This window comes from Ambystoma mexicanum, chromosome 2p, assembly GCF_040938575.1.
Source record: "Ambystoma mexicanum isolate Mex_15411 chromosome 2p, UKY_AmexF1_1, whole genome shotgun sequence".
Classification (NCBI taxonomy): domain Eukaryota; kingdom Metazoa; phylum Chordata; class Amphibia; order Caudata; family Ambystomatidae; genus Ambystoma; species Ambystoma mexicanum.
Genome location: NC_090923.1, coordinates 992,360,500 through 992,648,857, shown reverse-complemented (window position 1 = coordinate 992,648,857; position 288,358 = coordinate 992,360,500). Strand labels below are relative to the sequence as shown.

General features: G+C 47.0%; 3 protein-coding genes across 4 annotated transcripts; all 3 read left to right on the top strand.

The window, feature by feature from the left end:
• The first annotated feature begins 57,477 nt into the window (after positions 1 to 57,477).
• On the top strand, positions 57,478 to 242,744 carry LOC138567002 (N-acetyllactosaminide beta-1,3-N-acetylglucosaminyltransferase 2-like). Of its 2 annotated transcripts, XM_069644805.1 has the most exons (3): positions 57,478 to 57,766; positions 165,955 to 166,224; positions 240,147 to 242,744. In XM_069644805.1, exon 3 carries the CDS (start codon positions 240,156 to 240,158, stop codon positions 241,350 to 241,352), a length of 1,197 nt encoding a protein of 398 aa, XP_069500906.1. In that variant the 5' UTR covers positions 57,478 to 57,766; positions 165,955 to 166,224; positions 240,147 to 240,155; the 3' UTR covers positions 241,353 to 242,744. The 2 variants fall into 2 exon arrangements, with proteins under 2 accessions (XP_069500906.1, XP_069500907.1); XM_069644806.1 differs by lacking the exon at positions 165,955 to 166,224 and having other exon boundaries at positions 57,634 to 57,766.
• An 18,202-nt stretch (positions 242,745 to 260,946) lies between these two features.
• On the top strand, positions 260,947 to 263,247 carry LOC138567826 (N-acetyllactosaminide beta-1,3-N-acetylglucosaminyltransferase 2-like). Its single transcript, XM_069646323.1, has one exon. It carries the CDS (start codon positions 260,947 to 260,949, stop codon positions 261,568 to 261,570), a length of 624 nt encoding a protein of 207 aa, XP_069502424.1. The 3' UTR covers positions 261,571 to 263,247.
• LOC138567825 (N-acetyllactosaminide beta-1,3-N-acetylglucosaminyltransferase 2-like) lies at positions 261,679 to 283,582 on the top strand. The gene is made up of 2 exons (XM_069646322.1): positions 261,679 to 261,852; positions 281,158 to 283,582. Exons 1-2 carry the CDS (start codon positions 261,679 to 261,681, stop codon positions 282,361 to 282,363), a joined length of 1,380 nt encoding a protein of 459 aa, XP_069502423.1. The 3' UTR covers positions 282,364 to 283,582.
• The last annotated feature ends 4,776 nt before the right edge of the window (positions 283,583 to 288,358 follow it).

Below are 288,358 nucleotides of genomic sequence, written 5' to 3'. Positions count from 1 at the left end.
CCCATGTTTCATTTGTTGAGTTGCTGTTGGAGAGTCTCCGTGAAGAAGAGGGGATGTGTAGGGTTGGCTTCCTCGTGAGCTGATCCTGCAGTCTTGTGCAATCCCGCTCTTACAGGGCTCACAAGGCTGGAACGACCAGAGGCGACAGTTGAAGGGAGACAGCGTGGCTGGTGCTAGTGGAGCTCCTTTTAGAAATACATTAGACATATTTCATTTTTCATTGTGTATATATATATATATATATCAATTCTTACCCCTTGCCAGCAGTCATTACAATACATTACAGTGGCACAACAGACTAACAAAGGCTGAAGTGTATGTGTCAGAAAAAGTGGGCTGTTTGTTAGGATGGTACCAGCAAGCAGAGATGGATATAGTCATTGACCATAAGGTTCCAGGAATCACAGCAGCAATAGCAGGCAGAAGTAGTGACAGGCCTGAAGATAGATTTAGTGAAGTTTTCAGTAAATGTCTGGGCTGTCTGCGAGAATATGTTAAAAAATAGTATAGAAGAAGGGAATCACCTCAGTGATATGAAACCGCAGGTGTGTGCCAGGTGAAATTCAAATATTAATATCAGAGGAGATCCTTGAACCTGTGGTGGCCTCAGAATGGTGTTCTCCTGTAGTCGTGTTGAGGCAGGGTAGTGGAGCAGTTTGCTTATGTGTAGATCTTGGAGCTCTTAATAAATGTATAGTTGTGGATAGATTTCCACTACCTAACATTGGGGAATTGCTGACTATCATAGCGTGAGCCAGGGTGTTCAACACCCTTGATCTCGCCTCAGCATATCATCAGGTGCTTCTGCACCCGAAACCCAAGAGCTTACCACTTTCATCATACATGACGGAACTTTCAGGTTCAAGAGAATGTCTCTCGGTCTAGTTTCTGCTGCAGCCTTTTTTTCAGAAGGCCATGATTTCCATTTTATGAGAAAACAAAGGCTTCATTTTTGATCAGGATGACATTCTGGTCACAGGCATTGATAAGAAAGGATCCTGATATCAAACTGTGTATAGTATTGGAGACACTGGGAGAAGTGGGATTGACACTTCAAAAAGCAAAGTGTAAATTCAGAATGTTGCAAATCGACTATTTGGGACATGGGTTGACAGGTTAAGGCATAGGTCCAAAAGAGAGTTTGGTTAAAGCAATTAAAAAATTGGAAGCTCCTGGGGATAAGCAGGGAGTATGGTTATTTCTAGGGGTAGTAGAATACCCTGTGAAGTTTATAAGCAACGTCTCAGATTGGTGTGTCAACATTAGGGCATTGTGTAAACATGACGAGGGCTTTGATTGGACAGATGCTTACGAGGATGAGCTTAACTACATTAAGGAGGTGATTTGAAAGGCACCCATTCTAGCACGCTTTGACACTAGTAAGGAAGTATTTATCATTACAGATGCCAGCGACACATGGCTAAGTGCTGTATTATTGCAAAAGGATAAAGCTGCAGAACATATGATTGCTTTTCGGTCATAGGTGCTCGGAGCAGCAGAACCTTGCTACTCAGTTATTGAGAAAAAAGCGTTATGTGTTCTGTAGGCAATAAACAAGTGTAAAGCATTCAAATGGGGGAGGAAATGTGTGGTGTTGAGTGATTGCAAACCGGTAGTTCCTGTATTTATGTCTAAAGGTTTGGATGGCATTTCCAGAAAGGTTACAAAATGGGTTATCTCGGGGTCATGAATTCAATGTGTGTTATGTGCCAGGCAAGCAAGGAGATTATCATTGCGGATTACTTAGCCTGGAGCAATGCGGGCATCACCACTGTGCTGGAAACAGAAAAAGAAGTTGAGTCTTCTGAAGAAGTATTTGTAGTTTGTGATGGTGCAGTGTCCAAGGAGGAATGGGAAAAGGCAAGTAGGACTCGTGAAGAGTTGCATAGGGTGAGAAATGTTGTTGCGTCTAGCTGGAGTAGGTGGAATAGAGAGGCAGGTGTAGAGGTGTTTCAGAGGGTCAGAGATGACCTGATTGTAGAAAAGGGGTTGTTGCTACGTGCAGGATGCATTGTACCACCGGCAGGGGTGAGGAAAAGATTGTTAGAGAAGGCACATAGTGGACATTTGGGCATTGTGAAAACCGAGGGACAGCTCAGGTCAGACTATCGGTGGCCTAATTTAGAATGTAAAGTGAAAGAGCTGGTATAAAATTGCAGTGAGTGACTGGCGTCAGATAAAGCGCTCAGAATCCAAGTTCAGCCTTTTAAATCTTTGGCTTTTCCCACATTACCATGGGATTTTGTGACTTTGGCTATTTTGGGTCCAGTTTCAAGGAAGGGTGTGGAGAAATGTATCTTTGTGCTGGTAGATTTATATTCCAAATGGGCTCAAGTCAAAATGGTACAAATAGCAGATTCTAGAGAGGTAGTTGAGTTTTTGGATGAAGTATTTCAATGTGAAGGGTTTCCAAGCAAGATGTTGACAGGCTATGGAGTACAGTTCACATCAAGGATTGTGAAAGAATTCTTGAGGGATATGGGTGTGGAGCATCACAAGACATCTTTATTTCATCCCTGCACCAATGCGGTGGTGGAGGGATTTAACAGAACCCTGATGCAGAGCATCAGCATGGCTGTACAAGAGGGCAGGGATTGGGAGGAGTGCATAAGGAAGGTGGTGTATGCGTATGGGATGGCGCCACATGACACAACATGGTTAGTTCCCTTTGAGGTATAAGGAAGGAGTAAGGCAGTCACTTCCGTCTGTCCTCCTTGGCTTGGCAGGATGGCGTTTGAATCATGGGGTGAAGAGGCACTCAGGGAACGTGTGAGTGTCAGCAATGAGAACATGAAAGAGAGGCATGAAAGTGAGAAGAGTGCACGCCTTACCAGAGTGGGAGAAAGTGAAAGGGTGTGGGTTTGAAGGCGCGCAATGGTGTAGTAAACGGTGAAAGCAAGTTCGCAGGTCCTTTGAAAGTGAGGAGAGTGTTCAGGGATGCAGTTGGAGGAAGGTAGAGTGTGGAAGGAGAGCATGACAGCAAGAAGGCGAGAGTGTGATGTAGAGCATTAATGTGTTATAGGAAGGGAGGTGTGTTAAGTGTCTTTAAACATGTTAATAGTGACATTATAGAAGTGGGCATTATTGTACATAAACCTGTATATATTGGATTTAGCATTGATTGAAGTCTAAGCAGGCTCAACTCCAGCCCGGTCTTTATGCTGTTGCCAGGCAGCTCAGAAATGTTATGCTAGTTGCGTGGGGGTTGGTACCTGGTCTTAAGGTACCAACATGCAGTATAAAGCCTGGAGCTGGAGTCAGTGGCCTGGGTCACTTTGCAGGAGGGCCTCCTATGTCAGAGCATAATAAAGGCTTTTGTAACGACTTACCACGGTCGTCTTCCTTGGATCTTACAATACACCATTGCATTTTGTCATTGTAAGATAAAAAATGAATTTCCAACGCTGTCACAATGTAGGTCTCATCATGACATGATGGGTTATTTCTAACATGCTTAATACCCAGAGGTTTCTAAGCGCGGACCCGGGGATCGAATCCGTGTTGCCCTGCGTCGTCTTGCTTCCAAGGCGAGCACGTTGCCGCTGAGCTATCCTCCCGATTAGCAACACACATTAGCAATTGTAATGTCCTTGCATGTAAACAGTTGCATGCGGGGAAAATGTGAACTTTGTGCAGCAAATGGTTATGGTGAGGCTGAAATGTTTTCACCTTTGCAGAGTTGCATGTAGGTAGTGTGTGCTGCGTTTTTTTACAAAGCGATTGACAGTTTGTGTTCCTGAAAACAAATTAAATTAATTTTAATGACTTATTCATCATTAAGTTCACACACTTGTGATGGGGACAAGCATTCTGTTTAAACGCTTACGTCCAATTGCACGGAGTGCCGCATATGCTCTAATGAAACCGGTATTATGCCTCGCAGGTGAACACAGGAGGATGCAAATTAATATATTGTTACATAGAGCTAGATGCCAGTGTCAGACCCTTCAAAGTACTCCGTGCTACCAGATACGGCAACTGAAGGCTTGCATCACGCAATGCGGTGAAGCAGAGGCCCTGGGAATGGATCAGCTATCACCTGCTTCTAACGTAAGCACATTAAGCCACATATATTCCTGACTCAGCTGGTGATTTCACACACTGCTCCCAGGCATTGTAAAAAAGCTTTTCATTGAGGTAGGTGACAAGTTTAGTTTAGTTTAGTTTAGTTTAGTTTAGTTTGTTTATTTATAAAGCGCGTCCGAACCCTCAGGTAGCTGGGCGCATAATCATGTGCACAGCAGAGTTACATATCGTTACAAGAGCATTGTTGGTCTCTTGGGAGGAATCCAAATGTTCCCAATTGATCAAATTCTGAAGGATTGCAGGTACCAAATGCATTTTGTTTTAGATGTCTATTGCATCTTTATATATCAGCTAACACATTTTATATGGAGCTTAATATTGCTATTCACAGGAAACTGGAACATGTATCCATTAAGATATGCATTCAACAGCACTCATCCATTGATCCACCCAAAGTAACATCCATCGATCCAATTGCATCTGTAAATCTGGACTACTTCTGCCAACCACCGATCAACATAACGACATCCATACAGCTACACAACCCCCCACTGATCTATCCATCACACCAATAAGCCCATCCAACTAATCACAGACATGCATCTATCCAGCCAGAATCATCCATCCAAGCTCACTAACTTCAATATATCAAACCATGTTCATACATCCATCCAATCGCACCAAGAAAACACAATATCCTGCCATTTCACCCATTCATCAGTCCACACAGTCACACCAATCCCTGCAATAAAATGCATTCATTGTTCCACTCATCCCTAAAGTAACAGCCAGACATCCACTCAGTCACATCGGACCACACAATGCAATCCACCATCTATCCTTTCATACTTCTATCCATAAAGTAAACGTTTACCTATACCATAAGCCAGACCTATTGACTTTTCGAATGGTTGATAAATGCTCTCCCCTCTAAACTTGATAAGCCATGTAGCCACCTGGCTACCTTATTTTATCAACATAAATGCCACAAGGATTGGCCAAATAACCGCCCTTAAGTGCACTTCTACCTCTGGGTCTGGAGCGCTATATAAATAAATAAAACAAACAAACAAACAAACAAACAAACCATTTAAAAACTATTTTAAATGCCCATCCCTATTCTTGGTCAACAAACAGGAATATCCTTTGGGAATCTTCTTGTAGAAGTTACTCACAGTCTGGTTCATGCCTCTCTGCTTTTAAGTGCTTTTGCAAACATTCCCACCATGGTTTCAGTTTTCACAATTCTTTCTCTTGTCATGCTATACCACTATTCCTTCTGGGCTTCTTCCCCCGTTGGTGCTCTCAACAGCTTTCGCAGGATCTCCTTCTGAACTTGATCACTTCTGTACAGGATACCAGTCACTCCGAGTCCTCGTCCACATTCTCTCCAGGATTAAGACTAACAATGGGTATTTTTCCCTCATTAGGGTCCTTGTCAGGCAGCCACCAATATTGTTTCACCTTTCAGCCAGGGTTTCAGGTTCTCCTTTTTACTTAGGGTCACTGGGGGATGGCCTCTGGCTTTGGCCTCCCAATTCCCTTCAGGTTAGGGAGCAGCTGTGTACACTCTTGCTTGCCAAGCTTGCTCTTTCTTCAGCCTACATGCTTCGGATCTTCTCCGGATCACCCTTATTCTCCTCAAACAAGTAGCGGTTCTCTGGTTCCTCCTTTCAGAAATCATCCCTTATGTAAATGGAGCGCAGTTAGGCAGGTCTAGACGCTCCAGTGCTCGCTCTCCTCCTGAGTTTCCCTAATCTCCTATATACTCCTAGTTCTGTGGCTTGGTTTTCAATCTCTGATTAGTTATTTCTCACTGTAATTTGAATTTTTGGCACTGTTGAGTACAAAGCCGCCTTTAGTCACATAGCCAATAAGTACAGCTGAGACGTGATGGTTTTAACGATTACCACTGTTGAATGCATTAGTTCTTAAATGAAAAAAAAATTTGATGCTGCAGAAAGCAAGTTTTTAACTAATCCTATGCTACTGAATGCCAAGGATAAATCGACTGAAATCAATAAACAGATTGATTTTAGAGCCAATATAATCTCTAAGAAATCTAATAAACAAGCAAAGGGTAGTCCTGAATTTAAAGCAGAAATTATTTTTCTGTATTTAGCAGATTACTTTTCGTCAAAAATTCAGTTCGCTCAAAACAGTGAAATTATCCCAACAGGGCTGTTCATTCCATCACCATAATTCAGTAATATTAATTTGAAGTAATTCCTTACACGAAAGAAAACATCAGTGGGACAAGAGCACTATATGAAAAACAGACATGATATTTTTGATCCGTGAGATGGAAGAGGTCGCCAACTAGAGCCTTTTTACCAATGGTACTCGAATCAGGTGTCTCCAGGGATTTTTCAGACCAGGCGCTGAGTTTATCAGATATGAGCCCTAACAATTACCCCAATCTTTAACATAGACTATTGTCATCATCAACAAACAATGTGTTGAGACATTGTATGTTGTTTGTACCCACAAATATGGTTGATTAGTTCAAACTAGCGATCGATTGCCACCATTATCTTTCTTAAAGTCATGTTGAAAGTATTTGCAGGGATCAGGCAGAAAATGATGAAGATGACAATACAGGCCTTTGCCCAAAATCCAATTTTATTCCACAGGAAGATACTATACCAGCAGGAATCCTTGTGTTTGAGCAAAAAGTGATGTTAGAGGTATCAAAACTTAACAAACCTAAATGTATCCCTAAGAACTTGAGCATGGATGAGAAGTCCACTCTTATTAACCTTAGAGAGGACAAGAACTTGATCGTTAAACTGGCTGACGAGCTGGTGGCATAGAAATATGTGTAACAATGGTTCGGGAAAGTTTAAATGTACTGGGACACTATCAACATTTTGCATCTGATGCTATCAGTGGTATACAATCTTTGATTTGTTAAACAACTCTTCTGGCTTCAGAACATCAGATTTCCAAGCCTGAATTTTTATGCTTTGCCTAAAATCCACATAAATCTGGTGAACCTTATAGGCAGACCAATTGTATTGGGTTGTGGCACTATGTTAGAACCTTTGGGCAAATTCCTTCAACCGTTGAGTATGTCATCCTATTCTTTTCTGAACGATACGACATCTGTGATTAATCTTTTTTAAGGCCATCCTTTTGATATATCCAACAACTTATTGGTGTCCTTCGATATTAAGGCACTATATAGCAATATTCCTCAATCAGTAGCTAAAGAGTGTATTAATGATTTACTGATACAGACTGATCTTCCTTATGGTGCCCCAGCAGCATTTATTGTTGAATTAAAGACAAGAGTATTAGAGCAGAATAATTTGAATTCAACAAATGCTTCTACCAACAAACTATGGGCAATGCCATGAGGGCAGCATTTGCACCCAGCATGGACATATTATTTATGTTGGAATTTGAGGAGAAACACATCGTGGCCTCCACTAACATCTTTAGGGATTGCATCCTGGTATGGAAGCTGTACATAGGCAATCTGGAAGGGTGAGATGCATATCTTGAAACGGTGTTATGCCTGCTTAAATTTCATTAGTTCACACATACAGTTTACCATGGCGATGAATGTGGACAGTTTCACTTTCTTGGACATACGCATTAGACATCTAGAAGGAAAACTCCACTGTTTATTCTTCAGAAAATTCATCGACAGGAACACACTCTTACACTAAACAAGTTATCATCCAAGGTCACTCTAGACAATCTGCCATATGGCCAATATCTCCGGATCAGAAGTAATTGTGCATCTACTATTGACTATTTTATACATGCCGAGGATTGCCTGCTGGTTGTGAGGGGCTGCACGAAGAAGTAGATCAGAGCCTCTAATAAGCAAGCAAGGTTTTCTCACAGGGAAACATTGTTGACCCAAAAAGGCAAACAAGCTTCATCATCGAGAATGGTCAATGTTACTATGTTTAACTCTGCAACTCAGAATCCATTAAATTATTAAGAAACAACGGTCAATGTTTGGCCCATCATTCCCTGAGATATATCACTCTTCGCCTTCAAAAGGTCAAAGAATATCCATGATATGCTTGTGCATTCTAGTTACATAAGTATGCACACAACAGAGAGCCAGTAAGAAGTGTCTACCTTGGCACTGTGGAGGAAAGACTAAGTAACAAGGCATACTCATGTATGTACCCCCTGTCATAATTTCACTGTGTACCCTCAGATTCTGTTTGCCACGCTCCATGTTTAAACCACTGTCTGTAGATTGCATGAGGCAAGATAGTAGACTACACTGCGCATGTCATAGTATAGAAGTGCTCAACACATCTTGAAAGAATGCTCGCCTTCACTGTTCACAGTTCCGACGTATATCCCTTTTGACATAGCTAAGCGCGTTCTGTGCTCTGGTTTTCCTGCAGAAAGGCGGCTTTAGCTGGCAGAAATGATTATATTACAAGGACTCTCGCCTGCCTCGGGGTGGGTGCAAAACTTTAGGGAGTATATTGACCCTGCAGAAATGTATTATGCTATACTGTCTTCACTAAGAACACTAACGAGCATGGTAGAGTGCAACTGGCATTAAAGGAAGAATAATGAGAGTTTGTTCTCTGTCAGCAGTAATGTTGCAAGGTATGACATTGCCAGGTTGGGACCACCCCCCCCTGCCGCTGAAACGTACGTGTCCATGTGGAGATAAGAGACCAGGGCACAGTAGGGAGAGGGGTTCACTGGTGCCAATGTCTTGTGTTGTCCAAGGCTATGTGCCTGTTACTGCTTTACTAATAAATTGTTCATCAATGCACCGGAATCGTGAGTGGTCTATTTTTCCACCTTAGCACCAATCAAAGGTAATTTCACATGCAGCAGTTGTGCTATATGCCCATTATTCACACGCATCACGCACTGTAAGTATGTATCCGCAGACTGGAAACTCAGAAAAATGACCAATTGTAATGCAGTTTATTGCATTCATTGCCGATGTTTACTAAGATGTGGTGCAAACAATTTGGACAGTCAAAAATAATTTTGGAATTTAGGTCTAGGATCCGAGGCCACAATGAAAAATCGCCATTGGTATCGCATTTATTGGAATTAGCACATACAGAAGATGGCTTGAAATGGTGTATCGTTGAATCCATACCAATCAGGCAAAGTTCCTACTGTGCTAACACATGCATTGATGTACAGTGCACAGTTTTTAATTAATCAATTAGATACCCAAATTCACAGACTTAATGAGTTCATAAACTGGTCTGTGCTGACCATTTGGGATACCACCCTATTGGACCATCGGGCTCATTCCAAGCTTGAGTGCCCTACAGCCTCGTGCAGCCACTTTGTGTTTCACCATCCTAATATGGGGGACCACAATTGATAAGTGGTTTACCATATGCAAACTTTTGGAAGGCAATGATAGCTAAATGATTTGCAGCCATTTTTAAACATCATCCTCTGCAAGCTTTAAATCTATATCCCAACTCTATAAAGACTTTACAGTTTTTTAGGCGTTTAATGGTTCTGGTGTAAGTCCCACTTGTTATCATTAATGGGAGCCACCAGTGTGAGATTCGTTGCTGTGCAAACATCTTTGTGTTTGTTCTGCATGTGTGATCTCACTATTTCAATATGGGTAAAACTGTAAGAAGTTGATAAACAGAAATGACACCACACTCTTTAGTTAGCCTCTTAACTTACTTGTCTGTTCTCCACTTGTAAATGGTTATTAGTAGAGATTCGAAAAGTGTCAAAGATTTGTAGATTCTCATGCTACTGATCATATAGAATTAAGCAGCCAATCTGTATCTGGATTTATTGAGGCTGCAGGGTGCTTAATCCAGAAAATCTTACATAAGCAAATCAAAAGTTAACCGGGCAATCCTTTGACACTGGGCGGGTTGGTCTTGAGGAATATATGGTACAGAATCCATAGAGAAGACATACAGGTAAATAGACAGTGGCTCAAGGAAACATTATATAAAGGGCAGCATGTACAATGGGCTCAGGCATTTGACCAACACGCAAGTTACAGTTCAAGTGTACAGGGACGTGGTCGAACCAAGATGTAAGATAGACAGCACATGTGTAGTGCCTTGGGCAAACAAAATGCAAAGGTTTGAAGTATAAACCAAGTTCAAATGCACAGTTGTAATGATCAGGCTGGTAGCTACTGGCATATGGTTTCAGGCAAAGGCATGCAGTAGGCTAGTGCGTAAAACATGTAGGAATCAGGGGAATGGAGCCCATGGGAATGGCCCCAGGACCTACTAGGCCAGAGAAGGATCAAGCCGATGATTCTCTTCTCCTAGGTGCTTTTAGCAGGGAAGCCTAGGGAGGCTACCTCAAGGATCATGGGGGTGTGGGGTGAACTGCTTGATGAGGGCTTCCGGCCACGTGGTGTGACGGTACCCCACCTGCTTTCCCCCTTGATCTGCTGAGGAGGAGAGGGAGCCCATCACCTGAATGGTGGATGGAATGCTGGGAGAAGGGCCCCCACTGCATCCAAACAGAATGGAGGATGCAGGGCATGAATTGCTGGCATTTCAGGAGATCAGTGCAGCTTCTTGGGGTGCCCCACGCGATGCAGGCATCCAATTAAGTGGCTAGGCAGCTCGGCCGGCAGGTGTGAAGGCCTACGCCTGTTTTCCTGCTGGATATGCCAGAGGGGATGAGGCACACAGAAAGACCCCAACAACTGGATGGCATGATGAGACTAAGGGGCTCCACCTCACCAGTCGACAGTGCCTTGGTGGAATGGCGGCTGCAGGGTGTGGATTGTGGTGCTTCTGGGAGACTAGCACAGTTTCTGAGGGTAACCCACTTGGTGAGGGCATCCGATCAAGCCAACCGATCTGGCGGCACGGCGGCTGGTCTAAGATCGGCTGGTCTAAGATCTGCGGGGGTTTGAGGAGAGGAGCCCCAGCGTCTGGGTCGTGGATGGTGCAATGGGGATAAATACTGTGCCTCATCTGTGTAGTTGGCACTGCCTCGCTTTCAGTCACACTCTCTTCTCTCCTAAATTATGTCCAGAGTATCTGTTTTCGGACTAGAAGCCCTCCAGCTGCGCAAACAAATAAAATATCAAATAAAAAAGCAGAAAGCAGTTTTCCCCCATAGCCTGCTGAGTTACAATCAAGGCAACTTTTAAGGCTTGCATGCTGTGCCACCTAGATTTGTATTACCTGTTGTGGTATGATGGCTGAGGTAGGGGGCGCGGAGAGAGAGAGAGAGAGAGAGGAGGGAACCAGAGAGAGCGAAAGAGAGAGAGAGAGAGAGAGACACTGACTCCACATCCAGAAGATGTTTGTGCTATATTGTAGCATATTGTAAGATTAGGTTTGAACTTTCCCTAGTTAAAAAGCACTGTACAAGTCCTTGTCCCACGAGGGGCACCCTACTCTACAAAACAATGGCCAAAGATGTGGCCAACAGAAAGTTCCAAACCTACGCTTAACCAGTCCCTAGTCTAGTCTCGAGGCTAATGCCTGTGCTAAAACACAAATGTTGCAAGATTTGTCCAACAGCAGAAATCCCACAACCTACACTATAAATGCCCAGCCCTATTCTAGAACACAAAGGAACGCAATCTCTAATGCAAAGGCTTTTACAGGGTTTAGTCATAGTCTGGAGCCTCCTTTGGTGGTCCTGTTTTCAATCTCTCCTTCTAGAACTCTTCCAGGTCTCTCGTTTCTCACACTTTCTTCAGGCTTCGCCTCAGCCTCTTGAACTTCTGGCTTGCGTTGGTCTCTTCGTCAGTGCTCCTCAGTGTCTGGGTTTATTCCCAAGGTCCGCTAATACACTTTACAAGAAAGGTCTGTCCACAACCTGGGCTTCTCAGCATTTACTTGAGTACGTCCCTCCACAATTTAGTTCTCAGCATTCACTTGGTTAGGTGTCTTTACATCCTGGTTCTCGGCAATCATTTGGTTAGGTCTCTGAATGACCTGTTATCACAGCATTCCCTCTTCAGATCTTTCGTAGACCTTGGACAGGCTTCATACCCTTCTATCAGGGTCCGGGTAGTATTTCCTCCAGAACGTAGCCACCTTGTACTAAGTGGCAGTGCCCCTGCATAGGTGTGTTCCTGCCGTGCAAGAAACACGTCCTTCTGCTCCACACAGCCCTTTATACTGCCTAAGTGGTTTCATTAATTGTACCACAACCTTTGTGATTAGCAAGAGCTGCTAGGGTTTTGTCTTGCGGTTTTGATTTGGACTCTTCATCCAGTAAGAAGGTTCACAGCACTGCTTGATTAATGAATTTGTCTGACCTGTGCTTTCCATGGCATTCAAGGTGTTATGCGACATCAGCAGCATTTTGTATTCATCTTACACTGAGTTCTGTGTCCTTTAGAGACTGACACATGGTCTCTGGTGGCGTTTCTAACTGAAAGTGCAGCTCGTGCTTGCTTCTCGTTCTCGCTCTGCTGAACGGATACGTTTGGGGACTGTTACCTGGAGAAACCGCGAGCACAGAGTTTCTCCTGACATTTTTCAAGTTTCACATACGAAAGGTCTGAACAGAGTCAAAATGGTTCTTGGCATTTTACTCTGTAGGAGTTTTGGGTTCTAAACATCCTTGATGGTGGGGTTTTGGACAACCCAAATGGAATGATATCATACCTTAGTGGAGGTTGCGAGCCTGAGTCCTTCTACAAACTCTCGGATGCACATTGGGTAGTAGCCGAAAGAATCCAGTCCATTGCAGCTACCCGCCTCATCTATTAGAATGGGCAGTTATTTGAACTCACCGCACTGCATATCGTACATCTTTTAATTTTGAAAAAGTGAACATCTCAAGTTTGGTCGACCTGATTTCATAATTGTAGGCAGTGTACAGCAATTTCAGGTAAGGGCCCTGGTCCCTCATTTGTATTGTGTGTTGTGTTGAGTGCAGTGCATTTGTGAGTGGTGTGTGTTCAGTTTGAGGGAGTCCCTTTGTATCGTTTGGCAGTACTATATATTCCTAGTATGTATTTTGTTTTATTTTAGGTGATATGTTGGTGAGGAATGTGCATGTGCTTTCTGTTAGATTTCCATTGCCTTTTTGGAAGACCATATGCTTCCATTTATGTTTTGGATTGGTTATGCTAACAGCATGTACCTCGGAATGCAGAATAACAAAATTACTCACCATAGTGACCACCTTACTCCTAGTCCATAGTCCACTTTCCTCCATACTTGTTGGACATTCTGTCCTTCAGTACGGGACCAGAGCACTTTTGATAAAAAGCATCAAAATTGAAAAAAATTGTCCTTCTTCTCTTTTTATGCAGGGTACCGCAAGCGGCTGTAACCCCGCCCTCCTGAGCTCCACCCCGTGCATCGCTCTTCAGTCCTTTTCTATTGCGAGGTCTGTGACCATTTAAGCAATAATAGAGACTACTTATTAGAGGGGACGGCTATCAGGCGTATGGAGGAAAGGGGACTATGGACTAAGAGTAAGGTAGTCACTACGGTGAGTAACTTTGTTATACTCCTACGTCCCGTCCCCTTTCCTCCATACTTGTGGGAGATTCCAAAGCACTCCTCACAGGTAATACGGGTGGATGGAGACTCATTACTGAAAGAGGTTTTCAAGGACAGCCTGACCGAATTGAGCATCGGCCCTGGAGCTCAGGTCCAAGCAGTAATGCCTACAAAAAGCTGATGGGGAGGACCACGCAGCCACCTTGGCAATGGTCTCCCAGGGAACATATTTTTGGAAGGCAACAGCAGCCACTTTGCCACGTACAAGATGGGCATGAATGCCCTTCGGAGGTTGAAGGCCCTGAATGGTATAGGCCTCTTAGATACAGGAGGCAATCCATCGGGAGATAGTAGCTTTTGAAGCGGGTTTCCCTTTCGGGTCTCCGAACGTAACAAAGAGTTGGGAGGAGCCCCTGAGTTCAGTTGTTCTGTCCAGATAGAACTTCAGAGCTCATCTGACATCTAAATTGTGTAATACTCTCTCGACATCTGAGGCCGGCTTCGGAAAAAAGACAGGTAATGATATAGATTGATTCAAATGAAAATCTGTCACTACTTTAGGAAGGAAAGAAGGATGAGTACAGAGCACAACCTTATCCTTATGAAAGGTAAGGAATGGGTGTTGCACGGACAAAGCTTGAAGCTCACTTACACGCCTTGCCGAAGTCACTGCAATGAAAAGGCAACTGTGCACTGGGACCCCAGCCGGCCCATAGAACTGTGGGTGTCCCAACAGCACTTTAAGAAGAGCAGCAGCACTCGTGAGATGGATGGGGATGAAGATTAATACTCTAGCATCAAATCAATAATGACAACTCAATAGTTTTGTAAAGGGAGTCCGTTTAATGACAAGTACAAAAAACGTTCATGAATATCAGCAATCGCTCGATCTTCCTTCTCGCTTCAACTCCAATTAATTTCAGAAAAAACACATAATTTATACTAAAAACTCATCATCACAGATGGGTAACGCTTAAAATCTGGCATGCAATTCTATTGGTTCTAGGAAGGTAACTTTAATATAGGTGTTATATCTGTATAAGGTAATGGGGAATGGGGATTGGATAAACACTGTCAGGTGGGGCATCTAAGTACTTCCTTCGAAATGGCTACTGTAAACGTCACTAAAAGTATGACGTCTCATTGGTTCCACTAACTATAGGACCCTAGATTACTTGGTCCACTATGATTGGGTTGGCATCAACCCCACTCATACTTTTCCACTTGCCTAGCAGCGTGCCGAATAGCTGGCCAGGTGCAGGGAGTTTGTCTGCACCCACAGCTTCCCTCCAATTATTGCTACAATCAATCATCACCTCAGTGGTCATAAGTCAATTATTTCTTTGTGGTTGGCCTTGAGACTGCTTCTTGGTCTGGAAAAGTTAAGACATCTGTTCATGGCACAAGTCCATGCGTAGGTGTGACAGTTTCATCCCTTCTCGCTTGGCTGGTCACGTGACTCCGACATCGTGAAAATGTCTTATTCTTCATGCAATTTGAGTATTTGATTTAATTCTGCCAGCCATCTGCCTTCTGTGGCCTATCTTGACCTTTCTGAACAGGATACTCTGTTCTTCTTTTTCATAATTGTATCTACTGTTGGTCTATTTCAGCCGATACGACCTTGGCTTTTTGGCATGATTTGCCCTTGTCTGAGTTTCTCGCTGTCTTTAATTCTCAAGTTGTTCGCTGCAGAGCTCTCCTCTTGAGGCCTTTAGTAACATTTGATTGATTCTGCTCTTGTGCATAGTAGATGTATACTTATAAAGTGCTCCTTTTGAGGTAGATATGTGTAGGTGGTGCTTGCCGCAATCTATCTTACTACTAACCATAAGAAAGCCTCATGAATTCTTGCTTCTTGCGGTTCTTTGCATATGTACACGTTTAAACTAACTGAATATCTTCATCGTGCATGTGGCATAACTTCTGACGTCGATTATTTCATTTTAGGTTCAGGATGTCACTTGTCCATGGTGTTTCATCTCTTTTCATCATTCACAGGTCGTCATATCTTCTATATGTGAGTCAGTCCAGGTTCTTGTGACGTCACCATTCATCTTCCTTCAGTATCTTTTTAGCTTCTTCAGGGACTGCATTCTGACAATCTTCATTCTGTTTCATTTGTCAATATGGTTTTCTCAATGGGTACCTTACTATCCAGGTTTTCTTAGGAGTCGGTACTTCAACGGGTGCTGTTCTACTGGTACTGGACAGAGCCCAAGTGCATCTCTCTGCTGGTTTATTTGCTCATCATACGTCACATATTTCGGTGTGAACGTTCCTGGTCCTTCAAAATGGACAGTTGGAGTGCGAGTCGTGCTTGGGACCTCTTCTACACTCCCCCTCTGGGCGATTCATCGACCACTTTCACTTCTTCCTTGATATCCGCCTTTACTTCATCCTCTGGATCCACATATCGAGGTTTGAAGAAATGTATCTTTGGGGTCCATATCTTTATGACTCCCTTCAGGCTTCCTGCTGTTCTTATGTGCTCATGTTTGTTCCAAGTCATTAGTTGACATGTTTCCTTGGATATCAAAACTTTGTTCCTTCTGGTGCATAAATGCTGACTTTCACAAAGTCTCTTATTTCTTCATCAGTCAGGTCCTCAGGGTTCCATCCTGGTTTGACATCATTCATGATCTTCATCCCTATGGCCTTTTTTGCAGTTTTCTGGCACTGAGAAATTATTATCTTGATAACACAGAATCCTAGCAATATCATCACTAGCAGGGCTCCTAGGAATTTGAATGCATCTGCCATCCATTGTGGAACCCATGAGAATAGTGATCCAAACGAGCTGTTGTCATCCACTTCATCGGTTTCATCAATCATTTGATTCTATAGTTTCGTCAGCATACCTATGGCCTCTGTTAAGGTTCAATTTTTGTCATCATGAGCTGGTACAAATGTGCAACATGATTCTCCGGTTTTTGCACAAACACCTCCATCTATAATTGTGATAATTTCAATGACATATCTGTTCTGGATAGTCATTATACGAATTGCTCTTAACTCTTCCTGGATTGCATTGAATGCTTTTATGGTCGTGTTGATGGTCTGCAATAACTCCCATCTGGTTATCTGCAACCACTTAGTATTTGCTCCAACCTGTACTCTTGGCATCAAGATCAAGGTGAACACTGAAGAAGTCTGACTGAATAGTCCATGTACATATGGGATAGCATCGAAAGCTTCTATGGATTTTCAGAGAAATAATTTTCCCTCTTCGTTCTCTTCATAAGCTCCATAGACCTCTTCTTTCTTAGGTGAGCATCTGCTTTCGGGTAACTGTCGATATTCGTATCACTTTTTGGAATCACCGACTTTGACAGCCTGATATATAGTTTGGATCCAACATGCCCAATAATGATCCATGATCACTGCAGTAGCATGAACCATTCCTGGGGCGTCAAAAACTCGTCCACAGTTCTGATTCTCCCCCATCTTCTTTGTGCCATTATTCCTGAAGCAGAATATTGGGGTCTCCAATGGCACTATCTGCAAGGGTCCTCCTCTGTCCTCAACCCATGTCAATAGTTTAACAAGTTTTGTCCATAATGGCTTGCATCCAATTCATACTATGTCAATGGTGGACTCGTAATGACTGAAGACCATCCATGCTCTGCAGACCACTACTCCTTTCTCCCATCTGTCTGGTGAAAGCACTGTTTGCCAAATTTGCATTTGCCCTCTGTTCTTCCACCTCCGAGCTTCTTCTGGAGTTTTTCCTTGAATGTTCAGTTTTTGGTTTGCCTCTCTTCTGACCTCTGCTCCTTTAACTCCAGGCTTCTCATATCTGATCACAATGTGCTTTGTTTTTCCATTGTTTCTTGTCTTATGTCCTGGACATAATCGTCTTCATTTGGATCAGTTGCTTCAGTTTCCCATTTCAGTGAAGCATCACTTCGCATAAGCTGGCCTCTGGTCATGCACATTGCTACATGTGATGGACAGTGCGCTGTCTGCACATCTATTTAAACAGCTACAAAGATCTTTGATTTCACCATGCTGTAAGGTAGGAATGCACAAACAAAGCATTCCTCCTCGGAATTTCGTCTTCCAACTTCTTTCATTTGTTGGTACCAGTTGTTATTTCCCAGGTGTGCTGTGCTGTCCAGGTAGTTGTTTAGTTTGTTATTGTCTTCTAGTGTGTGTAACGCTCACCTTTTCTTTCCCAGAGGGGCGTCTCGAGACACACTCCTGAGGACTCTTCCGTATTCCTCTCTCGTCCAGAACCTCTGGATAAGCGGATTCAGCTCTTTTTGATATTAACGATGCACTCTCCATCCTGCCACTTGGGGCAGGGGTGCGTCAATTTGGGCCCGTACCGCCGAGTTACTTCACTGGCGAGGGCCGGAGTTCAGACTGGCTGCAACTCCTTCTCCAGGTAAGTCTTAATGTAAAGTCTTTATTGATGAGAATAAGTCTTTGGCATGAGTTAACTCTTGTCTTAGTCGCAGGTGGTGGAGGTCGTGAAGAAAGCTGAAGACTGTTCGAGCAGGTAAGCAGAGTCGCCTTGCGGCGCTGGAAGCATCCTAACAAATGACTAAACTGCCAACTTGTCTTGCAGACCTCGGCGTCTAGAGGTGATGGACTTGCCTTGGTTGCTCCGGGATCGGTGAATGCTGCAGAACTGGTGAGTATGGCGACGGACCTGCCTTGGCTGCTCCGAGGTCGGAGGATGCTGCAGAAATGGTGAGTATGGCGGTGGACTTGCCTTGGTGTTCCGAGGTCGGAGGATGCTGCAGAACTGGTGAGTATGGCGCCGGACTTGCCTTGGTGCTCCGAGTGCGGGGAATGCTGCAGAACTGGTGAGTATGGTGATGAACTTGCCTTGGTGCTCCAAGGTCGGAGGATGCTGCAGAACTGGTGAGTATGGCGATGAACTTGCCTTGGTGCTCCGAGGTCGGAGGATGCTGCAGAACTGGTGAGTATGGCGATGGCCAGTCCTGGATAGGCTCCGAAGACGATGGATAAACTGAGCAGGTAAGGATGCTGAGCAGGATGAGCGTCACGCTGCAAGGCAGAATAACGCGAAGCGCGTGCTCTTGATCGGGCGTGGTTTAAATAGCTAGTTAGTGTCCCAGGTGCCCTTGGGGCAGCCCCACCCTGAAAGCTAGACCGCAGCATACAGTTCTCTAGTATTCCACATGGGGGCGGCCATGCTTACCCATCGGCCATAGGAAGCCCGTCCCAGTGAGCGTCTCTTATGCCAGCAACGCCAAGATTGGCTCCAGGGCATCCGAGGAGGTCCCAATAGGGTTTGTCAGGGCATGTGCCCCTTTGAGGGGGACAAGGTCATGACAGTGTGCTTCTCTTGATCCTCAGGGTTTTCATGTAGTTTGCTATCATCACATCTTTAATAGTATCCATATAGCTTCTTCTTGCTGGAGGATTCTCAGGCACCTCCATCCATGGCTCAGGCATCTTCATTTGTACCATTCGGGTAGAAGAAAGTCCGGTAATTCGTTCCTTGTCCTCCTGTCTTTTCCTGGCTCTGGCTAGGAACGGCCATATTGGTTCTTCTATCATCTCTGCACGTGAGAGTTTTGCTGCGCTTGCACTTTCCCCTTTCAGTGGTGGATCAGGGGTGCTTATCAATGCTGTCTCTGTTGGTTTATTCTCCAACTCCTTTTAAGTCTCTTTAAAAGTTCAGCCTTTTCCATTTATCCTTTGACTTCACTTATAGTAGAATTTCTCATTGTTGGTTGTCCAACCTTCTCCCATTTTTTGGATTGTGGTTTTGCAGTTATTGACACTAGACCTTGTGTGTGTGCACTCATCGTTTGCCTGTGTGTGTCTTTCATTAACCTTTCCTAATTCATACTCTGCCAAACCTGTCTCCGGCTTTTCAATTTGCTTGTTACCAAATGTGTGTTTGTGTCATTGCTAATCACATCCATTTCAGGTTCACTCACTCCTTTGTCAGACCTTATAGGGACTGGAATGGCTATAAAGGGTCTGGGTGCCTTTGTGGGTGTCATGCATACATCGTTAGGTGGGTGCACTGGAATCGGGAACACTTTGTGCACCAATAAATAAGAAATGCAGTTTGAATCATCAGTGATAGTAAAACAATGATGAATACAATGCATAGGTACATGATTCGACTATACGTTAACCCGCAACACTTAGTTCCGGGACAATATGAGCGTCTCTCCTCCTGATGGATGACAACATTACTGCTTTGGTTGCCCATCTTGTTCATTTAAGGAAAGAAAACTAACTTTTAATACATTCTAGGCAATATTATCTGTGGATCCTGCTGTCTCTGTTCATCGGTTGCAGGTACTGGAATGATTGTCTCTTGTCTCGGGACACAGTTCTCTTTTCTGTATATGAAAATGTCAAATCAGGTAATGAGTTCAGCAAGTCTCTTAGTTCGCGTGATCAAAATAAACAGGCTCCCAGTCAATGCCTCTTATCTGTTTCACACCAGAAGACATGTTGTGTCTTTGTCAGCATAAACAAGAGTGAAGCTTTCCGGCAACAGTCTCTTTATCTGTCCCTCAGCAGAAAGTTTAAAATCTTCTCAGATAACTCTGCTGATGGTTAGAAAGTTCAACTTGCATCACAATACCATGAAGGAGCATGCTCATCTGTGTAGAGTTCGCTGAGTCTCTGATGAAAGTGAGGACATCAACACCAGCAGGCCTCCGCACAAGCTCTAGAAAGTCCTCAATCAGGCGAAAGAAGACCTTGCTTGCTAGTCTGCTATCTTCTGGTGACAGGGGACATTTGTCTTGTCCTTGTCGTTAAAGGAACTGCTCAGCAATTACAATGAGCAGCTTCTGTGATTTCGATGAGCGTGAAGAGCAGCTTGAATTATGATTCCATTCAGGATTATACTCAAACGTTCTGTATTTGCTGGATCTCGAAGAAATGTCAAGACGTCAGTGTGTCTTCCAACAAGATCTGGACAGTCTTCAATTAAGCGAAAGAATAGCACGCTGACAGACCTATTTGCTTCTTCTCCTTGGGACATTTATTTGTCTTCCCCGCTGTACTCCAGAAGCAAAATAAACTGCTCTGTAATCTCAATGAGCAGCCTCCTTATTGTCTCTTCATTTTCAGGGTTTTGAAGAAATTCAGTGATGTTAGTGAGCCTTCCCACTAACGACAGATACGATATCAATGCTAACTCGAAGTAAATGAGAATGTCTTTAGTGATGTCACTGCTGTGGGACACAATAAGTGAGTCCAAATAATGCTTCTGTTTAAAACGAGTCTGGATACTGTATTTTCTTCCAATTTGTGTGTCCTCGATCAAAATTTGGCACATCCTTTTCTTATCAAAGCTTCAGTGTGCCTCAGTCCAAAGTTCAAAAGTCAATAACCTATGTTGTGGCTTATGCATGCAATTTTCCTTATTCACCCTGCAACTAGGATGCATAGAGTGTCAGTTTCTTTGTCCTTATCCCATTCTTTATCCACACTGCAACTAGGATGCATAAAGTGTCCTTTTTTTGTCCTTATGCCATTTTTTACTCAGAGGAAATGTCCAAAATTAAGCCACAACTTTGCACAAAGGTTTTTTGCCTTTGCTTTGCTGGTCATGCGTCTTTCTTCCTCGTCATGGATCTCGCCTGCATGTGCTGTGGTGCTACCCCGTCGTCTGTAGTCTCTACATGTTGGGGTGTGGGCAGGGGGCCTTCTCCGTTGTATGGCTTGATGTCATTCAGGAATAGCCAAGCTCTTCTCCCTTGTAGCTTGACTGCAGAGGGAGTGATGTCTTCCACTCTAAATGGTCCATTGAACCATGGCTCATCCCACCTTTTTCTTGTGTGGTTTTTCACCAGGACCGTGTCCCCAGGGAAAACTGGTGGTAGACATAAACCTTGAATTGGGTCTGTTGTAGTATCTCCTTCTGTGTTCTGTGATGCCCTGCACCCTTTTCGTCATTGCTGCAGCTGTCCTGAAATTACAGTAAGACAAGATGTCATGTAATTCAAGTAATTTGGATTTCTGATCCTAAAACATCCCCTGTTGGCTGAGCATCACATCTAGCTCTATCTCGGGGTGTCAATGGTGTGTGCATCCTTCTGCCTGTCGCTACCTCATGTGGCGTAAGATGGTTGTCAGAACCAGGCTAGTTTCTGAGTGCATACAGTGCCAGTGGAAGGCAGTGCAGCCACCCCTTCTTTAGAGTAAGCTTCAACTTGGCTATTCTTTCCTTTAACAAGCCGCTGAGCTTCTCACAAAATCTGTTACCTTGAGGTTGATACACCAAAGAGAACTTGTGCTTTATAGCAAGCAGCAAGCTAATCTGTTTGAATACTGCATTAACAAAGTGAGGAGCATTATCTGAACTCATGACCTCACATACTCCCCACCTGGGAAATACCTCTCTCACCAAAACTTTTGCCGCACAGGTAGAGTCTGGGTGTGTACATGGACTTGCTTCTATCCATCTAGAGAATGGACACACCACAACAATTAGATACCTGTACCCATTGCATACTTGAATCATATCAACATAATTGACAAGCAAGTGCTGAAAAGGTCCATTGGGCCTTGGGATGACTCCTCTAATTACTCGTAGTGTATGCGCAGCTGTGAACTGTTGGCAGATTATACAGTTCACCATAAAAAATGCAACGTGCTCTGCTAAGTTCGGTATAAACCAGTCTTCAGCAATCGCTGCTGCTCGATTCTCTTTTGTCATGTGCACTGGAGAATGCAACTGTTGCAAAGCTATTTTCAATAGGGCTATAGGCATCACCAGTTTACCAGTGCTGTCTTGTCACCACAAGCTCTCGGAGAGGTTTAAAGAACACCTTCGCAGCTTCCACAGATTTTTCTCCTCCTTTGGTGCCTCCCCTTGGAGTTCCATTAACTGGGTTTGCCCCATGTTACTATAACCCTCAGGTTTGCTTTGTGCAACAATCATTCTCTCATTCACATTCATTATTATTTCATCCTTGGTCGCCACAGCTTGGCTTTCATGTATGCTGCTTGATTTCAACGTGAGATAAAATGTGTCGACTTCATGTGGGTGGCGCATTTCACGACCACTATGCCCACTGGGAGTTGTAGTGCCTTAATGAGCCTATCCAATAAGGCTGCATGCTGCACTGGCATGCCGTCCGCTCTGAGGTAGCCCCTCCTTTTCCAGCGCGCTAGGCCTGCGTACACTGTCGACATCACATAGGCGGAGTCACTGTACCCTGTCACTTCCTGGTCTGTGTGATTTTCGATTGCGAGTATCAACGCCAATAATTCTGCTGCTTGCGCTGAATATTGAGATGGTAATCGTGCACTAATGAGTACTCGAAATTCTCCATTTGCTGTGTGCTTCATCACAGCGGTGCCTGTATACCTTTGCCCGTCATTTTGATCGATTCTCGAAGAACCGTCAACAAAGACAATGGGCCTCATTACACGGAAGGCGGTGAGCCATGGCGCTATTAGCGCCATGGCTCATGCCAGTAAAATACCGGAACCGCCTTGGCGGAAAGGGGATTTACCGCCCCATTCCAAGGTTGGTGGGGCGGTAAATCCCCCTTCCGCCATTGCCCTTCCCCATTCCCATTTCTGCCTCATAGGTCTCTATGGGAATGGGGAAGGCGCTAATTACGGCACCGCAATTTTGCGGTGCCGTAATTAGCTCCGAGGTCCCTTAGCGGGTTGGTTTTTAACGCCTACAAAAAGCAGGCATTAAAGCACCAACCCGCTAAGGGACCTCATAGTAAGGCGGTAATGGTTAACGGTCACCGTTACCATTAACGGTGGCCGTTAACCATTACCGCCTTCCGTGTAATGAGGCCCAATTTCTCCTTCTGCCAATGCATTCTCTTTCACCTTGTGAATTTCATCATAAAATTCTTCATAGTTCACACATTCATGAATTGGCTCTCCGTCAGTGACTGGCTCTTCTATAAAAATAGTGGCGTTCACTATCTTACATTGAATTATTTAAATCGATGGATTTGATATGATTACTTCATAGGCAGAAGCTCTCTGCAATGTCAATGTGCCTTTCGGTTTCTCTAGCATGCCAAATAATGCGTGCTCCACGAACAACGGCATTAAGCATCCCATCACAATGGTTGTAGCCTTCTCTATGGCGAACGCTGCAGCAGCTAAATTTTGTTCACATGGGAAGAGACCCCTTATCACTGGGTCTAGATTTCCACTGTATTATGCCAGGGGCTTGTACCCCAACGCTGTTCTCTGTGTGAGCACTGCCATTATAACACTGACATTCGTGTGTGAAAACAGGTAGATTTTGTCTGCATAATTGGGAATCCCTAGAACTGGTGCCGTGCAAATGGCCTTTTTGAGTTCAGCAAACCCTTCTTCCATGGTTTCGTACAATGCAATTTTTTCTTTCGCCACCTGCGCTTTCCTTAGGGCTTGTAACAAGGGTTTGGTATAAGAGCTGCAGTCAAAGACCCATGCCCTGACATAATTACATAATCCTAGAAAACTCTGCATCTGTTTTATCGTGTGTGGCTTGGCTGTATTCAATACGGCCTCACCCCTTTCAGGGGTAAAACTTTTCCCCTCATGTGAGATCAGCTGGCCTATGTACAGCACTTCTTGCTGACAATATTGTAACTTCTCTTTGTCAACTTTATATCCTTTCTCTGCCAATATAGTCAATAGCTGAATAGAATCGTGTCTGCACGTTTCCTCTTTCATGCTTCAAATTAAGATGTTGTCTACATATTGCAAGACAACACTCTCTAATGCATTGCATTGCATAATAATATTGCATTGTGTAACCTACGCCTTTCTCCCTCTATTCAGGATTCTCAAATTTAGGTGTGTTTTTCTCCTGTTTGATTTGCACTGGCTAAGTATTTAATATTACATTGTGTAACCTAGGCCTTTCTCCCTCTATTCAGGATTCTCAAATGTAGGTGTGTTTTTCTCCTGTTTAATATGCACTGGCTAAGTATTTAATATTACATTGTGTAACCTAGGCCTTTCTCCCTCTATTCAGGATTCTCATATTTAGGTGTGTTTTTCTCCTGTTTAATATGCAGTGGCTAAGTATTTAAAATTGCACTGTGTAACCTAGGTCTTTCTCCCTCTATTCAGGATTCTCATTTTCCCTGTCTCGGCTCTCCTATCTTAACTGTGCAATATGTTAGCTCTGTAAGTCTGAGTGGCATCATCCTGTCCTATTGTGCAACTTGCCTGCCTCTCGCTCCTTGTCTGCCTACTCTAGTGCCCTCCTCCAGTACCTCCACCTCTTTCCCCTTCCACCTACTCTATGGTGCTCTCTCTCTCTCCTATCTTCGCGAACTGCTTTTCTATTGACTATCCTGCTCTCCTCACTAAATCAGGTAGGAAGAAGTTTAAAAAGGACATCCTGGTCTCCAACCCAGGGCTCCCTATAGCTGACACCTACACCAGTGCCTCCGCCAAGGAAACTCTCACCGACATCCTCTTTGTTGTGCCTTCTCCTGACATATGGACCCTTCATATGATCTCTGTGCTCTCTCCTTTCTCCTCTTCTCCCATTAATGGTGGCATCCGTTGGGACGCCCTCCTGGCCTCCTTCCTTTCCTCTAAGGTCATCATTAATGTTTACTCTAACAGGACCGTCTTGGTCCAAGGCCCTCAAGCCAACCTTCATCTCTTTGATAGATGCTTCCCGTGCCTCATCAATTTCCTTTCTTCTCCGGCTGTCGCCCCTCCCCTTTCCTTGGCTACCTTGCCTTCCCCCTCCCTCTCTGCCCCCTCTCAGGCTCCTTCTACACCTCTGCAGGGCATACCTCTGATCTATAACCCTCCCCGGAAGTCCTTCAAGGATGGAAACCTTCTCCACATTGCCACTCTTAACTCTCGCTCTACTGTCAAACATTCTTCTGATATCTGCCACCTCCTTGAAGATCTTGACCACGATATCCTTGGTCACACTGAGAGATGGTTCACGGCCTGCTCTGTCACTAGCTTTGACACACTCCTATCTGATGACTACAAGATCCTCTCCACTCCCAGGCCCATTCGCTCTGGTGGGGGTGTAGCCCTTATCTTCCCCAAGTGGATTTCTGCCTCTGCCATTCCTACGCAGTCCTACTCCTCTTTTGAATGCCTCGTCTGTAGGCTCTCTCTCTCCCCTTGCCATACCCTTACAGTGGCTACTATGTATTTGCCACCTGCTCAGATTTCTTCCTTCCTCTCTGAGTAGGCGGACCTCTCCTCCTCACTCCTGGCCTCAACCACTCAACTCCTCCTTCTTGGAGACTTCAACATCCACCTGGATGCCTCCTGTCCCTCCTCTGCACTCTTTTGCGACCTCTGCGACTCTCTCTCACTCACCATTCTCCCCTCAGGCCCGACTCATTCTGCAGGGCACACTCTCGATGTTCTGATCTCCTCAGACCCTCTCCTCTCTGTCCGTATCTCCACTCCTCTCTCCTGGAGTGATCACTTTCTCCTATCCTCCCACCTCATCCTCCCTACCCCTCAGGCCAAGCCACCTCCATCACTGCCACCCACCCTCTCAGTCATCTGTCCCATGAAGCGAGTGTCAGTTTAGGCTTTCGCTGCCAACCTCTCTCCCCCTCCTCCCCCTTTTGCTGACTCTCACCCTGACACAGCCCTCTCCACGCTCCACTCTTCTATATCTAATACTCTTGATATCCTTGCCCCTGTCATGAGAATCTGCCTGAAGCCCAAAGCCAACTGTAACTCCTGGTACGGCTCAGACCTCATCATCCTAAAACGCAAGTGCAGGGTGGCCAAGAGGAAATGGCGTGCTTCATGTTCATCCTCTGACAAACTGGCCTGCCGCCTGCTACAAAGGCAATACCGGCTATCTGTCCTCACCAAGAAGAGAGCTCTTATCCAAGCCTGCATCTCTGAGGCATCAAACAACTCGGCTGAACTCTTAAAAATCTGCAAGGAACTGGCCAATCCCGCCGCAGTCTTTACCTCTCCTGTCCCCTCCCAGGCCCTCTGCACAGCACTGGCTTCTCACTTAATTTCTAAAACTCAGGACATCCTGTCCTCTCTCTCCTCCTATTGCCCCCCTCTATTCCCTGCTCTTCCTATGGCCCTTCTGCAGCCACCCCCTTCCTCCTTCTCTGCCTTTCCCCTTTTCTCTGCAGACGAGGTTTCTACACAAGTCCGTTCTATGAAAGTCTCGTCGAAACAGGTTCAACCCTGTTCCTTCAAAACCATCAAGGACCACAAAGACCCCCTGGCTCCTGCCCTGGCTGATTTCTGCAATCACTCCTTCGCCACTGGAGTCTTCCCATCCCCCTTGAAGCATTCCCTTGTGCACCCTCCTGCCTGGCCAACTATCACCCAATCTCCATCACTCCCTTCCTGGGCAGGCTCCTGGAGAAACTGGCTATCTCCCAGCTTAATCTCCACACTGAATCTGTTGGTTGTCTCCATGACCATCAGTCTGGCTTCAGAGCCACCAGAAGCACGGAAACTGCTCTCCTGAACATCAGTGAAGACCTGCTCTCCAACCTCGACTCCAACACCCTGTGCGTCCTCATCTTGTTTCATCTCTCTTCTGCCTTTGACACTGTCAACCATGCCATCCTGCTCAACCGCCTCCGTGATAACCTGGGTATCACTGGCCAGGCTCTGGCGTGGCTGACTTCCTTCCTCTCTGACCGATCCTCCCAGGTACAACTTGGGTCCTTCCTCTCCAATATCTTTTTCTCTACCTGCGGTGTCTCCCAGGGATCTAACCTCTCTCCCTGGCTGTTCAACCAATACCTGGGTAAAATGATACCCAGCTCATTTTCAGGCTACCCTCGGCCTCCTCCTCTCCTTCCCTCATCTGCAACTATCTGTCTGCTATCCAGGAGTGGTGTGCTGCCAATGACCTCTGCCTTAATGCCAGCAAGACTGAGATTCTACTCATCGGCACACCCACTTGCTCCTTCCCTGCAGCTCCCTGGCCTGCCTCTCTTGGCCCTCTTCCTGCTCCCACCTGGAAGGCAAAAAACCTCTGGGTCATCTTCGACTCCACACTCTCTTTCTCTCCTCACATCTCTGACGTCTCTAAGAATCCTCACTACCATCTGCACCTCCTCAGAGGTATTCTTCCTTTCCTCTCCTTCCCCCAGAAGCTCACTGTCTCCAGAGCCTTGGTTCTCTCTAGGCTGGACTACTGTAACAGCCTCTATCTAAATCTGCCTGCCTCTACTCTCCGCCCTTGCAACTTATCCAGAACAGGACTGCAAGACTTGTCCTTGGCCTCAAGCCCAGGGATTGTATCTCTCCGGGACTGAAATCTCTGCACTGGCTCCCAGTGGCTGCGAGGATTAAGTTCAAACCCCTCTGCATTGTCCACAAGGCCTTCTGGGGGCTGGGGCTGCAATACCTTCAACTCTCACTTCCTAAATATCTTCCTTCCCGAGCTCTTGACTCATCCGCCTCCAACTCCCTCAGGGTCAGTCGCTTCTCCAAGCAACAAGTTGGTGGTAGATCTCTCTCTACGGCAGGGGCCTCCCTCTGGAACAGCCTTCCTGCCTCCCTGAAACTTGAGGAGAACCATCTATGGTTCCGGAAGCACCTCGAAACCTTCCTATTTGCTTCTGCTTTCTCTCCTCCTCTCCCCTGCTGATTTCCTGGCTGAAACTACACTTGTTACATTGCCACCCTTTCTGCTCTCGGGCCCAGGCCCCGCCAGTTGCTCACCTGCACTGCCTCCCTGGCAACCCTTGCACCTGGAGAGACTGTTTCTGTATCCCTACAGTCTCCTTACCTGCACTTATGTCTGCATTTACCTTGCACTTGCCACCAGCTCTGGCCATTTTATTTATTCTTTTATCCTACTATCCCATGTACTGCACTTTCCCCTCTCCCTTCGCCCTCGCACTTTTTCCCTTTCCCCTTCCTATGCACTTGCGCGATCTGAATTACACCTGGCCTAGTAGGATCGTTATCTGTCTTCCCCTGTTCCCCCTCCCTTGCCTCGTCGCGCCATGAAACAAATTTTGTATAAGCGCATTATAAATGTCATATCATTTCATATCATATCAATGCGATATTGCTTAAGTCCATCTGTAGGACTCTGTTGAAAATCAAAGGAGACTCAAAGTACCCCTGAGGTAACCTTGTGTTTTTCATATGCATCTGCCTGAATGTGAATGACGTCAAATCTTGTGAGTCTTTGTGCAGTAGGATTGAGAAAAGTGCATTTTTCAAGTCAATCACCGTGAAATATTTTTCCTTAACAGGTATATTGCATAGGAGTGTGGACTGCATAGGGACTTGTGGGAACTCAGCCTCTGCAATATCATTTATTGGCCTTAGGTCCTGGATTACATGCCAAGACCCTCCCTTTGATTTTTTAATAGGGTACACTGTGGTATCGCATGACTACTCTGACATCACCAAAATACCCTGCTCCATCATGGCAGAAATTGTCTTGAAAATCCCTTCATCTGCTTACATAGACATGGGATACTGTTGTGCTTTTGGTAGAACTGCTTCTGGTTTCAACTTAATCCTCACTTCTCTGACTCCTTTCAACAAGTCTACGTCATAAGGGCCTGTAGTCCACACTTAGACAGGCACCTTTGCCATTGTCACGTGCAGAAGGGATGTGACCTAGCAGTTTGGGCTGGACTACCCCTTTGGGGGTGGGACCAAGCCTGATTTGCATATGGTTTTTTCCCCTTTTGTAATGGCTTGGCAGGCGAAGAACGATGGTCTGGAGGGTTGCCCAGAGCAATGCCAGAGGTCAAGATTTATTCTAAACCTTCCAGTCATCAACTCTTTTGTTTTGCTATGCACATATACTGGAGAGCAGGCAGGGGCAAGATGGGCTAGAGCCTGGCAGACTAGACATGCCTTGCAGGCATCCATCACTCTTATTCCACTCTCTCACAATTAGGTACATATTACAATTGGCCCTGGCCCCCTTGGGGGAATCTGATTGGTTCAGCTACACTTCCTGTACACCCAAGATGGCCCCTGGCAGCCTTTCTGTAAATCTAGTAGCACGCTCTAGCCTCTGGGCGTGGTTCGCTATATAAGCCACGCCCAAAGGCAGACCCGTGCTTGGTGTTGCATCTGTAGCTTCAAGCAACATGCTCACAGCGATCCTCAAACTTCACCTACCTTGGCTTCCTCTCTGGAATCTCTGCACGCACGTTTCTGAACGCTGCACCTAAGCGAAAGGGAATACAAAAGACAATACCTGTAAGTGCTCGCGCTTTGACCCGACTTCTGGCTCGTTCTTGCTAAAGCGCCACGCAAGCTTCAGCACCACTTACCCGATCTTCTTGGGAACTCCGGAGCAGCATTCTGAGTTCTCGCAAACATCCTCTCTCAGCCAACTCCTCAGAAGAAACCTATGGAGAGTGAATAAGAATTAGATTGCATCTGCAACTTTCTTTCTCATGCGCAGAACTCGTCTTGACCTTAGAATATGCAGCAACCGCTCGGAGTAACCAGAAAACTTACCTTCAGATACTCACCCATTCATGAGCGGAGAAACAGCACCAAGTCCAGTGAAGCAGCTGGAAATCCGAACTTACCTGCAACAGCACCTGATCCAGTGAAGCAACTGGAAATCCGAACTTACCTGCAACAGCACTAGATCCAGTGATTCAACTGGAAATCCGAACTTACCTGCAACATCTCCGCTGGGTGAAGAAACACAGTGACTGGCAGAACAGAGACTTGCCAGACTAAGGGTCAAGTGGAGCAACTGATCTGTGAGTTCCAGAGACACAGAGCCCCTGGATGGAGAGTTTGCCTAATTAACCCCTAAGGTGAGCCAAACTCCTAACATTCCACCATCACAACACACTACAAAGGGAGGAAGAAAGAGGGCTCTGGGTCCAAATCCTGGTAGGCTAAGCATTTTACCTCTCTATTTGGCAGGTACCTGCAGTCCAATGCTACTAGTCCCGAGAACTTCATCGCTCCTGCAGAGACCCAGGTGAGTGTGACAGCCATGTCGTCATCAAAATATTCAGGACGGTTTTGTGCCAGCATCATTCTCTGGGGCACCTCTCTTTTGATCATTTTCACCCAACAAACGAGATCAATCTCAACTGTTGTTTCATCTATACCTGTTTGCTCTTCAACCAGATCGTCATCAGTGACGTCAGTCAATCGGTATCCTTCCTCAATGGCGATCACTGCGCACCATTGGCTGCCTTTGTCATCACAACCATCGATCGAAGCCACCTTTCCTTATACTATAGCTGTGTGTATTGCTAAGGGAAACACTCAACCCTTTTCCTCATGCATAGGTATTCTTGGCCTGAATAGAAACTCATCAGGGGTTCTCATGGTTTTGTCTGCAAGGCCTGGTAGCCCTGCCATTAGTATGCGTATTCCATACGCAAATATTTCTGGTTCCAGTGGAACAGCTCTCATAGCCGTTTGTCCTGCGTATGCTCTAATCATTTTGCATACGTTCAAATAATGCATTCCTGTAGTTGAACATGCTATGCCCTTCTCCATGAACGAGATTGTCATGTTTAACTTCTTCATTAGGTCTCGCCCTAATATATTTACTGGGGTCTGCCGTGAATACAATAATGGCACATTCATGTCACATTCTCCTATAGAAACTGGAAGTTTGTTTGTAAAAGGCACATGACTTGTTGCTCCTGTGAAGCCCTGAGTATTTTTGGCATGGCCGGTCAAGGAAAACTTGTCTTCACGTATACACGAGCGTGTTGCCCCCGTGTCAACTAAGAAGAAATATTCTTTATCCCCTATAACAACATTTACCCTTGGTTCCTCGTGAGGGTTTGGTGTTACTGATAGGTTAGAACACATCAGGTTTCCCAGTGAACTGTCCTAATCCATATATAACTTTGTCCCATGCTGAGTGAATGGATTTCCTTCATCACAAGTGTTAATTCTCATTCCAGAATTCAGTACCTGTCCTGTACTTGTTATCTGTGACAGATGCATCGGCGACTGTTGAGTCTGTCCTTGCAGAAAATTTGTCATATTCTGAGGTTGCAAGCTTTGCTGTGCTCCCGGCGCTTGCTGTTGCACCGTGTTATTCTGTGCAACTCCATTTCCCCCCTGTTGCAAGAATACAGTTGGATTTACCATTCCTACTCTTGTTCCTTGGTCGTTTTGCACAATGCCTTGGCTTCTTCATGTGCGTGCTAGATGCCCTGTCATCCTGAACGTCCAACATATTGGGAGAGGTCTGATTGTTTGCCCATTTGACATGTCCTGATTGCCGTTTTGCATGTTTTGAAAACCTCCCTGATTACTCTGGAAACCTCCCTCATTACTCTGCCATCCTCTTCCTCGAAAGCCTCTCCCCCTTGGGTAGAACCCGATATTGCCTTGATCATCTTGAGTGTTGGCCTGCTGCATGTTTGACCCTTCTGTGCTAGTTATCATTGCCCCTTCAATGGCATATGTTGAATAAAAATGTCAGCACTAACTTTGCCTCTTCAGCTTTTTGTACAGCCTCTTTTTGCAATGTTTCTCTTGCAGCAGTCTACAATAGTATGCTATGGTCAACTGTATTTCAGACCATGGCTTGGCCTCAATTCCCACCAATTTCTTGAGCTGCTTCTGCACCTGATCTGGCAGCCCTTGGCATAATATATGGTAAAACACAGGTATGGATTTCCCCCAAGATTTGCGAGTTTACAGCACCCATGCGTCTTGGAAATTCTGAATGTAAAGCAAAGGATCCTCTGACTCCTTCATTTTACGTGTCATTATAGCTCCCATGTCAGAAGTGTCCGGGTATAGTAATCGTAATGCTTTCGATACCGCGGCTACTGCAATTGTTAAATGGTGCTCCATCGTGCGCAGTATTAACTGTAGTCACACCGGGGTAACCTGCACATGTCTACACTTCGTCAGCTCGACCACCAAGTATGGCAATTAAGAGACCCTTAATATCCCCTATAGCTAACATGTTCCCTCCCGTCATTTTTTCCAACTCATGTATCCATTTTCTGGTTCCCGATGTTAACATTGGAAGCTTATTTTTTAGATTTTCTCAATCCATGTGTGGCGTGGTATATACTGTGGCCTCATTCCTCCTTTTTCGAGCAACAGAAATTGTACACATGGCACTCCTTTTCTTCTCTCATCATTTTCCTATCTACTGCAGGGCTAATATTCCTGCATCGCCGTCTACCTTGCAATGTCCTCAGTCTGCTCACATAGGGTGGTGGATACACCCCCCTCTGACCGTAAGACACTCCTTCGTGTCAATCTGATGGTGTGGCTGACTCTGATGCCTTAGGTGCAGATCCACTAGAATCTGACCATCTTATTCCTTTTCCTCCAGAGAAGCATTTTTCACGTCTTCTTTCATCTTCTTTTTCCTCATATTCCTCTCTTTCTGCATCTGCTATTGTCTGTGCCAAACTCGTGCAACTCCTCTCATCTTCCTCATTTCTATTTAGCGTCAACCTATCTAGGGACAGTTCTCTATTTCTGCTACTTTGGGAGGTGTCCTCAGTATCGTACAGCTGAGTGCTCTCCAGGCACTCGTCATCTCTTTACCCTTGGGTACCTGTTCTAGCCCCATTTCATCATATATTCTATCGATCGTCTCTCAGATGCTTCTGGTGTCGAAGTCATCTTCCATATGTGCCCTAGACATGCCTGGTACTGAATCATACTTAGGAAATAATTCTTCTATGTCTTCCCAGTCTTCCACTGGATAAAGTCTTTTAACCTCTCTCTCTCCAGATATTCAAGATCCTGTGCTCTCTGTCTTCGCTTACGTTCTATGTCATCATCAAACTCTCTGTGCTTCCTCGCTTCCTCTATGATCCTAGCTTCTTCCTGTTTCTTCGCATCTCTACGTTCATTTGCCCTTTGTATTTCCTCATCCCTTTGTCTCTTTATTCTCTTCTCCCGTACCTTTTGTTGTTCTTCTTCTATTCTCCTTTGTTCTTGCCTGTCCTGATCATTAGCTGTTCTCTGCATATGATCGCGTTTCCATTCTTGCTCTTTGTGATACAACTGTTCTCATCTCTGTCTAACTTATTTCCTGATTCTTTCATCTCTCAATCCTTTTTCCTTTTCCTTTTGAATCGTCTGGCTCTCCCTTTTGCCTCATGTCCTCAATGCCTTTACCATCGAGTATCAATAGAATCTGACCTTCCATCTATTCGCTCTGTGAAAATGCCATCTCATCAGTCCTATCCTCATTTCCTTTCCAACTTTTTATCTGTATCTAGAGATGTACTTGCTTGTGCCTGGTCTCCTTTTTCGATCTCGTGTCTCTCCTTGTTCCTTAGGACTTTGGAGGTGATATTTCTGTCTCTGTCCTTGTCTGGGTTTTCGTCACTACTTTGCGTAGGTGACTCATATGCCAGGTTGCTCTATCATGTGGCTGCTCCCTCAATGGTTATAATCCCTCGTCTTTAGTAGCTTCACTTTTAGTTTCAGACGGGGCGGGTGGCGCAGAAAGTGTTTCACCCACTCTGTGCTTATGTCAAGTATTCAATCTAACGGTGGCTCCTCCTCCTTCTCCTCTTGGTACATCTTCCAAAGTTCTAAACTAGCTATGCGTTTGTCTAACATTTTGCCAGTGTATGTGGCGTGCAAATATGTCGTCATGTGTTGCAGGATCGTTTTAGACAGCGATCCGCCCTGGAGCCATGGCATAAACATTTTGTGGGCAGTTCCTTTAACCCATTCTGCATTGTACTTTTTCAGCGTAGTACATGTTTTGGCAACTGTTTGCACAAGTGTACTAACAGTGTAACGTCTTCCATGCTTAAATCTGTTTACCTTCTCCTCATATAACACTTTGTTTTGTTTTACGTTTCTCAAATACAATCAACAATATGAGTGAGCACCAATCGTCGCAAGCTCCAATCCCGTCAATCCATATCATACAACATCCTGGCTGTACAATCGCACAATTTTCATGCTAATTCCCCCAAAAATGTTCTTTCCTCATGACTTCAGAAAAAAGAAAAACACAAGACAAACGTGACAGACTAGACAGACTCCGGCCGGCTACGTGAATCTCATGCCCCTATCATTATTCCGACATGGAATGTAAGCCCATCCCTTTCAAAATGTCTTTTTAATCGTTTTGTCTCCTATAGCGCCCTATCTTTTAAGGACTTTGAATGCAGGCTTCTTCTAGCGCTATATTAAAGCCTAGGTATCTGGGCGTATACTCTAACTCAGGTATCCTCCCGTATCCTCTCTAGCTCGGGTATCCTCTCTCTAGCGTGGGTATCCTTCCCAATATCCTCTCTCTAGCTGGAGTATTCTTCCCGGTATCCTCTTTCTACCTCGGATATCCTTCCCGGTATCCTCTATCTAGCTCCGCCTCCCTCGAGTCAATATTTCTTTCCATTATATTTATACATTATACTCTTACTCTGGCGTTATTTTTGTCCCACCTCCCTCCCTTACCTTCCCTTACTAGATCTAAGGCATGCAACTTTTTGCCAAAGTATTTAGTCTTTTTCACTCTCCGTTTGCATTTTCTTCCTCTCTGGATGCTGACGATCACCGCCTTAATTACCGCGCCTTTCTGTACGCAGGATTAGCTGCTGATAGAAGTGGGAAGGGGTTCGTGGGGGAAAGCACAGGTTCCTTCAGACCTCAAACTGCAGGTTTTATACTTTAGACTAGCCACTATCTACGGGGAGCGTCGCAGTCTATTTAGCCGGATGGCAAAGGACTTGCGATATTGCAGAGGACTCAGAGTTACTTATGTCGACGGCCAAAGGGTGTCTTAATTAATCGATAATCGATAAGCCATCCTACCTCTGCTACCAAGTGTGCACTCGGACCCCAGCCGGCCCATAGAACTGTGGGTGTCCCAACAGCACTTTAAGATGAGCAGCAGCACCGTCAGATGGATGGGGATGCAGATTAATACTCTAGCATCAAATCAATAATGACAACTCGATAGTTTGGCAAAGGGAGTCTGTTTAATGACAAGTACAAAAAATGGGGAGTTCATGAATATCAGCAATCGCTCGATGTACCTTCTCGCTTCAACTCCAATTAATTTCAGAAAAAACACATAATTTATGCTAAAAACTGTAAAGCTTAAAATCTGGCATGCAATTATATTAGTTCTAGGAAGATAACTTTAATATAGGTGCTATATCTGTATAATGTAACGGAGAGTGGGGATTGGATAAACACTGTGAGGTGGGGCATCTAAGCCCTTCCTTAAAATGGCTACTGTAAACGTCACTAAAAGTACAACGTCTCATTGTTCCCACTAACTATAGGACCCTAGATTACTTGGTCCACTATGATTGGGTCGGCATTAACCCCACTCATACTTTTCCACTTGCCTAGCAGCATGCAGAATAGCTGGTCAGGTGCAGGGAGTTTGTCTGCACCCCCAGCTTCCCTCCAATTATTGCTACAATCAATTGTCACCTCAGTGGTCATGTGTCAATTATTATTATTATTTTTTTTTTAAGTTTTTATTATTTTGAACACAAATAAACAATACAAACCAAACTTGCAGCATTATTTACAACAGACTCGTGAACATCAATTAATGCACATTACTGCTCCCCAAATCCCTCCCCCCTCAAGAGCTTGTTTGCGTTTCTCATTCTGTATCTGCTGCGTGTGGCCGGGTATCGCTTCCTTCAGAAGCTGCAGAATCCATTATTGTGCCAAACAGTCCTGTTATTAACACTCTCCATGCCATCAGGTTACCCACTTCTTCTTCCCCGCACTTGCTACATGCCTCCTGCCATACTACCGTTTCAGCCTCCGCCCATTTTTGCAAATCCCGCCACCATACCTCAACCCGTGGCTTGTGGCACTGCTTCCAGCCCATGGCAATCCTTCTTTTTGCAAGCACATATGCCAGGTCCCTCAGTTTCCCAGCATGTTTAGTATTCCGTGGTCTGGGAAAGCCTCCCAACAGGCAGGCCCAGGCCGAATAGCGTGACCGCTTTATCTGCTTGTTTTTGTGCCACCTCCCCCCAAAAACTTTCAATCACTGGGCAAGACCAGAACATGTGTGTCATGTCAGTGTCTTCTTCATCGCATTTTTGGCATGCTTGTCTTCCTGCGTTTACAAACTTAGATATTCTCTTCGGGGTCATATAGGCTCTATGCGTTATGTATAACTATCTGCTGCAAGCTGCCGTTTCTAGACACCTTCTTGTGGTATCCCATAGCATGCTCCCACATCCCATCGGTCATCTGTGCCCCCACCTCCGCTTCCCAGTCCAGCCTCAAATGAGTCAAATCCTTCCCCACCCGGGTCATCACCATCTCATACAATTTAGAGATCTCGTGCCCTCCTTCTGAGATGTCATATATTGTTCCCATTATGACGTCTGGCCAGGTTTTACGAACAATCTGCACTAGCCTAAGATACTTGACATATTGGCCTCTGTGCAAGCCTGCCTCTTCTCTCAGTCCTTCAAAATCCTTAATGATCCCCTCTTGCCATACATCTCCCAATGTGACCAGCCCGACCAATTGCCAATAGGTCCTGATTATCATTCTGAGTTGGTTGTCTCCCCCAGCCAAGGCGACTAGCGGTACCTGTGGGGAACACGGGTACGGGTTCTCCATCAGTCGGCATACTCTGCGCCACATCTTCCACCCAAGCAACATCATACCCGGGCGTTCTTTCATTTCAAGTCTAGGCACCCAGATAATCTCCTTTAGGTAAAACGGAGTGCAGTCCTGTCCAAACAGCCTAAATTCAGGAGTTATCTCATCAGAAAACCATTTGGTTACATATTGCAACTGACCAGCTACATAATAGGCCTCAAAATTTAGCAGCTTAATGCCCCCTCTATCATGGAAGTTCTGCAGCTTCCATAGCGCCACTCTATTGCGAGTGCCATGCCATAGGAAGTCTCTGCACATGCTATTCAGTTTGACAAAAAACTTTTTGGGTATCAAGTATGGTATATTACTGAAGAAATGTAACAGCCTGGGCAGGACCACCATTTTGAGCATCGCCCCCCCGTCCCATCATCCATCATCGCCAGCGGCAACTTCTCCCAAAACTTCATACTTGTTCGGATTTTTCCCACAGCCACCTCGGTATTATGCAAGTGTTCCTCCTCCACCGTATGGTACACATCTATTCCGAGGTAGCGGAAGGAATCAACCGTCCATGGTACGGACAACACTGGCAACCGCTCCAGAGGGGCTCCTCTGTAGCTCCCCAATGGGAACATGCTCGATATTTGGGGGTTCACCGCTATGCCGGACAGTTCTGCATACCTTTCCATAACCTCTAGGATATATTGAAGATTTTCCTCCGGATATTTCAAGTATAGTAGTAAATCGTCAGCATACAAGGATATTAGATGTTTCTCTCCCCTTACCTCAATACCAACCATGTCATATTGTTGTCTGAGGTACACTGCCAGGAGCTCCAGGGCTAGAATGTATAACATCGGGGACCAGGGGCACCCTTGTCTGGTGCCCCTACTGAGTTGCCATCTCTCAGATATCACCGATCCTGTGCGCCCCCTGGCCAGTGGTTCACTATAGTAATTTTGCCCACCTAACATAACCCGGCCCCATCCCGTATTCTTTCAGGGCCTCCAGCAGCCATGTCCACCTCACTGAGTCAAAAGCTTTTACTGCATCTAGGGACACCACCGACATTTCCCCCTCGCTCCTGTTTCCCTCTTCAATCACCCGGTGGAGTCGCCTATGGTTGTGGGTTATATTTCTGCTGGGAACATAACCTGTCTGGTCCGGGTGTAGCAGTTTGCTAATAACTCTACGCAGCCTATTGGCCAGGACCCCGTCAATATCTTGCTATCCTGGTTCAACATTGACAAAGGCCTATAGGAGCCGCAGCTATGCCCTGGCTTGTTGGGCTTAGGAAGCGGCACAATTAACGCTTCTCTAAGCGATTCCGGCAGCCGGCCCATCTCAAAAGACTCATTGAGCATCTCTAGCATAGGAAGGAGTACTTCCTCTCTATATGTTTTATAAAACTCGCCAGGGAATCCGTCCACGCCCGGGTCTTACAGGTGGGTAGCTGCTTCACCACCTCCTCCAATTCCTCTAAGGTAATCGGTGAGTCCAGCTCCTCCCTTTCTTCAGCACTAATCTTAGGTAATTCCATGTCTTTTAGAGTTTCTCTAATCTCCTCTCGATTGTCCCCTCTTCTCTCCTCATATATTGTCCAATAATAGTCTAAGAATGCCTCGTTGACTCCCTCTTGGGTGTCAACCACCTCCCCGTCTTCTCTAGTTATTGTCCTAATCGGGGGCCTGGGGGTTTCGCTCTTATATAACCACGCCAACAAGCGGCCAGTTTTATCCCCACCTGCATGTTGCCTCTCAACATACTTCTTATGGTTAAGGTTGCAGAGCCTTTCCCAAAGCTCTGCACACCTCTGCTGTAGTTCGAGCACAAATTCTGCATCCCCTCCCGCCCTGTTGCTTTCCCGTTCCAGTTTCTCTTCCGCTTCCTCTAGCTCCGTTAGGACCCCACCCTGTAGGCCTTTTGATTTAGCAATAGCAGCACCCCGCAATACCACCTTAAAGGCTCCCCAGAGCGTGCACGCTGAGTCCACACTGCCTGTGTTTACCTCAAAGTACTGTGTGATCGCATCCCTGATATCTTTCCCTGAAGACCGGGTCCCGGAGCGCCTCCGCCCGGAGGCGCCATGTCGGTATCCACGCCCTGGGGCAGCAGCACTGCCAACTCAGAACCAGAGGCGAGTGGTCCGACAGGACCCTCGCTCTATAGTCTATTTGGGTGGCCTCTATCACCACATCTGGCGTGGCAAAAAAGTAATCAAGTCTCGTATGCAGTTGCTGCAGAGCTGAGTAATGCAAGTACTGTGTTTCATTAGGGTGTTTCAGCCTCCAAACATCTGCCAACCCGAAGTCGTCTAGTAATGTCTGCAATACCCTGGCTGCTGGGGTGGGCCTATCAATCTTATCATCAGATCTATCTGCCTTTGGGTTGAGCACGCAGTTGAAATCCCCTCCCCAGATAACCGCTCCTCCCATACACGCACCCAGATGAGTACACAGGGTTCTAAAATATGCCGCAGTATTTTGGTTGGGGGCATACATATTTATAATGCACACCTCTCTATTCTCCACCAAGGCCTTTAATATGACCAACCTCCCCTCCGTGTCCACCACTTCTTGTGTAAATTGGAGCGGAACGTGCGGTGCCACCCAGACCAGCACTCCCCTTGTGTAGGCAGAATACAGAGAGCCTACTACAGTACCTCTCCACTTCTTCCCCACCAGTTCCAGTTTTTGCCGGGTCAAATGTGTTTCCTGCAATAACGCAATATCAATCTTCTGTCTTTTCAAGTACATAATGACTTTGTTTCTCTTTAAGTAACTGTTGAGTCCCCTGACATTCCATGTTACGACCTTAAGGTCCCCCATGGCTCATGAGTGTCTTCTTGCCTTCCGTGTAGTGAATCCCCCTTGCCCACACGATACAGATACAGCTCTCCATCTTTACTTGTAGCTTCTTGTACCAGCTCAAACTATCCATAACTATGTACACAACAAATTCCCAACTTCCCTCCCCTCCCTCCACCCGTCCCTTCCCCAACACCGCACACCCCAACTGCTGCCCAGCTCCGTTCTCAGAACTCAGCACCCCCACATCTAGCCCTGCAAGCACCAAACAATGCACAGAGCTCAGTAGGGTGAAGTCGCCCTAATGGCCACTTAACTAAGATTATTGTGGGGGTAAAGAGATCCGCTCTGTAAGGCTCCCATTACTTCAATAATAATTACAGTGCTCACCTTCCTCATGCATTACTTATCTCTTCCGTGCTCTCTCTCCGTCCGAACTTCTGACTCCTGGGGACGTCCCTGCGCATTGAGCCATCCCATGGCATCCTCCGGGGTCTCAAAAAACAAAGTTTTGTGTTTATGTATAACTTTCAATTTTGCCGCATACAATAACATGTATTTGTGGCCCGCCTCTCTCAGTCTCCGCTTTACCGTCCCAAAGTTCATGCGGCTACGCTGCACAGACAGGGTATAGTCCGGGTAGGCCGTGATGTTTGCCGCTCCACGTATAATCGTTCCTCCCTTGCGTTCCCCAGTGTTCCAATATCCTCTCCCGGTCCCGGTAATTGAGAATGTTGGCTATCACCGGCCTAGGCGGGGTTCCTAGCGGCGGCCTCCTTGTTAGAGCTCTATGTGCCCTTTCCACCGCAAATCCTTGAGATAGGGCTCCTCCGGGTATCTCTTGCAGTAGCATGGACTCAATAAACTCTGTGGGATCGTGGCCCTCCAATCCCTCCGGCAGGCCCAGGATGCGGATGTTGTTTTGTCGGGCGCGTCCTTCCGCCTCCTCCGCTCTGCTCTCCAGGTTGCCCACTCTTTGTATCAGGGCATGCAATTCGGCCTTATGGGAGGCACAATCCGCGGTATTCGGGCTAACTTCCTTCTCAAGGGACTCTGTGCGCTCCGCCAAGGCCCTGACGTCCTGTCGGAGTAGATTAACATCCTCCTGCACCTCTCCGACCTTAAGGTCCAGTGCCGTTTTCAGTTCAGTGACGGCTAATTCGAGTTTAGATTCCCAGGCCGCCTTTAGGTCTGCAATCACAGCTAGGACTTCTTGGTTAGCGCCCGTTATCGTCATGCTGCCTGCAGGCGGCTTATCCTTGCTCTTGGTATTGTCTTGACCAGGGGACGTCTTAGCGAAGTCGTCCAGGGTGGGCTGTTTCACCTTCGGCCTCACCGTTCTATTCGACATGACCCAGAGGACCTGTGTTCTGCACAAATGACAACTGCGCACCCAGTACGCCTCTTTCGCTCGATCACCGTGTGGCCGGCTCCTTCCTTTGTTCCGGACATTGGTCGGCCATTTTGTGTCGTCTTTTGTCTCCGGCGCTCCTTATCCTTTCCGCACAGATCTCTGCCGCCGTTCTTCCTACACCTTCCAAAAGTTCACCAAGCGTGGCCCAATCATTCCCACACCGACATGTGTATTTTCAGCAGTCGTCGGCCCATCGGTGCGCAATTTTACGCCCAGATAATTTCAGGATCTCGGGAGCTCCTCCAGATCACGTCCTCCTACATGGCCCTCGTAGCCACGCCCTCATGTGTCAATTATTTCTTTGTGGTTGGCCTCGAGACTGCTTCTTGGTCTGAAAAAGTTAAGACATCTGTTCATGGCACAAGTCCATGCGTAGGTTTGAAAGTTTCATCCCTTCTCGCTTGGCTGGCCACATGATTCCTACACGATGAAATTGTCTTATTCTTCATGCTTTTTGAGTATTTGATTTAATTCTGCCAGCCATATGCCTTCTGTGGCTTATCTTGACCTTTCTGAACAGGATACTCTGTTCTTCTTCACAATTGTATCCACTGTTGGTCTATTTCAGACGATACGACCTAGGCTTCTTGGCATGATTTGCTCTTGTCTGAGTTTCTCTCTGTCTTTAATTCTAGAGTTGTTCACTGCGGAGCACTTCTCTTGAAACCTTTAGTAACCTTTGGTTGATTCTTCTCTTGTGCATAGTGGAAGTATACTTATATAAAGTGCTCCTTTTGAGGTAGATATGTATAGGTGGCACTTGCCGCAATCTATCTTATTACTAAGCATAAGCAAGCCTCGCAAATTCTTGCTTCTTGCGGTTCCTTGCATATGTACACGTTTAAACTAACTGAATATCTTCATTGTGCATGTGGCATCATTTCTGACGTCGATTATTTCAGTTTAGATTCAGGATGTCACTTGTCCATGGTGTTTCATCTCTTTTCATCATTCACAGGTCATCATGTCTTCTATATGTGAGTCAGTCCAGGTTCTTGTGACGTCACCATTAATCTTCCTTCAGTATTTTCTTAGCTTCTTCAGGGACTGCATTCTGACATCTTCATTCTGTTTCATTTGTCGATATGGTTTTCGCAATGGGTACCTTACTGTCCAGGTTTTCTTAGGAGTCTGTACTTCAACAGGTGCTGTTCGTCAGATAGGTACTGGACAGAGCCCAACTGCGGCTCTCTGCTGGTTTATTTGCTCAGCATTTGTCACATATTTCATTGTGAACGTTCCTGGTACTTCAAGATGGATGGTTGGAGTGTGAGTCGTGCTTGGGACCTACTCTACACAACCTTCCAAGAAAGGTATTTTAGATCCGTCGTAGCCATAGGCTCAAATGGCTTATGGCATAAGGCAGTCAAAGCCACATTTAAATCCCATTTTGGGTGAGGATTGCGTACTGGTGGAAAAAGATCTAACAAACGAGCAAAATGCTTTTTAATGACTGGGTTTGTCAAAGAAAAGGAACAGTCCTCAGTAGACAGGTAGGCAGCAATAGCCGACAAGTAAGTCTTACAAGATAAGACATGAATGCCCGAAGCAGCCAGATGAGAAATTAACGAAAGGACAGTGTCAATCGTAGCATGTCTGGGGTCTAATTGCTTAGCTAAACACCAGTGATAAAACTGGAGCCACTTGCTCCTATACTAAAACCTCGTAGAGGGTTTCCTGGTCACTTGGATAAAGCACATATTGTCTTCAGACAGGTTAAACTGTGCTAGGGATTGAAATTCAGGCACCAGGCCGCCAAGCTGAATGATTGTGGGGAGGGGTGCCACATCTGCTGATCACACTAGTGAAGCAGGTTGGGAATACCTGAGCTTGCGGAGTGACCAATGAATCAGAGGAAGAGGCGGGAAGGCATATGCCTTCATGTCCTGCCACAGGATCTTAAGAACATCCCCTAGAGAAGAGGCCTCGAGACTGTTCCTGGATGCATAAAGAGAAAGTTTCCTGTTTGTGGCAGTCACAAAAAGGTCCACCTCTGGAGTGCCCCATTGGCAAAAGATGTTGGAGAGGACTTCCATGTTCAGTTCCCACTCGTAGCTGGCCGCTGTCTGCCGGCTGAGTGAGTCTGCAGTCATGTTGAGTTGCCCTAGAATGTGTACCGCCAGCAGCCAAATGCTGTGCTGGATGGCCCATTCCCAGATCTGAATGGCAAGGTCCACAAGAGGTGATGACTTAGTACCACCCTGCTTGTTGATGTAAAACATGGATACTGAGTTGTCCGTGTGGACGCGAACCACCCGGTTTGTGATGGATGGTTGGAATGATTTCAGCGCCAGAAAAACCGCCAGGAGCTCCAAATAATTTATATGAAACTGCCTATCCTGCGGTGTCCATAGATCGAAAATCTGGAGATGATCCGGAGTTGCTCCCCACCCTAGGAGGGAGGAGTCTGTGGTAATCGTCACTTGTGGGCAAGGCTCCTGAAAGGAGGCCCCCACCGTAGGATTGCTGGTCGAGGACCACCAAAGAAGGTCTGCCATCATGCAGGAGGGAACTGGAATCATCTTGGAATCCGATTCCAAAGCCTGACACCAAGAGCTCCGAAGAACTAGCTGCGTACGCCTCATTTTGAGGCGCGGAAGAGGAAGAGCAAGTACGCATGAGGCCATGAGGCAGAGAAGCCTCTGGAACCACTGAGCCGTCATGTGCTCTGACTGTATGAATAAATAACATGTGGCGAAAAGATCTGCAATCTTGTCTGCCGTCAAATACTGCCTGGAGTCGATTGTGTTCCAACGAAAACCCAGAAAGATCTGGTCTTGGGAGACCATCATGGAAGATTTCCGCCAGTTCACGGAAAGCCCAAGGTGGAACAGGAGCTGAAGGAGAGACTGGAGATTGCTCAATGCCGTCCGTGGACAAGGGCTGCGTAGGAGCCAATCGTCCAAATACAAATATACATGAACGCCCTGTAGCTGAACGAAAGCTGCGATGACCAACATCATCTTTGTAAAGACGCGCCGCGCCGAGCTGATACCAAGCAGGAGCGCATGGAACTGGAAATGCTCTCTTCCAAGGGAGAACTGCAGATACGTTCGATGTGGCCTCCATATCAGGATGTGCATATATGCATCCTGAAGGTCCACTACACTGAGCCAGTTGCTGTAACGCTCACCTGATTCCCGCAGAGGCGCCGGTCTTGACTGGGCGAATACCGTATCTTCAAAGGTGATGTGTAACACACGGTTGGCTCTTTGGGCTGGACCTCTGTGCACTGTATGTCTGACTTGAAGAGTAAGATGTCTGCAGATAGAAAATATGGGATCAATGAACAGGGGTTATTGGGTGTCTCTCTCTTCTTCCCCTTCTCTTCTCCTGTAGAACCCCAAAGGTTAATGCTCTCACCTTAGGTAAGTGAACGCCGAGCTCTCCATCTGCCTCGGGGCAGGGTGCCGTAACCAGTTTCTTCACTGGATAAGGGTGCAGGCCTCTTGACCTCAGAGGACTGCTGTCCGTCGTTTACTGCACGAACGGTAAGTTCCGAGTATTTCAAATGTCTTTAAAAGTCTTTTGTAATGATGTCTCTTGTTTTGCAGGGTTCCGGCGATGGCTGATGAAGGGCTGAAGTGAGTTAAGGATGGAACCCGTGTGAGAAATAGAAGCGCCTGGAAGCACGTAAGTAAGCGCTTGTTGCCTGCTTCACGATGCGCACTAACTGTCCTTTTATCTTGCAGGTACAAGTTCGGAGCTGCTGAAGGGTGCCAGAATACCCACTGGGTTCGACGTGGGAAGGAGTAATGGCACGTGAGTAATAAAGTTACCCAATGGGCCTCATTACGACCCAGGCGGTAAGTTACCGCCTGGGCCGTGACTTTACCACCATGGCGTAAACTACGTTTACGCCATGGTGGTTGGCGGACTTACCGCCCCATTCCGAGGTCGGCGGGGCGGTAAGTCCCCAATCCCCATTTACCCTTCCCCATTCCCATTTTTGCCCCATAGGGCATAATGGGAGTGGGGAAGGCGTTAATTACGCCACCGTAAATTACGGTGGCGTAATTAACTCCATGGTCCCTTAGCGCCATGGATTTTAACACCTGCTAAAAGCAGGTGTTAAAAGCGCCATGGCGCTAAGGGACCTCGTAATTGGCGGTAAGGGGTCAGCGCAGCTAACGCTGGCGCTAACCCCTTACCGCCAGGGTCGTAATGAGGCCCAATGTCTTTAAATGCACCTTCATTTGTCTTTCAGATGCGGGATGCAGCGCCGAAGGCCTCCGGAGCGTGCAAAGCGTTGGTAAGCTTTTGTCTTTCAGATGCCGGAATGCAATGCGAAGACCTCCGGAGCACGCGAAGAGTAGGTAAGCCTTTGTCTTTCAGATGCCGTAATGCAGCGCGAGGCGTTGGTGACAGCCGATGGACCAGGTAAGAGAAGCGCTGTCACTGAAGACCGTAATGCTAACCTGTTCTTTCTTGTCTTTATAGGTGTTGCTGAAGACTGGATTCAGGGTGGTAAGCCTTTTTCCCTTAGGCCCAGGATCAGATGCAGAAGACACGATGAGCGCTCTGCTGCAGAGGATGCAGAATAACGCAAAGCAATATTCATCCATCGGGTGTGGTTTTAATATGGCCTCCTGTAGTGCTTAGGTGTCTCCTTCCACAGCCTTGCCTAGGTAAGAAAAGAGTTCCTGCTTTCCAGAAGAGTTCCAGTGTTCTGAACCTAGGGAGTGGCTCCTGCCCCACCCAACAGGAAAAGTAGTCCCAAACAGAAGAGGATTAGAGGCTCAACTGGCAGGTAAGTAAGCAGCATGGTCTGCTGCAGGTAAGTGCACCCAAGCATTATGAGCCCGGCGCTTCCAGCGCTGGGACTGGGCATATTTATGAGCCTGGTGCCACTGGCGCCAGGACAGGGTCCAAAAGGTCCCAATTGGGACTGGTTGGCACTCAGAACCTGGGTTATGGGTCTGCTTCCAAGGGAGTTGGGTAAGTCCTGACCTTTTGGAAGCAGAGATCATGACAGCTGCCCTTCCGAAGAGAGGACTTTATTTGGCAGGGTGTGATCATCTTGAATTTATCTTGGGGAAGAGAATGGTTGAACTGGGAAAGGTCGAGGATGGTGCGCAGGCCAGACTGGTTGGGTTTGGGCACCATGAACAGTCGAGATTAGAAGCCCTCCCCTTCCTCCCCGAGGGGAACAGGTTACACCGCCCTGAGGTCTTGAAGTTTCTGAACCTCGGCTCTGAGGGAGGATGCCCCGGTCTGTTGGAAGGGAGGATTGAAGGGTGAGGTTGGGGGGAGGGGCAAGCGAAAGCCTGCCCAAGTGATGGACAAAACCCACTGGTCGTCGGTGATGGTCTGCCACGCCTACAGATGAGACGAGATTCGCCCTCCCACCGGAGTCTCGTGTGACTGACAAAAAATTTAATTTTGCAGATTTGTCAGCAGAGAGACTACCTACTCCTGGAGAGGAGGCTGAAGGCCGAGAGAAAAACCAACCACATTGTTGTTTTTGATGGGTACCACCAACTGGAGGGTCAGTTCTGCGTTCCCGGCGGTCCTGAAACCCTCTAAAGCAGGAGAAGGATCGCGACTGAGACCCTGACCTCTGAGTATAAGGGGCCTTACCTAGGATCTTTGCCAGGACCGACAAGGATTTGGCGGTTTGGTTACTTGTCTTGGTCTTTGTGAGTTCGTCATCCATAGAATAAAACAACTCCTTTCCTTCGAAGGGAAGGTCCAGAACTTTATCTTGCACCTCCTTCTAAAACTTTGTTGCATGGAGCCACGCCTGGCGGGAGGTGTCAATTCCCACCATCAGGCCTCAACCTGAAGTATTCACATGGTGTGCCGCAGCTTCCAGGATATCCTGTGCCAACACCCTTGCGTCCGACAAATCGGTCTTGAAGTTGTCTAGCCTATCCGTAGGAATTCACTCCTGAAAATCAGCCAACTCCTTCTACAGCTTCATAGTAGCTGCCGCCAGGATCAGTTTGGTATTTGCTTGCCAAAGTTTCAGTGCGGAGTTGGCAAATTCTTTTTTGCCCAAGGAGTCCAGAATGTTGTCTTCCTTGGAGAGAATTTGAGCCGCAGCTGTAGAGGATGCAGAGGCCGGCTTGGATTGAAGCGTGGCCGCAGCTACCACCGTCGAGGAAGGGAGCGGACAAGACGCCAAGGCTATCTGCTCGGAGGTGTGAAGCCTGTATCAGTGTCGATTCTTTTATTGATATGCAGCCCAGTGTGGGGTTTATCCTCAGCCAGAACGTCCTTCTGAGGGAACAGGCTGGTACGCGTTGTGGTGACAAGGTGAATGCTCCCGAAATTACCCTTCCTGCGGAACGGGGGCCTCAGGTACTGGAATCTCAAGGAGGGCCATTATATCCAGAACCCGGTCATGGAATGCTCTGACAGAGCGGGGCTGCTCATCGCTATCCTGATCTGCTTGAGGGTCATCCAGCGAATCGGGAACAGACGGCTGGGCCGCCACAAGTTTCAAAGTGCTATCCCTTTCTACCAGTGCCTTCTCTATGGGAGACAGTAGGGGTAGGGGAGGAAGCGCTGGAGGCGGACCGGTAGGAAGAGGTGGTACCGCCACAGGTGCCATTGGAGCCGCTGGGGTGAAAGGTGGAGCGGGAGGTCCAGGGTAGATTTCTTTGAAAAGACTCTTTCATAGGGTCGGTATGCATGCGCCTCTGAAATTTCCCGAACAAATACATCCTCTGATGAAGGTTTAGGTGCTGGGGTAGGCACAGGCCTCTCATATGGAGTATACCCCCACAAACACAATGAGGATGATTGCCAGGAACGCCCTCTACCAATCGGATCTGCATAGACCAGCGGAGCAGAAGTAGGAGAAAGCGAGACAGTATGTGGCAGCAGCATCCGAGCACGCCAGTCATAAGAAGGGCGGAACATATTTTTACATTCCACCTGAGGTGAAAAGGGCTGCTCAGCCCGAAAATTAAGATTCGCAGCACCCGCTGTCGAGAACTTGGGTGTAAGGGAAGAATCCAAAATGGCCGGCGTGGACCATGAGGGGTGGGCTGCCATTTTGCTGATGCCTGAAGAGAACTGCGTCGCATGTACAGGTAAGGCAATCAACTCCTCAGGCTGGTTAGGGGACTTATGTAACACTTCAGCGTTGACACAAGGATCCTCGGCCAAGCCGGTACTGGGGGGTCTTGGATGTTTGCTTGACATCTTGGAGGTGGCCCCAACATTAGCCTCCAAGGGAGGAATCTCGGCAGAGCTGGTAACAGAGGAGCTATGGTGCATGACCGCCCTCTTTGCCCTCTCAACAGAACGGGTATCACTGCGATGAGCACGTGAAAACTGAGGAATCACCCTAACAGACAAGACCTTAGGAACAGGTCTCTCGGTTTTGTCAGTACAGACCTTAGCCTCAAGAAGAAGAAACTCGGGTTTCGTCGCAGTATGTGTAGCTCCCTCGTGAGGGGCCTCAAGCCGTGGCTTGGTACAGAAATCTCGAGAAAAGGAGGCCTGAGGGCATATCCCCGGTATCCAAAGCCTCAGATGAACTGGGCCAACGTTTAGTACCCGACAGGTAAACCTCGGAACGTGTTCTCGTCTTGGCAGGTCTGTCATGGGAACCCTCGGAGAAAACTCTGGTACGCCTATTAGGCCTGTGACGCACCTCAGGAGAAATCCTGGTGGTAGAGCTGCTGGAGCCCCTCCCGGACCGAGAAGACCATGGAAAGGAGTCCCCCGGCCGGGGCGCCCTAGAAAGTAAGGTTACCGGACGTATTTTCTTTTCTTCAATGAAAAGCTGAAGATGAGGCAGAGGAACGCACTGACAAACGTCCTCCCACCGAAGAAGACTGCGCTGGAGTGCCCAGACGGAGAGCGAATTGCAGTAGAAACACGAATCCCAGCAGTGGTCCGGCCCGAGACACTCCAAGGAGAGAGAATGGGGATCCACCCTAGCGAAGCGACGTTCGCATGAAGAACAGGACACAAATCCCAGACGCTCCGGCCTAGATGGAGGAGTACGCGACAGCAGAACTCGGAGCAGGAGAGAAGGACAATAGGAACAAAAAACTCCCGAAGATGCATGTGCGTCCAGTCCCGACCTAGCGCCAAAAAGGACTGAAGGGCGATGCGCGGGGCACAGCTCAGGAGAACGGGGTTGCGGCAGCGTGCGGTACACCACATAAAAAGAGGAGAAGGACAAACATTTTTAAATTGTGATGATTTTTATCAAAAGTGCTCCAGTCCCATGAGTATGGAGGAAAGGGGATGGGACATAGGAGTATACTTAATGAGGAAACAACAATGAACACAAAACACGGCGGCCATACTCCACTTCAAACTCAGCAGAAGAGATCACATCACACCAGCACTCAGGATGCTACATTGGCTACCGGTCAAAAAGAGAATCTCCTTCAAAGCCTTGTGCATAACACACAGAGCAATACACCGCCAGGGAGCAGACTTTATCCAAAATAAATTCTCTATCTACAAACCAGCTGGAACCCTGACATCTTGCAACAACATCTGTCTTGAGTCCAAATGGTACCGGAAGAAAAAACTGGGTGGCTCAGCATTCTCCTGCTTAGCTGCAAATACTTGGAACTCCAAATCGAGGGAAATTCGAACCGTGGAAGACAATACACAATTCCTAAAACTGATGAAAATCTGGGTCTTCAACTCTGAACACAACGCACCCGCCTGAATGACGTCCGCACACCTCCTGCTCAACCAAGCACTGGAAAAAAAGAGAAGTAACCAGGAAAAACAAGATTGAGGGATAGGACCAGAAAGAGAAGCACCACAGCACCTGTTAGGAAAGATTTCCATTCATGGGTAATTTTTCCTACAGTTGTGAACCCCCAACTTTCTGCTGTTGTCTGACCATCCTAGCCTGACTTTTACCAGTGGAGCCCAGTCTTCAGCTGTACCGCACTGGGTTTTTGCTAATTTTGTTATGGGGAAACTGACATGCCCTTCAGACTGTCAGTATTGGGAGACTTTGTTTCCCGTAGTCTTTCACTCTGTTGCTATTTCTTAGTAACATTTTATCAGTGCATAATGTACCTTAGAGTACAGTGCGCTAGGGTCCCTTTTTCATTTTTAAGGCCCTAGACAACCTGGAATGATTTTTTGTGAATATACAAGTGTGCCCAGGACACATCTGGTGGCAGCAGTTACTTTTAAAGCATTATTGACTGTTTTCTATGGTCCAAACCGTGTTTACAGTGTTGGCCCAGGACAGTGGCCAGTGCCTAAAGTTGCCATGCCACGAGGTCCTTTGTTGTATCCTTTGGCCATCTTGTCCCTTTGACTGCCCCAGGTCAAGCCGACCTGTGAAAATCCTTATTTGGTCATGCAGACCCCCATGCAAACCGAAACTTTTTGTGAGCTTCTGCATGCCCTGTTGTGTGTGCGCCCCGGAAGTGGGCTGGAGCTGTCTAGTTCCAATACATATCCTGGGTGCCAGGATGTCTGGTGTGCTGGGATGACTGGCACAACCGTAGTCCGTGATTGGTCCACGTCTGGGATGGCTGAATGTGAGCATTTCTCTTATTGGTTTCTCTTCATTTTGGTGCCAAGGAGAGTTTGGATAAGAGAAGGCTCCTTACACCCATTCCAGGTCGATCTTCTGAGTTCACACCAAACTCAGTAAAGGAGCCAGGTATCCTGAACTGCTGAAGCATATCCGTGGAACCGCTGGTGATCCCCTGGAAGATATGGCACCCTGATACAGCTGTTGTCCCATCAGATCCCCTGTTTCATATCGATCATAGAAGGCCTGCAAGGGTGCTTCAACCCAGTGGAACTAACTATTCTCGGTCCCAAGTTTTATCTGTTGGCTCCGGTACTGAAGCCATGCTTGAATTCAAGAAGCAAGAACTGTTGTTTAAGCAGAAGGAGCTTGAGTTTAACATGGCATAGCTGAGAGTTGAGCAAGCAGAAAAACAGAAGGACAGGGATCACCCAAATTCAGGCTGCAACTGGCTCCTACAGGGGATCTGGACATGGGTATGTGTCTTCCTCTCGGCCATGGTTTCCTAAAGATCTGCTCAGTAGTTATGGCGAAAGGAATGACGTTATGGACTGGCTAACTGCACTTTAGTATGCATGTGAAGTACAAGAGGTTCTGGATGCTGACAAGATTGCGTGGCTGCTCAGTCGTCTACCCCATTCTGGTTGCAGTGCCATTATGGAAATGTCTAAGGGTGATAGAGTACACTTCGCAAAATTGAAGCAGGCTCTCATCTTAACGGTTGGGAAGACTCTTGATCCATACATAAAGAGATTTAGAGAGAACAAAAAGAAAGAAGGTAACACTTGGGTGTCCTATGTTACAGATTCCTTGAAAATCTTGACTGGTTGGGTTGAAGGCTATAAGGTCACCACCACCTTTGAGGGCATGATATGTTTAGTCATACTTGAACATATGTTTGCATCTTGTTTCCCTGAACTTAAGCAGCAGTTGGCTGATTCACAGGCGATAGATCCTAAGAAACTGGCTAGTTCAGCGGATGTGTGGGTGTTGCACAGAGTGTCCTATAAACACAAGACTACTCCTGGTAAGCAGGAGGAGGGGAAAAATAACAAAGATAAAGAAGGTGGGGGATCTGATAAAACTTCCTCCCAAAGAGTCACAAAAAGAAAAACAAGGATAAGTCCCAAGAGAATGTTCAGGGTATTTGAAGTTATACTCCAAGACAGAACTTGGGTTATAGTAAGCCTCCCGGTATCCCAAGACGCAGTGGATCTTTTGTGGCTTGTGGAGCAAATGACCATGTGACGGAGACCCCAGATGTAACGTCAAAACCTAAGGGGTCCATTCTGTGAGTCTGGCCTTCCCCTCCTATGAGGAGAAAGAGATCACAGGGACATCCTTCTCATCAGACTCCTTCCCCAGTGGGATAGAATCTGAGGTAATCCTAGTTTCCCAGACAATACCAAGCACTACTTTGGTAAACCTAGAGGAGCTTGCCAGACCTCCCCTGATGCCCACCAAGTTAGCTGATGGTCCCCCTTTCAAGTTCCCAGTAATGCCTGTCAATATTACTATCACTATCAATGATACAATGGTCAGGATTCTAGTGAGCAAACAGAGGCAAGTTCCAGGTAAGGTCCTGCTGGGGAATGATCTCAGAGACGTAGGTCTGTGGGTTACACGACAGAGAGACCATGCACAAGGTCACAAACAAGGGCTGCCTTAGCCAAGACCAAGGCAAAGCCTAAGCTAAAGGGGAAACCCAAGGCTAAAGGAGTCAAGAAAGACAAGAGTGGGAAATAAAACATCCCCCCTAACTCACCTACCACTGAGGTGGAGGTAGTTGGCCAAACACCTGAACCTGACGAGGAAGAGGTTTTGCCTGAAATTCTCAATCCACATGACCCTCCTTTACTCCAAAGTTTATTGGCTGAAGGAGGTCCTGATAGGGTTGAGTTTAGTAAGGGCCAATGTGAGTGCCTATCTTTGGAAGGCCTAAGGAGACAGCCCTGCTCCCAGCTTGTGGGTGAACCTCCAGGGAAGCATATGATCTATTGCGAAGATGGGCTACTGTACAGTGAGCCCACTGAGTCTACAGAAGGTGATCATAGGAGGTTGTTGGTTCCCCTTGATTTAAGACCCTTCCTCTTGGAGCTGGCACATGAAGTCCCCCTTGCTGGTCACATTGGCATCAAGAGAACCAAGGAAAGGTTAGCCATGCCCTTCTACTGGCCCAAGATGGGGGTTCAGGTAGAAAGTCACTGCAGGAGTTGAGCCACTTTCTGCAGGTGGCTCAACAATCCAGGCTCAATTTGTACCACTCCCAGTGGTGATAGTACCATTTGAATGGGTAGGGATTGACATTGTTGGTCCCCTTGACCCTCAGACATCCTTGGCCAATAGGTTTATCCTGGTGCTGGTCGACCATGCCACCAGGTATACTGAGGCCATTCCATTAAAAGCAGTAACTGCCAAGTCAGTTGCTAAAGCTTTGCTTGGCATATTCACTAGGGTTGGCTTCCCTAAAGAAGTTGTGTCTGATAGGGGCAGGAACTTTATGTCCAAGTACATGCAAGCCATGTGGAAGGAGTGTGGGGTTACTTATACGTTTTCCTCAGCATATCACTCCCAAAGCAATGGTTTTGTTGAGAGGTTCAAGAGAACCATCAAAAGCATGATTGGGGCTCTGGAAGAGGCCCAGAGGAGAAATGGGATCTCCTTCTTCCATGCTTATTGTTTGCCTACAGAGAGGTACCTCAAGAAAGGGTCGTTCAGCCCATGTGAGCTTCTTTTTGGTCACTCTCTTAGGGGGCCCTTGGCTATAGTCAAGGAGGGGTGGGGGATGCCTACTCCCCCTATCACTACCAATGTAGTGGACTATTTTTTTTTTTGGTTTTTATACAAACCTTTAAAAATAGGAGCAGCTTTACAAGACTTTCAAAAACAGCCCGCTTAATTTTTGCACTTTAGGTTTGGTATGTGTGACTACACCCCAAACTCATCAACCACCCCGTGGCTTAATCCTCATTTTTTGTGGCTATCATAGCCTTAAGGCGAGCTTTAGCTACCTGAAGAAAAGATACCAGAGCATACAAGACAGGTTTGTTAGAACCATCAAACAAGGCTTTCCACCAATCGTCACGAGTTAAGCATTTAAAGTTCTTTGTAATTGTACTAAAAATGCGATTTCTTTCTTGCTCAAGACCAGAGCATGACATCGTCAGGTGCTTCAGCGTTTCATTTGTGTTGTTACAAAGGCGACATCTAAGGTCTAAGTCAGGTCGTTGGGACCAATAACATATCCGTTCCTTCGTCGGCAGAGCGTTCAATCTGAAATGTAGGTATAGAGAACGCAACCACTGATCCGTGGACTATGTGCTAGGCCTAAGAAAGAGAATTGTCCTCCTGATGACTCAGGCCAGTGATAAGTTGAAGGCTGGGCAAGCTCTGGTGAAACACTGGTATGACCAGAAGGCTTCCCTCGTCAACTTTACACCAGGCCGGAAAGTCCTGATCATGAACCCTGTAAGGCCTAGAGCTTTACAGGATAAATGGTCAGGCCCTTACTCAATAGTGGGGCCACTGGGTGAGGTAAACTATTTAGTGGACCTTGGAAGGACAGGTCTGGACAGGCTCCAAAAGTGTTCCATGTGAATAGGCTGAAGGCTTTCATCCCTTGGGTTGAAATTGCTGCACTGCTCTTGGAATCAGATGTGGAGGAGTCAGAATCTCTTCCTGGCCTGTCCAAGGCAGTCCTTCAGACAGCTCCTTTTAGGGTGTCAAAGTGGCCCCTCACCTGACTTCTGGTCAGCAAGATGAAATGAGAAGTTTGCTCACGCAATTCCACCCCTTGTTTTCCCTAACTCCTGGTTTGACACCTTGGTTCAAACATGACATTGACACAGGAGATGGTATACCTACTAAAAGTAGGGGATATAGGATGTTAGATAAGGTGAGATCTTACATCAAGACAGAGATCAACAAGATGTTAGATCTTTGGGTGATTGAACCCTCCAGTAGTCCTTGGTCCAGTCCTGTGGTTCTGGTACCAAAGGCAGGATCCTCTGAGTTGAGGTTCTGTGTGGACTACAGGGCTCTGAATGCTGTCACCGAGACAGATGCATAACCCTTGCCTAGAACTGATGAGCTGGTGGATACCTTGGGCGCCTCCAAGTACCTCAGCACATTTGACCTCACTGCAGGGTATAGGCAAATAGCCCTAGCAGAGCATGCCAAGCGGAAGACAGCATTTTCAACTCCACAAGGTCTTTACCAGTTCTGGGTAATGTCATATGGATTAAATGATGCACGTGCCGCTTTTCAGAGGCTTGCGCAAACCATGCCCTTAATGGGTTGGATGAATTCTGCCTTGCATATCTGGATGATATAGCAGTTTTCAGTGCCACCTGGGTGGATCATGTGAAGCACCCCAGAATTGTGTTGCAGGCCCTTCTGAAGGCCCACTTGACTATAAAGGCCAGCAAGTGCCAGATTGGTCAAGGTTCAGTGGTCTACCTTGGGCATGAAGTAGGTGGAGGGAAGATTCCGCCTCTACCCAGTAAAGTACAATCAGTACAAGACTGGCCTACCCCCATTACTCAAACTCAGGTGAGAGCCTTTTTAGGTCTCACTGGGTATTACAGAAACTTCATTGCAGACTATGGCATCATAGCTCCCCCTCTGACTGCTCTCACAACTCCTAAGAACCCCAAGATGGTATCTTGGTCTGAGGAGTGTGGGGGGGGCTTCAATGGCTTAAAAGACTCCTTGTGCCAGGCACCTGTTCTCAGGGCCCCTGACTACAAAAGACCTTTTATTGTGCAGACAGATGCCTCCGACACTGGTATAGGTGCTGTACTGTCACAGTTAGATGAGAATGGCAAGGAACACCCGATTGGATTCATAAGTTGCCATCCTAAGGATGGAGATCTCAGGTGGTCCACAGTAGAGAAAGGATGTTTCTTTGTTGTGTGGGCCCTCAGGGACATGAGGCCCGCACGCCTATCGGACCCACTTCACTGTGCAAACTGACCATAAGTCCTTAACGTGGCTCATGAACATGAAGGGAGAGAATCCAAAGTTGCTTGCGTGGTCCATAAGCCTGCAAGGGTTTCACTTCACCATTGAGCATGGTATGGTATGGTATTGTTTATTTGTAAAGCGCCTATACACAAAGCAAGTGTTTCAAAGCGATCAAGGAGGGAGGGAACAAGGGGAAAAAACAACAGTCATTCAGAGCCCTTGAATTTCTGAACGATACAAGTCTGCACGGGCAGAGTGGGTGCATGGAACAAGTGCATATAATACAAGTAACTGTGTAGATAACAGCAAATAGGTCTGACGGCGATCCTACAGTTTTTCCAAGTGCATTGAGGCGCCACCATGCAAGGAGGGGAGACAAAAGAAAAACAGATAGATGATCTTGAAGGACTGGTGCATTCAGATCGTGCAAGTGCGCAAACAGGTGCAAGAGAGGGGGGACAAGTGCAGGGGGTTGGGGTGGTGGTGAGGATTAAGTGCGCCCAGTCTTAATAGACATATGCTATAAATAAATAAACCCGGCCCCTGTCCCACCCACACCACTGAGCCTATAACCGTAGCCGGCTCTATTGTTCAAGCAGTCTATGGAATGAAACGAAATAAATTGAGCATCTTTGAAATAGCACAGCGCAATGAGGCAGTGGCTTGTCACCGGCAGGGCTCGGTTCAAATTCCCAGCATGGGACAGTAAAAAAAAGCAACCCAACAGCAAAAAAAACGTGTTGTCTCAGGACACTTTAGGGGACGCCCATCATTTAGGCCATCCCCCCTCATTACAGCTGTCCCCTCCCCACACTCCTGTTGGTTACTCACTTCACTTAAAGCACTGGGCGGGGGGCATGGGGGTGAAGCAACATGAAGGATGAAGGAGAGTCCAACAGAACTGTGAGGCCGAGATGCAAACAAGAAATATGTTAAATGAAGCAAGGGGGTAGGGGATGTGGGGGGGCGGGGTGACGAGGAACGGTCATCGGGATTAGTCAGGGAGTTTTGCTCCCCAGAACGGAGTATTCATGAAGCCGACCCCTGGGCAGAATCCCAGGGGGCCTTGGCAGGAAAGATGGACTTGGTTCTGCCAGGACGCCAGTTCAGAGTAGAATCCTTTTACGGAGCACCTGCGTGTTAACTTATGCCTAGAAAAAGCAGACCACGTGTGGGTTTTTTCTTTTTTGTTGCTGCCGCAGACCACATTGTCCGTGTCCCTCATTTCTGGGCAAGCAAGGGGTGGAGGGCAGGGGGCGGCGTGTTGCCACGCATGCTGCTTGTGGGTGGGGGTGCTTCTTGTTCGGTAAAATGATTGGCTGCAGGCTGGGGTCGGTTGTCGCTGCTCTGCTACAATGACAAATAGTTGCTTAGTAAGTGGAAGGCCGTTGCCACCTCCCCCTATTTAGAATGGAGTCTCCCCATTTCTGTGGCCTCATAGGGTATGTTCCAACGTGTTCGACTGCCCCACCCTCCCGCTATCATATGCGTAATCCCATTGCAATCAAATCGGTAACTACACATCTATAAATCTCCCTCTTGCAACCCCCTCACCCCCAAATTAGTTTCAAAATATTGGTTCGTAATATGGCCCTGAAGTCTGCATAGAAAGGCGAAAGCCTTCTAAAAACAACGCTATTGCAGGGACACGTCACGAAAACAAGCGTCGCTGTGATCCAGGTACTAGGCAGGCCAATGTTCCCCTGCTGGAGCAAGATAAGCCGGTATTCGCGCCACCGCCTGACAACATTCCAGCTCCCACAGAAAATGCCTCGCCCGTGCTCGGAGTCTGACAAGTGGATGCCTCTCATTTGCGTCAGGGGGCAAGGAGGCGGTTGCAAAGGACCTCTGACGCGTCAGGACAGAGGCTTTTTTTCTCCGAGAGAGGGGGGTGGCGGGGGGGAGAGGTGTGTTGTCGCTTTAAATCTAAGGCCTTTCAGTCTCCTCCTACAGCCGTGCCCCCGCCTCTGGGGTTTCTCTCGCTCAGCACTGCGGCAGGCAGGTGTGCGATGTGAAACCTGAGCGCGCTGCCCAGTCGACCGGTGAGGCCACCAGAGGCTGCAAGGGGGTCGGGTGGACTGGCCGGCGCATCCGCCCACTCCACTCCCTCAGAAACACCCGGACTACTACCACCACCAGTATTCCCATCCTAGGAACTGGAAAGGGGGCGACTGGCGGGTGATGAACCCGAAAAGACCCAGCTGTGCGATTCCAGGTAAGGGCAAGCTTCATTTAAGCGGAGATTTGAGCGTGTCTAAGGTCGGGTGTGAGCCACTCGGCCAGCACCAATGTTCTGTCCTGCTATAATATACTCCTGTGTGTGCATTCTGTAATCCAGGAAAACTGCAAGTACCGAAATGTAATGGGGTAAATGAAAAGCCTGGCAGAACCACTCTCCGATGCCCAGGGTTTCACGATTTCGAGTTCTGGGGCAGTAAAGTGGTGTGGAAGGAAAGTAGCCCAGTGCCAGTGGCTGTTGTGTAAAAACACCACCTCGAGAGTAAACTGCGAGCGATTTGAAAAGCAGCAGGGTCCACCTATCCCGTTCCTGTGAGTAAAATGGGGGGAGGGGGGGTTGCTTGGTTTTTGGTTACAATCGGAACATTCTAGTCGGTCTCTAAATGGCAATACAGTTTTGTGGCGTTCGCCAAAATAAATCGTCGTCATGAGGGTCCGTGCGCAGATGCCTAATGAAAACGGACCTTGGAACACTTCCCTCGGGATCCCACAGGCGGACCAGGTACCCAGGGATTTTGGGGGTGTAATTTGGGGGCGTGGCTTGTGGGATGGGCGTGGCCTTAAAAACGTACACAAACCATAGTAAGGTACGCACATAAATATATAAATGCTATATTTGTTTGCGTGCCTTACTATGGTTTGTGTACTTCAAGGTGGCTTGAAAAGTACATAAACCATAGTAAGATACGCACACAAATATAAAGCATTTATATATTTGTGTATGTACCTTCTTTATTTATTTGCATTTTTAAAGTGCTCACACAGTCCAGGGGCATCGAGGCGCTGTTACAGGAATGTCTTGGTTGTGTATTTATAACGCGCACCTGTGTTGCTGCGTGTCATCTTGTTTCCAAGGCGTGTGCATTTCCGCTGAGCTATCCTCCCGTGTACTTTATGGTTTGTGTACTTTCCAAGCCAACTTTGTTAAACATTTCTATGTTTTATAAAAGAGCTTGAATTGTGCACTTTTGAAGCCATCTTTTATAAACCTCGAAATATGTCGAGGAGTTCCCAGGTTTGCTGAGGGTTAAAGACCACCTCGGCGACCTGGGGAAACAAAGTCATTGTAACTTCGCGAGAGGTCACCATAGGAAGTTACAGTGCCAGCCAACCAGAGCATCGCTGTGGCTGGCAATTCTGTCTGCTTGCCTGACCTAATGGCGGGCGCATCTCCTGTCGCAGCTGCAGCCTCGATGGGATAATGCATACCACCAATGTTGTGGTGGGACCGGGGCCCCCAGTAGGGCCCCGGCTCAACCCCACTTTTCAGAGACTTCCAGGACCTGGCCCCGGCAGACCCCGGTCCACTTAAAGCACTGTAGGTACCCTTCCCTCCCCTTCACAATTCCCACTGGTGGCTTTTGTAAATGGAGGGATGTAAATATTTTCATGATGCCTTTCACCACACTATATGGCAACATAAAGAAGCATTTTCGCACTGGCTGTGCCGCTGCATATCCATGCTGGTGGCACCTACATAGGCCAGTATTCCCATAGAAGAGCATATTCACGTTTGATTTGCGCATTAATGCCAGTAATGATAGCCACTTGCAGTGAGGCAGCTAGAGACCAGCCCTGTAGCCTGGCACTGCTGGGCCATAGAGTAAAATCACTAGCCAGACAGACAGCTTATATAGAGCGCATAACATCCACTAGTTCAAGGCGTTCACTGTTTCTTGGCAAGTTTACAGTGAACGCCTTTAATGGCTGGAATACGCCTCATTTAACATTTCTTTTCAAGCCCTCGCTCACTTAAAGACGCAGCTTACACAGGTTCGAGTGGGCGCCCCACTGAGGACACCTCCTTTTTCGGAACATAAAATAATTAGACAGTTAAACTTATGTGACCTTTTTTGCAGGAATGCTTGCTGGAGGTTGCACCGTGCAGAGGGTTCACATCGCTCAATCAGAGTCGCATAATTTTGAACTTTTTTGGGTCAGTCGATTTGACTCCCTAAAGTTTTCACTTATGTGGCTATGAATGAGGTGTAAATACATTGGACATTAAATATCCCGCAGTCACATAATTTGAACTTTTTAAAAACGGCGCCGCCGGTCCGCTTTTTGACCAGCAGCCCAGATTGACAGTCCGACTTTTAAAACGCAATATCCTATGACTGTCCCTGCAGATGTGATGGGCATTGCACATTGCATTTGCCTCTCACAAAGGCTGACTGACCCAAAATAATTCAAATTACGCGACTGCGAGTCTGCATGACGCAGTCACGTAATTTTAAACAATTTGAGCCAGTAGCCAACTTAAGTATCACGGACAGGTGATTGTGGTGTCACGTGTCCCGATATAGCAGGGTCACGTGACACTACAGGCGGATACGGAAATAAAGGCATCACCGGAACTGGCGTCGGAACGCCAGTCCGGGTTTAGGCATCGATACCAGTGGTCCGTGTAGTTATTGCTGCGCAGCTCCCGCGCCCCGCGACAGCATTGCGATCACGGAGCGAGAGCCCCGCTACGTGTCAGTTGTGCCCGCAGAGCCTGCAGGCTCATTATCACACTGGCGACGAGGCGGTGAGTGGGTTGCGAGCCCCGACAACAACGGAGGCCATCGCACCCACGGACCCGCGTTTGCACGATCGCGGAGCTGGCACAACAGCAACGCCGGCCCCGCCCACCATCACATCCAACTTCCTGTGGCAGCGGAGTGCAGGCCCAGTGCCCAGGGCCCCAACAAGAGAAAGTAAAGGCCCAGCGCCCAGGGCCCAGAAAAAAAAAAAATTTCAGCATCTTGGCAACACCCCTGGCAGCAGCCCCCAGCCCTGGCAGCTGCATCCAACAGAAACCACCACCCCATGACAAGAAAAGAAAAAGGCAATCAACGCAGGAAAAACCCACGGCCTACCCTGCCAGGACGCCGCACGTGGGACCACGCGCTGCACGCTCACCAGGCCAACTGCCAACACACGGTAAGCAGCAACACAGCGCCGTAACGCCGCACAACGCACCATGTCAGACCCGACGTCCAGCCCATCAGATACCAGCGCCAGGTCCACGTCAAGAAGGAGCCTCACCGAGGAACGCACTGACCCCTCACTAACCACGTTCATGCCGCTTTTCGACCCGTTTACCAATGGAGCAGCCATCAGATGGGAGATATGGTTACAACAGTTCGAGATGCACCTCGACGCGAGAGATATCACTACGCCCAAAAAGATGCGCACTTTTCTCCTCCTCAACATAGGATCTGCCGCCCTGCGCCTATTTAACGCCACACCAAACCGAGGTACGAATGCCAACTACCCTGCAGCCAAAGCTGCCCTCTCCAACATGTTCAAACCAGACCTCAACCCCGACTACAAGAGGTTTCACTTCTGCATGGCGAGGCAACGGGAAAAAGAGACAGTGGACAAGTTTCACGCTCGCCTTCGCGAAATGGCTGTAGGCTGCGAATTTCCAGACGAGGAATTCGCCATCCGCCTCCAGATCATCAACGGCATCTCGTCCGAGAAGTTGAGGAGGGCGATACTGTCAGAGAAGAATGTTAGGCTATCACGCATCCTCGAGATGGCAAGACTCCGCGAGCAAACAGAGGACCAAGTAGCAGTAATGGAAGCAGCCATTCAGAGGCTACCGCTTGACAACCCTGGACCAACAGAAGAGGTAGCGGCCATTTCCCGACACCAGGGCACCCGCCCGAAACAAAACACAAGAATACAACCACCGCAACGGCGCGACCAATCGTGCAAGTGTTGCGGAGGCCCATGGCATAAAGGGGATTCCTGCCCAGCGTGGGGGTCAACATGCAGAAAATGCAACCGCCTGAACCATTACGCCGCAGTCTGCCTAAATCCACCGAACAAGAACGACCGGGACGCAGACTCGCGGCCACCGCAAGAACCACGCAGGAGATTCGCACCCAAAGAACCCCGCCAACCAACGCGGAGAGGGAAAGCCACGGCAGTCGACGAATCACACAGATCACAAACCACAAGCGAAAGCGACGAAAGTAACAGCGACTCATCCCCCGAAAGGCAAGACAAAGAAAGGAGAAAGAAAGGGAAGAGGCGAACACACCGAGTGCACCTAATATCAGCAGTGGACCCACGAAAATCACGACAGAAGAGGAGACCAACATGCACCATCCTCTCCAACGGAGACCCACTGAAAGTTATCATCGACACCGGTGCCACAGTAAATGTCATGCCCGTGACCGCATTCAACAGTCTCAACCCCAGACCAGAACTCTTGAAGAGGAAAGTCAGGCTATACGCCTATGGAACAAAGAAACCCCTACCTGTGCGAGGATCATTCAAATCCAATTTCGCTCACAGTAATGCCAGCTGCCGGGCCCGAATCTACGTGGTGGACGCCGGGTGCGAAACCCTCCTAAGCTGTAAAACAGCCGAAAAGCTGGAGCTGATACACTTCGCCTTCAGTGCACAGCACGATGAACTACACGACCTCCTAGGGCGACATAAAAAGCTGTTCCAAGGCATCGGACGCCTAAAGGGGAGAACGGTCAAGCTGCATATAGATCCCACCATCGAACCCAAAGCGGTACGGCACAGGCGAATCCCATTCCACCTGAGAGAAGCCGTGGAAAAGGAACTACTCAAGCTCGAAAACGCAGGGATCATTGAGAAGACGTCTGGACCGACCCCGTGGGTTTCGCCGATGGTAGTAGCCCAGAAACCAAAACAACCAGGTGCAGTGAGGATTTGCATCGACATGCGGCTCCACAACATAGCCATCGGTCGTGAGCGCCATGTCACTCCCACCATCGACGAGCTCATTGTAGATCTCACGGGGGCGACAGTCTTCAGCAAGCTCGACCTCCGGTCCGGCTATCATCAGCTAAAACTATCAAGAGTCCAGATACATCACAACATTTTCGTCCCATCTTGGCCTGATGCGATACAAGAGACTCAATTTCGGGATATCTACGGCGGCGGAAGTATTCCAGCATGAGATCCGGAAAGTCATCACAGGCCTCGAAGGAGCAACTAACATCAGTGACGACATCCTCGTATATGCGTCAAACAAAAACGACCACCACCAACGCTTAGCAGCGGTCCTAAAGAGACTCGAAGAGGCCGGTCTGACCCTCAACGCAGACAAATGTGAATTCAACAAAAAGGAACTCTGTTTCTTCGGATACATCTTCAGTGCGGCAGGAGTGTCCCCAGACCCATCAAAGGTACAGGACATAAAAGAATTCGAACCACCACAATCAGCCTCAGAGGTGAGGAGCTTTATGGGAATGGCCACATACTGTGCCCGATTTATCCCTGATCTTGCAAGCATCGCCAGCCCACTCAGAGAGCTAACCAAGAAAGATCAAAAGTGGGAGTGGACGGAGGTTCACCAACAGGCTTTTCAACAAATAAAAGACTCCCTGTCCGCCTCCACCACCATGGCGTTTTTCAACGTAGACCGACCGACCGAACTTCTTGTTGACGCCAGCCCAGTTGGCCTAGGAGCCGTTCTGACCCAAACAGATAAAGATGGCACTATATTTCCAATCGCGTTTGCCAGCAGAGCCCTCACAAAACCTGAACTAAATTATGCCCACATTGAGAAGGAAGCCCTAGCCATTCTGTGGGGATGTTGCCACTTTAAGGTATACCTGTTAGGAAAACAGGCGAAAGTATTCACCGACCACAAACCCCTTGTCCCGATATTCCGAGGCTCCGCCCCGCATCCGCCCGCCCGCATTGAGAAGTGGATGTTGCAGCTTCAACCCTACAACATTGAAGTAGAATACCGCCCAGGTTCGGATAATCCGGCGGACTACCTGTCCCGCCACCCGCGGCCAGCCACCGACAAAGAACAGCGCCACGCAACAGAAACGGACGAACACGTCTGTCACGTGATAGCATGCGCCCGACCACGAGCTTTGACACTGCAAGAAGTGGTACAAGAAACAGCGGAGGACACCGTCTTAAAACATACGGCCGCAGCCATACAGTCAGGCAACTGGAAAACGTACCTCATGTCAATGTCTCACCGAACAAACACTGCCCAAGCCAAACTCAGAGCCCTGTTCGGCATCAGACATGAACTATCTGTGGCCCCTGAGGGAGTAATACTGAAAGGACACAGGATCATATTACCAGAATCCCTTGAGGACAGAGCGCTCAAGCTGGCCCACAGTGGACACCAAGGAATTTTCAAGTCGACTGCCTACCTAAAGTCCCGAATGTGGATGCCAAACATGCACAAGAGAATTACAGAACTCGTAGAATCCTGCACGGCATGCCAAGCCTCACGGAGACCAGCAAACCCATAACCACTCAGCTGCGCCCCCCGAAGCCGAAGACGATGGGAGGCCGTCAGCATGGACCACTGCACCATCGCTGGAGAAGGATACCTGCTAGTGGTGATAGATGAGTTTAGCAGATACCCGGAAGTAGAGCATGTCGCCTCAACGAACGCAGAAACCACCATCCTCACACTGGAGAAAATATTCGCCACTCATGGCATTCCCAAGAAAATGAAGAGTGACAATGGCCCATCGTTTGTCAGTCAAGAACTAAGGGAATTTTTCAAAGAGGTCAACGTCAAACATCAACGCATCACCCCAAGATGGCCTCAGGCAAACGGTGACGCAGAGCGTTTCATGGGATCCCTGAACAAGATCATCAGGATCGCAAAGGAACAAGGGCACCCCTGGTTGAAGGCTGTATATCGGTTTCTAAGGACACATCGACAAACCCCACACACAGCCACAGGAGTCAGCCCGGCGGCCCTCATGTTCGGAGTTCCCATCCAGGCAGAGTTACCGATACACCCAGACTGGACAGCGCCAGACCCAGACATCATCAGGATGGAAGAAAGACGGGAAAGACACAATGAGCGAGAAAGCCTTGCTCGACGAGCGCATCACAGAGACATAAACCCAGGGGACACAGTCCTCGTCAAGAACCGGGCACCACCGAAGAAAATGTCCCTCAACTTCGAAGCGCGCCCGTGGACCGTTGCGACCACTAACCACAGCATGATTACGGCAACCCGCGGAAAAGAGACAGTAACCAGGAACGTCTCCCATTTCAGGAAAGTGCCCCCAGAAATGTGGGAAGAACAACGGTCACCCCAGAGGGAGGAAGTAGTACACCCACCTCAAACACCCACACCACAGCAGACCCTCGACGTGCCGGAAGGAGGAAGTAGTGAAGTGGAGGCCGCCACGGAAAGCGCGCCGCGAGAGAGAGGCACCCGATACAGTCTGTGAGAAAGGCCCAAACCATCTTCCCGCCTTCAAGGATATGTAGTAGACGGAATATACCAAGGAAGACGACAGCCGAGGCAGAGACATTCACTCACCCAGAAGTAAGACTCTATGTAAAATGTTATGTTAACTCATGGGAGTCTCACCTCCAATTCTGGGAGGAATGTGGTGTCACGTGTCCCGATATAGCAGGGTCACGTGACACTACAGGCGGATACGGAAATAAAGGCATCACCGGAACTGGCGTCGGAACGCCAGTCCGGGTTTAGGCATCGATACCAGTGGTCCGTGTAGTTATTGCTGCGCAGCTCCCGCGCCCCGCGACAGCATTGCGATCACGGAGCGAGAGCCCCGCTATGTGTCAGTTGTGCCTGCAGAGCCTGCAGGCTCATTATCACAGTGATGTCTAACGCAGACTGCGCGGTTTAGTTCTCAGAAAAACGTGTGCACTTCTGCTGGAGGCCTGGCGCGTGAGATGGGAGGGGATATTTCCACCGCCAGCCTCTTGAAAACACAGCATGTCCGTCACGAGCGGAGGGAGGGCCTGGAGCATGTCCGTCACGAGCGGAGGGAGGGCCTGGTGCCTTCCGTAGCTTGTGACGGCATCACTTTCCTCCACCCTCTATCCTATCTCTAACATGGGCTGGGGAGGGGTTAGTGAACTGTAACCACGCCACAGCCTGCATAAGCGACAGGATAGAGGGCAGGCTGGAGTGTACAATCTATTTCTGAGTGGGGCATTAATTTATGCCCACAGGCCTCCATTTCAGCCTGGCTTGGATACTCTTTCATTTCCCCCGGGGCTGAAACTGCACTGAGTATGTCCAGTGGGGTTCGCTATTGAGAGCTCTCTCCCCCTGCACACAGGGGGAGAGAGCCCCCTGGTGAGGTTAGAAAGCACCCCGCCCAGCACTCTGGTGCAGGGCGGCCTTCTTGTAGCAGAGCAACCTTTTGTGGGCCTTTTTGGGTCCCGAAAAGTCTGCGACTACTTGGCTGCACGCCTTGGGAAGCATTAAAAGAGTCTGCAAAGGCTCGAATTTCTATTAGGGCTCCTCGTCTTACAAATAAAAAGTAACTGAAAGCCCTGTGAAGTACAATTCGTGTATAGGGTGGTTATAACTGTGGCATTGGTGTAGGAAAAACCAGCAGAAGGAACTGAGTCTCCAAACAGGGAAAACAGTGTAGAAGAAAGCCAGGTATGCAGGCTGAGCTGGAAGAAGCTGCTCCGACCCAATGTGCAGCAGCGGAACCGGTTTTAATAACCTCAGGCACTGAGCACGAGTTGGTTGCTTGCCTCCGATTACGTTTACTCTGCGTCTCCCCTGCCCCGCTGTTTGGAGTATGCTGTCACAGCTACCAACTAGACCTGAGCGGAGGGGGGGGGGGGTGACAACGACTACAAAGAAATATAGCCCCATGTACCTGTTATCATACTCTCCCAGAGTGCCCCCAATATTCCCCTGTCTGGAGGCTCAGTGACCGGATGTCCCCCCACTGTCCACTACTCTGGTGATATTTAAATCCATCAGTAGTTTGGATGAGAGCAACTCCTCAAATATAGTGGGAGACACAGTCCTGGAGTATGAGGCTCTCAATTCCCCATTTCCGAGTAGTAGAGGCAGCCAAAGCACCTTCTTTGGCAGCACCGCACTTCGTTTTAAACTCTCTGGTCAACGTTTTTGAACTCCTGAGAGAGGAAGTAAAAGATCCCAGCTTGCACTTCGAGGGAGTCCACCTAAAATTGGACGAGTGTGTTTTTCGAATACGTGATCTGGAATCTAGTGGAAGCTTCGACGGAGATGCAGATGACCAACCATGTACCTTTTGTCCGGATTTGCCACCCTCTGACTAATGATGGAAGCCGCCTGGCTCTGTAATATAAATGAGGAGCTCCAGAACTCCTCCATGCCTGGTACAAGCAAGGAGTCTATGCTGCTGGAAACGGCTGTCCCCTACCTTGATCGCATAATCCACGAGATGGAAGAGACGGCCGAGAGCAAGCCGGGGTCATGCAGAAGTTACATTGTGCCCCGCTGGGGCGGCAGAATAGTCCCTAAATCGGGAGGAAAAGTTAAGGAAATAGAAAAACTAGAAGAAGCACAGTGAAATAATTTGTGTAATGTGCAGGCGAGCCCCCAGAGCTCCATTATTTCTTTACAAGAACTAAGGCAGGGGAAAGAAAGGCACAAGAAAGGTAGAGCAATGAGTGGGGAGTCACAAGATGCGGTGGTGACAGTAATGGTCAATGAAAGGGAGCCCAACTGCGAGCCGGCTCTGAAGGGTAGTATGTCGCAAACAACCCCAGTTAAGGACTTTGGGTCCTCCGACAAGGAAGGCGGGCACAAGGGCTTTGTGAGCGAACTAATGTCGGGACGGGGGGGGGGGTCCAAGTTAATAAAACAGCCCTAAGCTACCTACCACTAGCAGGCCTCAGGGGTGAGCCCCAGGGGTTGTCAACTTATAGAACTAAAAATACTTCAGTATCGGTAGGCCGGCTTTCAGAAAGCATCAAGTCCATAAAGATTCTTTCATGGAACTCTTGCAGACACAAAAAGCTTTTGCAGAATAGGCAGCTAGCTGCTAAATGCCAAAAAGATGATCTCATGTGCCTGCAAGAAACTCTGGCAAATACACCGTTGGTGTTTGATGGATTTGTCTGTATTTGGCAGTGCTGTTAAATTATCTTGTGGGAAACTAACAGGAGGCCTATTAGAGTAAAAAACGAAATCACGGAAATATATGGAAACACTGGAAGGGATTTTGGCAGTAGATATTATTGGTGTAAAGGGAGGCAATGATGTCTTGATAGCACATGTATACCGGACCCATGTACAAATGCTGCTGGCTTCCTTTCTTGGTCAGCTTGAGCAGGTGTTGAAGAATTTGGTTCAGCCCATTTGTTAATTATGAGGGACCTAAGCTCTAATTGCTTTTGGGGAAAAGGAGGTGGAGAAGTATATGATCAAGCAGATCAGGAGAGGGGGAAAACGATGGGACAGGATCCTGGAGGACTATGGTAAGGTTGAATGGAAATGTGAAAGGAAGGAGCTTCGGGAAGGGACGTTACTTCAGGGCCTGGACTGCACCATTCTCGGATCGTCTTTATCTTTGCAGACGGAGTGCTGTTCCAACGCTGCATAGCATTTGACATTACTCCTACGGAGTTAAGTGATCATAGTATGCTTAGTGCAGTCTTCAGAACACTGGTTGGGAGAACTAATCCCCAGGCTAGAAGATGCATGCTAGGGGGTGATGTTAAGCAATAAAAAGAACCAAGTCAGCTGGCATCCCAAAGCCATAGCACGTTTTAATGACCAGGTCCTCTCCCAGTTAAATCCTCAAGAGCAGGTCTTAGTTGATGTTCCACTTTGTCCAGATCTCTTTCCATCCTTTATATGAAACTGTTCTACAGCGCGCAGTCGAAATGGAAGAATCGTGGACCCTTTCGAGCTGGTTTTGTGCAAGCCATCCAGCAACTCAAAAGGGAGAAAAGAGTGGCTATTGGGTGTATTAAAGGAGCTGAGTGGCCAGCAAGGAAGAAACGAGCCATAAGATGGCGTTGCCAACATTTAAGCACAGAGTGAAACAAGTGAACAAAGCCCAACATCCGCTTAATGGGGAAAGAATGCTAAAGAGCGTGACTAACCAGTAGGGGGTGAACTACTGGAAGTTGTTGAAAGATCGGGGAAACTTTCAAGTTGAGGTACAGCTGAACCCAATTCAGGGAGTAACCTGGGAGAATTCCTTCCAGACTTTGTATTCCGAGTGAGACCCAGATAGCTTGCCCCAGAGTTCACTGGTAGATTTGTTTTGACCAGGTTGATGTGTACCAGATCATCATGTAATGTGCACTAGAATTTTTAAAGCAGCCCCTGAAAAACGGGCCCATTTATTTTGTTCTACCTCTTTAAGAACATCCTAAGAGAGAAAAAGTTCCTATGTACACGGCATCAGGGGAATGTAGTTACCATCTTAAAGAAGGGGCATCATTTGGACCCCTGAATTATCGTGCTTTTAGATGTTGACCAAAAAATCTTTGCTGCACTGATATTAAGGGACTTAATACAGTGGGCTGAGAGCAATTCCATCCTGAAAGACTACCAGGTAGGTTTTATACGTAGTGTGGGAACAATCCTGCCTGGACTAAATATGGATATGCTCCAGCATGCAGAGGGTCGTGAGAGCGGGGTTGTGCTACATGTTGTCAGCATCAACCTGTCCCTCGCATTCGACACAATGAGTGGTGGCCGTCTATGCTGGAAACTTCAGCAGCTAGGAGTCCCGCCAGTTCTGCTAAGAATCCTGATTCGGCTTCACAAGGACTCTGTATCATGGTATGGCTTAATATGCAAGGATCTTACACATCCCATAAAAACAGGGGGCTTACGACAGGGGTGCATTTTGGTACCCCTTCTGTTGAACCTCTATATGGCTGATTTGGGAGATTTTCTGCAGAAGTCCTCACTGATTTCACCTGTGAGCTTTTGGACACTACATTGCCCTGATTCCTTACGCTGATGACACGGTTGTAAAGGACCACTCTAGAGTGGGTCTTCAGAGATTAATCAATGCTTTTGTAGATTATGCAGGACAGGAGCACCTAATTATTCTCCAAATCGCCAACTTTGGTGGATATGTTGAAGGCAAAGGCTAGAGCATTTGGCTTCCAGGTGAGGCACTTTCTGAGCAGGTTTGGGATATTTACGGCAATATTTGGCTAAGGTAGTGCCGCGCTCATCTATGGATTGGAAACGTATCGGTCCCTATTTGATTTCACAATTTTTGAAGGCCTGGTTTGGAAGATAGCTTTATCCCTCCTGGTGAGCACTGCGTTTTGATTTGGGCTTGGCTTTCTGGAAATGTTTACTGTTATGTGGGAAATGTGTTCATCCACCACCACAATCCTTGTCTGAGCTAATCGGGAACAGAGCAGGGGGAGAGGAGAATCCATTCGTCAAGGTCTGTGAAAGGGCATTATTGGCAAGGGGAATTGATTTTTCGGCAGGAATCTCCGACCTCCATGCACTGAAAAGAAGCTGATTGCAGAGGATTGGTGCGACATGATTAGTGCAATGACCGGCTATAAACGTTTGGAGAGTTTGGCAAGAATACATAAGACATGGGGAGCCCGCTCGATACTTGCAACGTTTTCCCTCCCCTACTGCACGAAAGACTTGTATGCGCTTCTGTTTGAATCTCTTGAGCACAAAGGACAACCTGTGGATCAGGAAAAAAGAACTGGATGCCCTTCTGTGCTGCAGGTTCTGCATGCAGGAACCCGAGACATTAAAACGTGATTATGGACTGGCGAAGGAGATGAGAAAAGAATTTAATATTTTGATTGCTTTGGTGGTACTATTAGTTTGGTTTTAAATGATGTACTGTGGTATTTTTTGATTATCGCACTGTATGAAAGATATCGGTATACTGGAGCAGATCTGAAAGGAACCATTGAATATGAATGGGATTGTTTCAGTGCTGTATCAGTAGCTCTGATTATTGTCCTTTATGGAAGCCATAAGGAGTAACTGAACAGACTGGAAAGGCACTCTTGAACATGAAAACGTTGTATTTTTTTACTGATATCTTTTAAAATAGGAAAATGTGAATTTTATTATCCTTAGGTTTGTTTAAAAACCAACTTGTTTTTTGGCCCTTACAATTTGCACAATAAAGTTTATTTAAAAAACAAAACTATAAAACGTATAAGCACGTTTATTTGGTGGGGCACGGAACACACCGCCCTAATGGGCCAGATGTCCCTGATTAATTACCAGATGACACAACCTACCTAATTCGACCCACGCCCCGTCACATGGTTTATTGTCAGTGTGATTGGGATGTTTTGTTGTCGGAATAAAAAACCTGTATGGGCAATGGTGCAGCGTTGGTGTCGTAGCCCACTGCTTGTCACGGAGAAGTGCGGGCTGCTGTCTATGATCTTAGTATTCAGAATAATGTATTGTAAGCAGTGGTGGAGGTGGAAAAAAGGAAATAGTGGTACTTTGGCTGCATCCAAAAAGGAGGGAGTGGGATGGCTGGACAGGTGGTGGTGGGGGGATTGCGGTGTGGGGCGGGCCAGTTAAATCCACTCTTCAAATTTGACCACATACCTTCTCCGCTTTAATCAGTACAAATAGATTGGATTTCAAGGCCTTGAGTAATAATGTCTTGTAGAGTTTACTTACAAAAAATACAAATTGCATTCTAAAGCCACATGACAACATTTTAAGCCAAAAGAATATCATGGTGGCTTTAATTTTCACATCCCGAATGGTAAATTAATAAAATGGGATGAAAATGGTGCACTTTAAAGAATATTTATTCAGTGACACTGTTCAAAATGACTAGCTGCTATTAAAATAACTTAACAAACTGGTCCACATGGGCCAAAAAGGTGGACTACTTGGACCAAAAAAAACTGCCGCACATTAGCGTATAGAATGTTTGGTTCGCGCATTGCCCTATTGGCCAGTCCTAAACTGTTTACAGCACCTTAACGACCTGAAGAGCCACAGAGTCTGTGTGTCTGTGTCAAAACGGGACTGGAGCAGCTAAATGGACTGGAGGTCAAAAATGGTAAGTGAAGGAGACCATGGACTAATTCACTGATCGATGAGACCCCCTTCATGTTAAATCATCAACCCATTTCTTCAATTCGTTTTTTGCTTTTTTTGTAAAAAATAAATTATTTAAACAAAAAAACACTTTAAGTAGATTTGATTCCATTTCACACCATGTTCATATGGCGACCTTATGTCTTGAGGTCACAACATGCACATGGTTCGATCAATCTTTGATCTTGGAGTTGAAAAGCCCAGCATGTTAACGTGTGTTCCAGCGTTTTCGCATGGTCAAAATTGGAAAAACGGGACTGAGGCAAAACTGTACTGGGACAGCTTGATGGGCAACAAAACAGGTTAAACAAGACTGGGCAACTGAGAGGGGTAGGAGCAACAAAATGGCCTAAAGGGCACTGAGTGGGGGAAAGAAAAGGAGGTAGTGGGACTAGCTTACATTTCGCTGCTGCTTTACAGCGCCACCAGGATTCTGGTCCTGTCGTAGTCATTCAATGAGTAGCTGAGGCAGGACAATATAAAAAAAACAAACGCGCTCCTTGTTCGCCGGCAACACTTACAGGAGTGAGCCTGCCTGACTTAGGGTCTCGGCCGCCTGACTTCCTGTCCTGCCCCAGCCAATCAATGAGTGGCTGGGGAGGAACAGGAAGTCGGGTGGCCACTACGGATAAGACAGGTAAACTTGCTCCTGTAAGTGCTGTTGGCACACCAGGAGTGCGTCTCTTAGATTGTTATTAATGGAGTGGCGGGCGGGCACCCGGTGGGGCTCGTGGCTAGACCCTGCTTTGGGCAGGGGCTTGGGTCTTGCCCGAGCACCACCAAAGCATGATGTATGTGTATATTCTAGTTCCAACCAGTGCATCATGGGACACAATGTGCCTACCTCTCTGTGCTGTCTGTGAAGTGGGCTGCCTCACGCTACACGCTCAGTCACTCATCATGCACACAATGAGAGACCGACGGAAGCTGGGGGGCAACACTTCTTCATTCTCTAATTAACTGCCAGAGACCGGCGCCTTTCCCATCCTCCTTGCTCCTCCCTTTCCCTCCTCCCCATGGTCCTTCCTGTAAGAGGATTCAATCCAGCACTACAGCTAAGTCAATGCCTAGTCTGGGATACTGAATGGAAACCCTTATTGATATATCTTTATGTCCAGTTCATGGGTTCTGGATGACTACCCCTATATAACACCCCTCTCTTGGAACCCACCTGACCCCACTGAGCCAAGAAGTAGTTCTGTTTTGCAAGTTTAAAAGGTTTATTTGAGAATGTAAACAAAATATATATATATCACACTTTATAATAAATTAAAAATTAATATCACACTTCAGAACATGAGCAGTTAACAACAATGGGTAATGTTCTACTAATAAACTGATTTGATTACCCCAGAACATCACACAAATTCCCAACGCGTCTTAAAACGTGCACCGAAAAAATCACAAGAATTATGGTATCATTTAAATTTTGACAAGTCCGCACTGTGAGTTATACATCTTTCTTAGAATCATATTCTGGCCAACAGGGGTGTGTCTTTTCAGGTCACATGGTATAGAAACCAGTTTATCCAGTTTCTGCCAAGCTCAGAGACCCTGCCCCTCCCAGCTTCTGCCAAGAGGAAGCTGTTTTACGGTCCCCCCAATAAACCATCTGCCTGAGTCAAGGCAGGGCTTTGTTCAAAAGGAAGCCATTTACGACCACCCTAATAAACCATCTGCCTGGGCCCTTTCTTTAGTTTCTTGCAATCCCGTGGTAATTCCATCAGAGAGTGTGTGACCTCCTTTTGGCAGGAGCAACAGAATGCAGCCAGGCCTGGGAATGCATTTGTTGAGCAAGCCCCCACTCCTGTCGGGGGTAGCTGTCTGGCAGAATTCCAGTTTCCTTAAGCCAGGTTTCAGGTAAAATGTCACTTTTTGTTCCCCAGTTTAAGTCGAGACAATTTTTACATATGCAGCTAGAATGCTGATTCTAAGTTCAAAACTATGACATTTTAACAGTTACAAACTATGTGACACTCAAAAGTAGGTCACTCAGTTAATTTAAACATTTTCGATTTTTGGTAGTTTTAAATCCAGTTTCAGTTAGGCTGCTGCAGAGCTCAGCCAGTCTTGTTATGAACATTGTTTTGGGGCTCTTCAACTTCCCAGATTTAGTATGCACACATACTTCATTCTGCCAGATGTCCGCTGGTGTTCAGTGAGATTTTTGGATGTGTTGCAATGTTTGAAAATGGGCATTTTGAGCTGGCATTCAGAGAAACCAAAGGTAATTTTAAAGTGCGGTTTTTCCTTTGGCACACATTTCACTCATGGCACCCCGGCCCATCCTGCTCGCACTGGTGGGTGGCAAGTTAGGCAACCATTTTAGTGTGCACAAACTGTGTGGTTCTCCTGGATTTTGGCGCACATGTGGGCTTTTTGGCCATCTTGGATTTTCTAAGCCCACAGCACCAAATGTTGCAGCATGATAGCTCAAACGTGGGTCAGGACACCCAACATTCCCACGTGACATGGGTGCAGTGACGACACCATACTCCCCCCCCCCCACCCCCCCATTACTAAACACAAAGTCCTGCCTTCAGCTCATTTCCTCAATGAGGCGGTGAGGCTTCTTTCGGGCTCTCTGGGGTCGGATGTCCATCTTTGTGGATTGGCTTGGGGCAACCTCTTGAGACATGTCATTTTCTCAGTCTTCTCTGTCCCCGTCGTATGGGGCGTCCCGGTAGTGTTGGGTATCAGTGAGACTCAGGTCAGCAGTGGGTGTGACTCCGGGCATCCGCCCGAAGTGAGAAGAGTTTCTCATTGTGGATCTTCGCTCTCCTTCTGCAGTGATGAGCGATCCTTTTGTGTTGATGATGTTGAGAGGTTCCTCATTGAATGGAGCCATGTTCTTGCAGTTTTGTGGTTGTCGGACTATCACGATGTACCCTGGTGACAGGTTATTTTCTTTGGCCCTTCGGGTGGTGTCGGCGGCCTTTTTCATGCCTTCTTTCATGAGGGTGTCTTTCCTTCTCATTTCAAAGTCGTTTTCATACTGGTCTTCATCAGCAGTAACGTGCGGCAACCGTGTCCTAATTGTTCATCCGAACATTACCTCTGAAGGTGTTTTTCCAGTGGTGCTATGTGGTGTGTTTCGGTAGTCTTGCATGAGCTGGCATAGGAGTTTCTCCACAGGCTCTCCTGTGAGTCGCGCAATCTTTGTTGTGCGCTTGACATTGCTCATAAATCTTTCTACTGTGCCATTTGCTTGCGGCCACAACAGTGTTATTTTTCTTTGGTGGAATCCCATATTGTTATTGTTATTTTGCATTTATATAGCGCCTTATATACCATTGGTATGGTCTGAAGGCGCTGGTAGGTTGAACGCCCTTGGGAACCGAAGTTCAGGTCAGTATAGAGAGTAGAGGGAGTCCAAAAGTGCGTGTGCGCACTAGGTATGTGTGCAGCTGGTGCGGAAATCGAGTGGTAGCTGCTTTTTAGTTGTACGTGTGGTGGTTGAGAGGTCAGGAGTATGTGTTTGCTCTGGTCGGTTTTACCCAGAACGAGTGTGGCTGCGTTAGGCCTGAGGAGAACGCCTGGCTGGGGGGTGTGAATCCAGCAATGATTACTTAGAGTGATGTGGAGTAAGAGGGAGATGTGGATATGAGAACAGTTATACCGAATGGTGTCATAGTATCTCTGTTCTAGATGAGTGGTGGTGTAAGAGGGAGAGTAAGCGTGGGGTGTGGTATGATGTATGTTTTCAAGTGTTTCCTTCATTCCAAAGCATATTAAGCATCGTCTGTTGTACAAATTCGTCCGTTCCTCATATTCGTCCGCTCCACACATTCGTTCAGTCATTATCATCGTCTAGTTCACACCCTCGTACACTTCTAAACGGTGCTGGGAACAGTTCTGAATTCAACTTTCACAGAGAGGCTATTGGGTGCAACTTTCAAGTGTAACTGGGTACACTTCTAAAATGCTATTGGGCACACTTCTAAATTAAGGTGGGAACCGTTTTACAATCAGCTATCAGATAGGCTATTGGGTGCAGCTTCTAAATGCAATTGGGTATATTTCTAAAATGCTGTTGGATACACTTCTAATTGCAAGGGGGTACAATTCTAATTCAACTTTCTCTGAGGAGGTGCGGGGTACAGTTCTAGTTGTGAGTGGGAACAGTTCTTTATTCAACTTTCACAGAGAGGCTATTGGGTGCAAACTTTCAGGTGCAACTGGGTACACTTCTAAATGCAAGTGGGAACAGTTCTAAATTTCAGCTTTCACAGAGAGGCTATTGGGTGCAGCTTCTGAATGCAATTGGGTACACTTCTAAATGCCGTTGGGTACATTTCTACATGTAAGAGAGAAAAGTTCTAAATCAACTTTCTCACAGAGGCTAACCGGCGCAACTTCCAACTCTAATTGGATACACTTCCAGGAGCAGGTGGGAGCAGTTCTAATGCGGGTGGTAACGGATTTAAATTCAACTTTCGCAGAAAGGCTATTGGGCGCAGCTTCTAAATGCAATTGGGTACAATTCTAATGCAGGTGAGGACAATTCTAAATTCGACTTTCTCAGAGAGGCTATTGGGTGCAGCTTCTAAATGCAATTGGGTACACTTCTAAATGCCGTTGGGTACACTTCTACATGCAAGAGGGAACAATTCTAATTCAACTTTCTCAGAGAGGCTATCCGGCGCAACTTCAACTGCAATTGGGTACACTTCTAGATGGAGGTGGGAGCAGTTCTAATGCGGGTGGTGACAGATCTAAATTCAACTTTCACAGAGAGGCTATCGGGCGCAGCTTCTGAATGCAACTGAGTACACTTCTAAATGCAGGTGGGAACAATTTTAAATTCAACTTTCACAGAGAGGCTAATTGGGGACAGCTTCTAAATGCAAATTCTAGTGTATCTTTCTCAAAGGGCTATCCGGCGTACTTCTAAATGCTAACATTCACAATTCCATCTAAGAGTGGACATGCTAACATTCACAATTCCATCTAAGAACATGCTAACATTCACAATTCCATCTAAGAGTGGACATGCTAACATTCACAATTCCATCTAAGAGTGGACATGCTAACATTCACAATTCCATCTAAGAACATGCTAACATTCACAATTCCATCTAAGAGTGGACATGCTAACATTCACAATTCCATCAAGGAGTGGACATGCTAACATTCACAATTCCATCAAGGAGTGGACATGCTAACATTCACAATTCCATCAAGGAGTGGACATGCTAACATTCACAATTCCATCTAAGAGTGGACATGCTAACATTCACAATTCCATCTAAGAACATGCTAACATTCACAATTCCATCTAAGAGTGGACATGCTAACATTCACAATTCCATCTAAGAGTGGACATGCTAACATTCACAATTCCATCTAAGAACATGCTAACATTCACAATTCCATCAAGGAGTGGACATGCTAACATTCACAATTCCATCTAAGAGTGGACATGCTAACATTCACAATTCCATCTAAGAGTGGACATGCTAACATTCACAATTCCATCTAAGAACATGCTAACATTCACAATTCCATCAAGGAGTGGACATGCTAACATTCACAATTCCATCTAAGAGTGGACATGCTAACATTCACAATTCCATCTAAGAACATGCTAACATTCACAATTCCATCAAGGAGTGGACATGCTAACATTCACAATTCCATCAAGGAGTGGACATGCTAACATTCACAATTCCATCAAGGAGTGGACATGCTAACATTCACAATTCCATCTAAGAGTGGACATGCTAACATTCACAATTCCATCTAAGAGTGGACATGCTAACATTCACAATTCCATCTAAGAGTGGACATGCTAACATTCACAATTCCATCTAAGAGTGGACATGCTAACATTCACAATTCCATCTAAGAGTGGACATGCTAACATTCACAATTCCATCTAAGAGTGGACATGCTAACATTCACAATTCCATCTAAGAGTGGACATGCTAACATTCACAATTCCATCAAGGAGTGGACATGCTAACATTCACAATTCCATCTAAGAGTGGACATGCTAACATTCACAATTCCATCTAAGAGTGGACATGCTAACATTCACAATTCCATCAAGGAGTGGACATGCTAACATTCACAATTCCATCTAAGAGTGGACATGCTAACATTCACAATTCCATCTAAGAGTGGACATGCTAACATTCACAATTCCATCTAAGAGTGGACATGCTAACATTCACAATTCCATCTAAGAGTGGACATGCTAACATTCACAATTCCATCAAGGAGTGGACATGCTAACATTCACAATTCCATCTAAGAGTGGACATGCTAACATTCACAATTCCATCAAGGAGTGGACATGCTAACATTCACAATTCCATCTAAGAGTGGACATGCTAACATTCACAATTCCATCTAAGAGTGGACATGCTAACATTCACAATTCCATCTAAGAGTGGACATGCTAGTATTATGGCACTCTATGTTATTGGTAGGTAAGATAGAGTGGCGGGGGTTTTCTGGAGTAGAGTGATTGCTCTACTCCCCACCCATGCCACACTCACGGTTTTTGTTGGTGTTTGTTGGCTTCCTTGGCGTCCCCTGCGGACACCTGCTGACACATCCTGGAGCCGCCTCTGTAGGAGCCGCCCTTTGCCTTGGGGCCCTTCGCCAGAGGGGCTGCCGGGCAGAGGGCTGCCCTGGGAAAGTCGGGGATAAAGGGGAGGTGGACGAATCGGGGCAAGGGGAGGCCAAAGGGGGCGGGACTGAGGGAGGAAAACTGCTGTGCAGAAGGGAGGCAGCAAGGGCCTCCTGGCCCCAAAATGGTGGCATGGGGGGCAGGGGCACAGAAATTCCTTTGTGGGGGGCATCTGGGGTCGGCTTGCCCTGCGCAGCACTCACCTGCTTCCCGATGGTAAAGGAAGCAGGGAGGCTGCCGCGGGTCGCTAGACCCGAGCCCACGGGCCCAGTTAGCCAATGGGGATGGGAGGCGGGAGCAGGGATCCAGGAAGGAGCGGGGAAGAATCCCATATACTCAGCAAAGGTTTTAAAGTCCTGCCCGGTGAAGGGTGGGAGGTGTATTAGGGGGGGGGGGCATTGTTGGATTTTACCACCTTGGGAACTCCGTATGTGGCGAACATCCTGTCCAGTGCTGGAATGGTATGATGCGCTGACATGGACGGTACTATTTGTAAGTCAGTGTATCTTGAGTACTCTTCCCCATTCCATGGGCCCAAAGTGGTCGACTGCTATTTCCTCCCATGTCCCTTCAGGCAGTGCTGTCATACACAGTGGCTCAGGTGTAGTGTGGGGTTTTATGACTGCACATGTGGGGCAGTTCTTGAGTAGTTCTTCCACTAGTGTGTCTAGCTGTGGGAACCACAGTTTTTGTCTTAACATTCTTTTGTGGACACTATGCCCCTGTGTCCTTCATGCGCTAGCTCCAGGACTTTCCGTCGGAGGTTGCATGGTATTACAAGTTTGGTGCCTTTTAGCAATAAACCCCCCTTCTGACTTTGCAAGTTCCTCTTTAAACACGTGATGTCTTGTCTCGTGTCTTCACTTATGGTCTCTTTGAGTTGCTTTGCTTGTTTTCATCGCCCCGTTTCCAGGCATCTCAGTATGAGTTGCACTCCTTGGTCGGCGTTAGATTCACAAATTATCTTATCCATGTCGAGACCCTGAGGCGTGCTGCTCTGGATGACGTATCTTATGTATTGGTCTGCTATGGACAGTTCTGGTTCGCATTTCTCTTGTGGATGGTGTGAGAGAAAATCGGCGGGGTTTTCTTCTTTCCCCGGCCTGTGTGTTATGGTGAACTGGTAGTCCTGGAGGTGAAGTGCCCACCTGGCTATTCTGGGGGGCAATTTGGCTTGTGGGATACCATATATGATGATCAATGCTTGGTGATCCGTCACTAAAACAAATGGTTTCCCATAGAGAAATAAGTGAAAGTGTTCGCAGGCCCAGACCACTGCTAATCCTTCTTTCTGGGCCTGAGAATATGCTTGTTCGGTCTTGGTGAGACTTCGGCTGGCATATGACACAATGTGTGTCATCCAGTTGCGTGAGAATGGCTCCAAGGCCATGGTTTTTCTTGGGTCAAAGTAAGCCATGGTCTTGGTATCCGAGATGCGGTCCTTTATGATCTGAAATGCTTCCTGACACTGAGGTGACCAGACAAATTCGGTGTTGAGTTTGGTGAGGGCCCTTAGGGGTTCACTGACAGATGCAAAGACTCTGATATACCTCGTGCAGTAGCTTGCAAGTCCTAGGCAGGATCTGAGGTATGAGGTGGTGGTGGTGGATGGTTCAGCTTCCCTGAGTGCGCTAACCTTCTCTGGGTCTGGTGTGATGCCCTTCTCCGAGAATATGGGCCTCATTACACGGAAGGCGGTGCACCATGGCACTATTAGCGCCGTGGTTCATGCCGGTAAAATACCGGCACCGCCTTAGTGGAAAGGGGAATTACCGCCCCATTCCAAAGTCGGCGGGGCGGTAATTCCCCCCTTCCACCATTGACCTTCCACATTTCCATTTTTGCCCCATAGGGCTCTATGGGAATGGGGAAGGCGCTAATTACGGTACCGCAAATTGCGGTACCGTAATTAGCTCCACTGGTCCCTTTGCGGGTTGGTTTTTAACACCTGCAAAAAGCAGGTGTTAAAATCCCCAACCCGCAAAGGGACCTCGTAGTAAGGCGGTAAGGATTTACTGGTACCGGTAAAGTACCGGTAAACCCCTACCTTGTAATGAGGCCCTATGTGTCCAAATAACCGAAGTGTTTCCTTCCGAAATTCACACTTCTCCTTGTTCAGGGTGAGTTGGGCCTCCTCCAAGGCCATGCATACTCTCATCAGTGTGTCGTCGTGTTGTTCTTGTGTTTGTCTGAAAACCAGGATGTTGTCGCTGTAGTTCAGGCAGTTGCGCATGTGTTTGATGATGTTATGGATTTCTGCCTGAAAGATTTCTGCCGCTTATGATACGCCAAAGCTTAATCGCTTGAATCAGAACAGCCCGAGGTGTGTGACGAAGGTTGTTATGTAGCAGGACCGCTTGCTGAGTTCTAGTTGGTGATTACCTTTGTTTAGATCCAGTTTGGAGAAGACTGTCGCTCCATTTAGGAGATGTACCATGTCGGTAATTCGGGGGGGCTTGATGGCGTTCCCTCAGGATGGCTTCATTGGGTCTTCTCATGTCCACACATATTCGGATATCGGGCGATTTTTGGGCACTGGTACTATGGGGGAGACCCATGGCATGGGTCCTTCGGCTGGCTTTATGATGTCTGCCTCCAGTAATTTGGTCAGCTCGTTTTCAACTTGTTTTTGAATGTTGATGGGGATTCCCCTATAGTTTTGAGCTATTGGTGCGACGTTGGTGTTGATGTGCAGCTCGATTTTTTTTTTTTTTTTTTTTTTTTTTTTTTTTTTTTTTTTTTTTTTTTTTTTTTTTTCCAGTTCTCCTAGGCCTTTGAACAGTGAGGGGAACAACCTGCTCGATGCTTGCAGCAGGGTCCAGATATGTATGTACCATGAGTCGATACAGTATGTGGATCAATCCCATTTCTATGGCTGCTTGATAGCTTACGATGCATTCACCGCCAGTGGCGGCTTCTAGAACATGCATGGGGATGGTTTTTTGCGTGTCTTTGTAGTGGCATGACACCATGAAGAATCTTTTGCAGGCCAGCGGTATCTTTGAGCCGTAGGGGAAGATGAGGGCTCTTGCTGGTTGTAGGCAAGGGGCGTTTGGTATTCATTTCTATACTTCTTTGCTGATCACATTCCCGATTGCCCCTGTGTCTATTAGAAATTCAGCGGCTGTTTGGTTGTATCATTAGTATGGGGCTGGGTTCTCTTGCTGTGTTTCCTAGTGCATACAGGTAACGCTTTTTCCTCGGTTCCTCTTGGTGTTTCTCATTTCTGGGGGCGTTTTCTTCTGAAGAAGCACTTGATGCACTGTCAGATGGCGATTGTTCTACGAGGCACCTGACGTGTCGCCTGGGTCTCCTTCTTGGCTTGGGTGGTGCGGTCTTGCTTTCTCTCCATTCTCTTCTGTCTTGTTTTATTCCGGATTGTTCGTCATAGTGTCTGTGGCAGGCCATGTCATGGGGTTGGTGTGTCGCTCGGTGTTGGGTCGACTGATTTTGCTCCTGTTCATGTGCAAACTTTCCGTTTCTCACCGCTCCCTTCATTTTGCTGCGAAAAATGACGTACGGCTTTGTAATGATTTTCTCCACAGCAGACAGAGCATGTTTGACCCATGGCAGGGCATAGCCCCTCATGTGGATATTCGTGCCCACACCTATAGCAAAAGGGGTCGCCGTTGTTTCTTGCTGCGCCTTCTAGCTTGTTAAGGTTTTCGTGCTTTCCATGTGTGATTTTTATGTCATCGAGGCCCTCCACTTGTGCTGCGAGTGCAGCGTCCGAGCGAGCCAGGCATAGTATTTCCTCCAAGTTGCGCGGTAGTTGCAGCAGCCGCTTTCGGAAGTCTGTGCTTTCGCACCCTATGATCTGTGATCTGAGGCTTCATCGTTCAAGTAGTTGTTAAAATCACAGTGTTTCATTCTCATCCTTAACCTCATTACAAACACATCCATGGTCTCACCTCTGCTTTGTTTAGTGGAGTGAAATATGTGTCTTTCATAGTCCACGTTTGTGTGGGGTGTGAAGTAGTCCGTGAGGGCTGTCTTCAGACTGACGTAGGTGTCTATGGTGTTTTCTGGTATCTCGTCTAGAATGTCCCGCACGTTTGATCCCACTGCGTGGTTTAGCAGGCTGTGTTTCTGTTCATCTTCTAATGGTCCAGCTGCTTTTAGGCACACATCAAAGTTCCTCAGCCACCTTTTGCATCGTGACCCAAGTGTGCTGGTGTCAGTGAGGTCGAAGTTGGATGGTAATTGGGATAGAAGGCTGTCCGTCATTCTTTTATATGATGGTCTGGCAGGGGTCACTGGAACTGTCAATGACTCCTCTTCTGAAATGCTCATGAGGTGTTAGCCTTTCCTTTCCCTTCAGCATTTGTTTTCTACTGAGGGTCCCTTGGTGGTCTGCTAGGTGGGGCTCTGTGTTGGGCTTTTCCCGCCTTTCTTTTGAGCCCTGTTGTTTGTGGTTGTATTATTGCAGGAGGGTTTCTCCCCTCTCCCGTGTGAGGTGGGGTCCAGGTGCCAGGTGGGGGCGCTGTGCTGTGTGTTGTGTGTTGGTGGGCCTGTGTGGCCATCGTGCTGCGGCTCTGCCTCTGAGCAGGCTGAATGTGAGCTCAATTGTGACTTGGTGGGGTGAGAGTGAGCACGTTGCTCTCTTACCCTGTTTTCCTTTATCAGCGTTGGAGCGGGAGGGCCACGCCTCCACCGGTCTTCGCGGTTTGATTTCTGCACTCGTTGCCGTTGGCAGGAGGCCTGGCTCCTCGACTGCCCAGATCAGCGTGGGCAGCAGGGCCATTTTTTTGCACTTTTGGGGCCCTGGGCACAGACTTCTTTGGGGCCCCCTTCCACCAAACCAAAGGAATTAAGTGATCAGGAATATCTGACCCGCCCCGCCACAATCACAACCCATAGGTTGATATGCTGCCTCACAGCATTAAAAATAAGGATGTGTACTCCCTTTACGTCCCCTTACCCTCTTCATTCTTGCTCTAATCAGACTAACAAGTAGCATTTGAAGGCCAATATTATCAAATCAGTCTACGAAGAGGTTCTGTTCTAGCCTAGATACAGGATACTTTATATCAACAGAATCCAGGAAGGCACGCAGCCTATAGTATTAATGCAGGACTGTTTGTAAAAGGTACATGTAACCCAGAATAGACGGAGATCTCACATTTGCTGCCTCACAGAATGCAAACATACTCCAGCATGGATAGAGCAGACCAATTGGTAGGAAGGAGAAAGCTACACATACCATAGCATGGATAGTGGATGCAGATTAGAAGCTACCAGGAAGGTGTCTGTATCCAGACAGACTGAGATTATAAATGGGACATAGTTTTCAAATAGTGTTGCCATTAGAGATCAAAGGAGCAAGTTCCTGTGGTGTGCAATATATCCCTGCTCACTGTTATAGTGGAAGCAACACTATAGCCAGTGAAACCACTAGTGAGGCTTTTGTGAAGATCATACCCTGAGAAGGAAATCACTCTGAATGAGTGACAATTTTTAAAGGTTTAGGGACTGGCAATTTCGAGAAGCTAGGGAATACAATATTACATTAGATGCCCAGCATTACACAAACTGGTTGAGGGGTGAATCTGGGATTCGTGCCAACTCTGCAATTTCTGTATTTGAACACTTTCGTGTCCAGTTCTTACTATGAACTAAAATAATCTAATTTTATAAAATACTTGGAAAGTACACACAGCACATTACCAAATATGAGCATTTTAAAAAACAAAATATTATAGAAGGGTGTAACACAGAATCATTCTAGCTTCATTCTCTCCATCATCAAGAGACCTATATAAGTACCAGCTTACCAAACAGTGTGATTTAACAGATTTAATCTGGGTTGGTCTTTTGTATTTTAAAGCTTTACATACTTCCAAAAGACTGGCTTGTCAAATTGTCATTTATAAACGTGCAGAAAAACCTTTTGGCTTCTACAAAAATGCAAAGCGTTTTGTGTCAAACGAGCCGACATTAAAATATGCTTGCCAGAGTCCTTAACCCTCCGGTCCGCTCCCTTCTGTCTACCACCCCTTCCACTCAAATGGCCTACATAAGAAGAAAGATTAAGTAATGGGCTAAACAATGCCACCAGCATGCGAGGAGGCAAACTTCACAGTACAGTAATGTACGAGATATAGGATGATTGACCAGGATCACTGTATTGTCTGCTGTGGCAAAGCCAGGATGCAAGCAGGAAAGCTTTGGTTCCAAATTCTGATACTTATTCATCTCTTGGACTAACAGTTTATGCTCATCGTTTGAGGCAATTGCCTAGGTTTTACAAGAACCCATCTGAGCACACCAATTTCTAGACCTTCACCATAAGGATGACCTGTTCGTTTTTATAGCAACACCTACCTGGTACAGGTGTATTGCTGATAATAGCACCTGTTGTGCTGCAAGACCAAGTACATATGCAGGCAGGTTTATAGACTTCAGACATAGGAAAGGTTCAGCCAGCCTTACAGGAATGTGCTATTCTAATCTTGCATAGGAACACATCACTGCAATGAGTGCTTAACACACTGAACCATTGTGGCACACAATTTACCAGTATGCATTTCAAATGTGGCTATTGCACATGATCAACATAATTCCCACAGGAAGGAAAGAATGCTACAAGAGTTGTGCCGCAAGGAGAACACAAACTATATATATCACAGTGAACACAGAAAGCAGTACATGATGAATTGATTGAGGTACAATGAACTTTCTAAAACAGACAGGCAATAGGTTTAGAGCCTCAGCACCATGCAATACAATATCCTTGTGTGTGCTATTTAAGTCTGATGAGCAAAGGAATCTTATTTCTTTAGATCAGACAGCCTTGTGGGGCCCCCTCCAAGGTGGGGCCCTGGGCAAGTGCCCCTTTTGCCCGCCCATAAAAACGTCCATGGTGAGCGGGGAGCTGCTGCTCTACCCGCGGTTTTGCCTGCACTCGTTCCATTGCCGTTGGCAGTAGATTTCTTTCCCTCGACCGCCCGGATTTCTCTACGTGGGGAGCTGCTGCTCCACCCGCGGATGGTTGTGCATGTGCAGTCCCGACTGGGCTCGTGCAGGGGGTGTCCAGCTGGTGTGGAGCCTTCGCGCTCTGACCCACCTCCTTCTGGGGCTTCTTGCAGGGCTGGCGGCTTGCGTCTCCAGTGGCGCCGGGTGGTGTGCCACGAGAGCAGAGCCTTTGAGGTGGCAGGCTTGGTGGGGTTTTCTGCTTCCTCGCCAATGTGCTGTCTGTGAAATGGACCACCTCGCGCTACGCGCTCAGTCACTCGTCATGCACACAATGAGAGACCGACGGGAGCTGGGTTGCAACACTTCTTTATTCTCTAAGTAACTGCCAGAGACCGGCGCCTTTGCCGTCCTCCTTGCTCCTTCCTTCCCCTCCTCCCCATGGTCCTTCCCACGTGACATGGGTGCAGTGACGACACCACGCTCTCTTCCTCCGCCCCTTCTTTTTTTAAATGTATTTATTTATTTTTATATATTTTTTTGGGCTTTCCAATTAAATTAACTGGGCATAACCAGCACAGGGTACTACTGTTCAGCTTTCGTTCTTTTGTTTCTTGTGGGTGCGTGCATGACATTTCTGATGGCATGTGTAGCATCATTAGCAGTGCTGTAGTAATGAGCAGTGACCACATTTTGGAACCGTAACTAGTGAATTTGAGGTTTTGTTTTGCACTGCAACCATAACGTTCCTTTTCATCAAACTAGTTTATTTTACAATTTCATGTAATGCAGTAAGATCAGCTCTGCACAGTGCTCCGATCAAAACCCATGTCCAATGGCTTCTTTGCACTAGGCACAGTCTGTGGCTATACCCAGCCAGATGCTATATGCCCAGGGTTTGGCATTGAGCGCTAGCCCAGGCTACTTACGGATCACCCCACCCCCAGTGTGGCCATGGTTATTGGCTTCGTCCCAGATCCCACAGTGGCCCCTAGTTTGCCCAATAGACGTGTCTGCTCTTGCCCTGGGCCCCCAAACCACTCTTAGTGGCCACGGTCCCTCCAGCATGGCATGTGGAGGGGGATGACTCAACAACCCTGCCATTTTTCATAGACTGCTCGTAAATGCATAGCGTTTCAATAATTATGGAGATCACACATGTAGAAAACAGAAGTTTGCTCTACTCCACAGCCTCTGTGCATGGTTCCTCTCTTTCTGTGGGTTATTGATGCATTCAATTGGCAATCTGATGATTAAGGTAGCTTTGGGGTATCATAACACACAGTGGCAACCCACAGAGCAGCCTGGGACGATCTTGCTCTCCACCTCCCAGGACCATTCCTAATATTCTTCTAGTCCCTGTCTTCCTCCATTCGCTGTAGCGGGTCAGCTTCTGAGATGTACGCAGCGGCTTTGTCTCCTTATGGAGGAGATGGGTCTGCACGAAGGGGTACCAGTGTTAACATATTGAGCTGTGTGGCAGTCAATCCATCACAGAAATGCATGGATGGCTGCAGTGGGACGAAGGATCTTCTTCTCAGCCTTCTCTCTTTCTGCATCCTCGTCTATTGAGGGGAAATCCCTGGCACTGGGTAGGCTGTACCTTCTCAACCCTCCTTTCTTTGCTCTTGTTGACCATCATTGGGTATATATGCTATGGGCTATATTACCCAGCCCTTGTCTCCCTTTCCAATCCTTGCCCTCGGCCATTGTCGTGGACTCATTTCCATCTACTATGCACCAAAGGGGCATGATCCTGCCAGGGGCCCAGTCGGTCTCCGTCCTGATCGCTGGTTGCCATCAGCTTGGGGAACCATACTCTGTGTCGTCATGGCATGTTCAGAGTCTTGTCTATTGGGAAGTGACCCTCGCAACTAAAAAGAGAACTCTTTGTTGGTGTGGCAGAGGTTGCCACTCTTTGACCGAGAAACTGCCTGCCTGAAGCACAAGCTCACTCTCGTCCCCTCCAATACTTCTAGTAGGGTACATAGAACGGCTAGGCAAACCTTCTGCTCGTTGTTTTGGGTCAGGTTGATGATTTGAGCTGGGACTCCAAACTTCATGACCCCATGCAACCAACGTCTATAGACTTTTTCACGGATGGCAGCTTGTTTTTGCTAGCTGTAGAAGATGATGCCCTTTTATCTGGGTCGTGCCGTACTAGTTGTCCGTATGAATTGGCCCCAATACACTAAGCATGATGTCATGACTAGTTAGCCGTTGTGACTTGCAATTATTGTAACAAAATAGTGAGGAATGCCTGTTTTTTTAATGTGTGTGTGTGTGTGTACATCTAATTTGTTTAAAAAATGTTTTTATAATTATGACCATTATCAGTTTCTTCGTCTCCTGTTTTTACTTTGTCATGTGAAATAATATAGACCGGTCTAGGGTGTGTTGTATTTTTTTATTTATTTATTACTTTTTTTTCCTCATCTTTCATTGGTATGAATCTTAGGTATTGTTGTTTCAGGTTTTTGTTAAAGCACACTCTGAAGGTTTATATATTTAGATTGAGTTCTGTATGATACAAATATTTGCTACACCATTGATGCCACGTGTCAAATTCTTTGATAAGAAGAGTCAAGGGAGGAACCTGTATTGGAGTGGCCCCTAGATCATTGATGTCCATATGGATTGAAGGCCACGTTGCTATGAATTAAGACTTGTAGCCCACAGTGGGGACTTTCATGTAGTCTGCACTTTAGGGAAAATGACCCTTTCTTAGGTAGCTGGTTCTTTTGGATCCACATGCATGTCATTTGCATAGAGGGAGCATGCCAGGCCATATCTAAATTGGGTATCTATGGGCTAGAGTTTCCATGAGATGGTGTAGGAATTAACACAGGAGGCAGTCTTGATGCTGAAATTATACTTTATTTCCTTAATGTTCAGAGACTCTTATTCACTATTGACTATTGTAAGCAGTTGCTTCACTGCTTTCAAAGTCTTGGGGTCGGGTTGCTCCTCCTGAGTTTCGTCCTACTCATTCGACTCCGGGTAGGCCCACCAGTCACTTCCTCTCTCCTCTTCAGGCCTCCGACAGTAACAACCAAAGGAGAGTCTGGGTTACTCCTTTTATACCATGTATTGGCCTTGGGCCCCCACCAATCGGAAACCACTCTGGCCTCCCCCCCCCCCTCCCAATAGGCTGCTCACTTTAGGACCCTATCCCTACAAGAGGAGCTGCCGTCTCTACCCCCTCCCCAGCTGCATCCGTTCTATGGCCATAATCTTCCCCCTCCCTCTAGTGGCCATTCGCACCATAACGCCCCTGCTGCACCTACGCCCGCCAGACTCCTGTTACAGAGCGCTGCAGGCCTCAGAGAGTCTCCCTCTCTCTCCACCAGAAGCGTCTCTGGTCACGCCCCCTGGGTGCACGTTGCTTTCATTGAGTTGCAGCGGACATGGAAGCCGTGCCTGTCTGCAGTATAGGCGAATGTCGGGGTGGTAAGGGTCCGGGTTTTACTGTGGCCTGAAGGAACGCCCTCCCCCTGATGACAGTCCTGCTGGCCGCGTAGGGGGACACTGACTTGTCCCGCAAGCTGCCGGGCTCCATCGGCTCGTGGGCGCAGCCCTTCCCCAGCTTTACGTGGCGGGTGCGGCGAGTCCGTATCCCGCCCCATCGTGGCTGAGCCTTGTGAAAAGGGTGTCAGGGTTACGCCTGTCGAACCCCGCTCCCAAGGTTCCGGGTCCTGCCCTTCTCCGGCCATTGCATCAGTGTCCCCACCAATCCCCCCCCCTTACAGATGGGTTTAAGTTTCTTACCTCCCTACCACTAGTCAATCGCCTAGCTTCTTTTCATCATAGAAAACCAGTTTTGCCTCCCTCAATTGGTCCAATCTTTGCAGAAATGTTTCTCTGCCTGGGTGGGGGAGGATCGGTCCTTGCTTGGACACAAAATGGACTACCAGGTAAGCGAGATCCCCAGAAGCCTGTTTAGTGGAAACGCAAATGTTACAAAGTGATGCAATAATAGCCAATGTGAGCGGGGCAGAAGGAGTCATCTGGACCATCAAAGTCTCCTGTGGAGACCCCCAGACCCAAATTCTCTAGCACTGTTCATCGATGCTTGAGAAACAGTGTGCTGGAGGACTGTCAGTTGGTAGAGAATTGTAAGGGGCGACCCTTGTGTGAGCTGATGTCAAGAGACCACAGGGGAATCCAGAAAGAGCCTAATCCCCCTGGCCTCTGCCTTTCCTGTGCCAGCTAACTGCTTGGGCACCTGGTCGCTACACCACAAAGGTTTGTGTGAAGGTGCCAGTGCTGCAAACTTCTGCTTGGTCATGACCGACTGGTGCGCAGCGTTGACATCTGCAAATCCATAGCACCACTCTGCCATTGGTGCAACCCAAAGCCTATGCACTCCACACCAAAATGCCCAATGTCCATGGGCTGCAGTGGGAAAATCCATATGTGTAAATCTGCACTCATTTTACCAGATCAGGAGAGGCACTTGGCGGATACTCGCTCAGTTTCAGGATTGTCCCACCCACCACAGAGCCTGTCCGCTTGGGGCTGTAGAGCCTGTCTCGGGCCTTGCCGAAGTTCTGCTGCCAGACAAACCAGGTGTGACTGCCTCCACCACGCACATTCTATCCCGCTGGGGCAGTCCCTGCTCCTACATGAAAGCATCTCCTCCTCGCAAATGGAGTTTACGTGGTCTTCTCTTGCGAAAATGAGACACATTTTATGGTATTTTGTCAGTTTCTTTTCTACCTTGCCCTCCAATCCTGAAAGACTTGTCATTGGTGCTATGTGTTTATTCTAATTTTCTCTCCCCTTTTACACGAATTGGACTTTGCATCTTCCCAGAACCTCTGGTGGTGTTAACCTTGAGTTCAGCTTGCAGTAAGTTAATTCAGGGAAGGTTTCAACTTGCCTCTGTAAAGAGGAACTAAGCTAAACAGAATGTATGTCTTGTTGACTTATACCGCACACCGCTACCACCGAGGGCAGTCTCCAGGTGGTCACGTGGCTCTGCAAGAAAGAGGAAAATGTTGGTTAGTGATGGTAGAGGGATAGGATGGGTCCAGAACCAGTAGAAACTGGTGTCTTTTGGGTTTGCAGATGGGTTATTTGCGTGCACTGACTTGTTGTATCCGTGAGGGTGAGACCCAATACATGGGTTGTTCTATGTGATTGTTATGTTGGGTGTTTGTGTGTATTGTGGTAGTGCATAATGGCTTGTTGTGTCCATAGGGGTGCTGTCCAGTGCCTGGGATGATTGTTGCATCCGAGTGTTAGTTATGTTGGGTGTGTTTGTGTGTAGTTTGGCAAGCCCATGGGCGTGTATAGTACAAGGGATAGGGGGAGGGGGTTGGTTGGGTACTCAAAACATTTTCTCAGTTGCTAATCTTCACGATCAAAGTGTGTCTCCTGGCTAATCTTTACAAATCTATCTGAATGTGACGCTATACTAAAGATCCTTTCTCACTCCTGTCCGTATGGACTTTGTGTGTGTATCTATGCATATTTAGCTATGAAAACTAGAAATCTTTGCATACACGCAGACTTCCACATCTTGGCTATTGCCCTTCTAGTCTTGTACTAGTGTGCTTCGGTTACCTGACCCGAAATCTTCTGGGGAATCCCCTACCTAGGCAGCTGGACTGATTCCTACATCTAACCCTTCTGTTATGGGTGTGCTGCATTTCTGCCATTGCTACTTGAGCAATGAGCATTAGTGATCTGGGATAAACGTTTTGCAGGGAAGCGTAAGAAAATGCAACCGATCAACATAAAGGATGGCAATTTTCAGCTAACGTGACCACATTGAAAATGTTGCTAAACCTGGTACAGGAGAAGACGAGGGGAGGGGTGTTGCTAGGTCTGGAAAAGATCCAGGGCTATGCCAATGTCGGGACTGTTGCAAATCTGGATTGGCCAGCCTTTTGGTTGTAGTCTGTGAGCTTCTATCCAGGGCTACAAGCAAAACTATAGCCCCTTCAGCCCTCGTCCATCCCCCTCCCACCACCCCCCAACCAGCAACGCCTCTGAGAGGGGGTGTGATGCAGTCTAGGAGAACAGATGCCCAGACAAAGGATCCACTCTTTTTCTTTTTTCTGCCATTGTCTGTTACCATCATCACAAGACATTACATCATGGTGTCCTCGGTCACTTGACAAAATCCTTGCGCCTAAAAGCTTGTGTATAGTGTAGAAATGTTCTGACCATAGCACATGAACTGGCCCTTGATTTCATTGTGCCACAATGAATGCTTTGTTGTAGTGTCTCTTTCCGATCTCCCTGGCATGCTGTTCAGGATGTTTGTTTGCATGTATGAGGTAATGAGTACCGAGTGTGCTGCTTTCCGTGCGCTACTTTAAATTCTTTAATACAGTTATGAACCCTCACAATGGTATGTATTTTGTCAACCTCCGAAGCCTGAAAGTAGATCCATGCAGTCTTAACACGTGGCCAACTTTGCACCAGACCTGCAGATGAACTGGCCTGCTGTTCTCTCAGTTACCAATTTAATGGTGTCCAATACAGAGTTCTGACTTTGAGAACATTCAGACATTTAATTGCTCATTTTACTATAGCCGTTAAGATGGCTACAGCCACTGAGATGGCTCTGTTGAGCGCTCCCTCTGTGATGTGAGTTTGGTCTGCAGGTTCGAATCCTGGCAAGGCCAACTCAGCCTTTCATCCTTCTGATGTCGATAAATGAGTTGGATTGTATTTGTTTGTTCTATATAAAGTGCTTCAGCGTAAGGGCCGCGGACAGTAATTTGGTAATATTGGCCTATAAATACTCTAATTAACATTAGATATGGTGATCGATTCTTGTATGAAATGTATATTGCATTACAGCGATATCGTAACCATATTTTAGTAGCATACATGGGAACAATGCTATATGATGCCACTTCCTATTTTATCAAGGGGTTAAGGGTCGTGTTCCACCGTGTCCTGTGATGTCACTTCGGTTGGGATCTCATCACTGCCTGTGATGTCATCAGAGGTCAAGGATCATGTTTTGTCACTTCTGCTAACCCAGGCATTTTGTTGAAATGACGTCCCTGATAGGAATGGTAAGTGAAGGGGACACAGTCTGTGGGTGTTTGATTTTTACCTGCCCTCTGACCACCCTTGGCCATGCTTCTCTGTCCTTTCCCACCTACTACTTGCCCCTCCACGCCCAAATCGCACACCCTGGATTAATTTCAGCTACATACTAGCTCCTTGTTTATGTCTTGATCAAGTGCGCCTTCAGCCACTTTTTTTTTATAAGCAATTTATGTTGGCGTTGCTGAATTACTGTTTGTAACAAGCATTGTCGGAGCCAACACGTTTGGTTCTAGAATAGGCATTTGATGTCATTTTCCAGGAGCTGCCATAATATGCCCAGGTATGAACACCATTTGGCAACTGTTGCCATTCTGTGCCCTGGCATTACAATAAAGTCGGTGTCTGGAACATGCCTATCCCGTGTCTACACAACTGCCCAAACTATTGCCTTTCCCAGTACTAGTCTCCCGACACTCTGCTGCATGCACCTCATTTCCATAGCCACATTCCCAATATTGACTCTGGGCTCACCCAGACTCTGTGTCCAGGTACATGAAACAAATCCAGAATTTAGGCCCTAGACTGGAGTGTCCTTGCCGCCTTAAGTTTCCCGACTGCTCATTTCTCGCTGCAAGCAATGGTGTACCGAGGGAGGCATGGGCAGGTTGCCCTCGGTGGCTCTTTTAGAGCATGACCGGGACATTTGGCAGGTGCTGACCGGGAAAGGTGTCCCGCTGGCAGGACAATGAGGGTCCCGTGCATGGAGTACCTGCTCAGCACCCTCCATGTCCTGGTACAGAGCATTACTATGGGAGCCACATGACACTGATGGGAGGAAGAGGGGACTATTAGCAGTGACGCTTGTCCCTTAAGAAATGTGTAAACCCTTTCAAACCTTCTTAAACCCACCATAACGTTCTTGGTGTTGTGAAAAGCTGGCAAAATGCTCCAACCGCAAGGCTGTTGGGCCTATACTGCACTGATGATCCCTTATAAGGGTGAAACCAATAAGGGTGAAACCAGGTATGTGCTTGTCCTGACAGCCTCACAAAATGTCTGTCTTGGGTTGATAAAGCGATGTATAAAATAGCACTGCCCTCATAGACAAAGACTATTTCCTGGAGGAAAAAGGCTTGTTTTTGAGTTAATTTGTATAGCCACAATGGCTTCCTGTTATGGCTCAGAACTGGAGGTGAACGTCCCGCGATGGCTACTGGGTGGCGTTATGGAATGTGTGACTTGGCTCAAATGAACTTTCCTACTATATATATTGTACACTAAACCTTGGAAGATGTGTTTAGTTGCTGAAATTGTCCACATCCAGGTTTTGCCATTTAACCAAAGTGTGTGATCCTGGGCAAATCACTTAATCGCACTCTGTCTTATCTGCAGCTCTGTAAGTGATCCACTTCATAGCTCATGTTAATATATCATGCTATTAAGAAAAGAAAAAGCCCGACTATACAGTTGCTTCATATATAATAATAATAGTGCAATTTGGGTATTTAGCACCACAAAGTTATTTGCCACTTGGCTTACTTATGACCACTTATTCTAAAGTCACTTTCATGGTGACTCCAAGTAGCAAAGACTGATTATTTCTTTCATTTGTTATCATCGCCCAGAGCCAGAGGTATCGAGACACTGGTACATGCTCCTTGCAATGTCCTTTTCTGTGAAGTTGCTTCTGTTGGTGCAATCCACATGCAGTTAGAGATTTGCATGTATGTTGCCCAACAGAGCCTGGACCGAGCTCTAAAAGATGGGATTCCTGCATCTGTATTGGTCCTGCAGTTTTATTTATTTACTTGTGTATTTTGTGTGAAAATGCAATTTGCCTCCAATGTTACCCAAAGGTTGATTGGGGGCGGGAGGGCGACGAATAACACCAAGGTAAATTGCATGCACTGCATTTGGGGGTAAAAGTTTTTTTTCCCGTCTGTAACTCCTGAAATGTTGGATCCTCCCCTGAATACAGGGGGATTCCATGGAGGCCCCCAGAGCACTACAAGCCACGCCACCTAGACCGGCTGACATCATCACCAGGTGACCAGGGATCTTGGTAGCTCTCCTGTTGCTCAACAGTAGTTGTTCACTTGATTTCTCTGCATCACTTGCTGTAGTTTCACTTTGTGGGTGGTTGAATCCTAACCTGTCCTCAATTTTGGGGTTCGTAGCAGCCTAGTGCTTTGTGATGTTGGTACTTTTCCTTTAGGAGCTATTGTTGGTGATTATGTAGGTTACATTTCTTGTTCGTCATGTTTGAGCAGTGAACCCCACCCTCGCTGCTGGTATTGTGGCGATATATCTTCCGCTTCAGGGGACACTACTGCCCTGGGGCAATTTATGTAACTTGGCAGCACCGTCTTTGAGTGACAGGCAGAGGCACACATGACTGGTGGTGTTGACCCATTTTGACAATTGTGACTGTCCTTGAGGGGACATTGTAATTGGAGCCATTGATTGGAGAGGGTAGCCCCCCAGCTGATGTAGATTCCTTCTATACTGTAATTGTATGGTTTTCTACTTGCAGGATACCCCATAAAGAAGAGAATACTCTAGGTGTAGCCCAGGTATTGCAAGATATCTCATCTGTTGGGAGAGAGTAGGGCTACAGACTGAACAGAGAGCCGACATACAGGGAGTAGTTGGTGGTTTGGATGGCCATCTCTTGGGATTGGGGATGGTTGGAGTATTACTCTCCATTGGTGTGGGTTTTCATAACCTTGCCCTCGTTCATACATTGTTTCTTTTAAAGTTGCGTTTTTTCAGCAGACCCACACAGCAATGCTTTGGTGGCTGTATTCGGGGTGTGAGTCTTGCTGTATTTTATTTTGCTGCCCCACAGGTGCATGAGGGAGTTTGGGACACCTGCTGTGCTAATGCTGACACCTTTTGTGCCTCATAGGTGATCCGCATGGCAGTGTGCGTTTTCTCCTACATGAGTGCTAGGTTTAAAAGTGATAGAGCTGCAGGTGCCCTGTAGGAGATGGTGTTCTCTTGTGAGAGGAAGTTAGTCAGGGGAGTGTTCTGTACCCGACGCGCTACTTGCAGAGCTATCCAGTTTCTCGTAACCATTTGTGAGGTGGCCAGCAGTTCTTGTTCTTGCTTTGAATTATGGGACTCTTAGTTTTTCTAAACTTCAAGTCCCAGAATCCAAAGTGAAGGGGAAAAAATGACTCTTATGAAAAAAAATTGACTGCATGCTTACGCATGGCTCCAGGAAACTCGTGAGCTCTGTGGAGGAGTAGAGGAATGGAACAGCCACCCAGAAAGGGGTGGGGGGTTTTTGGGCAACATACATAACGGCGCCAAGGCACCCACCCCCGTTGGATTGCGTCTTGACATGGTACAGCGATTGGCAGCTAGAATTCAACACCAGCAAGACAACTGTCACGTTCACCAGAAAGAAGTTCAAGGAGCACCAGCCTCAACGGGGAGACCATCAACTGGGAGGGCAGCAGCAGCTACCTCTGTGTGACCCTGGACATCAAACTCAACTGGGGATGCCATATCGAGCCTACTCGGCAGAAGGCTGCAGGAAAGGTGCTGTACCCACTCCTGAAGACCAATCCCATGCCCCTCCGGACAAAGATCAACGTCCACAAGGCGATCACCAGACCTACCCTGACATATGCCTCTCCAGCATGGATGACCTGCCATGAGTGACACAGGAAGAGTCTTCAGATAGATCCGAACAATCTGGAACTCCACTCTTCACAAGGATTGCTGACCTTCACAGAAAACTGGACATCGAGATGTTGGTCAAACATCTAGCGAAGCGGAGTAAGAACTTCTGCCAAGAACTGGATCATAACCCTCTGATCAGAAGACTCACTGCCACCACTGCAAACCCTTTCAACCGCTACTCATCACAGCAAAGACCCTGTGAAACCAGCCCTACTTTGACCAGTGCACACAAACCACAAAGAATCCTAACCCACGACTACATGCTCAACCCAAGAAGATGGGGTAATGAGGCTCAATTCTTGGTATCAAAATTCACCGTTGATGGATACAATCATTCAGCAAGAAGAGAGCCCCCAGCCCCTTCAAGAAGCAAAGAGCGCTTGGAAAAGGCCTCAAAGTGATCCCAAAGGAAATCTGGCCACGCGGGAAGGGGCGGGGGCAGCACGTAAAGGGGACCAGGGGGATTAGTAGGGGTGAGGGTTTTCCGCACCTTAAGGTCACCCGCGGAGGCAATTTTCTTGCAGGCAGCAACAACGCTTTTGCTGTATGGAAAATGTGAAAAAGCCGAGTGGGCTCATTAAGTGTGCCGGTGCACCAACAGTTGGGATGAATGTGAACTGAGCATTGTCGCTCTATAGGCATGACTGCAGTGAAGGGCCTGTGTTTGTGGACTGGCCAAACGTGTTCTGCAAATCTCAGCGTTTCGGTAGTGGACTGGGAGGGCACCGCATGAGGGCCCTATCTGAATGTTGAGCATTTGTGGGTTCAGCAAGTTTTGTATCCGGCAAATGCTCCTTAGTGTTCAGAAATGAGCAGCCCGCAAGAGAGACTGCGATTGTTTTAACAGGGATATAGAAGCCTCAAAGCGTCCATGAGATTCTGTAACGCTGCCTTCAAGCTATTTTAGGTGCGTTTCTCACAGGACGTAAGTGCCATACTTTATTGTAATGGGGGCATGTTGTCTGTGGATATGCATGCCATATATGGGTCAAGTTTCAGAGAACATTGGTAGGGCTGAGGCTCAAGCGCATATTATGGATCGTCTGTTTCATAGGGTTTATGCTCATGAACGCATAAGGATTACCACACAGCAAGTCGGTTATCCTGACCGGGGAAAGTGTATTTGTGGACCTGTTCATGGAGAAAGTTGATCACCGAGCCAATGGACAGGTTGTGCTCAGGTTGTGCTAAGCAGATTACCCAGCCAACGCAGGGGGTGCTAGAGGAGCACCTGACATAGCGGGCCAACCTTGTGGCCCCCCTGCGTCCAGCTCTCTGCCAGTCTCCCAGGGGAGATGTGGTGGAAGGGGTGTACCGCCCAGCGTCTGGCTGTAACCAGCTGGCCCTGGGAAGGCACATAAAATAGTACAGGCTGCAGGAGTTCATTCTCTTTGGAGCCTGGTACGCTGTGGTGCTGCCGTGAGCTATACCCCCCTGACTGCATGAGCCAGGATGGGTTGCGACAGGCACTGACACCATTACAGACAGTTGGAAGTCACCTGGGATTCACTCCATAGAAAGGTATGGGAGAGACCAGTCGAATACCAGAGGTGGGCCGTTCTACCCACCAGAAGTGAGGAGGGTTCACCGATTTGAATCCATAGCCCTGGGCCCTTTAAGACGAGTCAGCAATATTTAGAGATGGATGGAGATGCAGGAATTACTCTTACATCAATAATCAAACCCACTCATCAAATTGGCAAAACTCTGTTCTGTTTTATTTGAAATTACCTAAACAGGGAGATTACAACGGACATCGTCCGACGTTCGTTCGAGCTCTCAATACATTTCATGAAAAACCTTTTTATAGTCCATATTTGTCATCATTGACATCACACTACATGGCAAACTGCAAAAACCTACTTGGGAGCACGGGGGGGTATGTGATGGGCTTACAGGGAACATCTAAGTATACGTTTCATACTAACTGGGGTAGTGATTGGGTCTCTAACATCAGGTGGACAACTAAGCCCTCCCCTACTGTAAGTCCTCTTCATCGTCATACACGATAATTCATTGGTTAGACAAACTATAGGGCTCTCTGATATGTGTCCCTCTATAATTGGTTGGCACGCTTGTACCCTTCTGGAATATTCCACACACTAGCAGCACGCAGGCTACTACCTCAGGGGCTTAGAGGGTTGGACTGGTCATGCCTTCCCGCCCAATTAGCCCAACATCCATCATCACTCTTACAGTCTGCCATTCAATGAAGGCTTTGAACTCGGCCTTACAGAAGCTGTCTGTGCCTGAGAATAAAATAAAGTGGCATGTTCTTATCTTCTGGTTTCGGTGTAGCTCGACCCAAAGCTATTCTCGTCATACCATGTGACCATATTTTCGAGCTCTTAGCTGCATATAATACTATTAAATGATGAACTCTTGGCACCTTCAGTTTCTCAGTTTTTCTTTCTCAATTTCACCTCAAACAAGTTTTTCTTTCTCATGTTCATGTAACTACTTGATGGACAACCAGGCTCACACGGTGGCCTCGACTCTTGGTGCTGGGCCAGCGAAGCCTTTCTTGAATTTCTCCTTCGCCATTAGCTGTTTTCCAACTCCTCCACGCTACAAACCTTTCCATACACTGGGTTTCAAGCCTTGCTAAAGTGCATTGTGGAACATCCAGATTCTATACAGTCCTATGTATATTCATTGGTGCATCGCCACAATCTATCCACTACATAGCCAGCCTCCAGATCATTTGCGTTACTGCATCTCTACAAGTGTAAAATGACTTTGCATTTTCATCAGTGTTTCTTCGCATGATCATCTTCATTTCGATCCCAAAATGTTGCTTATCTTCAACACCTCCTTCAGATCTTATAGAATGTCCATGTTCTTTCGTCTTGTGTCTCTTTTCAGGGTGTCAGTTCTACTTCGCATGACGTCACCAGTCTTCTTTCTCATTCGTTTTCACACTTCTTGCGGGACTCCGTCCAGAAGAAAACTGCTTCCTTGTGAATGCATATAGGTTGTCTCAGTGGATACCTTGCAGTACAAGCATCCTCACTGGTACTGCACGTGTCGCAATTTCCGGTTCCCAACATCTAGGCAACATGGGGTCGGAGCTCTTCATGGGCGTATTTGGCTCCTCCTCTACAGATTTGTGAAGTAAAACTAAGTAACTGGAATGGCAAGGGCCACCCTGGGAAATTATTTGTAGGCCAGGCATACTTGTGGCCTGAGCAGGGCTAGGGACGCCCCGTGGAATGACTCCAATAAAATGATCATGTTTTTCCAATTAAAAAAATGGGCGTATGTTGAAGTTATTTGGGGGGAAGAAAATGTAATAAAATTTGTATTTCAATGTTTGGGGGCTTCAGTAGGATTCAGCTCTGTTATGTCTTGTAATGCTCATGAAAATGTGTGCCGATTATGAGCCTTGTGGGTGCAAAGGGTCACACGAGGGAGTAGTGGCCTTTTAGGTCAGTTTTGAGTGCCCGAACACAGTTTTTCATGAAAGTGTAGGATGATATGCAGTAATTTAACATGTTAGTTTACTTTAGTGCACGTATTGGGGCGTTCTTGCTCGTAAGAAACATGGGAAGGTGAGAGCAGTGGAAACGCTGCATACATAAAGTGTCAAGTTAACGGAGGGTGTATGTCGTATCTTGCTGCAGGATTTGTTTGCATTGTTTCAATGTTGCTTTGTGAGGTTTGACAAGCTACAAAATGCATCGGGTGATATCTCCTCAGAAAGCCACGTAACTACCCAGCCATTGACCCACTCTCGATCCCGCCCTCCCAACTAACTACTGCCCCAACACTACCATGCCTTACCTACTCAAAATCCTAGACCGCACCGCATACGTCAAACTCCAAGCCTACCTAGAATCCAACCACCTATTGGGCACCTGCAAATCTGGCTTCAGATACAGCACAGAGGCTGCCCTCCTCGACCTCAAACTCCACCTTGACAACAGCCAGCGAACCTCAAGAGTCTTCGCAGGCTCGGAAGGTGCCAACCCCTTACCAGTACCCTATGACGTCCCTCATGTTTCCTGCATTTTACCCACCCTGTACTACATTTACACTAAACCCCTGTTCAACCACCTCGGAATACTGTGCACAAACTTCGCAGATGACACCCAAATTCTGCTAACACTTACTGGTAACCACGCCACTGACTCCACAAACATCAATGAAGTCTACAGCATCATTCAGGCCTGGATGGCGGAACACCATCTCTGCCTGAATGATGACAAAACTGAACTAATAGGCTCCCAGTACCGCCCTAAACGCCTAGACCCCACCTTTGCATCATCTGTATTGACGGAAACCCCACCAGCATCTCAAGCCATGTGCAAACACTGGGTGTTCACCTAGATGCAGAATTATCAATCCACAAATGCAACAAAGCCCTCGCCTCGTCCGAGGCCTCCAGCATCAGACTCATCAACCTCAGCAGAAAATTCCTATCCACTCACCAGAGACATTCTAGGTAGCAAATTGGACTACTGCAATGCCATCCTTCCAGGCACCTCCTCTAAAAATGTGGTTAAACTTTAGCTAATTCAAAACCATGCCCTCCGAGCTGTCTGGGGTCTCAAACGCTCAGACCACATCTCTCAAACCTCACGTGAAGCTCACTGGCTGCCAATCAAAACACGTATTGACTTTCTCACTAACACACAGAGCATCCACAACACAGCACCCTCCTTCCTCAAGCAACGCATCTCCAAAAGAACCAAACTCCCTTGCCTACGATCCTCATCCACCTTGACATTGGCCATCCCCCAGTTTCTCAAGAAAAAAGAGCAGGGGAGGGCACCTGCTTCACGGTCATTGCCCCCACCTTGTGGAATACCCTACCTCTCCACATCCAAGAGAAGACATCCTACCTCATCTTCAGAAAACTGCTAAAAACCATGTTAACTACGACTAACCTCAAAACGGGGTATCCCCCTTACGTGACTCTCCAGCATTTACGATCATGCTTATGTACCGTTTTGACTATTTTTTTTTTTTTTTTTCCCCTAAAGTTTGTTTCAGCCCCGTTATACTTAAGGGTTTGGGTGCTGCCCATAAATGTAATTATGTTGGGTTTCAAAGCAGCCGTGCGGGGTTCACCCATGTTAATTAGATGGCAGCAGGTAAAACTGTTAACAAAGCACTTCCACCGTTGGGGGCATTTCTTTCTTCTCTGGCTCCGAATCCTGTTAACCTATGGAAGCCTTCAGTGAGGGAGGAAAGTCGGTTATTTGTTCTTGTTCTTGGTCTTTACAAGCGCTGACAAGAACATAAGACTGGGCACAACTCGGGCACTGATGAGACTGTGGCGGATGGATGCATTAGCAGCCTCGCATGCGTTACTTGCAAATGTTTAGGTGGATGTGGCTGAGGGGGGGGGGTAGCTTGTCAGACAGCGGGCACGCCTGCATTTAGTGAGCTCTTCATATCGGCCTCGCACACTTATCGTTCCGAGCACTACATTTGGGCGGTAACCAGAGGCGTTGCTGGGGGCGGGTGAGCTGGGGGGGAGACGGTAGGAGGGAGCAATAGCCCTGGGTCTTTTGGTTGTAGCCCCAGATAGAAGCTCAGGGGATACAACCGAAAGGCTTGCTAGCCACGAGTCCCGACATGTCTGACATTAGCCTAGCCCCGGATCTTTTCCAGACCTAGCACCACCCCTGGTGGTAACAGCAGTTCTTGAGGCATCCGTCATTATAGCACAGTTAATGCAGGACTACTTGGAAGTAATAGTCACGTGGTAGTGATTGATTTATAAAAGCCATCCTTCTGTGGCATGGTTGCAGAATGGGACTCCCGCGTAGCGTTGAATATGCACTGGTTTCTCCTCAAGAGCCTGCTCGCTGTGTTTTATTATGCGCTGTTTTGAAGATGATCCGGTGATATTGCTGCAGTGCGATTCTGATACTGCCCAACTATTGAGCTTATCGGTCAGGGGTTTGGCTAAGAAGGGAAGATTTCGAACGACACCAGGAAAGCATCAACGCTATTAATTATATGGCAGCTGTCCATACCGTTGAAAAGTGGGTCAATTGCTGAGTCAGCAGCTGCACCAACCAGCTGTGCTAAAACATAAATAGGGAGCAAAGATTAAATGGGACGACCCGGCCCGCTCCAGGCACACTGTCCTCTGCGAGCAGCAGGCCCTGCTTACGTGGAGCCGGTACTTAGATTTGAGATGGCTCAGTGTGTTCGGATCGGTGTTCATCCTTGGGCCATAGGAAGGAGCGGCACCACTGTTAAGGGCCAGAGTTCTTGGAGTTTGCATCCTATGCAGTGTAGGTGAAGGGAGAGCATTTTAAAACCGTTCCGTTTAGGATGAGCCCTGCAATTTGCATGTTCAAGGTTCTTGTTTGTTGAGCAGAGGAATGACACAGCTGTGCGGTGGAAAGAGAACGTCAAGGTCGGGCCATGTGGGGGCATGCTGTTCCAGCAACAGGTTGTAACGTGTTGCATAATGGCTCCTATTCCCATATGCTTTTCCCGCGCTGGTGCATGGGTTCTCCACATGCTGAGGAGGAGCAATACGTTGCCGATCTAGTCGTATAATGGTGTCCAGGGTTTGAAATGGCGGGGAGCTGGGAGCTAGTTGGATCCTGATTAGCTTGGCACCAACCGCTACCTTTCGCTGCCCCGGCCAAATAAAAACAGCTAGGTGAACTTACGCTGTGCATTTTGGACAATCTATAAATAAACATTAGGACACATCTATACGATATTTGAAGCTTAAGGGGTCATAAATAATGGGCAAAAATGATACGTTTGCAGCTACAGATTTGTGGACCGCTATGTACTAGCTCATCGTGCCCCGTGGTAGTTCCTGCTCACTCCTTAATGCAGGATACCCAGAAGCTGTTATTTCGTTTCGATCGCTGGTGTCCTAGGTAGTAGTGCAGCAGTAATAACAGTAAATTGGCAGCTTATTGCGAAGGCCGAAGGAAATGTTGCCAGTAGTTTATAACTAAAGCCAAATGGCACTCCGCGTTCTATAAGGGTGGTGTATGGGGTTTCTTGGTTACAAAAAGATGCACGGTCAGCATGCAGAAGGGCTTGTTACATTAACTGGTGCCTGGAGAAGTGTTGCTAAATTACATGTGGCCAGGGTGTTCATTAAATGCACCAGCTGACCTAAGAGGTGGGGAAGGGGTACAGACAAGTCGCTGGAAGGCAGGCATGGAAGAGGATGGTGTGGCGCAGCCATCCCCACAACAAGGTTTGGTTGGCGCGAGATGGTGCCTAGCTGAACATATAGATGTGTTGAACAAACTGGTGGCCAGCACATCACTGGGCGTAGTGGGAGGATGGAATTGCGGTTTTAGTAGCTGAAGTAGGATTGGAGCTAGCCAATCCGACCCAAGAGCTGGTGGTATAATGGTGAACACAGCTGCCTCCCAAGCAGTGGACCCAAACTGAGCTAATGTTCGAGCATCTCCGTCTCTGTTGAGCAGACGTGTTGGTAACGCCAAACAAGGATACATTAAGAGGCGATGGCGTACTACGGAACAGTGTACATATAGATAGATGTTAGTTATTCACCAGCCAGAATAAAGGGTAGAGGGTCAGGAAAAAATACTGGAGGACAACCCACATTTACATGAGAAAGACCGACCATTAACAGTATTTCAATTCCGTACCATCATGAAAATGGTATTTAAAAAAAAAAAAAAGAAAATCATGGGACGTGCTCGTTCAGGTTTGGGACAGCTACACCAGTTGCCGGGGCAGGGCCAAGTGTGCAGGAGATGCAAGGGATCGGAAGGTGGAGATCCGGAAGCTTCAAGAGATAAAGAAGGGAGGTTGGAGATGCAATGGGTAACTGATGGATTCCGAATTCCCTCCCTGATGGACACTGCAGTGCATGGCCGGAGGGTGGCATGGGTGATCGATCATTCCTATGGAAACAGGACAGCAGAATTTCAAATTGAAAAGGAAAAAAAATCAGCACTGCAGTGGTTCGGGCAATGGGCAGAACTAGAGACTATGTTAAAGTTGTACCTGGCAGTAAAAGTACCTGCCATCAGAGACAATTATACATCCGGGGGGAATGATTTGGCACAGATGGGCAGTGGTCTGCTGCTCAAGGAGATGGGCCCCGATTTTTGCAGAATCTGTAAGGAAGTGGGCTTCTCGGAGCTCATGTGGTCCGAGATACCAATGGAAGTGTGCAGAATCGCGCATTGTATTGGGGGAAAATCACGGAAGAAATGGAATAGGGCCATGACAAACCTCTGCAGGTGCACACGCTTTCAACTATTAGACTGGTTGATCTGGGCATACCAGGCTACTGTGAGAAGCACAGTGGTCACCTGTCAAAGCGGGAATAGACCTCTTACAAAAAGAGGACACCTTGAACAAACATGGTTTAAAAAAATAAAGAGGGAGAAGACGATGATGGCGACACAGATGGGTAGGTGATTGCGACTCAAGGAGATGGGTGCCACCTTTGTGTCAGCTGCAAAGGGGGCTTGGGTGAGCTCATATGGTCAGATGATACCCAGATACCATTGGAGGGGTGCAAGTACGCAAAAGGTATTGAAAAAATAACTGAAGAATTCGGATTGGGCAAGGGCGCAGGCTTTTCGTCAGTCATGGCGTGATAAACTATGAAGGATGGAGTTCACCTTTCAGAAGTGGGAATGGCCCGCCTATCACCCGACATGGAAGACGCCCTCCGCATCAAAGTTTTTTTAAAAAGGAGGAAGATGGGATTTGGGGGGTAACCCCTCCTTGCTGTGGCGGTCACACAGACTATCGCGCAGAGGCCTCTTGGCAGAGGAAACCTCCATGAGTAATCGGCCCGTTGTATAGTCTGACGCGGCCGGGGTGGGCCGAAAGCTCTGTAAAGAAGTGCTCCCCCATTTTCAGCTTCCGGCCCGGTTGGTGAAATGAACTAAGTAAGGCCATTCTCCACAGCGCAATACTGGGGAGACCCGATTCATCCTGCGCAGGAGGCTCTGGAAGGTTGGGGCACGAGAGCTGCATTCTGCAAAATGATGGCCTCGAGGAAATGAAGCTGAAGGAATACAAATTGGGGGTGGTGAAAGAAATGTGAAACTGACGCCCTGCTGGTCGTCCATGTTGACGTGCTTGTAAACAACTTGGAAATGTTTGGCCATTTTCAGCCTTGTTTTTTCCACAGATATGTCTGAGCTACGTTCATGGGCATCGGGCACGGGGCAAGTAATCTAACTGGATAAAGGAAGGGGGTGGGGGCATGCAGTGCCAGAAAGCTAATGTTCTGGTGAGATTGAGGGTGAAGAGGACAGTGGAAAGGGGGCTTACATTCCGTGGCCGGGTGGGAGTCGGGGGAGGGGGGAGGGTGGGTGGATCTCCTTTTACTAGACAAGAATTCTGCAGATTGGGAGGAGGAATTGCTACTTTTGCAAGGATACCCGATGCACAGACCAACCCCCAATATGGCCGTTCTACTTGTACATGGAGCACGTTTTGCTAGCAGGTTAGGTTAAATTCGTTCTTCATGGTGACTATTCCTGTTCAACCCTGCTCTCATTTCAAGGAAATAACAGGCTATGTTCACCAGCCATCTTGGACTATGAAGTGAAAGTCTTCTTTTATCTGGAAGTGGGTTGACATGGATTACATTCAGGAGGCAAACTGCTTATTTAGCAATTTCTGAAAGTGGAGCCGTCCTTGTTGCAGCCTGAAAAGCTGAAGCCTGGGTGGTGGCCGAGGGAAGCCATGAGTACCTCTGGGGAGTAGCTGCCGAAGTTATGGGTGGAGTACGAATGTGTCGGGGAGGTAAGCCTAGAACTTGAACTGCACGAGATCTATGGCACCAAAAATCCACTTGGCTTAATAAATGCAAATTGGGCCTTGGTAAACATCCTTCGGGTTTCTCTTGCAACAGGAGCCGAACACTACGCTCTTGGGAGAACACGGCAATACTGTGAGGTAGAAGTCCCTGTAGCAATGTGTGCAGTATTGCCATGTCTGTACCGGGGCTAGCAGTCCACTGCAAGACCCAAATGAAGCAGTGTGCAGGCACTTGGTGTGTTGTATCGGAACGTGGGCCGGGGCTAGCAGTCCACTGCAAGACCCAAATGAAGCGGTGTGCAGGCACGTGGTGTGTTGCATTGGAACGTGGGGTGCTTATTAATCCTGGGCTAAAATGTCCTGCATACGCAGAGCATGTGTCGAATTCATGGTGTACATCTGTCTCTCCAAAGCCCAGAAGTCAAAGTGAGGAGGAGAACCTGGTTTGTGCCTGCCAAAGTACTGCTTTATGCGTTGACCGCAAAGCCCAGACAGCTAAAAGAACACCTATAACTTCAGGGCTCCTTCTGCCTGATGCCATCAGCAAGCAGGTCGATAGCTAGGGCTTGCTTAAGAGTTTACAAATAAATATGTAACGTTTGTTCAGTGGCCTGTGTAGCTCCCTCCGGCCTATTGTGCTTGCGTTTGCTGGGCTGCCCGGGCTCACGAGGACTTCGGCACTAGGCCCAGTGGAGTAATTTTGCTGAAAATGTTTGGGGGGGGGGGGTGTTGGATGGCATCTGGAAAAAAGGTGCCCCAGCAAAATGAATGGGAACAAAATGGTGTGCCATGAAAGTTGGGGGGGGGGGGGCAAACCTCCCTGCCCCCCCTCTTTACATAATTATGGTTTCATGTAAGACAAATGAGTATTCGAATATGTCGACACTTTTAGCTTTTAGGGCACAATGTTAATTAACATCAATGTTGGGGACATCGTGATCGCGTGAACTTTGACCTGAAACGTGTAACCCTCAACAGCCCCCCTCCCGCCCCACACACACACACACAGGCTAAATGGAAAAAAGCTACAGGCCTTTTTGTGTTTTTCTGCTGGTTACTATACCTGCACGCCCTTCGATCAGAGTTGCATGGCTTGAATAGCCATGCATTGTACCCTCCTGCTGGGACCAACATACTTTCCAAATAAACCGATTGCTGCACTTTAGCCCTTCTGTGAAAGCTGGAAGCTCTATATATTGCTCTTCCCACCAGTATTCGTTGCAGCTGCCCCTGCGGGTAAAGGGACTCCATGGACCTCCAGCGCTTGCCCTCTTGAAGACACCAACATAGTCCAAAATGCTGTTCCCGAGTAGTGCTCAAACTATACACAGACAACGGTATGCCATTCTTAATTTCGCTTTCTGCAATCTGGTCGAACACTTTTGGTCGACTCGACCAAGTATACGTTTGTGTATTAAGGGGGGAAGGCGGTAGGGAGGTGGATGAGAGACCGTGGGGTAGAGAGGAGTATGGGCAACGCCGCGTATCAAAACTGAATAACTGAATTCAGGTCAACCAAACTTCAGTATTAGTCTTGTGTAACAATGTTGAACAATCTTAAACCCTCGAAACATTTGTGTTTTTTTTTTTTTTTGTCTACATCAAAACCTTTTCAGATAATGAAAGGGCCAGTTCTATTGGTTTTACCAATTACTGTTTCTTTGCATGTTAAGTCTTGTAGTTTAGCTTTTTCTATTTTAAATGCAGGGCTACCAAGGACACAATGTGTTAATCCTGCATGCCATGACAATTCTATTCTGTTCAAATAAATTGATTGTCAGTGGCACAGAATAAAAGCAAACTATGCCTTCTTTGTCCATCCCTTCACCAACAAGGAACCATTCATCTGCCCGGCCTGCAACAAACCTCTGAAGTTCAGATTCTTGTCTTATTTTTGGCTCTGGGTTTGCCATGTGGTGGAAAATTAAACCTGTTTTTTCAGAAAAGGTTCCTCTCTGGATACACTTGGTGTGAACATTGCCAAAGATGCTGGGCAGTGGTCCAGATAAGATTTTGAAGTGTACATTTGAAAGTTGGAGTAACGTTCAATTCCTAATGGGAGTATTTCATAAGCGAGTAAGCATGTTTTAACTGCAAAACGGAAATGGTTTTGTAATAATTCTTCCTTTGCACCTAGTTATTCATACACTTAAACGATACACGTTTACCACTTCCAATCGGGCAGTGGTAATGGTACGGTCTTCCTGTGATATATGCACTACTGGTCCATACATATCCATCTAGCTCTGTGGGTTAAAGCTGGAGCCCAAGTTCCTAAGTGTCTGTTTCCTATTTTGTTTGGGAGTATTTTTACTCCCTATTTTTATTTTATGGGAGTATTTGCCTTTTTTAGGGAGTAAAAGTGGCCGATGCACTCGTTATCTGTTGGGCTGATGCTCGGTCCTCTTGATTCCCTGTGGCCATGATAATGTCTTGATCCGAGAACTTGCTTGCTGGGTTCCCTGCTGTTCTTGTTTTGCTTTGAGTAGAAGCCTTCAACGCAGATGTGTTGGCAAGTGCAAGAAACTAGTTTTCCATTTGAAGTTTCATTTGGCTTGGAGTGAAGCACTAGCATGTTTCCCTAAATGTTTTAACTGCATTCTTCTTTTCCAGAACATTGCAAAGAAACCAATGAATTTAATGCTCACATGTGTAGGCAGACACTCTGTCCTTCGCTAGTGGAATGATGGCCCCCATGATTTATTATTATTTTTTTTTTTTAATTCTTGCTATATCCCCGCTGCACACCTTATAGCTATTTATAGGGCAATGTTCTATAGAGCATCACTTGCGTTTCGATGTACTCCTCTCTATGACCCACGTTTGTTCTACATGGCCGTCTTGTGGTAATGGACAGTCGCACACTGCCTTGGTCTGCAAATAACCAGAGGAATCTCCTCTTGTGTTGATGTCTGCTGCCGATGGGGGGAAGACATACTAGTAATGTATACACGCAATAGCATCTCCTATGGGAGTAGGTGAAGACTCTCTGCAGTAATGCATACCAACATTGCCTTTCTCTGTTCACTTAATCACAGGTTTTTCAATAATGATTTGGAAAATAAAGCAAGCAGGCAGTGATTTTGAATTAACATATCCTAAATGCACAACTTTAAAAAAAAAACTTAAAACGCCACAGTGATCCTTCTGCACATGAAAAACATGAGATCCTTTGTATATCGTCCTTTCTAGTCTCTAACCGCATTGCTGTGAATATTACACTTTAATTGAAAAATTTCCAAGGTGTGTTGGCGGCATTGTCTTGTAAAGCTGTATTACATTCTACAGGTCTGTCACCGGGGCATACTTTGTGGCATTTCGATGCAAGATCAAAGTTTGGTAATCTGCAAAACCGAGGGACGGAAACAAATTGCTCATTCTTGCTATGGAAGGGTTTGACTTTCCAACTAACGATGGCCCATTCTTCCACATTTTGCACCTTTGTAAACACGGTAACTACGTGTGGGGAAACGGGAGTTTGCAGATCCATCGTCAGCACTAGCAACAATTGGCCATTGGGAGGAAATGTCACTGAATTGTTCCTGGAGAACCTGTCAGGTGTTAGAGTTAGACCATGGCACACGTGAGTCTGAAGACCATATCTGTCGAAGACAATAGCACTTCAGTTAGGCCACAGCATGTCCCCCACCCCTATCAAACCAGTCTGTTTTAGCCCCGTAGTGGCTGCAAAGGTTTCCCAGTAGTGACACCACAAGCCAGTCCTTGTGCTTCCTATTCCATGCTGGCAAGTCCCACCATACAACGGGAAAGACCGGAGTTGGCTCACAGTATCGCAAAGGAGAAGGGGCTCATATACGTTTTCTTCCAAGAGCCAGCTATGCAGTGACTAATGAACTGTTTTCTATGACCTATTGTCAACCTATCCTGGCTTTAACTGTCAAAGGGAAATTTAGTTTTCCTTTGACAGTTCTGTTCCACAGAATGCATGTCCCATAAACCATGCACAGCGGGGGTGGTTTGCTTCCCAAGGCTTGGATGGCCCATTGGAAATGCAGGCTGGGCAACTGCACAACTTAATAGTTGTGTGTGTGGGGGGGGTGGAGGGGGGGGTGCTCCTGCACCTCCCGGCACATTCAGGTGGCTTTGCAGATGGAGCACTCTGGCTCCTCTGCACGTGCATGAACCAGGAAGTGTGCTGTGGTTCCTGGTTTTGCATGCAGAAGCCAGATTGCCTTCATTATGGGAGGCATAGAGGTGTAGAATCTGGACTGTGTCTGAAGTTAGGAGCATAACCTTGAATTAATGTATGCCGTTCTATGTGTATGGGTGGGCATGTGAATGAGCGAGTGCATAATGTATGGGTGCTCGGGGGGGGGGGGCCCTCTCTCCTCCCTCAATTGAATTGTCCCCTAGTTGGTTTGGGCTCCCGTTCTATGCTTCTTCTCTCGTGCATATTTGTGGGAAATATTTATGCCCCTCCATAAAATTCACCAGCTGTCACTGGTACGGAATGTTACGTCTAAAGAGCTCATCTGAGAATTACCACCGTTTCTACTTATGGTAACTTACTTTCTAAAACGTGTGATATATTTCGTAGGCAGTGGTGGTCAATGCGGCCCTTGTGTTGGCCAATGATTACAGAAACCATGGACCACACTTGTCATCCAAGCTGTTCCTATCCCATCGGTGTGCGCTGTCATGTTCCGTGTATAGTTCGTCTGAGTCAGTATGGTTTCCATGAATTAAGTGGGTTGCCAACTAGGATTGATAAGTATTTTGTACCCAGAAACTAGGATATGCCTGCTTGGACCAAGCCTTGGCTTTAAATAGTCCAAATCCAAACCTAGTGCCAAGAAATGTAAATTCCCACCTCAGGGAAGCGCACAGCACCCCAAAGTACAATCAAATTCTCCTATGTGCTAATCTGTTATGTGTTGTGCTTCTCTAGTTAACAAAGTGTTCTAGGGATGTGGCATTACTACTGAGAACACATAAAACCAAACCTTCCAAAAGCATCAGATCAAAAGGAATTTGTCAAACCGCAGTGCTGTAGAGTTGATAGCCTCAGCACTGCTGTGTACCTACTCCTGACCTTTTCTTTTAAGGCAATAAAATGTGGGGCACTTCCTCCTTTTCAAAGAGACAAGCTGTGTACCCAGCTCATGTGCCCCTTTTTCTTTCTATATAGTGTAGTGGCTATATTCCCTCTGAAGATACCCTATCAGGGGCTCCAAGTTACAAATAACAGACCCCCTCCCCATCAAGATACTCCTGCCCCTCCTCTTCCCAAGGTCCACTCAATTGACACCTGAAAGCTTTAACAGGTGGATGAGCAGGATATCCTGTTTCGTAGACTTTATGGACCGTCACCCCGAAAAGTTTACAAGCCCTCAGGGCTCTGCACAGGGGGAAAGGGTGTCTATGGGTGAACCACCAAGTGCCACAGTTGGACATCCCAACCCAGCAACTCCACCCAAACTCCCATTACCAAGATTCCTCACAAGATCGGTATATTGTGGACCCTTTAGATTCTCCGGATCCCAGGCGATCGGTTTAGTCAGTACCCGGACCAATACTATGACAATCCGGATATCTGTCTTCCAGTCCCCAGACAGGATCAGCTAGTCCCCCATAGATGGATCATCTCCAGTATAACAAGCTGCTTCTAAAGGCCACTCAACACTTTGAAATAGAGACTCGGGAGATTCAACAGGACAAGGATTTTTGTGGACGACATTCTGGGAGTCTGCAACACAATTCATTCCCATGATTCCGTCAGTACAAAGGTGCATTGAACCCTCCCTATTAACAAACCTCACGAGCGGTCAATCCCTGCATTGAAAGTGTTCAGGCCAGCTCCAACTGACCAACTGTGTATCAGAGTATCAGAGGTCAGCTAAAACCCGTCTCCCTAGTCGTCCCCACGACCAGGAAGAGAGAAAGCTCCCCTCTAGCTTCTGCTGAGGCACCTCCTGACAAGGAAAGTGAAAAGATGTATATTTGTGGCAGGAAAGTGACATCCTCAGCTGCCTATCCAGAATCGCCAAAAATGCCACTCTTCTGGCTAGTTATGGTTGCCATGTGTAGGAAGATCAGATTGAAGCCATGCCAGAGCCACTCCAATCTCAGCTTGCGAATTACGGAGGGCAAACAAATTGCATTCTAAGGAATAATTTTGACGCTGCTGACAATGCAGTCCATATCCTAGCTGAGGGCACTTTGATTACACGTCATGGCTGGTTAACGCACTCTGGCTTCAAGCTGGAAACACAGGCCACATTACTTGACATGCCCATCGAACCTAATGCTTTGTTCGGCAAGGCAGTTGAGGAGGCACTGAAAAGCGCCAAAGAAGAATATTACCCTAATTAAGACAACTGTCTAATAAGCCTTTTGTCCAAAGAGGGGCATTTCATTCGTGGACCAGGTGCACAGCGCTCCTCAAACTATGGTCCGGGAAACCAGTCCACCCCCCCCCCGTACCCCCACATAATGGGGTAACACACATGGACAGTGTCCAGGCAATTTTCACAGGATACAAAAGATCCAGGAGTAGAGTGCACAGAAAATATTTATCGATCTGTAATCCCGCACATATCTGCAGAAGTACAGCAGCGATGAAATGTGGACCATTGTCCGACCAGATGACTCTTGGCAACCCAAATCTAGAAATATTTTTTCAGCATGGTTTTCGCCGTGGTCATAGCGGTTGCATCTTTAACGGGAAAATCTTCGACCCATTTGCTAAAAGCACAAATAACTAGTACATATTTGAAATTGTTACAATGCTCCATTTCAATGCAATCAAAATTTATTACCTCAAAGGGGACAGAAGGTGGACCAAAACTACCCCTAGGAGTCGTGTGCCCTTTCCCACATTCTGCTGCAAACAAATCATACAACCTTGAACGAAGCGTTCAGCCACCTTAGGGATTTTATCATTTACCCACACATTTTGCCATATTTTGGTGACTTTACGAGCACAAATATGGGTGGGACCATGAGCCATAACAACCATCATCATAATATACGCATCAGGCAGTAACCATTTCCCTTCAACTTTGTCCACCCAACACCCATCATCATCCAATTTTGACAAACCCTCAGCCCATTTCTTAGATTCCTCTAACATGGCATCGGCTTGAATATTTCTTACAGATTCAATACCCTCATCCAAAGTACAGGCATTTGTGGCCTCAAAACAAGTATACATTTGTGAAGAGAGATCAGTAGCAGTCTGTTTGGCTATCTAGTCAGCGAAAGCGTTCCCTTTTCCTACATTATCTATAATCTTCTGATGTGCTGCACATTTCATAATTGCTAGCTGAGTAGGGAGTGCAAGTGCTGAGAGTAACCGTACTATCAAGGAGCCATGCTGGATTTTAGTGCCATGTGAGGTCAAGAAACCTCGTTCGGCAGACTTTGGGCAGAAGTTGTGAACCACCCCAAAGGCATACTGACTGTCAGTATATATGTTCCCGGTAAGCCCTTCGGAAAGTTCACAAGCTCAAGTCAATGCTATAGTTATGCGTGATTTGTTTGGTCTCCACGACCGTGCTCAATGTGGTGATTGTATAAGCAGCTGTGGATGTACCATCTGTAAGTTTGAAGCAGGAGCCATCACAAAACGGCTCCCCTTGTTGATTGTTCAAAGGAGTGTCTTTTAGATCGATTCTGCCTTTCGTCTCTTGCTCTGCAGTGTAAAGGAAATCATGTGACTCTTCGTCACTGCAAGCAGTACCTTGCAGGAAAGGTAAAAATTCAGTCGGATTAAGGACACACCTCTTTATTTGAATGTGCGGTGCAAACAAGATCAATTCGTATCTCGTTAATCGTGCGGAGGTGAGATGTTGCGTTTGTGTTCTGTTTAATAGAACATCTACAGAGTGAGGTACCATCAGGGTTAACGCATGGCCTAGGACCATTCCCTCGCTCTGTTTTACGGACGCAGCAGCAGCGACCGCTCTGAAACATCTTGGCAAAGCGCATGCAACAGGATCAAGGGCAGAAGAAAAGTAGCCGCACAGCCTATTCTTCCCACCATGTTCCTGCGTTAATACAGCCAAAGCACATCCATCACATTCATGCACATACAACACAAAGGCCTTTTCATATTTTGGTGTGCCCGAAACTGGTGCCGAGCACAATGCAGTCTTGAGCAGATCAAACGCTTGCTGGTGTTCCAAGTTCCACGGCAATGGCGAAGAAATGCCCTTCTTCGTCAGAGCCAACATTGGTTTAATCGCTAAGGAGAAGTTGGGAATCCACGGTCTACAGTAAGTAGCCATTCTTATCAAGGCTCTAACTTCTTTCTGTGTATTTGGGACAGACATGCCAGAAAAGATTATCTGCTCAGATGTCAACCTTCTTCCCTCCTTTGACAGGAGATAGCCTAAATAGGTGACCTCCTGTTGACAATATTGAAACTTTTTAAGTGAAGCTTTGTGTCCGTGTCGTGCTAAGTGGGTAAGCAACAACACGGTGCCTTCCTTAAAGGCGCTCTGAGTCAGCAGCTAAGAGTAGGTCGTCTACATACTGAAGCAATGTGCAAGTGGTAGGCAACTCTAGTGTTTCGAACTGCTCTTTCAAAGCCCTACTGTAAATGCTCGGACTCTCTGTGTAACCTTGCAGTGCATGGATGAAAGTAAACGAGCGTCCCCCCTAAGATGAACGCGAACAAGTAACTACTGTCTTTATGTATAGGGATACTAAAGTGAGTAGCTGAAGCCGGAATCATGGTTAATATTGTAGTCCCATCAGGCACAATGGGAAATTGGGGAGCAACGATCTTATTGATGGCACGTAAATCAATAATGAAACGGAAGGGAATTGCATTATCACCTTTTTTGTACACAGGCAAAATCAGACTATTGCACAAACTACCTGCAATTTCCTCAATCATGCCACGATGCACAAAATCGAAGATTATGCATTTCAAAGCTTTCTCACCATCGACCGAGATCTTATACTGGGGAATACGTGGCAACTTCACTCCATGTTTCAAAATAATCTTAATGGGCTCAATTTGCAAAACACCGACATCATTATCGTCAATTGCCCATAAACACTCCGGAACATCACTGAATTCTGGTGGCAAAGGTCTGGTCAAGAATTGAGAAACAGAAAGTTGCTGTGGTGAAATCGTCAAACGCACTCCCATCAGAAGAACAATGAATTACTGCATTTAATTCCTTCAACAGGTTCAACCCTAACAAATTCTCTCCACAATTCGTAGTCAAAAGGAATGGACAGTGGTCAGTAAATGGACCCAAAGTAATGGGTACCGGCGAAAAAAACCAGACAGACAACTGGTGTGCCAGAAAACCCTACAGAAAAATTGGTTTGCCCTGACAGTGGAATGTTTAGAGCCCGTGAATGGTCAATGGAACACTTCTTTGCCCCTGTATCTATCAAGAATAGATGATTCCTATTTCCCACTATCATCTCAATGTAGGGACCTTTCTGATTAATGGGAATAGGTGTTGGTTCCAAACCCTGCTTTGGGCAATCCTAGCGAAACAGAATGTCATCGAAAGGAAGTTCTTCAGAGAGGTAAGCAGCAGAAGGATGATCAATAATGTTTCTATTATCCACACTTGGTGCCTGATTGCCCTGGGAAAAAGGTTGCTGTGAATCCTGTGAAAACTGACTTCTACCAGGACACCCTGCCCCAGGGCGGCCTCTGGATCGTCTACCCATATTCCCAAATGCGTTATTCTACCTCTGCTGGAGGATCGGCATTGTGCACACCAATGACCCTCTTGTCTGCAATAAGCACACTGGTGTATGTTTACAGGACCCAATGACGCATTTCCCTGTGGAACATACTGACCCCCTCTAGGGCGTCTAACAATTTGCTGTAATAGAACTTTTGTTTTTAAGTCTCCTTTTCTCTTTTTAACTTTCTTTTTCGTTATTGACAAGATTCTCATAGTACTGAGCCATATGCAATACTTCTGACTGAGACTTTGCTTGCCAAGCGCTCTCTGAAGACAATATTTGTGACTGGATGTCCGGCAGCAATCCACGCACAAATTTGTTCACGAATAGTCGTTTCCCAGACTCTGTGCTTAAGTCTTGCCCAATGAAATCTGAAAATACTTGTTTGAACCGATTTTAAAAAACTCGGTAGCAGCCTCAGACTTTCCTTGGACACAGGCAGTAAATTTGTCCCAAATAATCCTTCTTTCTGGAATTATAGTTTTCAATTTCATAACTATTCTATCAGGAAAAGTTAGTATTACCTGTGGTGGTCTCTCGCCAGCTGGCCTTTCTCTAGCGAGTCTAACCATGTTATCCCATGTATCTCCTAACCCTGGTGCATCATCTACAGTCCTAATCTGTTTCCACAAGTCAATAGGCAGGAGTACGGGAAATAACAAATCAATATCGCTTAAGGTAAATGCTGATGATTGCAAAACAGACTATTTCTTTATAGAATCCTGTCGGATTCTTCCTAATATCGGGAATAGATTGTTTTATGGTGTTCACTTCCTGTCTCAAACAGGACGTGAACGAACTGCGACACATAATGTGCAGGAATATCTTGAGCAGCTGCACCTGTTGCAGGATCAGCTGGAACCTCAACTTTTGGGACAAATGTCGGGGGAACCTCTCTCGTAGGCAACTGGGATGTAGGCAACTCCGAACGCTTACTAAGCAACAGAGCTAGATCGAGCGCTAAAGCAGCAGAAGAAGTGTCAAACGAAAAAGTCCTCTTATAAATATTCAATAACTCTGCAGGACAACAAATCTTTCTTTTTATACATTCATCCTGCAGGTACTCTAATATTACCTGTATCACTTTCCTTCCATTTCTGGCGTATACTGACTATACGTGTCATATACTTCAACGGGAGTTATCGAAATCCACCTCACGGCATCTTTCGTACAAATTCGTGTTTCCTCATTTATCGATTTGCGACAAGGAATAAACCGTGTCTGTACTGACATAGCGTCCAAACTATTACCATCTACATCTTCATTCCTTAACCTTTCCAACTCCCTTCAATACTCAAAACCCTCTCGACATGCTCATGTACTCTCTCCACAATATCCTTATAAAATGCTAAAGTATTCAGATCCATTAACCCTTGTGGGAGATGGATATCATTTAGCCTGTTCCACATTATACATAAATGAATTCCTAATCCTTCAATAAAAACGTTTTCTCAGGAAAATTATCTAAGTTCGAGAGTGTGGCAAAAACATCAGCTTGTTCATCCCTCTCCATACAATGTCTGGCCCATGCAGTCAATTCATGCTTTCTCTCTGAAGACACAGTATTACGAGTTATAATTCTTGATCCCGCTCCCTGATCGACTACAAGCAGTGTAGAACCACTTGGAAGAGGGAGAGTAGGCACATTTTGTACATTCGGAAACAAAGGTGCTATCACTGGTGCAGCAAGCAAACCCACCGGACCTGCAAAAGCAGGCAAAGGTGGAGGAGCGATGACAAGAGGAGGAAGAGGAACATTAAGAGGAGCAATAGGAGGAGCAGGAGGAGCTACGGGAGGAGCAATAACAGCAGGAAGAGGATCATACTGAGGTGGCGCAGTGGCACCAGGCCTTTGTTCATTTAAAAGTTTGTCAATCAGCTCATCAGATACATGAAAGTCTTTAGAAGGATACATTTTCTGGACATCAAGTGAAAAAGCCCTATTCATATTCCTAACTGACTCAAACTGTTTATTCTGGTCATATAATAACACTTTTTCGGCGTTCGTCATATGACGGCGCGCATGCTTTTCTGTACTCTTAAGCTGCTGCATAGCTTCTTTCTTCCAATTCTGTAATGCATCAAATGCTGCAGGTCTAGCCTTTTTCTTTAATAATATGGATTCTAAATATTCAATACGAGGAATTTCAAAACTACCATTGATTGGCCACTGAAGTTCGGAAGCATGTCTAGTTTGTCTGTGCCAAATATCATTAAACACTACACTACCAATGCCGTTTTACAGTACATAGTACACGCCGGCGACTGCTCCATTGGTGCCGGTCGGCCAAATTCCAAACAGTGTATTCTCGGATTTAACAGTAAGTTTTAACACACGTCCTAAACAATGCAGTTCAGCAAGTGTCCACGTTCAGTATTTAGACAGCATTGTAGTTGATGTTGGCACAGGTAATCCTCTGTCTACAAGTCAGGTATGGGACAAGGACTCTTTACTTGACCCAAACATTCGGCCAACGGATAATTTAGACATTAACTTATGTACAAAGGTCAGGACGGCTCAGTTACCAGCGGGAAACACTGTCCACCATTTTAGAACACAGAACTACTTTGGAGTGGAAATCAAAATGGCGGAGGAGGCACTATATGATCTCCCGTTTAACAAAAGGGTACTGCATATGATTCTGCCTAACGCACACTAACCACCCTGGACATTCTCTGTGACCACTTTGCTGCGTGGGGTGGTTATAGACCCTCATTTTAGGGTCCACTTTGTTCGAAACACCACCTCAGCAGTGTTTGAACTCTGCACCGGTTTCAAGACCAACCCGAACATGATGGTGCCAATTCTCAAAAGTGTGTGCACATGAAAACCGCGCAGAGGTGCGCTTTCTTCATTTGCGCTCAATGCTGAAATGCACGGTCACCTTTTATCATCAAACTGGACCTCTGCATTTCAAGAGGGGTTGGACAATGGTGCGAAAATGCACTGTCCAGACCCTCGCATACATTAATGTGGGAGAGTGCTCCCAACACTAATGTATGACCGGCTCCTTGCAAACGCCTGGATGCTGGGAGCGAATTTCAGAGACTCGCCATTGTTTATTAAATGCTTATGTGCGGGTTTTTTCTTTTCACTTAACACTGTTGGAGGATGGAACTGGAAGTGCGGCGCGCGGTTTAATCTGCGGCTGTCACACTTCGTGACGGGTCAGAAATGTCCCTGTCATGACTTGCAGCTCCCCTGGGTGCAAGGGCGCAGGATCCTCATCTCTGTGCATTTTAAAAGCACATGCTGAATTCACAAATGGAACCTGATTTTTAATGTACAGAACCCCCCCCCCGCCCTCCTAATTGGTGGAAAGTTGGTTGGGGGGGGCGTGCATGTGAATAAGCGCGTCGAGGATGTGGTCATAGATGCCCGTAGTGAATTGGGCTGCTCCTTTATTTTGGTGCAAGTGGCATCCCCTCACTTTGGCCCAAAAAAAAAGTTTTCCTAATCTGCCCCAATGTGTACGTACATGCTCCGAGTACCCCGAAAGTTTCGTTTCAGCCAGAGAGCACAAACCAGCTCATGAGATGTCAGTATCCGATGCGGCTTCACCACGTGTGGATGAAAAGCAGAGTCAGTATTGCACAAAGCAGCTCATGTGATGTCAGTACCCGATGCGGCTTCACCACGTGTGGATGAAAAGCAGAGTCACTATTGCACAAAGCAGCTCATGTAATGTCAGTACCCGATGCGGCTTCACCACGTGTGGATGAAAAGCAGAGTCACTATTGCACAAAGCAGCTCATGTAATGTCAGTACCCGATGCGGCTTCACCACGTGTGGATGAAAAGCAGAGTCAGTATTTTTATTCGGACGTTGGATAGCGGCTATTTTTCTAAAATATTAGTACATATTAATCTTGGCACCTCCAGATTCACACACATGCTATCAGATGAGCTTTTCCATGTATATCTACATACTTTGTACTAAATCATGTTTTAAAGGAGCTGGGGAGAATTGAGGGCTAACCAGATGCTACCCGAATAAACGGAAATACTTTTAATTGCCACGTTTCGAATATGCCTTTTTTTTATTTTTATTGAAAAAACAATCGACATGCAAAGAGCATCAGTCACATTTGTATAAGAATATTGTGATAATCATTCGAACCCGCACACTATCCAGAAAAAATTGGTAGATGTGTGCGGATGGAACATATGGCACAGGCAGGGATAACTTGATGACATATACGCTGGGAATTCAGCAAGTACAGTGCTCTATTGAAAAGAGATCTATGGACGATGATTGTACCTACCTGTGGCATGGATTTTAATATCCATGCCAATCCCTTCCGAGGCCTTACTGCACAACGCAAGATGAAATGATGTTGCACAGGCATCTGGGGAAAAACATGACACCGAAGAAAGTGATATGATATGGCATTTATAACGCACCTATACACAAGTGTTTCAAGTGCAGGTCCAACATGGCAATATTGGGGGGGGGGGGGGGGGAGTGGGAGCGGTGTTGGCAAAGGTGCCATTCTAATCCGTTTCATTGATAAGCCACCATTTCTGACCATTCTAGATGAACCAATATTTTAAATACACATTATATGAAGACCTGTTAGTCAAAAATCCACAGTAGCTTTCAAAAGTAATGATTTCATGCATGTTCCTTGAATTAAATACTGACCAGATTTCAATCCCAGTGAAAGCCTTGCAAATAACCACAAAATAATTATAAATAAATAGATATTGACAAGTAGACATGGTAAAGTCAGATTTTACAGGGACAGCAGAACCATCTCCGGTTCCGGAAGCAGCTCAAGACTTTCCTCTTTGCTTCTGCCTTCTCGCTTCCTCTCCCCTGCTGATCTCCTGTCTGATACTGCACTGGTTACCTGGCTACCCTCTGAACCACGGGCCCTGGTTCCTGCCCTCCCAGTTGCACCCCTGCACTGCCCCCCCCCCCTGGCAACCCTGAACTTGGGGCTATATCTGCAACCCTACAGCCCCCCCCCCTACTTGCACTTACCTGTCACCTGTTTTTTCTGCACTAAACCCTTCATTGCCACCTGCTGGCCGCACTCCTCATTTCCTATGTCTTGCACGTGCTCTTCCTCCCCTACCCCTGGCCCTTCTCCCCTGCGATTGCGCGTTCTCAATTTCTCTGGGCCTAGTAAGATCGTGGTCTTGTTCCCTGCCCTTACCTCGTCACGACGGGAAACACTTGTGTATAGGTGCGATATAAATGAAATATCATATCATATACAGGCGTATGAATCTAAAGAGCTTCTGTCATCCCATGGGAAAGAATACATCCACCTGGTGAAATTGCAGTAATGTTTGGAAAATGATTTAATTTATGTAATGCCGTACCCGCTCGTTAGTTGGGACCCATGGTTTCACTGTGCCCTTATGCATCGATGCGATCAGCATACGAAGATCCAAATGGGTACGATGCGCTGCTTGAAATCCACTGTTGTGGAGGCACGGGGGAGAATCTACTTCGGGTAATGGGCCCAACAAGTGTAGGGCAGATATCAATCAACTGGAAAATCCACACCGCAAATAACGAGCACACGGCTTTGTGAGGCTAGATATTTTTACGTGCAAACCCACCCGGGGAGCGTAGATGGCTCCTTCGCACTGGGAACTATCGCTCGCTCGGCTTACTCGTACAAGTAGTTTTTTTTTTTTTTATTGCTGTAACCCACGGAATTGACATCTCTGATAAAGATTCCCACGTTTTACATTGGACAAAACCCTTCACAACCCGAAACATTCACATGTATGTTGCTACCCAATTGGATGCATATTAATATGATTTAATGTTGCTGTCATAAACCGCTACAATATAATATTGACTAATCGGATATTCTGTTGCACTGATGGAACGTCCTTGTTAGTTCAGATGCTGTGATCAGCTTGAGATGTGTAACAATGGGACACCCTTTGAGAATCCAATGGTCTCTTCATGTGATCAAACAACTTGCAGACCCAGATGGCCTATTTGACCTCCCATTTTTTGTGTGCTGTAACCCCACGTACTACTCCCATCTTTCAAGATGCTTCCTCTCTAGTAGATGTTCTTTATCTTTCTGGGAATCCAGCTGGCTTTATAACAGCCATGCGCAGCACTCCTATTTATGTGTCTTAGTTGGCTGCTGCCACGTTTTCCACACATGCTCTGTTCCCATAAGATTTGTCTTTGTAATGGCAGTATAAATCTAGTCCACATTCTATTCCGATCTCCGGCAGCCGGGGCAGACTCAGCCATTGTCTACACCAGGGGTGCACAACTGATTTTGACAGAGGGCCGAAAGTACCTTACATGAGGGCTATAGTGGGCCGAAAAGTAAATGTGGGCGGGGCGGTAGGCGGGGCGTGGCAGGAGGCTTTTTAAACCCCCAAGTTGTACTCAACCCATGGAAAAAATGTTTTTGAGGAGTAACGATTTTTATTTGCATTTTAAACTTACATTTTGTACTACACATTTTCCATATTTATTTCTATTTAGTTATTGTATCTCGCCTGTTCAATTAACATATATATTCTATTGACCCTAGATTGGACATGCCGTTATTTTGGACTGCTATAGTTTGCTGTTTGGGTTACCCAAGAGGAGTATGGCCTTCGTTGAGTCAGGATTCCTCAAAAAGCAAAAGATGAACATCTCCTAACTGTGCCTGTTTTAGCTTTATTATTGGGTTCACTCTTGGAGTGCAACACTATGCCCCATCGCCCCCTCACCTCCAACCAAACACTATGCCCCATGGCCCCCTTACACCCAACCAAACACTATGCCCCATGGCCCCCTTACACCCAACCAAACACTATGCCCCATGGCCCCCTCACCCCCAACCAAACACTATGCCCCATGGCCCCCTCACCCCCAACCAAACACTATGCCCTATGTCCCCCTCACCCCCAACCAAACACAATGCCCCATGGCCCCCTCACCCCCACCCCAACACTATGCCCCATGGCCCCCACACCCCCAACCAAACCCCCACCCCCACCTCAGCACACACTCTCAAGCATGCACCCATACAGACCCGAAACCCCCACCCCCCAAATCAGCACACTCTCAAACAAGCACCCATAAAGACCCGAACCCCCCCACCCCCCACCTCAACACACACTCTCAAGCATGCACCCATACAGACCCGAACCCCCCACCCCCAACTCGGCACACACACAAACATGCACCCATAAAGACCCAAACCCCCCACCCCCCCAACTCCAAACCCCCCACCCCCCAACTCAGCACACTCTCAAGCATGCACCCATACAGACCCAAACCCCCCACCCCCCAACTCGGCACACACACAAACATGCACCCATACAGACCCAAACCCCCACCCCCCAAATCAGCACACACAAACCAGCACCAATACAGACCCGAACCCCCCACCTCAGCACACACACAAACATGCACCCATACAGACCCGAACCCCCACCCCCCAACTCAGCTCACAAAAAACATTCAAATCAAAACATTCATACACATCCGACAACCCCCCCACCCCCGCATCTCAACATACACACAAAATACATTCAAATACAAACATTCATACACATCCGACACACCCCCCCCCACCCCCGCATCTGAACATACACACACAAACATAAAGCAAAACAAACCCGACACACAAACAGAGCACTTACCGGAGACGTGCTGGAAGGCAGGTAAGTGGCAGGTAAGCTGGAACGCTGGAATCGTACTACGGCTGGCGTGGTCCAAGGCTGAAATGCCTTCCGGCATCAAGCCTTATGGGCCACGCCAGCCGTAGTGCTGGCCCTCCATTGGTGCAGCACACACGCATTACGTGGCTCGTAGGAGCGACGTGGTGCGTGTGTGTGCTGAGCCAATGAGGGCTAGTGTTTTGTCCGGCCCGGAAGACAACAAAGACTTTCCTAATGGCCACGGGCTGCCCTCCATTAGGAAAGTCTTTGTGCCTCGCGGGCCGGACAAAAGAGCATGGCGGGCCGCAACTGGCCCGCGGGCCTTATGTTGTGCACCCGTGGTCTACACTGTGCCTTACTCTGCCGCTACCAACTTTGACTGTCTAAACACTCTTGGCAGAAGGGACAATACCCTCTAATTAGCTGAACATACTGCAGGCTTCTTGATGTGAGTTAATGCTCCCTCTTCCAACAAACGCTTCCAACGGAATCTACTTCTAAAAGGCCAAATCCAGACGTGGCCCTCACGCTGAAAGCCAGCTTCCCTGTACTATGTTTTCTAACGGGCACTTTGGCCTCTCATTCATATGCTACTAAGAGTTCCCAAAATGCAAAATGATACGATATATTCAGTGTTCTTTCTAATGCTAACAGAATGTGGCATAACTCACAACCGGATGCATGCTCTCAACACGACTTGGCCTCAGCTTCTTCATTTCAACATTGTTGCTGCTCTTCCTTTCATCCCATAATGCACCCTAGAGTGTATTAATGCAAACTATAAAATGACATGCGTGCAAAATTATCAAAGCGAATAATGAAAATACTGACACTGCATCGGCAAACCTCTGTGCTCCTAGTTTGTGCAGTCTGACCCTCTTTCTGCTGTGTGGCTGCTGCACTTGCATCAAGTTTTATTCTGCTGACAACTGCTGGTTTCAGTTCCCAGAAAATGCATTGGCTCGCAGTGGAGACCTCTCCATTCAGGAAATTCATCTTCAGTGCAATGGCCTTGCAGTGGTAGTCCTGGACTTTATCTTGCTTCCATTTCTTCAGTGTACTCTCATTCAAGCATAACTACGTGTAGAGCATACATTTGAGATGCTTAGTAAATAAAATCTGTAATAACGATGATGACTGACAGAACATTTTGAAAAAGTACAGATCAAACGTGTATTGGCTAAAATGTTTAGATAAAACCTGTTTAATGCAAGTGCTCATAAATGATGCAACAATGGTAATCGGACTGTCGAGAGGGATATGTTGTGTATTGTCATGGTATTTATTGAGCACAGACCTGGCTTCAAGAAACCACGCGCTTTTACAGATCTGCACAACTATACAGATGCATAACAGAGCACTTGCAGAACAGATATAAAGTGGGGGGTAGAATAGAGGGGCATGGAGGAGGGGGTACAGCTGTACCAGGTGGCAGGGAGGAGAGGGGCAGGTGGCGTAAAGTGAGCCCGGAGGGGACGATGTGATGGACTAGGTGTTGCTGCGGTGAAATTCCTTCTAGAGGTGGGTCTTGAGTTCTTTTCTGAATTGTAGGAGTGTCGGGATGAGTGGTGCTGATGGGGAGGAAGTTCCATTGTCTTGGGGCGCAGGCAGAGAAGGATTGTTTTCTCGTCCTTTCCTTTTTGCAGCGGCCGATTTCAAGTATGGATGTGTCCCGACCAGAATTTGGGTGATTTGGCAGAAAAGGAAAAAAACTTTCATTTTTTTTTTTTTTCTCTTCTTTCTTCTCTTTTTCCTCTTTCTTCTCTTTTTCTTCTTCTCTCTTCTTCATGAAGCATACGGACGCTTCTCAGGGGCACAAGAGAACGACGGGAATGTGCATTAGCACTTTTTGGTTATTTCGATGCACAGAATGGAACTGCTATAACGATCTTGGACCCAAATACCTAGACCGACTCAAAGAATATGGCAAAATGCTACTTTATTATCAGTTCAATAAAGTAGAGAAACCTGGCGAACAAATCATAATCCACACACTGAACTACATTTCAGTTACACAAAGGCTTTATACCTCGATGCGCATCAGCTATGACATCCTACGTGGCAAATTATTGGACGGATCTACGTCTAGTCTCTAGTAACATCATTGGCTATCCCTCATCAGGTAGGCATTTCATGAACTTCCCTCTACGTATAATACAGATTATAACCGTGGATTGGCTTCTGCAACAATGTATGCTCACCATTGCATAGGCCCTCTGATTGGTTGGCATTCTCTCCCAACCTTGGACCCTTGGCTCGTTGGCAGCACGTAAGCAAAACATAACCCATCTGCAGAGAACGTCCGACTACTGCCCACTTTCCCATTATTCTACCATCTCTCATCAGAAAGCCTTCAGCCAAGGCTTCTCATTTGTTCTTGACCTTGCTTGATGTTGTCTTCTCAGGAGGGAATTGAGGTACATAGTTTTCTTCGCCTGGAGCCTTGTTTTCAGGTCTTGCATCATTGAGACCACCATTTTTTTCCATGTCAACTTTTATTTAGTGCTGTTTGATTCAATTATCCTGGGTGGTGTTACCCTCTCTGGCCTCTGGAGACTTGGTTGGTCCATCTCTCATATGCTTTCTGCATTAATCATCAACATTTGGCATACACAAATGTTTTCTGATTCTCTTAATATAAGAGAAATATGTCCTGCGTACATTGCTTATACTCGTTGACTCTCCTTGTACCATTCAGTTGCTTCTGGCTGTGGCATCCTTTACCTCTGGCCATCATCTATTCTTTGTTCATGCACACATTTGTATTTCAAGCCTCTGTCAGCTCTGCATCCTTGGTATCTCTCTTTGGAGCCTTTTTGCTTACTATTAATCATAGCCGACGTCCATCTTTCCAACATAGCCGCTTAACCCATGTTATGTTTTCTACTGCAGCAAGCTTCTATGTGACCCCGCTACCTTGCGTTTCTGCATATATACATTCATCACTCATCTGGTTACTTATCTTTTGTGTGTGTGTGTGTGTGTGTGTATATATATATATATATATATATATATATATATATATATATATATATATATATATATATATATATAATTTTTTTATTTATATTTTTTTTTTACTTTGCTTCTTCAGTTACATCTCCATTCTTTAAGTATTCTCATATCGGTTCGGTGTGTCATTGTCTCTTTTCCATATTAAATCACTTTGCACCTGTCAGATTTTCTTTACAGCTTCTCGAAATTCAGGAGTGTCTGCAATGCTACCACTTCAGTTCAAGGGTACCTTCGTTACGATGAGTGCAAAACGTCTCTCATACATTCAATGCGGTATTGGAATTATACCAGGTGTCTTGCACAGTGTCTTCTTGTTCTTATTCCAATATCTTGGAGGTGAGGGGGTGGGTTCTACCGGCGACATGCACATCTGATTCTCTACATTCCCCCCCCGCCCCCTCTCTGGTTGAATCCTCAACCACCTCCTCTTCAAGTGTCTTCATTCTTCTACAGAATGACTTCTTCAGGATCCATATCTTAATCACCACCCCTCAGGTCACCTGCATTCTTGATGTGTTCTCATGCTCCAAGTCATATGGCAGCACTCTCCATTTGGTTGACAGAACATCCAACACCCTACATAGTTCTTATGATCCTTGGGGTAATACAACTTTGTTCCTGGGGGTGCCATGGGACTTTCTTTCAGGTGCTCGTGGGTGGTGTTTTCAGTATGTGTGCTCATCAGTCACAGCATTTACATCGATCATCATCTTCATTCCAATTGCTTTCATTGCTGTCTTCTTACACTGTCCTATGATTACGCTTCCAAGACAGAATCCCAGCAACATTAACACTAGTATTGCTCCAAGTATTTGAAGGCATTTGCCAACCAAGTTTTAACCGATGAAAATGGGGACTAAAACCAGTCTTCATCCTCATTCTGGTCTACTTCTTCCACCATCTTCGTATGCAGGGTTGACCGCTTAGTTATTGCTTCTGTCAGGGTTCTGTTTTCTCCAACATGGCCAGGTCTGAATATACAGCAAGAAGGCCTGATCTTGGCGCACATGCCTCCCTTCCATTGCTGTAGTAGGTCCAGGACATACATGTTCTGGAGGGTCATGAGTCTGATGACCTTCAGTTAATCTCTGATCACATTAAATCGTTTGTCGTGTTGATCATTGTAGCAGCTCCCACCTGCTTAATTTTCAACTCGTGTCAGTAGTTTTGAAATACATGGCCCATGACTTTAGGCATTCATCATTCACTACTTGCACTAGTTTGACTGGTGCTGTCATAAATAAGGGTGCACTTCATGCTAGAATTCCATCCTCCCATCCTGTACTTGTGGGAACTCGCCCATATACCAATTGCTGAGGTCTCTACCAGCATCCTGGCAATCCTGGTGTTTCCCATGTGTCTGGACAGTTCAACCTTTTTTGTTCAACAATCCTTATCTGCTCTCCTGTCAAATGAATACATGAGTATTCTTTTTGTCCAACCTATGTCTTGTGTTTTTATGTAAGCATCTTCATATGGAGGATGGGCTTGGGCTTCTGACTGTGGCTCCAGGGGAATTACCCAAATGCCCCTCATCGGGTCATATTGCCTAATATCTCACGAAATGTAAAGAGCATAAGAAAATGGAACACATAAGGCAAAATGTAGTAAGTAATATTGCCATAGTATTGAAATGCCACATTATCTCTATTGAGTAGCTGGTGGTGTTGTTAGCAGTGTGTTTTATATAATGAAGAATTCCCATTTTTTTTTTTTTTAATTCAATTATTCACCTTCAATCCCTTTGCAAAATTTTCACTTACAGAAATGGAATTGTGATAGCTCTAATAACTCTGAGAATGATGGGACTGTTTTTGGGATTTCCAAAAAATACAACATCCACGTTGTGTCGCTCTAGAGATATATGTTCGGCGTATGTATACAAAATCTTTGTGTCCAAGTCTCTCTTCAAGTCTATTGAACCATAGAAGGGCCCTTTTAATCAGCAACACATCACACGAGGATGGGGATGCAGAATAACTCTTACACCAAATAAGTAGACCGACTAAGGAAGTTGGCAAAAAGTCACTTCCAACTGTTTTATTTTCAATTGTCTGTAACCGGGAGTTACAACGGACATCAACGGACGTTCGATCGTGCTCTCAATCATTTTGCATAAAAAACACATTTCTATAACCAACATTTGTCATACATGACGTCACACTACGTGGCAAACTAAGAAAAACCTACGGGGGATTGCGATAGGCTCAAGGGGAACATCTAAGTATACTTTCTTTAAGGGATCGAGTTGTGATTGGGGCTCTACAGTTAGGTGGACAACTTATGACCACACCTAGTAATCCGCCCCTCTCACCTTTCATGCTACAAACTCTTAATTCCCTCCCTGATTTTTTTTTTCTTGCCTTTTCTATTGTTCTTCTCTCTTCTTAGGTCTCCCCGCTTCCCATCTTGCCCCCCTCAAATCCCTTTACCACTCCGCCATCCGTACCCTCTGTCTTCTCTCCCCTCATGACTCCATTTCCAACTCCCTTTCTCACTTAGGTTGGCTTCCTTTCTACGCCCAACTTAAATTCCACTTCCTTTGTCTTGTCTTTAAATCACTTCACAACCTTGCTCCTCCTTACCTCTCCTCTCTTCTCTCCTTCTACACCCCCTCTCGATCTTTGTTCCGCTGATCTCTTCTTACTCTTGGTTCCCCCACCCTTTTGTGCCTCCTCTCATTTCTGCTCTTTTCAGCTCCTTGCCCCCTTACACTGAAACTCACTCCCTACCTTTTTCTATCTGCTCCTCCCTTACCTATTCCTCCTTCCGCTACCTCCTTGAAATCTCTCCTTCATTCCCTTCCTTGACTTCCTCCCCCTCTCACCCTTCTCTCCCTCCCTCTAGTACCCTTTCTTGTGTTCTCTTTATCTTTTCCCTTCTCTTCTAAATTCTCCTACTCTTCACGTTATTCACTACTTTCTCTTCCTCTTCCCTCCTTCCTCACCCCCTTCCTCTCCATTCCCCTTTCTTATGTAAATTTTTCTGTACGCCGATTTTCTGATTTGATTCATGTTTACTGTTACATGTTTAATGTGTTCTTGTTGTTAACTGTAAAGTGCCATGGATGCTATATAAATACCTAGTGCAAGTCATCTTCATCAATTACTAGATACATGGCACACCATTGGCTATCAAACTGGAAGGCCCTTCATTATACGGCCTTCTACAATTGGTTGGCATGCTTATACCCTTCTGGAACATTAGATTCCCTAGCAGCACGTAAATTTGTACCCCAGGTGCCAGCAGGTGGACATGACCTTGCCTCCCCACCCAATTAGCCCAACATCTTATCGCCCATGCCATCTGCCATTCAGATTCTTTAAACTTGTCCTTGCAAAGTATCACTGCTCTGGAGAATAAAAGGGAGTATGGGCACACTCTTATCAGAGTTCTGGTTGGTACGCTTTATTCCTATTTCCATCCTTGACTCACGTGACCGTAGACCGTACTTCGGCCTGGTTTGCAGCATTTAATTGTCTCGAATTAATAAACTTGGCACTCATGCTGTTCTTTCTTGCACCTTAACAAGGACTTCTCACGTTCACTGTTCTTCAAGGATAGATAACCAGTTCTTGGCTGCTCCATCCTTTGACACCAGGCCAGACAGCTGTCCCAGGCCTTTCCACGATCTTCAACAGTTTTCTTGCTGTGACACAGCCCTCCGATCCTTCTTTCTTCAGGGGTCTGAGCTTACTAGATATGTGACACACTTGTCTAGAATTCTATATAGGGTAGCACCGTCTATTCACTACGAAAAAGCCAGCCTTTAAGATTAGTTATCTACTTGCGTTGCTGCATCTCTACAATGACTTGCATTTTCTGCAGTCCTCTTCACCCGTGCAATTTTCATTCAACATATGAAAATGCACTTGATTCTTTACTTGGTCATCAGATTCTATAAGGTCAATGCATCTTCTTTCATCATTCTTCCCAGTGTGTCACGCTTATTTCTTGTGACGTCACCTGCCTCTTTTCCTCTCATCTTCATATTCTTTTGACCTCCAAGAGGTCATCATCTCTAGGAGGGTACATCACATAAGATTTTCTTAATGGATACCTTTTCACAAAGTACAGACAATACCTTTGACCAATACTTAGTCCCTGCATACAAACTAGGCTGTTTGAGTAAGCCCATAAGATCAGTCGGTTGTCTTCCTCGATCTTCTTTGTCCCTTCCCTCTGATTTTTGATCTGTTGAGAAATAAGACAATAGTGGTCCTATTTGGTAAATAATTATGCATCTCCTCACCTAATGTTTTTGCTACACTGTGGGCATCAGTTTCTATTTGAGTGGGAGGAGCAAGGGGTACTCTCATATAGCGTCCAGTCACTCATGAGGAGTGGTGGAGGTTGGGGGGGGCGTGATCTGAACCAGGCTAGTTTCTCAGGGCAAATAAAGCGAGGGGTAGGCAGTGTAGCCATCCCTTATTCAGAGTAATTTTAATCTTTGCAATCCTTTCTTTGAGAAGTCTGTTTAGCCTCTGACACCATTTGCCAGTAGGTGATGGGCTGGGGAAGATTTATAAATGTTGCTGGATTCACTATTTTACATCTTAACAATTTTGATTGTTGGATTCAAAATTATCACTTCATATTTGGACTCTTTGTGTAGGCAATGCACTTTTTTAGGTTTCTCCAAAAAGGCAAATTGGGAATTATTGAGCAATCCATTTTAATACTGGTGGCTTTCTCAATCGTGAAGTAGCAGCTGCTAGCGCTTGTTCGCAGGCAGGGATAATGTCTTTTCATTACTGGGTCTAGAATCCCACTATAATAGGCTTGTGGTTTATGTCCATGTCCTAACCTAATGTCTTCTGTGTGAGTACTGCTGTGATCACTTCTCCATTTGAATGCGTGAGCCTTTCGCTTACTATTATTCAAAGCAGACGTCACCTTTCCAACATGGCTGCTGCACCCGTGTTATGTTTTCTACTGCAGTAAGCTTCTATGTGGCTCATCTACCTTGTGTTTCTGCGTATATACATTCACTCTTTTTTTTAATGATTTCTTCTCACTCGTATATATGGTAACTTTGCTTCTTCAGTTGCATGTTCATTCTTTAAGTATTCTCATATTGTTTCTTCTCCTTCACTTTGCACCCGTCAGATTTTCTTTACAGCTCATTGATATTCAGTGGTGTCTTCAAATCGCCTACTACCACAGTTCGAGAACTTCTTTCATACACTTGATGCAGTATTGGAATTATACCAGGTATCGTGCAGTGTATTCTTGTTCTTCATCCAAGATGTCTGAGGTGAGGGCTGGTTCTATCAGGGGCGTACACGTCTGCTTCTCTACAGGAGGCCTTCGAGGAGTGCATTGCCTCCCATTCAGGTGGGATAGGAACAGTGCTTCGATGGTGGATCAAAAGTGGTCCGGAGGGAGGAAGCACTTGACTTTTTTCACTGGAGGGCGAGCTGATACCAAGCTCTCCATTTTTCTTAACTATGTTTGCCTTGAAGTAAAGGTGTTTGTCTGTGGAACCCGAGGCACTTGGCGCAGGAGATGAACTCAGGTGTGAATCCCTCAGATTATATGGTTGATAGCCAGGTCTGTATGTCTAGGTGTTCAGTGTTGTTAGTGAGGAGTAGGACTTCGGTCTTGGGGGGGGTTGAGCTTCACGTAGCCACTGGACATCCAAGATTGGATCAGCGAGAGGCAAGTTTTAAGCCTATGGATGTCCTTGATGGCCTTGGGGTATAGCTGTGTGTCACGTATTGGTGGATATGAATGTTGTGTGAGGCTAGGAGGACACTCGGAGGCTCGGTGTATAGATTGAAGATCACTGGGGAGAGCAGGACTCCACATGTGACTGGAAGCATTGTTGATCTACAGGAGTCCATCTGAAGAAACTGCCGGTGGTTTGCGAGGTAGGACTTGAACCAGCGTAAGATGGGTGAATGTGCGATAGTTACTTAGGTTGTTGAAATCCAGGGTGTGTTTCTTCAGTAGAGGGAGGCTTTGTCCTGTTTTTAGTGTTGATGGGAAAATTCCTTGAGTTAGAGAGCTGTTGATGATCTCCAAGTAGAGAAAGAGAGCTTCTGCAGGAAGGAGCTTGGGGAAGTCATCTGTATACGATGTGGCTTTGGCGACCAGGGTTTCTACCAGGTTTTCTGTCAAGAGTGTCTTCAATGTTTTCCAGGGTGTGGAGATTTCACGAGGAGGGACGTGAGGTGGGTCTCTCAGTACAGAGCTTGGTGTCTATGTGCTGGCAAATCTTAATTTATTTGTATTTGTTAAGCGCACTTGCAGCCCGGAGGCATCGAGGCGCTGTAAAAGAGGTTGTATGAATTTTTGATTCAAGTGTTCATAGGAGTTCATCTTAGTTAAAGATACAGAGTACAAGTATGATCATTGTTACAGGCATACAAAGGATAGCAGTAAGGTAGTTCTACAGGAAGGTGAACACATATATATTTACCTTTTATACAAAAAGCTTAGTTTTAATGGCTTTGCGGAATGTTTGGTGTGACTCAATCATTCTTAGATGAGTAGGGAGTGCGTTCCAATGGGTAGTGGCCAGAGTAGGAAAACTGGACACCCCCCCCCACACAGGCTTTCCTTGTTTTTGGTGTGAGAATCATGTTGGAATAGTCCACCCTCCGGGGTCTAGTGGCGGTGTGCTTGGTGATTCTCTGGGACAAGTACGGGGGTGCGAGCTCATGGAGGCATTTGTGAGTGAGGGTAAGGGTTTTAAAGACGATTCTCTTTGTCTGGGAGCCAGTGGGCCTGCCTTCTCACTTCAGAGATATGGTCCTTTCTTGAAGTACCTGTGGCCACCCTAAGGGCGTTGTTTTGAACAAACTGGAGTTTGGCTAGATTGTTTTGAGAGGTTCCTGCGAGGAGGGGATTGCAGTAATCCAGCCTTGAACCAATAATCGCCCTAGCAATGGTAAGGCAGTTCTGATGGGATATGAAGGGTCTTGCTGCGTTAAGCACTTTAGAGTAATAGGCTGAAGAGGAGGAGATGGCATTAACCTGTCTATCCATGGTCAGTTCCGAGTCCAGGTAGACTCCCAGTGTTTTGACATAGTTTGAGACCTTGATAGGAATATTGTCAATGGTAAAGGATGTGTACTGCTTGTCGAGGTTGCCAAGAGTAGTGGGACACCCTATGAGCAAAAGCTCTGTTTTTTCGCTGTTAAGGCAGAGCCAGTTATCTGCCATCCATATTGGATAGTGGAGTAAATGGTGGTGATTGTGTTCATGTCCGCATCAAAGTCCCCCGTAAGTGGAATGAGCACCTAGTGTCATCCGCATAATTGGTATATGAGATGCACAAGGAGTCAAGGATGCTGAACAGCGGCCTCGTGAAAAGGTTGTAGAGCGTAGGGGCAATACGTGAGCCCTGTGGAACACCACATTGTATGTGGTTGGGGGTGACACAGGCGGAGTCTGAGAAGACTTTCATAGCCTTCTCTTTGAGGAAGGAGGTAATCCACTCACATGCTTTAGGGGAGAAATTGGCCTCAGTGACGGCACAAGGTGTTATGGTCAACCAGGTCGAAGGCTGCCGAGAGATCCAGCAGTAGAAGGAGCACAGGTTTGCCTGCATCTCTGAGATCGTCCATCTGGTTCTTTAGGTCAAGGAGAGCCGTCTCGGTGCCATGGCGTGGGCAGAAGCCGGATTGCCGCAGGCCGAGGAGACTGTTCTCTTCAAGAAAATCTTGGACTTGCAGGTAAGCTGCTTTGTCCAGGATTTTTTGTAAAAATGGAACAGTGGTAATGGGCCTATAGTTCCCTGGGACCGCTGGGTCAAGGGACGTTTCTTCAGGAGTGGGCGCACCCACGCTTCCTTTAGTCCAGTTGGAACATGGCCAGATTGGAAGGAGGCGTTAATGCAGTTAGGAAGGGAGCTAGGATATGTGCCGAGTGTTTGATGAGTTGGGCAGGACAGGCGTCTCCTTTGCAGTATGAAGGTTTGATGGATTTGAGCAGGGCGATGACTTCCACCTCAGTCATGTCCTTAAAGTGAAAAGGAGGGGAGGAATTGGACGTGGTGGGCTTGGGTGATTCACTGTGCAAGCAGGCTATGAGATGGCTGAGGGCTTTTTGTTGGCCACGGATTTTGGTTTGAAGAGAGTTGAGCTTATCTAGCATGGCAGCCTGAATACTGTTGCACCAGTTTGCGTCCTTAAGGAGAGTGGGAGGAGGGGTTGAGGGTTTTTCTAGCTCCCTAAAGATGGCGAAAATTTCTTTGGACCCTGATTTGGCGTCATTGATTCTAGAATTGAAGGATACAGCTTTAGCATGAGTGATGCTTGCTTTATAGGATACGGAGATGGCTTTGAAGGCACTTCTAGTGTCTTCAGTAGGGTTAGCTTTCATAAGGCTAGCCTTTTCTGGGAATGTTGGTCAAGAAGTTCTTTTGAAAACCAGTGTTTGGCTTTTTTTGCTTTTTTTAGGGTGAGAGGAGCAATGGTGTCAACCGCTTGGGTGATGATTTCTTTGAAGGTGTTGGCTAAGGTTTCTGGGTTTTTGGAAAATGGCGCTTGAAAATAAGGCACTCGTAGAAATGGTGCTAGGTTTTCGGCCGACAGTTTGTGCAAGCTCCTTACTAAGGCTGCTGGGCATGGGGTGATGGGCGTAGAGGGCCCTTGAGGTTGAATTGAATGTAGTGGTGGTCAGACCATGTGATGGGATTGTTGGCGATGATTTGGATGGAACAGTAGTGCTGGCTGATCCAGTCAAGAGTACGACCTTTGGCGTGAGTTGGTTCAGTAATCGATTGTGCAAAGCCCAGAGTGGAGAGGGCTTTCAGGGTCATTGAGTCCTAGGTTAAGATCGCCAAGGAGTAAGACTTGGGATGTCTTTTTGATGTTGTAAGAGAGTGATAGGATGAGGGATTCCTGAAAAACAGAGATGGGACCAGGCAGTCTGTAAACAATATGCATTGTGATGGTGCAGTTATGTGAGACATTCATTTTTAGTAAGAGGTATTCACAATTGTGATCAGATTGCCCTTCCACCTCTCTGATATCAAGGGTATCCCGGGCAATGAGGGCCACACCCCGCCTCTTTGCATGTCAGTCTTTTCTATAGATGGTGTGTCCTGACTGTATGGTGAGGGATAGTGATGGACCTGAGCTTTCATTTAATCTTTAGGAGGTCAAGCTTATCCCTGATGATGAGATCAAGGGCATGGGCAGGTATTGAACGAGCGTTGACCAGAGCACACTTAAAGGTGTTGGCCATTGATGGTGAGGTGGAGGGGTTTGCGGGCGTGGCGGTGGGCCTCGGCAAGGAGTTAACACTGCTATCTTGTGAGTGCTCAGGCATAGCAGTTAATGCAGTGTCTACATCCAGTGTGTGGGCCACAGGGGGCAGTAAAATAGTAACATCATATGTGGTGGCCACCGAGGGCTCAGGCACGGCAGGCAATACAATAGTCACAACATGCGTGGGGGCCACCGAGGGCTCGGGCACGGCAGGCAATACAATAGTCGCATCATGTGTGGGGGCCACTGAGGGCTCAGGGAGGAGGTGCGTGATATTGCCCTCAGGTACTTTTGTGAGGGCAGAACAAGGTGTTTTGTGGCTGAGCTTGTTGTGTGAAGGTCTCTGAGTGTTTTGATGGCCAAGCATAGAGATTCAATCCTCGCCGCTATGTTAACAGGGTGCAATGAGAAAAGTAGACATCTGTAACCCAGCATCCGGTTGCTGTCTGCCAAACTCTGAGTATACTTGGATGAAGGACGGGGCGGGTGTGTGATCGGAGCCTTGTGTTTCTATGGCGGCATGGGAGGGGGGAGTGATTCTTCAGATTGGGTGAGCATATTAGGGAAATACGTTGCGCTCTTACGGAAGCTGAGTGCCTTACCTTGCGCAAGAGATTTTCCTGGCGCCCGTCGCGCAGTCGAGCAGCGGAGAGCTGCAGAAAGAGGCTGTGGCCTTAACCCAGGCCCTTCGCCTCGATGCGGCTTCGCCTGGCGGTCGCCTGTCTTCCTGTTAGTCCTGGAAGAGGCGGGAAAGGCACGGCGATGCAGCCTATCAGGCTGTTCTGCTTTTTTTCTTGTCGCTGTGGCGATGGTAATATCCTCCATGTTCGTTTTAGTTTCCAGTGCTCCTCGTGGCATGGGCCTAGGGGGTACAATGCCCTCGTGGGCAGCCACATGGGTGCTGCTGCTCCATCCCTCCTGATGCCGATTCTGGGGCTGTGTGGGTGAACCTCACAGCGGAGCTGCAGAGAGGCTGTGGCCTTAACCCATGGCCTTCGCCTCGATGCGGCTTCACCAAAATCTTGCTGATTTTGTCGATGAAAGAGGTGTGTGTTTTTTTTTTTTAGTGCATTTTTCGATGGAGTGGGTAGCGGGTTGATTCAGTGCTTGACCGTTTTTGAAGAGGACTCTGTTGTCTTTTGTCTACTTATTCTATGGTGTTAATAGGAGGCCTGGACTGTGTTGAGCTGTCGGCGGGTTGCTCAGAGTGCCTTAAGTAGCATTAGGTGAGATGCGGTCCTGGAGCGGCGCCAGATTTTCTGACTCTTTTGCTGAGCTTGAGTTCTAGCGTGTACCGGGGTGCTGATGTTTTGGTTTGTAGGTGCATTGTTTCAGAGGCATGTGTTGGTTGATGGAGGGTGAAACGGTGGTGAGTGCTTCCAGTAGAGTCGCAGTTCGGTCGGGGAGGGGCTGGTTGCTCCATGTAAGTGGAGGTTGGCAAGGTCTTCCGTGAGGGCTTACACTGGAAAGTTCTTGAAGGACCTGAAGGTCTCTGCTGGGAGTGCTTGACTTGGGTGATGTGCAGAATATTGAAAGGCACGGCTAGGTGGTCAGAACCGTCAAGCGGGAGAGGAGTGTGACAAATCAACTTCCGGGGCCCCAGTGATCTTGGGATGAATACGGTTTCTAAACCATCAATCGGCCCCACACCTCTAGTACACCAGAAGGGATCCAAACTGATTGGAACACAAGTCAATTATAAACCTCCTTGTCCAATTTTGTTAATGTGGATGAAGCGGCAGGCTTATCTCCGCAAGATTGTGGATCGTTGGTCAGTTGCAACACAGTGAAATAAAATTGAAAGGGACTGTCCAGTCAAGGTTGTTTAAAAACATCTACTTTATTACTATTACTACAGACAATTCCAGCACACTACAAAATGCAATGCACCTTGTAAAGGAACACAGAGGGCAGACAGTTTCACAAAGGAAAGGGATGCACTCTGGTTACTGACAGGAGGGTAGTTGGTAAAGCAATCAAACTGATCAAGGTTATTTGGTTTTAGCACCAAGGGAGCAAGGGATCATACATTTCACTAAGTCTTCAGAGAAGGACCAGGGGGACAGAACCACAATGTACCTGGTACTTGAGATGTCCTTGATGCTAGACAGTGTTATGTCGGTTCCAGGATACTTTGCAGCTGCTGCGACAGAGTTCAAGACGGGGGACAGCTGTGGGTATCAGATGGCAAGTAGTTTGGCAAGCGAGGCTGGACAGATGGGTGCAGGCTGGCCTACACAGAGGCTCTGGGTCAAGAATCATTGTCTCTGTGCTGGTTGCTGGATTGGAATGCTGGTTGAGGCGTCATGGACAGCTTTAGTGACTGCAGCGTGCCAACAGTTCGTGGTGCAGTAGGTCACAGTTTGAGGGCTCGACTGTCATGATGCCCGCTCCCGGGGAGCCGGTTCAAGCCCTGCGTCCCCGAAAGCGGATATCCAGTCCCCAAGGAAGGACCCAGCAACCCCATATAGGGGCCCTTTGGACAGTGTCCTGGCGCCTATGGCGTCAGGCTCATAAAAGACATCAGTCCTGGCGCCATAGGCGCCAGGCTCATTATGGGAGTGCTTGGGTGCACTTACCTGATGCAGACCATGCTGCAGGATCCCGGCCTCCTTGAGGCCTGAAAGGAACTACTTTACCTGTGGGACTAATTTACCATCCGGGCGTGGTCGGGGAAGGATACATACCTGATTGGAGGAAGGATACATGCCTGGAACTTCTTCCAAGGCTATTTAAACCCCACCCGAACAGCCACACGTGATTCGCGTTGTTCTGCATCTAGCAGCTGAATGCTCACCGTGTCTGCTCCTGCATCCTGACTTCTGCCACGCCTGCCAGCATCCTGGATCACCTGCAAAGGAAGAGAAGAGAACAGAAGAAGGAAAAGTCCTTACCTGCTAAATCCGCATCCCGGAGACATCTCGCCGGCAATCCTGAAAAGGAAGACTTTTATTAAAAAGCTCATTGCGTCGATCGCTGCAGCGCCGCATTCCACTCACCTTTACAGGGCGCCTCCATGTTCAGCAGCGATCATCCGGATTCGCAGTCACGCCCCAGCGCGTAGGGAGAAAAAGACCAGAACAAAAGGTGAGAGAGAGAAGGGAATAAGGAAAGCTAAATCTCCATGTTAAGACTTGCCTGTTGATTCATTCCCTCTTCATTTCGGGTCCGCGCCGCATCCTGGCATTTCCGGACCCCGGCCCCTAAGGGGGAAAAAGAGACATCAGCGTTAATGAGCGAATGAAAAGACATTACCAAAAAACGCTCATTAAAGACTTACCTGATTTCTACAAGGATTTCACCTCTCATCTCGGGTCGGTGCCTGTTCCCTGGCATTCCGTACCCCGGCCCCTATGGGGAAAAAGACACAAGCATTAGTACATTAATGCATGGACACAAGGGGAACCTCTTATCAGAAAACTTACCTGGAAGCCAAGCAAGTTTGGTTCTCACCAATCCGAAAATCCAGTGAAGTAACTGGATACCAACGCGCCCCTGCATCAGAAGCAGGCTGGAGAGCTCGTCCTTCCAGACCCTAAGGTGAGACGCTACGAGAAATCACAGAAGGGTTTCGAGGAGGGTGAGCGGGGAAAGTGGGAGGCCGATTGCATTACCCCGCAGACAGTTAATCCCCTATTTTTGCCTACAGAAGGATACTTCTGCGAGCCAGGCAAGCCAGATTTGGGGGCCCGGTCCAGTCCGTCTTCCGAACCCTGCGCATCACCTTAGAGGTCACAGCAGCGCGAACCAGGCCAGCGCCTCCGTGGGAGTCAGGTGAGCGTAACATCGACTGCCTCGACAATGTCCTTAAAAGATGAACGCTGGTTTGATGCTTGTGTGGCACGCATCCTGGATTCTTCGCAGGGCTCGTGGTGTCCTTTCAAGGTGGACAGCCCAAAGTTGAGGAGAATGTTTGCAGGCAACAGCCTTGTCCTTTGTTCAGAGACTCTATGGCACTTTCCACCTAGGATGTTGGCTGGCAGAACCTTTCAGGGCATGCTGTGTGATAGTTGGGTACTGGTTTTGAAGCTACTGGAAATGTCCTCAGAGTCCAGTGTCTCCCTCTGTTCCCTTGGAGATGTTTAGGGGAGGAATCTTGCTGCCCTCTTAGAAATCCTGGCCATCCTTCACTGACTGCAGATCTAAGGCAGACTGTACCTTCAGCCAGGATCCAAATGAGTCCTTCTAAGCCTTCTATGATCTAAGTGAGGGGTTTAGCCCTCTTTTAAAGCCAAATGGGCCCCAGTGATTGGTGCAAGCTAAGCTTACTTTAATTAACCAATCCTGGGTTCCCACCAACAATATTCTGTTATGCATGAGGCCAGAACAAGAGTGCTCTGCAACAGGAAAGGTAAGGGGTGACTAGAAGTCCCGCCCATCTTCCTGTCTGTTGTAGATCAAAGTGTCTGGCTGGTTAACTGAGCCCTCTGTGACTCTTGATCAAAGCAGAGGTCTCCCTTGAAGTTTGTGATGAGAGCAGACTTCCTGTCTCCCTTAAATCACACACTTCTTCCTCTGAAAGGGGTCTGTTCTGCATGGGTTGCCCACGGTAAATAATGGACCCAGAAAGGCCATTCACTGCTTTCCATACAGAGAGGTGCGACTGAGCTTCAAGATGATGCATCACTTACCAAAGAGGTGTTAGCCTCGCCTTCCTGTTGTCTGTCCTGCGACCAAGCCCATTTAACCTGCTTGCCTCCAACTCATCAGTTTGCGTTGCCATCAGCAGTTGAGATAACAGGAAGGCAGAACTAGGCTACCCATGGCCAGAGGAAGGTGTCCCTTCCCTCTCCTTGTGATTCTTTGATGTACCCTTGGCTGTCGCATTCCAGCTGAATATGACTGGGGAGGATGGCACCTGTATCCTCCTGGAGTACATGTGACTATGTGTTTCATGCGATGAGCATGGGAAATGTGTGCAGAATGGCCTCGCACTACCGTCATTCATTATTTCTTCTTTTTTTTTTTTTATTTTTTTTTTTTTTCTTCTTCCTCCATGCTAGCTCACACTTCCCGTGTGGATGGTCTAATTCCTCGCAAGGAGAGCTGCAGTGGAGGGAAGACAGTGTAGTGATGATTAGTTTGAGGATGTTCCCTTTCTTGTGTGCTGTGTGAGGCTGCGGCTGTCGAGGACCGAGTACAGCTTCCTTCATTGGTTTGGTGGCCTTGTTGCCTGGGAGGTTGTTTCGTAGGAAGATGTTCAACATGGTGGTGACCAGGTCGGTGAAGTCTCTGAATAAGGCAGTGTTGGGTTTGGGTGGTCTGTGGATTAGTTGGAAGGTGACTGCCATCGAGGAGAGCGGGAAGTGGCAAGAGAGGGCTTCAAAGGAGCCAATGTTGTCGCTGTCAAGTTTGGTGCAGTGCCACAAGGTTTTGTGGACGACTGTGATGCCTCTGCCTGTCTTCGGTCAGTCTGTGTGTTGGATACTCTAGCCGTTAGGGACAAGGAGGTCTAGGATGTGGGTGGAGGTGGGTATCAGCCCGGTCTCGGTGATGAAGATGGCATCAAGGTCATGAGGTTGGCGTCTGTTGCATAGGTGATAGCTGATCGGACGTTGGCGTGCATCAACTTCCGTGTTGTGGACAGTGAGGGGGTGCTATTGAGATGGGAGTTATGTGGGTGAAGATGCTGCTTTGCGGAGTCGATGCTTTGGAGGAGAGGCGTTGCCTGATGATGGTGGTCTGTGGGGACAGAGGGAGAACACACGTCGGCCCGTTGTGTAGTTTGAAATCATTGTGTTACGCATTTTCTCAAGTTCATAAACCTGTATGTATTGATACATGCATTCCTCTGGAAAGAAAATACATGCTGCATTGGTAACACAAATGATGTTAACACTTGTACTGACTGAGTTGTAGCTTCAGCAGGATGTAAGACGTTATTTGGTAAAGCTACCATTTGAACAAACCACGAGACCCACACGTGGATAATGCAGCAAACAGAGACGGGCTGTGTTGACATATTGCAGGAGAGTACGTCTTCTGCATTTCCATGGTGATATGTGGTTGCATAAATCTGCGGAGACTGCCGTTTGCTCTGGTGGCTGCTGACGTCACTAGCAGGGATGTACGAGATGTGTGCCGCCAGATCATTTAAATTACACATTCCCACGTCTGTCTTTACGTTACTGCAATAAGGCTGTAGTGAGCAAGGCTGGGTTTTAAAATGTGTTACTCTGTAGAAAACACACTTCTTATCGCTCGGAGGGGCAGTGCTTGTGAATAAACTGTGGAGGCAGTGCTAGAAGTGCACCAAAAAAGTAGTACTGGAGCTGTGACTCCGGTGGCGGACAGTGTAGGGTGGGAGGCGGCAAAGTGCACCACATTTTTCAAGGGCTGCAGTGTTTAGCTGTAACTGATATGCGGTGGTAAAATGGAGACGTGTGCTTTAATTTCACAAAGAACAGTTCTGGAGTGGTGAAAGCGGTTGCAAAAAGTAGTGGAGCTGTTAACAGTAAAAAGTAAAAGTAGTGGAACACTGCTCCCATCGACCACTGTGTGGAGGTGAACATACCTTTTTTAAGTGTTTTATTGCCCTTATTTATTGTGTTTAAGGCTGTCCAGGAACCAGACCAAATAGCTGAGGGACAGACCTCCAGACGAAACGGTGTTCACCAGGAGTTCTCGCCCCCGCTTGAATTTCAAACGCTCCAAAGTTCATATTGGAATGAGGATTACTCTCCGAAAGTATGTTTCAACTTCTTTGCAATAGAAAGACTTTCATGTAAGAGAGTGGTGTCTAGCAAATGGCCCTGAGGATGGGTCTAGGCCCTGAGGGTGGGTGAGGCCCGTCCACTGGCCCGTGTTGGCCTTGAGGATGGGTCTGGCCCCTGGAGGCCCCCTCCACTGGCCCGTGTTGGCCCTGAGGGTGGGTCTGGCCCCTGGAGGCCCCCTCCACTGGCCCGTGTTGGCCCTGAGGCTGGGTCTGGCCCCTCCACTGGCCCGTGTTGGCCTTGAGGATGGGTCTGGCCCCTGGAGGCCCCTCCACTGGCCCCTGTTGGCCCTGAGGATGGGTCTGGCCCCTGGAGGCCCCCTCCACTGGCCCGTGTTGGAAGCTGTGTGGTGTAGCGCTGCAGTGGTGTTTGCTCGGGCTAAGGGGGCCAAGGCGTTGAGCCTGGTCCGAAACCATGTTGCTGAAGTGCCAACGTATGTGCATCAAGAGTTGGGCTAGTGTTTGTGGAAAAGGCGTGGCCCGTCGGGACTGTGACTCGAAACATGTAAGCCTGAACTACTGTTTGCTCTTTGCCTGGGGGTCTGAAGGGGCTGTGTGTTTGCGTGGATGGTTCGTCAATACCCGTGTTGTATATAGCCATGACATGGCGCAGTGTATGATTGAAGAGGAAGCAACCCGGCCAATCCGGTGCAGACATGGCCAGAAAGCTTGCACTAAGTGGCAACTCTAAAGGGTGCCTGCTTTACAAAAAATAAAAATAAATAAAAAGATATGACAGTTTCCTGGGAGGATAGCTCAGCGGCAACGTGCTTGTCTTGGAAACAAGATGACACGGAGCAACACAGGTTCGATCCCCGGTCCGCGCTTAGAAACCTCTGGGTATTAAGCACGTTATAAATACCCTATCATATCATATCTTATATCACGAGTGCCGGGCCATCAACACTGAAGAAAAGACGTGGCCATGGAAAGGTTCAGCATAATATGTTTACATAAACAAAATGCATATGGCTTTTTTTTATTTTCAAATTCCATAAGATAGCATTTTAAGCAGAAGGCGTACCCTCTTAATTGAAAATGTTTTGTTTTGTCTTGACCATGTTGCCCATTTTGTGTTCATGGGATTATGTGAATTGTAGAAACCCTCTGTTTTTTCCCCATAGAACTGTGTATGGGTGCCCACCCATTGGGACTTTAGTGATTTGCCTGCCTCTTCCAAGGGGGAGGACAAGGTGGCCTGCACAGTGCCATGACTGAGCCAGAAAGTGAAGTGTGCATAACTCGCAAGCCACATGCGTGAGCGACAATTTTCAAGTTATTCATGTTCATACCTGTTTTAGGTGCCATTTATTCCATTAAAGGGTTGGGAAGGAGATGGCTTGCGGCTTAAGGTAGACTTGGGCAACGAATTGAAGCAACCACGTCTTTGAATATGTGACTGCGTCTCATTTTCCTAGTGTGTGGCCAAACGGCCAATCCAGTGGGTCTTGAAGAGGCAACAGGTATTGCTCCTGTGTACTGCCAGCGACCTGAAATGAGCTAGTTTGCAACATTAATTTCTACTTTCTCTATTTCTCTATAGAACTGCTTGTTCATCCAATCACCTTTCATCCGAATTCTACTTAAATGTGTGCCGTGAAATGTACCATTTCGACCCCTTTTCAAATACCATTTTTCTAGGGGAAATCTTGGGATAATGACCCATCCCTAAGTTCTTGTCCAAGACCGTCTATGCTGTGGAAGGGTCATTGTACCGAGGGATAATGACGCCCGTCCCCCCCCCCCCCCCCCCCCTCTGCACCGAGGTGTGGAAGGCCATTTGCACATGGAGGTGTGCTACTTGCATTATGTTTTTATTGCGCGAGGGTTTGGGGAGTGAGCACTCCCTAGTAACTTGAAATGTTCATGTAATGCATATGAGCTAGTAATAAACGTTACCTATTTTTCAATTTCCTGGTTTGTCTTGTAAATTTAACAGAGCAATCCCCACTCTGCCTTTACTGCAAGCCATGTGCTAATGGATCATAATGGTGTCGGGAGGATAGCTCGGGGGCAACGCGCTCGCCTTGGACGCACGATGACGTGGAGCAACACGGGTTCGAGTCCCGGGACCGTGTTTAAAAACCTTCGGGAATTAAGCGTGTTATAAATACCCAATCCTAAAGGGATTGCTGTAGAGTTTAGAAATGAGGAGCTTATCCGTCCACTTGCTTGAATCCTTTGGAAGGAAGATGCCCAGAAAGTTGATCCCAGTGACCTTGAGTTACAGAAGTGCAGCAAAGGATCGGGATGAATATATTTTATTTATAGAAGGTAAAGAGTTTAGCATCTGAATTGATCATATTAAGCAATACTTGTATAGTATGCGTTCGTGTTTTAGACTGGGAGCTAATGTCAACATGTGCCCTAAAAGGAGTGCATGTCCAGCCAATCATCTGTCGCATTACTACTGCAGTGTGCTGTTGAGGACAAGCTGAGGGCCCCATTTTGAGCTCGTGTAGAAATCCTTTCAGAGGTGGGTGGCTGCATTGGCGGGATGTCGTGCTTACCTGCAGCAAAAGCTGCTAAAATCTCTCCTTGTGGGAGAAAGACTGCCACTGATCTAATTTGCAAAAGTGTCCTTAATCTGTCAGCCATTTAGGAAAGTGTTTCTGCTGTATAGGCAATGCTAGACCTCTGGGGGCGCAGTAGAAGGTACCGCCACCTCGGAGATGTCGTAGGTGAGCTCCAGTGTTTTTGTTTTGCCCGGGGAATCCCTCACGGTGCCTGCCCTGCATTCGCTTTCCTCGTGGTTGCTAAAGCTGTGGCCAAGCAGTAAATCGGCCACGTGCAAAAGTGCCTGATCTGCTGCCAGGCCACCACATTATCACTTAAAAAAGAATATAGTGCTTAGTTTGCGTGCACCACCGGGCCTCCGTAGGAAAGCCCGGTGTGGTATATATTGGGTTAATGGCCGCAGTGAATCTAGCAGGCCTTGCTGCATTCATTTAGTTCAGAGAGCAAGGACCGTGTTTGTTTTGTTAGTTGGGGTTAACTGGATGCATTGAAGGTGTCGGTAAATATGCTTTCCCAGCTTTGTCTGTTTTCAGAAACTGAAGGGGGGGGAGTCGGATGCTTGTTTTCAGAGCTCCCCCGTGCAGAGGCGTTGCTAGGGGTGTGGGGTGCAGGGGGGAGGATATAGCCCTGGGTCTTTGGTTGTAGCACAGATAGAAGCTGAGGGGTTACAACCAAAAAGGCTAGCTAGCACCCAGTCCCGACAGTCTCAAAATTAGCATAGCCCCAGATCTTTTCCAGACCTAGCAACACCCCTGCCCCTGTGGAAGGAAGTGGTGTACAATTCATGCATGCTTGTAATTGTTGACTAATTGCAGAGCAGCCGAACGAACGAATCGATGGATGAGTCGGTGTCTTTTAAATGTACGTAATCCCAATAATAAGTGGACCTCGCGGGGAACATTATATAATTTAAATTGCTGAGACATTCTCACAGTATACACGGGTTTGTGGTGTGGTTGTACATATAAAAGAATGCAGCCTCTGACAAGATCGCAAAGGAGGGACTAGGACTTCATGTGGGATAGGTACTTGCAAATGTGGCAGAATGCAGAACATCTAAAGGGATGTTGCCCAGGAATGCAGTCTGGTGCTAGAATGCAGAACATCTAAAGGGATGTTGCCCAGCAATGAAGTCTGGTGCTAGAATGCAGAACATCTTCAGAGATTTTGCCCAGCAATGCAGTCTGGTGCTAGAATGCAGAACATCTTGGGGGGTGTTTGCCCAGGAATGCAGTCTGGTGCTAGAATGCAGAACATCTAAAGGGATGTTGCCCATGAATGCAGTCTGGTGCTAGAATGCAGAACATCTAAAGGGATGTTGCCCATGAATGCAGTCTGGTGCTAGAATGCAGAACATCTAAAGGGATGTTGCCCAGGAATGCAGTCTGGTGCTAGAATGCAGAACATCTAAAGGGATGTTGCCCAGCAATGCAGTCTGGTGCTAGAATGCAGAACATCTTCAGAGATTTTGCCCAGCAATGCAGTCTGGTGCTAGAATGCAGAACATCTTGGGGGGTTTTGCCCAGGAATGCAGTCTGGTGCTAGAATGCAGAACATCTAAAGGGATGTTGCCCATGAATGCAGTCTGGTGCTAGAATGCAGAACATCTAAAGGGATGTTGCCCATGAATGCAGTCTGGTGCTAGAATGCAGAACATCTAAAGGGATGTTGCCCAGGAATGCAGTCTGGTGCTAGAATGCAGAACATCTAAAGGGATGTTGCCCAGCAATGCAGTCTGGTGCTAGAATGCAGAACATCTTCAGAGATTTTACCCAGGAATGCAGTCTGGTGCTAGAATGCAGAACATCTTGGGGGTTTTGCCCAGGAATGCAGTCTGGTGCTAGAATGCAGAACATCTAAAGGGATGTTGCCCAGCAATGCAGTCTGGTGCTAGAATGCAGAACATCTTGGGGGTTTTGCCCAGGAATGCAGTCTGGTACTCTGCCAAGAGCCTCCCTCTTGCAACATGGTAAGGAGGCGTTTGCGTAGCACAGCGCGTGCCTTGTTTTATCTTCTGCGGCACGTTAATGTGTTAGCTTCAAGTTAAGGCATGGGTGAACGTGATGAAGCTTGTCTCCGTTGTAGCCAACCTTCAGGATCGGAAGAAGTAGAAACTTCTGACGCTGATATTCCACAAAAGGAGACTGATTAGCCATGTCAGCAGACAATCTGCCATTTTTGCGACTCCCTAACCTGCTCGAACTTCCCTTTTCAAATAGTATTGGTTATACTTTTAAAAAAAAAAGTATTCATTTATTTGAGATTCCAAACTAGTCTGTCCTCAAGCCAGCAGAATTTGTATTCCATGTATCATTTGGTGGCCTTTCAGCAACACCCCTCCCCCACGATTTTCAGTATTTCTTTTTTCCCTTCTATAAATATCAGCTTTCTAGACCAGGGAACACTGAATGCCACAGAGACTACATCCAGAATTCATAATAATTCTGCTCTACTCTAATGTTGGTTTCTTTAATGTTTGCCTGCGTCTAGCAAAACTGGAAAAAACCAAGAGCAAGTTTAGTTGCTGGTAGCTCTATTTGTAAAACGTTTCAAAGTAACTTCAAAATGCTTTTTCCTGAATAAACTATACTTTTTTTCAATAAATATACCAAGCATACTTATGAGAAAAGTTATACATAATACATTTTATGTGCGTGGCATTAGCAAAGGGAATGGATCTTTCCTTGACGTCAAAGTTTCCAGAAATTCTGCATGCCTGCTACTGGTTGGTGCTTTGTCACGAACTGGAGCGAGCAAATGTGATCGAACTGTGTGGGGTGTGGCATGCAATAGACTACGCACACGTATGTGCCTTCCACTGCAAGCCACATCTCGCATGCAAAATGGCGAGCACCTCCCCGCATCACAGCAGGATGTGGGTGGTGTGTGCCTACATAAGTGAGGGGCAGAGGGCTCCTCTTCTGTACCTCCCTCTGTGGGCTGCTCAGTCTGGCAGGTTCCACCCATCGCAGTGTTTGCCCCTCCCCTCCCTACCCGTCCACCTGTTCCCCATGGTCCCGCCACCATAGTCGGCTAGACCAGTGATGCTGTTGGGAGACAGCGGGGTCGCTTTGTGGGTCTCCAGCTGCCTCTCTCGCCAGTCTTCATCTATGGATGCAAGGTTGGGGAAGCAGGTGGGCTGCAAGGATCTGTGCTGATGCATTGCTCTGCACCCTCCGACCCCCCCAAACCCTCATTCCGACCTACCTCTACAGTCCCGCTGTATAAGGCAATTCCACTGCGAGGAAGAATGCAGCGAAAGCTAAAAGCATTGGCTTTAGCATCGCCTTCTCTGTGTCTTCATGTGGAGCACACCGCTGCAGTGCAATACATTTGATATCCTTGAAATTAAGTTTGGGTGCAGGGCATTTGATGACGATTGTACATCTATAGATGTGCCTATTCTATTGTTCACAGATGCCTACGGAAGGATATGAATTTACACTGGTTTTTGCATGTGAAAATTATATTTTGTGCATACAAATAGCATTTAGGGGAACTACCAAGATCTTGCAGTGAACGTATCCTCGGTTTACTGCGGCTTATGTCATTTTCTAGATTTGCAGCCTACTGCAATGCTGGGTCTCGAAGCACTCCAAAGCAGCTGGAAGGCAGCAGGCTTAGTGCTGTATAAAACACCAAAGCAGATCCAAAATATTCTCAACGTTACTTTTTTATTGAAATGACAGTGATCAAATGAAAAGTTTTTGTAAAAAGCATTCTTCCATTGTTCAAAGTTTCCACCTTGAAGTTAACCGTATGTGACTTTGTTCTTGCAGCTCTATGTTCTACTGTAAAGTCCCCCAACTTTTCAACCCCGTTTTCCAGCCCTATTTGTCATATCTCCTCTGGCCTGTAGTTAATTTGTTAATATCTTAAAAAATGTCTGCTCTGACAGTTTGTTCCCACATCACTAAATTGCAGGGCTCAAGTCGAGGGTAGATGTGGGTCGACAGTCCACCCACTGTTTTCAGAGGTTGGACTCAGTTCCCCCCAGATAAAATGAGAAACTTTGAAAGTCTTCTTTGAATTTATAAATGAAAGCCAATCTAGGGATCGAACCGCAGTCGTCAGGTTTGCAGGTCGCACACTTGATTACCGCCCTATATAACCTGATGAAAAATAACAAACCGCTAAAGTGAAATGTCCCACTTCGGTACTTCATATTCCAGGGAAAATATTTGCATTGGTTCTTGGTGCTTAAAACATGCACACCTTTTAACATTTTCAAAAAAACAATTGGAAGAAAATACCTCTTAGTTTTGTGTGTTGGTTTTATGAAAGGCAAAAGCCATTCGTTCTGTGCAATTTGGGTGGTTATGCAAAGCCAACATGACTCTGGGTTCGGTCTGCTTTATAAATGTCAAAATACATAAACTAAATGTGCATATTTCACCTTGATATGCTAATTTCTGGCGACGTCATCCCATTGCGTTTGTTGAGTCCCCCCCCCCCCACTTTTATTTTTAAGACTTGGCCCCTGCTAAATCGTGAACTTCCAATTCCTGTACCGGTTGTATGCTACCCTTGTTCATCTTTCAGTAACGGTTTTAGAACAAGGCACAATCCAGCCAGGGACTCTTTCCACTGACAATGATGTGGCGCACAATAAAAAACACTTTATCTTTATTAATACTCGGATTCCACTTTGAGAAGGCACCGAACCCGTCTCACACCCACCTTAACCAATACCCTGTGTCGCAATGGACTATGAACCAGGCCGGTGTAACAATGAAATGTTTATGCATTTTTAGAATCAAATGAAAATCAAGCAAATCAAAATTGGGGCAATAGTCACCACTGTGTGGCTGTACAAATGCAAAAATCCCACAATAGTTACTTCACCCTCCTAACATAAAATGCATAAATCTTTAATGGAACAGAAGCAAAATTGTTATGGCACACAGGTTATGCACTCCCCCTGCAACACTTCCCCTAACCACCTGCTAACTAAATTCCTTGTGGATGGAAAGTGGTGGCAAGAAGTCAGTATGAAGAGGGGAAAAATTGAAATGTGAATCCAGCCCACCGCCCCAATCTGGGAGACCAAAAATGAAACTGAAAACCTTCAAAAGGAGCAAAATGGCATACTCGGATTGTACTTCAGTTTACAATTGCAGCTGGATTGTTGGGGCAGAAATTTGTGTGGCTGTACTTAAATGATAAGGAAGTTTACGGACTACTAACACATGTGGCAGAATGGTGATTATGTTCTACATAGGCTTGTGATGACAGCCAGCCACAGAGAGGGGCTAAACCGTCAAAATCAAAAATCGGTTTTGTGGATCAGACACACAAGCACATGACAGATAGGATTCTGAGGTAAAGGGTTACTCTTTATGGGATTATATTTGTGTTTTATGGTTAGAATACAAATCAGAATTTAAAGGAAAACCATATATGGTTACTGGGTGATGATACTTACAAGGTAAGTTTGAGTTTGGTAATTTGGACAGCCAACAAGGTCTCTGGACAGCCGGGCTCTCCTGGATGGGATCGGCTGGGCAAGGTCTGGTCACTGTGGACAGTGGGATGGGTCTGCTGTGCAAGGTCTGGTCACTGGGCTCTCCTAAAAGGGGATCAGCTGCCTTTCCTCCTTTCTTCCTGGATGTTTGGGTATGGCTGGATCTGAATGGATGGTTCTGCCTGATCTGGATGGTCCTGTGTGGATGGGATCAGCAGCCTCTGGATCTGGTTTTTGAGTTTTGAATCCCTTGTGTTTCTCTGTCTTCTGCTTACATAGCTAAAGCGACATCATAGAATTTTACAATCTGGGAGAAGTACTCTGGAGTTGCCCCTCTGCTGGGATAGGCCAGGCTACTGGTCTCACCCCCCCTCACTCCCCGAGTTGATTGGTTCAGGGGAAATTACATCATTTTATGTGTGCATGTATGGCTTCCTTTGTCTCACAAAGCCTATTTCTTGACAAAATGAGTTATGGAGCAAAATGTCAAATCGGCACCGGTCACCATCATAAAAAGCAGATATGCAGATTCCATATATCAAAGGGAATTGGACAGTCTGATCGCCAACTCTGTTTGATGATGCATCGCCCTTTGGCACAATTTCGTCATTTTCAAGAAGAGCATAATATTTAAAGTTCTGCAAATAGCTACACACATGCCCACTAGCATTTGGCATATTTTCACCAAGTTTCATGTCTGTACCATTTTATAATTCACCCGAAATGCATTTCTCCTGCTCTTCCAGTTCACCATGTGCCAGGAACATGCACTGGGTCTCTTCATGCTGGTCCAAAAATCCCTTGAAATACTGGCATAATATTGAATGATTGCTTGTTTAGGGTGATGGGCAAAAATGTCTTAATGTACAACAGTTTTTAAAATCGATGGGCTGGATGAGTCCCTAAGTGGGCGGTCAGGCAATACCCCCACAACCAAATTGTCTTCCTCCTGGGTCAGTCTGCACAAAGGATTTTTATGACACCCTTTGAAGCCATACAGTGGGTGCTAGGAATAGGTGTAGAAGGAAATCACACCTCTGGGTCAAAACACAGAGCCCAGTCACCTCCTTTGTATTTGCTGGCAGTCCTGCCGGCCATTCTACTAGGACCTGTAATTATCACACCCTCAAAACATGTCCGTGCAGAATTAGTTCACTTGAGGATGTGATAGTGGGAGGCAAGACTGCCTTCCAAACTGGTTTCCTCTGCCAGGCTGAAGTCTTGTGGAGGGGGGGGAGCCTAATGTACATGGCTTTGCAGCCCCCCACCCACATATAGAAGAATATTCTTGTACTAGCAACAGTTGTCATTTGACATTTGACTTTAAATGTAATTTTTTCCTTCGTTTTCAAAAACAGTTAAACACGTGCATTCATTTTCTTGCTTTCATTTCACATGGACAAATGTGGTTTCTGCAGGCCACAGTTTTATGTTTAAATTAACCTTTGGTGGGGCTTTTGTATTAGGCTGTGGGTTCATGAACACGAAGCAATGCTGCAAAGAGGTTCTTTGACATTGACCTGGGATGAAAATGGGACTCCATATTCTTTTCTTTCCGAGTTTCAGAGTGCAGTGATTCACATTAAAGGAAAAAACAAAGCTGTGTCATTTACATTGTGAGATACTTGCTCCTTAAGTGAATGCAAAGTCAGTCACGCCTGTTTTTGGGATGAATTGCCTAACTTTCTTTAGCATTTCAGATTGAAAAATAGCACTGCGTGCTCATTCCAAGAAGCACATAACTTTGTGACATTTCAGATGAAAGGCAAAAATACACGCAGGGCTGTATTTAAATAGAGTGCATACTTTTTAGTGTTTAAATGGAGAAAAAGAACAATGCGATGCTGTCTGAACTGCGGTGCACAGCCTGCAGTTTTCAAATGACGACAAAGCCAATGCAGGACCATCTTGAATGTAGGTTATTTTCTTCTTAATTTAAATGGCATAAGCAAATGCAGCCATTCTTTGTGTGGCCGTGTTTCAAGCTTCCCGCCAATGTGCCAGGGAAAGAAAGCCAAGCCGCTGCTGTGGCCTTGTTAAAATGTTGTTTGGTTGTAGGGGGGGTTCTGCTTTGGGCCTTAAAATGTACCCCACAGACCAAATAACGACTCCATCAACATCATAGGATATGGGCTGGAAAAACACTGAGGGGATCTGAGTTTGGCCTGCCTGTGTGCTGTGCTGTCCCGAGATCTGCCCCCAAGCACAGCTCTGATTGCACGAGTAGCCTGAGCTTCAGGAGACCGGATGCAGAAACGGCCTTGCATACTGTTCAAAGCCTGTCCGAATTGGTATTATGTCCTGCAATTTACAGACCTTTGATGTAAGGTTGAGTATAGTGTTCAATAATAAGAGCAGCGTTCTGCTTCCATTACTCGCACAAGGAAATCGCTGTTACAGGCATGTTTCACGTTTAAAATTGTGGGCATTATTATGCTCCCAAAATAGTCTTTGCTTTTATACAAGTTTACTAGGCTTGGGTTCCATGAAGAGATGTGGCCATGCCCCTTAGCCCCAGTGCCGCCTCCCAAAGAGTATGTTGGGAGACCGTTGAATACATCAATAGCTACTGCCCCTCCTCCAGCCCAATAACATGTATAGAAAATGTTCTTCACTAAGGCAACCGTACTGGCCATATCCCAGGCAGGTACAACAGGAGATGGACACGATCTAAGCAAAACGTGTTAAGACTAAACAAACGAATGATAAAACGATACATGTGCATGCATTGGACACAAAGCAAATGTGCACTCAACATGAAGAAAGCAAACACTCGGTAATACATGAAAAATAATAACGTGGCATCCATAAGACATGAACACTAAAATGTATAACCTAAATGCAACATAAATGACTCGCAACTATAGCTCACTGACCTAGAAATGCGAGGATAATGGGCAGCCATTGTTTCCAAAATGGACGCCGCAACATGCTCCTTAGTAAATGAAAGGCCTCAAGACTTCACAAGAACACGTGCTGAAATAACAAATACAGATCCATGCTGAGGTTGGAAAGTAGCTAGCAACCAAAGGTTACCTTGAGAAAGGGAGGATAGGAATGTTGCAGTGAAAGCAAGAGAATGATTCCCAAGATGCAAGCCATATATTCTTAGATGAATAGGAGCCTTTGGAAGCCACAAACCTAAGAAGACCCCACAATGAATAGTGTCCCCAGTGGTGAAAGGAATCCTAATACTTGCACTATTATTAGATAAAATCCCAATAAATGCAAGTGAAATAATTCCAAACATGGTCTCGTCACACTGACCCATAATTGAAAAACTGTCTATTCATTAGCAACAAACACAGATGGGACACCTGCCTCACTCATCAAGCATATTCCCAGACATCAGGGGCCACACAAGGTTGAATACAAAGAAATGCCCTGGCTCATGGTCTAGGAATGAGGGATGGTATTTTCTTTAATTGAAGGGAAAGCAGTCCATGGACCTCTCTCCCCTACTCTTGTCTGGCTCATGTCTTGACGACCTGTCGGTTGCCCATGGTTGGTCAGTAGAAAGACAGCCAATTAAAGCCCCCAATGCTAGGCTGCCCATTACGTATTATGCCAACCAATAGTTTATTGTCGAGATATTTTTACTGTTATCAATTTTTAGGTGGTACCATGAGTCATCAGACAAGCGTTACAATCAGAACTTTAACCCCTATAGAAAATATAAGTAGTCACTATTTTCCAATCAACATTCCTATAGGTTTTGTAAACTGATACTATGTTTTGACATCATAAACAGTTGTTTTAATACTACAAATGTGTCAGAGAAGTATGTACGTTGAGAGCTGCAACATGTTATGCTTGAATGTTGTCCCTGCTTTATTTGCATGTTAATAAAGCTGGGTTTTGCCTTGCACTTTGTCTATTTCCGTCATTGAGCCTGGTTTGACCTGGCTCCAGAACCTTTGTGTAATTTGGGTATTTTCCAGGCCATCTTAACAAGGACAGTTTTCCCTTTACATTTCCCGCACTGCTTGTCAACCACATCTTTTGTCCCTTGCCAAACCTGTAACACACCTTCAAGTTGTGAAATTATCACCGCTTCCTGAACACTACGTGATTCTTTTTCGATGTGGCAATTTAGTTACATTTTTTCAACTCTACTTTCCCCTTAACCCTTCCGCCATTCCCTTGAAGTTTTAATCCCATTTCTTTCTATGCTCCATGTCACAAGTTGTAATTCCAGAAGGGTCCACATGCAGTCTTGCTCAAGTGTCTCTCACAAGCAGGAGTTGGAGGGGAATTGAGAACTGGCGCACTGGGCACCAGTAAGCATCACCACACATCTTCATGAACTTCGTAAGGAAGCTTTCACAACCTTTACAAACAGTGTTAAGACTGTGACACTAAGCAAAAGCATGTGTGCCAAATATCCGGCTTAGGTTCTCGTTTTGCATTCTATTTATTTCTTATAACGTGCCTAATACCGTACTTTTAGTTCGGTTTATAAGTGCGGATCCAGGATTCGAACTTCTGTTGCTCTGGGTGTTCTTGCTTCGAAGACCAGCGTGTTGCCCCTGTGCTATCCTCGATTCACATAACACCCTTTTACCGATAAATGGACCCGTGGTACATGCTTCTGTATGAAAACATGTGGGGGTGATACTAGGATAGTGGGAAGGCAGGCGTGGAAGCCTCTGGTGTTCGAGTGCTGGGCTGAAGTACTAGTTTGCTGTGTGCCAATATGGAACTCTGTGCTCTTTGGAGAGAGGTCTATACTGCTTTAGGGTAGCCACAAGGGCAGTCCCCTGGTTGCTGTATTCGGGTGTGTGGGTTATTGATGGAAGATTGATGGGGTAAGCATCTGTTTAGTATTGTGTGCGCTTTGTGGGCCATCTGATGGGGAGTGAGTGTGGTGCAAGTGTGCAAGGTTTTAGTAAAGTTAGTTGCGTAATCCGAATTTGAAATGGATAGTTTATCTGCTGTGATCGGAAGAAAAGAAGAAAGATGGGCTTTACGTTGTGGAACCTATTGTCATGGGGTGGGAGTCATGGTTGTGATGAACTGTACTGCTCTGCAGGAGTACAGAAAAGGATGGTGGTTCCTAAACTCCTACTTGGCCCCACATTACTACAAAACGAGCAGTGATGCCAGTCTTAAAGGTGATGGGCACAACATTAAGGGTACTTTTTTTGCAGGTAGCATGGGCCAAGGGCAGGCTATACTCTGGGTGGGGGAGGTGTAAGTCGGAAATGACGCATCCAAAACAATAGTATTATTGTACCTAAATAAAATACATTTCCAAACAAGATTCTTTGAAAAAAGGGCTTGAATTACACTAAAAGGACAAGAAAACTATTGCAATCACTAGGAACCCAATCCTTTAAAGAAGTTACTTTTTTATTTTCAGGAGACTGGAAGCCCACACCATACTTTCCCTATAATACTGGATGATTAATAAAGGGAGATTTGTCTGTAAACAAGTGTATGATATAAAGGGGTTCACCTAAGGCTAATTACAATGTGGAAGTGAGCCTACATGAGAAACTCAATTTACTCTGTTTCTGCATGTGCACATTTCCTTCTGTAAATACTTAGTGTGTATCCTAGAGCTTCTGACATGCCAATTACTGATGCCCAGCAGGAGGTATACATGAGGCTGTCTTGTATATTGATGTTGGTATGTTCACTTATCCACCCAATGCCCAGCAAGCCCATCTGTGTCCACACCCAACAATGCCAGTTTTTAAAAGTAGTAATAAAAATCACAGGGAAAGCAATGTATTTTTGGCACAAATGTGTACAGAATTTACCATTGATAACCAAGTCGAGGACATTGGTCCTTTTACAATGGGGTGAGAGAATGTGACTTGAAGACCAGATGTTGCAGGGGAAGGTGGAAACATAAACTAGGGACGAGGACAGAAAAGAATAACATAGGGATGGGATGATTGAGAAATGCTGAATTAAGGATGCAGGGGTGATGGAACGTGCTGTAGGGATGTCTATGAAGGTTCGGGAGAGCGGAAAACAGGGTGATGCAGTAGCGTAGAGTACTATGAAACTGATTAATCAGAAAGGAGAACTTTGAGGTTGGATTGAAAAAGTGGTAGAGTTTGAGTAGTACAGAGCAGAAATGAGGGGGAGCATAAGGGGCTTGGTGGCAAGGAGGTGAGCTGAGGATGATATTGACAAGCAAGGAGGAGAGTATGGCGTGAGATGAGCAGCTAAGTAGAGTGTGGCAAGTCCATGGATAGTTCTGAAGATAAGTTTATACTTGGCCCTTTATTTCATAGATAGCCAGCCGATCTGGCAACGGGCAGAGGTAAAGCGAGAAAGGATGAGAAAGTGTGTGTGGACCGCAGTGAAACAGCATAGTTGGGAAGGCCATAGGGGAGACTGGCACAGTAATCAGATCTAGAAAAGACTGAGGAGGAGAAACTGTTCAGCAGTATTGAAAGGCAGAAGAGTACAGATTCTTCTGGTATTGGGGAGGTTGAGCCTGGCTGCAGTGGCAGATTTGGAGATGAATAGCATGAAGTTGTTGTGTGATGGGTTGAAGATGACACCAAGGCTATGAGCGGACGCAGAGTAAGGAAGGTAGTCTGGAGAGAAGAGGAGAGAAAGAGATCCTGTTTGGATAGTGCGCTCCGAGATCCTCGACCGGCCCATAGAGTCAGAGTTTGCTCAGAAGCACTTTAAGACAAGATAGCAGCACCTGTGAGATTGATGGGGGTGCAGATAAATACCTCAACACTAATCAATGAGGACAACCCAACGGTTTGGCAAAGTTAGTCCGTTTAATGACGCGTACAAAAAAACAGTCCTGAATATCAGCAATGGTGCAATCTTCCTTCTCGCTTCAACTCCAATAACTTCATAAAAATTCTAACATTTATACTGAAAACTCTTCATCATTGACGTGTAACACTCAAAAGTTGGCATGCAATTCTATTGGTTCGGAAAAGATAACTTTACTATAGGTACTATATCTGTATATGGTAACAGAGTGAGGGGATTGGGTAAACACTGTCAGGTGGGCATCTAAGCCCTTCCTTCAAAAAGGACTACTGCAGACGTCACTAAAAATACAACGTCCCATTTGTTCTACTAACTAAAGCACCCTAGATTACTTGGTCCATTGTGATTGGGTTGGCACCAACCCCAGGCATACTTTCTCACTTTGCTTAGCAGCACGCAGAATGGTCGGCCAGGTGCAGGGTGCCCCTCAACTCACCCGGCCTTCCTCCAATCAATCAATTATCACTTTAGTGGCTATGTGTCAATTATTTTGCTGTGGTTGGCCTCGAGACTGCATCTTATGTCTAGATATCTTTTCCTGGCTCACAGCCATGCGGAGGTGTGGGGGTCTTGCTCTGTTCGTTTGGTCACGTGATTCAGACACTGTGGATTTGCCTTTTCTTCAACACTTCGTGTATTTGATTTTATGTTCACCCACCACCTGCCTTTGCCTTATCTTGCCCCTTCAAAGCAGCATATTCTGGTCCTTGCTTCAGTTAATTGTAGCTACTGCTCGTTCATTTTGATGGATGTGACCTTGGTTCCCTAGGCACGAGTTGCCTCTGCTGAGTTTCGTTTCTGCCGCTCGGCTCCTGATTTTGTTGAATGTAAAACCTTTCTCTAATGGCCATAGTACTATTTGTTGATACTTCTTTTGTGCAAAGTGGAAGTATACTTCATATAAAGTGCTTTATTTGAGGTAGATTGTATATGGCACTTGCAGCAATATCCCTCTACTAAGCATAGCAAGCTGCACGATTCTCTTAGCTTTCTTGCGTTTCCAAGCATATGTACATGTGTAATCTGGTCAAATATATTTGCCATGCTTACAGCTTAAGCTTCTTACATTTGACATTGCCTTCACACTCAAAGTTCAAGATATCCTTGTTCATGGCGTTTCATCTCTTTGCGTCATTCTCTGGTCGTCATTTCTTCTGTAGGTGAGTCAGTTCGGGTTCTCGTGACGTCACCATTCATCTTCCATTGGGACCTTTTTGTTTTCTTCAGGGACTGTACTCGGGCGATCTTCGGTTCGTCTCATTTGTTGATATGGATTTCTCAATGGGTACCTTACTGTCCATGGTTTCCTCGGTACTGGTACTTCGATAGGCATCGTTCTTCTGATAGGTAATGCACAGAGCCCCACTGCGGCTCTCTGCTGGTTTATTTGCTGATCATACATCACATATCTCGGTGTGAATGTTCCTGGTACTTCAAAATGGACGGTTGGAGTGTGGCCTGTGTTTGGGACCTCCTCTACAATAGAAAGGGGTTAACTTCAGTCTTGGAGGAGCTGAGTATGAGCGAGTGAAATGCTATCCAATATTTGATGGTAGAGAGACAGTTGGAAATGTTTGACAACAGCTTGTCGGATAAGGAGTGAACGGAGAAGATCGGAGTGTTGTTAGTGAGGAGTTGATGGGGCGGGGGAAAGCTGTAAGAGGAGTTCAGGGCACCAAGAGCTGAAGTCTGGAGAGGAGTGGTCGAAGTGGGTGGGAGTGGTTCTCCTCTACTTTAAGTTGTACTGTTCCTATGCTTTTATTTAAAAATGAAACTGTTCCAGAAAGGTTTTATTTTAATATAAAAGTGTAGGAAGAAGTTGAAACTTGCACTTCAGTGCAATGCACTGAACATTTCCTTAAACAGCAGGTGAATGTGGGTTTGTATTGTCTGTGGCAGGGGGTGTGGCAATGGGGTTTGTGTGAAGATGGTGTCAGGCCAGTAGAGAACACAGTTCCACTACTTCCTTTCCTACACTTTCACCACTGATGGAGAGTGAAGAGAAGTGGACCAAGGACAGACCCTTGGAACTCACAACAGTAAGGGGGGGGGGTGAGTGGGGAGGTATGGCTGCTCCATAACACCCTAAGGCGTCTGGGAGTAAGTTATGAAGCAAACCAAGCGAGGGCCTTCTCGCTCTCATGCCAAGGAGAGATAATGTAGAGAGAAGGTCAGAATGGTTGACCATATCGGAAGCGGCAGAGAGGTCGCAAAGAGGGGTTTACGTGCTGAAAGAGATAGTTGCTGATATTGAAGAGAGCTTTCTTGGTAGAATGCAGAAGTTGGAACCCAGATTAAAGAGGGTCCCGAAAGTTTTGAGCATCAAGGAACTCAGTGAGTCGATTGAATACTAATCACTTGAGGATTTTGGAATAGTGTGGTAGTACATTTAGGATCGAGACCAGGTTTCTTAAGGAGCGGGATAACTGTAGCTGTCTTCTCGGATGAGTGTAAAGTGGCATTGTTGAGAGAGGCGTTGAAGAGGGTGGTAAGATGTGGAGCAACACTGGGAGCAATGAGAGGGGACAGGGTGGGGCAGAGGGGTTGCCTTGATGAGTAGAGCAATATCTGGGTTGGTGGGGGCAAACGATAGCATAGCAACAGGAAAAGAGGGTAGGAGTGGTAGCAACAAGTGAGCAGAAGGAGGCAGTAGAAAGTAATTAGCTACCGTATTGTGAATGGTCACAATGTTTGATGCAAAGTAGAGCGCAAGATAATTTGCAGAAAGAGACGATGACATGGAGGTGAAGGAATTGAGGAGAGATTTTTGGAGGTGCCTTGGTTGGGAAGATTGAGATGACATGAGGGAGAGAGAAGTTGCATTGGGCAGTCCATAGTAGACTAAATGTTCTGAAGAGCAGTGAGAGTGTTGGTGATCGGAGGATTATCTTGACCTCTGCCAAGTGTTAAGCTTTTTCAGGTTGTGGATGAGAGGTGTATTCGAAGGATGTGGAGAGCAGGATTCAGGAGTGAGTGCAGTAGGGAGCATAAAGAGCAGTGTTCGAGTTAGTGAAGGCTGCTTCAGTTTCATGGAAATGTTCAGCGTAGGAGGAGAGGGAGTGGTTTAGGTCAGAGAGGTAGTCAGGGAAGTTTGGTGAAGGCAATGTGCTTAGTAATAGTTTTAGAAGATGGAGAGAGTGAGAAAGAAGCAGGGGTAGAGATTTGAGGCAAAGGCGATGGTGATCGGAGGGAATCGATGCGGTGGAGAAGAGAATAAGGTAACTGGAGTTTCCATTTGAATGAGTGGGCAAAGAGTGGACAGAGGAAAGTGAAGTCTGTGGATGGAGCAGCAGAGAGGGGAGTGAGTCACCAATGGCAATGTGGTGATGATCGGGAGGGAGAGTCAATTAGTGGGGAGATGGTTCAAAACTGGATGTAAGTGAGTTTCAAAAGCTTAAGTCTGAAGCCCGTGGAGCGAGAGCAGAGCAGCAGATGCCACTGTGAAGAAGAGCTGCCCTCAAGGAGCGAGTTCTACCATTAATACCTTGTTTCAACTTGACGGGTTTGGGGGCGCGGGCAGGCGAGCCTGCCAGAATCTGGAAGGCTGGGGCCCACCAAGGCATATAACGTTTCATGACCTCGAATCTCCTGTTTATATTTTGGCCCTTTGTTGGGGACTCCTGCTGTTTACCACCCAATTTAATGATCTACCCTGCCTTCCAATTAGTGCTCCAGATAAGATTTTTGAAGTGGCAGTATTTGACTCCCTAATTTTTAAAGTTGTGAGTAAAAAGTCAGCGCTATTCCCAACGGGAGTATTTAATTGGAGTGTAAAAATTATGTTAACTGTAAAGCAGTAATATTTTCATATTCGCTTCTTTGCACCTAGCTACTCATGCACCTTAAAAGGTACATTTGTACAACTTGGATTAGCCAGTAACAATATTAGTTTCTTCCTCTGGCACTGTGTGTAGTACTGGTCCAAACATGCCTGTGGAGCTGTGTGGATGAAAACCGGGAGACCAGCTCCTGTGTGCCTATTTTCTATTTTTGTTGGAGTATTTTAAAGTGGCCGATGCACCCATTATCTTTAGGGTTGCTGGGTTAGGTCACTCCTGCGTAGCTTTATCCCTGTGTCCTGCAAGCTGAACTCCATACTTGGGGCACGTGATGTCTTACTGAGCTACCTCACCAGCGTTTGTCTATGGAGACATCCAGATTTTTAAACTGTTAACTATTAAGAATATGCTTTATGTTCCGCTTGGCACCTTTTTGCAGAGCGCTAGTCTGTAGACTTCTTGTTAACTTGACAGTCAGTCTGTATTTGCCAACATAAAGATATTTAATACTCCTTTTGTCAAATGGGCACAAAGGAAATGATTGTCAATTAACAAATACAGAAGTATTAACAAATACAGAAGTGCCAAAGCGGAACATGTGTTACAAATAAGGTCTTGTCTCGGGAGGGTAGCTCGGGGCAACACGCTCTCCCCTGAAGCAAGACGATGCGGAGCAACACAGGTTCGATCCTCGGGTCGGCGCTTGGAACCCTCTGGGTATTGGGCGCATTATAAATGACCAATTAAATAAAATCAGGTGTGGGGGATACCTTTTTGGTACCTGCTAGAGTGACAGTGCACCGCAGAGTGACGGGGCATGCAGGCACAGTGCATAAGAAAATGCCTATACACATATTCCTGCAGAGTGACGGGGGTCTGCATAAGAAAATGCTTATACACATATTCCTGCAGAGAGATGGGGGCCTGCCCGGCACAGTGAATAAGAATATGCTTATACAGATTCCTGCAGAGTGATGGGGGCATGCCCTACACAGTGCATAAGAAAATGCTTATACACATATTCCTGCAGAGTGACGGGGGCCTGCCCGGCACAGTGAATAAGAATATGCTTATACACTGATTCCTGCAGAGTGACGGGGGTCTGCATAAGAAAATGCTTATACACATATTCCTGCAGAGAGATGGGGGCCTGCCCGGCACAGTGAATAAGAATATGCTTATACAGATTCCTGCAGAGTGACGGGGGCATGCCCTACACAGTGCATAAGAAAATGCTTATACACATATTCCTGCAGAGAGATGGGGGCCTGCCCGGCACAGTGAATAAGAATATGCTTATACATATTCCTGCAGAGTGACGGGGGCATGCCCTACACAGTGCATAAGAAAATGCTTATACACATATTCCTGCAGAGTGACGGGGGCCTGCCCGGCACAGTGAATAAGAATATGCTTATACACTGATTCCTGCAGAGTGACGGGGGCCTGCATAAGAAAATGCTTATACACATATTCCTGCAGAGTGACGGGGGCATGCCCGGCACAGTGAATAAGAATATGCTTATACACTGATTCCTGCAGAGTGCCCGGCACAGTGAATAAGAATATGCTTATACACTGATTCCTGCAGAGTGACGGGGGCCTGCATAAGAAAATGCTTATACACATATTCCTGCAGAGAGATGGGGGCCTGCCCGGCACAGTGAATAAGAATATGCTTATACAGATTCCTGCAAAGTGACGGGGGGCATGCCCTACACAGTGCATAAGAAAATGCTTATACACATATTCCTGCAGAGTGACGGGGGCCTGCCCGGCACAGTGAATAAGAATATGCTTATACACAGATTCCTGCAGAGTGACGGGGGCCTGCCCGGCACAGTGAATAAGAATATGCTTATACACTGATTCCTGCAGAGTGACGGGGCATGCTCGGCACAGTGTTATACACAGATTCCTGCAGAGTGACGGGACCTGCCCGGCACAGTGAATAAGAATATGCTTCTACACAGATTCCTGTGCCTCGATTCTGGGTGAAAGTGGGGGCGGGGGGGTTGGTGTTATGCACACATTCTCAATCTTGTTTGATAAAATGTATCATGATACCTTTTTTTTGTTGTTTAAATGTATTTATTTCGAAAGTTTCGAAATAATTCCTACTTCCTCGTCGTAACTGTTGGTACTAGTCCAATGATTCGATCTCGCTGTGCCTCGTTTCACCGACTCCTGGCGATTTGCAGGGAACCACTGGCCTGGCCTTTTAGCAAGTTTTGCTGCAGGTAATCCTTAAAAAAAGGATTCACCACAGTGGATTTTTCCCTAAAACTCGTATATTCTAAAACATGTATTGTTGGTATGAACTAGGCAGTGCTTAGTTCTACAGCCTGTTTCCACGCCGTATGAACTAGGCAGTGCTTAGTTCTACAGCATGTTTCCACGCCTAAGTGTAACAATCTAAAAAGTATTGGCAATGGCAACAGTTTGTGCTTGTGTTGTAGGCATGAGAAAGGCATTTGCCAGGCACTGCAGTAGTGGCATTAACTGGCCATTGATGGTTGTGGCTGCAAAATGGTGTGACTACCTGAGCACATAATAGCAGTGCCTGGCAAATGCCTAATACTTTTACACAAGGCCAAAACTGGTGATTTTGCTAATACATGTTTCTAACTGTACTTCAGTGAACGACATGTATAGTGCTTGTCAATGGAATGGCTGAAGGCAAACCTAGTTGAGACATTTTTATTACACCAGTGGTGTATTTACAGCTCCAATTTAAATCCTTAACTCTCAAGACTACTTTGTGCTCGAAGTGCCTGCCAGTGTAATTCAAAGTTTAATGGTAAGGCTTGATAAACCATCTCAGAGATCCCAGGAGGATGTGTTTTGTTAGGGAGGGGAAGGAAATGGATAGGAAAGGCCATAGGGATTAGCATGGCTATGGGTTGCCAATGGGTGGGTAAATAACCGAACGCCTACACGCTTTGTGTCCCTCTCGTATGCCATTTCTCCCTAGCTGTACTCTAGTGCAATAGTTTTGGCTCATAGGTGGCGCTGCCACCCAATTCCAAAACTAAAAATGAATCCTAAGGGGACTGACTTGTGCAAAGTGTGGAGGCTATAGGAAACCGGGCACAAGGCAAAGGTTGAACCCTGGCTAAATGACTGGGACTTTGGATGCTGTTCAGCATTGAGGAAGGACCGGTCGAACGACTATTAGACAGCCTTTCCTGGGCTACAATGACTAAAGTTTGAAGTATGCGAAGGGAAGGGTTGCAAAATGAACAGGTGATTAAAGAAAGGGGGTCGGCTTATCTCTCCCATTAACCTAGTGTTTGTTTGCCCCCCTGGCCCCTCTTACTCAGTTGTGATTGGCCTTTCATCACCTTCTGTTTTTATTGCATCCTGCAGTGAGTAGTTAGATTTTTGGTAAATGTTTGTTACCTGAAGACGGATCTTGTTTGTCCAATGTGCTTTAGCCTACCAAGTTCCCTAAACCAGGGTTTGACTTGCCTCATCTTTAACCTTGACTTGTAAAAATAATAGGATCTTAGAAAACATGTGTATTGTGCAAACTGCACCTAAATTCTTCAAGGCAGGGGCGAGCCAGAAGAGTAGCTGTACGCAGGAAGGATTGGTGGCACAGATTAAAGGGCGGCGGCAGAGGCCTGGTGGCTTTCCTGGCAGAGTAGCACGAGGTCCACGGTGGTGAAGAAAACGCCTCCGCCACCCCCCCCCCCCTTTATAGATTGTGTCTGTATGAGGGGTGCCCACCAGGAAGGCTGGCCAAGAAATCCATTAGATCATTTCCCAAACAGGTTCTCTGCCAGGCCCGTCCCTTCTGCCCCAATGGCTTCTTAATGTTGACACCTCGACCATGCAAGGTTTAGTCAGTAATATCATTGTGGGTGTGTGGAATCCTACACTGGGCCCCCTATTGTGCGAGTAGAGTTGACAACGGAACAAGGCGCGTAGAACTCAACTAGCCACTGGTAACCCATGGCTCATGACGCACAATCATGGGATGGAGTAGATTTTAGAAGAGACATGTATGATGGTGTCTGATCCTTCCGTATATGGTGAGCGAGGACTCGGATCTGTTGTTCACACTTCTGGTTGACCCGAATGATGTGCCGTTGCTTTGCCGGGCCCCCTGTAATGATTTTGAGCTAATTGGCGCCAGGGTACGAGTGCTAATCCACTAACGTGCAAGGCCATCTCTGCTATAGTCAACAGTATAAACCTGTGTTGTGTTGCTTCTGCTTGAATCGGCATGTGTGTGCTGTTGTCTTTATGGCCTGCTCTGCTCAAATACTCACCAGACCGCAGTTAAAAAATAAAATAAATAAATAAAAAAGAAAGTGGCACTTGCCGCCTTCTGCAGTCGAGCCATGGCCACCTCATTCTGATCTGCTGCCCCCGGTTCTGGAATGTCTCCCTCGGAAATTAAACGGGGTTGATTCCGGGGCCACTGTTTCCATGACGGCCATCTTCGTTTGGCTTTCTTTTCGTGGATTGAACACTTGCATGTTATCTATTTTACTGTGGGTGCTAATACCAATGTTAACAGTCTGCTGGGACGACCCTGCCGGCAACTGTACTTCCAGGCCCACGTTAAGTGACCTTGCTTCAGGCCTGAAGCCAGGTCCTCCCACCTCCTAGATGACTATTGGCCTAAATAATGCTGTCCAATGACATGGTGGTACTGCCAATGGGATAACATGGGCCTTTATATTTGAAAATAGAATTGGTTCTTTAAAGCGTCTGGTGATTACGGCGGGCGTGAAGCAACTCCAACAAAAGATGTTAATCAGAAAAAAAGTTACCGAACTTTGAATGAAAATATTCTGCTTCAGGACTTTGTTTTGTAGAACGGGTTTCCCCAGTGGGATTGCATCGATGCTTCTAGAGCATATGTTGAGGGCTCCCAGTTGCCATGCCTTTCATTAAGCTGCTTGGTATCAGGTAATAATATTCCCATATATATATGGTCGCCGTAAATAATATTGCCGGGAAAATGTTGTGGCAATATTATTTGGGTGACCATATATATGGGGACAGGGGCAAAAAAAAAAAATAATTTTAAAAAAGAAAAAAAAAGTTTGGGGGTTGCGGGGGTGTCCCCTGCATGTTCCATGCAATAATGTCGCCACAAAAAACAGCAATTTTTCGGCGCTATTTTTGCATGGCGAGATTTTTGTGGCGACATTACATGGAACCAGCTGCTTGGGTTTGGTGTTTGTGCTATCTGTAACTTTGTCTTTCGAGGGACTGGAGGCTTCTGGCCAATGATGATTGGGGTATGAATTTTGCTCCCTGATCTGGACGCTTTTGATTCTCTAATCCTAACTTCGACCACGTGACAAGGTAACCTGGGATTTATTTTTCACTCCCATTGGAAATCTGCGGCAGGTTTCTCTCTCCCCTTGCGTGCTTATACAAGCTTAAAGTTTTGGTGTTTGGAAGATTGTGGTTAAGACTGATGTTTACTAGAGCGGACAGCATTCTGCACCAGAACAGTTAGGATTGAACAAGGAGTTTGAAACTCTGGAACCGTTCTATAGAATGGCAACCTTTTGAATCTTATGGTCACTAATAATTTGCCCATTTGTGATTGTAGGAAATTCCATCTACCCCTGGAGATACCAGAGAGAATTCTGCAAAGGTAGAACTGAATCCAAACCGACAGCACACTGACGCAGAAAGTCCCGCTCCAACTCGCCAGTTGTGGAGTATGCAGCGGATAGGCAACGGGTGACTCTGTGAGGGCCATCCCGAAGAAGGAAAAGGAGGAGTCTGAGACTCCTCGGAAGCACAGTCCAAGTAACCCAAAGCAACTGAAACTGGGCCACAGGAGAGGCTTTCGCTGTGTAGCACCTGCAAAACGGAGGTGAGGGTCTGTTTTAACATTTATTATTTATTTTTATTATTTTATTATTTTAGTTTTAGGTATACCCATAAAATGAGGTTTCAACAAGTCTTATCTGGGAATATGGATAATGTATTGTGTATTCGAATTCTGCTTGTATGTTGGAGAGGTCTGCAGTGGTGATGCTTTCCATGTCCGTATACCAAACAACCTAAATTAAATCTCTGATGTCTCTAAGAAGTCACACTACCAGCTGCACCTCCTCAGAGGTATTCTTCATTTCCTCTCCTTCCCCCAGAAGCTCACTGTGTCCAGAGCCCTGGTCCTCTCTAGGCTTGACTACTGCAACAGCCTCTTTCTAAATCTGACTGCTTCTACTATCTGCCCTCTGCAACTTATCCAGAACAGGACTGCAAGACTTGTCCTTGGCCTCAAGCCCAGGGATCGCATCTCTCCAGGACTGAAATCTCTGCACTGGCTCCCAGTGGCTGTGAGGATTAAGTTCAAAACCCTCTACATTGTCCACAAGGCCGTCTGGGGCCTGGTGCCTCAATACCTCCAACTCTTTCTTCCTAAATATCTCCCTTCTCGAGATCTTCGCTCATCAGCCTCCAACTCCCTCAGGGTCAGTCGCTTCTCAAAGCAACAAGTTGGTGGGAGATCTTTCCTCAGCTGGAGCCTCCCTCTGGGACAGCCTCCCTGCCTCCTTAAACTGGAGGAGAACCATCTCCGGTTCCGGAAGCTCCTCAAAACCTTTCTCTTTGCTTCTGCTTTTTCTCCTCCCCTCCTCTGCTGACGACCTAGTTATAACTGGAACTGCACTGGCTACCTGGACACCCTCTGATCTCGGGACCAGGTCCTTCCCCACCAGCGTTTCACACCTGCATTGCCCACCTGGCAACCCCCACACTTGGCGAATGTCTGTGTATCCGGACAGTCCCCCTCCCAGCCCTTGCCACCTGATGTCTGCACTTACCATACACTTGCCACATGCTGGCCGCTACTTACTTATTGCTATCATCTTTGCCATGTACTGCACTGTCCCTGCCCCCTTCCCACACACTTGCGCATTCTGAATGACACCTGGCCTATTAGGATGGTTGTCCGTAGAATGGTCAATACACTGATCGCATCACTTTTCACTGCTACATTTACTTGAATATAGACTTTGTACACTCACACATCACCATCTATACATTTGAGCACACATGCGCCATAGATTGAAAAATGTATGGGTTTTTAGGCTAAAGCTTTCATTTGGAAAAAACGAAATTACATCGGGACATCTCTGCCTATCTAAATCTCTCCATGTATTGATTGCAAATAAACACGTCCTCTCGCCCCAATAGACCTGTGAGCTCTCAAACTGAATTCCAGAACTAAATTTAAAGGCACGCTACTTACATTCCCGCATGCGACTCGCTTGCAAAATGAAAACTTATGTTCAACATGCGTGCTTGCTAGATTCCCTTCACTTGCCTCGATTGCACTATGGGCAAGTAGCACTTTATAAAAACTACAAATAAACTAACGTATAAAAGTGCAAATTTATTTTCAATGGGCAACATAGTATGAACCACTAATGTACACCGTCCATTATTCTTGACTGGTTCAGCACCAGTAACCAAACTCTGCTTGGTGATGTAACCAGGAAATGACTTCAACTAAATTATGTTTCTATGTATGTACACAGTGAGGGGAGTGGGGGAATCTCGCAATATACACACCATTCGGATCCATTTTTATCAGAAGCACATACGCTTCTGAAATCTGTACTGCTTTCCCAGGATGTATAGTCAATTTTTATTCCCCCGCCCCTCCCCTCTACAGTACTTTCACAAAATAGAGGGCTGGGATTGAATCTATTGCCCTCTAGAGCATAGCTCCCCTCCAAATTCCTCCCCCTTAATGTACTTGCATATGATTTTTATTTTGTGACGGTCTTTCAGACAGGCAGGCATCATCAGTCAGCAAGATGTCCACAACCTGATTTCTTACAGTGCACTGCTAGTAATCCAAAATGGGTCCAAAGGAAAGCCGCCTATTCTCCTTACTGATCTCCTTTCTCTCCTTCCAGTCAGTGAGCTAGTAACTAGAAATGCCTCTCACTATATCTTCTCTAATCTAATTAGTCAGTGTAAACCATCTCCTTCATACTCATTGGCCATCTTAATGAAGAAGGCGGTGTAAGGGGAGTAACTTCTATACCCATTTTTCCTTCCATTTTATGTGATGTCATCTTGTAGATTTCTGCATTAAGCAATTGTAATTTCAGAAATGTCATATTCCCCCACATGTAATCATGTTACTAATTAGTTGGTCAGATTGCTCTCACTCGGGTGAATCAAATGATCCTAGTCTGATTTTAACATGACATGATGTGGGGTTTACAGATTTGTTTTTTTATTCTCTGCTTTGACACAACAATCTTCTTCCCAGTTTACAGACTGCCTCACCAGCACAAACGGTGGATGTGTGAACCACTAATGTGCAACTTTTTGGTGCAAATAATTTCTACAATTGTCTAATTTGCACAATTAAAAAAATGTCCAAAAAATGTAATTTTACATTCAACGGATGGAGCTTTTCACCCTCAACATTTATTTTTTCAAGTAAGCTTCTGACTTTCCATCAAAAGTTATAAACAAAAATTTGATTCCGTATGTGAAATGTACAAAGTACATTTTATTTTTATTTTCCTATAATGGGATGAATCCCAATATGAAATGGCTTTCCAAACCCGGCCTGCTAAATGCCACATGGTGTTGTCCGTTTTGAAACTCCGAGCTGGTTCATTTATGAATGTGGTTGCCATGGCACTCTTCAGCAGGCTGTTTGAAATTGGGCTTCGGAGGGGCATTTGTTGACACAAGTCCCAGCCCCTTACGTGATTACAGCCCATTTCTGTCACTTGTGCCGACTCCAGGTCTCCGAAAGTGTGAATAGCATCCTCCTGGAAGGACCTGACTGATGGGGAAGGTCTGATTATTTGGAGAGCAGACCACTGCTTTTGAATGTATTTTAATTTAGAAGGCATATGATTTTCTCTGCAAGGCCTGGCTTCTGAGCAAAAGCAAAAGATTTGACCCTTCGATACAGGCACTGTCAAATATTTATAGCCCATCCTCTGGGCCAGACTTTAATTGCCCTGGGGCAATGCGTTCCCCTCTTGTATCTTTATTCACAGATGTGCCATTTTAAAGTCCTATGCTTTCTACACTTCCACACTGATATTCTCACTTTAAATAGTGCAACTTTTTAAACTCCAGCCAAAGATGTTTTACAAACCTGATTCTCAATCTTGTAATGGATAACTGACACAATGCAGGCACTAATTAGTTTTTTTTAAAAACTTTTCTATAAAATACTATGCTCTTAATCCCCAAATTAGACTGTTCTTTTATATATAATAAAAAAAAGGTTGCTGGATACTTCTGGTAAGATTTATTTCGGCCGTGACTGTTACTTTGGACATATTCTCCTGTTGTAGAGGGGCTGCCAAGATCACACATCTTTTTCAGATGTTGTGCGCAGGATGCAGTTCAGATTTATTTTTAAATTCATAATTTTTCCTTTGCATCCTTTTCTTGGGTATAGATTTCCCTACAAATATGAGCATGAGGTTTTAATGCCTCCGACACATGACTGCATTTCAGCTAGTCCAGCTAGCAATGGTAATTATTAGGTAATCTAGTAAAATTTCAGCCAACACCTGATCTGCTCCAGAAAAGCACAGCGCTATAACTAACCTCTAAGCCACGTTGTACAAGTATTAGTCTATTTTAATGCATAGGGATTGGCTTTTTTCAAGTGAGCCTTTAACTGATGGACGCATCAGGAATTGGGTGCTGTCGAAGTTGAATATCCTTTTAAATCCAAAAAGGGGGGCCACTTTTAAATGGCTGACTTGAAGTTGGGCCGAGGGGCCGCAGCAAGGCTCTCCGTGATCCTCTTGGCCACACAGGCATTTGACTGTGGGCGCTTGGCACGCCAAGTAGTAAAAAGGGTGTTTTGGCATGGCTAGGCAATGCAGTGATTTGGGACTGCACCAAACACATCCGTTCTTTAACTAAATTTGGCAAGCTGTGGAACCCCCAACCTCTGTACCCTCGTTGGAGAACTTTTTTTTAAAAAAAATGTTTAAATCCGGTAAGGAGTATTTGCGACTGTTCACAACTATGCACTACTCGGATTTGTGAAATGGACATTTAGTGGTTGGTTTGAATCCTGGACACGGGCAACTACATTCCAAAGGTTTGGACAGGAAATGCCACCACAGACCGTCACAGCTGGGCGTCAAGACTCATTGGTTTTAGACGCCCAGGAACATGTTCACAAAGCATCTGCCCTTGTAAAACTGATTGATTGGCAGGTGACCAGAGGGTTATTACCTTTTCTATCAAAACATTCTTCTGTATACTAAAGGCCCCTGCGCTGGTCTGATCGGATTGCATGTAGTCAAGTATATTGTCATTTTGTCTACAAATGTCTACAAATGTAAGTGTTTTCTGTTCATTGTTTTTCATCACAATTGTTATCACATTTTTTTAAAGTTTTGATGTCCATCAGATACATCGGTAATAGGTGAATTACCATTTTTTGTGTACATCACCCCCCCCCCCCCAACTCCCACAACCGGTTTTGAAATGTTTTCTCTATACAAGGCGCAGGGTGGATGGCACATTTGCCCATTTCCCTAACCTAGCAAGATGAGATCGCATTATTTTGCAATCGACGATACCGAGGGAGAAGGGGGATAAGTTTGTTTGGGCATGTGAGGCAAAGACCCCTTCATGAGAGAGTGCGGTTAGTGTCACTAAATGAGATGTGCACGTAGAGTAGCAGGGATTCTGCAATCTTTGTCAAATTCTTGCTGAAATCAATCTGCCCTTAGGGCTTTTGTTGCGGTGCTCCTGCACCATCCGCAATTAATGTGGCTGTTTTGGGGGGAGGGCGTTAGGTCCAGTCTAATCTGTGATTTTCGTTCCTTTGGGGCAATCCCTCAAACTGGATAGAGGCATTCTCAGAAGAATTTAGTATAAAGCTGTATGAAGGGATGTGACCTCTCAGAGATCCAGTGGATATATTTTGTGCTTTTTGCCCATCTGTCAACATAATTTTTCTTTTTTTGTTTCCCTCTCCAAATAATTGGCTTACCTGCCCTGCTGCTTCTACCATAAGGTTTACAAAATGTAAGAATTGGCTTTATTTCGGTCTTAAAGACCATAAAAGCAATACAACATGGATGATCAATATGGACCATATAAATATCATGAAAAGCGCATGCATTAAAACCTCAGTTCTTCTAAAACCCGATCATAAAACTTGAATTCAAAACTCACACTCCTAGATATACTATAAAAAAGCTAAACCTTGCACCATGAATGTTAGACCCTTGATAAAAAAAGGGTTTAACTTGCAAGTCCAAAAATTCGACCTTGGCCTGATAACTTTTAATGTTGGGGGCTAATATTAATTGTAGCTTTACATCATCTGCTGAATGCGTGTGGTGAGGTGAGTAGTTTTAGTTGTCACTGACATACAAGTTCTTTAATGTCCATGTTTTTTTAGGAATATTTCTCAGGCCCCTCTTTTTTGCATGAAACAAATGCTGTCTTTTCACCTCTTCATGAGCATGAAGTCCCTCTTATGGGAACTTTCTCTATTGGTGATCTCCAAAATTGTTACGAAGATATTATTGCGAAGGAGATTCTGTATAGATGAATAACCATTTGGCGAGCCTACCACTCAAGCCAAATTCATAGGAACTTCGTGGGAAAGTATAATGGTTTCTGTGTCGAAACCGTGTGTGTGTGTGTTTTTTTTTTTTTAGTATTTTTTTTATGGTGGTTTTTTTTTTTGTTTGGGTCTTTTTTGTTTGTGCTTTTCTTTTTTTGCCAAAATTGTTGCAGCAAATCCGCTATTTTGTAATGAGAACGATGGTAAAGGTGCAGAAGTAAGAAATCGAAGCAAGGGTGACCTGTTGATTGCTACACACTTATATTTAGTTCAAAAGAAAAGGTGAAAACCTAACTATTTCTAACTCGAAGAGTGGGGGTTCCCTGCCAAAAAAAAAAAAGCAGGAGCTCCGAATGGCCGTAACTAAAAAGTCCACTATCCTGTGTCCAGATCCTACCTCTAGCCCTTCCACTTTATAAATTAACTAAGCTGGATCAGTCTCAAGAATGATGCCCTTCTTCTGGACGAACACTGTTCACAAGCAGGGAAATGTCTCCCTTCCGCTGGTTGCAATTCTCCTCTTAGGAAAAAGAAACAAAGTTCTAACCAAGTTGTGTAAAACCTTGCTACCAAGAGAATGACTCCCTTCTCTTAGTTTTCCTCAGGCTTGTTGCAACATTCACAAATACCAGGGGGTAATTACTCTTTCCCTGGTCGTCTTGGGCTTCTCAAAACGCCAAGAGAATGCCTTCCTTTTATTGGCTTTTCACAATGTTCAGAAACCCATCTGGGGGTATGACTCCCTTCTCTTGGATACTTTTCACTTCCAAAGTTCTTAAGGCATAGGGCTGTGGGGGGCGGGGGGCTAACTTCCTTCCCTCTTGCCTTCTTTAGACCGTTTTGTATGGTCCTCGACCCAGATTTGGCTTCATCTTGGCTTTGGCAAATCTGGTTCACAATCCTGCCAGGTCTTTCTTGGTATGCAATTGTTTTTCTGTATTCTGTCTGGGTCCCAGACCCGTGGTTCCACTCCTTGGGAACTTGGCAGCCCTGGTAAACTATCCTCCCAGGTACCGCCACAAAGATGACTGAATGCACGTTTTCCGTGTGTGCAGGTTGTCTACGGCGCCCCTCTTCAGCATCTTCAGATCACTCCTGTTGGGCTGTGCCACCCAGACTGTTCCCCCCCCCCCCTCTCCAGCCTTCTTGCTCAGCTGGTTGCTCTGCCTCTTGCTCCAGCCTGAGCATGGCGGACCTTCCGGGGATGCTTCTGCAGACTGGTATGTGACCCGTCCTCTCCTGCTTCTTTCTCCTTCATACAGGATTAGAATCTCTAAGTTCATCCAGGGAGGGTCTCTCAACAGTGAGTACTTAATCGCTGATGCAATGTCTAGAAAGACTAGACCGCTCTTGTTGTTCCTGCTGAGTGCTCTTAAGCACACCGCGCTTCTCCTTCGTCTCAGTAGTTATTTTGATTTTCTCCTTTGGGTTACTAGTGTTCTTCGTCCCAGTTTTATTATAGGATACACATGGGTAGTCGCTCGTCTCAGTATAAGGTAATGGTGTGCTTCTCTACCTTACACAAATACATTGAGGTATTTGTACCTATGCTACCCTTCATAGGGAGAGGGGGGGGGGTAAGTGAGGGTGTTAAGGGGGAGGTGGATCCTGAATTCTCCCTGTGGTGTCATCCCATAACGGTTTTCTCTCCCCAGTGTGATCCTCCCATAGTGCACCACCCCAGTGGGGAAAATTGGACTGTGGCCACACCGCCGTGGCCCCATGGGAAGGGTCCCCTAACCCCCACTGGGAAAAGGGACAACTTCCAAGGATTTGTCACAATAGTCTCCATATATCTTCTCTCTAGAGTGTCTTTGTGTTTAGGTACGGGGACCCAGTGACTCGTTGCCACAGTCATCTGGAATGAGTTTCCACAAAAGGTGGAAGCCCAAGCAATCTGTTTGAATTGCAGATTCCCCTTGTATTGGCGGCGTAGATATTAACAATAGTCTATATTTTGGGGGAAATGTGGTCTCTCACGGCTTTATATTGAGCTCTGCAAGAACTCCATTGTCCAGTTCGCTCTGCTTCAGACCTTTTTGTTGGCTTATTGGTTTCTTTTGGGTTTGTAGATTTGTCGTCCTAATGGAACAAATGTTTTTCTGTACTTTAATAGTCTTCATCAATACATGATGTATGCTCTTTGTACCGAAAAATCGTCCTTAACACAGCACAATATAAATCACAAAATTAATTTTGGGCATATTTATTTACAATTATTTTTTTATTTAGGCGGTTTCCCCGTGTATTTAAAGAAAAATGTAGCCCTATAGTGTGGAGTGTGAATAATTTTTTGCATTATAAATGCCAAATTGGTCCACAATTCTCTTATTTTAATCCAAAGTGTCTATTTCTCGCCTTTTTTCTATAAACATATGGTAACTATTTAAAGGGCACACACAGATTCTGGTCCATAGGGCACTATTTTTTGTTTTAAAAAAAGATCAAACTATGATGTAGAATGAAAATGGCATGAATGAAAATAGCAAAATGTGGAGGCCACCATATGGACGGTAACCGGCATGGTAGGCAATAACTGATCCATCAGACAGGAAGATGAGGTAGCTTCTCACCCCGACCCCTCCCAGGGTAACATGTAGAGCTTTTTTGACAACTCTAACTTTCACAATTGCCTTAAACCGCTATCTAGAACTATGGGTGAACATTGCAGAGTAGTGAATGCAAGCAGCTAACAGAGGATCTTTAAGGTAGAGGTGGGGGGGTGAGAGATAGCAAGAATAGTATGCAGCCTGTCCTAGCATCTGTGTCCTGCCCAATGAAACTGACTTTAGACTTTTGCTTCGCTAGGGACGAACGGAATGCTCTTGTCTAGCATCTCACGTAAAGAACCCTCAGAAGTATGGACCACCATAACCAACCTGGAAAATAACGCATGGGTAGGAAGACGAAAAGAAGAAGGGGCAGAAAGCGGCACCCACTCGAAGGAAGAGGGTGCGCAGCGCAGGAAACTGATCAGGCACTGAAGCTAAGAGTCCTGTGGCTGGAATCAAACCAAGAACATATAACGGGGCTGTGCAGTGGGTGACTCTGGCAACCAGACTAGAATGCAAGTGAAGCGCCTGAGCTCCTTCAGGGCTGGTTTATGAAACTTACACATGCAACCCAGATCATCCACAAAGTATAGCCGAGGGTGGGTTCATGCCCCATTTCCTGAATTGACCTTTTCTTTAATACTTTAATTTGGTAGACGTTGCCACTGGTTGGTATTGGAGGACCCAGGATGTCCACTGCTGAGCCTTGGGTGACGATCTGGGATCACCAGACCATTGCGCAAAATTGAGAGAAAAATAAAGTGGGGTATGGAAAGCGGGTGACGAGGGTGTGACCATGCAGGAGTAGGCTGAGATCGGAGCTGAGAGGAATGGCTCAAAAGAAAATTTAAATGAAAGTGGTGCAGGCTGCTGTACCGCATCCAAACTGTCCGAAGCAGACACTGAGAATCGGCAGCGCCTGGCTAGCTCATTTAACCTGGAATTGCTATCTGGAAGCATTGCTTGCACTGTACTCTTTAGTTCTACACCGTAATCTTCAGAGCAGCACTTGCAAGAACAGCGACTCATGATTAAGACTGGGCTTAAAGTGGTATTGTGCATCATTTTTCTTAAACTTTTAAAGTAATCGTCAGTGGCTCAGGATCCGAGCAATAGTCTACATGAAAATTAGACCCTGTAAGCGTTGAAGGATGCTGACACAAGGGTGGCATTTTGGTGAGGGGTTTCCCTTCCTCAAAACTAATACTAAATAATCAGTCCGAATGCCTGTCTAGATGGACTCCGCCATCCTTTGTCACAACCTACTTCTCAAACTACAACTAAAGAATAAGCTAAGAGTTCCTTCTCCAGGAGAATGACTCGCTTCTCCTGGTATTTGCATGGTCTCCCAGTAATGTTCTTTGGCAAAAGAATGCTAGGGGGAATGATCTTCCCCTGGCTTGTAGTTCCAGCAAACCTTTGCACCAGTCAACTTTCGGAACCAGGAGAATGGCTCTCTTCTACTGGTATTGGGTCACACACTCCAATATAGTTCACACCGAAGCCATAGGGAATGACTTCCTTCCCTTGGCATCTCTTGATCAATGGGCTCTCGGTTTCTTCAACTTTCAATACCAGGAGAGTGACCCCCTTCTCCTGGCATTGGTCCGCACACTCCAATATAGTTCATAACAAAGCTAGGGGAACTACTCCCTTTCAGTGGTCGAAGTGTACGAAAAGAAGTAGTGGAGCTATGTTCCCTACTGGTCTGCAACGATCCCCGCAAACCCCATCGCCACACCCACTCCCATGCACAATATAAACCCCCCAAACGCATGCACCTGCAGTTTAAGGGAATGTTCAGTGCACTGCACTGAAAGTGCAAGTTTCAACTGCTTCCTAAACTTTTATTTTAAAACGAAACCATTCCGGAATGGTTTCTTTTTAAAATAAAAGTATAGGAACAGTAAAACTTCATTAAAAGAAGTAGAGGAGCACCGCTCCCGCCCACTTCGACCACTGCTCTCTTTCCCTTAAATCTCTTGAGAGTTTTTCAGTTGCTACACCAGGAGAATGACTCCCTTCTCCTAGTGCTTGAGAGTTTTTTCATATCTCTTAATTTATGGTCTATTCCACCCCCTTCTCATGGAATTAACAAAGTCCCAAATCCTTCTCGGGCCTCAGTGGGCTTTTTCCTCCCACTGCGATGATGCTTTCCTCTGATGCTTGGTACACTTGTGTTGGGGTCACAGGCTCTTCTCTGGTAGTCATTGGACTTATTGCTGCCCCTGAAACTAGGAGGTTCTCCTCGGATGCTCGGTCCGCCCATTCCTATAGTTTGCTTACTATTTCTGGCCCGCTGAGAGCTGCTCGAGCCTGCCCCTCTTGCACCCCGATGTCCCCTCTGGCTCTCTCGTACCTCCTGTTACCTTCATTGGGACTTTGGTATGCCACTGGGACTTCCTAGGACTGGGGTACAGCTCTTCGGGCTTCTCTCGTTTGCGTCTCCAGCACCATGGCCGCTCCACGCACTACTGGACTGCTCGGCTCTCTTTTGGCTTCATGGTCAGGTCTTTTGCAGCAGGACCCACAGAGAACTCCCTCTATGCTTTGCTGGCATCCTCCGTTCTTCAGCATCCTCAGTCAGCGACAGGATTCTAAAGTCCTGCTCTGGACGGTTTCCACACTTGCTGCCTCTCCCGGCTGTGCTTGACAAAATCTTCTGCCTCATCTCTTATACATTGTTGCCAGTCCCGCCTTGGCAGATCGTCAGTCCTTTGTTCTTGATAGATTGATCTTCATGAATCCTCTAGGCGACCTTGTACCAGTACTCGCAGTCGTAATCTTCATGTCTTCTGTGCTCTATTCGTCCTGGTACTTTCTCTGTTGGCTATTTCCCCAACACTACACAAATACATGGGCCTACTCTAGTAGTTTGGAATGGAGGGGCGGTTAGGGAAGGTTGGGGTGTGTCATTAGTCAATGGGCTGTGCCAAAGGTGATCGTCCTTGTCCGCAGAGGGGAGTCCCTCACCATGTGGCCGCACCTCCCTAGCCTCATGGGCAAGAGCTCCCCATCGGGGAGAAGTGACAAAACCTAGCAAATCCGCCCCTTCCGACCCCAACAAGCCCACAAATGGACTCTTGTGGCGAGCCATTTTACTCTGCAGCAACAGTTACAAAGTAACAAGAGTAGATTGATGTCTGGAAGCCTGAGGTCGTTCAGGCGAGACTGTCTCCTTCCTACCTGAAAGGCAAAACCGGGCCCGGGGACCATATTTCTGAAGTTGACATGTCTATCTTTAAGGTAGACTAGCGACTCTAGAGAGAGAGGGAGGCAATGAAGACTAAACCAGTGTTAGGGGATGGGGTTGGGGACATTCAAATGCAGGAATTGGAGTTTGCGCCAGACATGTGTAAAAGAACAAACCACAACAAAAAAGTGAGGCATCTGTGACCACCATCTTGGTGGCAGGAGTTCGCATCTAAGGGGGACTGGGGTGGCGTTTCCCCATTCATTTGACATTTTATAACCGTGGTCTGGTTGCAGCCCATTTAAACACGAGTCAAGTTGTTGCCTTTGCCTAAAAGTCTAATTATATCTGTGTCGAAATGTGTGTTTGCTTGGGGGAGACGGACCATGCAGGTGGAGGTACAACCTGGCCATTGGGCCTCCCCGACGGGCACCAAAATCGGTCTGTGAGTGAACCTTTCATTCTTCCTGGCGGCCCGATGTTTCCCTTTTGTGTCGTAGGGAAGCTTGCAGTTCTTATTCTGCCATAGACTTTTCCTTCTGTATGGGGGTGAAATGTTTTCACCGAGACCGAAAGAGGAACCGTCATAAAAACACGATTAAAATAAATGGCTGGGGATTTTGAATGGAATAGGTCTGTCCTTGTGTAATGTGCATGGACTGGCCGCATCCCTTTTCACTTTTTTACAGCAGGAGTAGGCATTTAATAACGGGTTCTGTTTGAATGCTTGCAGACCTGGCCAACGCTAAGAGTCGACATCTCGGCTAAATAAGTGGGTTGGCGAAAGCCCACATTATCCAATAGATAATGGAGCCCTGAAGGATGATGCAAGACGAGCGTGACTTACTGAGGAGAAACCTTGATCTGGATAGAGTGCTGAATGCGGTTTGTTTACACAACCCTCTGACCTCCGTGATCATAATGCGCCTCTTGCTCACGCGCCTCGCCTTTGTTTCCTTTGCCAAAGCCTGGCAAAGTCAGCTAAGCAGCCATTGGCTCGCTGTCCACAACCGGCAACAAAATGCTCGGATTGCAGGCGCATAGACAATGGGTAGCTTAATCCAATGGCACACAGCTCGGAGTGCAGACAGCCGAGACTGAACGGGGTTGGGGGAGGGGGCGGGGGTTTCTCTGTTGAAAGGCTCACGTTTTGGTGCATGAGTGGAGATTAATGAAAAGTAAGATGGCAAAATGTGACTTGTACTACATTTAAAAAGTCCAGACGTTTCCTCCTCCGCATGAATTAAACTTTTGTAAACCTTCTCCAGTTTTTGTTCAATTTAAACTTCTAAATTGAAATTGTGGAGATGTGGAGCAACATAAAATGCCACATCAAGGTTGATCAAATGGTAAATGTGCTTTTTCTAGAATTCACAAACCTCTCGTAGCAGTTACATCTCAATCGAAGAGAACACCATTAACCGCAATCCGGGTGCAGCTGGCCATCTGGTTGCTACCCACCAGCGGCTTAACATATGTTTTGCTCCATGCACTTGGCTCGCACATATCCCGCTCCTCCCAAGGATGGGGTCCTAGATCCACTACATCCATTTAATTACACTTCTAGCCCGGAGTAGCAGCCCATTTTCTATATGAATAGGGATTCACGTGACACTCGCCCTTTGCTCCACAAAAGCATGGTGAGTCAGCCCCTTCGTTTTGTTTTAAAAAAAAAAAAAGAAAGGTTTTCGTTCGACAAATAAGGCAGTGCTTTAAGCATTAAGTGATGAGAAAAAAAAATGGTGTTTGTTTTTAAAGCTATTTTGTTTTTAGTGTTGCCTGTATTCTTATGGACAGTTCTCCCGTATCAAAGGGAGAACTCTGGACTAGCTAGCAGTGCACAACTGCCCAGTCCTGGTCTCGGCCATACTCCCGCAGCCCTGGACAGACCATTACCTGATCTCGTTCACACTTGAGGCAACCCCACCACAAGCGAACAGCATAGCTCCAGCTGTCCATTTCCGAAATAAAAAAAAACATCACCCCTGAAAACTTGATCCCGCTAATCACACCAACCCTGAACGCCATCCAGGATCACGCCGATCCATTCACGATGGTGGACATCTATAACAAAATTATGCTTTCATCCCTCGATGCCATAGCCCCTCTGAAGCTAAAAAAGAGCAAGCCCCGGAAACACATCAACTCCTGGTTCTCACCCCATCTTAAAGCCCTCAGACAGAAAAAGCGGCGCTGTGAAAAAATCTGGCGAGCCCACCCCTCAGAAAATAACAAAAAAAACTTGAGCAGGCTAGCTTCCCCATACAAAAAAGAAATTATATTGGCCAAACAAACGTCTTATAGTACGCGAATCTCACAAGCTAAATCTAACACTAGAGAGCTTTTCACAATACTCAATGAGATTGAATCCACGATCCAAGTGCCCGACTCGTGCATCAAAGATAAAAACTGGTGCACAGGCATACAAAATGCCCTAGAAAACAAAATCTCCTCCCTTAAGACTAAGATAAGCATCAAAAAAGAATCTCTGCTCTCCTCCACTAAGCCAAGCAACGTCACCCATAAAAAGGTTCACCCGACTCAATCATCCCCCCCTGCGCACAACCCCCCTTTTAATTTCCATAAAGTATCTACCAAAGAGGTAGAAAATACTATTCTCACCCTCAAACCTTCAAACTGTCACGGAGACCTATGCCCTGCGCAACTGATCAAGGATGCAGCCCGTGATCTCGCACAATTTATTACCAAACTAATAAATGCGTCTTTCACATCAGGCACAGTACCTAATTATTTAAAACAGTCCTGGGTCCTCCCGCTGCTTAAAAAACCAAACCTAGACCGATCCACTCCAACTATCGCCCCATTACCACAGTTCCGTTCCTTCTTAAAATTCTCGACAAAATAGCATACCAACAGATCCAACACGACCTTGAGCACTTCCATCTCCTAGGCGTCAGACAATCGGGCTTCAGGCCACAGCATGGAACCGAAACTGCACTTATAGATCTCAAGGCACAGATAGACGAATTGAGAGACCAGGGTAAGACAGCACTATTGCTACTCCTTGATCTCTCGGCGGCCTTCGATCTGGTCGACCATGAGATCTTGTGCAACCATCTACAAATAGCTGCCCACTTCTCTCAAGAAGCAACCAACTGGATCCAATCCTTCCTTAACAACCGTACAATGAGTCTTCTCACTGTCAGCATCAGCCGACCCTACACCTATCACTTGCGGCGTGCCTCAAGGATCTTGCATCTCCCCTACACTTTATAATATCTTCACGAAACCCCTTTTCGATGATCTAGATGACCTGGGTATCACCTACACTAACTACGCCGATGATGCCCAGATCCTCATCCCGTTGTCTGGGGATTATGACAAGGATTTGGCCTTCGTTAATAGAGTGTACCTCATCATCCAGGCATGGATGGCCTCACACGGTCTATGCCTGAATGATGACAAGACGGAACTCCTTATTCTAGGATCTACACACTACCTCAACAAGCTGGACCACAAATATTCAGCGTTCATAATTGACGATAACAAGATCAAGGTAGCTAAGGAGGTTAAAACCATCGGCTTTTATATAGATTCCACCCTTACCTTCAACAAACAAGTGAATGCAATGGCCTCCGCCACCTCTTACACTTGCAAACTCATTAGGGCAGCCAAACCCTTTCTTTCCTCCACCAACTGTACCACCTTGGCCAGGGCACTGATCCTGTCCAAGTTGGTCTATTGCAACGCTCAATATGTAGGCTGTAATAAATATATCTCAAACAAAAACCAAATCCTCCAAAATAATGCCCTCAGAGTGGCCCTTAGTATCCCGAAGAAAGCCCATATCTCTGATTCCAGAAGATCGGTCAATTGGCTATCCACCAAGGACAAGATATTCCTCAAATCGGTGTCTCCGATTCATAAATGCCTCCACCAAGCAGCCCCTCAATACCTCATCTCTAGATTCACTAGACCCACCCTCTCTCGTCCCTCGAACGGCCAACTCCAACCTTCTTCTTGTGCCTAGGTTCAAACGTACAATGTCAGGAGGCAACAGCTTTCCAGTAAAAGCAGCACAATTCTGGAACTCCCTTCCTCCTACCTGCAGGGAGGACCTACCCTACCACCAGTTCAGAGCCAGGACTACCCACTGGCTTAAAACTTTGACTCATAACGACCTTTCTAATGCCCAAATGCGTCACATGGCTCCTTACCTCATTGCATGTAAAAATGTATATAGCATTGCCTATAGTGTATATGGTCTACCCTTCCTACTCGGCGTGATACGTCCGGCACTGTAACCGCAGCTGGACCTCACCCTACTGTATGTATGTAACTAAGTTTTGCAACCATCTTGCTGCCTCTGCGCCTGGCTACCCCTGGGTTAGGTGCGCATTATAAATAAAATACAAAATAGGTCCACCAGTGATGCCCTGGTCCTGACGAAGGAGATCATACGGATTGCCCATGCCAAAATGTCCATTGGGTTACATCGACACAACCACATGAGCCACAAAGCTACAGGCGGACGTAGACCCTCCATAAAATGTGCAGCGGTTGTGCACTTTGACAAAAAGTAGTGCCTCCTGCTTTTCCAAATGTGCCCATCCTCCCAAGAGGGTGCACAATGGACGTGAGCAAATGAAACAGATGTTTTGTTCACAATTTGGAATATATTTGTTTGTCTATGTTAAGACCTAAAATGAGTTAGTCAATGTCAAAATGTGTGGAAATTATTATAGTAATGTTCAAACAATTCGCATTTGTTCATATGAATCCAATCTTGTTCAATTTTAAGCATTTCTAAAAGTGTTTACAACACTTATAATATATTAATTGTGCTTCAAAACTGCATCTTTCCTTATTAATAGAAGTGATCAGCTTATGCAAGTGAAATATCAATCCTTTGCCTAGGAACACGTCGCCTGTGTAGTTTCAGTTGTGTATCCCAGTTCCTAGCAGGTGGGGGTAGGCCCCTACGTATTTTACGTCTCTATGTAACCATCTCACTCTAAAAAGGCATATCGTCAGGGATATGCCTTTTTAGAGTGAGATGCTACCAGGGTCAGGCAGGGGCATACAATTGTCTCGGGCACCAATTAAAAAGTGGCCCACAGTTGAAAATGGCAAGTCATTCCTTTGGTGACAGACTGTTTGAGGCGTACCCATGGGGGAGGTTTTTGATAAAATATGATGCAAATTGTGCATTTTAAAGACAATTTATACAGTAACACGGAAAAACTACTAGCCACTTGAAGTAACTTCTCAAACTGGCCCAAATGTGCTAAACAAGTAGCCCACTTTCACCCAAAAACTAGCCCACACTAGCATTTCTGGTTCGGGCATTGCCCCATTGGCCAGTCCGAGCCTGGATGCTACTGGGTAGCCACTTCAGCCTGATTGCGCAGGCTGTATTCCTGGCGCAGAGAAGTAAACATTTAGTCTCAAATGTTCAGTAGTATTTGAATGCACTGAAGTGAGATGCTATTTTGGTTACATAAAGGGCGTATAGAAAAGTGCATTATATAGTAGGTAGGGTTGGGGTTGGCTGCCGTTTTTGTTGGGGGTTGTGCTCGCGGCCAGTTAGTAGGCTGTTCCAAGTGATCACGCAATACCCCTTTTGGAATGTCTACAAACGGCTAAACACTTTATTCAGTGCTCACATTACAAATGTGCCAATTGCCATGTAACCACGAATGTTGGGAACGGTTAACATGCCCGTGATTTGCCACGCAACAGTAATCTTCATGTGAAGTAGCATAACTCTGTATAAAAATTCAAAACACAGCAAAAGCTGGCAATCCTACAAACTGCTGCCCACCTTTGCTACCTACCATCACTAGAAAGAATTAGCTGATGCTGGAGCAGCTTAGGGACAAGCTTGCAAGAAGTAATTAATTAATGAAAATACAGGACTCTGCGCCAACAAATAAAGTTGAGTTTAAATCATAGTTTCTGATTTATTAATCATCAAAGACCGTTGAGCCCATAAATGATAACATGTTTCGGCTCCACTGAGCCTTTTTCAAATCCGGGCTACCCATAATTATAATATAGGACATACAATGTATCATAGTCAAAGATCAATTTGTATGAGCGGCATTACAAAGTATAACATGATTCCAGTTTTCAAATATCATGACCAAAAAATGTACATAATAGCATGAAAGAAATTAGACATAAAAAAAAATTTTAGACAGAAAAACAAGGATGGGCAAAAGGGAAGGATTCATGGGTGTACCAAAATAGACAAGCATATCATGATACATTATTATGTTTAGATATACAGAAAAACAAAAACAAAAAAGAAAAAAGAACCCATTAATAATCATTGATCTTCAATTCATTGAATAATATAACCAAATTCTTCAGTGGTCCCTTGAGACAATCTAACAAGTTAGTGCATGTCCTTACCCGAAATTGGATGTAACCAGTTCTTAAGACTTATGTCCATGTAGTAGTAACGGGGTAAAATCCCCAGTAACAATCTAAACAAAGAATGTAGGTAGGACAGGTAAATTATGATATTTGTCCAATTTGGAATATACATAAATTATGTATGTCAAGATTGCCGATGGCAACTACGCATTTTCACTCGTGCGAATAAATCCCGCCCTTCACCAAACGGGCAAAACAACTCCGCTTAAAGATCACAAGCCATTTTTACTTTATTCAAAACAAATTAGTTTTATGAGCCATTGTAAGTTCCGTTGTATCCAGATAATTGATCAACTACGTGACATAACGTATTTCAAATATGGAACGCATATTACAAATATGGAAAGCACGACATATAACTTATTTTGTTGCTACTCCTCGCATCCGATAACAGTTGTCGAGTGCCATTAAAGCTAGATCCCATTAAAAAGTAAGCCATAACATATGCAGTCCTCTCTTACCAGTTCCTGGAACACAAACAATCACACGCGTCGGCAGGTAAGCCGAGCGCTTACTAGGTATGCCTTCTTATACTGGGCGTCCTCACTGTGCGCGGTTGCCACGGCGACGCAAGAAACGCGTCGTCATTGAAAACCGCATTCTATCCCCCGGCATTCTACAAATTACATGCGCTGTGTAAATCAATGTTTTGAGTAAAGCCTGAAAAACTGACAAAGCATATCCGCTTCTCTTGACCCAATTTAAATTCGTTAAATACTGGAATACATAATCACGGGCACTAATGCACCTAAAAACAAAAAAGTTGGTAAACATTAAACACAACATTCAAATGACAATGATGAACTACCAATTATGATGGGGTATCCCTTTAAAGCACCCTGGGTTACATGTAACCTCATAATGTACGATGTGCCCTGTTCTTGATCAAGAATAGCAGTGAAAATTATTCAAGCGTGAGAAACCAGATTGCAGTGTACTACATCTCACAAGAATGAGACAATTTCATTATCTGTATTAAGTCCTGTATTTGTCGAATTAAAGTAACAAATTGCTCTTGCTTCCGCTTGTCGTAACGCCTTCACTCTGTCACCACCTCTTTTGTTCAAGGTTACTTGTTTAAGACCAATGAATCTAATTTCCGATTTATGATGTAACTGATGTGTTTTTTGCCAATGTTCACCTAACGGAAGTAATGGGTCTTGACTGCCAATTTTGGCTAAATGTTCACGGATACGAATTCTCAGCTGTCTCTTGGTGCTACCAATATATAGTTTGTGGCAGACACAGATGATACCATATACTACAAAAGTTGTTTTGCAGTTGATTCCTTGTTTAATGATCCAACGTTTTCCATTTTTGTCTTCGAATTCCGTTGTTCGTTGATAAGCATATTTACATTGTGGACAGACACCACATTTCCTGAAACCAGAATCTTTCTTATGTAACCATGTACCTTGAGTAGTGCTATCAATGTCCGGTAATAATGATGGACTAAGGATAGATTGAAGTGTATTTGCTCTTCTGAAAGTAATACGTGGGTGATCACTCACAAAATCACCAATATGACTGTCCAATTTAAGTAAGTACCAATGTTTGTTCAAAATTTTGCGTAATCTCTGGTGGTCTGAACAATATTGAGTGATGAAGCTAATTGGCATGTTAGCTTCCAAATTATTCCCTTGTCTCTGTCTCAAAGTATCCTGCTGTTGCATCAATTTGGTTCTCTTATATGCTTTGCTTATATCTTTTTGGGCATATCCCCTTCTTCTGAAACGTCGTTGTAACAAATTACATTCCTCTTCAAATTTTAAGTTACTATTACAATTTCGTCTCGCTCTGATATATTCACCCAATGGTATATTGGTAATAGTTGGTCGAAAATGACAACTCTTAGCATGTAATATTGAGTTGACTTCAGTTGGTTTTCTGAATGTAGTTGTTTGTAGTACTTGACCTTCCAAGTATATTGTCAAGTCCAAAAAAATGTTTTATCCGTTGTTCGTTACATTCTCCAGTAAATTGAATATCAAAACAATTAAGATTTAACCTTTCCACAAATGCGTAAAATTCCTCTGTACTACTATCGACGATGCAGAAAACATCGTCGATGTACCTTGTCCAAAATTGGATTTTATCAATGAAAAATGATTCAGTGTATATTGCTTTGTCTTCCAACATCCCCATGAAGATATTCGCCAATGCTGGGGCATATTTAGTACCCATAGCTACCCCCTTGGTCTGTTGGTATACCTTGTTGTCAAAGGTAAAGACATTGAGAACAAACGTGAGATGTAACATTTCTTTAATCATGTTCAAATGGTTGTAATACGAGGCTGATTCATGCCTGAAAGTATAAACTGCAATCATGGCCCATTTATGCTGAATAGACGTGTACAGTGCCTTCACATCTAGAGTCGCTAGAAGGAAGGTACTCTGCCAAGTAAAATTTTGTAGCTTCCGTATAAGGCTGGTGGAATCTTGCAAATATGAATGAAGTAACATAGCCCTTGGTTTGAATAATAGGTCCAGATATTCCGAAATATTCTCTGTAACCCACCCAATCCCACTCATGATCGGGCGGCCCTCTGGTATCCTTTCATAAGGCTTATGTATTTTCGGTAAGAAGTACATGGTTGGAGTTACCGGTTCTTTTATCCATAAATAAGTGCGTTCATCATCCGTTATCAATCCTTTTCTATGCCAATTAAGTATGTGCGTTTCAACTTGTTCCAATGCTGATTTACGAAAATCATCCATTCTTAATTCAAAGCACCCAGGAGTATTTAAATGTCTGGATGCCATTTCCAAATAGTCCTCCCTATCCATTAGCACAATATTGCCTCCCTTGTCAGCCTCTTTGATTACTATCCGTGAGTCCAATTTAAGCGAGACAAGTGCTTTCCTTTCTGATATAGTTAAGTTGTTCTGAGTGATCCAATTCTTATGTTTTTTGCAATTAAGATTATATAGTTCTCGTGAAACTGCTTGTTGAAAAGTGTCAATGACGTTGTCAGATGCCAACTGTGGCATAAATTTTGAACGTACTTTAAGTTCCTTTGTGGTAAGAGTATCTGATTTAATCTTGAGTTCATCTAATAAGTGAAATACATGATATTGATCATCTTCGGTCAATGAGCGCAATGTGTACATATCTTCAATGTCCTGAATCGACTTATCACTAATCGGTATTCTTACCTCTTCAGGTGGGAAATCACCCGGTGCTTTAGTTGCAAACATTTTTTTTAACTTCAATTTTCTAGTAAATTTGAATAAATCGATTTGTACGTCCAATGGACTGAAGTTACATGTGGGTGCAAAGGAGTACTCTGCAGTCCAGGCTTATTTTTGCAGGTGTGCAACCTTTAGCTCTCCATGGATACGGACGCACATTCGCACATCGCGAGCCGATTTTCACCCCTGTTGTACCGCGACTGCAGTGACGGCTCTACTGGGCTATCTATTGCAACATCGCCACGCGATTCTGGACCTTCAGGGATTATCTTCACAGAAACGGATCAATCCTGTCCAGAGCTTAGATACATTTTGTCGTAATTATGTGAATATTTACCGAGAGGCCCCTGTGTCATGATTCATCGTCTTCCAGATGTTCACTCTCTCGATACACTGGATTTGTATCCCTATGGTATCTATTTTGAGTTACTCTAACCCGGCGAACTTCATTTGCTGCAGCGACCTCAAACTGGATGGGTAGTACGAGCAACAGTTATGACCTTTTCTACGCCCAAGGTTTCCGGAATTAAAACCAGCGTGTTCTAGCTGACTCTCAACATAAATCCGTTTAGACTCTTGAAGAAGAGGAAAGACTCCTCGAAACGTGGTGGCCACAGACAACGGATTTACAGCTTTTCTTTTCTTTGTACATTTACTTTTTGCGTGTAAATCAAAGAATATGTATATGTTTCTGATACATATTCTAATTGCCTCCCTAATCTTACTGAACCCTTCAAATCATTATTCACTTCACCTTTTTCTTCCTCCTTTCAAGTATGCCTCTATTCTGCCCATTTTTTAAAGAAGCATTCCTCAACCCATCTGAACGGGGGGGGGTGCCTTATTTTTGGTAGTGTCATGCGGGTGGATGGGGAAACAGAATAACTCCCTACTCCAATAATCAGACCAACTGAAGACCATGGCAAAGTTTCTTTACTATCAATTATCTAAGATGGGGAGTTTCAACGGACGTTGCACAGCGTTCTCTCAAAGCATTTCCTAAAAAACAGTACTTGTATAGCAAAAACTCGTCATACATGTCATTGTACTACATGGCAAATAAGAAAAACACACAGGGGGATTGTGGTTGGCTCGAGGGGCACACCAAGTATACACCAAAGTATACTTTCTATAAGGGGTTGGGTCTATACAGTCAGGTGTACAACTCATACCCACCCCTAGTGCAAGTCATCTTCATCAGTTATTAGAAACACAGTACTCTATTGGCTCTCAAACTAGAAGGCCCTTCATTATATGGTCCTCTATAATTGGTTGGCATGCTCTTGCCCTTCTGGAACATTGGGTTCACTTAGCAGCATGTGAGCTCAGACCCAGGTGCCCGGGGGGGGGGTAGACTGAACTGTACCACCCCCACCCAATTAGCCCATCATCTCTCATCACCCCTGCCGTCTGCCATGCAAACTGTCTTTGAACTTTGCCTTGCAATGTATTCTCATCTCTGGGAATATAAGGGAATGTGAGTACATGCTTATCAAAGTTCTGGACTGCGTGCCCAACTCTATTCTTAGTTCAGATGACAGGAGACTGCAATTCGGCCTATTTTATAGCATTTGTCTTGAATTAATAAACTTGGCACCCATGGTTTTGTTTCCTTGCACCTTGAGGTATAATTCAGCTTCCCACGCACTGTTCTTTGACGATATATAACCGTTCTTGGCTGCCTTCAGTCTTGACACCAGGCCAGACAGTCTTTCTCACTTCTTCCATGCTCTCAGCTAATTCTTTGCTGCAACAGTCTTCAGCCCTTTTCTTCATGGTTGTGACACAGATGTCCAGCTTCTATACAATGGCGGCTTCGCCTACAGTCCATTCACTGTGCATAGCCAGCTTCTGTGATCACTTGGTCTACTTGCGTTGCTGCATCTGTACAATTATTAAATGGCTTGCTTTTTCTACAGTGCTTTTCACACGTGCAATCTTCGTTTCGCGCATGAAAGTTTACTCAATTCTTTACTTCATCAATTTCTATAAAGTCCATACATTCTCTTCTCAGTGCATCACGCTTGTTTCTTGTGACGTCATCAACTTCTTTCTTTCTCTTTTTCATATTCCTTCGGGGATCTCCTCCAAGTGACCGTAATCTTTTTGGGGATACATCTGATGGGGTTTTCTTACTGGATACCTTTTCTAGAAGTCTTGACGCAGGTTAGTCACAACTGCTGGTGTCAAACATGGCACTATTTCAGGCTTCCAGCATACATGTAGTAGGAGGTCGGGACTTCCTGCAGAGGCAGTTGGCTGCTCCTCTACACATTTGCTTGCCCTCTTTCACTACTTACTTGTTCGCGCCCTTTGATACTGTCGACCACTCCATTGTCCTGTCGTCTCATCATATTGATTTTCTTATCGTTCTTGCCACAACCTTTTCGGGTTCCTGGGTGGGCTATTCTGTTTCCCCTCTTTCTTATGACGCACCAGTTCCGAGACATTTTTTGCTTTTTTTCTCTTTACACTATTCCCCTAGCTTCTATTATCTCTTCATCTGGGTTTTCTCATGTTTATGTGGATGACTCCCAGATCTGTATTTCTCCTCTTTTCAAACTCTCTTTCATGTACCCTCTCTCTGTCTTATTTCAAACCAATCCTGGATGCCTGATCACTACTTCCACCTTAAACCCTTGAAGAACCAGGGTGCTCTTCTTTTCCTCCTCGCACCCCTCTTGCTTTCCCTACCCTCCCGGCCCCCCCACCACCCTCAATCACCTATTACATATCCTTCTCGGCTCGCAACTTGGGTGTATTCTTTTTTTTCCTCCCACATTTCTACTATTGCACGCTCGCTGTTTAAAAAAAAAAAAATGTTTCAATTCAGAAGTCTTGTCAGTTTCTCACATTTCATGCTACAAAGACTCTCCTCTCTTGCCTTCTCTCCTCTGTTCTACTGCTCCAGTCTTCTCCTTGGTATTCCACTTTACCAGTTAGCTCCTCTTTGCTCAATGTGCAACTTCTCCATCTTTCTACTTTTCACTTATCTTTATTTTCCCTGCCTTGCTCTCTGCTGCTTATCCCTTGAATATCCTCTTTTGTTTAACTTCCCGTGCATTGTTTTTAAGTGTCTAGACTTGCTTGTTTACCTTTCTTGAATCAAAGCCCTGGGATGCCTTCTACGCTCCCTGTCTTTGCTCCCTTTTTTTTTAGGATCCATCTTAAGGATTATCGACTCTCTATTTGATTCATCATTTATGTAGCTACACCTTTTTGTACCATTTGTTCTGATTTTTAGGCGCTATACAAATGCAAACCAGGGGTTTGAGTAGAGAAAAAAAACATACAAATGCAGATTTGGACCGTGAACCATATGAACGGGGCACTTTTACTTGAAAATGCAAGTGCTTCTTAGGAAGGCAAAACTGCAAAGATAAAAGTAAGGTCCTTCATTTGGGGCACTGCTAAACGCAGCTGCCCACCACCTGTGCCCCCTTTCTCTCCAAGCATCATTCCTTCTTGAAATGTCCTATTCAATCCCAGGCACGGTCCAAAACGAGAACAAATGCCACACTTACCAGTAAAAGAAATGAGAAATGCCACCAACCTTTTTAAATGAATAGTAGTATAACATCTATTTATCATGCACCACTGGGTCACAACTGATGGGATGTGTGGCATATAAGGAGGCCTGTACGCAAGTAACAACCAAACGTTTCAGTTTATATTGCTCGCAGTGTAGTGGTCAGGATGGTTATTAAATAGGGTCTCCGTTCACTCCTTTTTATATTTGTCTCACAAGTTGCACCTGGCATAGCCATTCTTGCTGTTACTGATGGCCAAACTTCCCAAGTTTCATAATGCCTTAGTCTCTAACATGACTTGGCCATTTGGATGCAGTCACTGGGGTGGAAACCGATGCGACAAATCTCCAATGTTAAGACCTTTTTGTAATATAGTATCTTGCCAGAAGACAAAGTTAGGGCCTCCAAATTGAAAATACTTGTTGCTAAACGAGGTTAATTGCATAAATGCAGGTGCCTCAAAGAACAAACTAAAGTCGGGCCAAATTGGTATTATGATGCCAAATGGGTACAATTCTTCCTATTGAGACTGACTGTTACTATGATGAGGAAAACCAAGTTGGGAGGCACTGAGCCTGCATACTGAGAACTAAACAAAGCCACGCCTATATTGGGAAATGAGGAATGAGGTGGGGGCATGGAGGAGTAAAAGGGTATCAACAGTGTCTCGTGGAGTCCAGCACAGCCCTCTTTCCCACAGTGGAGCTGGTGCGAGGCTCATAGGTATGTTAGAAGTCTGACAATGCCTTGTTCTGGCTGGATTGGCCTTATCCCAGAGAAGTTGGGATAATACCTGTCTAGCCCTATTGTACCCTATCTAGAAACTAAAGCTAAGGGTCTTCCTGTGTCAGGATGTCGGTCCATAAAGAAAGCCGTCTGTCCTTGTGTCCAAAATATCCTATCCTGACCCTCACACTAAAACAAAACAACAATACAACAAAGGGTGCAAAGAAATGTCTGTGTCTTGATGTTGGCAAAAAGTGTACAAAAGCATAAAGGGTGACTCCAAAGAAAATGTTCTTCAAGGTAAAGACCCTTGGATCCAGAGGTTGTTCCCATTCCCAGGATTCTTGGGTAGACTGGCAAAAATGTCTCTTTAGTTAATAGTTCCTTCGTGTCTTCACTGGACTCACAAAGTTCATGTTTTAATAAGAAGTTCTGTAACAGTCTTTCTGTGGTATTTCTGATTAACTTTGCAGACCACCTGGTATACTCCCCTGTCAAGATCTTTTTTACAATTTCTTCTGCCTGGCGTACATGCCTGCCAGGACTTATTTATGCTTTTCACAATTCTTTCGTTATCACGTTCCTGGATTATGCCATAACCGCATTTACTGTCAGGTGCTTGGTATATCAGTCTATGGTAATCTTTATTCATTTTTCTCCCCACATTGGCATCTCATGCTTCTATATTTGATTGGGGTTTCATACTTTGCCTTGTCTGCATTGAAACCTTCTTATTGGGTACTGAATTCATACTTTGTACTGTCTGCATTCAACCAAACGTGGCCTTTGACCTTTTCCATGTCTGCATCCAAACATTCTTCTTATTGAGTGCTGAATTTGTACTTCGCCTTGTCCACATTTGAACAAACATTGTGTATTTTCTGCCTCCGCAATATTATAGCATTCAAACACTTGTTGGTGCACTTGTCCTAAAACCCTGAGTCCCCAGCTGCGGTGGGAAGACTCACTGGTTCCTTCCAGTGTCTCTGATCCTTGCTTTTCCCCGCTGAAACCGGGTGACATAGATTGGCTCAGGGTGATGACCTGATCCACCTGTCTTATAGCAATAGTTAAATGAGCTTGGTTATAGGACATCTTTTGTTTTAGAAACAGCGGAAACAAGACCACTGGCATTTATATGGGTACTGGACCGCATATGTGATTTTATGATAAGTCACACTAAGTGGCAGCAACACAATAAAAGAGGATTGTTGACTCCCACACGGTGTGCACCATTTTAGAACACTCGGAAAGTAGTGAGTTAGGATAGGGCGAGCTCTCGACTACCGTACTAGACCTGACACATTTCTGGTAGAGCCAGAGAAAACAAAAGGTGAGGGAGAGGGGTGCAGAAAGGGACGGGAGGAACAAAACAAGCGACTATTGTACTAGGCCTGACGACATTTCAAATAGTGCTGGAGGGGCGGGGGGGGGAGAACAAGTAAGGAAGGGGTGAGGAGAGGTTGCCATCATACTTGCTCTAGGGACAATTCTAATAGAGTGATAGGGGAGGAGATAGGAAAAGGGAGAGGTCATGAAAGTGAGAATTGTGCCCAGTCTCCTTTTTTGTTGCAGTCCTAGGTCCCACCATAGGAACTGAGGAAAACTGCAGGTGAACCTGTTCCATTTCATGTTGACCGATGCGTGCCGTAGATGGCCAGAACAGCGTGTCCTACCCAAGAACTGGGATGCCTGGCATTTACCGAAGTGGCACTATACAGTTCAAGCAGCACGAGGTTGCTAACTGTACAAAAATCCAATCCTGAAACTGGGTTTAGGGGAACACTGATTGCCACCTAGGCGAGAGTAGCCGAAGCTTTGGTGGCAGGAAAGTGGAGGCTGTGTGAAGAGCTCTTGTGCAAATGGACTGCAATGACGGAATATGGCAGATGCAAGCACTATTTTAGAATTGATCAATCGGAAGAGGTTGTATTCTGCTCAGTTGTGGTTTTGGATTAAGATTGATTAATGGGGCCCCCAGAAAGCTAGGGATTGTACCCTGGTGGGGTTTAGCAAAAGTCACCCGCCGTCCTATTTGTCCCTCTGTAATGACCTTTGCCATGCCTTATCGGTCTTGAAGTTGGTAATAGATCCTGCTTTAAGTAGGGTCACCTTTAAGAGCATTGAGTTGAACAAATGTGAATTGACTTTTGCTCTATAACCTACTAATTAACTGGATCTAATGGAAGTAGGGGCTGGATTCCCTCGGTGAACTTGGACATTATTGTTAGAAACTTTGTATCAAATCATTTCTTTGTTGTATGTTCGTATCTTGTTTTGTGTTTTTTGTACGCGCCCGATGGCCACGGGCTCTGGCGCAATATAAATAAATATAAATTAATGTGTATCCTCGGAGGATATAAACCAGCTGCTCATAGGGAGCAGACCCCAAGACTTTGCAAGCGAGCAGCTTCAGTGGAGGCATGCTGGGGTCAGGGGAACATATAATGGATTACGCCAATCTTCTTTGTGCCGCCTGATGAGTGTAATATTGCACAGAAGCAGGGGAGCCGACTTATGAATTTCCCGGGGGTGGCCCAAATACAGGAAGTGACATCACTGGCAGTTATATGACCGCAAATTTGCATGTAGTCGCCAACTTGGTGCAACAGCCCGCGGGGGGGGGCGGGTGTTGGCGCGCGTAGCGCAGAACAGTGGAAACATTGGCTAACATGCACTGCATATACTGAAGTCAAGAAAGAAGGAGATTTAAGCCTTCGAGTTGCATTCCAGTAAGACATCACTGCCCCTACTCCACCGCTCTATAATCGTCCAGCAACACATCTAGAGTGGGAGAATTAAATGCTTGCTAAACAGAAGGTACAGCTGCAAGGTGGAGTACCACCACCAAAAAAAAAGTTCCCAATTAAAGGGAAACGAGAAGTAAAGATGTTTCCCGATTAAAAACTACCAAGCAAGACGTGTGTGGTGCCATAGTTCAGTAAAACATGAACAATTCAAACTTAAAATAGTGCTGCTGTCGATTGGCCAGCCACAAGTGAAATTTGCTAAGATGTTACCTCTGGGTAACCAGATAGAGTTAGGGATGTAGCTTAATCTTAAACCTTTCAGTGGACACATCAGATGTGCTGCTGAAGTATAATGCAATCCTGGCTGAAGCATAATGCTATCAAGTGTGGTTTCAGACTTGGGGGCGGAGGGGGAAGGGTGTTAACTGCTTTTGTAGTTTACCAGAAATTCTGGTAAAGTAGTGTACAATGTTAAAAAGCAGTTACCCAGGCTCACCCTGCACCCAGGTGATGTTTGGGACTGATGGAAGCACTTGCGTCTAAATGTTGTAGCCATGGTTGTCTCCATGTTTTAAAAACTCCCACTTTCCGGGTTTTCAACATTCATTTGAAACGCCCCTTATTCAAAAAATGAAGGAGTCAGTAAAAAAGCCAATGCTGAAAAGCCTATTTCGCACAAGTAGTAAGACCCAAAGGGTAAGAGCGACTGTATAGCAGACCATGCCAATGTAGGATACTCCAGGATTACCTTCAGTCAAAATTCACCCACTGCAATGTTCCTAAATTCAGATTGCAGAGTAGTGTCCGACTGAACCTCAATCAGCTCTTCCTGGGCATCAAATGGATGATGCACCACCTCCTCTGCCAGAAAAGTCTGCATCACCCAGTCATTAATGCCAGCATTTACTTCAGGGAAGTATTCATCAAAGCTGGACCTTAACGTTGCTAGGTGGCTTGCCCAGCTCCAACTGTCTTTTGCAAAGGTCTAGCTTCCTCTTGAAGGCAAATACTTTTTTATTCATTCTTTCCTCTGTGTTCTCATGTCCACAGGAATGCCCCCAAAGGTGGGATTGGGAGTTTCTGGGGTGGTGAGTTCTAGTGGTCTTAGTTTCCTTTATAAAATACACAAATCATATAGTATGTCAACCAGACAATGTATCATTGTGTACAGTTTAAAGGGGGGCACCTGACCCAAAGCAGCACACTAGGAGATGTATTTTGGAACAATCAACATTGTAAACACACCTCTAGTTTAGATTGTAAAGAGTGCTTGTGCTGCAATTACAAGCACCCAGTTAATAAAGTCCAGACTTAAAACACTTGATCAGCATTCAGTGAGTAAAATAACCTTATAAAAATAAAATGCAGTTTTGCATAAAATTACAGAGAATTTTGGGATTATCAGGCACTGGCAAGCGGGCTCTGCTGTTGCTGTGGGAGAAGTGAGACTTGCAATGGGGACACATTTAAGGTTAATAGCTGCCGTTTATCACAATATGGCAGGCCAGCATAGATCTTAACCACTGAATGCCCACTGAACAGCTAGAAACCCTTCTATGTCAGCAAGAGGCTGATGTAGAGGAACCAGTGATAGAAAGCAATGAGGTAATTATACTGTACCATATCCCGTGGGAGGTGATGCCCCCCCCAAGACTCTGTGAAGGCCCTTTGTGTCAAAAGGTTGAAAAGTCCTGCCGTCTCAGTCCCCATAGTCCTAACTTCTCCCCCGCTTAGAGTGGAAGCAGTCTGTGGCACACAGCTTGTAATGCAAATCGCACATTTTAAGCGCCAGGACAAAAAACAGAACTGAATACATTGCTGAGGTAAATGAGTTCTGACTGGCAACACTGGTAATAACGTATAGAGCCTCATTATCGCACCGCCAAACTATGAGTTTGAGGGCAAAGGTGGAGGAAAATCCTCCAGCAAGAAGCTGGAGGTATTTCCTCCACTATAACGCCCAAAATAGAACAATTTGGGATATTACCACCAGCAAAATTACTACCAGCAGTAATACCGCTGAAATCCACCATGGAGTCCTATGGACTCCAATTAATGGGGACTAACACTGCCTACCACCACTTGCAATCCGGCAGTAATACCGCCAGACCAAGTGGCAGTAATGGTAGTACAGTTTGGTGGTATCTCGGCAGATTTAAAGGCCACACAGAGACATCACATCTCTCCATGTTGTCTTTTATTGTAAAGTGGATTACCAGGTTTCAGACCTGTAAAATACCCCTGTCTCCTCAGGTGACTCAGACCCCCACCATTCCATCCTACATAAACTTGATGCCCCCAGGCTGTTCTTCTAGTCTACTTTTATTCTACCCATGTAGATCCAGGAACGGCATACTCCTGTTACTTTCATGGATTATTTTACTTCTTGTTCCTTAAAGCCAGGGGTCTTAAACATGTGGCTCTCCAGATGTTTTGGACTAAGACTCCTAAGATCCATCACCATTGACTATGCTGGCTGGGGCTGATGAGCATTGTAGTCCAACACATCTGCAGAGCTAAAGGTTGTAGAACCCGGCGTCCAAGCAGAGGCCTGGAACTCCATACTGCCACAAGCACCTTATCATTTGACTCTGGCTCTGAAATAGAGACTTTATGCCGGCCCTTTACCCACAAACACTGGTTGTTAATATTAAACCTTGGAGCTGCACGCGTTAATAGCACTAGTGCAAGAAACGTTCAGGACGGGCGGTAAAAAGACTTCTGTGGGTCTTATGCGGCTTATGAGTTCACAGGGTTTGGTTGACCAGGGAATAGCACACGAGGCATGGAGTTGGGACAGGATGGCAGGTTAGCTGCTGGCAACCTTTCAGGTGGCAACCGTAAACCGATGAAGAGGGAGCGGAGATGTACAGTGCTTCTTTGCCCCCCTGATTCTCTGATTTGTCAGAGCTACATTTTCAAAGCCTCTCTCTGAATGGAGCATGAGTGCATTCATCTCTCAGTTGACTCACACAGTTATTGTTCTGTCTGCGTCTTTCATTTGTTCTAAAACAGCACCCAAGGTTGGTGGCTCTCAGGGGGTAGGGAGCCTGGGACGCTCCAATGACAATGAACTGGCAGCCAAGGGGTTTTAGCAATGCGCTACTTTTGTAAACAAAATGAACCCCCAAAAAATCTTTTTTTTGTGACCACCAGTAAATCATCAAGAATCGATAACTGGGAGAGAGGCTGCAGGAGAGCGATTTCCCCCTAATTTGTATGGTACAGTAGCACGGATAGGAGAAAGAGGTTGGTTGGCTCTCGACTTACATCTACCTGTTCAGTAGCACACCTGGGAGTGGGTAGTTGAACTGGCTTGGGGTCCACGTTTCTCTGTGATAGCATATTCTTGAGGGCATACTTTTTTAATGAACATTTAATTGCAACTGCATGTGTATACCAAGTCCTTAATTTGTAAAACAGTAGGTGCCTGTGCCCAAATATGTTCTAGCACTTCTAATAACTTCTGTGACACTTGGGCAGTTCCACACCAGTGCTGCCACCCAGGGTCAGACTGGGACAAGAAATAGGCCCGGTCACCCCAAAAAAACTGGGCCACCCCTCGACTCAAAAAAGTGGCCCACTCCTCGCTTAACGACACTTGACCTCTGATGATATCACCGGAAGTGATGTCATTTGACCCCACACCAAAGTGACATCCCGGGAAGCGATGAAACACAACCTTTCACCCCTTGACAAAATAGGAAGTGGCATCAAATAGCATTGTTCCTAAGTAAACTACACTACGAAAAATATGGTTATGATTTCACTAAGGTGATATACATTTCATACAAGAATGGATCACCATACGTATCATTAATATCTGTGTGTATAGATCCATATTGTCAAAATACTGTGACTCCAAGCAGGCGTCCAAGGCCACATGATAATATGGTATTATATAGCACTTACCCTTAAGCTCTTTTTTTATAGAACAAATATGCATACAATATCACCCAACCTGTGTTGGTACTTATATCGACCCAAGAAGGATGAAGGGTTTTTGAAGAATAAAAAATGAAAAAATAAATTTGAAAAAAATGAATTTTTCCGATATTTTTTTTTTTTTTTACAAACCGGCCCAAGCATGGCCTGAAACCGGCCCTTACTCCCCAGGGACGATTTCGGCCCGGCCAGGGGCAAATCCGACCCTGCTGCCACCACCCATAGTGTGACAGAGGCCAGGCCTTTGTGGGGCCTCAGGCTCCATTAGGAGCCTAGTCATGAAGACAGAAAACCGGCAAAAGAAGGTGTGTGCTTTTTCTTTTGTCTTCATGAATCGGCGGGCGAATGCGCCGCGGGACGCGGCATGGCAGGTGCCGCCCCTTAGTGGGGGCTGCCGGGCCAGAGACTTCCTCCACCCCCCCCTGAGCCTCAGCTTCCTGGCGGCACACGGGGGCGCGGGGGGAGGGGTCAACTCACGACCGCGGGGAGGGGAGGGGCCGAGGGGGAGGGGGCCGCCCCGGAAGTGGCTGGGGGTACCTGGGATTGTTTGGGGGGGGGGGACAGGAAGCCGGGGGGGGGGGAAGACCCTACAAAAGGGTAGGATCGTCGCAGGAACGATCTCTTCCTCCGGCTTCCTGCCCCCCTCCCACGTGTGGTACAAGAAGAAGCATTTTTATGCGCTGTGGAAAGTTCGGGTGCTCCTGAGCAGGTGCCTGTATTCGGAAGGAAAGGCATGTTCCAGTGGAGGAGGTGTTCCGGCGGAGGCGAGGTGCCAGCTCGCGGCGCTCTCGCAAAAGGCGGTCGGCCACTGGAGTTGGGGCCCTTGGTGCGGTGTGAAGTTATGGGTAAGTGGATAGCGGGCAGTAGCGAGGTTGTTGCAGTGCCGATTACAGGGGCAGACCGAGTATGCAGGTCCAGAGCGCGGATTAATTTTCTTTATGATTGCCGTGTGGGCAGGGGAAGGTTAGTGAGGCCGGCGGCAAGCTCAGGGTCGCAGCACCGCTGGCGCTCGTGTTCGATGCAAGGACCCGTGGTGTATGGAGCTGGTGGGCATGGTTTCCAGTGCAGTTATGAGCTTTTAGTGAATGCGGCCCCCGAGTGTTGTACAAGAAGAAGGCAACTGGAGTTTGGTGTGTTCTCAGCTTGGCTAGGTATGCGATGAAAACAAGGGGATGTTCAATGCCGTTGGGGATGGAATAAGGCCTTTCGAGCAGATACAATTGTTGATAAACGCTGTTACAGGGTAATGTTAAGTTTTGAAACGCTGTTGCATATAATTCTAGTTTAAGGAGCGCTTTGACATGTTCTAGAGGTAAGGAAGGTCAGCCCCGTGGCTCTGAAGCAGCTGCACTGCCGACCACGGCTGTAAAGCAGGATTTTTAGAGTGGCGCTATATCATGACTCTGAAACTTGGAATTCATTATAGCTTCTAAATGAGGATTCTTGGAAATGTCGGCCTCTGAGGCGCTGGTACTATGGGTACGGTGTAGCTGCCTTGCAGAAGGGCGTGGCGCTTTCCATGAAATCGCCTTCACGAGAGCGATACCGTGAGCGCCACTGGACATGGGTGGACAGCAGCAGCCTTTAGCAAGGCGCAGAATGCCGCGAGCTGTAGAGCACTTTTACTCAGGTAGAACCTGTTGGGTTTTTCTGTATGACCTTCCTTCGTGCTTCCTGTTTCATGAGAGACTAGAATCCTAAACTGGTCGCGTGGGTTGCCAACACACGCCCTGAAACCAGAGCGATTTTCACTGATTGTATAAGCCGCCCCTAGGGCGGCGCGGCAACACGGGCGAAGTTCCCTCACAACTCAAAAGTGCGAGTGCTTGCCTTTAAACCGAGCAGCGCGAAGTGTATTGCGATACATCCGGGTGCACGGGGTCACCCAAAAAATGTCCAGCGACACACATTCCTTGATCGCTGGCAATCGGGTGTTCTGTAACAGAGCACCCTAACATTGATTGCCAGCGATCAAGGAATGTGGGTGTGAGGTGGGGCTACAGAAAGGATGGAGCGATATGGGTTTCAGGATCACCCCAGAAGGCTTTGAAACGCTAGAACCACAATTATAACATCGAATGGTCGTCACAGCTGGCAGCGAACCTTCAGCAAGACCAGTGAAGAACTGGTTACCACCAGCGCAGCATCGGGGCATGGTATTGCACAACAGGTTTGCTATACAGTGGCTCCCGTGGCTGAGTTTGTTAACACTGATAAGAGTTTTTTTTCCCAAAGCACCGTGAGTTTGTTAAACACTGATAACAAACTATCAAACTGTGGCTGAGTTTGTTAACACTGATAAGAGCTTTTTCCCGAAGTTACCGTGAGCGTTGGGTGCAACATCGGTAGGCGGTGGCACCGCACCATGGTTGCGGGGGTCATTTAACATAAAGCACGGGTTCAGGTGCTACTATGCATGCCGAGCATTGCCATTGTAAGGGATCGCACCCCGGTGCGTTGTACAGAGCTGTAGCGCAATGGAAGTGCTGCTGACCACAATGATTGGGGCTATGAGTTCCAGGGAGCTCTATGGCATCGGTTCACACCTAGTTTATACCGTTTTGGGTGTGGGTGCAATGATTTAAAAGGGCAAAGAGCGGCGCTACGGCCGCTAGCAGGGGGTTTTGGAGCTGTTACGAACTCAGCTAGGTTTCCTCTGCAATTGGTTGAGGGGGCAGCAAGTTCCAGGCAGGAGTCCATTGGGGTGCCAAATGCGACGTCAGATTGAGGTACAAAACCTTTTCGTTCGATGGGGATATGTTCGCATTTTTACGCTGGTGGAACAGCGGATCCGACAGCACAATGTTTAAGGTGGCCACGGGGTCGCAGCATGACTCGGCTTTGTATACCCAAGGGGCCAGACTTGCAGGCGCCAGATAATGCCTTTAACGGTCCTGTATTAACACACATGCCTCAAGCCATGTCATTGGAGAGTTGCTAAGGGGGTCGAATCCCTGGAGCTGCTGGGGGTCGGTGACCGTGGGCTTAATACTGGGAACCCTTTGAACCAAATAATAATTTATTATTAACATAAAGCATAGCAGTGGTGAGTAGCGAGGGCTGTGCAGGGTGAACTAACACAGCCAGTCAAGTGCTCAATCCACCGTATAATAAACACTGTGGGAAATGTAATAGGCGCTCAAGGAAAGGGTGAGGTAGATAATTGCAGGGACTGGAGAGGGTGCTTTAATGAGGATCAAAGGGGCATCCTAGGGGAGCAGGGCACGGGCGGCCACGAACCCTCGCGGCTTTATGCACGGGGGCAAATTAATAATAATAATAATAATAATAGCTCAGCGGCAACGTGCGCGCCTTGGGAGCAAGACGACATGAAGCAACACAGGTTCCATCTCCGGGTCCGCGCGTAGAAAACTCTGGGTGTTTAAGCGCGTTATAAATACGCAACTAAGAAGAAGAAAATAAATAAACAAATAAATCCGGTAAAAGCGCCGCGATGCCCGCGGACTGTCTGAGCGCGTTAAAAAATGCAAATAAATAATGATGTTTTGGTTTACGCGGTTGAAACCCCTTGTGGGGCACAGTCAAACAATCGGCGATAAATACAGAGTGTTGCCTTGGGAAACCAGAGCGGGGGTGGGGCTGCGGTGCGCGCACCAGCGACAGCTGTTTTATGTTTCGGTGCATACCAAGAGCGAAATCCGGTTCTGCGTTTCCCCGGGTTCACGTCTCATGTGGCGACAGGTCCTGACAGAATGGTGGCAATTCAATAGATGAGCACAGTTGTAGCAACATTACTCATGGCGATTGGGTGAAACGGGCCACGGGCAATTTCGCAGTGGGCATTCTGGGACGGGTAATAGCGGAGGTGAATAGCGACCAAGGACAGAGGTATGGCTTAGTGCCACATTTGTGTTATGGCAGACGAGACGTTTCTTGTAAGGAGCCACGTTTCCAGGGGACCGCTATGGGTTATGACATGGGCCGGTAAGTATCAGCAATCGATCCTGTGCAGGTCTCGGATCCCCACGTGGCGTACATGGGTGTTATAGAAGTGACCAGCCCAAACACCAGCCTCCTCCAAAGCGCTTAGAAGTTGGTGCGTGAATATAAAACCATGTAGGGGGTTTTTCGTGGGCATAGTTCTTTTTCACCATTCGGGCGCTTTGCACAGGCATGATGATCAGAAGTGTGTGGAGTATAAGTGCGGGCGTGTCAGGATGTGCATCTCGATACTCACCTCGAGTATGGGCACCTGTTTGGAATTTACATGTGCTAATATGGCCACTGCGCTGCGCAATGTTGTTAAGGAATATGGGGCAGAATTGTGGTCAGATGTAGGGTAATAAAAAAAAAAAATAAAAAAAAATTGTAGCATCATTTGCTAGGTTTGCACGCCCTCCCCATCCCACTTTTATGGTGCGGTTAGGTATGCGGAGGCGCGTGGGTGTCCAGCGCGAGGGAGGGCCCGGCTTGGATTATACGGATCCTCTCATTCCGGCAAGCAGTATTGATGTAACTGGGGGTGAGACAGTGAATTTTAAAATAAAGGGGCAGTCTGCTTGGGGCAACGATTAAACGGATCTTTGGATACTGCTTTTAAGAATCTTGGTAGGGCTAGTGTGGGAACGGAACCCCCACTGGCGCAGGGTAATTAAGTGCATGATTTACTATGATGGCGGCAGGTAATTTTCGCTGCTGGGCGCCCCGTACACCTTAGTATGCCTCGTGGGTAATGGCGCCTGCCGGAAGGGGCCATTTATGGCAGGGTGCCCCGATTGGCCCCGTACAACTCGGCGATGAAAATGTTTAGGTAACACGTTCATGGTTATGGGGCCTACGCAGGTAAAGGGGTAAAGCGCCCAAGCGAAAAAGACACGAGGTGCGCAGGTATAAATGATGAATAATGGAAACAGTCACAGCAGTATGCAGGTTGGTTAATGTCGTACCAATTGCGGTTGGGGGATATTGCACGTAATATGTGCTCTGTAAAGCACTGTTACTACTTCTTTTCGTACACTTTAACCACCGGAGGGGATATAAAAAGGGCAGCATCCGCTCTCGTTAAAGGGGGTCAAACACCAGTGTGGGGCCAGTCAATGTTTCAGGTGGATATTACGTTGGAGTTTAAGGGTAAAAGCGCAATGCGGAGGAGGGATTTCAACAAGGGGATTGTCCACAAGGGGGGGTGGGGGGTTAAGGGGGGCCGATTCCTCACTGTGCGTCCCCCCTCCCACACACATTGACACGCTAGGGTATGTGTAACTTTCTCCTTCCTACCAATCGGTCTCCTCTATCCATACTCAAACATGTCTGCATTCGGCGAGTACTGGCCACGATGGCACGGGGGAGGGTATGAGATGCAGGAAGGAAAAAATGGGGGAACTCTCTGCCGCCGGCAGCCCGCAGAGAGTCTTGGAGGAGTTACATTGCGATCCCTGTAGCAAAGCGCTGTCAGGCCCATAGGGGAATGCACAGCCAACAGATTAGACCTTACGGTGCCCCAGGAGTACTAGACTCAGGGGAGGCCCTGGGAAAAGGGGAGGGAGATAGGGGTCTTGGAAACCATTCCAAACCCAAAAGAGAGGGCCGGGGGGGGGATCAAAAGAACGAAGCTCAAAATACAACAAAGGTATACAAGGGGAAGCCCCCCGGGGGGGGGAAGGAATTGGGGGATGAGGGTCTCGAGTAGAGGCTGTGCTAGAGTAGAAGTTGGGACTGTGAGTCTAAGTAGTATGGGACACTAGTACATATGGACATCGCAGGACGATGACTTTTTAGGCAGGGAGAAAGTGGTGGTGGGTCGGCACCGGAGGTCGGGGCCGGCCCGGTGTATGTATGTGATGCATTGGGACACTGTCGGTGGTGTCTGTATAGGAACTTGCCAGTCGCAAGGCGCCAAGGGGCGGCCTGCGTTAGATAGAAGGGGACCTGGGGGACGCAGAGAGGGGAGGGGGCGGGCAGAGCTGCATTTTGGGTCAATGGACCAAAGTTAAGAGGAGAACTAAACGATATGGATGGGTCAATGGACCAAAGTTAAGAGGAGAACTAAACGATATGGAGTGGGGCAAGTGGCAATCAACGACAGATGAACACGGGGTAGAGAGAAGATAGACAGGGCCGGGGTACCCCAGAGGCGTCCGCACGACGCCGACGGGGAGGGGGGGGAGCGACCCTAGGTAACCTCACACGGAGTAGAAGAACCTGTGGTGTGGTGAATTACGGATCGTATGTAAGATAACTCCAAGACTTTATGCAAAATAAAGCTGCTGTGGCATTAACACTTCCAATCGTACAACTTGTCTCCGCCTATTATTGCGTGCACGGGGAATGTGGAGGAGGGAAGGCTGGCACGGGAGAAAGGGTGGGGGGGGACCGGGGGGGAGCGGCTGGGGGGAGGTGCCGGCCTTCACGACACCGGGGCTACCGGTTGGTTGGGTGGTGGGCGTGCTGTGGGGGGGAGGCGAATGGCGTTAGGATGCCCCCGCTACGGCGGGCGAATGCGCCGCGGGACGTGGCATGGCAGGTGCCGCCCCTTAGTGGGGGCTGCCGGGCCAGAGACTCTTCCCCCACCCCCCCCTGAGCCTCCGCTTCCTGGCGGCACACGGGGGCGCGGGGGGAGGGGTCAACTCACGACCGCGGGGAGGGCCGAGGGGGAGGGGGCCGCCCCGGAAGTGGCTGGGGGTACCTGGGATTGTTTGGGGGGGGACAGGAAGCCGGGGGGGGAAGACCCTACAAAAGGGTAGGATCGTCGCAGGAACGATCTCTTCCTCCGGCTTCCTGCCCCCCTCCCACGTGTGGTACAAGAAGAAGCATTTTCCCACCCGCCCTCCCTTTATGAAGAAATGTGTTGTAATGAATTTGCTTCCTTTTCAGGTCGCCCGGCGGAGTTACATTGCGATCCCTGTAGCAAAGCGCTGTCAGGCCCATAGGGGAATGCACAGCCAACAGATTAGACCTTGCGGTGCCCCAGGAGTACTAGACTCAGGGGAGGCCCTGGGAAAAGGGGAGGGAGATGGGGGTCTTGGAAACCATTCCAAACCCAAAAGAGAAGGCCGGGGGGGGATCAAAAGGACGAAGCTCAAAATACAACAAAGGTATACAAGGGGAAGCCCCCCGGGGGGGGGGGGGGAATTGGGGGATGAGGGTCTCGAGTAGAGGCTGTGCTAGAGTAGAAGTTGGGACTGAGAGTCTAAGTAGTATGGGACACTAGTACATATGGACATCGCAGGACGATGACTTTTTAGGCAGGGAGAAAGTGGTGGTGGGTCGGCACCGGAGGTCGGGGCCGGCCCGGTGTATGTATGTGATGCATTGGGACACTGTCGGTGGTGTCTGTATAGGAACTTGCCAGTCGCAAGGCGCCAAGGGGTGGCCTGCGTTAGATAGAAGGGGACCTGGGGGACGCAGAGAGGGGAGGGGGCGGGCAGAGCTGCATTTTGGGTCAATGGACCAAAGTTAAGAGGAGAACTAAACGATATGGATGGGTCAATGGACCAAAGTTAAGAGGAGAACTAAACGATATGGATGGGGGCAAGTGGCAATCAACGACAGATGAACACGGGGTAGAGAGAAGATAGACAGGGCCGGGGTACCCCAGAGGCGTCCGCACGACGCCGACGGGGAGGGGGGGGCGACCCTAGGTAACCTCACACGGAGTAGAAGAACCTGTGGTGTGGTGAATTACGGATCGTATGTAAGATAACTCCAAGACTTTATGCAAAATAAAGCTGCTGTGGCATTAACACTTCCAATCGTACAAATTGTCTCCGCCTATTATTGCGTGCACGGGGAATGTGGAGGAGGGAAGGCTGGCACGGGAGAAAGGGTGGGGGGGGACCGGGGGGGAGCGGCTGGGGGGAGGTGCCGGCCTTCACGACACCGGGGCTACCGGTTGGTTGGGTGGTGGGCGTGCTGTGGGGGGGAGGCGAATGGCGTTAGGATGCCCCCGCTAAGGCTCCTAATGGAGCCCGAGACCTCACAAAGGCCCGGCCCCTGTCGCACTAAGCATGTGTGGCAGGGGCCGTGGATCGGGCTGCTGCTTGTTAATGAAGCAACAGCCCGACCCTTTGGTCATTTATCCTCTTTTTTTTTTTTCTTTTTCAAACTGTGGATGCGCGCCCCCCCCCCCCTGGGCATGAGGCTGCGGCCCACCAGAGGGGCGCGCCCCACAGTTTGAATACCGCTGCTCTAAGCCCTCCCCTGCCCTCCAGGACCATACACCAATGAGTCCTAGAGGGGGGAGCTTAATCGCACATTTTCGCGATTATACCCGGCCGGAGAGCAGTGATGCAGGATCGATGGAAAGGGCCATCGATGCTGCATCACTTCTCTCTGGCGGTGGGGGTGGGGGGGGCTTAGCCCCGACTTGATTTTGCGGGGGTGGGGGGAGAGGGCCGCCCCCCCCCCCCGTACTCGACACTGAGCTTGTTCGAGGAAGACTGAACATGCATTTGGCAAAGGCACATAAATCGTCCCCGAGTGACAAGCGCAAAGACCGACTTCGTTGTACGGGCCACATAAAAAAAATGTCCTGGACAGGTTTCAGTCGCGGAGGAACGTGATGGCTATGTGCCAAACTGCACTACGTCTGCAGGGTACGGAAGAAGCCTACACCACTGTTGTGTTTTCTTACGCTCGAAGGAGCTTTCTTTCGCTTCCGCTTAGGGCTTAGGCCATCGATTTTGCAAACGCTCCTTGTTTTTGGCTGATGCAGTGGCTGCTCAGATATGGCAGCCAACGCTCGCTTTTCTGCCACCTTAGACCCCATCTCTTTGGCTAGTCTCTTACCTCATTCTCTGTCTTTCTCTTCTCACCTTTGAAAAGGTTCAGGACCAAATTAAAATCTCCCCCTCGACTCCTGACCAGAGAAGTTCTTGGAAACTCGGCCCCCTTCCTACCCGTGCCCATATGCCAGCTAGTTGTGTAGATTTTGGAAGGTGCTTTAGCTTTGGCACGGCGCCGCCTTTTCCGGAAGTCGGCTATAGTTGATGCTCCACTTTAAAGAAGACCTTTAGACCCCATGGGAGATTCAGGCTTTAGGAAAAAAAAAATGCCTCAGCCTCCCCTTTTCCGCCTTAATGGTGCTGCTACCGGTCGCCATGCATCCCTTTTAGCTACGAGATGCAGCAATCACTGGAGGGTGATCACTGCATCTCTTGGCTAAGGCAGGAATTGTCTGGCTAGGGGCACCATTAAGGTTGAAAACGTGGCGCCAGGCACCCCTTTAGTTAACAAATGCAGAGAACAACCTCTCCCCTTGGGGAGAGAGTGCTGATGTCTGCAAAGGGGTGCCCGTAGCCCCATTAAGGCGGGGCTTGTCAAGGGGTGTGTCCTAACAAGCCAGCAGGTGAACCCCCCCTCACCCCGCCATTGGGCCACGCCCCGTTAATGGGCACCAGCTCATTAACCCTTGCCACTTAAGCCTCTGGGGGGTTGGAGGGGGGCGAGTTGGTGGATGGGTAGGCCTACCACTTTTTGCTCTTGGGGCCCACATAAGCACAGGCACTCCAACTGTGCCGGTTTACTTTGTAAAATGTGTGTTTTCATGGAGTACGAGGTTTGCCTGCCAGCATGTTCTGTTTTACAGTCTGAAAGGTCGTACTCCCCTCTTACAATGCTGGGCTTGCCATCCCTGCACAGGCTCGGTCACTGAACCTGTGCCGTCAATGGGTCTGCACTGCAGCCAGAAGTGTAGCAGAGAGGGTTTGAAACGGAACCACTAAGCCCACCATGACCACCTAGCTGTGGCCGGCACAGTGTTGGGGTCTGATAAATTATCAAGCACGCGTGTGCTCCCTGCAGCTGCACCTGCAAAAAAGTTGCCAACAACTGCAGCATCCGGAGATTGGCAAGTGCTGCTGGGGGAGGTGCTGCAGCATCCTGAGATTGGCAAGTGCTGCTGGGGGAGGTGCTGCAGCATCCTGAGATTGGCAAGTGCTGCTGGGGCAGGTGCTGCAGCATCCTGAGATTGGCAACTGCTGCTGGGGGAGGTGCTGCAGCATCCTGAGATTGGCAAGTGCTGCTGGGGCAGGTGCTGCAGCATCCTGAGATCGGCAAGTGCTGCTGGGGCAGGTGCTGCAGCATGCTGAGATCGGCAAGTGCTGCAGCATCCTGAGATTGGCAAGTGCTGCTGGGGGAGGTGCTGCAGCATCCTGAGATTGGCAAGTGCTGCTGGGGGAGGTGCTGCAGCATCCTGAGATCTGCAAGTGCTGCTGAGGGAGGTGCTGCAGCATCCTGAGATCTGCAAGTGCTGCTGGGGGAGGTGCTGCAGCATCCTGATATCGGCAAGTGCTGCTGGGGGAGGTGCTGCAGCATCCTGATATCGGCAAGTGCTGCTGGGGGAGGTGCTGCAGCATCCTGAGATCGGCAAGTGCTGCTGGGGCAGGTGCTGCAGCATCCTGAGATCGGCAACTGCTGCTGGGGGAGGTGCTGCAGCATCCTGAGAACAGCAAGTGCTGCTGGGGGAGGTGCTGCAGCATCCTGAGATCGGCAAGTGCTGCTGGGGGAGGTGCTGCAGCATCCTGAGATCGGCAAGTGCTGCTGGGGGAGGTGCTGCAGCATCCTGAGATCGGCAAGTGCTGCTGGGGGAGGTGCTGCAGCATCCTGAGATCTGCAAGTGCTGCTGGGGGAGGTGCTGCAGCATCCTGAGATCTGCAAGTGCTGCTGGGGGAGGTGCTGCAGCATCCTGATATCGGCAAGTGCTGCTGGGGGAGGTGCTGCAGCATCCTGAGATCGGCAAGTGCTGCTGGGGGAGGCGCTGCAGCATCCTGAGATCGGCAAGTGCTGCTGGGGGAGGCGCTGCAGCATCCTGAGATCGGCAAGTGCTGCTGGGGGAGGCGCTGCAGCATCCTGAGATCTGCAAGTGCTGCTGAGGGAGGCGCTGCAGCATCCTGAGATCTGCAAGTGCTGCTGAGGGAGGCGCTGCAGCATCCTGAGATCTGAAAGTGCTGCTGGGGGAGGTGCTGCAGCATCCTGAGATCGGCAAGTGCTGCTGGGGGAGGTGCTGCAGCATCCTGAGATCGGCAAGTGCTGCTGGGGCAGGTGCTGCAGCATCCTGAGATCGGCAACTGCTGCTGGGGGAGGTGCTGCAGCATCCTGAGAACGGCAAGTGCTGCTGGGGGAGGCGCTGCAGCATCCTGAGATCGGCAAGTGCTGCTGGGGGAGGCGCTGCAGCATCCTGAGATCTGCAAGTGCTGCTGGGGGAGGTGCTGCAGCATCCTGATATCGGCAAGTGCTGCTGGGGGAGGTGCTGCAGCATCCTGAGATCTGCAAGTGCTGCTGGGGGAGGTGCTGCAGCATCCTGATATCGGCAAGTGCTGCTGGGGGAGGTGCTGCAGCATCCTGATATCGGCAAGTGCTGCTGGGGGAGGTGCTGCAGCATCCTGAGATCGGCAAGTGCTGCTGGGGGAGGCGCTGCAGCATCCAGTGCTGCGGGGGAGGTGACTTGACAGGCTAATGCTGTGCTTGCAGGTTATAATAGACTCTGGCACTATGCCACCAGGGTAGATCAGTGTCCATTCTATAGACTCTCCCGTCCCCTCCACACCACACATGCTGATTAACAGCCAATCCATTTCAGAAATGATACATCATTTACTAGGATAATGGTCACGAAAAACACAATTTAGCAATGAACACAACAAGTTCGTCATCTTCTACAGCGAAAATCCTTTGCGTTTCGGGGAGCTGTGTAAACAGGTTTTTCTGCCTATATATCTCTGTGCAGAAGTGCAACAACAATTACAAAGTGACTCTTCCCCCCCACTGTACCCCTGTACATATACTACTGTGCCAGTCCCCAGGTTACATCATCCAGCGCCCATAAATGACTCGTTCTGTCCCAAACCATGTTACACCAAATCTTAGGGTGCGAAATTCCACACCACACCTCCTGTTATGTATGGTAAGATATGTATGTTCCATGCAAATTAAGGCATATGTGCTCCCTTGTAAAATGGCAGGCGCCTATGTCTCTTGGCATTGTCACCCACTAACGTGCCTGAGCTGAGAAAATGTCATTATACCTACGAGCTCCATAGTCCTAAATTAACAAGAGAATACAAGTCTTGGTTGTAATACTTCTCCATACAATCTGAATAGTCTAGACCTATCACCCCCCCAGGGGGCCATCGTACCTGTATGGTAGAGATTATGTTCATATGCAGTGGCAGATTTAAGGCAAAGGGCCCGGTGGGCAACATCTGACATAGGGCCCTAGGTGGGTGGATCATGGAGGCGGAGCTTTGGGTGGGCGGAGATAACTGATCACAGTGCACAATGGCAAACTTAAGGACAAAAGCAATTTTTTTAAAAATTAAGTTGTCTTCATTACAGTTACCCAAGGGTCTGACTAACTGGAAACAGCTGGGCCTCCTCAGCAGGCTTTGCTATTAATGCTAAATATTGTAAACCTAGAGAACATGCGCGTCCTTGTAGCAGAAAAGTGAGTCATGTTTGTGCGGGCTTTGCTGTAGCCATGCATTGCAAAATGGCAGAATTGCCTAGTGTTAAGCTTTTGCTGCACGGGTTGGAGAGTGAAAACCTCTGAGCTGTATAAGGGTGTACTAGTATGGAGTTACAGAGCCCTTTACAATACTTTGTATCTGCGTGTACTTTAGATACAAAACGGATCAATGTGGACGGTGTTAAAAAACAAACAAGGAGATAATTGATGTTTGAGACAAGTGTGGTGAGCTGTTTGTGATCGCTGAAGGACCAGATGCTGTATCTATTAGTTTATTAATTTGATTTTTTTTCCCAAAAGATGATAGAATGCTGCGACACTCCCCAACCATACCACACCCATATGTGCCAGATTTACAAAACGTTTCCAATGGGATTTTTCCATTGAAAAGTGCTTTTGTAAATCAGGCATATGGCGCCTTCTATGGTAGGGCTGTGCTCCGTAAACTTCCTAAATAAAGGAAAAGTAAAAAAACAAAAAGCAACACAGAACGTGCTGATGTGGATTGTCGTAATATTTAAAAACCTTCGCATTGCAGCATTGCAACACCCAATCCCTCACTATCCACCTGATCTACAGACCACCAGGTCCACTTGGAACATTCGAGGAAGATCTACACAACCTAATCTCTAACAATGCGAAAACCACCTCACAACTACTGCTACTAGGGGACCTCAACCTAGGGTTCAACGACCCAGCAGATTTACATGCATCTACCATAGCCAATACGATATCTTCACTCGGACTCTGTCAAAAAGTCAACCTACCCACCCACCTGAAGGGTAGAACCCTAGACTGGTTTGCTGATGCTAATTGCTCAGCGGTCATCACCGCCACCACACCACTACCCTGGACCGACCACTCGCTGGTCTCTTTTAACCTACTGACCTCTAGATCAACTACCACAACCGTGTCACTGGCACCACCTTGCCTCACAAGAAACAAGAAAAATAGAAAAAATCATCCCAGCTATCCTTCCAACCTTAAACGCATTACCAGACAATCTAGATCCCAACACACTAGTTCACGAATATAATAAAATCATGTTATCTACCATGGACAAAATTGCCCCACTCAAACTTCTAACCAGCAAGCCAAAAACCCATTTAAACAAATGGTATACACCCGAACTCAAAGCCCTCCGCCTAAAAAAGCGAAAATGTGAAGCTGATTGGTAACTATGCCCCTCCAGTGAAAAGAAAGCCTTCCTTGACATGATTTCTCGTCATTACAAAGCTGAAATCTGCTTAGCCAAACGGAATTCCTATAACATTCGCATTGCCAACTCCAATTCAAGTATGAAGGAGCTCTTTTCCATACTGAAGGAACTTGAGTCACCCATTGCTACACCCGACACCTGCACTAAGAACCAGACCTGGTGCACAGACATCCAACAAGCACTAGCAAATAAAATAAACACCCTACAAAACAAAATTCAACTAAAAAAAGATTCCCTAAACCTCACTAACCCTCCCATATCTCCGCCCATTGCCTCACCAAGTACACTCATCAACTCATTCACCTTCTCTAAAACCACCACCCTGGAGGTTGAGAAAATCATCCTTTCCCTTAAACCATCAAATTGCAAAGGCGATATCTGCCCCGCACACATAATAAAGGACGCAGCCAGAGACCTGTCGCCCTTTATCTCTAAACTCATAAACGCCTCTTTCTCCTCAGGCAGCATCCCCGCCAACTTAAAACAATCTTGGGTGCTCCCCCCTCCTCAAAAAACAGACGCTTGATCCCCTCATCCCCACTAACTACCGACCCATCACCACGGTACCCTTCCTACTGAAAATCTTGGACAAAGTTGCCTACGTCCAGATTCAAAAATACCTAGAATTGCACAAGCTACTAGGCTCCAGACAATCCGGTTTCCGCCCACTTCACGGCACGGAAACAGCCCTTATCGATCTGAAAACCCAAATTAATGATCTTAGGGACAAGGGCAAGACAGCACTCCTCCTCTTACTCGACCTCTCCACGGCTTTCGACCTCGTCGACCACAAGGTCCTCTGCAAACACCTTGACTCAGCTGCTCACTTCTCCCCAGAAGCTATCAAATGGATTGAATCCTTTCTGAGCGAGAGAACCATGAGTCTTCTCCCCTTCAGCAGCAGCAGACCCCTCTCCTATTACTTGTGGAGTCCTGCAGGGCTCATGCGTCTCCCCCACACTATATAACATCTTCACCAAACCCCTGTTCGACGATCTGGACCATCTGGGTGTCACCTACACCAACTATGCTGATGACACTCAGATTCTCCTCCCACTTTCAGGGGACCACAGTAAGGACAGAGTTGGTGAATAGGGTATATCTCATCATTCAGGCATGGATGGCATCGCATGGTCTATGCCTGAATGATGACAAGACAGAGCTCATCATCTTAGGTTCCCCCGCTAATATCAACAAACTAGGCCTTGAATATGCCGAATTCAACATAGATGGCAATCTCATTAGAGTATCCAGGGAAGTAAAAACCCTCTGCTTTTATCTAGATGCCACTATGTCATTCACTAAACAGGTCAACTCACTAGCATCTACCACTGCGTACACCTGCAAATTAATAAGGGCAGGCAGACCATTCCTATCCAATGACAGCTGCTTGATCCTGGCAAGAGCACTCATACTATCTAGGCTCGATTACTGTAATGCCCTCTATAGTGGCGCTAACAAAGCCATTATCCACAGGCTTCAAATCCTACAAAACAATGCCTTGAGAGCTGCCCTCGGCATTAATAAGAGAGATCATATCTCTACCACCAGACGCCAACAAAAATGGCTCTCCACAGACAACAAAATCAAACTAAAGTTGGCCTCCCTAACCCATAAAGCCCTCAACAATGCCGCCCCCAGCTACCTGATGGACAAGGTAAAGAGAAAGTCCTCCATCCGACAAACAAGAACTATCAATTCCAACCGCCTGATAATTCCCAGATTCAAACTCTCCACCATTGGTAGGAACAGTTTCCTGGTGAAAGCTGCCATGCTCTGGAATTCGCTGCCACACAACCTTAGAGCTGACCAACCATACTTACACTTTAGAAGACACCTCATCAGTCACCTTAACTCCAATAACCCTTGTATGTAGCTGCACTTTCTATACCTAGGCATAGATAGTGATACCTTGTTCGCGACCTCGCCTCTAATAGCCCTTACAGCACACATCTGTACACTTCTGTATAGATATTGACCTTTTATGTATGAAGATTTGTATACATTTCCATACCTCCTATTCCTGTAATCCTGAATATTTTTTCTCAGGAGTACCCGCCTCTAACAGCCCTGTACATATTTGTATATTTGTATATTTACCCCTGCATAGATATTGACTTTGTATGTATGAAGATTTGTACATTTCTTACTCTGTAATTCTGATTTTTATCTCTATCACTACCTCAATGTGTATATTTCTGCAACATTGTAAGCTTCGAATTATCTTCTGCCTGCGCCCTGTTGCCCCTGGGTAAGGTGCGCCATACAAATAAACAAACAAACAAACATGTATTTTGAAGGGCATACTGACATTTGTATATAACAAAGCCCTAACCCTGTGACAACTAACATGCAAAACACGCCACAAGAACTGTTTTTTTTTTTTTCATCAGTGACCAAACCCCTCTTCATTTCGCAGCACCAACCTTGTTTGGCTTTGTTTATGCTGTGAAAGATGGCACATAAAAGTCTGCCATGTTCCCTCAGGGCTGACCAACAGTGTTAAGATCCACAATGAGTCACACGGCGATGGCACGTGTGCTCTCTGGCAGCAGTCAGGGGGAAAGCAAGTAGAAAACTCAGATCCGCAAAGCAGGCCCGCCACAGGAGAAGGGGCCCTGTGCTGTGTGGAAGGGACGGGCCCTAGCACAGGGGCCGCTCGCCATTTGTCTGGCTGACGACCGTTAGATCCGCCTCTGTTCATATGCCAACAGGGCACAGAGGAAACTGATCACGCTATGCCAACGGGCAGGGGAGCTGATGTTTGAATTTCCTGAGGGGAGGGGTGCCCAGATGTCTTTTCCCAGGAGGTGACCTGGTCCCAGAGCATCGCTTAATCTGTGCCCCTGCTGACAGGGCACCGTGGAATTTGACCCCACTGTGCTAACTAGTCCCAACTACGGTATTTGACCTTTCTGTGTCAACTCCGTGCAATTGAATCGTGCCATGCTACATTAACTGGGATTGACGGAACATGGCACTGCTGTACTGGGCATAATGAAACCTCGGGCTGTTGTGGCCTGCTGCTCCTCCATCCTACACTGCCATGATGTGTCCCCATATGCGGGATACGAGGAGCCAACCCCATTGCATGCTGGGACATGCAGCTTTGGTATGCCTATTGTCTGTATGGCCTACACATCAAGCATGCAAAGCTAAAGCCGAGACTGTCGCCCATGGCATGGCGCCACTTGGCAGCTATGCATTTTAGGAAGGACCTGAAGGCCCTCCTCTTCAGAGATCATCTCGGCAATGAGCAATGGCTCCACTCAAACTAAACTGTCCCCTGTTGGAGTTGCGTGACCCATCTCCACACACATTTACTGGCAAAACCCTGGGTCTGTACTTTGCTTCCAAGCTAGGCTTGTGCTTTATAAATCCAAATACAAAAACTGTATCCCGTACGCACCCATATTTTGTTTCAAAATGGCTGTGCAACTGAATTTTCAGAACTTTGCTTGGTGACCAAACTCTAAATGCTACCTCCCTTTTAAAACATACGTAGCTTGGCCAATGTTGCTTACCCAAAGTTCTTTAAATTCTAGCATTTTAGAGAATGTCAACCTCGATCTGTTTTTGAAAAGCTGGCATGCCCAGTGTGATTGTGTGCATTGGTGGATGTTTTGTAGAGTAGGTTTGAGCAGAGGTGGGTTTAATGGTCGCCAGGATGACAAACGGCGAGCAAGCCCCAGCCCGCCCTTTTCCCCCTAGTCTCTCTCTGACACAACAACAAGGCCCTTTAAAGTGGGTGGTGCTGGGATTCCTGGTAATGGCAATTCTCTGATGGATTACAAAAACAACTCTATGCTCAACCTTTGATCAGATTCGTAAGCGCTGCATAAATAGGGAAGGTCAATAGGCAAATAAACAGAAATGGAGATCTGGTCGTTTCCTGGCAGAGCAGTCTGCCAACTTCGTATCGCGGAGCCCCGGTAACACGCTACAGGCACAAAAATGGAGAAAGGCTCCGACAACATGGAGAAGGTGCGCAGTAGTCGGAGGACGTGGAACGTGCGAGGACAAGACCGGCCAAGCTAGTTTTCCTCCACAAGCTCCAGTCACCGCAGCCCACTCGACCCCAGCGCTCCCTGGCAGAGGAGGGAGGCAGCCTGGGAGAAATTGATAGTTTTAACTATTCCACCTTGCTGTGAACTGTGGGGGCGTATTATCACAGATGTGCTGCAATTCAGGTGCCACAAGTCTCACTTTTGCGCCCTCTCGCAGGTAACTGGGTGTTGGCTGTGAGAGAGGAGGAGCTTCGTCCAGCAGCCATCTTACACAGCGCTTGTCTCCTCTACTGGATTGGTGTGGGCGAATAGAGTGCACACTGCACAGGATATCCCCAAAGTAATAGCCATCTGTTCACTATTTTGCGGCGCACCCTCTTTGTAGGGCTTTCGGCGACTAGCTGGCGCAGGGTGGTTTTTTAAAAATAAAATAAAATGCAATGTTCAAAGGCAGAAAGAAGCAATGGCACATGTTCCACGACTGTGTTCTTCACTCCCGGACTTCTAAAAACATAAATAAACACACTGTACTTATTCCCTAGTTCTGGAAAGCCGCGGACCCATGTTTTGTTTCAATGTGTCTGGCGTTCAACGTTCATGGCAACCACCTGCCCACCTCACAAATATGCTCCCCTTTTATTCCTTTCCCTCCTGCTTCCATTTTCACCCACACAGCAGTCTTTTTGGCTTCCTTTTTTTCCTTACTAGCGATTTCCTCTCTACTCTCCCACAATTTCCTGTGTTTTTTTTTTAATACTGATATTCTCTGTTTATGCCTCATTCCCTTAATCCTTCTCTTGCCTTTTCCATCTCCATTTCTGCCAAAAGTTCTTTGTAATAAACAAACTGATCTTCCTCATTCCTTCACTCAATTATTCCCTCCCTTGTTTACCTATGTCAAACCAGTTACCTTTACATTGCTGCCCCTCCACTGCCAATGCCTCACTCGCCTCCCTTTCTCCTGCCTCCCTCACACTTCATTTCTCCCCGACTCTTTAGACCTCCATTATTCCCATTCTCCTTACAGTCCTGAACCCCCGGCCTCTATTTCCCTGCCCTTTTATCCTCTTCGCCCTGCATTTCCTTTTACTAGTGTGCCTTATTATCTATTGCCCCATTCTCCTGCCCTCGTTCATTCTCTGTACCCTTTTACCCACACCTGGCTCTGTTCAATCACTATCTCACTCCCAATCTCCCTTACGCTTCTTCCCTCCTTCATTCCCCACTCTCCTGTTCCATCAGTGTTCATGTTACCTGCCCCTTCTCTACTTTTCTCGCTCACTATCCTGCCCTTATTCCCGACCCCTTTCCATTCACTGCCCTTCAGCAGGGCCCTTTGGATCTGGAGGAGATATGGATGTGGTGCGATGGAGTAAAGGGGCCTTTTCAAGTGCCTCAAGCAGCACCCACAAAACCTTGGTATGTTTTGATATTAAAAGGTGAACTCCTTTAAGTTTATGATGTTCAATGACATTTCAAGTGTGTGGGATCAGAACACTGCGGACATTTACAAAATGGTTCTGCATGCTGTAGGAATTATCCTCTGGTATCACCTTCTGTAATGTCCCTTGAACCCTATCATTTGCAACATTAGCTTCAGGTTTCATTTTTCAATATTACCACTGTTGACAGCAAAACCGGGCGAGGAGGCCCAGCTGTCTCTAGCTAAAGTGAGACCCCCAAACACAGAAAACACAATTTTAAAAAAGTAGCATTTGCCCTTAAGATTTGTCATTGTGCAACCCTGCCCACTCTAGGCTCCATGACACACCCACCTGGGGCCCTCTGTCACTTTTGCCTGCTGGGCCCTTTGCCTTAAATCTGCCAATGGGTTTGAGATGTACCATTATAGCGAGTTTACCACCAGAAATGTGTTTGAAGCAAACACAATGAGTCTTCGGGCGGGGTGGAGCGTGTGGGGACCATTAGAGGACTGTGCTGGTGTGCTGTGTTTGGTTTCCACGTGATGATCCATTTGCTCCCCACCACAACCTGATCAGAATGTCACTCAAATTCACCCAATTGTAAGAAGCTCACTGCTTACGTTAAATCTGATCTTTTGTATGTTTTTTTTGCGATCAAAAAAGCATTGTTCTTCCTTGTGTTTTGTGTGTGATATATTCACTGAAAAAACATTAGTCCAGGTGCATTTAAATTGCGCAGATTTTGTGCAATAAAACCCTGGAAATTTAGCAAATGTGGGAAGTCGTGACGAGGTTAACTCAGCAGGTTCCCATTGACGTCACCCATAATGCCATGTCCCGCGTAATGCCATTTTGTATGTCATTGTGAATCACTTCCCTTCATAATCTAATGTGCTCATGGGCTTAGCAACAGGAAGAGGCCGAGTTAAGCTGGTCATGACTTCCTACATCTGCTGCATTTCAAGTGTATTGTTGCCTTAAATCTGCTCAACTTGACTGCACCTTCACTAAAGTTTTTTCAGTAAATTTGAAGTGTCTTGTTATACCGTAGTGTTTTTATGGGCCACTAGCCATGGTCGGTTGCCATGGCTTTTGGCCATGTCCACTGTACATGTCCACTGTACATGTTCCCAACCACTGTTTTCCTTTGGACCCACTAGGCGGCCACGGCCGAAGCAGATTTTCCGGCCCAGTGGCCATGGCCCTCGGCCGTGTCACCTGTATATGTTCCCCGAATGGGTTTCTTTTGGACCCACTACGTGACTTCAGCCGTGGCCACCATACATGTCTTTCGAGCCCACTAGCCAGTATACTTGCAAACATTAGCAGGCCACTAGGCATGGCCTTTGGCAGTATTCACTGTACAGGTTTCCCCCAGTGTTTCTTTTCGACCCGCTATTAATCGAATTTTTGTAACTCCTTTTTTATTTTAAACGTTTTTCCCATCACCGCGCATTGTAGTACATTGTCCATATAAGTTCTAACCACAGTTCTCTCGCATTGAAAAAAATGGCAGGTTTTTTTATTTCTGAAAAGCCTCTCCTGTTACGCACCCTGGCAGATCTAGCTATAATTCTGAGAGAATGGGGCATCCCCTTCTCCATCAAATATTTTAAAAAACTACTGGACTGAATAACCCCACTCCCCTTCCGGAAATCCAGTCAATGTTTTGTGCCCAAGTTGTTTTGTACCAGGTCCAATTCCATCCAGCATTTTATGCTATGTGCTGAACAGAAATGTTAACTTTTTTCAGTGGGAAAATGAATGGGGAAGTAGGCAGAAACAGCGGTTTTATTTTTTTTTTAACAGTCCTTTCCCAAAATGTCCAGTGTGGGTTGCGGGGAGTGGGGGGTGGTGGGGAAGTTGGGGGCTCGGAAGTGAGGAAACTTTTTGGTTGCAAAATTTTAGCCAAATGCGTCTTGTGACTCCGTTACTAGCAATTCGTTTTTCGGGTTTCCGCTATAATGTGGCGACAGCCGCGCTACAATCTATCCTGCGTTGTTCATTGGGCTCTATTTGAGATCCGGTAAAAAATATCTCCACGGTTCTTGGATGGAAAACTACTAGTGCCCATTAAGGTACCCGATCGCTGAGACCGGGATTCGAAATGGGATGACCAGGAGAAAAAAAAAATGGAAGTGTCCACGGGCTGTGGAACACTCGGTCCCCTGCACACTCAAGTTATTGCCAATGGCAATCAGTAATTCACTAAATATAGATCATGTTCTTAGGGATCTACTTCAATGTTCTAATTATAACATAAATTGCTTACAGAGCAACGAAAAAATAAAGATGAAACTCAACATATAAAATGTGTTTGGAATAGCTGGCTAATTCGTCACCAAATGGGGTATACTCGAAGGGTCATACTCACTTATACACTTTCTTAGTCTACAGAGGTAGTAATCATAAAGTCACTTAGTTATTGATTTCAACAAGCAAAGGATTTATTGATGTATGCCCGTCTATATTCAGTAATATTACCAATTGTTGATCATCATATAGTGCCATGACTTCAATCAAACAGTGTATGCATTTTTGATACAGTAGAGGCTTAACTACTTTACAACTAGCTCAACGCGTTTCGGGAAATAATATCCCTTCTTCAGGAGCAGAATATTCTATGTTATCAAATGTCAAATTTGAGTTTTTCATAATTTCATAGTTTCTTAGTTTCAGTTCTTCCGGACAAACTGTTTCTCTTCAAAACAGAAAAGATAGGGATGCTTTTAGTGCACTATACATCCATTTCCATAAACATAGTAACATATTTTAACCAAAAGTGGCTCTACCTCTCATCGGTGCCCCTTTTGTATATTTCAGGCAGGAGTAATCAATTTTCAGAATGGGAGACCCCTAGAATCCGGTAATATGGTCGCAAACGTTAACCTGAACTGGGGAGTACTAGGAAAATAATAGGATATAAATACTGAAATTAGCATGATACCATTTTATAACGCTTTAAACTAAAGAATAAACATTCAAGAGGGATGTCTTCAAAAACAAGAAGTAAGAGATTCTCAATTATTTCTATATATGTATTGGGCTCACAAAATCTAGAGTTTGAAAAAAAATTGAAAATGATGTTTCACTCCCTTTAAAACTAGGAAGTCTGAGTGTCCAGTAGTCCGTCTGTGATTCCCGTGTTAGGAGAACTCCGTACTTGACAGATTGGCGCAGCGCAGTGAGGGCTTAAATCATCACCTAAAAGTACAAAGGACGATTATGTCAATACTTTTCAAGTCCCCGTGGTGAAAGGATTAAATTATGTCCAACTGGACAGAGAAAGAACCTTAGGCCAGAGCGGTCTTTAGAGCTTCTTACCTCTGCAGCTTGAAAATGTTGATGGGCGGTATCCGCGGATGATGCAGAACGCGGGTGGCACGTTTTAATATTCAAATGTGGTGCCGGCGCACGTCAGCACGATGACGTCAGATGTAAACATCTGACGTCCTCACGCGATGCGCATCCCGCACCGCGTCACAATACCAACTTCATACCAGCGGGTTGGACATCAGACATACGCGGCCTGCATCATTCAAAATGAATTCTTGGCCCCCAGGATGCGGTCAACCCTCTACATGATGTAAGTCCTACCTCCATAGAGGATAGGGAGTAATAATTGTTTGAACTGCAGTTAATGCAGATTTAAAGGGTTACCAATGGGAATGGAAAGTAGTAGTTATCTTAACTTCAGATAATGCAGAACAGAAGTTTACCGAAGGGGCACCTCTGCTCACAATCTTGACACATTCATTTATTCTTATAACAGTGTAGTATCCTGTGCGCATCATGTAACAATACCGTATAGTCAGAATTATTTCATAAGTGGAGACAGAGGAAATTGCTGAAATGTGAGCATAATGCTGTTAATAAAATTTTGCTTTCCACACATGCTTTCCAAGCCACTTGCACAGGTAATAAGTCCACTGGTAATAAGTCACAATGTGAACAAAAAAGTAAGTCTATAATCTAATGTGGAAATTGAAAAATGTAGCATAATCAGATCATTCAAAAGAGTATGTATCCACTATAACTATAGTTACTTCATGTGGAGTAGTCAGTCACAGATGGCCCATAGAAAAAGTCCTCACAATATTGGCAAAAGCTGTCGGCACATTTGGGGTCACATTCACAGGTAACTACTTATTCAGATAGTGTGGTAGGACAAATATTCCATAATCAGATCGTTCAAAAGCGAGTAAGAACCCAATAAGGCTATAGTTTGTTCATATGGAGTTGCCAATCACAGATGGCCCATGAAACGGGTGCTCCCAATATAGGAAAAAGCATTCAGCACATTCATAGATAGTGTAACTTAGTTATGCCAGTGAGGATATGTGTGCATCCTAGGTAGTATTTTTACTCATAGGAACGCTCCTAAGTGGAAATCTTCGTTCATTTCATAAGGGTAAGTGCTGTCCAATTTTTGTCTATCCAGTACAGCTAGCGTTGGTCCATCTTTTTTGCGTGATTACCGCCTCTTGAGACTCTTTGTACCACCTCTAAGATTTGATATCTTAGTTGCGCCACTGTGTGTTTTTTTCTCATTGAAATGTCTCTCTACTGGAGACCGTTCGTTCTTTGTACGGATGTTACTCTTATGTTCATTACATCGCGCCTTCATCTTACGCTTGGTTTGTCCAACGTAGTAGATGCCACATGGGCAACTCAAGGCATAGATTATGGATTTAGTGTTGCAGGTTGCATAGTGTCGAAGTTTGATTTTTGCACCCGTTTGAGGATGTCTCACGTAGTCACCTTTTGTGATGTTGTTGCAGTTATTACAATGTAGACACCTGTTTCATGGGCCATCTGTGATTGGCAACTCCACATGAACAAACTAAAGCCTTATTGGGTTCTTACTCGTTTTTGAACGATCTTATTATGGAATATTTGTCCTACCACACTATCTGAATAAATACTTATTCTCTTATTTTTACACTGTAAGTAGTTACCTGTGAAAGTGACCCCAAACGTGCCGACGGCTTTTGCCAATATTGTGAGGACTTGTTCTATGGGCCATCTGTGACTGACTACTCCACATGAAGTAACTATAGTTATAGTGGATACATACTCTTTTGAATGATCTGATTATGCTACATTTTTCAATTTCCACATTAGACTATAGACTTACTTTTTTGTTCACATTGTGACTTATTACCAGTGGACTTATTACCTGTGCAAGTGGCTTGGAAAGCATGTGTGGAAAGCAAAATTTTATTAACAGCATTATGCTCACATTTCAGCAATTTCCTCTGTCTCCACTTATGAAATAATTGTGACTATACGGTATTGTTACATGATGCGCACAGGATACTAAACTGTTATGAGAATAAATGAATGTGTCAAGATTGTGAGCAGAGGTGCCCCTTTGGTAAACTTCCGTTCTGCATTATATGCAGTTAAGATAACTACTACTTTCCATTCCTGTTGGTAACCTCTAAATCTGCATTAACTGCAGTTCAAAGAATTATTACTCCCTATCCTCTATGGAGATAGGACTTGCATCATGTAAAGGGTTGACCGCATCCTGGGGGCCAAGAATTTGTTTTGAAGGATGCAGACCGCGTATGTCTGATTTCCAACCCGTTGGTATTGTGACGCGGTGCGGGATGCGCACCGTGTGGTCATCTCGCTGACGTGCGCCGGCGCCACATTTGAATATTAAAACGGGCCACCCGCGTTCCGCATCATCCGCAGATACTGGCCATCAACATTTTCGAGCTGCAGAGAGGTAAGAAGCTCTAAAGACCGCTCTGGCCTAAGGTTCTTTCTCTGTCCAGTTGGACATAATTTAATCCTTTCACCATGGGGACTTGAAAAGGGTTGACATAATCGCCCTTTGTACTTGTAAGTGATGATTTAAGCCCTCACTGCGCTGCGCCAATCTGTCAAGTACTGACTTCTCCTAACACGGGAGTCACGGACTGACTACTGGACACTCAGACTTCCTAGTTTTGAAGGGGTGAGTGAAACATAATTTTTAATTTTTTTCAAACTCTAATGTTTGTGAGCCCAATACATATATAGAAATAATTGAGAATCTCTTACTTCTTGTTTTTGAAGACATCCCTCTTGAATGTTTATTCTTTATTTTAAAGCGTTATAAATGGTATCATGCTAATTTCAGTATATATATCCTATTATTTTCCTAGTACTCCCCAGCTCAAGTTAACGTTTGAGACCATATTACCGGATTCCAGGGGCCTCCCATTCTGAAAATTGATTACTCCTGCCTGAAATACACAAAAGGGGCACCGATGAGAGGTAGACACACTTTTGGTTAAAATATGTTACTATGTTACTATGTTTATGGAAATGGATGTATAGTGCACTAAAAGCATCCCTATCTTTTCTGTTTTGAAGAGAAACAGTTTGTCCGGGAAAACTGAAACTAAAACTATGAAATTATGAAAAACTCAAATTTGACATTTGATAACATAGAATATTCTGCACCTGAAGAAGGGATATTATTTCCCGAAACGTGTTGAGCTAGTTGTACAGTAGTTAGGCCTCTACTGTATCAAAAATGCATACACTGTTTGATTAAAGTCATGGCACTATATGATGATCAACAATTGGTAATATTACTGAATATAGACGGGCATACATCAATAAATCCTTTGCTTGTTGAAATCAATAACGAAGTGACTTTATGATTACTACCTCTGTAGACTAAGAAAGTGTATAAGTGAGTATGACCCTTCGAGTATACCCCATTTGGTGACGAATTAGCCAGCTATTCCAAACACATTTTATATGTTGAGTTTTATCTTTATTTTTTCGTTGCTCTGTAAGCAATTTATGTTATAATTAGAACATTTAAGTAGATCCCTAAGAACATGATCTATATTTAGTGAATTACTGATTGCCATTGGCAATAACTTGAGTGTGCAGGGGACGCCAGTGTTCCACAGCCCGTGGACACTTCCATTTTATTTCTTGTTATGTACGACTACCTAGTGGCAAGGCAGTGGTTTTCTCCTCTGCACCTCACTAAATCTCTATTAGCATTATAAGAATCTTTTTCTATAACTTGGTGTGCATACTGTGTTCATTTCTCTTTGTGTATTACCAGGAGCAAAGTCAAGTGACTTACCCACTACACTACAGCAACTTCTGGTTAGAATGCTTCTTGTTGGGATTGTACTCTGCAGAAAATATTCAAGAACAGCTTTATAAAAATGTGCCACCTAATGCGCGCCTCACTCACACCAATCCCCTACTCACCCCCATATCTCGCAAGTGATGGGATTCCAACCTGGATGAGTCACAATTTGGAACACTGCAACAAGCATAGGCTGCCATGAACACTAGACATGCAGGGTAAGGGCAGCAGGCGCCCTTGTTTTTCTTTAAGTGTAATTCTGCATCCTTGCCCTGTTTGGGCAAGTAAAATCCTGCCTTTTTGCAAACTGTCATGCTTTTGTCTGTCTTGCTCATTTTACATTTGTCTGTAAACGTACTGCACTGACCGCACTTTCGTCTAAATTCTTAGCAGCACAAGCCTCAAACGTTACAGCGGGCCGATTCAGTTTTCGGTTTCTACAATTTGGTTGGTTTCGTAGAGGGAGGGGGGGAGTGAGGGAGAGGGAGAGGTGGGGAAGTTTGGCTCACCTTGCAGAAGTAAGTTTGCCCCTCTCAGTACAAGCATTTGAGGGGTTAAGCCCCCATCCCCACCATTTTCTTTGCCTATTTGCACCACTGGTGGAACCGAAGGTGTTTGAAGCCCGTACCCTTGTAAGCATTTCAATGAGTACATGCATGGTTCTGCCTGTAGGTGTTATGAAGAACTCAGTCCATATTTGATTGACAATTGACAGCCAAGTGAGTGGGTGTTCTACTGGGGGAGTCACGTATTATAGCTTTCATTCCCCTTCTGGGGGGGCAAACATGGGGTTTAAAGTCCCGCCAGGCTCGGACATCAGCGCGGGCTGTTCAACCCAATGTCCGCCGCCTATCCAGGGTGTGAAAGCTTTTTGCACCTAGGGATTTAACGGGGTGCAGATCGTTTCATCCAATGGGTGATGAGCTCTGTGCAAGCCCATCTCCAGTCGTAGAAAAAAAAGCAAAAAATGGCTGCCGCCATTGAAATGGAAAATGGACTAGCTCATGGAAACATGGTTCCAAAATGGCCACCGTCATCAGAAAAGGGACCTAGTCCTGTTTCTATTTTGATGGCGGCCAGATGGGAGGAGCACCAGGGACCAGGCTCCGGTCCTGCAAGTAAGTTGGAGTTGGGTGGGGGGGGGGATAATTGGGTTTTTTGAATGTGTGGAGGCAACAGGGAGAGCTTCCATGTTGCCTCCCCACGTTAGGAAAAAGTGCCTCAAAGGGAAGGGCCTTGGGTGGCTGGAACAGCAGGCAGGATTTGTGTATTCTCGCCCACTGTTTCAGCCAATCGGGTTGGCTGAGTACCGTTCCCCAGGTGCGAATAGACCAGCAAGGCTTGTGTACAGGGCTACACTTTTTCAATGTCCACGAGTTGTTGGCGTGTTCTGGCCCAGAAGTTTGAACACCAACAAGTAGATTCACATTGGTAAGAAGCTGCAATTTACTCTCATTGGGTTGTTCTGTTGCCATCTCAAAAATGCCAAACTACACCAGAAAGTATGCACTTTTTACACTTCCGGTTGTTTTTCGGACATTAAAATAAGGTTTACAGAGTTGCAAAGATAACCCGGGGGCAGTATTGTTGTTTTTAATTTGGGCTCACTGTTTACCAATATATGTGCCAAAAACATTGCCTGATAGAGAGGGTTGGCATGTCTGAGGCAGGTGAAGACTGAAACCAGAGTGGGAGAAGAGGACTGGAAGGGGAATGGGGGGGAGGGGTACTGTCCAAGAGTGAACCTGCTCTCAGCTTCCTCACTATGCATTTTTCTCATCTCCTCATTATACACATACCTCACCCTGGTAACTCACCAATTCACCCCTTGCCCCACCACTTCACCCACCCATCTTCCCTGCCTGCCCAGCATCACACCCACTTCATTGAGCACTCTGCCAAACCTCACTCCATCGCCTCACCAGCACTTCATTCAACCTCACTCATTACCCCAGTAACCTCAACTCTGCCTAACCCTTACCACTCAACCTCTTCCCACCACCCACCCACCCTCGCCTCACTATGGCACCCTATCCTTACCATGCCACATCACTCGACTCCTTCACAATTCACCACTACAACCATCCTTTCATACATTACATCCTTCTCAATCTCACTTTCCAAATCCTCACTGGTCTTCCAAGTTCACTTCACCTCTGCTCATCTTACCACCCAACTACTCCTCTAAGAACTCAAACTTCTCACTCCACCCATCACATTGACGGTAGCTTGTCCTTCCAGAAACACACAGCCAAGGGTCTGTCCTTAGTCCATTTCACTTCTCTTCGTATGCTTCTCTTTTACGCTTTTATGCCGATGACACCCAACTTTATCTATCCTTTTCTTCTTTCACATCTGATATAAATTTACATTTTTCTGCTTGTCTTTCCGCAATCAGAACTTGGATGTCGGACCATTTTCTTGTCCTTAATATATCTAAGACTGAAGTTCTCATTTTATTTTTTTTTTCTGCCAATACTATACCCTCTCCATTTTGTTCTTTTTGTTTTTCCCCTTCTCGGACTATCCGCAACCTTGATCTTCATCTTGACACTAATCTTTCCTTTGCTCATATCTCTATTACATCTCGTTCCGGCCCCTTTCATCTTTTTAACATCCGGAAAGTTAGACCTTTTCTTACGTTCAGTGCTACTTAACTTTCTTCCTTAATTTTCTCTCTATTCGGCTCTTCTTTTTGGTCTGCCACCTAGCTCCCCTTAAATCTATTTTCAATTCCTCTCTGTCCCTTGTATTTCCTACCTATTTGTGACTCAATTTCCCTTCCTTGACCTCTCTCCGATGGCTACCTTTTCACTCTCGGCTTGAATTCAATTTTCTCTGCAGCATATTTAAATCTCTATATGGACTTGCTCCTATCTACCTTACCTCTCTTGTTTCGTTCTATGTTCCCTCCCGTACTCTTCATTCCCAAACCCACTTTCTTTTAACTGTTCCTCGTCCCCCTTGTGCTTCCTCTCGTTTCATTTTTTTTATTTTTTTGTTCTGCTCCTCTCCCTCTCTCCCTCCGGTCTACTCATTATTACTCCACCTTCGGTTCAGCCCTAAATACCTTTTTACTTCTGCCTTAATTGTACTGTGAGTTCTACTGTAATCTATATAATTTTATTGTATCCACCTGTTCATTTTTTATTGTACTGTAAACTTGGTTTTGTACAGCGCCTTGGCGTAAGGCGCTATATTAACAAATATCAACGTTACCATTAACCAAAACACCACTTGCCAACAAACTACCGCTCTGCCCTCAGAACTCCGATCCCAGCCCCACCCGAGCCCACTCACACACCTATCCCAGCACACCTTAATTTACTGTGGCACACTTTGCACTTAACCTTGATAACTCTGGCACACCAAATGGGATGTGATTCACAACTCTCAGACTCAGCAAAATCCTTAGGCTTTACCATTGACGGTAGCTTGTCCTTCCAGACACACACAGCCAAGAAGACCCAATAGCCTGGCTCAGAATCTCTACCCTTTGAAAAATCAAACCCTTCTTACCGCCGCAGGACTTCCGGACCATAGTGCAGGTCCTTGTGGTCTCGCACATCGATGGGGGGGGGGGAATGCTCTCCTGACAGGGCTCCCAGCTGCTCACTTGGCTCCCCTAAAAGCAGTCCACCCCGCTGCAGCATGTCTTACTACGGGAGCACCGAAATGTGACCGAATTACCCCCATCCTACGCCAACTACATTGGCTTCCACTCCAAACCAGGATACTGTTCAAGACTGCATGCATCGTCTACAAGCACTCACAAGTAGCACACCAGCGCACCTGGAAGCTAAGCTCCACATATCTATTGGCACAGGCTCCTTGCGCAGCAAATCGAACAACCGTCTTGAATCTCAATTGGTCTGCAAATAAAGGACCCGCAAACAATCCTCTTGTCACACACTCGCCTTCTGGTACTCTATACCGGTGTCAGCTCGAAATGCCCCCACAATTTTCCAATTTTGAAAATCTCTCAACATGGCTCTTCCAACAACACCTGACCAAGGACTAATTCCAATGGACGCATAAACAGACGCACAGACCTCGCAGTACTGCGCTACTGTTAAGATGCCAGCCCAAATGCCGGCTACCCACACTCCATACAACGCTCTGCTGTTCTCTTGCTAGGTCTGTGCTTTAAACAAAAAAATGAATACCTGCCACCACTCACCATAGGGCCACTGTAGCTCAGACCAGCACCACTATTACCGACCCACCCCAGCACACTGCCTCTCGCCCACTTCAGCCCAGAACAGTGCCTCCAACCCATCCCAGAACACCTTAGCAACACTTAGTCCTCATAACTTAATCCAGATCAATCAGCACAAAGTCCACACACCCACGCTAAATTGCAAACCCGGGCCATCATAAAATGTCAACAGCTGACAGATGGGATAAGTACCTGAGCACATTAAGTCACTGATATCCAAATATCTCATGTACAAAGCTAATGGGAGTGGGGGGGGGCGGAGGATAGATTGGGGGCAATGCGTTTGTCTTGGAAGCAAGACAACGCTGTGCAACACAGTTCTGAATCCCGATCGCACGCTTAGAAACCACTCGCTGGTATTAAGCGTGTTATAAAAGAACAATAGCAATTATAATTGATGCATAAATGAAGGCCAAGTCTGTTGGCTTTGCCAATGCTTGTTATGTTTTTGGAGGAAATGTGGAGAAAGCTAGCTTCCTTTGCATCAACTGGATCCACATTGTGTAGAGTTTTGAGCCAAACCTGATGTGTTTTAGGAATCTTTATAAGAAATGTTCTAATGGTAGCTCACATCTCGTAGGCTCTGTCTGATATCATTTCTTGAGTTCTCACAAAGGTTAGTGGCCCCAGTATCCTTTGGGGTTGGCATTCCATTACCTTCTTGTCTTTACCGAATGAGACCTCCGTGACTCTCAAGACCAGCAACTCCCTACTTTCTTCCAATAGGAATCCCCATGCCTGGTGGGACCCCTGACACAGGGAGGGTGCAAAGGCACCGCCTAGCCACTGACCCACCTGTTATTCCAGGTGGCCTTCTGGTAAGTACTCGAGCATAAGTGCCGATGTATGACCCTGCTGTTGGCACACTCCTGCAGCAAGTGACTGTAGATGGCAGTTCCTGTAATATGCCCGGCTTGGTTGGTGGACCGGTGGGTCGGCAACCTTGTGCCCTTCCCTCCCAAGATCCAGCAAACCAGACTGGGAGGTCCTTCTGCATGGTCTTCTTTGGATGGTTTATAGGAACTTCGGCTGAGCCAACATCAAAGTGAGGATGGAGGCCCACTCTGCAGCCGTGTCTCAATAATTGTGACAAGTGCGGTGCTTGAGGAAAGAGTTGGCTTGTGTGCTTTGTTCTGCGTTTTGTGGCAACTATGGCTTGGAGTTTGTATAATCATCCCACTTGTGCCGGGATGTTCCCTGTGTCTCTGCTCACAGAAGAAACTACTGGAGGGGGCACAGGCCCCACTTCTGCCGCAGGGGAAGAGGAGCAGAAGCGATAACCTGGGCATTTGTCCATTACTATGCCAACATACATCACCCATGTTCATTCCTCTTAGCCACTTTCTTTTCCCACCAGTAAGGTGCAGAATGAGACATGTCTTCTTTTTGGCATAAAAAGGCCACAGATTTATTTTCACACATAATAGAAAACACAGCAAACCATTGTGAAAATAGTTCCGAAGGTGCGTCGACTGCTCTGTGTCCAAAATCTGCTTCCCCCAACAAAGTCCACAGTAGGCACAACTCCCCCAACCCTTCGTGCCTGAGACCCGCCTGCCCCTGCAGGTGTTCCTGGGCTCAGAGAGCACCGCTTATTCGGGGGAAGCTGAGCCCTCATTGCTACCACCAGACGCCCCCGCCGATTAGGCTCCCAAGAGGCGCTGGTCCAAGAAGAGGGAAGACCCTTCCGGCTTTGCAATGGCTCATTCGGAGTCTGTCACTGGTCGCCAAAACACCACCACACCGAAGTTGGGTTACCGCCCACCGCGGCTCCCCCCTTTCCACTTTCATAGTTCCAGGAGTTTAGTGCATTTTGTGCACAATTTTTTGTAAAACCTCCATGCCCCATGCTGGCCAGTGTACTCCGTCTTTTGCATTTTCAACCAGGTACTTCACCTTTGACGAGGTCGTGCCTGGTCTGGGGAACACTTCTGCCCCTTCCACATTTCTTTCTTGCCTTGGCCTGATCTCAGACCACCGGCTCCTTGTTTAACCGAGCTGTGAGGTCAACTCGTTCGTCAGACTTCACCCACAGTAAGTTCCTCTCCATATTTTATTAGGCTAAAGCTCCCCAACCAATTTATCCTTGCTCTGCCTGCCCTTGCAGGAGTTGCCATGCTGGGAGAGCGCCTTTCCTGACAGGTGAAGTTGAGCTTTATTCCTTTGTTAGAATTTCAAAAACCAACTTTGCCTTCCTTCCCCCTTGTCTCAGTCCTATCCATTTTTTATCAAGCTAAACATGCCCCCCTCAATCCTCAGATTGATAGCCCTTGCCAGAGATCTTGTGCTGGTGGAGCGCTGTTTCTGACGGTGGAAGCTGACCTTTTAATTCCTTTAGTAAAGCCCCCCTCGCCGTTGGACTTTTAAAGGGAGGCTCCTCACATCCATTTTATTTGTCATGTAGGCCCAATCTACCCACCTTAATCCTCTGTGGATTGCCTACCCTTGCAGGAGTTTTACCGGGCTGGAGGAGTGCCGCTCATGACCGGGCGGAGCTGGGCCATCCTCTTTTTGAATAGACTTGCTTCAGTAGGCCAAAGCTCCCCAGCCATAGTCCCAGCAGACTTCCTACCCGCAGACGATCCCAGGCTGGAGGAGTGCCGTTCAAGACCCGGACAATCTGAGCTTGTCCTTGTTTCCTTTAGGCCACCCTCGGTCATCTTTCTGGCACTTGAGTAGCGTCTTACTGAAACCTATACTGCTACCTATCAGATGCACCACCAACACTGCTACTTGTTTATCGACCCCGGAAGGATAAAAGGCTGAGTTGGCCTTGCTGACCTGTTAATCTAAGCCCCGATCCTAATGCCAACACTGTACCCCAATGCATTGCTTAACACCTTATTTTAGAGAATGAAGCCTTTCCTAATTCACGTTGTAGCTTTGGTAACACCTGACACATGGCACCCAGTCAAACCTTCAGAAATCTAGCCACCCCCTGGGTCAGCTGCCACGTTAAAAGAATCCTGTTTGCCTTTAGTTGAAAGTCCGAATATCAACACTGCTATCATAATCTTGTACTGGTGATGCTACCTAACCCCCACCTCCTGATGACCTTATTTCTACTCCTGTTCCTCTGCTCCCACTTAACCCCATTCGATCGAAACTTATCCCACCTTTCGTTTCATACCCATGGCGTTATATTGTTCCAATTTAACCGATCCCAGCGCACAATCGCTAGTAAATTGAGTTGTGTATTTGTATCCTTCATGGCCGCCTCTGAAGCTCAAGGGATAGCACAGGGCCCTCTCTTCCTGCTTCACTGCAATTGCAACTACGAGACCTTGCAGTGACACGGTACGCCCAACCATGTCCCCAACCTGAACAACCTGCCTCGTAGGGTATACCCTCTTATGCATCCACCTCGGCGGTTCAGCATCTGACCTGAGCACCTCATGAACCCTCACCCCTTGCCCGAATCAGTTATAACCCATACAATGAACGCGAGTTCCCTGCACAGATACGGCAGCCTTCAAGGGTATCTATCTACATTCAAGCCCTTATTACTTCACGGGAGTGGGGGGGGGGGCCTCCTTGAAAGCTGAAGCACCGTCATAACTAAATGAATTCCTTCACTATATGATATGATAGCTTATTTATAATGTGCTTAATACCCAGAAGTTTTCACGAGCGGACCCGGGGCTCGAACCTGTGCTGCTCTGTGTCTTGCTCTCAAGGCGAGAAAATGTTACAGCTGAGCTATCCCCTGGGATATATGGAAAATTATTAACCTCCCATTCACCACCTGAATGCTCACACTATTTGTGACCGTGAACTACTGTGTGAGTAATCACAGTAAACAACTTGCTTGCCATGCGGGCCATGATCCACCTGTCGCAGTATTGTGCACCCTTTTCCCCGTGGCAATTAGCATATAAAAGACGAGCATAACAAATCGAGATCCCTTTTAGATATCTGCACTACTCGCCCTTTGAAATAACGTAATGTGCTCAAATTATTTGCGTAGTGTGCCCTAAAACCTAGAGCCCCTGTTAACATGACTGTGCCCCCCACTTGCAACACTCGTGAATTGGGCGGCCAAGAACGGTAGATGAAAGGTGCCCAGCTAACACCTTGACCCGCCTACTGGTGGCCGTGTATCGTACCCATAGGAATTTGTTTATATCACGCCACCTATGGCTCCCATGAAGCAATGGGAGGATCTACCTTCGGCAACACCGCTGCAAAACAGCAGCAGGAAAAAATTGCTGGTACTAATATTTGTCGAGATAATTCTAACAAACACAAACATACTGCATTGCGTACACCACCTTATATGCCAAGATTTCCAGCGGGGCAGCCTTGCTACATGGCCAGCGCCTCCATCCATAATTTCCTGCGCTGTGATGCAAATCAGACATAGAAAATGAAAATTGGTGAGCACATAAGCAGCTTCCCCCAACTACCTAACTCGGCCATTCGACGACCACCGTGACCCAATTAAGCACTGAGCTACAAAGCCGGACGTTCCACCTGCAACGAAGGCCCCTAGGAGCCTCCTTGACCGCGCATGGACCCGCAAGATTTCCAGCCAGCTGACCATCACAAAGGCACATGCATACTTCAAGCCCCACTGCGGGTCCAAACCTAAGCTCTGCTCTTCACCCATCCTCTGTTTACAACCAACTACGGCTAGCAATGGAAGCTGCACCATGTGCCCGCGTAATGAATAGTTTGCCTTCCCCCTGGGTACATCTACTAACCTGTACCTATTAAACCAAACATGCCCGTTCATTTTACGTACCCTGGGCCTATCTCGTCCAGAGGGGACGATCTGCAAGCCCCGTTACCTGCTTGTTCACTTTGACCTCTTTCGCTACCCATTCCTTTCCATGGCCTCTCGGACGAGTTGCACGCCACTGCGTGTATTAAGGACCATTTTAGCGAGCCCAAAACTAAACCCAATCCTAGGCAGCCATACTTTATACCCATCTACCAACTCCAGTCCTGCCCATGTTTCCAGTACATTACCCATGAACACACGGCAAACAACGGAGCAATAAACCGTACAAATCAACTTAGTTTACCAAAATTGTTTACCAAGCCCCGTTAACTGCTGTCCGCTTTGACCTCTCTTACTACCCCTATCTTTAATTGGCCCCTCGGTCGGCGTTGGGCGCAATAAACAGCACCTTTCAAACGAGTCAACCTGAAAAATGCCATACCACTCGCATAACGACCACGTGGTAATCAACATTGTAATGCGTGAACAGCTGAACACATACAAACTACCTTACAAATTGTGCTTGTGGCACAGCTGACCGGAGACCCTAAGACTGCTCTTATAACTGTACTGTCTGCTGCCTGCCAGCTGCCCTTATAACCTGGATTCAAACTCTCCTCTCTGCCTACCGCATATCGGGTCCTGGGGAAGTTCCCTGCCGAACTCTACCTTGCTCTCGGTGGCCACTCCCTCAATCCAGGCCCTTGTTGGCAGCTAGTTCCACGCTCGCCGCCAATGATCCTACCAACTGAACCGGTCGGGTACATTGCAAGCCTGGACCTGGGCATGTGGTGCTCAGGTCAAACAATTAACTCTCCCCCTCCCCAACTAACCCCCATATCGCATGTCATTTTGCAGAGGGGGTTATGTTTGCGTTACGCTCCTACTGAGCTTTTGCAGAGAAGTGGATAATACGTGTTGTACTCACTAGTAGAGATGGGCTAGTCAGAGGTGCCTGGCAATCGCTAACCTGCTGGAGGCTGCCCTATAGGTAACGTTTCAGGCTTGGAACTGTAGTGCATGGACAATGTTTGCTAGGCCCTTTGCTACGCTGACTGCCTCCAGGCTAAAGGCTCCATTTTTATTATTTGCAATAAAAAGGCTCAGGAGGCACCTGCATAATTTCGGTGGCATATGTGACCATCCTCAAGAGTGAACGGAGTGCAATGCACAGCAGCCATGTTAACGTGGCCAAACAGTACTTTTTTGAGCCCGTGTGTTGTCTCTAAATGTGCTACTTTACTATTTAATATATTTTTTTTAAAACGGCCGCTACCGGCCCCCCACTGCACCCTCCCTTAAATAGTGCCCTGCTGCTATCAAAGATGGCCATTCGACCTAGGCCCCAAAGCATTATTGAGCCTAGAGAGGTCCCCACCAATACTTTGTGAACTAGGGCTCCATGCCTGTGCCACTGTGATAAGATCCTATGTGAACATCATAGGAACAGTGGCCTATGAAACCGGATGGACACACTCATCCCTAAAGCCTGAGTGCAATCATGCCCTGGATACACTGTATGGCGGGGTGCAGCTGTGCCAGCTCTGTAGCAACAAGCTCTTCGCAAATAACGTCACTCCATAGCGGCCCGGGTTCCTCCTAACTGTCCGCCTGCATAATGATTCTCCCCGAGAAATGTCCTCGACAACTTCGCATTATCCCTCTTCACACCAAGCGGCCCGGTGGTCACTTCCCGCTCACCTCCAAACTGCTACGCAGCTGTCCTGCGTGCCTTACTGGGTGACTCCGCCTGCTCTGCATCCTTGGCTCCGGCGACTCACCCCCCCCCCGCTTCTCCGGACGTAGATCCAGGCTCCATTTCCCTGCCCGTAGTGGCTCCGGCAACTGCACCTGACACCGCCTCATCTCGCCGATCCTCCTCCTCCGCACCAGACAGATCCAAGCAGCGACCCCAGGCAGGGAACACGCTCCGACGACACTCCCACCAGAACCTCTTCCTACTCCTTGGCTCGATCATGCTGCTGGACTGGAACGTCCTTCGGAGAGACCGTGAAAACTGCTGCAAAAACGAAAATCCTTCTCCGCATCGGCGGGCGTCCTTCTGCTGCAGACTGTAAGTTCTGTGCAGCCAGCGCCCACCACTTATATGGGGCTTGCCCCTGTTACCCGGGACTCAAGGGGTCAACGCTCGTGAGCCCCCTCCGTTGGAAAGGCGGAGTTTGACTGGGCAAGGGGGTTATGGGGCACGTGCGCTGCGAGTGCCAGTTCCAGTTTGGTTGTGAAAGAATAAAGAAGTTCCTCTTATCTCTCCGTGTGTGCGTCCTTCATTTGGGCCTAGACCCCTAGGCAACATTTGGCGACGAGGATCTCTCCCGCGCACCGGAGTCCTCCTCCTACGGCAGTCCGCCTGTGGTGGCCGATCCAGCGAGCCCCCTCCTCCTGCTCCACCTCCGCGCAACACGGCACTCCGCCGAATCCGCCTTGCCGGACCTCCTCCGTCGAACCTCCGCGGAAGCGACCCCGCCCGCGCACCCGTGGGCCTTCTCTCCCAGGCGCCATGAGCACCTCCAACCCGGGGTCCAGCCAGGGCTCGCCTCAACTGCCACGGGTGGCGAAGTCGATTCAACTACGACTGCCCCCGCCGTTCACTATGACTCCTCAGGCCACCAAAGGCCCCAGATGGACCGACTGGATGGACGATTTTCGACACTTCGTGAGAGGTTCCGGCGACGGGGACTCCCAAGTGCTTTGGCGCGCTTGGACTTATCCCTCCTGCTAACCCAGGGAGGAGGGTGGAGGAGGACCCTTCCCCGGTTATCTGGGTGCCTTCTCCATCTTGTTCTTTCTTTCCGTCGTCACCTTCATGAACATGATGGACACTGCCCCCGAGCTGTTTTCGACAGCGAGCAACCATGTATTCCGCGCCCCCTTGTTTTAACATCACATGGCGATGAGGGTAAACCTGAGGGGACACCAGGAGAAGTGTGAGTGCAGGGCACACACTGGAGTGGGGTGCATCAAGCTAACGGGAAGGCTGCCGGGACAGATTTAGAGAGGGGTCCGACTGAGAGTGGAAGGCCTGTTCCTCCGCTCCGTATTCCTTACATTTGGCAAAAGGGCGAAGGTGTGTGGGCAGAGGCACTATGATGAAAAATTGTTGCCCCGCCCCCCAACCTGCATGCTTTACACAATACAAATTAAAAAAAAACAGTCCTGCAGGACCAGACTAGCTGCCCTGTGGTCTCTCGCTGCAGCAGGCACTTGTGCAAAGATCCTGCCGCCGCCCACGGGATCCTCCCCTGCTGCCTCCCCAGTGCTCGATTTCAGGAAAATCGGCTCCCAGTGACTCCAGGTCTCATGTTTTTAGGGTGACCAGATTTTCTAGACCAAAAAAGTTTAAACCTAGGAAAAGGGACATGAACTGGAGGCCTAAAATATGACGTCTACTGGGTAGGCTAAAGGACTGATGGATTGAACTATTAATGTATATCTTTGGCTTCTTCCGAGTGCTTTTTAGGGTTTTTGCAACCATTGCATGAGCAGTTTGAATACCTTCAATAATGTCATGTGTCGTTGGGGTCTTTTTGGGCGGATGACCGGAGTGCACAGGCCTGCCAGTGGGCCGCAGCACGGTTCCCTCCTGCTTTGGCATGCAAGAGCAACGTGACCCATGACCTGCCTTTAGCACGGACACTCGGGGCCCCTTTCTGGCTGCATGGTGAGGATTTGTGTGCGTTCATCTAAAGAACCTATCTGTAGGTCACACGTGCCCAGGTATGTGCATTGCAACGCTCACCTGATCGCGCTAAGCTGCGGGCTGCTGTTGGGACCAGTGTGGGCAGGAGTCCTACTGTAGGACTTATTCAAAGCAGATCCGGTGCAAAGCAGCTGAAAGTTTGCAAGGTGCACTGTTGGATGTCCACACACCCCCTGCTGATACATCTCCTTCATTCTTGAGATGGACACAGACCCCCCTAACCCCATCCTCTACAAGTGTAAACCCCCATGAGATCAGGACAGCCACCCCTGGCGGATCCTGTAGGGATGGGCAAAGAGACCCCTCAATGTGCGAAAAATAGACACCAACTAAAGAGGTCCCAACCAGGGACGTCATTTAGGGGTCGCCAGAGGTCTCCCTTGCGACTTTGTTTTTGGTAATGCAAGCTCCTGGGCTGTGGCCAGCACCATGTGGCTCTTTACTTCGGGAGTGGCTGGTGGCTTTCTTGGTGTTCAGGCCCCTTAAAAAAAAGAATAAAAATAAGAACAGGTGTGTCACAAGTCAAACACTTTCAGCACTGACCCTAAATAAGAAAGTGTAGGAATACCAAATAATGTGTCTTTCTAGAATTCTATACAATAATTGCTAGACTCATTAAAGGTTTATTTCAGGCACACTTCAGGGGGTGAGTCACTGATTTAGTCTGTTCTTAAACGCCTCAACTCAGCCTTTCATCCTTCTGAGGTCGATAAATGAGTACCAACACAGGTTGGGTGATATTGGGTGCATATTTTTTCTATATAAAGGGCTTAAGCGTAAGTGCTATATAATAACACATCAGTATCATTTCGTCATGGACGTCTGCTTGCATTCACAGTAATTTTAAATATGGGTCTATACACACTGATCTTAACGATCCATATGGAGATCCATTCTTGTATGAAATATACATACCATTACAGCAATGTCGTAACCATATTTTTCGTAGTGTACAATGCTATGTGATGCCACTTCCTGTTTTGTCAACTGGTGAAAGGTCGTGTTCCATCGCTTCCTGCAATATCACTTTGGGTTGGGGTCAAATGAAATCACTTCCTGTGATGTCATCAGGGGGTCAAGAGTTGTGTGATGTCACGTCCGCTACCACTGGCATTTTGGTGAAATGACGTCCCTGGTCCCAACCCACACAGGAGAGTACCCCTGACCTTCAGTGGCCACCTCCTCATCCGTGACCTGCCTTAAGCCCCTAGCTCTCAAAGTTGGCACATGTACCCTTCCCCAGGGAAAAGCAAACTGCTGCCTCTTATATAGAAAGGCTCAATGGGGAACAGACACCGAAAAGAGAGGACTGCCACACAACCTACTACTAATGCCCCACTTTCGTTTACCAGAAGGTTCAGTCTCTCCAGTCCAGATCCAGCAAATGAATGATAACTCGGTGTTCGGTGTTGTTCTTCCTGTGCCACGATCGCCCCTTCTACGTGCGATGCCTCCGGGTACTCGACTACCTTCAGTCCCACGTGCTACTCTCCTCCTCCTGACCCATACCCTTATGCAGGTCCAATGTATGGGTGTTGCAGATCGCCCTGCAAGGACTGTCGTGTGTAAACCACTTTGAGGCAGGTATGACATGCTTGCGGAAATGTGAGGGAGTCCTGGAATCCTAGGGAGAAGGCCTGTAAAATATGGGGCCTGAGTGGCAGGAATGATGGATTCAGGCAGGGGCAGAGCAGAGACAATGAAAGGGGATGTGGTGTCCTCCAGGCACCTTACAGGACTGTCACAGGGGGGTCGGGGCAGAAAGACTAGACATGCACAATAAAATGGTAGTCGTCTTGTAATAGTATTTCTGCCCATGTGCTTGCATGTATGTTCACTATAAGCCTTCTGACTTTTCACCCTTTACTATCATTCAAGCAGTGTCCTGTATGTGAAGAATTGTTTTTCCAAGATGGAACATGCAAGGAAACCACAATACTGTTGTCAGGAGTGTCTTAAATTTCCAAGATGGTGGCTAGGCGTGCCAGGTGGTCAAAATAAACAGAGGACTAACAGTATTGGATGCTCGGTAATTCTGTAGTCCTGATTTTGTTTTCAATATTTCATGAGTCTTCCTTTTCAGGTTTTGGGCCTCATAATTAACACTGCGCTGACTCTGGCTGGTTTAATGGTGTTGGCTTCATGACGAATTTGAAAATCCGCCAGTGTGCTGCAAGGCTGGTGGAGGCGGTGGGGGGTGGGGGGTGGGGGGAGGTGGTCAAGCACAGTACTGTCACTGAGTGCAGCGACTGGTGAAAATAAATTGCACATTATGGCTGCAACAGAAATGGAAGACATTAGGCTACAGTTCTTTCTGTATAACCGAGCATCCAACTGGCCCAACAGTCTTCTAATGTACATCTTCAAGAGCTCTGGCAGCGAGCCAAAGTTCTCCACAGCCAGACCTAGACACTGGCAAGAATGGATTGGTTTGTGAATGCAATGGAATGTGCCCTGCTCGTTTATAGCAGAAATGTGTTTATTTTTTTATTTATTTTTAAATTATTTTTTTTAATTATAAATGGTTGTCCAATCTCCCCTTTGTGCTTACTGCCAGTGGATCCCTTTGGTAGACATGTAAAGGGGGGTGGGGGGAAATCGGATCGTTCTCAGTTCCTGCACCCCCAAGACCCTGTGCTAGGCCTGTATAAGGCAGTGGCATTGTCCTCCATTCTAGTACCAGTTCCACACCTGTAGATGTATGGAACAGGTGATCACATGTCCGTGCTGCCCTGAGGGTGAACGGGGGGAACTTCAGATCAGAGCCTTTATAAACCTGTACACAGAGGATGTGATCTCTTGGGTGTGCAAACTGAAAGGTCAACATAAGTAAATGAACTCCTTTTTTTAAATGAATGTATTGCCTCCTTAACAGTTTGCACTAGACCTTTTGCAGATGGTACATAATCTGCTGTAGCCTTCAAGGTAAGTGAGTAGAGTGGCACCCTGAGGTTGAATTGAACAGTCTTTGCAGAGCTCAAACCTATAAATAAACTTAACCTTAAACTTGAATTGCCATTCGAAATTGGAAAATGTGTCTAATGGTTACTTTTTTGTTCTCCTTTACAGACCCAAGAAATGAATGTCCGAATTGCTAAACTGTATGCCTGGTTATTCTGTCTCTTTGCTGCGAACATCATTGTCTACACAGTTGTGACTTTGTCCAAGAGGCCGGGCGGTGACAGGAAAAATAAGGGGACTGAACAGGATACATTTGTCACCCTGAAGGGTAAACTATGGCGGCGGGATGACCTTGCCAGTCTCGCTTTGTGGCAGTTGTTGACCCTGTACGTGGATCGGTTGGGCAATCCCATCTTGAGAAACACCACTCAAATGTTCAACCTCAGTTTTCCCGAAAGCTGTGCTGAGCCCTTTGTGATAACCACCTCCAAGGTCCATGACTTCACTTCCTACCCAGATCACATGAAGGACTTTGTTCTGTCCATGCACTGTCGGAATTATTCCTTGGTCATCGATGCGCCAGATGTTTGCCACCAGACTCCAGACCTGCTGTTGGCCATCAAATCCCAAGTTGGCCACTTTAATCAGCGGCAGGCCATCCGTGACACCTGGGGAAGCAGTGGAAAAGTGGGCAATTTGACCATCAAGACCGTTTTCCTTCTAGGCAAGCAGGACCCAGAGGGTGGCCACCCAAACCTGAGTCCCCTTTTGGACTTCGAGAGGAGAAGGAAAGGGGACATTCTTATGTGGGGCTTTCATGACACCTTTTTTAACCTGACGCTGAAGGATATTCTCTTCTTCCAGTGGCTAGAGGATGGCCACTGCCCTAGTGCAAAATACATTTTCAAGGGTGACGAAGATGTCTACGTGTCCTCTGACAACCTTGCAGCTTACATTTCAGGCTTGAACTCGAGTGCAAAGCAGAACCTGTTTGTGGGCAATGTCATCCACAATGCCACTCCCATACGTGACCCCAAGCTAAAGTACTTCATCCCTGAGAGCTTCTACAAAGGTAGCTATCCGCCATATGCTGGGGGTGGCGGTCTTCTTTTCACACGGGATATGGCCAGTCGGCTATATTCTGCCACACAAGACATCCTGCTCTTTCCCATTGATGATGTGTACCTGGGCATGTGTCTGAAGGCCATTGGCGTTGATCCACAGATCCACCCGGGCTTCATGACCTTTGACTTTCCAGAGAAGGACAAAGGGAATCTCTGCATTTACCGAGATGTAATCATGGTACATCGAAGGACACCTCAAGAGACCATCAAGTTGTGGCATGAGGTCAATGATCCTGCTCTCGACTGTTAAGCTTGTGTGATTTTAAATCATGCTGGTTTTCAGTGCTACAAGGTACAGCTTCAAAACCCAAACCGCAGGACGTTTGTGCTGTACTACAATTGCTTTCTCGCGGCAGACATGGAAGAACAATCTCCTGCATTGGCTGAGATGCTGCGATTAGTCTACCTTACAGAGGAAAACACGTTCCATCAGGAATACCGTTTAACTCTGTGATCTTCATAAATTTGTTTGTGTTTGACATTGCTTTGCCAGATCATTGTGTTAAAAGAATGGTTTTGGTTGACTGCAATGCAAGTTCAGAACAGTGTTGCAGGCAGAGTTGAGGAGTCTCATGTTGCTTCTGTCCTCTTTCCCTACCATCCACTGCATGTCCTAGGAGCAAATGGCTTGTGTGGGTTAGGAAGGATTGGTGATGCTGCTGCTGCATTGTGAAAGCAGAGGATGGCTGGTGGGTGTCTTTTTCCAGGAAGCTTCCTCCCCTGAAACCTTTGCCACCCTGGGTTTCATAACATTACCTGCACACCACCAGAATCTTAGGACATCGCAGTGTGTGGACGACAGTGGATCTTGCCACCAAACCAGGAACAGCCATTCGCTGATTGCAGGCAACCATCTCACCTGTTCTTCGGGAGAAAAAAAAGTAAGACATGGAATTTTGTATATATAATTATTTTTCACTTCACCCTTACAAACGTGTGAAGAATAGGCAACATTAAAACGCTCTACCTCGTGCTTTACAAACTCCCAAAACTCTTGTCAATGAACATTGTGGCAAGTCTCCAGATGGGCAGAAGGATGGTCGTTGCCAGCAGTGCTTCCACTAGCCCCTCATGCACCTGCTTATTTTCACTTTTATTTTATACACCGGGGTCGCTCCAACACCTTCGTTATCCGCTTTTTGGGATGGGCCTTTAACTTTTAAGCTTCACCTGAAACTGAAGAAGCCAGTCTTGTTGCCTGGCACTGGCACAGATGCGGAGCTGAGCTTACTGGTATGATGGAAACAAGACTCTGGCTTGGCAGGGACTTTAACTGCACTGAAATGCCTGCACTCCCAGGTGTTGCTGATCTGAACTGTGACAAGAAAAGGAGTTATGTGCTTCATAACCGCAAACAGTCCTTGCCTGATGACCGTTTGCCACTTAATCTGATTGGACAGAAGCCCGAGTCTGTAATATTCTCAGGCTACAGTCTTGCTTTTCTTTGAAGGTTCCATCCAGTCCTTTTCTTGTCATATTTAATACTTGTGCTTGCAGTATGCCTGAATGTTTCTGTTTTTTTTTCTTTTAAAACTTGCTTTGTCATCATGTGTCTGTTCTGGAGCAAGTTCCTTAAATGCGTAGTTTTTTTATTTATTTCATACATTTTAAAAATGTTTAAATAAACACTTGTCCCATCGACTACCATTTCTTCTGCTTTTATAGCTGCACACACCCCAGCACGTCATGACTTTGTAGCACTGAGTTAAAAGATGTTGCAGAAGATTATGGACGCACATGTGTTATGCCCAGGTCGTGATTTATTTATTATTTGTTTAATGGTGTTTGATTTGTTGACATTACTTGCACACGTTTTTCGCTGATCAGTTTTTGCCTGGCGTTACTTATTCTGCAAACAAAACCCTTATTTTTGTACCTGTTCAAGACTGGTGGATGAAGACGTAGCTGGACGTGCCCTTATGAAGGGGACCTTCAAATCGAGTGATGTTGCACCAAGGGAAGTCACTGCACAACAGGGATGGAATTAAAATGCCTGTAATGGCACCGTGTCCCTCCTAATTTGTCCTGGGCTGACTGAAGATCCATGGGGGCCTGTTTCGAAATGTTTGGGTGGGGTGGGGGCCTTGCAGCAGCTGGGAAAACCTGTCTGAGGCAGCTGTGGGGTGTCAATAACAATGTTGATATGTGCACACCAGCAACCTTCCTTGCTGCTTGATTCAGTCGCAACATCCTAGATAAAGCAATGGAGTGAGGGGGTGAGTGGATGCAGATTATCAGGGGATGGGTTTATTAGTCTCTGCATGGCTGAACAAAAAGATTCCCAGTGCAGAGCTGAAACACTAAATGTCCACTTATGTAGCACCCTGCTAGGAGAGCTTATGCAGTTGAGAGAGGGGGGAGGAGGAGGAATGAGGTGATTAAAAACCGCTGCTGGATATACGGCAGGGCAGAAGGGAGCAGACGGCCTGTGGGTGCCAGCAAAGGCAGCCTGTAGCGTGCGTGAAGCAACGCACATATTTAAAGTATTGAATGAAAGAGATGTTTGTAAGATTGCCAACATGGGGGCAGCGTCCTGGCGGCTCGAGGCCCATTTCAACTGAAATGGTTGCAAGGCCATGGCACCATCCCTGATGTTGCCATCGCTTTCACATAATTCAGGGCAAGTTCAAATACCTGAAGACCAGCAGTTTGTTTGTCTACAATACAACCTTTTGACAGGTTTAGCCCCCACATCGTGGCCTGGCTCCACTTGCATTTGGGTGAGTAACTGCGCATGTTCCGGATGCCTGTGATTCCTATTGTATTTGGAAAACCAAGTTGTTGCTCTTACCCAGCATTTCTCCTGCTGAAATGCCACCTAATGATATGCAAGTTCATCATCATGTTTATTTCGGATATGTAAAAAACTATTCATAAAAACAGTACACAATGCAAAAAACACATCAGTTAAAATGCAATCCATAACATCAATACAGAGAAAAAACAAACACATACCACTAGAATACCACATAACACATTATCCCAAAAACTCACAAAAGTAGCAGCTAAAAGGGGGTTTCTGGCCACAGGTCATTAATAAGTATAGATACAAAACTGTCCATGAAGAGTACAAAAATACAGAAATGCAAACACAGAAATGCATACCAATTATGGCTCATTGAGGCACAACATTCATAAAGCCTCAAAAGGATAGCAGCTGAGCGGAGTCACAGAGCAGAAGAGTATATATATATATATATATATACGGCATAAACTCATTTTAAGGATCTATGCTTTGTATTTGTTTCCAAGGATGAAGTGATATTTTCAAATAAATGAGTATGTACTGTAATTTAGATCATTTTATTGTATCCACCTGTTCATTTTGTACTATAAAATTGCGTTTGTACATCGCCTTGGCGTAAGCCGCTATATAAATCACAAATACAAATAATTATCAACCTTACGATCCCCAAAACACCACTTGCCAACAAACTAGCACACTACCCTCTGCCCTCAGAACCTCACCACAGCTCACTATGCGCAGCCCCCAGCCCCACCAAAGCACACTCTCACACCCATCACAGCACACCTTAATTTACTGTCGCACACTTTGCACTTACCCGTGTTAATTCTGGCACACCAAATAGGATTTGATTCACAACTCTCAGACTCGGCAAAATACTGACTCTTCAACATTGACGGTAGCTTGTCTTTCCAGAAACACACAGCCAAGAAGACCAAATAGCCTAGCTCAGAATCTCTACCGTTTGAAAAATCAAACCCTTCATACTGCCTCAGGACTAATGGACAATAGTGCAGGCCCTTGTGGTCTCACGCATGGATGGGGGAAAATGCTCTCCTGACATGGCTCCCAGCTGCTCACTTGGCTCCCCTAAAAGCAGTCCACCACGCTGCAGGATGTCTTATTACGGGAGCTAGGGAATGAGACCGAATTACCCCCATCCTCCGCGAACTACAATAGCCTGCATTCCAAACAAGGATATTGGTCAAGACTCATGTATCAACAACGCGGCCACAAGCAGCACACCAGTGTACCTGGTGGTTAAGCTCCACTAATCTAGTGGAACAAGTTCCTTGTGCAGCAAATCGAACAACCGACTTGAATCTCAATTCGGTCCGCAAAGGACCCGCAAACAATCCTCTTGTCATGCACCCACCTTCTGGTACTCTATCCCGGTGTCGGCTCGGAAAGCCCCCACAATTCTCCAATTTTGCAAAACATGGCTCTTTCAATAACACCTTACCAAGAACTAATTCCAATGGACTCGCATACCAACGCACAGACCTCACAGTACTGTGCTACTCTTAAGATGCCAGCCCAAATGCTGTGCGTTAACTAAATAAAATAAAGAATACCTGCCACCACTCACCATAGCGCCACTGTAGCTCAGACCAGTACCACTATTAGCAACCCACCCCAGTACACTTCAGCCCAGAACACTGCCTCCAACCCATCCCAGAACACCTTAGCAACACTTAGTCCTCATAACTTATACCAGATCAATCAGCACAAAGCCCACACACCCACCCTAAATCGCAAACCCAGGCCACCATAAGATGTCAACAGCTGGCCGATGGGACAAGTACATGAGCACATTAAGGCATTGATTGCCAAATATCTCATGTTCCAAGCTAATGGGGGGGGGGGGTGGGGGGATAGCATCGGGGCAACAACTCATTTGTCTTGGAAGCAAGACAACGCTTTGCAATACAGGTTTGAATCCCGATCCCACGCTGGTATTAAGCGTGTTATAAAAGAACAATTGGAATTATAATTAATGGATAAATGATGGCCAAGTTCATTGGCTTTGCCAATGCTGGTTATGTTTTTGGAGGAAATGTGGAGAAAGCTAGCTTCCTTTGCATCAACTGGGTCCACATCCTGTTGAGCTTTGGGCCAAACCTGATGTGTTTTTAGGAATCTTTGTAAGAAATGTTCTAATGGTAGCTCACATCCTGTAGGCCTTGTCTGATATCATTGCTTGAGTTCTCCCAAAGGCCAGTGCGCTTCCAGCGTCATTCGGGGGCGGGGGTGGGCATTACATTACCTCCTCGTCCCAGTCTTTACCCAATGAGACATCCGTGACTCTCGAGATGCAACTGCCTACTTTTCTTTCAATAGGAATCCCCATGCCGATGTGACTCTTGGCAATAGGAGGGCAAAAGGGCACAGCCCAGCCAGTGACCCACCTGTTTATTCCAGGTGACCTTCTGGTAAATACTCGAGCAGAGGTGCCAATGTAAGACCCTGCTGCTGGCACACTCCTGCAGCAAGAGACTGTAGATGGTGGTTAATGTAATATGTCCTGCTTGGTTGGTGGACTGGTGGGGCGGCAACCTTGTGCCCTCCCCTCCCAAGATCCGGCAAACCAGACTGGGAGGTCCTTCTGCATGGTCTTCTTTGGGTGGTTTATAGGAACTTCTGCTGAGCCAACATCAAAGTGAGGATGGAGCTTATACCAGGCCCACTCCGCAGCTGTGTCTCAATCATTGTGACGTGTGCGGTGCTTGAGGGAAGATTTCGGCTGCGTGCTTTGTTGTGCATTTTGTGGCAACTATGGCTTGGAGTTTGTATAATCCTCCCACTTGTGCCGGGACATTCCCATGTCTCTACTCGCAGAAGAAACTACGGGAGGGGGCACAGGCACCACTTTGGGCTTACTGCACAAAAACACCCAGACTTGCTTGCAGTGGAAAAGGTTGCTTTAATGTGATGGGCCAAAGCTCACAAATAAACACTAAGATGGCTCCTTGGCCTTACAGACTAACATAACTGTTTTTAACAACTTGCCAAAAAAATTTAATAATTAAACACTTTCAATACCCCCAACAATTTCAATAATTAAATCAGTTCAACTTCCTCCCTACCTATCCCCTGCTCCCTACCGTCTCCTTGCCATCTTCTCAAGCCTTCCTTCCCGCTTTCTCCCATCTTCTCCCCGGGGCCATGCCCCTCTATCATCAATACCTGTTCCCCCCTCTTTGCACCCCCGCGGTAGCCCGTTCGTGCAAACAACACCACCCCCATCCTTTTCCGCGCTATTCCACCACTGTGCTTCCCTCCCCCCTCATCCAAAGGGGCCATGCCCCCGGCACCAGAAAAACACTACCCTGAGTTGTTCTTTCTGCCCCACCTTACCTCTATTTCCAATTTTTATTATGTCCTGTACTGCCCTTGTCGCCCCCTAATTCAATAACTATTCCCATATACCGATAGATGCACTCCCTCCTCTTGAAACAAAAAACCTCAAAAGCTGTGTCCCTGTGCACCAGCACTTGTGCCTCCACCGCACTAACAACATCCGCAACTACCCGTTAAACTTCTTCCTAGACCTTCTCACTGCCCCTTCATTCACCGTCCCCCAGCAAACCTCCTCAGCAACAACTTTATCCAACCACCATACCTTGAGCGCCATCGCCCAAAAACAGCTAGGTCCCCCTATTATTTCTTATAGCAATGCTACTCCCTAATCATTTACTAAGCCATTCCCGCCCCTGCGTGTACTATTAACACCTCCCGAACCCCATGACGCTCCCTTACTCCTGCTAACATGGGCAGCAAATAGACCCACCTAAGCCCCTTTTCTCCCTAAAACACTGCTATGACTGCATCCTCAGTTGTGTCCAAACAATCCGATCTCTCCCCACATTCCCTCCCCAATAACAATTTGATGGCCACAATTCCTTGTCTACGGCAACTCACCTCTCCTCCATGCACCATCTGAAAACCAAAATTGTTGAGTCTCTCTTTGCCACTGCCAAAACCCCCCTGCTCCTGCCCTCATTCCTAATCTGCCCCAATTCCAGGATATCTCTTCTTATACCCCCAGTACTTCATTTATCCCAGTGCCCCCCATGATCCCTCTCCTTTCTTCTAGCACCCGTCCTACTACCTTCCGAATGCCGCCTGCCAACCTCCTATAGGCAATATTTACCAACCTCAGCTCACTCCCCCACAGCCACCAAAACCTTCCTCCTGACCCCCACAATACATGTGCTGCCAGCTCTGCCAACCCATCCTCTCGCTGCAAAACCACCCTTCTTTTTCCCCCCATTTTTCTCCCCCCAAGAAAACCCATCCACGTCTGGCCAACTCCTTACTCCCCCTACGGAAGCACCCCCTCCGGCCCTTTACTTCCTGGCCTGCCTTTAATTTGTGTATCTTTAACCCCCTTCTTCTAGCAAATGCACCTACCCCCACTTATACCTCCTGCCTCCGCTATCCTATTCCCCTCCTGTTCTCACTTGACCCCACCCTCCATCACCTTACTGCCATTGCACCATGTGTCCCACACTGCACCAGGGGCCCACGAGCACCCCCGTCCATGCAGTCCAATCCACAAAACCTGCCCCTCCAGCACCTTGCGCCCATTACACCATGTTTCCCCACTGCACCAGGGGCCCTTTTGTATCCCCAATCCATGCAGCCACCTCATCACCCCCCCCTGCACCAGGGGCCCTCGCGCACCCCTGTCCATGCAGCCACCTCTCATCACTTCCCACCCACTGCACCAGTGGCCAAATGAGCACCCACGTCCATGCAGTCCGCACCTCATACCCTGCCCCCTCACGTAGCTTCTTGGCACCCTTAATCCCCTTGAGTGCCTCTCTCCTTCTGCTCCTACTTGAGCACCAACTCTAATATAATCCCTTTTTGCCTCCAAGCAAGTACTTCAACTAATCCAAGCCGAACTTGCAACTCCCTTGGCCTTACCTACCAGGCTCCTCCTGTGATGTGCATACTGAATTCCCGCCCTTGCACGTGCCCTACTGTACACTGGAAATTGCAATACCCACTTCACCTCTGTCAATCTCTCAGTATTGACTCTGTGCCACTATCAACCCTCTCAAGCCCCCCCCCCCAAAGCCTGCTCACCTTGTCGTGCGGCAAGGGTGACTGCCCTGCCACAGTCTTCCACACCCTCCCTATGACAGCCTCCAACCCCTATCGGTTTTTCCGTTATATTCCCCCCCCCCACGGCCCGCCTCTACCTTAACGTCTGCCTCACCGTCATGATGCCTACCCCCTGGGGAACCAGACCAGGTCCAGCAACCCCGGAAGCAGGCATCACGTTATTTTGAGCAAGCCCAAAAACCCCTGCTAGGGGCTGTTTGGGTGCAGTCCTGGCACCTATGGCGGCAGGCTCATATGGAGAGTCAGTCCTGGCGCCATAGGTGCCAGGCTCATAGAGTGGAACTTACCTGATGCAGACCATGCTGCAAGCTTACCTGATGCAGACCATGCTGCAGAGCTCCAAGCCAAATGAGGCTTGGAAGGGACTGTTTTACCTAGGGACTATTTATTTATTTATTTTTATTTTTTATGTTTTATTTTATTTTTTACTCGGGTGGGGCTGGGGAGGAATACTTACCTGGGACTACTTTGGAGGCTATTTAAACCACGCCCGAAGAGCAGCACACGCTTTGCGTTATTCTGCATCCACGCTCACTGTGTCTGCAAGCCTGCATCCAGTCTTCTGCCACGCCCGCCTCGAGTCTGCAGCTCCTAGAAAAAGGGAGGCACAGAAGGAGAAAAGGTTAGAAGAAGAGCAAAACCTTCGATCCTTACCTGAATTCCGGATCCACCGCGCCTTTTACTCGCACTGCCTCGCCTGCTGCAGCGCCGCACTCAACTCACCGGCCTTCGCAGCATCCTCACGGACCACCGCATCCTTCGGCACGTTCCTGCCGCACTCTGGCACCTAAGGGGAACACAAGAACACCAAAGGTGAGCCAAGGGAATAAACAGAGGCAATAGTAACTACCCCCCATAGACTTACCTGATTACCGTCGGGGGTACTATTCCTCTTCACTGGTCGGTGCAGTCTCCTTTGCATCCTCGCCATACCCCAGCCCCTAAGGGGAACACAAGGACAACAAGGTGAGAAAAAGGGACAAACAAGGGGAACTCTTCTCACTGCAATAGACTTACCTAATTTTACCGCCGGAGTCATTTTTCCCCGAACTTCATATTTTCTCTCCACACCTGAATAAGGGAGCAAGCAACCGGTTACATTCTGGCCTTATTTTATTGAACTGTGTAGGATAAGCCAAATGCTTACCTGAACTTCATCAGCTACCACGAGGAACTCTTTGCTGGTGTCAAGCTGCAAACTGCAAGGAGTCGGACAAGAGTGAAAGTCAGACATGTGAACTTTTACGAACTACATACTTTTCGGAGTCAATATTGTTCTGGAACTCACCAATTCCTTCGAGCCAGTGAAGCAACTGGTTATCAACGCGCCCCTGCGATCAATGCAGGATGGAGAGCTCATCTTTTCAAACCATCAGGTGAGACTATAAGAGGGGACATCAAAGGTGATCTGTGGGGAGAACAGCGGGGGTGGGGGAATTTACGCTCAACTCCACGGGTGGTTAATTCCCTTTCTCCATTTGCAGAAGAATATTCCTAAGGGCCAACCAAACGAAGCTAGGTGGGCCAGTCCAGTCCATCATCTCGGCCCTACGTGTCACATTGGTGGAGACCGCAGCTGTCCAGTTTAGATTGACGCCTCTGCGGGAGCCAGGTGAGCTTAACACCCACCTCCTAATCCTGTTCTCCCCCACTAATGCCCTCCCTACCTAGCCCACACTGCCAGTAAACCTTGTTTCACCCCCAATGCCAAAATGCGCCCCTGCACCTGGGAAATACCTAGCCCTTAGGCAACGCTTTGTCCACCTAACTTTGACCTATGAACTACCTCCACCTCACCCCCCCTACCTTGATAATTTGCTTATAACCCCTGTAAAACCTTTGCCCCATCCCCACCCTTTCCGATAAACTGAGGCCCACCTCCAGGACCCCCAACTTTAACTGGCATACTGTCCTCCCCTCCACCCCACCTCCTTGCCCCACTCATCGCCCTTTCCCTCTGTCCCCTGCCTGAAAACAATGCATAATCGGATGCCGACCCGCGCTTCGGCTGCACTCGTGCTTAAATTTGCACATCGTCCTCGTGCACCCTTCTTTATTGAAATCCCAACATGCTGCTGAGGGCTGACCTCTGCCTCCTCCCCCCGCTACCTTCTGGGGTGGGGCAACCAAGAAAGGGCTGGTAAGGCACGGACAAACAACTTGCTGTGTGTAACGTTGGAGCTGGCCTCTTCGGCACCATCCACTGCAGCCAGACGTCCATATGAATCTCACACCACACCTCCTGGCTGTCCTCTGCCATCCTCGCCCTGAACTCTTCATAATGTACCCACGCAAAGCCCCCAAAATCTGTGAATGCCTTCATTCTAACATCCATATATTTCCACAATGCTACACACCTCTCTGGGAATTGTTTTCACAGTAGACACTTGCATAAATAATGAAAGCCGATGTCCAATTCTCAATCGTCACTGGCACCTCCTCCTCCTCCTCCTTAGCCCTTACTTCCCTATGTAGGAGCTTAAAAATGTCCACAAATTCTGCTGCCTATCACATATCCTTTGTTGCCCCCATCAAATGTGCGCACAATGGCTTCGTAATGCCCATATGTGGCAATCTTTTATCTTTCTTTGTACCATCCGCTGCCCTCTCCTCCGGGGCCTGCACCCCCTCGGGTGCCCCAGGCTCATCCACTTTGTCCGTTTGCACCTCCACCGAGGATACCCTCCTCTCCATCTCCACGGTCCGTGCAGCCCGTAAACCTTTTCCACCCCCTGTCACCTGGGCCCCAACCCCTTCCCTTCCTGGCCCCCACCTCGTGTCACCCCTGCGCCAAGCCATTGACCACTCCCCATCCCACTCAACTTTCTGCCCTGCCTTCGCCCAGCTGCAGTCTAGCCTCCATTCCAACGCTCCTCCTCTCCTTCCTCACTGGGCTCCTGCAGCGGGGTCAAAACATATCCGCAGTCTCACCTAACCAGTTTCCCCACCGACCCCATGCACCTGTGTTTCACCTTCCCCCTCAAACCCCCTCTCACTCTTTCCCTCGTCCTTATGCCCATGTACCCATCATCCTCCCACTGTCCCACATACTCCTCCTCCCCCTGGTCATCCCCAATGTAATACTGTGGCTGTTGCGAGCACATGCTCGGGTCGGGCAGCTCCTCCTCATGTGAGCCCGGGGCGTCTGCCCCGCCACTCAGTCGGCGTCTTCTCAGCTGGGCCGTAGAAACCCCTTCCTGGTCCTCCCTTCTTGGGCAAGGGGACCTCTCCTCCACCCTTTGGTCCTTCGTGCTAGGGGCCGTGCGGCGCCATCTTGTCTGTCCTTGTAATTCTTGTGGAGGGGCCGTTCTTAAATCCTCTCCTGTCTCTTCCTCTAGAACAGCGTGGGCTGTACTGTGCCCTCCACCCGAAGTCGTCCTAGCGGGGGAGGCTGTTCTGCGCCTCTCCCTATCCTCACTACACAAAGGGGACCGCTGTCTCCTCCTCCCACCTGCACTCTTCTGCAGATATTTTCCTCCCTTACCCCGCCGTACTTCCATCCCTCTCCGCTCCCCTGCACCCCCATCTTCACCCCGCATCTGCCCTGCCCCTATTTGCACTGTCCTATCACCCGTGTCCTCCTACGGGTCTTTATCACCCAAATTCCTCCCTGACATCTCTCCTGCCTCCCCTTTTCCCCCCTGGACGCTCTCCTGGGAATCTTGTTCCTGCTCCTCCTGCCCCCTTTCTCCTAAACTTCTCCTCTGCCTATTGCAGGGCTACATGCCACCACTGCAGTGAGCGCCCCATCTACCACTGCTCTCCGTTGCAGCCTCTCCCCCCCCCCCACCAGCCCCTTTTTCCCCCCGTAACTTCTTCCACTACTCCCTCGAGCCGGGCTTTTGTTGCCCTGCTGATACTATCTAGTGCCTCCCTGAGGGCCTGGGCATCCACCAGACCCTTCTGTTTGTTCCCTTGCCCCACCATCCTGCTGCCGCCAAAAAACCACAACAGCGCTTGCAACCATCCTTTGCCCCCCAATTAAAGGCTAGCCCCCAAGCCAAAAATAGTTCCCACTAAGTGGCCTCCCTAATATGAAAGCGGAAGGAAAAAAATCCTCCCCTTCAAAAGTACCAACACAACTGGCACACTAAATGCAATCCTGCTTCAGATCCAAGCTGCTTCCTTTATTGTATCTATTATGAAAAAAACTCCTAGTGCTGCCCACTAACCTCTTCTTATCATTTACTCCTTTACTTTTAAATTATATTTTACCTATTTTATTTTGATTTTTTTTAATTTTATTTTTAAGTTGGAACCCCCTGATCCCCCAAAAGCTAACTGACTGAGCTGCCTTAGATCCGCTCAGTCCGCCAGGCATGATTGCGCGGACCGCCCCCCGGAGGCCTAAGAATGGCGCTGCTCTGCTATGCCACTTAAATGCAGCCCATGAAGCCCTGCAATGGGAGTCCTATAAACCATGTGCGGCCCCTTTAAAGGGTCTGCACTGCCCTCGGTGGCCACACTACAGCACCGCGCTCTCACTGCCGGCAAGGAGAGCGGCTCAGGACACGTCCTGCAAACGGGGCGCAATGTGCCCAATGCGACCCCTATGTGGGCTGCACGTGGAAGGACGGGGCCTGACAGCAAACCCAGAACCACCCCCACCTACCCCCTGCTAAAACCCACACTCTGAGCCCCAGAAGCCGTCAGGGGAGCAGACCCACTACAAGGTGAGGTTAGGTGTACCTGATCTGCGGTACAACTAACTTTTCTTTTTTTTTTGACGCACACAGTATAAAACCCCTAACTGTGCCTACCAGCCCGCTGCTACCTAATTTCTAATCACCAGCCTGTCCTCACCTCAAACAGACCACCCAACTATTAGGCCCAGGAGCAGGGGACCAGGACAAATGCTCGTCCTCAACCGTCGCCTGCTCCCGAACCATCCCTGCTCCCTTAAATACCCCTGACGGCGCGCTTTGCGCAGCACCCAAAACAACCTGCCACAGGGGGCAGGGGAAGAGGAGCAGGAGCGATGAACATGATGGACACGGCCCCCGAGCTGTTTTCAACAGCAAACAACAATGTATTCAGAGCCCCCTGGTTTGAACATCACATGGCGATTGGGGCAAACCTGAGGGGACAACAGGCAAGGTGTGTATGCAGGACACACATTGGAGTGGGGTGTATCAAGCTAACGAGAAGGCTGCCGGGACAGATTTGGAGAGGGGTCGGGCTGAGAGTGGAAGGCCTGTTCCTCTGCTCCGTATTCCTTACATTTGGCAAAGGTGTGTGGGCAGAGGCATTAATGGAAAAACTGAACCCCCTACTGCATGCTTAACACAATACAAATGAAAAAAACAGGCCTGCAGAACCAGACTAGCTGCCCTGTGGCCTCTCGCTGCAGCAGGCACTTGTGCAAAGATCCTGCCGCCGCCCACGGGATCCTCCCCTGCTGACTCCCCAGTGCTCGATTTCAGGAATGTCGGCTCCCAGTCGCATGTTTTTAGGGTGACCATATTTTCTAGACCAAAAAAGTTTAAAACCTAGGAAAAGGACATGAATTGGAGGCCTAAAATATGACAGCTGCTGGCTAGGCTAAAGGACTGATGGATTGAAGTATTGTTGGAGGTATCTGGCTTCTTTCGAGCCCTTTTTACAACCATTGCATGAGCAGTTTGAATACCTTCAATAATGTCATGGGTTGTTGGGGTATTTTTGGGCGGATGGCCCAAGTGCACAGGCCTGCCAGTGGGCCGCAGCACGGTTCCTGCCTGCATGGGCGTGAATGAGCAACGTTACCCATGACCTGCCTTTCGCACGGACACTCAGCACCTTTCTGGCTGCACAGTGAGGATTTATGTGTGCTTTCATCTAAAGAGCATATCTGTAAGGGCACACGTGCCCAGATATGTGCATTGCGATGCTCACCTGATCACTCTAAGCTGTGGGCTGCTGTTGGGCCCAGTGTGGGTAGGAGTCCTACCGTAGGACTTACTCAGATATTGGCCTCCATAAAAACGGGTCCGGTGCAAAGCAGCGGAAAGTTTGCAAGGTGAAGTGGTACATTGATGCACCCCGTCCCCTCAAAAAAAATCTGAGTGAAAAGCGGGACCATGTCTCGCGCATCAGAAAAGGCAATTAAACGAATGGTCATAGTATGTTCCAACATGGCTGGTCCCTACATAAGAACCAGGATGGTACTGCTGGCAAAGGTGCAAGGATTTGTGAAATGGAATGATTTGAGGGCTATTTTCTTTTTTCCTTTCTTCTCAATTCAGTTCCCCAAGGGACTCCTTGGGATGCATGCCATATTTGCTCAGGAGAGACGGGTCCGGAGTCGGTGCAAGGGGTTTTTCACATCTCAGCATATGGGGGAGAGCAAGCAATGTTGCCAAGTTAGCTATGCCTTTCCACCCTTACAGGAAGAGTGGCCACACTGGCCTGCCTGCCAACCCCCAAGAAGTACTACTCTGAAACACCTTGTGAAATGCAACCTTTTCAGTGGATAATACTATTTTCATCTCTGCTCCAGGCCTCATAATATCTAGACGCCCCTTTCAGGCTGAAGTTCTCATACAGGCAAAAGGCGAAGCCATCCGGCACTGGGTGCCAGCCAACACACCTTGAGCCCCTGCAGTCGAGCACAAGTCGCCTGCATATAATCTGGTTTCAGAAATGCCATTGCTGGATGGAGGTGAGCCTTCAACAGAAATTGATCAACCGATATCCTGTAGCTGAATACAGTCAGTTACAGAACTAGGAAACGACCGAGTGGGTTCTGGCCAGGAACATGCATAAGTGGACATGCACTCAACCCATTCCTGGGCCTGTGTCAATCAACAGACCTTGACATGCACAGAATATTTTTAAATGTGGACTTGTACACAACCCTTTGAGTGAAGATCTGTTGCTTCGCATACCTTGCATCAACAGAAATTGGTTTTGAGTACCACCCACAGCAGACTAGAAACCATTCAACTGCAGAGCATGACATGCAGAAAACCCATCATGTAGTACGATCAGGCCCCCTCCGCAACTGGATAGGCATGTGACCACAAGCTGCTGGTAGGACAGTTGCATGCCGAACCTGACCTGCATAAAATCCACTGCTGGTTCTATTCAAATCCAAGGCATTGGACTTGTGCCCAACCTATTCTTGCATAAGACAAGCGAACACAGCTTCTCCAAAACTATGCTGCACGTATTTGTACTGACACTCCATATGGGGCCCACATTTCCCCGTTCTTCGATCATTGCACTGGCTTCCAGTTCTTCAGCGTGTGCAATTTAAATCACTAGTGATAGTGCATTGGGCCTTTTATGACTCTGGTGCTGAATATCTACAGGAACAGTCAGTGCTTTAAGTGGGGTAAGAAATTGAGGGGGGGCCCTCGTTTGGAGGCGTGGCCTCCATTGTGGGCGTGGCCTAAACGTGCACAAATCATAGTAAGGTGCGCAAACAAATATATAAATGTATTTGAGCATTTATATATTTGTTTGCGTACTACTATGGTTTGTGTATTTTTCAAGCCTTCTTTTATATTCATAGCAATGTTACATATTTCTATGTTTATAAAAGGTGGCTTGAAAGTGCACACACCATAGTAAGTTACGCACACTTGTGTGCTTACCTTACTATGGTTTGTGTACTATTCAAGCTGCCTTTTATAAACATAGACATTTGTAACATATGTCTATGTTTATAAAAGACGTCTTGAAACGTAGGCATCTTTTATAAAGCGTTGAGGACGGACAAAACCCAAGGTGGCTTTGTCCGTCGACAAAGCTTTATAAAAGTTGCTTTGAATTGTGTACGATTCAAGCCATCTGTTATAAACATATAAATATTTCTACATGTATAAAAGATGGCTTAAACGTACACAGTTGAAGGCATCTTTTATAAAGCCTTGCCAAAGGAGAAAGGCGCCTCGGGCTCAGTGATCTCTGCTCAGAGCACTGACCCCGAGGCGTCTTTCACTCTCTGCGAACCCGCGGGCTCCGTGATCTAATCTACATATTAGATCATGGAGCCCGCGGGTTCTCTGAGGGTCAGTGACCTGGCGAGGGGAACTAAGGGACTGTAGCTTCCTCTGATGGCCCCTCAGATGAGGGGTCATCAGAGAAAGTTACAGAGACTGACGGAAGTGCCAGCCAGTCACAGCGACGCTGTGGCTGGCTGGCACTTCTGTCAGCTTGCCTGACGTTTAACTGGCGGGCGCATCTCCCGTTGCGGCTGCGGCCGCGGCGGGATAATGCGTCCTGCCATGGCGTGGTGGGGCTGGGGGGCCCCGGCAGGGCCCCGGCTCAGCCTCACTTTTTGGAGACTGCCGGGGCCCGGCCCCGGCAGGCCCCGGCCCACTTAAAGCACTGGGAACAGTTCTGTCCCTATGTGCCCTCCCGTGAACTATGGTCCCAGGGCGCCTGTCTCCTCGTGATCCCTCGCTATCAGTTTGAGCGAGTAAGGGACCGCTTCTTCTCGGTGGCTGCTGCTAAATTGTGGAACTCTTTGTCAGTTTCATTAAGATCAACAGATAATCGCCTTGCTTTTCACTGACTGTTAAAAACGTATCTGTTTTAATTGTTCCTTTTTTTCACCAGTTGATCTTTTTCCTTTCCGGTTTATGTTGGCGCCAAGATGCTTCGGCGTGCGTGCACTTTATAAAATAAATTAATATAACATAACCCTTTCGTGTGAAGCCAGCATCCTGCAGAGATGGGTATATGGAGAACCCAAAGATAGTGGCAGGACAGTCACCTAAAGAAATGGTATGCACACTGTTTCTGGGTATATTTTAGTCATATGCACAATTTGTAGTGCACACTGCCCCGTTCTGTGCCCAGATTGATCACCTGCATAAACGGGCACTCCGAACTTCCTGCAGGATTCATGGCAGGCGTTGGCAGAACTGGGTTACACACAGTCCTTTTTCTTTGCACTAGCCAGTCCTCTGCAGAACGGGGTAAGCGCACAATCAATTGATGGGCAGAAGCCATGCACTTGCAGAAATGGGCAAGCTCCGAACTGAGTACAGCAGATCCCTGCAGAACAGTGCTTTGCCACCCCATATGCAGGTAACTGGCAACAAGCTGCACTGTTAGATGTCCATGAACACCCTGCCGGATTCATCACCCTCATTCTTGAGATGGGCACAGAGCCTCCCAACCTCACCCTCTAACCCCAGAGAGATCAGGACAGCCACCCCTGGCGGATCCTGCAGGGATGGGCAGAGACACCCCTCAACAAGCAAAGAATAAACACGAACTAAAGAGGTCCCAACCCACACAGGAGAGTACCCCTGACCTTCACCAGCCACCTCCTCATCCAAGACCTGCCTTAAGCCCCTAGTTCTCAAAGTTTGCACATGTACGCCTCCCCAGAGAAAAGCGAACTACTGTCTCTTCTTTGGAAAGTCTCAACGAGGGACAGACACCGAAAAGAGAGAACTGACACAAAACCCACTGCTAGTGCCCCTAAAAATACTGCACTCTCATTTAGCAGAAGGTTCAGTCTATCCAGTCTAGATTCCTCAAATGGCTGAGAGCGCAGTGTTTGGTATTGTTCCCCTGTGCCACGATCGCCCCTTCTACGTGCGATGCCCCCGGGTACTCAAGTACCTTCAGTCCCACTTACTACTCTCCTCCTGACCCATACCCTTATGCAGGTCCAATGTATGGGTGTTGCAGATCGCCCTGCAAGGACTGTCGTGTGTAAACCCCTTTGAGGAAGGTATGACATGCTTGCGGAAATGTGAGGGAGGCCTGGAATGCTCGGGAGAAGGCCTGGAAGATATGGGGCCTGAGTGGCAGGAATGATGGATTCAGGCAGGGGCAGAGCAGAGCCAATGAAAGGGGATGTGGTGTCCTCCAGGCACCTTACAAGGCTGTCACGGTGGGGGGTTCAAAGACTAGACATACACAATAAAATGGTAGTCGTCTTCTAATAGTATTTCTGCCCATGTGCTTGCATGTATGTTCACTATAAGCCTTCTGGCTTTTCGCCCTTTACTATCCATTCAAGCAATGTCCTGTAGATGAAGAATTGCTTTTCCAAGATGGAACATACAAGGAAAACACAATACTGTTGTTGGAAGGGTCTTAAGATTGCAAGATGGTGGCCTGGCGTGCCAGGTGGTCAAAATAAACAGAGGACTAACAGCATTGGATGTTCAGTAATTCTGTAGTCCTGATTTTTGTTTTCAATATTTCGAGTATCCCTTTTCTGGTCTTGGGCTTCATAATTATCACTGCGCTGACTCTGGCTGGTTTAATGGTATTGGCTTCATGATGAATTTGAAAACCCGCCATTGTGCTGCAAGGCTGATGTGTGCGGCAGGGGGTCAAGCACAGTGCGGTCACTGAGTGCAGCGACTGGTGGAAATTAATTTCACATTATGACTGCAACAAAAATGGAAGAAATTAGGCTCCACTTCTTTCTGTATCACCGAGCATCTAACTGGCCCAACAGTCCTTTTAATGTACATCTTCAAGAGCTCTGGCAGCGAGCCAAAGTTCTTCACAGCCAGACCTAGACACTGGCAGGAATGGATTGGTTTGTGAACGCAGTGGGATGTGTCCTCGTTTATGGCAGAAATGTATTTATTTACTTTTTTAATATATATATTTTTTTAATGAAAACTGGCTGTACAATCTGTCCTTTGTGTTTACTGCCAGTTAATCCCTTTGGTACACTTGTAAAGGGGGGTGGGGGGAAATCGGATCGTTCTCAGTTCCTGCACCCCCAAGACCCTGTGCTAGGCCTGTATAAGGCAGTGCCATTGTCCTCCATTCTAGTACCAGTTCCACACCTGTAGATGTATGGAACAGGTGATCACATTTCCGTGCTGCCCTGAGGGGGAATGGGGGGGACCTCCAGATCAGAGCCTTTATAAACCTGCACACAGAAGATGTGATCTCTTGGGTGTGCAAACTGAAAGATCAACGTAAGTTAATGAACTCCTTTTTAAAATGAATGTTTTGCCTCCTTAACAGTTTGCACTAGACCTTTTGCAGTTGGTACATAATCTGCTGTAGCCTTCAAGGTAAGTGAGTAGAGTGGCACCCTGAGGTTGAATTGAACAGTCTTTGCAGAGCTCAAACCTATAAATAAACTTAACCTTAAACTTGAATTGCCATTCGAAATTGGAAAATGTGTCTAATGGTTACTTTTTTGTTCTCCTTTACAGACCCAAGAAATGAATGTCCGAATTGCTAAACTGTATGCCTGGTTATTCTGTCTCTTTGCTGCGAACATCATTGTCTACACAGTTGTGACTTTGTCCAAGAGGCCGAGCGGTGACAGCAAAAATAAGGGGACTGAACAGGATACATTTGTCACCCTGAAGGGTAAACTATGGCAGCGGGATGACCTTGCCAGTCTCTCTTTGTGGCAGTTGTTGACCCTGTATGTGGACCGGTTGGGCAATCCCATCTTGAGAAACACCACTCAAATGTTCAACCTCAGTTTTCCCGAAAGCTGTGCTGAGCCCTTTATGATAACCACCTCCAAGGACCATGACTTCACTTCCTACCCAGATCACATGAAGGACTTTGTTCTGTCCATGAACTGCCGGAATTATTCCTTGGTCATCGATGCGCCAGATGTTTGCCACCAGAATCCAGACCTGCTGTTGGCCATCAAATCCCTAATTGGCCACTTTAATCAGCGGCAGGCCATACGTGACACCTGGGGAAGCAGTGGAAAAGTGGGCAATTTGACCATCAAGACCGTTTTCCTTCTAGGCAAGCAGGACCCAGAGGGTGGCCACCCAAACCTGAGTCCCCTTTTGGACTTCGAGAGGAGAAGGAAAGGGGATGAGAGAGGAGAAGGAAAGGGGAAGGGGATGGTAAATGGTTATCATAAAGGGCTCAGCACAGCTTTCGGGAAAACTGAGGTTGAACATTTGAGTGGTGTTTCTCAAGATGGGATTGCCCAACCGGTCCACATACAGGGTCAACAACTGCCACAAAGAGAGACTGACAAGGTCATCCCGCCGCCATAGTTTACCCTTCAGGGTGACAAATGTATCCTGTTCAGTCCTCTTATTTTTCCTGTCACCGCTCGGCCTCTTGGACAAAGTGGGGCTTTCATGACACCTTTTTTAACCTGACGCTGAAGGATATTCTCTTCTTCCAGTGGCTAGAGGATGGCCACTGCCCCAGTGCAAAATACATTTTCAAGGGTGACGAAGATGTCTACGTGTCCTCTGACAACCTTGCAGCTTACATTTCAGGCTTGAACTCGAGTGCGAAGCAGAACCTGTTTGTGGGCAATGTCATCCACAATGCCACTCCCATACGTGACCCCAAGCTAAAGTACTTCATCCCTGAGAGCTTCTACAAAGGTAGCTATCCGCCATATGCTGGGGGTGGCGGTCTTCTTTTCACACGGGATATGGCCAGTCAGCTATATTCTGCCACACAAGACATCCTGCTCTTTCCCATTGATGATGTGTACATGGGCATGTGTCTGAAGGCCATTGGCGTTGATCCACAGATCCACCCGGGCTTCATGACCTTTGACTTTCCAGAGAAGGACAAGGGGAATCTCTGCATTTACCGAGATGTAATCATGGTGCATCGAAGGACACCTCAAGAGACCATCAAGTTGTGGCATGAGGTTAATGATCCTGCTCTCGACTGTTAAGTTTGTGTGATTTTAAATCATGCTGGTTTTCAGTGCTACAAGGTACAGCTTCAAAACCCAAACCGCAGGACGTTTGTGCTGTACTACAATTGCTTTCTCGCGGCAGACATGGAAGAACAATCCCCAGCATTGGCTGAGATGCTGCGATTAGTCTACCTTACGGAGGAAAAACACGTTCCATCAGGAATACCGTTTAACTCTGTGATCTTCATAAATTTGTTTGTGTTTGACATTGCTTTGCCAGATCATTGTGTTAAAAGAATGGTTTTGGTTGACTGCAATGTAAGTTCAGAACAGTGTTGCAGGCAGAGTTGAGGAGTCTCATGTTGCTTCTGTCCTCTTTCCCTACCATCCACTGCATGTCCTAGGAGCAAATGGCTTGTGTGGGTTAGGAAGGATTGGTGATGCTGCTGCATTGTGAAAGCAGAGGATGGCTGGTGGGTGTCTTTTTCCAGGAAGCTTCCTCCCCTGAAGCCTTTGCCACCCTGGGTTTCATAACATTACCTGCACACCACCAGAATCTTAGGACATCGCAGTGTGTGGACGACAGTGCATCTTGCCACCAAACCAGGAACAGCCATTCGCTGATTGCAGGCAACCATCTCACCTGTTCTTCGGGAGAAAAAAAAGTAAGACATGGAATTTTGTATATAATTATTTTTCACTTCACCCTTACAAACGTGTGAAGAATAGGTAACATTAAAACGCTCTACCTCGTGCTTTACAAACTCCCAAAACTCTTGTCAATGAACATTGTGGCAAGTCTCCACATGGGCAGAAGAATGGTCGTTGCCAGCAGTGCTTCCACTAGCCCCTCATCCACCTGCTTATTTTCACTTTTATTTTATACACCGGGGTCGCTCCAACACCTTCATTATCCGCTTTTTGGGGTGGGCCTTTAACGTTTAAGCTTCACCTGAAACTGAAGAAGCCAGTATTGTTGCCTGGCACTGGCACAGATGCGGAGCTGAGCTTACTGGTATGATGGAAACAAGACTCTGGCTTAGCAGGGACTTTAACTGCACTGAAATGCCTGCACTCCCAGTTGTTGCTGATCTGAACTGTGACAAGAAAAGGAGTTATGTGCTTCATAACCGCAAACAGACCTTGCCTGATGACCGTTTGCCACTTAATCTGATTGGACAGAAGCCCGAGTCTGTAATATTCTCAGGCTACAGTCTTGCTTTTCTTTGAAGGTTCCATCCAGTCCTTTTCTTGTCATATTTAATACTTGTGCTTGCAGCATGCCTGAATGTTTCTGTTTTTTTTTCTTTTAAAACTTGCTTTGACATCATGTGTCTGTTCTGGAGCAAGTTCCTTAAATGCGTACTATTTTATTTATTTCATACATTTTAAAAATGTTTAAATAAACACTTGTCCCATCGACTACCATTTCTTCTGCTTTTATAGCTGCACACACCCCAGCACGTCATGACTTTGTAGCACTGAGTTAAAAGATGTTGCAGAAGATTATGGACGCACATGTGTTATGCCCAGGTCGTGATTTATTTATTATTTGTTTAATGGTGTTTGATTTGTTGACATTACTTGCACACGTTTTTCGCTGATCAGTTTTTGCCTGGCGTTACTTATTCTGCAAACAAAACCCTTATTTTTGTACCTGTTCAAGACTGGTGGATGAAGACGTAGCTGGACGTGCCCTTATGAAGGGGACCTTCAAATCGAAGGTTGCACCAAGGGAAGTCACTGCACAACAGGGATGGAATTAAAATGCCTGTAATGGCACCGTGTCCCTCCTAATTTGTCCTGGGCTGACTGAAGATCCATGGGGGCCTGTTTCGAAATGTTTGGGTGGGGGTGAGGTGGGTGCCTTGCAGCAGCTGGGAAAACCTGTCTGAGGCAGCTGTGGGGTGTCAATAACAATGTTGATATGTGCACACCAGCAACCTTCCTTGCTGCTTGATTCAGTCGCAACATCCTAGATAAAGCAATGGAGTGAGGGGGTGAGTGGATGCAGATTATCACGGGATGGGTTTATTAGTCTCTGCATGGCTGAACAAAAAGATACCCAGTGCAGAGCTGAAACACTAAATGTCCACTTATTTAGCGCCTTGCTAGGAGAGCTTATGCAGTTGTGAGTGGATTAGAGGGGGTGGGGGATGAGGTGATAAAAAAACGCTATTGGATATACGGCAGGGCAGAAGGGAGCAGACGGCCTGTGGGTGCCAGCAAAGGCAGCCTGTAGCGTGCGTGAAGCAACGCACATATTTAAAGTATTGAATGAAAGGGATGTTTGTAAGATTGCAAACATGGGGGCAGCGTCCTGGCGGCTCGAGGCCCATTTCAACTGAAATGGTTGCAAGGCCATGGCACCATCCCTGATGTTGCCATCGCTTTCACATAATTCAGGGCAAGTTCAAATACCTGAAGACCAGCAGTTTGTTTGGCTACAATACAACCTTTTGACAGGTTTAGCCTCCACATCGTGGCCTGGCTCCACTTGCATTTGGGTGAGTAACTGCGCATGTTCCGGATGCCTGTGATTCCTATTGTATTTGGAAAACCAAGTTGTTGCTCTTACCCAGCATTTCTCCTGCTGAAATGCCACCTAATGATATGCAAGTTCATCATCATGTTTATTTCGGATATGTAAAAAACTATTCATAAAAACAGTACACAATGCAAAAAACACATCAGTTAAAATGCAATCCATAACATCAATACAGAGAAAAAACAAACACATACCACTAGAATACCACATAACACATTATCCCAAAAACTCACAAAAGTAGCAGCTAAAAAGGGGTTTCTGGCCACAGGTCATTAATAGGTATAGATACAAAACTGTCCATGAAGAGTACAAAAATACAGAAATGTAATTACAGAAATGCATACCAATTATGACTCATTGAGGCACAACATTCATAAAGCCTCAAAAGGATAGCAGCTGAGCGGAGTCACAGAGCAGAAGAGTATATATATATATATATATATATATATATATATATATATATATATATATATATATATATATATATATGGCATAAGCTCATTTTAAGGATCTATGCTTTGTATTTGTTTCCAAGGATGAAGTGATATTTTCAAATAAGTGAGTATGTACTGTAATTTAGATCATTTTATTGTATCCACCTGTTCATTTTGTACTATAAAATTGCGTTTGTACATCGCCTTGGCGTAAGCCGCTATATAAATCACAAATACAAAAAATTATCAACCTTACGATCCCCCAAAACACCACTTGCCAACAAACTAGCACACTACCCTCTGCCCTCAGAACCTCACCACAGCTCACTATGCGCAGCCCCCAGCCCCACCCAAGCACACTCTCACACCCATCACAGCACACCTTAATTTACTGTCGCACACTTTGCACTTACCCGTGTTAATTCTGGCACACCAAATGGGATTTGATTCACAACTCTCAGACCGGCAAAATACTGACTCTTCAACATTGACGGTAGCTTGTCTTTCCAGAAACACACAGCCAAGAAGACCAAATACCCTAGCTCAGAATCTCTACCGTTTGAAAAATCAAACCCTTCATACTGCCTCAGGACTAATGGACCATAGTGCAGGCCCTTGTGGTCTCACGCATGGATGGGGGAAAATGCTCTCCTGACATGGCTCCCAGCTGCTCACTTGGCTCCCCTAAAAGCAGTCCACCATGCTGCAGGATGTCTTATTACGGGAGCTAGGGAATGAGACCGAATTACCCCCATCCTACGCGAACTACAATAGCCTGCATTCCAAACAAGGATATTGTTCAAGACTCATGTATCAACAACGCGGCCACAAGCAGCACACCAGTGTACCTGGTGGCTAAGCTCCACTAATCTAGTGGAACAAGTTCCTTGTGCAGCAAATCGAACAACCGACTTGAATCTCAATTCGGTCCGCAAAGGACCCGCAAACAATCCTCTTGTCATGCACCCACCTTCTGGTACTCTATCCCGGTGTCGGCTCGGAAAGCCCCCACAATTCTCCAATTTTGCAAAACATGGCTCTTTCAATAACACCTTACCAAAAACTAATTCCAATGGACTCGCATACCAACGCACAGACCTCACAGTACTGTGCTACTCTTAAGATGCCAGCCCAAATGCTGTGCGTTAACTAAATAAAATAAAGAATACCTGCCACCACTCACCATAGCGCCACTGTAGCTCAGACCAGTACCACTATTAGCAACCCACCCCAGTACACTTCAGCCCAGAACACTGCCTCCAACCCATCCCAGAACACCTTAGCAACACTTAGTCCTCATAACTTATACCAGATCAATCAGCACAAAGCCCACACACCCACCCTAAATCGCAAACCCAGGCCACCATAAGATGTCAACAGCTGGCCGATGGGACAAGTACATGAGCACATTAAGGCATTGATTGCCAAATATCTCATGTTCCAAGCTAATGGGGCGGGGGGGTGGGCGGATAGCATCGGGGCAACAACTTATTTGTCTTGGAAGCAAGACAACGCTTTGCAATACAGGTTTGAATCCCGATCCCACGCTGGTATTAAGCGTGTTATAAAAGAACAATTGGAATTATAATTAATGGATAAATGATGGCCAAGTTCATTGGCTTTGCCAATGCTGGTTATGTTTTTGGAGGAAATGTGGAGAAAGCTAGCTTCCTTTGCATCAACTGGGTCCATATCCTGTTGAGCTTTGGGCCAAACCTGATGTGTTTTTAGGAATCTTCATAAGAAATGTTCTAATGGTAGCTCACACCCTGTAGGCCCTGTCTGATATCATTGCTTGAGTTCTCCCAAAGGCCAGTGCGCTTCCAGTGTCATTTGGGGGGGGGCATTACATTACCTCCTCGTCCCAGTCTTTACCCAATGAGACATCCGTGACTCTCGAGATGCAACTGCCTACTTTGCTTTCAATAGGAATCCCCATGCCGATGTGACTCTTGACAACAGGGGGGCAAAAGGGCACAGCCCAGCCAGTGACCCACCTGTTTATTCCAGGTGACCTTCTGGTAAATACTCGAGCAGAGGTGCCAATGTAAGACCCTGCTGCTGGCACACTCCTGCAGCAAGAGATTGTAGATGGTGGTTAATGTAATATGTCCTGCTTGGTTGGTGGACTGGTGGGGCGGCAACCTTGTGCCCTCCCCTCCCAAGATCCGGCAAACCAGACTGGGAGGTCCTTCTGCATGGTCTTCTTTGGGTGGTTTATAGGAACTTCTGCTGAGCCAACATCAAGTGAGGATGGAGCATATACCAGGCCCACTCCGCAGCCGTGTCTTAATCATTGTGACGTGTGCGGTGCTTGAGGGAAGATTTCGGCTGCGTGCTTTGTTGTGCGTTTTGTGGCAACTATGGCTTGGAGTTTGTATAATCCTCCCACTTGTGCCAGGACATTCCCATGTCTCTACTCACAGAAGAAACTACGGGAGGGGGCACAGGCACCACTTTGGGCTTACTGCACAAAAACACCCAGACTTGCTTGCAGTGGAAAAGGTTGCTTTAATGTGATGGACCAAAGCTCACAAATAAACACTAAGATGGCTCCCTGGCCTTACAGACTAACATAACTGTTTTTAACAACTTGCCAAACAAATTTAATAATTAAACACTTTCAATACCCCCAACAATTTCAATAATTAAATCAGTTCAACTTCCTCCCTACCTATCCCCTGCTCCCTACCGTCTCCTTGCCATCTTCTCAAGCCTTCCTTCCCGCTTTCTCCCATCTTCTCCCCGGGGCCATGCCCCTCTATCATCAATACCTGTTCCCCCCTCTTTGCACCCCCGCGGTAGCCCGTTCGTGCAAACAACACCACCCCCATCCTTTTCCGCGCTATTCCACCACTGTGCTTCCCTCCCCCTCATCCAAAGGGGCCATGCCCCCGGCACCAGAAAAACACTACCCTGAGGTGTTCTTTCTGCCCCACCTTACCTCTATTTCCAATTTTTATTATGTCCTGTACTGCCCTTGTCGCCCCCTAATTCAATAACTATTCCCATATACCGATAGATGCACTCCCTCCTCTTGAAACAAAAAACCTCAAAAGCTGTGTCCCTGTGCACCAGCACTTGTGCCTCCACCGCACTAACAACATCCGCAACTACCCGTTAAACTTCTTCCTAGACCTTCCCACTGCCCCTTCATTCACCGTCCCCCAGCAAACCTCCTCAGCAACAACTTTATCCAACCACCATACCTTGAGCGCCATCGCCCAAAAACAGCTGGGTCCCCTATTATTTCCTATAGCAATGCTACTCCCTAATCATTTACTAAGCCACCCCCCCTGCGTGTACTATTAACACCTCCCGAACCCCATGACGCTCCCTTACTCCTGCTAACATGGGCAGCAAATAGACCCACCTAAGCCCCTTTTCTCCCTAAAACACTGCTATGACTGCATCCTCAGTTGTGCCCAAACAATCCAATCTCTCCCCACATTCCCTCCCCAATAACAATTTGATGGCCACAATTCCTTGTCTACGGCAACTCACCTCTCCTCCATGCACCATCTGAAAACGAAAATTGTTATGAGTCTCTCTTTGCCACTGCCAAAACCCCCCTGCTCCTACCCTCATTCCTAATCTGCCCCAATTCCAGGATATCTCTTCTTATACCCCCAGTACTTCACTTATCCCAGTGCCCCCCATGATCCCTCTCCTTTCTTCTAGCACCCGTCCTACTACCTTCCGAATGCCGCCTGCCAACCTCCTATAGGCAATATTTACCAACCTCAGCTCACTCCCCCACAGCCACCAAAACCTTCCTCCTGACCCCCACAATACATGTGCTGCCAGCTCTGCCAACCCATCCTCTCGCTGCAAAACCACCCTTCTTTTTCCCCCCATATTTCTCCCCCCAAGAAAACCCATCCTCACCTGGCCAACTCCTTACTCCCCCTACGGAAGCACCCCCTCCGGCCCTTTACTTCCTGGCCTGCCTTTACTTTGTGTATCTTTAACCCCCTTCTTCTAGCAAATGCACCTACCCCCACTTATACCTCCTGCCTCTGCTATCCTATTCCCCTCCTGTTCTCACTTGACCCCACCCTCCATCACCTTACTGCCATTGCACCATGTGTCCCACACTGCACCAGGGGCCCACGAGCACTCCCGTCCATGCAGTCCAATCCACAAAACCTGCCCCTCCAGCACCTTGCGCCCATTACACCATGTTTCCCCACTGCACTAGGGGCCCTTTTGTATCCCCAGTCCATGCAGCCACCTCATCACCCCCCCCTGCACCAGGGGCCCTCGCGCACCCCTGTCCATGCAGCCACCTCTCATCACTTCCCACCCACTGCACCAGTGGCCAAATGAGCACCCACGTCCATGCAGTCCGCACCTCATACCCTGCCCCCTCACGTAGCTTCTTGGCACCCTTAATCCCCTTGAGTGCCTCTCTCCTTCTGCTCCTACTTGAGCGCCAACTTTAATATAATCCCTTTTTGCCTCCAAGCAAGTACTTCAACTAATCCAAGCCGAACTTGCAACTCCCTTGGTCTTACCTACCAGGTTCCTCCTGTGATGTGCATACTGAATTCCCGCCCTTGCACGTGCCCTACTGTACACTGGAAATTGCAATACCCACTTCACCACTGTCAATCTCTCAGTATTGACTCTGTGCCGCTATCACCCTCTCAAGCCCCCCCCACCTCCAAGCCTGCTCACCTTGTCGTGCGGCAAGCGTGACTGCCCTGCCACAGTCTTCCACAACCTCCCTATGACAGCCTCCAACCCCTATCGGTTTTTCCGTTATATTCCCCCCCCCCCCCACGGCCCTCCTCTACCTTAACGTCTGCCTCCTCACCCACTGTCATGATGCCTACCCCCGGGGAACCAGACCAGGTCCAGCAACCCCGGAAGCAGGCATCACGTTATTTTGAGCAAGCCCAAAAACCCCTGCTAGGGGCTGTTTGGGTGCAGTCCTGGCGCCTATGGCGGCAGGCTCATATGGAGAGTCAGTCCTGGCGCCATAGGTGCCAGGCTCATAGAGTGGAACTTACCTGATGCAGACCATGCTGCAAGCTTACCTGATGCAAACCATGCTGCAGAGCTCCAAGCCAAATGAGGCTTGGAAGGGACTGTTTTACCTAGGGACTATTTATTTATTTATTTATTTTTATTTTTTATTTTATTTTTTACTCGGGTGGGGCTGGGGAGGAATACTTACCTGGGACTACTTTGGAGGCTATTTAAACCACGCCCGAAGAGCAGCACACGCTTTGCGTTATTCTGCATCCAGCAGCGTAACGCTCACTGTGTCTGCAAGCCTGCATCCAGTCTTCTGCCACGCCCGCCTCGAGTCTGCAGCTCCTAGAAAAAGGGAGGCACAGAAGGAGAAAAGGTTAGAAGAAGAGCAAAACCTTCGATCCTTACCTGAATTCCGGATCCACCGCGCCTTCGAGCTGGAAGAAAGAAGCATTTTACTAGCGCTGCCTCGCCTGCTGCAGCGCCGCGCTCAACTCACCGGCCTTCGCAGCATCCTCACGGTCCACCGCATCCTTCGGCACGTTCCTGCCGCACTCTGGCACCTAAGGGGAACACAAGAACACCAAAGGTGAGCCAAGGGAATAAACAGAGGCAATAGTAACTACCCCCCATAGACTTACCTGATTACCGCCGGGGGTACTATTCCTCTTCACTGGTCGGTGCAGTCTCCATTGCATCCTCGCCGTACCCCAGCCCCTAAGGGGAACACAAGGACAACAAGGTGAGAAAAAGGGACAAACAAGGGGAACTCTTCTCACTGCAATAGACTTACCTAATTTTACCACCGGATTCATTTTTCCCCGAACTTCATATTTTCTCTCCACACCTGAATAAGGGAGCAAGCAACCAGTTACATTCTGGCCTTATTTTATTGAACTGTGTAGGATAAGCCAAATGCTTACCTGAACTTCATCAGCTACCACGAGGAACTCTTTGCTGGGGTCAAGCTGCAAACTGCAAGGAGTCGGACAAAAGTGAAAGTCAGACATGTGAACTTTTACGAACTACATACTTTTCGGAGTCAATATTGTTCTGGAACTCACCAATTCCTTCGAGCCAGTGAAGCAACTGGTTATCAACGCGCCCCTGCGATCAATGCAGGATGGAGAGCTCATCTTTTCAAACCATCAGGTGAGACTATAAGAGGGGACATCAAAGGTGATCTGTGGGGAGAACAGCGGGGGTGGGGGAATTTACGCTCAACTCCACGGGTGGTTAATTCCCTTTCTCCATTTGCAGAAGAATATTCCTAAGGGCCAACCAAACGAAGCTAGGTGGGCCAGTCCAGTCCATCATCTCGGCCCTACGTGTCACATTGGTGGAGACCGCAGCTGTCCAGTTTAGATTGACGCCTCTGTGGGAGCCAGGTGAGCTTAACACCCACCTCCTAATCCTGTTCTCCCCCCACTAATGCCCTCCCTACCTAGCCCACACTGCCAGTAAACCTTGTTTCACCCCCAATGCCAAAATGCGCCCCTGCACCTGGGAAATACCTAGCCCTTAGGCAACGCTTTGTCCACCTAACTTTGATCTATGAACTACCTCCACCTCACCCCCCCTACCTTGATAATTTGCTTATAACCCCTGTAAAACCTTTGCCCCACCCCCACCCTTTCCGATAAACTGAGGCCCCCCTCCAGGACCCCCAACTTTAACTGGCATACTGTCCTCCCCTGCACCCCACCTCCTTGCCCCACTCATCGCCCTTTCCCTCTGTCTGCCTGAAAACAATGCATAATCGGATGCCGATCCGCGCTTTGGCTGCACTCGTGCTTAAATTTGCACATCGTCCTCGTGCACCCTTCTTTATTGAAATCCCAACATGCTGCTGAGGGCTGACCTCTGCCTCCTCCCCCCGCTACCTTCTGGGGTGGGGCAACCAAGAAAAGGCTGGTAAGGCACAGGCAAACAACTTGCTGTGTGTAACGTTGGAGCTGGCCTCTTCGGCGCCATCCACTGCAGCCAGACGTCCATATGAATCTCACACCACACCGCCTGGCTTTCCTCTGCCATCCTCGCCCGGAACTCTTCATAATGTACCCACGCAAAGCCCCCAAAATCTGTGAATGCCTTCATTCTAACATCCATATATTTCCACAATGCTACACACCTCTCTGGGAATTGTTTTCACAGTAGACACTTGCATAAATAATGAAAGCCGATGTCCAATTCTCAATCGTCACTGGCACCTCCTCCTCCTTAGACCCCTCCTTTGCCCTTACTTCCCTATGTAGGAGCTTAAAAATGTCCACAAATTCTGCTGCCTATCACATATCCTTTGTTGCCCCCATCAAATGTGCGCACAATGGCTTTGTAATGCCCATATGTGGCAATCTTTTATCTTTCTTTGTACCATCCGCTGCCCTCTCCTCCGGGGCCTGCACCCCCTCGGGTGCCCCAGGCTCATCCACTTTGTCCGTTTGCACCTCCACCGAGGATACCCTCCTCTCCATCTCCACGGTCCGTGCAGCCCGTAAACCTTTTCCACCCCCTGTCACCTGGGCCCCAACCCCTTCCCTTCCTGGCCCCCACCTCGTGTCACCCCTGCGCCAAGCCATTGACCACTCCCCATCCCACTCAACTTTCTGCCCTGCCTTCGCCCAGCTGCAGTCTAGCCTCCATTCCAACGCTCCTCCTCTCCTTCCTCACTGGGCTCCTGCAGCGGGGTCAAAACATATCCGCAGTCTCACCTAACCAGTTTCCCCACCGACCCCATGCACCTGTGTTTCACCTTCCCCCTCAAACCCCCTCTCACTCTTTCCCTCGTCCTTATGCCCATGTACCCATCATCCTCCCACTGTCCCACATACTCCCCCCTCCCCCTGGTCATCCCCAATGTAATACTGTGGCTGTTGCGAGCACATGCTCTGGTCTAGCAGCTCCTCCTCATGTGAGCCCGGGGCGTCTACCCGCCACTCAGTCGGCGTCTTCTCAGCTGGGCCGTAGAAACCCCTTCCTGGTCCTCCCTTCTTGGGCAAGGGGACCTCTCCTCCACCCTTTGGTCCTCCGTACTAGGGGCCGTGCGGCGCCCTCTAGTCTGTCCTCGTAATTCTTGTGGAGGGGCCGTTCTTAAATCCTCTCCTGTCTCTTCCTCTTGAACAGCGTGGGCTGTACTGTGCCCTCCACCCGAAGTCGTCCTAGCGGGGGAGGCTATTCCGCACCTCTCCCTATCCTCACTACTCAAAGGGGACCGCTCTCTCCTCCTCCCACCCGCACTCTTCTGCAGATATTTTCCTCCCTTACCCCGCCGTACTTCCATCTCTCTCCGCTCCCCTGCACCCCCATCTTCACCCCGCATCTGCCCTGCCCCTATTTGCACTCTCATATCACCCGTGTCCTCCAACAGGTCTTTATCCCCCAAACTCCTCCCTGACACCTCTCCTGCCTCCCCTTTCCCCCTGGGCTCTCCTGGGAATCTTGTTCCTGCTCCTCCTGCCCCCTTTCTCCCAAACCTCTCCTCTGCCTACTGCAGGGCTACATGCCACCACTGCAGTGAGCGCCCCATCTACCACTGCTCTCCGTGGCAGCCCCCCCCCCCCACCAGCCCCTTTTTCCCCCGTAACTTCTTCCACTACTCCCTCGAGCCGGGCTTTTGTTGCCCTGCTGATACTATCTAGTGCCTCCCTGAGGGCCTGGGCATCCACCAGACCCTTCTGTTTGTTCCCTTGCCCCACCATCCTGCTGCCGCCAAAAAACCCCAACAGCGCTTGCAACCGTCCTTTGCCCCCCAATTAAAGGCTAGCCCCCGAGCCAAAAATAGTTCCCACTGAGTGGCCTCCCTAATATGAAAGCGGAAGGAAAAAATCATCCCCTTTAAAAGTACCAACACAACTGGCACACTAAATGCAATCCTGCTTCAGATCCAAGCTGCTTCCTTTATTGTATCTATTATAAAAAAAACTCCTAGTGCTGCCCACTAACCTCTTATCATTTACTCCTTTACTTTTAAATTATATTTTATCTATTTTATTTTTATTTTTTTTATTTTATTTTTAATTTGGAACCCCCTGATCCCCCCAAAAGCTAACTGACTGAGCTGCCTTAGATCCGCTCAGTCCGCCAGGCATGATTGCGCGGACCGCCCCCCGGAGGCTAAGAATGGCGCTGCTCTGCTATGCCACTTAAATGCAGCCCATGAAGCCCTGCAATGGGAGTCCTATAAACCATGTGCGGCCCCTTTAAAGGGTCTGCACTGCCCTCGGTGGCCGCACTACAGCACCGCGCTCTCACTGCCGGCAAGGATAGCGGCTCAGGACACGTCCTGCAAACGGGGTGCAATGTGCCCAATGCGACCCCTATGTGGGCTGCACGTGGAAGGACGGGGCCTGACAGCAAACCCAGAACCACCCCCCCTACCCCCTGCTAAAACCCACACTCTGAGCCCCAGCCGCTGTCAGGGGAGCAGACCCACTACAAGGTGAGGTTGGGTGTACCTGATCTACGGTACAACTAACTTTTCTTTTTATTGACGCACGCAGTATAAAACCCCTAACTGTGCCTACCAGCCCGCTGCTACCTAATTTCTAATCACCAGCCTGTCCTCACCTCAAACAGACCACCCAACTATTAGGCCCAGGAGCAGGGGACCAGGACAAATGCTCGTCCTCAACCGTCGCCTGCTCCCGAACCTTCCCTGCTCCCTTAATTACCCCTGACGGCGCGCTTTGCGCAGCACCCAAAAAAACCTGCCACAGGGGGCAGGGGAAGAAGAGCAGGAGCGATGAACATGATGGACACGGCCCCCGAGCTGTTTTCAACAGCAAACAACAATGTATTCAGCGCCCCCTGGTTTGAACATCAGATGGCGATGGGGGCAAACCTGAGGGGACAACAGGCAAGGTGTGTATGCAGGACACACATTGGAGTGGGGTGTATCAAGCTAACGGGAAGGCTGCCGGGACAGATTTAGAGAGGGGTCGGACTGAGAGTGGAAGGCCTGTTCCTCTGCTCCATATTCCTTACATTTGGCAAAGGTGTGTGGGCAGAGGCATTAATGGAAAAACTGAACCCCCTCCTGCATGCTTAACACAATACAAATGAAAAAAACAGGCCTGCAGAACCAGACTAGCTGCCCTGTGGCCTCTCGCTGCAGCAGGCACTTGTGCAAAGATCCTGCCGCCGCCCACGGGATCCTCCCCTGCTGCCTCCCCAGTGCTCGATTTCAGGAATGTCGGCTCCCAGTCGCATGTTTTTAGGGTGACCATATTTTCTAGACCAAAAAAGTTTAAAACCTAGGAAAAGGACATGAATTGGAGGCCTAAAATATGACAGCTGCTGGCTAGGCTAAAGGACTGATGGATTGAAGTATTGTTGGAGGTATCTGGCTTCTTTCGAGCCCTTTTTACAACCATTGCATGAGCAGTTTGAATACCTTCAATAATGCCATGGGTTGTTGGGGTCTTTGTGGGCGGATGGCCCGAGTGCACAGGCCTGCCAGTGGGCCGCAGCACGGTTCCTGCCTGCATGGGCGTGAATGAGCAACGTTACCCATGACCTGCCTTTCGCAAGGACACTCAGCCCCTTTCTGGCTGCACGGTGAGGATTTATGTGTGCTTTCATCTAAAGAGCATATCTGTAGGGCACACGTGCCCAGATATGTGCATTGCGATGCTCCCCTGATCACTCTAAGCTGTGGGCTGCTGTTGGGCCCAGTGTGGGTAGGAGTCCTACCGTAGGACTTACTCAGATATTGGCCTCCATAAAAACGGGTCCGGTGCAAAGCAGCTGAAAGTTTGCAAGGTGAAGTGGTACATTGATGCACCCCGCCCCCTCAAAAAAAATCTGAGTGAAAAGCGGGACCATGTCTCGCGCATCAGAAAAGGCAATTAAACGAATGGTCATAGTATGTTCCAACATGGCTGGTCCCTACATAAGAACCAGGATGGTACTGCTGGCAAAGGTGCAAGGATTTGTGAAATGGAATGATTTGAGGGCTATTTTCTTTTTTCCTTTCTTCTCAATTCAGTTCCCCAAGGGACTCCTTGGGATGCATGCCATATTTGCTCAGGAGAGACGGGTCCGGAGTCGGTGCAAGGGGTTTTTCACATCTCAGCATATGGGGGAGAGCAAGCAATGTTGCCAAGTTAGCTATGCCTTTCCAGCCTTACAGGAAGAGTGGCCACACTGGCCTGCCTGCCAACCCCCAAGAAGTACCACTCTGAAACACCTTGTGAAATGCAACCTTTTCAGTGGATAATACTATTTTCATCTCTGCTCCAGGCCTCATAATATCTAGACGCCCCTTTCAGGTTGAAGTTCTCATGCAGGCAAAAGGCGAAGCCATCCGGCACTGGGTGCCAGCCAAGACACCTTGAGCCCCTGCAGTCGAGCACAAGTCGCCTGCATATAATCTGGTTTCAGAAATGTCATTGCTGGATGGAGGTGAGCCTTCAACAGAAATTGATCAACCGATATCCTGTAGCTGAATACAGTCAGTTACAGAACTAGGAAACGACCGAGTGGGTTCTGGCCAGGAACATGCATAAGTGGACATGCACTCAACCCATTCCTGGGCCTGTGTCAATCAACAGACCTTGACATGCACAGAATCTTTTTAAATGTGGACTTGTACACAACCCTTTGAGTGAAGATCTGTCGCTTCGCATACCTTGCATCAACAGAAATTGGTTCTGAGTACCACCCACAGCAGACTAGAAACCATTCAACTGCAGAGCATGACATGCAGAAAACCCCTCATGTAGTACGATCAGGCCCCCTCCGCAACTGGATAGGCATGTGACCACAAGCTGCTGGTAGGACAGTTGCATGCCGAACCTGACCTGCATAAAATCCACTGCTGGTTATATTCAAATCCAAGGCATTGGACTTGTGCCCAACCTATTCTTGCATAAGACAAGCGAACACAGCTTCTCCAAAACTATGCTGCACGTATTTGTACTGACACTCCATATGGAGCCCACATTTCCCCGTTCTTCGATCATTGCACTGGCTTCCAGTTCTTCAGCGTGTGCAATTTAAATCACTAGTGATAGTGCATCGGGCCTTTTATGACTCTGGTGCTGAATATCTACAGCAGTGGTCTTCAAACTTTTTTGGCCAGGGCCCCCCTGAGCAAAATTTGGGCAGGTCGGGACCCCCCAGAAATGCCAAATGGACAGTATATATTGCGCGCCGTCACCTGCTCCCATCAAAGTCGCTGGGCTCCCTCATCCCACTCCTACCCAGTCGCTGGTCTCTCCCCACCCCATCACACACCCAGGGCTCTCCCCACTCTGCTCCCATCACTATCCCATGGTTCCCGCCCATTGTGCTCCCACCATAGTCCCTCGGTTCCCCCATCCCGTTCCCAACACAGTCTGAGGGCCAGTGGCGGCTGGTGAATCTTTTTTAAGTGGAGGGGCATTAAGGGGAGGTTCGGGGGGGTTTCCCCCTGTGAATTTTTTTTTAAATAATAGGTTAAAATGTTGCATTGTAGAGCATACTTTTAACAAAAAAATGGGTAAATAGCCAAACAGTTTGCAATTGTTGCTGGGAGTCCAGGGGGCAGGCATTGATATTTTATTTCTATCGCGCTCGTACACAAGTGTTTCAGAGCGTGACAAGGCAAGGGAGGGGAACAGAGGAGAATAAAACAGCGATCTTACTAGACCCAGTGACATTGAGAACGCGCAAGTGTGAGGGGAAAAGTGCATGGAAGGGGGGAGAAGTGGAAAGTGCGAAGCAGAGGAGAGACAGATAAATAACAATAAATAAATAATAAAGCATCCATCACCATACACTCACTCATAACGCATCCATACACATGTTTAAATAAAAACAATGGACATAAACGTACCTTCTGCATTGGCCTGTGTGTGGGTGCTGCTCCAGCTGCTCTGTCCGTATGTGCGAGGAGGCGCAGGAGCTCCCCCTCGGACATACAGACATGCAGTGCCCCAGCCAGCATTTCCAATGAGCTATGCAATGCTGGCGAAGCAAAACGCCCCAGCACTTGCATGGCTCAGTGAGCATGTGCGGCTGGGGAACTAAACTGAACTGTCAAAGGGAAACAGTGTTTCCCTTTGACAGTTCAGCCAGCCCAGGAGCACTCCATTAGCTGGATAAAGCAGCTGAGGGAGTGCTCACTGTTTCACTGGGCTGGCTCCTTAGCTCCTCCATAATGGGTGAGGGGCCACTATGCAGTTAGTAATGTTGACCATTGTTGCTGAATATATCACAATTTACTTACATTTTAACACAAAGCACCCCTTTGGGTACTATTGAAACAGTGGGCTTCATAACTACTCTGGTGGTAGCTGTGCCGGTAAAACCGGCACGGCTGCCACTGGAGTTGCATCCGGGTCTGGCACCCGCGAATGGGCAATTACTAGGTCATGCCGAGTTAGGCGGACATGATAATTGCCCTTTCGAAGGTGCCGGTAGATCCCCATTCCCATTTGAGCCCCATATGGCTCAAATGGGAAGGGGAGCTCGGATGCACCGGCACCGTTAATAACGGTGCTGGTGCATCCGACGCGCTGAGGTCAGACCTGGCGGGGGCTGTCAAGCACCCACGAGCACAACTCTTACTATGGCGGAACGGTAGCAACGGTGCCGGTAGCTTACCAGCACCGTTGTTACTGGTCCGCCATAGTAGTAATGAGGCCCAGTCTGTGACTAAAGGAATGAATATCCATTTACAACTGTGGGCCACTTTTTCATTGTTGCCTGAGACAGTTTCATGCTTCAGCCCGCCCATGTGGGCCACCCCTGCCCATTTCTTCCAATCTAAAAAAAAAAAAAAAAAATCTTTTTTCATGCTGAGATCTCAGGGCCCCCCTGGGATGCACCCGCGGACCCCTAGGGGGTCGCGACCCACAGTTTGAATACCACTGATCTACAGGAACAGTTCTGTCCCTATGTGCCCTCCCGTGAACTACGGTCCAAGGGCGCCTGTCTCCTCGTGATCCCTCGCTATCGGTTTGAGCGAGTAAAGGACCGCTTATTCTCGGTGGCTGCTGCTAAATTGTGGAACTCTTTGTCAGTTTCATTAAGATCAACAGATAATCGCCTTGCTTTTCACTGACTGTTCAAAACGTATCTGTTTTAATTGTTCCTTTTTTTCACCAGTTGATCTTTTCCTTTCCGGTTTATGTTGGCGCCAAGATGCTTCGGCGTGCGTGCACTTTATAAAATAAATTAACATAATATAACCCTTTCGTGTGAAGCCAGCATCCTGCAGAGATGGGTATATGGAGAACCCAAAGATAGTGGCAGGACAGTCACCTAAAGAAATGGTATGCACACTGTTTCTGGGTATATTTTAGTCATATGCACAATTTGTAGTGCACACAGCCCGGTTCTGTGCCCAGATTGATCACCTGCATAAACGGGCACTCCGAACTCCCTGCAGGATTCATGGCAGGCGTTGGCAGAACTGGGTTACACACAGTCCTTTTTCTTTGCACTAGCCACTCCTCTGCAGAACAGGGTAAGCGCACAATCAATTGATGGGCAGAAGCCATGCACTTGCAGAAATGGGCAAGCTCCGAACTGAGTACAGCAAATCCCTGCAGAACAGTGCTTTGCCACCCCATATGCAGGTAACTGGCAACAAGCTGCACTGTTAGATGTCCATGAACCCCCTGCTGGATTCATCACCCTCATTCTTGAGATGGGCACAGAGCCTCCCAACCTCACCCTCTAACCCCCGAGAGATCAGGACAGCCACCCCTGGCGGATCCTGCAGGGATGGGCAGAGACACCCCTCAACAAGCAAAGAATAAACACTAACTAAAGAGGTCCCAACCCACACAGGAGAGTACCCCTGACCTTCACCAGCCACCTCCTCACCCAAGACCTGCCTTAAGCCCCTAGTTCTCAAAGTTGGCACATGTACGCTTCCCCAGAGAAAAGCGAACTACTGTCTCTTCTTTGGAAAGGCTCAACGAGGGACAGACACCGAAAAGAGAGAACTGACACAAAACCCACTGCTAGTGCCCCTAAAAATACTGCACTCTCATTTAGCAGAAGGTTCAGTCTATCCAGTCTAGATTCATTAAATGGCTGAGAGCCCAGTGTTTGGTATCGTTCCCCTGTGCCGCGATCGCCCCTTCTACGTGCGATTGCCCCCGGGTACTCAAGTACCTTCAGTCCCACTTACTACTCTCCTCCTGACCCATACCCTTATGCAGGTCCAATGTATGGGTGTTGCAGATCGCCCTGCAAGGACTGTCGTGTGTAAACCCCTTTGAGGAAGGTATGACATGCTTGCGGAAATGTGAGGGAGGCCTGGAATGCTCGGGAGAAGGCCTGGAAGATATGGGGCCTGAGTGGCAGGAATGATGGATTCAGGCAGGGGCAGAGCAGAGCCAATGAAAGGGGATGTGGTGTCCTCCAGGCACCTTACAGGACTGTCACGGTGGGGGCGGGGAGGGGGGGGGGGTTCAAAGACTAGACCTACACAATAAAATGGTAGTCGTCTTGTAATAGTATTTCTGCCCACGTGCTTGCATGTATGTTCACTATAAGCCTTCTGGCTTTTCGCCATTTACTAACCATTCAAGCAATGTCCTGTAGGTGAAGAATTGCTTTTCCAAGATGGAACATACAAGGAAACCACAATACTGTTGTTTGAAGGTTCTTAAGATTCCAAGATGGTGGCCAGGCGTGCCAGGTGGTCAAAATAAACAGAGGACGAACAGCATTGGATGCTCAGTAATTCTGTAGTCCTGATTTTTGTTTGCAATATTTCGAGTCTCCCTTTTCTGGTCTTGGGCTTCATAATTATCACTGCACTGACTCTAGCTGGTTTAATGGTGTTGGCTTCATGATGAATTTGAAAACCCGCCATTGTGCTGCAAGGCTGATGTGGGCGGCAGGGGGTCAAGCACAGTGCGGTCACTGATTGCAGCGACTGGTGGAAATGAATTTCACATTATGGCTGCAACAAAAATGGAAGAAATTAGGCTCCACTTCTTTCTGGATCACCGAGCATCTAACTGGCCCAACAGTCCTTTTAATGTACATCTTCAAGAGCTCTGGCAGCGAGCCAAAGTTCTCCACAGCCAGACCTAGACACTGGCAGGAATGGATTGGTTTGTGAATGCAGTGGGATGTGTCCTCGTTTATGGCAGAAATGTATTTATTTACTTTTTTAATATATATATTTTTTTTAATGATAAATGGCTGTACAATCTGTCCTTTGTGTTTACTGCCAGTTAATCCCTTTGGTACACTTGCAAACGGGGTGGGGGGAATCGGATCGTTCTCAGTTCCTGCACCCCCAAGACCCTGTGCTAGGCCTGTATAAGGCCGTGGCATTGTCCTCCATTCTAGTACCAGTTCCACACCTGTAGATGTATGGAACAGGTGATCACATTTCCGTGCTGCCCTGAGGGGAAATGGGGGGGACCTCCAGATCAGAGCCTTTATAAACCTGCACACAGAAGATGTGATCTCTTGGGTGTGCAAACTGAAAGATCAACGTAAGTTAATGAACTCCTTTTTAAAATGAATGTATTGCCTCCTTAACAGTTTGCACTAGACCTTTTGCAGTTGGTACATAATCTGCTGTAGCCTTCAAGGTAAGTGAGTAGAGTGGCACCCTGAGGTTGAATTGAACAGTCTTTGCAGAGCTCAAACCTATAAATAAACTTAACCAAATGTGTCTAATGGTTACTTTTTTGTTCTCCTTTACAGACCCAAGAAATTAATGTCCGAATTGCTAAACTGTATGCCTGGTTATTCTGTCTCTTTGCTGCGAACATCATTGTCTACACAGTTGTGACTTTGTCCAAGAGGCCGAGCGGTGACAGCAAAAATAAGGGGACTGAACAGGATACATTTGTCACCCTGAAGGGTAAACTATGGCGGCGGGATGACCTTGCCAGTCTCTCTTTGTGGCAGTTGTTGACCCTGTATGTGGACCGGTTGGGCAATCCCATCTTGAGAAACACCACTCAAATGTTCAACCTCAGTTTTCCCGAAAGCTGTGCTGAGCCCTTTGTGATAACCACCTCCAAGGTCCATGACTTCACTTCCTACCCAGATCACATGAAGGACTTTGTTCTGTCCATGCACTGTCGGAATTATTCCTTGGTCATCGATGCGCCAGATGTTTGCCACCAGAATCCAGACCTGCTGTTGGCCATCAAATCCCAAATTGGCCACTTTAATCAGCGGCAGGCCATACGTGACACCTGGGGAAGCAGTGGAAAAGTGGGCAATTTGACCATCAAGACCGTTTTCCTTCTAGGCAAGCAGGAACCAGAGGGTGGCCACCCAAACCTGAGTCCCCTTTTGGACTTCGAGAGGAGAAGGAAAGGGGACAGTCTTATGTGGGGCTTTCATGACACCTTTTTTAACCTGACGCTGAAGGATATTCTCTTCTTCCAGTGGCTAGAGGATGGCCACTGCCCCAGTGCAAAATACATTTTCAAGGGTGACGAAGATGTCTACGTGTCCTCTGACAACCTTGCAGCTTACATTTCAGGCTTGAACTCGAGTGCGAAGCAGAACCTGTTTGTGGGCAATGTCATCCACAATGCCACTCCCATACGTGACCCCAAGCTAAAGTACTTCGTCCCTGAGAGCTTCTACAAAGGTAGCTATCAGCCATATGCTGGGGGTGGCGGTCTTCTTTTCACACGGGATATGGCCAGTCAGCTATATTCTGCCACACAAGACATCCTGCTCTTTCCCATTGATGATGTGTACCTGGGCATGTGTCTGAAGGCCATTGGCGTTGATCCACAGATCCACCCGGGCTTCATGACCTTTGACTTTCCAGAGAAGGACAAAGGGAATCTCTGCATTTACCGAGATGTAATCATGGTGCATCGAAGGACACCTCAAGAGACCATCAAGTTGTGGTATGAGGTCAATGATCCTGCTCTTGACTGTTAAGTTTGTGTGATTTTAAATCATGCTGGTTTTCAGTGCTACAAGCTACAGCTTCAAAACCCAAACCGCAGGATGTTTGTGCTGTACTACAATTGCTTTCTCGCGGCAGACATGGAAGAACAATCCCCAGCATTGGCTGAGATGCTGCGATTAGCCTACCTTATGGAGGAAAACACGTTCCATCAGGAATACCGTTTAACTCTGTGATCTTCATAAATTTGTTTGTGTTTGACATTGCTTTGCCAGATCATTGTGTTAAAAGAATGGTTTTGGTTGACTGCAATGCAAGTTCAGAACAGTGTTGCAGGCAGAGTTGAGGAGTCTCATGTTGCTTCTGTCCTCTTTCCCTACCATCCACTGCATGTCCTAGGAGCAAATGGCTTGTGTGGGTTAGGAAGGATTGGTGATGCTGCTGCTGCATTGTGAAAGCAGAGGATGGCTGGTGGGTGTCTTTTTCCAGGAAGCTTCCTCCCCTGAAACCTTTGCCACCCTGGGTTTCATAACATTACCTGCACACCACCAGAATCTTAGGACATCGCAGTGTGTGGACGACAGTGCATCTTGCCACCAAACCAGGAACAGCCATTCGCTGATTGCAGGCAACCATCTCACCTGTTCTTCGGGAGAAAAAAAGTAAGACATGGAATTTTGTATATAATTATTTTTCACTTCACCCTTACAAACGTGTGAAGAATAGGCAACATTAAAACGCTCTACCTCGTGCTTTACAAACTCCCAAAACTCTTGTCAATGAACATTGTGGCAAGTCTCCAGATGGGCAGAAGGATGGTCGTTGCCAGCAGTGCTTCCACTAGCCCCTCATCCACCGGCTTATTTTCACTTTTATTTTATACACCGGGGTCGCTCCAACACCTTCATTATCCGCTTTTTGGGATGGGCCTTTAACGTTTAAGCTTCACCTGAAACTCAAGAAGCCAGTCTTGTTGTCTGGCACTGGCACAGATGCGGAGTTGAGCTTACTGGTATGATGGAAACAAGACTCTGGCTTAGCAGGGACTTTAACTGCACTGAAATGCCTGCACTCCCAGGTGTTGCTGATCTGAACTGTGACAAGAAAAGGAGTTATGTGCTTCATAACCGCAAACAGTCCTTGCCTGGTGACCGTTTGACACTTAATCTGATTGGACAGAAGCCCGAGTTTGTAATATTCTCAGGCTACAGTCTTGCTTTTCTTTGAAGGTACCATCCAGTCCTTTTCTTGTCATATTTAATACTTGTGCTTGCAGCATGCCTGAATGTTTCTGTTTTTTTTTGTTGTTGTTTTTCTTTTAAAACTTGCTTTGTCATCATGTGTCTGTCCTGGAGCAAGTTCCTTAAATGCGTAGTTTTTTTTATTTATTTCATACATTTTAAAAATGTTTAAATAAACACTTGTCCCATCGACTACCATTTCTTCTGCTTTTATAGCTGCACACACCCCAGCACGTCATGACTTTGTAGCACTAAGTTAAAAGATGTTGCAGAAGATTATGGACGCACATGTGTTATGCCCAGATCGTGATTTATTTATTATTTGTTTAATGGTGTTTGATTTGTTGACATTACTTGCACACGTTTTTCGCTGATGAGTTTTTGCCTGGCGTTACTTATTCTGCAAACAAAACCCTTATTTTTGTACCTGTTCGAGACTGGTGGATGAAGACGTAGCTGGACGTGCCCTTATGAAGGGGACCTTCAAATCGAGTGCTGTTGCACCAAGGGAAGTCACTGCACAACAGGGATGGAATTAAAATGCCTGTAATGGCACCGTGTCCCTCCTAATTTGTCCTGGGCTGACTGAAGATCCATGGGGGCCTGTTTCGAAATGTTTGGGTGGGGGTGGGGTGGGGGCCTTGCAGCAGCTGGGAAAACCTGTCTGAGGCAGCTGTGGGGTGTCAATAACAATGTTGATATGTGCACACCAGCAACCTTCCTTGCTGCTTGATTCAGTCGCAACATCCTAGATAAAGCAATGGAGTGAGGGGGTGAGTGGATGCAGATTATCACGGGATGGGTTTATTAGTCTCTGCATGGCTGAACAACAAGATGCCCAGTGCAGAGCTGAAACACTAAATGTCCACTTATTTAGCAACTTGCTAGGAGAGCTTATGCAGTTGTGAGTGGATTAGAGCGAGGGGGAGGGGAATGAGGTGATTAAAAAACGCTGCTGGATATACGGCAGGGCAGAAGGGAGCAGACGGCCTGTGGGTGCCAGCAAAGGCAGCCTGTAGCGTGCGTGAAGCAACGCACATATTTAAAGTATTGAATGAAAGGGATGTTTGTAAGATTGCCAACATGGGGGCAGCGTCCTGGCGGCTCGAGGCCCATTTCAACTGAAATGGTTGCAAGGCCATGGCACCATCCCTGATGTTGCCATCGCTTTCACATAATTCAGGGCAAGTTCAAATACCTGAAGACCAGCAGTTTGTTTGGCTACAATACAACCTTTTGACAGGTTTAGCCCCCACATCGTGGCCTGGCTCCACTTGCATTTGGGTGAGTAACTGCGCATGTTCCGGATGCCTGTGATTCCTATTGTATTTGGAAAACCAAGTTGTTGCTCTTACCCAGCATTTCTCCTGCTGAAATGCCACCTAATGATATGCAAGTTCATCATCATGTTTATTTCGGATATGTAAAAAACTATTCATAAAAACAGTACACAATGCAAAAAACACATCAGTTAAAATGCAATCCATAACATCAATACAGAGAAAAAACAAACACATACCACTAGAATACCACATAACACATTATCCCAAAAACTCACAAAAGTAGCAGCTAAAAAGGGGTTTCTGGCCACAGGTCATTAATAAGTAAAGATACAAAACAGTCCATGAAGAGTACAAAAATACAGAAATGTAATTACAGAAATGCATACCAATTATGACTCATTGAGGCACAACATTCATAAAGCCTCAAAAGCTGAGCGGAGTCAGAGCATAAGAGATATATATATATATATATATATATAAGGCATGAGCTCATTTTAAGGATCTATGCTTTGTAGTCGTTTCCAAGGGTGAAGTGATATTTTCAAGTGAGTATGTACCAGCCCACACAGTGTATGTCCACCCACAACAAATATATTGACGCTGGCTGATGTTGGACAAAACCCAAGTCCTGTAGTAGACCTCCTCTAGCCTGTGCATAAGCAGGACAACAAACAAAAACAAATGGGCCAGGTCCTCGTAGGTTGCATTGTACACAGGACGCGATCAGTCTGCACACCTCCGTACCATGCCGCCACCACAGCCCTTAAGGGGATGCGGTTAAACCTCGCCTGTGAAACGAGGCCCCATTTCGCAAGGAATTCCGCCCATAACAGATAGCGTTGAACCCTTGGGGACATAAGTCATTAGGCCTCAATTCTTTGGCTTCACTATTTCTGTGCCTTCTCTCTCTATGGTCACAGACTCGTAGGAGCAGGCAGTCCATCGGCCTCTCTCCTCGAGAGAGCAGGCTACCAGGTGGTACAGGTGCCTGATATTATTCACCCTCAGTTGCTTTTTTATGCGGGACAGCCATGGGATACTGCCTCTTCGGTCCTTCTCAATCTGGGACTTGATCGGTTCATGGGTAAGTAATGCTTTGCCATTATGTCATAACCTAAACCAGTGTAATATTGTTTGCGATGAGACCACATCCTCGATAAATGAGCAGCCAAGTTCCATTCTGTACCCCACAATTCGGAGCCAAAGCAGTTTCTTAAATAATTGATTCTCTAAGATCTGAGTCATACTGAATCTGAGACACCCCACAGTTCCATCCCAAATCTAGCAACTGAGGCCACTTTACCTTTTATACAGTTGCAGCAATGTGGCAATTGGTTTGGCTCTGCACATGGACAGAGCTGAGGAGACCCCCACCCAGGGCCTGCTTGGTTACATGGGCCATGGGACCAATATTAGTAGAAAATCTGACCCCCCCCAAGTAATCAAAAGAATCAACCCTAGGGATAATACTATTCCTGCAATGCATAGGCCTAAAATGGATCCTTCGTTTCCCCTTCCAGCAGGCCATCACCACAGATTTAGCAGCATTTACTGCCAGATCCACCCCCTCCATAAAGTCTGCGTAATCAGAAATTAGGGCCTGCAGAGCTCTTGGTGTGTGGGCCATCAAAACAGTCATCTGCGTACACAAGAACTGGTAGGGGCCGACCACCCGGCTTAGGTATGTCCAATGAGGATTTTAACAAGTGCTTGTAAAGACCATTAATGTAAAGACAGAAAAGTAGGGGTGCCAGCACACATTCCTGGCGAACCCCCAATTAAACTTGGAAAAGCCCTGTGCAATGCCCATTGGTCCCACTCCTAACACACGCTTGCATTGAACCTTGCAACCTGACCAGAAGGTTCACCAAAGCCTGAGGGAAGTTTATGGACCTGAGCATATCCCGCAGTTTAGCACGATTGACTTGGTCCAATGCAATGCACAGTTCCATAAACAGCAAATAAATTGGCTCCTCCTTCAAATAAACTGAATGCGCCATCACCAGATAGAGATTAAGGACTTGCTCTGCTATACCCAACCCTGGCCGAAATCCTAATTGGACCGGCGAGAGAGCCCCATTACTCAAAACCCAGTCCTCCAAACGTGCCAGAATGGCACCACCCAGTATATTGAACAAAGAGTCCAAAAGGGATATTGGTCTATACGAAGAAGGGGAAGCCAGAGAACCCTTCTTAATGATTGGGTGAATGGCTGCCCTGGACCATGAAGATGGAATTGGCCCACCCTCACATATTGCATTGAAACCCTGTGTTAACACAGGCCCAGAGATATGGTGCCATGACCAATAGAGCAGCCGGGATATTATCTGGGCCAGGGGCACGGTTAAATCACTGGCAACATATAGCCTTCTTTATTTCGTCCACTGAGAAGACAATATTTGCCTCAGTGCACATCCCCCCACTGCCCACACTGTATAGAGTTGAAATATGGTCCATCCAGGCCTTGTCCGATAACGTTGTTAATCAGGGTGTCATGTTAAATTTATGGAAGGGGCCCCTCTGGGCAATCTCCAAAAACAGTTTAGAATCGTTGTCTTTGGCAGCTGTCACCCAGGCTTCCCATGCCTCGTCCTCAATTGCCCTTTACTAGTGTCTAAGGCTGCCTCATAATAAGAATGAGCCTCTATAATAGCCTATTTTGGAGTTCCCACACTATTCCGGGCTGAGAGGAGACTCTGCCTGGCTCTAGTAACACTGAGAATTAAACCCTCTTGCCCCCGACCCCCCTCTTTCTGACCAACGTTTGCCTGCAGCACAGAAGAACACCAATGAGAGCTTATTAAACATTGCTCCAAACTCCTAGTATCAATATTCAAATTCCCTGATGGCAGTTTCTCAAGTTCATGTGAACTCGATTGGACTGCCTTTCTTAACAGGACCTCCTTCTTGTCCTCCTCCATTCAAGCCTTCGCCGGGAAGTGTCTAGAGAAGCCTCCTGGTCATATACTTGGATTGGCATGGACACCTTTGGAGCGGAGTGAATCTCCAGTTTAATAGGAAAGTGATCGCTACAGATGTTATCCATCACCGAGAACCCTTTTACAAGGCCCCATTGCTCAACTGGCACACAAAAATAATCAATAATTGAGCTGCCCATTGTTGACGAAAAAGTGATCTTCCCTGGTGTATCTCCACCCACGTGCCCCTTTCCTGACAGCAGTCCCCAGTCCTAGAGATAATGCCATAGGCGCAGCCCTTCTCCACCAAGCCTGCTACCCCTCGTTGTTGGGGGTCACTATCCCTGCTACATCATCTTCTGTGATGTCATACATGTCCACAGGTCCGCCCCCCCAGTTTTGCGTTGTCACCTCCCACTATTGGGCATACATTACCCAGGGAGAGCCTGGGAGAGAGCTCCTCCACAACTGTGGCCAACAAGACCAGACCAGACAATTCTTGCCATGCCATTTATGTGGACTGGTGTAAAATTATTATTTGGTCCACTTGTCCTGGTCTGAGGATTATAACCACCAATATATAGG

Coding starts and splice junctions, on each gene's coding strand:
- LOC138567002 (XM_069644805.1), top strand. CDS start 240,156: ATGAATGTCCGAATTGCTAAACTGTATGCCTGGTTATTCTGTCTCTTT.
- LOC138567826 (XM_069646323.1), top strand. CDS start 260,947: ATGTATCCTGTTCAGTCCTCTTATTTTTCCTGTCACCGCTCGGCCTCT.
- LOC138567825 (XM_069646322.1), top strand. CDS start 261,679: ATGGAAGAACAATCCCCAGCATTGGCTGAGATGCTGCGATTAGTCTAC. Junction 261,853..281,157: donor TGGTTTTGGTTGACTGCAAT/GTAAGTTCAGAA, acceptor TCTCCTTTACAG/ACCCAAGAAATTAATGTCCG.